Source organism: Botryllus schlosseri, chromosome 15, assembly GCF_051294905.1.
Source record: "Botryllus schlosseri isolate E-star chromosome 15, Bs_hap1, whole genome shotgun sequence".
NCBI lineage: Eukaryota > Metazoa > Chordata > Ascidiacea > Stolidobranchia > Styelidae > Botryllus > Botryllus schlosseri.
In genome coordinates this window covers 10553624-10811913 of record NC_137250.1, presented here as the reverse complement: position 1 = coordinate 10811913, position 258290 = coordinate 10553624, and the positions used below count along the sequence as shown (strand labels likewise).

The window sequence follows — 258290 nt, the reverse complement described above, 5'->3', positions numbered from 1 at the left end:
TATCGATTTTATATTTTGGCCTTACCACGTTTCATCACGACTTCACTACAGTGTTATAATGCAAAATTACATTTCAAAATCGTATCACCACCACTCAATGCATGTAGCTGTCATTTTGTATTGTCGCTAATCACGTCTCTTTGAAGGGGGTAATGTGGACGCTCTGGCTCCCTCTCTCTCCTATCTTTTATGGTATAATGCTATATCACGTGACTTATCGCTGGCATATCACATAGTTGACTCAGATTGAAGAGACTCATGTACGCTGTACTTACTGCTTAGTGCTTACACTATCCGAATTACTATCCATCGTACAATACATCTGGAAAAGGCAATTGTTGTTGTCTATTGAACTGCCAGTCAAGAACTACACAGGACGTTCGTGTCAGCTACTGCCAAGTGTCAGTTAAGTATATACTGTAAGCTGCTATCCGTAGACCATGGACTTGCCGTGTACTATCGCAGACTAACGGACTGCCTCACCTGTCGCCCCCTGAAACTAGCTCAGCGAATACCAGACACCGGACCGGACACCAAACCCCGATACCGGACACCGAGCACCGGAGCACCGGTTAAGAACCACTGATCTACATGTATGATTTGTCATATAAATATGAGTACTTGAACCGGTTCTCTTCAATTGTTATGTCAATGGCATATTCGAATTCTGCTCATTGAATGCCACACTGTTGTAAATCTTACTTTGTCACTCAGGCAGCAGCACATCACTTTTCCAGCACTCGAAATTGTGGTCTTGGGTCTCCCACGGAATGATTACTGTAACGTTTTCGTCGTATTAAATATATACCATGATGATACCGATTGCAAAGAGGATGGTAAATATAGGCCCGCGTACACCAAATAAGAAACACAGAAAGATGGCATGAAAATATAGAATTATCGAACGAAATGGCATATTTTGGTATTCTCTGAGTGAAAACATCGCAAACAATTGTTGCTCCGTGCGCAATTTCACGGTTAGCAATGACTGCTCTGGACTTCTTAACGGTCGCAACACTTGAATATTGTTCTGACACTTATCATTGCATGTTGACGGCGAGCCTTACCACAGAACAATGAGTACCCTCTGCCGCCAATAGTGGTAATAATCCTCGCCACTCTCAATGCAATCATGATCTCTCCGCCTCGTTCGAGTCGTTGCTTACCGCTAGGGCAGGGCGCGAGGGCTAAGTCGCATTGTAATCAGGCTTTTACAGACTACCAATCTAGTCAGTTGACGGTCAACTAACTGCAGGTTTTTTTGAGTAGTTCTAGTTTTGGTTAGGATTTCGAAGAGTGAGTATAGTTCTAGTTCTAGGTGCATGGTTGCCATACCGTCCTTATTTTAAAGATTTGTTCTTATTTTGAAAGACCGGGTCTTAGAAAACTCACCTGTCCTTATTTTTAAGAAATGTCCTTATTTTCGACTCGCGTCCTTATTTTTTCCTATTTTGAACAACTACAGAACTTCGATCGTTTTGGCCTGGTATCCATGTTGCAAAATATTCTAAAATTATGCTTTTGCATCGTGATTTTATGACACCATGTATGAAAGGAACTCCCGTGGTGTATATACCACGGGATTTAAGTTCTAAGTGGCGAGATAGCTAGGGCGGCATTGAGTGGTAGGGCCTATAGCAGTTTCGGCTGTACCAAGCTATCGCAGCGGACGTCATTTTAGCAGTAAACAGCAGTTCCAAGTTTCTGCTTTCAAGTCTACAGCAGAATAAGCTGTGGCGAAGGCAGAATTTATTGTGTAGGGAAAAAGAGAGCAGTGCAGTCGACACTTGGGTTAAAAAGTAGTAAAGCTATAAATCATTGATAAAAATTTACCTAAATTATACCGCACATATACTTTTAGCTACTAATAAGGCTAAATATGATTTATTAAAATGAGCAAGTGTAAAAACGTTACTCGTGACGATTATGAGAGAGAATTCGAAGGTATCAAAGAAGCTTGAAGGGCGACTGTTTCGCACATTGCAATATCTGCAATTGTGACTTTAACCTGGAAGCCATAGGAAATACCGCTATTTCAACTAACACAGAGCATGTATAAAAACGCTTTTATAAGGCTAATCTAATAATTCGACTGTCCTTATTTTTGGGTCCTTGTCGATGGCAACCCTGAGGTGACATATTAGTTGTAGAACAACAACAACAACTGGAAACGCGTGTCGCAGTTAAACGTGAATCATGATACCGCACTGGTATTCGGCTGCATTAGGTTCTTGCAGCCATTGTTAGCTCAGAGTCATCACTACTAAGAGTGACGTAGTCATGGGTGGGTTTTGGTGGTCGAAATCACGCCCACTTCAAACTCGAAACCAGTGCTTTTGAGATACCGATTCCATCTCCAATATCTCACAGCTCATTTGCAATTGATTAATTCCTATTATCAGTTGTTATTGGTCAATTAAGTTTTAGTTAGTTTGTTGCGGACTGTCGTTAGTTAAAGTTGCACATTTTGATAATCTTGTATTTTGTAGAAGTCTGACTGTAGGATATTTAGACATTCGTAATGCCTCATTAGGGACAGGGACTGATATAGTGTTGAAACTGTTTTGGACGAACTGTATTATAAAGTTTAATAATAATTTCATCACTACAATGACATACAGGAAGGAGTCTAAGAGACTTGGAATACTTTTTCAATCGAACACCCACTTTGAGTTACCCTTCTCGCAATGAAAAAAAATCCAGTTATTCTAATTTGAAAGGACGCGAATCATGGCCATAATTTTTCAGTTGATTTCACTTACTGGTGAGTTGCCGTGGGGGATTTTATGAAATTGAGGAGATGACATACAGTGTGACATAGGCCTACCACAAAGCAAAATGTAACTTGTGTCAAGCCGTTTTGAAAACTTGCCGGTCCAGTACAAAATGGGATAACAACTCATTTAAGTTCTGTACAGAAGATCACAGGTGAGTGATGAAAGATTGAAACTTAGGCTGCAAAGAAAGGTCAGCCAACAACGAAGGCGAGATAGATGCTTTCCCTATTCGAATCACAAAAGCCAAGCTTCGATGAACTTCTTAGCTAGCTTACAGATGTAATCAGTGAATTCATCGAGACTCGATGGCTGACAGTTATTGGTAGTAGCCATGTAAGTGAAATCAATTTTGCTCAAGAGTTACATACCACGATCAGAAGATGAATACAAGACCGAAGACCATATTCTTCTATATGAATCAAAGAAAAATAGACCAGAACACGAGAACAATTTATATGCAGCATTGAAAATTATCAAGTCAACATCTGTTGAGGCTGAACAGTGAACAATTGCACATGCATTTTTAGGACTTGAATCAGAAACTGTCTTAAAGAGGATATTCTTGATACTCTCGTGTGTTTTGCTCCAGTAATACAATCAATAAATATGGTTTGTGTTGCTTGCACCTATATTTTCGTACTTTGCTGATCCTGAAAAATACTGGCATTGAAAGTAAAAAAAACAACTGAAAAATCTCGATCGCTGGATGCTTTCAAATTCGATCTCCAAATATCAACCATTGAAGCCTCTTGACCTGTTCAAGGTTTTTTTTAAAACATAAAAACCGTAGTTTAGCATTAGGATCCAGAGTATTCATGTGTCAAATTTGAAAAGGAAATTGTTGACTGGTGGATCTGGATGATCCAGAAAATAATGTTGCATGAATAAAATGTTTAGTTGTGTTCTCGGGAATAGGGCTGGGCAAAATCGAGTACCTGAGTGAATCGATTCTGAATCACGCATTATGCTTCGAGTCGAGTACCACTCATTATGACGTCATAACAGAATGTAATATGTTAAAGTTCAAATATGTACCTTTGATGCCGCCACAAAGAATACAATACCTGCTATCCATCACATTAAAGATACTTTGGTATATTTTTCGACCATACAGATCTCATTGCACTTTGTGACAATGTTGTGGGATGATCATAACTTCGTAAATGTGCTATTTTTAGTAACGTTTTTAGCTTTGTACTATGTTTTGTATGCTACGATACGGACAATCAATATTTCAAGGTTACCACAGTGGGAAATAGTATCGTAAATTCAATTCTCGTTGATACATTTATTATCAGTGGCGAAGAGCGAATAATTTCAGCACTCGAAAAACTCGTCTTTTACTACTCGACTCGAATCATTAAAATTAATACTCGATTCAGATTCGAGTACTCGAATCATTGTGCCCAGCCCTACTCGGGAAGACTATAAAGGTATTCATGTTATAATATGGTTATTGTATGCAGTGGTCGGATTCAGTCGGCTTTATAGAACCACCTCACAAAAAATTTGAATCCAACAACTGATTATATGCCCTTTATTTCATTTGTTATTGAGAATCTTATAATTGGATATGGTGTAATTCTACCAGGTTGATAGAATTATTCCCAGCCATTATTGCTTGATGAGAATGAGATCTACTGGATCCTGCAAAAGGCAGCCGCTGCCCGCTTGTCATTGCTCGGTTACAATGGGAAGACCTATCCACTGCAGGAATCTCGTAAATAATGATGGAGAGTGTCATCACCACCACTCACTCAGTTGATGGTTATGCTGTGGGATATCCAGAAAACATTTTACCACGACTCTTTTTATATTGAAACTATGTAGTAGGCTAAGCCTGAAGTACTCTGACTGATTGTATTATGTAGCCTACATACCACTGCTTTTAACAGATTATTATTAACTAGCGGTGTCACATTTAAAGAGACAATGTAATTTCTGATGAATGTGGAATGATTTCTGGAAATTCAGATTTGTAATAATTTGAGATAGAAAATAAGACTATGCACTGCTGTTGTCCTACCGCATTCGAATGGTATGAATATGGTCAAATTTCATGTCCAACAATCCAAACTCCATTAGCTTCATCTCTGCACATAATCTGTCAGATATATGCGGATACTGGCAATCATGATAAATTTTATGTATAATTTTAATCTTACACGCAATAGGTGTGTTAGGCGTTAAAGCGGTTATATCTTAGTTAATAAAACAAGCACCATTTTACATATTATAAGCAATAAATGTAATGAAAGCTAGCATTAATCAACTATCTTGCTGCACATAAAAAACATGTTACAACGAAATGTCTACGACTCGATGTCAGTGATTACATCAACGCTTGATCGTGATATCCTTTCGATTGTACCATTCGCTATAGCTGGAGATGGCGACAATGGCGATGATGCTGTTGTGTAACTGCGACGTTCTTGCAATTCCTGTGGAATTTAAGACATCTCAAAACTTATAAAATACTTATAAAATATTGTAGATATGACTGTTAATGCAAATATATTTTGGTTGACAAGAGTCCCTGCAGAAGCAAAAATTCTGGAGGTATGTAACGATTTACTTAATTCATGGATTCTATTATAGTCGACTAAACCTTCGCGTATTATATAGAGCGCCTCCAAGTTGTCAGTTACGAAGTAGTATATTATTGCGAAGCACAAAACAAGATTGTTTAGTATATCTCATCTAGATCACTCCCGGCACTTTTTCAATAAAATAGGATTGAAGGTTCAAACACTGTTTGTTATGAGTCCACTGTATTTATAACTTGATTTCTCACATCGGCATCTTCACACTTGACTCCACAATTTTCTTGATCGTGCACGCCTTGTCTTTTCAAGCACACTCGGGTGGTGCAGTGTAGGGAAAGCTGTTTATGAAAAAATATTAGCTCAGGTATAAGCCGCAGAGAGGTTGAAGTCATTTATACAAAACACATTAGACAAGCACAACCTGAACCCTATTTATTATAGATGAATACAGCATAGTTAGCGCGTCGATCTGCGTGTCATGGCTGCGTTACCTTATTAATTTGGTAAACAAAAATTTTATACTGTTATAGTGTTATTTCAATTTCAACATGTAGTCCTACTTTTAGCAACGAGATTGCCTGTGAAGACTTCATTGCTACAGTTCAAATGCACGATTTAGTTACTGGTGTTAGCGGCGTGCGATAACCAGCATTGAATACAGCGGTGGTTCCCAACCTGTTGACCTCGCGGACCGGTAAAATTTCGAAACAAATGTTGTTGACCGGTACACCTTCAAAATCGGAATTAACCAAAAATTTCATGACGACAAATGCATGCAACTCGAACTCGAATGCAATATTCGAAACTTCATTTAATGTTGCCTAATAGATATGTATATGTGGTTCTATTGAAGTTTCTGCATGTGAAACTCGCGAAGTAGGCCTACTGATAAAGACCGCCAACTTGATTGTGGTTGTTCGGTATCGTTTGACAGACAAGCGACTGTGCTGTTTGCTGATAGCCTCTGTTATACTGTCAAGTATCGCTCAATTGCACTGGCGGAAATTAACGCTGTTCGTTTCACATATAACTTTCCCGAATCGAGATGTAGGCTCTTTAAAACCATTTCGCACAGCATGAAGACATGAAGACAAATTCAGCACCAAATGAGCATGTACCGTGCCCATTTCAAAATTTTTTAGTTGCTTTGTTAGAAAACTTTGCTCGAAATATTTAGCTTCCTCTTTGCGAGTATTTAGTGACTCTCTGCAGTGAGGTTGGTTCGCAATCACACAACATCAAGAACGAAATTCACTACATGTGGCGACAGAGCGTAGTGGTATGAACCACAGCAGCTGCACCACCAATAGGTTTCGTGTCCGACCGAGATCGACTATAGATTCCCATCTCAAGTGTTGGCGGAATATATATGCTCCTAGATTCGCCATCTGGGTCGCGTAAGCGGTGGCATAAAAAGCCTTGAAATGGGATGTGCTGCAAGTCGGCATCATAATAATTAATATCAACCAGGATAAATGACCATTGTAGTCGAAAAAACACCACGGACATTACACTACAAACAACAACAACAACAACAACAATACACACTACATGTTGTTAGTTAACGTATTGCGCTTATTCAACTAATCGATTATATTAACGAAATTGATATCAAGAATGCATCGTTGTCGCATGTAAAATATCTAGCAGGCGTAGGGATCTATCATGATTCGATATGTTAATTGTAAGATGAAAACGAAGTCCGTACGATAGGGTCTTGGCTACTGTGCATAACTTGTTATTGAGGTAATTCGTCGAAATTGTTGGCAAAGCGACAGCATTATATCATTATAGGTTCGTGTTCGCCTTCACATAGAACCTTCCAAAAAGGTTCCCGCTCACACGAACCATAACCTTTCAGGGGTTGGCACCATCCCGACTCCGGTACTTGTATAGCCTAGGACAGGGGCGGGAAACATACGGCGCGCGACCGGATTTTGTCCGGCCCGTGGACAGCTTCCCGTCTTACATGATAATGTGGCAATAGTGGCCCCAATCTGCCGAGATCCCCACTACTTGCTAACTATACGTCAAATTTCAGTGACTGTAAGTTATTATACACGTGTGTGCGCAGCGTACGAAAGTGGAGACTACGCGTAAGCTCGTCGAAATGAGAAGACTTGCATTATAGGCATTTACGATGTAGGCTACTCAACTCTAATGTTGTTTGTGGTAATCATGGTGTTTGACGACTACAATGGTCATTTACACCAGGTCGATATTTTTTAATTTTTTATTCCGTAACCGCCGACTTGTAACACGGCACACTTCTAGGCCTTTGTAAGACACCGGTTATGCGAATAAGATGGCGAGGAGGAGCCTAGATAAACCTCCAACTCTTAGGTAGGAATTCTGGATTCGACCTCGGTCAGACTCGAACCCATAACCCATTGGTGTTGTTGCTGTGGAACCCTAATGAATAGATAGCTTGGTAAATTTGGGGTATCGAACGCCTCGAGATCTTAATTAAGGTTGCACCATAGTGTCCCATATGGTGTGGACACAATGAAATCTAGCGGCTTAGTGTAATTGGTCTACGTCACACTTTTCATTTGGTCAAAGGCAATTTGACGGTAATTTTTGACCGGCTTGCCGAGCATTAAATTTGATAAAATGAGTATCAATCGAAAGCTACCGTGGTGCTGATTTCGAAAATATAAATGTTATTCTGCTCGCGGTCCAGGACCCCTCATAATCAGCCTCGAATGTGGCATTGTAACGGAGTTTTGTTTTGTGATGCAGCCATATGCCGTCTGAGCAGCTCAGGATCAATTTTCGCAATCAGTACCACGATATAGCTTTCGATTGATACCAATTTTATCAAATTTAATGCTCGACAAGCCGATCAAAAATTACCGTCAAATTGCCTTTGATCAAATGGCAAGTGCGACGTAGACCAATTTCTCAGAGCCGTGAGATTTGCTCGTGTCCATACCATATAGGACACTATGATTGCACCATGTGTCGATTGATCAGAGAGAAGCAGACATGGCGGCGCCTGTACGCCAATGCTGTTCTCAAATCCACATTGGCGAGAAATGAATTTGAAGTGACATTGGTGTCGTAGAAATACATTCATTAAATTCGATCTATTCATTGTACCTGTGGATAAATGGGCGAATAATGTATCGATTCGGCAATCTGGCCCGCCAAGTACCTAATTTTCCAATATCCGCCCCGCCGATTGGAGAAGCTGCCCGCCCCTGGCCTAGGAGAATACTGCACCTTGGCGATAGCTTATTCCCAAATACCGCTCAATAATATTTCTGGTCTAATCAATATGCTGCACACTGAGTAATGCACACTGGAAATCGGCTATATATCGGATGATTCAGACTACCCTAAACACAGGATGCAATGCATCGCAAAATCACACAACGCAACTAAACAATCGGAGATAGGAATAGAAACTATATAGGTCTATTATAGATATTTTTTACCTCTCCTGGTTTGGATTTGAACGTAAATGAGTCGAGACTGAAATATACTATTCGTTTGTCGTGACTTATGTTATGCAAAAGCTGCAAAGTGTCGTCCAATACGCATCTGTAGGAATAAACAGTTAATTACTTATTTTGTATTATTGGCACTATTAAAATGCATACCCGTCTTTAATCAGGTAATACCTCATTTCTTCATCTAGGTCAGTTCTGCCTGGGGTGGCATAGCATGTGACCACATACAATTCAAAACCTTGTCTCAATTCAAGATCCTGGTTTCCAGACAGAAAAACCTGCAGTAATTAATTCAATTACAATAATCTTTAACCACATGTTGCACAAAGTATTTCTATAATACAGAACTGCACATGTCTTCATATACCACGACGTCAGGAAACGTGTAAATTGCAGAGGTAGTCAGTAACGAAGTACTTCTACTTTTTCGAAGTACTCGAGTAGTTTTTCTCCACTTCTGGTACTTACTCAAGTATATAGAATCTTCGCTACTTCTACTTGTACTTCGTAATATTTAGTGATCTACTTCTTACTTTTCGCTATTTTCAGTTTGTCAACTAGAAGTAGTGTAACCCTCCAATTAGAAAAAGAGGCTGGGGGATTCTCGGGCTGTTTTCATGAAGTTCTAACATTTAATTTTCATAAAAGTCATGTATTACTCAGAATTTTCGTTGCGCTTCGCGCACAGTAGATACGGAGTGACAAATGTGATTTCACGAAAGTGAATATTATTTAGGTTGCAGCATGGCCTGGCCATGGTTGCAGGTTGCATTGCATCCCGTTGTCGCCCATATGAAATATTTCATCACAGTAAATATGGCCCATCATAACGTTTGAAACTACCGTTTCGCAATCCAGCATATACCCATCATATCGTAATCTAGCAGCGCATGGCGTGTCCTAATCTGGAAAAGTGGGCTCTGACATTTTGAGCGTTAGATCTGTTTTAGCAGACCACCGTTGAAACTGTTTAGCCAAAAGACATAAAATACATTTTCCGCTTTTCTGATGTAGTATTGGTACTTCTCGTTCAATTCGCAGTATCATTACTTATAATTCTAATTAGTTTCAGCTCTTTTGTCTGGAGAACATGCATGTTAAGTTTAAAAGCAAGTGTAGCATCGCTGTCTATTTTCCTACAATACAATTACATATATGGCATTTTTCGTTACGCCATATTTTTTTATCATCGTATGCGAGTCGCGCGAAGTGTTAACATCGTTTCCATACAACTTCTCCGTATTGCTCTTCGACTAATCTAAAGGCCGTAATATGCGTGAGGGAACATGCCATGACATTTTCTAAAACGGAATATTCGACTAAACAAAAGATTAGTATCCCATTTCCACAGCAAAACTATCATTTGCATCTCATGAAGCGGTCAAATGCTGAGGCTTTCGGAAATATATACCTTCTGGGATGCATTAATATGCATTGTACATGAAGCTCTCTGCACGTTCCGCATAGCTCAATTTGCAGCTGCTGAAAGTCTATGAGAACAAAGTCAGGAAATTCTACTACTACTACAGTTTTAGGTAGCTTATAGAAGAAGTACTTATACTCGTACTTGAGTAGATTTTTGCGTCGCTACTTCTACTTGAGTAGCTTTCTTGACTACTTTGACCACCTGTGGTAAATTGTTACATTGGTGCCCAGATGAATAAACGAAGGTCCGGCACAAAGTTTTCATATGTCGAGCATATCATTACACGAGTGTACTGGACTACATAAAGCAGTGGTTCTGAATTTTTTTTAGACACGCTCCTCTTTTTAATAGTGAAAAATTTCGCCATCCTTTTATCGTGATATCGCAAAATATTGAAGAGAGAAATCAGAATGCTAGCAATGCAATCCCAATGGATAGTCTGATGGCATTGAAGGTTATAGCTACCGGCATTGATGAGAGAATTCTCGAATATGAAATTCGGACAATAGACAGAGTAAAAACCATGAACTGGAGGTAAACACGCATGGCGCGAAAATATTTTCAGGTAACTGCGGCCTCGCGCCGCCCTTCAATTGCTTTCACGCCCCCCAGTTTGAGAACCACTGATATAGAGCATAGAGTCGGATGTCGACTGAATTGATAACCTAGATGGAAGTATGCCTGGGATCAGTGGAGTATTCAGGAAAGCGAAAGGATCCAAGATTTCCATGCTTTTCGTAAATTAGGGTTAGCGCCAAATTTTAATCCGCTCCACGCGATTTATTGTCACTAGATTTCTTGATTTTAATGCGGGTACCTAGGTACCTTATTCCTGGAAAATGAAATAGAAAAATGAAAGAGAAAAATAGAAAATCGAGAAATGAGCATTCCCGGTATCGCATGGGGCCGTTGGATGATTTAGTCTAGAGGTGTGCAGTAGGGCTGTTCAAAAATAACCTTTTTTCCTGAATCTTGAGGGTTACTTGATTAAATCGTTAGGTTGCCTTAAAAAACGACGCACACCAAATTTGAATTCATTCCAACCAATATTCGCGGATTTCGTAGAGTTTGAAAATTTTGAATTTGCCTAAAAATGCAAAAAAAAAATTTTTTTCAAATTTTTCTGCCAACCCCATGAAATTGTTGCGCTGTCTTCGAAAACGATGCCAAACAAATTTGACTCAATTCGAAGCCGTAGAAGTGGAGTTATTTCAGTTTTTCTTTGATAATTCTGGGATTATCCTTGATTGGTGGATCATCCCAGAATTATCATCAAAAAACTTGAATAACTCGGCTTCTGCAGCTTGGAATTGAGTCAAATTTGTTTTGCATCGTTTTTGAAGACAGTGCAACAATTTCATAAGGTTGGAAGGAAAATTGGAAAAAAATTTTTTTTTGCATTTTTAGGCAAATTTAAAATTTTCAAACTCTACGAAATCCGCGAATATTGGTTGGAATGAATTCAAATTTGGTGTGCGTCATTTTTTAAGGCAACCTAACGATTTAATCAAGTAACCCGCAAGATTAAGGAAAAAAGGTTATTTTTGAACAGCCCTAGTGTGCAGCCCAGGACCACAGCAAGTGCCGCATCCACCCCCATCGGGGAGAAGGCAAGCTTGAAGGAGACCCAAAAATATTCAGTAAATAGACATAAAGGCGAAAGAATTTGTGGCACCCACCTTCACATACAAGCGATCTCCAACAGTGTAGCGGGAAATGTGGTTCTGGTACTCCACTTCCCTAAAATAATGAAATCATGGACTTGTGAAGAGGCAACTTGGGCAGCGGTTTCCGACTGTTTGCTTGTTTGAGGTATTCATGGTGTTTGTCGACTTCTATGGTCATTTACACCAGGCCAATTTCTTCATTTTTATTCCATAACTGCAGACTTGTAGCTCGGTCCACTTCTAGGCTTTTATAAAACACCGCTTACACGGATGATATGGCGAGGAGTAGGAGGAAGTAGGCCGTGCTACAAGTCGGCCAGTTATTTTACCCTGTCATATAAAAAAAGACCAGACAGATGCGAGAGACCTATTACACTTCGGCATAAATACGCTCACTCTTGCGCATTACGCAGCGTCCACGCTTACAAGAGGCGAGGGAGAACGTCGACAAATGAATTACCTCACATTGGCACATGTCATCGCGGTGCGCAGTTTGGAATCCACAGAGCTAGGGTCAATAATTGTTGCAAAAAGGCTATACGGTTCTCTGTATAGGTACGCTAATTGGAACCTTTCAATTGAATGCGTTTTGTTGAAAGGAATACTATAAAAGTTCAAGATATTATATAGTAGCTATCTATACCGAGATGGAGATTTTAGATATCATTTAAATCCCATTGATTAATGCATCCAATCGCTATAGACACCATCCACCTCCACCGTTCATGCATCGACGAGAATGAAGACGTCATATTTTTCTATTATCAATTGTATAGGCAACTTACTTATACAAGTACACGTAGGTTGTTCCCGATACTGAAATACTCTTCTGGTCTTGGAGATCCATTGTTTCATTTAAAGACAAGGTGTGGTGCAGCATTCTTCCAGAAACATTCCGCAATAATGGAAGCCTACACTCCATTTTGAACTGCAATTCAAACCATCGTCGACTGTATCGCGAAGATGGTGAAATAACCGCGCAATAAATATGGTCGAGCTCACCTCGAAATGACCGGCTACTCGTGTGATGACGGAGTTGGAATCACTGCGCGTTTTATTAAAATCCCCAGCCCGTAAATAATTTCGATAAGTTACGTAGTTCTCACCATACTGTAAAAATTATATAAACAAGGCTAATACGATAGATCAGTGCTTTTTAACCTTTTTGAGCACTATCCGCACTTTTTTTAGCAAAAATATTTCATCCGCACAAACCAACCGAAAAGTGTGATGCAGAAAGAAAATGAAGATATTTAACATTATTTCGTTCCGATATGTGCAACAAGTAGGCTACTGGTTCAGGCCATCATGTGCCAAATTGTTGGTTTTCGAATCACCGTCTGCGCCGGTTCTGTTATTCATTACTTATTATACTTGATAGTAAAAACCATCGACATATTACACTGTAGCGATTGGGATGTATGTAATGGCAAGTCGCGAGAGATGGCTATGTCGTGAGCGATCGCGGGTTTTGTAATATATTTCACGCCTATTTGAAGTGTTAGTTTGTGAGCGTGGTTATTGTTGATATTCGAATAGCCGTCTACGCCGGCTCTGTGGCAAACTAATTACCAAAACATTGCCATGCGACTGATTGCTAGATTTAGCAATCTATTTCACACCTCTTTTGCTGAAAGTACGACATGCCGACGCAGCCTATACCCGAAAGTACGAATCACCAAAAGGGTCACCGGTTCAACACGAGTTTCGCGGCACCGGTCGAGCGGGCCCATAAGGGCCCCTGCCACACCACGACCGTTCCTGAACTTTTTAGACCGCGACAAAAATCTGAGATTAGTCGCATCACGCGACTCAAGCTTCACACATCAAAAAGAATGCGTTTGTAATATTAGCGATTTTACGGGCATGAATGACATAGAGAATGTGCAGTGCAGACAGTAATTGCACGCAACCCAACTCATAGCTGAGGTACGCGATTTCAAATTTGGGTGAATTATATCCCTCTGCGCGTCGCATTTGTGCTACTATCCACTGGGATTGCAACGGCGGGACTATTCGACGGAGCATATCAATATCGAAAGTTTTGGCCAACCAGTGACGGTCACTTATGTCCAAGGCCGATATTTTTGACACCGGACTTTACCAGCGGTATGCTGCCCAAAACGTAACGTCTTCATTAGGGTTGCATTTAAAACAAACGGTGTTTTAAAACACTTTGTTTAAAACATGTTTTAATTTTCTCATTCGGTTCAAGTTAATATAATGAATTCTCTGCGCAAGTTGGCCTACAGGACTTGGGATAGCCTACAGATAGGTCTTGGAATAGCCTACAGATAGGCCAACAGTTGCATTCTGATCCCGAAAAAGGTTATTACTTTCGTGTGGTATCATGATGCCTGATTGAGCCCGACGATGGGTTCCTGTTATTTTTGGATAGCAGCAGACATGCATATGGGCTGCCGAGGGAATACACTTCGAGTTAAAATACGCAATTCCTCGTCGGTTTGTTGAAGTAGATCACGTTCTTCTCAGTTATTTTCGTTATAGGTGGTTTGCATATAACTTTCCCGGGAATATAGACTGGAAACTTACTTGCTTTCCGGTAGTTTACCACAACAAACATACGTACCGTGAACAGAATGCTTCATAGAAAATCACAATAACCAGTTGGATTCACCACAATAAATATGAACGACTCTTATGTCTGTCTGATAGGAATGAGTTGCGTACAGCCTAATATTTAAGCGGACCGTGACGTAAATACACGTTAGGAATCGTTTATGGAATACCGAAACAGCATGTTAAAAATCACTGATCCACAGAAACTGCGCCGCAAATTTACCTCGGTCTCTGTGCCACAATAGGTATAATGGAAATTCCGTCTCCAAGTCAACGAACGATATCCATCATATTGAAGTTGGCACGAAGATGTCCTGGAGTTTAAGTAAATAGGAATGTTCCTCATTTTCACGCTCAGAAATCGCATATCACATTCAGCTGTCATCGTGGTTGGCTGACAAGTAACTTTGCAGGGATCTGATTGAATAAACAAATGCTATTTCAGTCAACAGTGTTCAGAGATAGGCCTATTTATGCAACGCAGTGGTTCTTAAACTTTTATCCGCGCAGGGCCCTCTTTTGAAAATTGCCTGGGTCCGGCGCCCCCATATTTAAGGACGGTAGTAAAAACAAAGGTAAGAGTTCGAAGTCTGGTTGGTCTTTTCGGGTGGGGCTTGGGACTTCACTATTGGGAATAGCTTGAATCTCGCCCGAAGATCATAATTAACCCTATGATAATGGTATATATTCGGGATCAAATCAGGGGTGTAATAACAACCATCGGGCACGGGCTCAATACCATATGATCGATTGACTTTAACATGAATGAATTTCAAACAAATAAGCAACCCATATATTACATAACGTTCATGTAAGGTTGCGGGTCACAACACTAAGCAGTATCATCCTTTATGATACGATGAAGAAATAATCTGAAGATTTAATTTTCTTAGCTCTCAAATACTAATATATTTAGTTAATCATTTTGACCTAAAAGCTTCAAATCATCTTTATTGTACAAAGGGCTCTCACTCTCACTATTAAAAGTGGTACAGTGGCTCGTTCTTCGATTTCGACACGCTGTTCGCTGCGGGATAAAATACCTGGTTCGAAAATTTTGTGGAGAATAACTCAAGGTAGAGTAATGGTAGTATTTTAACGGGGAATTGGTGATCTAAAAGTACGCGCAATTCATTTGACATGATAAACCACTGCATACATGGAAACATGTTGCAAACATGGCCGCATATATTTGTGCAATGTTAATTTGCAATGAGAACTCAGGGATATATAGAACTGTTCTACTATGTCCCTATACTGCACCCTCTACTGCGACAGCATTATTCTTCAGCGGCCCTCATACCAAATGAGCCCAACGCCCCCCTATCACCCCCTGAGCGTTCCCGCCCCTTTCAAATCCAAATCCAAGGTTAAGAAAAACTGATCAAACGCGTATATTACAGTGGCGTCTCCGCTGGATATCCCTCATATATTATATCTTGTGCACACAGAGCTATGGATACAAGCACATCTATTCGTCTCGCTGTTTTCTACACTTGGTATCTACAAATCCGGGTAAACTTGCATGAAAATACATATGCTTAGGCTACACACCCTAAGTGACTATGTTCGATTGCTTCATTGCCTATTGAAGTTAATGCTTTATTCGCAGACATGTCAGAATAAACACAGTGCTCCTAGGTTCATCATTTCGAGGATTATATAGGTCATAGCCACAACTCGAACATGTAAACCGCGCCACAGCGCCATATCATTTTTCGTTTCAGTCAAACTTGCTACTCCGCGCAATGAGGCAAAATCTGCTTTCAAAACCTCCAGACATTACCTTCCTTGTACTGACACTTGTCTCCGTGTTGACCGGGTGGACAATTCGTGCATTTATATCCATTTACTAAATCCACACAGGTAGCGCCATTGGTAGAACATATCTGAAAGGAGAACAAACTATTATCGACGTACGGAATACCATATGTGAAGAGAAACACAACTTACATGTCTACCGGCGTTGCATTCATTGTACAGCTCGCAGTTTTTCCCCGACGCGTAGCTGTGGCATTGACAACGGTACCCATATTTTTGATCGTAACAGTTTCCATGTCCGTTACAAATATTCGGATTTTCACATTCGTTCAGTAGATCTGGTTCATAATCAATGAATGGAAGCTTACTATAAAGCGTACTCCAATCATTTCCCCCATACACTCGGTATAAAGCAGGGGTTCTCATCTCAGCCCTTTCTTGGCCGTGGCCCATTTTCCGGTTTGAAAATGTGCTGTGGCCCACCTCTTATCTAGAGTCATAATCCTGTTCAATGCGTGTTAATCGACGGTGCTGATATGCCTATTTCTCTAAAACATGCACATTTTACTCTTAATTTACTGATGATATTTAAATGTAGACCTCTTGGGACATTAAATCGCGCAAAGCGCGACGAAGATTTTCAGGTTGAATATCCTCCAACAAACGACCAACGAAATAATCTCGGGCCCCTTCGAGCTCCCCCAATTTGGGATTTGGGATTTGGGTGCGGCAGTGACGGCCCTGGTAAGCTATATCTCCTATGTATATTATGATCGCCCGTTGCTCCATTCGCGTCGCCAAACACAATGATCAAATCCCCGCATCCACTGTGTGATTGGGGTTTTAGTTCCACTATTGTGGGGAAAATATAATCATTCTGTACCAGTTTCAAACAATTCATTAATGAATGGGGTACTACAGAGAAGTGGAGAAAGAGTTTTTTTTAATATGCATGCTGTACAATGTACATTGTATGCCTTGTACCAAACCAACTGAAGTTGCAATGTCAGAATATTCAATCCAATGATACAATCAATTCGTGTGCCTCTTAAATGATGTGTAATGATGTCCAGGCCGGACATCTTAAACCGACTCCTAAGATTATTGCGCTCCCCTATAAATACTCAATCCATTACCATTCGTTGCGGTGGTGCAGTATACGTTCACCAGAAGTTGCTAGTAATTTGCGATTATGGCTATTTTTATCTTACAATCAGACGACCTGTCGAGGTATTTGTAGCGTTTAACATAACGATTATAACTAAACTTACACTAATTCTAAAATTTTCTAAATAGCTTTGTGGCCCACCTCAAATGCTCCTATGGCCCACCGCCACCATGGCCCACCCTTTGAGAACCCCTGGTATACAGGCATGGTCAGATCATATTTTAAAGAATTTATATCGTTGTATTCATAACAATAATTGACGTAAATATAAACATTACCTTATCGCTCCTTCACCGCAGAGAGAGAGAGTGAGAGAGAGAGAGAGAGAGAGAGAGGAGAGAGAGGAGAGAGAGGAGAGAGAGGAGAGAGAAAGGAGAGAAAGGAGAGTGGAGAAAGAGAATAGAGCGAGAGAGAGAGAGTGGAGAGAGAAAGGAGAGAGGAGAGAGAGAGAGAGAATCCTAAACAAAAATATAGGCAATACGCTTGATGTACTGAATTGAATCTAACTATATATTCGCGTTTGTTGCCTGTGCTTGCGGGACTATAGGCACCAGATTTTGGGCGCCAAAAAGACACACCAAGGCAGATAAAGTTTTAGCCAACACGAAGTGCGATCCCAGAAAGATCGCCGGCGATAGAACCTTTGGCCGAAGACCACGCCGGATGAACATGTCCTTGCAATCTGAGTCCCGCGGTACAAATGTGACCAGTAGAGGGAAATATTGCGCCCCGTGAATATATGCAAATTGGGAATCGTGCGCGTCTCACAAAAGAAGTTTTTTTTTTAAAATTTGCTATGCTACATGTGAGTGATCCTTTGAGTGGCGACAACTGTCTCCATATTAGAGGGTCAGGAAATAACAACATGCTTCAACTTAGTATTAAATTACAGTTGACCCGCCGAAGGGGGCCCAAAATTATTTTGTACTATTTTTCGGTAGAATCACTGAGCGTGAAAATTTTCTTCGCGCCTCGCGCGTTTTATTTTCGCGCTACATGTATTGATTTTAATATGAGTGCCATATCCCCCCGGGAAGAGTGAAATTAGTTTAATTTATAGTAATGGGCATTTCGACGCCAAAAAAGGCATATTGGCCGAGACTTTTGATAATATATGTCCAATTGTTCATATACGCGCCTAAATGGTCGGCAATCTCAGAAAACGACGCACCCCCCAATGAATGTCAACTTGGAATCGTGTGCACGAAAGAGGTTGTTATTCTTTTAGTTTAGTCTGGTGCAGTGCTTTTCAACCTTTTTGAGCTTCATTCGCAATTTTTTTGTAAAATAAATTTCATTCGCACAAACTAACCGAAAATTGTCATACTAAAAGAAGATGAAAATACAACATTTATTTGTTCAGATTTGCAACAAATTGGCTACTATGTATCTTAAGCTATCAAGTGTTTCATTAAAAAGGCTACTATTTTCGCTCTTTTTGATTTCAGCAATTTCACTCAAACCCTTCTCGGCCAAACAAGAACGTCTATTAGTGCTTGGATGGCCAGGTCTTGAAATCTGTTCTGCACTCCTATCCAAAAAACGTTTTTTTTTCACGAGCGAAAAATGCTTGCTATAAGAAATCGATTTTGAGAGCTGTCAATCAGGTCTAGGAGGCTTCATGTCGAAAGGGTGAAAAACCCACTTGTTTGTGTTGAGGCTTTTGCCTTATGTCTTGGAAAATAAGGTCCAAACGATGAAGGAGAGTAGGCACATTAGAGCTCGCTATCTTATGATAAGTTGCTACAACTTTTTTTTCGATTTCTTATTTTCTGTCTTGCGAGTATGTGGGAAGAGCAAATAAACTCGCGGTACTGTATGTTCTTTTCTTTAGCTCAATCTAACTTGAGAATTCATAACAGTTTAATAACGTCAAAGCAGCTTTTTAGACTACCACTAAAATCTTGAGTTTTTTGGCATCTCGCGACCCGAGCCTCACCCATGAAAAGGAATTAATTTTGAATATTACAGTAGTATATAGTACGATTTTACGGGCATGTATGACATACAGAACGCACACACCACAATTCTATCCACCACAGATCAACAAAATATGTCTGACGCAAGCGATCTCAAATTATGGTGAGTTAAATTCCTCTGCGTGTTGCAGTTGTACTACTGCATTCTACTCGGATTGCAAAACGGGACTATTCCGTGCCCACAACGGAGCACATATCCATATCGAATGGTTTGGCCATCCAGCATCGGTCGTTTTTTGGCCAAGGTCTTTTTGTGTTCCTCTTAAACTATTTCTTGATCATATACCGAAGAAGGCTAAACCGATGCAGCACAAGTACAACCACGTTGATTCAAGACCAAACCTTAACAGAACGACACGACACATGCATTACTAACGAAGGTAGGAACATAGGAAAACAATCAACGAGCACGAGTAATCATTGGCAAACGCAAAGTAATTCCACAACACCTCCCTTCTAACTTGAGAGTTATTACAAATCAAGAATAACTCTCGGTTTACGAGTTCGTTTGGAGCGTCTCGGGTTATGAGGTCCATTTTCCGGTAATTCATGGACTTCCGGTGAGGCATGACGCATCGTAACGATATTGTCTCTCGGAGGGCTTACTACCCTTGGATAATTAAAAGAAGGTACATCAGCTGTGATGCCAGGCTCGCTGTCTTCTTCAATTCCATACCTTGGTCGAAGTTGATCAATGTGTCTTCTCCACGTAGGACCACGCGGATGAGCCATAACGTTGACGCTGCGAGAACCAAATACCCGGTAACTGTCGCAGGTACCCATTTGGGCTTTTTATTCTTCTTCGGCCCATAATACAGAGCATAACAAGGTGAGCCAACCGTGAATCGATTGACTGAAGCCTTTACTTGCTTCTCAACTTCTCTGACTTGCTTGCCTTGAGCTGCATGAGCTGGAGATGGCAGTAGCGTATCAATCATAGTTCGAATTTGTCTGCCATTGAGAAGCTGACTCGGAGATAATCCACTTGCAAGCGGCGTTCTCCTGTACAACATGAGGAATTCCTGTAATGCGGCCTTAGCCGGCAAATTTGATTTGCGTAGTGCGCGTTTGAATGAGTCGACCAGCTTTTCTGCGGCGCCATTCGTAGATGGGTGATACGGTGCACCCCAAAGGTGGATAATTCCTCTTTCTTTACTCCATTTCTGAAACTCTTCAGACTTGAACGTACTTGCATTATCAGACACAATGGTAAAAGGATATCCGAAGCGTGCAAAATCCTGTTCAAGTAATCCGATCGTTTCTTTGCTTGAAACGGAATTGGTCGGGTGGACGCAAGGATATTTGGAATACAAATCCGTTACAAACCAATTGGTCCCCATGAATTCGATTGCATGGTCGACATGAACTCTCATCCACGGCTTCTCAGGTAGCATCCAAGGATGGATACTCGCCTTCGTAGGAGCGTTCTGATTTTCACAGCATGAAACACATCTGTGACACGTGTCCACAATATCATTGTTCATTTGCTGCCAATACGCAGCACTACGAGCAAGTTGCTTCATACGTTGCATTCCAAAATGTCCCAAATGAAGAATATCCAACACCTTTCTTTGCAAACTCGACGGAATTACGATTCTCGCCCCAGAAAACAAACATCCATTTTCAACAGATAAACATGTGGATATCTTAGGAAGAACTTCAACCGGATATCCTTGATCTTTGGTGCTGGCAACGTTTTCTCGCCAGCCCACTCTGGTGTATCTCATTACAGCAGAAATCACAGGATCTTTGCCGGATTCTTTCGCCAATATACCAGGATCAGAAGGATTATTCTGTTAGCTCACTGTACGTACTGTGCTAACAATATTCATATTTTCCTCTTCCTCCCCTTTATCAAATACGAAGTCATGACTGAATGGAAATCGGCTCAATGCATCAGCATTACCGTGCTGCTTTGTGTTACGATATTCCATATCATAATCGTAGTGATTCAAAGTCAGTGCCCATCTTGCCAGACGATTTGCTGCGAGGGCCGGTATAGCTTTGCTTGGTCCGAACAATGCCAGTAGAGGTTCATGGTCAGTAACCAATATAAACTTTCTTCCATACAAGTATTGATGATACTTCTGGAGAGCAAAAATGACAGCCAAAGCTTCTTTGTGAATCTGGCTATACTTTCGTTGAGTTTCCGTCAACGTTTTGGACATGTATGAAATTGGCTTCTCAGAACCATCATCAAAACGGTGAAAAAGTAAACAACTAATTCCTACTTCCGAAGCGTCACATGATATTCCTAACTTCTTGTTGGATCAAAGTGAACCAGGAGCAAATCTGCACATAGCATTTTCTTTAATTCTTCAAATGAATCTTGCTCATCTTTACCCCAAAACCACGGGATTCCCTTTCTTGTAAGGCGGTGTAACGGTTCCGTCACCGCTGACAGATTGGGTGAAAATTTACTGTAGAATTGCACTTGGCCCAGAAATGATTTGAGACCAGAGACATTAGATGGAGCAGGCATTTTCAACACTGCCTCCACTTTCGAACCTTTGGAAATACCGTCACTGGACAATTTGTGACCTAGGTATTCGACTGACGGTTATGCGAATATAGCCTACACTTTTCTTTTCGGCATCGGAGACCTTTCTCTTGAAGTCTCCTCAACAACGCACGGAGATTATTCATGTGATCCGCCACGTCGACGCCGCTGACCAAAATGTCATCCAGTTAAACAGCCACACCTTTCAAGTCGGCAGTCAGCTGATTCATGATTTCAGTGAAATAACCCGGTGCTGAAGAGATTCCAAACGGTAACCGCATTTGCAGCAACACACCACGATGCGTGCTGAGAGCAAGTCTCTTTTGACTCTCTGCACTCAGTTGAACTTGGTTATAGGCATCAGCCAAGTCAATCTTCGTAAAACCATATCCACCACCCAATTTCTGCATGAGCTCTTCCGCGAGTGGAATAGGTTGTCTATGCGTTTCAAGTTTCAATTAACTGTAACAGAATAATCGCCGCACACACGAATCTTTCCCGATTTACTACCAGGAAGCGATCGTTTACGAATCGGAACAACAGGCGTACCATAATCATTAAAATCGACAGGTTGCCACACACCTTTGTCTATTCCTACATCATACGCTTGGGATAACTCATCGCGGATAGCAAATGGTACTGCGGGCGATATTTGCCGAAAATTGGTTTCGCATCATTTTCAAATCGAATGTCTAGCTTAATATCCTTTAAACAACCCAATTCAGATTTGAAAAGTTCTGGTAATTCGTTACTGAAATCCTCACAGCGTTTGGTCAATTCGGAAAAATCAACATTGGAAAGTGATTTTACAACACTGTTACCGTATAGCAGAGCATCGATTGAAATTCCCAACTTCAATATTCCACTACGGCCTATCAAGTTCAAATTCGGTATATCGGTAACTATAAATGAGAAATCGGATATTTCTGACCGATTGTTCACATCTGCCAGTGAAACATTCTTAGGTGTGAATGTACCTAGAGTGTTCAGTTTATGCAAGGATGCAGATTCTAACTCCGCATTCACCTTTTGCATAGCAGGTCTTCCCAGAGCGATCCATCTGTCTGTGGACATGAAATTTTCTCTCGCGCCAGTATCCAACTCAAATGACTATAGATGTCTTCATTGATTTGCACGTCGATTTCGATTTCTGGATACGATCGCGTACGTTTAACACTTCTAACGCGACGGTTCTTTCGAACACCTTTCTCCGTCAACCTATCATTCTTTTTGATACGACATGCTGGTTGAATGTGACCTCTTTTGTCGCAGTAATGACAGACAGCATCTACATATTTGCATTCATCAGGAGGGGGTCCGCACTTGTCACATCGAAAACACGCCTTTTCAGAGAGGTTTCTTCCTTCCCCTTCATATCCAGCAACTAGACTCTTGGAATTCTGGACAGCTTCCTTACTTTTCTTTGTATAAGAAGACTTTACCACGTTAGTTTGAAACGGGTTTTCTGATTTTGCACCATAAACGGTTTCTTTTGCTACTTTGGCGGCATCTTCCGTATCAGTTGCTGTTTTGACAACAGTCTCGAAGTTTAAAGTATCGCTTTTCAGTTTAAATACTGCCTTTAGAACAGCTTCATTTCCAACAGAACACATAAATCGCGTAGACATAGCTTCGTCCAACGGATTTTTAATTGAAGAAAAGTCACATGTGATCGCGTCTCGCCTGATACGAGCAGCTAATTCTGGTATGGTCTCACCAGGTTTACGCTTCATATCGCTCCAAAATTTGTAACGTTCTCTAATCACAAATTGCTTTGGATCATAGTGCTCTTTCATAAAAGCGTTGATTTCCTCCATTGAAAGATCATTAATCTTCTTAGGATTGGCCTGCTGCGCAGCTATGTGTTCTGCAACATCTTGTAGACCACTGGGCTTTGATTCGTAAGGAATACATGGGCCACTTTATCATTCGGCACAGAGTGTGCGCTCACGAATGTACTGGAGCGTTCCCAATAATCGGTCCAGAGTTCTATTGTTGAGTCAAATGGAGCAAATGGTTGAACTGACACATTGCTAACCGGCGCAGTGGAGACCGCCTGAGAAGATATTTGACGCATTGTCTCCATCCATGCTTTGATTTGATGTTCGTTATGTGCCTTCTGTTCGTCCAGCTCTTTACGCTGCTGTTCTAATTGTTCCCCAAGAACGTTAACGAGTTCTTCAGACATGTTGGGTGTAGTAGTCAAGCACTTGAAGATATGTACGTCTCACAAATAAAACTTTGTCGCACTTCAACCTCTTCTCGGAGATGTTGAAATAGCTCAGATCCTATATATCTCACAGGATCCCATCCTCGTCGCCAGAAACGTTCTGTTGTGTTCCTCTGAAACTATTTCTTGATCATATACCGAAAAAGACTAAACCGATACAGCACCAAGTACAACCGCGTTTATTCAAGACCAAACCTTAACAGAACGACACGACACATGCATTACTGACGAAGGTAGGAACATAGGGAAACAATCAACGAGCACAAGTAATCATTGGCAAACGCAAAGTAATTCTTCAACAGTTTTGTCGACGCTAATGTTTTGGTACCGCATTAATATCGGCGGTTTTTTGGCCAGAACTTTACGTCGTCATTTGCCCCGACGCAGAAAGGGTTTGCCTCGAAATTAAAGAGTCTCATAGACCTGAACTCGCTCGTTGCACATCCCTAGTCCCTACACTAGTTCATCCCAACGGTCTTCGACCATGTTTGCCAGTCGGACAAATCTTATCATGATAAAGCCATATTTTCTGCGTGTCTCGCTTATTGGCTACAGTACCCAACACCGTGACCTTGGATTTGTAAAAACTATCGCAGGTTTTTTTGCAATGACTATTACATACATATTAACAGATAGCTCTGGCACCGTGTCGACCCAAAATTATACCCTTTGCGGTCCATACTTTAATAACCCTTGAAGGGGTAAAAATTTGCGTTACAATAACTTGCAAATGCGAGTCTGTAACGACGATATTTAGTATGCTGCTATCCTCGTGCCTCGCACTAATCGAACAGTTATTACGAAAGATTGTTTAGCGAAAGAAAGCAGGAAGTCAATTCGACGTCATTTTTCCAGCCTGTCGCAGGCTCGGACGGGCTGATATACTGTATGTCTGTAATTACAGAAAGCTTCCAAACCAGGCTTTTGGTTACATAATAATTATATTGCGAAAATATTAATTCACTACGGCTTGTGAGAGCTGCGATTAGTGGTGGGTCGTAAGTTAAACAAGTTTTTACAATTGCGTCGCAACAACAAAATTTACACTGCCCTTGAATTTTCTATAAGGTTTATTTTAATTATTCCAGGTCAGAAAAATTAACAATTTATTGTTCGAGATTTTCATTAGCACTCATCCGGGATTTTCATTCGCACCATTCGCACCACCTTCGTCATTCGCACTGCAATTTTTTTCATTCGCACAAGTGCGAACCGTCACACAGGTTGAAAAGCACTGGTCTGGTACATTTGTGCAATTCAAATATTTGTTAACCATATAGAAGCCAGGCGAGGTCACGATTAATTAGAAACAGAGTTCCCCCCGTAGTTGAATAAATAATTAATTATATGTATATCCTTAACGTGTCCAAGACCACCGACAGAAAAAATAGGGGGAGAAAAAATTTGAGAGGTAAAATACCCCCCCCCCCAATTTGTTTTCCTGTCTGCGCAGGGGGAAAGATGGACAGTGTAGTCACGTGCTTAGTACTGTGGTTCCTCAGCACCATACTCATTTCAATTTCTGGTACGGGAAGGAACGAACTGTCGGATTTTGAGCGCGGAAAATAGATATTCGCCATGCGGCCGACGCGGGTCTTCCTAAGCTTTTTATTGCTTGAAGTGTTTTGATGAATTATCCATTCTCATTATCACATGACCACGCGCACACATAGTCAAGTGTGATCCGAAATAATAGTGGTTCTCAACCTTTTTGTCTTCGTAGACTCCATTTTTTCGCTTCAAGTGTTTCGAGCACCCTCTTAAGCTTTAGTTCTAATTTGGCTGAATTATACCACAACCCTTGTCTGTCTTGGGCTAATACGACTTGTGTAAACTATCAAAGTTGCGCATTTTAAGGGACATGATACTATGCGAAATCTGTGACGAGTTTTATTGTTGAAAAACGAAATCACTTGATGGCATTTTGCAGTTGCATGCCAAAAGATTTCGATTTTATGTGACCGAGAGCCGAAAATCCACTGTCACGTAGGTGGTGGCGAATGGAATAAAAACGCTTAACGCTACCGACAACGCCTTTGGGTATGGCTGCAACATGAGACAATGCGACATGCACGAAAATTGGGAAACAGATTTTTCAATGAGCATATCACGTCCTGCATACTTATTTCTATCCCATAGCTCATTTCGAAAGATTTGTGGAATATAGTGGTTACTGTCTGTGCACAGCACTATGATGACAATATGTTCACTGTCATTGCGCGCGGTAGGTCTGTGTTTCATTTAAAAGTGTTGGAGTCTAGTATTATTCAGTTGAGCAAACCTATTTTATGCAGACAGAAAGATTTCCTCTATAACCTACAAATTTCTCATTAGTGCGTGTTGTTCCGTGCGTGTAATTGTTTATTTATAAATTGTGCTGCTACTAGTACCGTATGTCCGTATACTTCGTAGTTTGTTATTGTTGCCATTGATACAATGCGAATTTCATGGTCTGTGATTTTCATTGTTGCGTCATACTCTACCTTTTTGGTTTTGCTTTTAAATCTGTTTAAATCCCTTCAGTGTGCCGATAACTCTTGAAAAGAGGCACCCGAAAAGTCTTCGAGTTTAATAAATATACTGCTACAATGGATGTTGTATTGAAAGCTATATTCAAGTTCTGTACCACGAACCAGCTATTTCAATCAATAACTGGAGTAAATGGATTACGTAGAGAGGTTTCAAACCCTGTTTTGGGACATGTTCGGAAAATACTTCAGGAATTCTTTGTGAATGTACACAAATTTGATGAGATTGACTGTTTAAAATCCATAAAGCTTTGCAAACATTGCGAAGTTACCTTGATTGATCATTGTGAAATAAAAAGTACTTTAAGGATATGTTTTCGCTGCTTTCACTGTATGTTTCACAGGTTAAACGTTAAATGGTCATAACAACTGATGGACGAAATAGCTTTTGTACTGTTAGCGAAAAGAGTGTGTATTTCCACCCGTGTACCACCCTTCATATACGGGTGTGAATATGCATACACCCATGGCACACGAAACCTGAACCTATACCTCAGACTTATTCCGTGGTATAAATCGATTACAACATTTTAATCCTAATTGTGCAAATGTGCATGCAAATAGGAACGTAGGAAGGTATGCACGTAGGCACAGGATTTATGACCGCGATATAATTCTGAGTTAGGATCTGTTTTCGCGCACCACCCTTTTCGGCCCTTTTGCTATGAATACAGTCTCGAGAGTACTTTTCAGACCTTCGTTTTCTTCTTCCACTTGAAGTAACGTTGACAAGCTTTGGAAATCCCTATACTCCTTGTATACCGTAACCGGAACATAGCAAAATATGCAGGGTTTTAGAAGCTTTACGATCAACTTCTGAACTGCATCATCGATCTTTTCGCATTGTGTTCATTATGTGGAGAGAGTGATTTTAGGGATGGTGTGAACGCGAGGTTCACGTTCGCGTTCTGTGTGTGAACCTCGGAAATTTAGAGGTTCACGTTCACCAGAACCTTGGTAGGTTCTGCACTGTGAACCTTTCGCGTATATTACAATTTTCACTTCATTATGACATTTTTCGTTCAAATTTATTGCGTTTCAACTGCGGGCCACTCAATGCATGGCGCTGGCAGTATAAAAATCAACAGTAAACGACCAAACGACCATGCACCTTGACAATCTCAAAAGTTTTACTTGCTTTGTTACAAATGTTTGCTCGAAATATCCAGCTTTATTACCCTTTGTGAACATTTAGTGACTCTCTGCTGTGAGCTTGACCCGCAATCACACAACATCACGAGCGAAATGCGTAGTCAGCAATGATGCTTACTCCCCCAATCAATGAGATTAATATCGTTTTCTGATGTAAAAAATCTAGCAGGAGTTCAGGGTCAATCTTGACTGCATAGGTTCACTGTATCATTAAATCCAAATCCGTACGGTGGAGGTGTTGGCAACTGCTGTATAACTTGTTAATGGAGTAAAATCGGTAGCAAGTATAGAAACCTGTTTTACACTCTGCTCGATATCAATGTAGCAATACTCAGACGCCGAATACATTGTCCGGTCTGGGCTAGACCGTTAAGGCGTAAGCTTTTATTCCCTGGTGAGTCGTCGTCGAAATTGTTGGCTAGACGACGGAAAATATTGATTTTATGGGATTATTATATCACTTGATTGCCTCAGTAGATACATTTGGCGACGTTTAAAACGCCAATATGTACCTCAGCATTGTGGCATTATGTGGCCCGAGTCGTCGCTAGGTATTGTGTACAGCTGTACACTGTACGATATAGGCTATCACTTCACTGAAAGATAGGATTGGAATTAGCAATATGACGTCACGTGACGTCATGAGGTTCACGTTCGTGTTTTGTTCACACAGAACCTTTCAAAAAGGTTCGCGTTCACACGAACCTGAACCTTTCAGAGGTTCGCACCATCCCTACACTGATTATGAGCTTCTTGATTTCGATAAGTTCTCTGTTGAAATAAATTGAATGTATCTTTACCTGATTTCATCATGCACTTGAAATCGCCTGATTGTCGGTTATCATCGCACGAGCAATCTTCAATCGTCGTATTGTCTCTGAAGCTGATTAGACAAGTTCTTCGCGAATATCTGCAATAACCCTGAAAGAGAGTGTGGCATAACGAAAAATCAGTACATAGAGCTCCTGAAGTTTAAGTAATGCGAGAAAACTCAATTCGATGATTATGTCTTCCATTGATGATATATGTCTCCGGGTATATCTCTGCTTGTGTTGGTCGAACATCAACTACCCACTAAGTAGGGAGATGCCAAGTATGACACATTCTATTATTCGTCTTGTAATGTGAACATAGTCTATTATCATGCCATCTCATTATGAAATATATCTGTTTCGACGCGACACTCCGTTGTTAATGAGTGCCGATTTAGCAGGCGTCGAATCCTGTCTGCTGCACTAAAATCTGCTACCGTGGACTAGGCAAACCATTGCGTATCAGTCTTGTATTTAATCTACCACAACCATGAGCTCCATACTGATTGAGGCATAATGTGAAACACAAAGATGCGTAAGCAAGATTCACAATAGTGCTTGCTCGTCCGTTGCTCGATGTAAAGGAGCGGCGAGCCAACGGTAACGAGGGCTACTTATACACTTGGGAAAAGATAATTAAAGAGTAATCAAACAATCAAAATCACTAAAAGCGTACAAATCAATTAGTAGAAACACGAAATACAAATAAGGACAGTTGAAGGACGAACTGATTCCTCTTAAAAACGTTATCAAATAAAGGATGGAAAAAAAAGATGCGCAATCGCAAACACTCCCCCATTTGACTGAACCCAGTCAACAGAATTGCATCAATTAGTAAAACGATCGGAGGAGTCAGTACTCAGAAGCGTACACAAATCTGTGACCGCATAGGTCCGACGACTGTACAATACAGATATTAATTCGAAATGGCACGTTCCCACGTGGTCACGTAACAACTTCTGAGAACCAAGGGTTTCGAGGGCGCAAATCAAAGAAGTGTAAGTAATAATTATATCACGTCCAGTCAACGTCGGCACCGAATAGTTCGAATGGATCAGCCGATTAAAGCCATATCAGGCTAAGCGACTCGGTCCGAGATCAACTAAATTTGGTCTGAAGGGGCGAACTGATGATTCCATTCCCGACTAATGTTACAGTTACATTTCAATACACTGAGGTTGAATGTCAAACGTCCATCGCATTAGAAGCTATACAGCCTTCGATCCCATCGACGTTCAATAAATCACTTCTGAATGGTAGACATGCGTTCAGCAACTCTACTAGTGATGACAACCAATCACTTTAAAATTGTAGAGAGGCGTTCAGCAAACTCTATACTAGTGATACTAATAAATCACCTGCAATCGTACGGAGGCGTCCAGCAACTCTACAAGTGACGAGAATATACCACCTTAAAATGGTAGAGAGGCGTCCAGCAGATCTGAAAGTGCTGAGAACGTTGGAAGACGGAGAATAGGTACGCGGCTCCAAGGCGAACGCTTGACCAAAATGCTTGATGACGGTAATCAATGTCAGAAGAATCCTGTCACTGTCACTAAAACTTCGTTATCATATGGGAAGGTAAATCCATCGTCGCAATCGTGGAGGCGGCGTTGACAGCATTCAACTTTGTAACGATCTTGAATATGTCAATCAATCGAAACGACTGTTCACCAAACGTTGGAAGACGAAAACGGATGAATCTTGACCCTCGCAACGGCAAACGTAGATTGGGGAATTGGTCACAATCGTCCGTTCCGTTCATATAGAAAACGACATCATTCAACCAAATGTAACAAAAGATATAGCAGATTCGGTGCAAGCAGAGTCGACCAATCCTCGATGAGTAGCAGAGTCCTGAATACAGACTAAATGCCTGCGCCCGATTCGAGGAGAGTCTTGAAGAAATTGGCTTGAATGAGCTTTAAGGCGAATTGCTTCCAGACTCACTATGGCGAATTGATTCCAGACCAGCATTATTGTGAATTGTTTCGACGCGACACTCCGTTGTTAATGAGTGCCGATTTAGCAGGCGTCGAATCCTGTCTGCTGCACTAAAATCTGCTACCGTGGACTAGGCAAACCATTGCGTATCAGTCTTGTATTTAATCTACCACAACCATGAGCTCCATACTGATTGAGGCATAATGTGAAACACAAAGATGCGTAAGCAAGATTCACAATAGTGCTTGCTCGTCCGTTGCTCGATGTAAAGGAGCGGCGAGCCAACGGTAACGAGGGCTACTTATACACTTGGGAAAAGATAATTAAAGAGTAATCAAACAATCAAAATCACTAAAAGCGTACAAATCAATTAGTAGAAACACGAAATACAAATAAGGACAGTTGAAGGACGAACTGATTCCTCTTAAAAACGTTATCAAATAAAGGATGGAAAAAAAAGATGCGCAATCGCAAACAATATCTTCCTTTTGGTGCTTCCAACTTGAAGTTATCAACTCGAGCGTGAACCATTCTTATTCTGTACTTGTTGGATACCATACTTCGCATTGCCTCAATCCCGCACAGCCTTCACCGTTATCCAAGATGAATTACGCATCTGATACACGAGAATGTTTCATTCAGAATTTGAACGATTAGAAAAGGTGCAAAAGCACCGTCGAAACGAGTGCGCGTGCTTATTTTCTATTGCGACTGAGCCCGCAACTCGCCGACGCTGTGTTGCGAAGTCTGACAACGCCGTGTGCAATGTGCATCGTTTTGTCGTAGACAGGCACGATTCTCTCGTTTTGTCGTGTCGCGTGAGCCAGTGTGCAGCCGACTTTAGACATATCGGTTTTCCATTTATCTTTGCGAAAGCTAATTTATTGTTCAACGCTGAGTTGAAATGGCAGTTTTCGCGGTTTAATTTCCCTTTCCCAGTCATCAACAAATAAAAAAGAGACGGTGCGATGAAAGAGCTAACTACCGATATTAATATGTAACAATACCATATTAGTAGTAATTGCTTTCATAATCGACGATGTTGCTGGTAGCAAAATAAACGTCTGATGCGGACCGCGTGTTGAGAACCCCTGCCATACAGAAAAAGAATGTGTATTTCCACCCGTGTACCACTCCTGATATACGCCTGTGAATATACACCCTTGGCACACCAAACCAGAACCAACCTCAGACTTGCACCGCGATATAAATCGTGTACAACATTTTTATCAAAATTATGCTTAATATAACTCATCTTCAGAATGTTCGTCGAGCTTTGCGCAAAATATATATGGATATGGTCTCCGCGAAAGTAGCGATGTATGTAATTTCATACCTCATAACAGCTTCATCACACTAAATAGGGATTTCTCAGAAAATCGTTAAAATCTCTGACGAGATAGCGTGATGGTAGAACAGAGCGTCCGACTCCTTGGTCGGTAGGTCATCTCATGGTCAATCCCACACCGGTTCAGACGCAAGACATAGGATTTCGCGCAAGATATTCAAAACCCCGGGATAGCTTGAAGAGGTAGCATATGCGCTGAACTCGATAATCCATAAAACGGTTCCTTCGCATCTCCATCGTTAACGCAGGTCGATATGGTAGACCAGGGGTTCTTAAATTGGGGTCCATGGACCCATTAGGGGTTCGCGGAATAGTTTTAGGGGGTTTGTGAAAGGAAATGTTGAAACTAAAACTATCGTCGGCATTAGTGCGACAAATAAATGCATTCAATCATCCAGATGTTTTCAATTACTTTATAGTGAAGACCTGAACAGTTCAGCAGTAGAGCGTGTAGGGCTACATAGCCAGCAGCCATATATAGGTATGATAATGATACTCACGCCAGAGCCGCTGCTGCATCGGTATTGACACCGACTTCCTGCCAGACGGCTTGGGCATATGCATTTTATTTTTCCGTTTTCTAATTGGCATATCCCTCCAACGCCGCATATATTCGGCGAGCAAACTTCTTTTTCGCACATAGTGCCACCATATCCTTGTAAATAAGGACTGAGATTAGGATTATCACGTCGTGCCTGGCTAATGACTATTAAGCCTACAAATGAGGTTATCTGAGCTTGGTTTGCAATACAATTGCAGGACAATCCGAAAATTCAGACCAAGGTCATTAGAGGATGTCACGGATACCCTTCGTTGTCCCGTCATTTTATCTGGTGTAGACGCGAAACGTCTGTAAAAACGTATGATCTCTAGCTCTACTATTGGCATGTTCATTGTTCAGCCACCAACAGGAACAACAAACATAAGTAAACCCTATATAAATTTTGGTCGTCGATATCACTGAAGCGTAACAAGGTACCCGAAAATTTCAGATTACTTTGGAAATTGTGCCGGGAAGGTGAAGAGAAGAAGCAGGCTATTTAACTAATCATCCCAGATCAGTTGTCTGCGCGAGTTATAACATGTTTACATGCCGAGTCATGCTACGGGGAAAATCATATTAGAACCACTAATAAGATCTTCGCGAATATTTTGTATCTCAACCACAAATTATATAAGGTTGGTAGCAGTTACTGCTAGGACCACTGGCTGTCTGATTAAACCAAAGTCACACGTCCATGGCATCTACATGATGGATAAAATCGCCTTCGCAATCTGTATCATTACTGATAGTGGTACGTTCCACATCAGCCAACCGAGGTCGAGTCCACAATTTTACCGAAGTGTTGGAGGTAGTCTATATCTAGGCATGCCTGGGACACTATATGTTTGGTTATGGTGAAGTGACGGAATTTTACATAGTGAGTACCATATTCTCTCGAAATATAGTCAACTTTTCATATTGCGTTATTTCAATTTCTAGCCGAATTTGGTCTCATGCATTTTGGCAACCCAAAAATTTGGTCTTTAGGTAGGCTTACCATATTTCGGAAATGAAAAAAGAGGACACTTTTTCAGAAATTTCAGACATGCACAACTGGAGAAGAATTCTCAAAAACCGGTCAATTTCACCCGCTTCATGATCAGTTGACTAAAAAAAAAAAAAAGAAAAAGGTCATCACTTCCGCTCAGAGCTCAAAAACACGTTTTTCACTCCACATTGCTAGGTGGATGACTAAAAAAAAAAGGTCTTCATTTTGCTCAGACCTGAAATCACCGCTTTTCCCTCCGAAATACCCGCCGGAGCTTCACTTCTGCGCTAATTTGCGGCATATCACTCGTAATTTCCTCTATATCTGACCTAAATTTTCAAAAAAGAGGACAAAATCTCAAAAAAGAGGACAAAAGGGCGTCCTCCGAGGACACTTTCAAAAAAGTCAAAAAAGAGGACAAATCCTCTTAAAAGAGGACGTATGGTAAGCCTACTTTAGGCCAATGGCATTTAGTGAAAAAAAAGTAAGTGTGAACTTCCGTAGTGACCGAATTACGATCATGATCATTGATGAACTTAAACGACCGGTGACGCATTGTTATACTATAAGCCAGGGGTGGGCAAACTACGGCCCGTGGGCCGCATGCGGCCCGCAACACCGTTCTGTGTGACCCACGAGAGTCTAAAGAGACTTATTAAAAAATATTGATAAAATGCGTACTAAAAATCGAATTAATGTAGGGACTTGATTAAACTTTTTCTTAGTATTTTCCACCATGATGCGGTTCTCAAACTGGGGGACCTGCCCCCTTGAGGGCATGAAACCATCTGAAGAGGGGCGCGAAGCTGAGATCAACTGAAAAAAATTTTCGCGCTCGGCGCGATTAACATCCGATTCATATTAATTGCTCTGTATTTAGTCTGAATTTCCTATTTAAAAATCTCTCATCCACAGTCGTAACCTTCCATGCAATCAAACTACCCGTTAGGTTTACTAGCATCCTGGTGGCGTTTTGTGATATGACGATAAGGGGGACGCGAAATCTTTCACCGTCATAAGGGGGCGTGTCTTGCAAAGTTTGTGAACCACTGTTCTAAGGTAAATACTTCCTATATTATTTGTTACGTTTAATGTCTGGGGCGACAGCCCGATATCAAAGCGCACGCAGTTTGAAAGGTTTCAACTGCTAAAAATCACAGAATTCCTAAACGAGATTGACATAATTCGGATCACGAGTGTGATTTCAGATTGACCACTTTAGTTTTAATTATTTTAGTGATGTGCTTATAAAAAACGATTCGCGCGTGTCTTAGGTAGATTCGTTCTCTGTATGCGTAGAATTAGGGTATTTGTATTTTATCTACACACAGTAGAAGCGTGTTTGAAGCTAACATGATTATGATGCTGTCAGCATTGTGTGTCCTGGAACTGAACCAACAGTGGAATTAGCAAATCTATTAACAGATCGCTGCTCACACATTTAACTTTCAATCCTTTTCTAAGAATCGGGACCACCGACTTTCATCTCTATAGTTTTGACAAATTGGTCATTGAAGTCGACCAGCCTATGAAATCTCGCATGTACGATATCATCAAAGCAAATGCTTAGTTTGTTTTGGATAAGCATCTCCATGTCCTCACTATATAATCAAATACCAATATTGCGTTTTGGTATATAATCATAATTTTATATAGTGCGGCCCGCGAATGGATTCAGATGTTGAATGCGGCCCGCGAGCTCAAAAGTTTGACCACCCCTGCTATGAGCATTGATAACAGTGTGTTACCTATTCGGCAGCTGCAATTGAACCCGTCGTCTTCGGAAATGCAGGTTGCGTTGTTGAGGCAGGGTAAGCTCAGACATGGATCTTCATGTTCACAATGTCTTCCAATAAATCCAGAGTTGCACGAGCAATTATACCTTAACGGTTGAATAGGCGTTGCAAAGTATCCTACCAATATTCCGCAATAGTAAATAATATACTAACCCGTCAATAGATTCGACACAACGCCCATTGTAGAAGCAACTACTATTTTTACAAGAAGGTTCTTCTGTTAAAAAGAAACAACGCTTTGATATACCCTTGGTAGTATAGCACCGCGTATGGCTGACGGACAGGTGTTCACTGTTCATCATCATCACTGGTCAAATGTGAGCCCGCCAAGAGTCGCGTTATCATTGAAACTTACTCTTGACTACTAATTGAAAACTGTAAGATTCCGGACCGCTCGTGAATGTTGTCAACATGCAGGTATAATTCGCCTCGTTCCTCTTCTTCGCGTTCGCAATGGTAGCATTTGAAGAATTGTTGGATGTATTAACGAGCTTTGGTTTTATCTGCACAGGTATGTTTTCATCGCCATGTTTGAACTTCACCCTTTAGTAAGAATGGTTGCAGCTGAATGATGTGTTTTGAAGGACATATAATAATATTCATTCAAATCCTTACCATTGAATATTCGACCATCTCTCTTCAGCGCGGAATTGACATTGTAAAATAATAGTATCACCTTTTATCGCAATGACAAGTTTGTGGTTTTCCGACATATCATTGCTGGAAATGAAGCGATGTATATACGTCTTTACACTTTGCATTGTTTCATTTATTCACTGCCACGTTGACTGGCTTAGGCCTACCACTCCAGACAATCTGTCCTGGGCAGAGCTGGGCAATAGTAAGTAGATGAGTGATTCGATTTGTGATCGAATATTCGTATATTATACCTCCTTATGACGCCACAGCATTATGAATGACGTGGGAAGTTCAAATATGTTGCTTTCATGCGACCGCAAAGAATATAGTGTCAGTTCTACATCACACTCAAGCCAGGGGTCTCAAACTCAAATGTGCTCGCGGGCCAATCACCTGGTTTTTGATGACGCCGCGGGTCGCAGCACCCATAATAGGGGCGTTTGATGTATTTCCAAGCAGGCCTTATGTGACGGGACCTCGCAGACTGGCATTCCACAGTGTGGAATCCACACACATTGTGAAAATGTGATTTACTATTGTGAATTCACGCCTGACACGAAAAAAATCGCATTTATAAATATTTGAATAAAATTTGTGTTGTGCTTGGCAGTATGTCAAAATAATTAGGTATAGACATCATATGCGAAAGTGAACACTGCACAGTGCACAGTGCACAACTGCACATGCATCATGAAATCGTGAAAGATGTCACGTATATAATTTTGCAGCTAGATGCCATTTGACGTGCCACAATTATAGGTAGAATATTTTATAACGAAGATTGATCTGATATCAGAGCATCGGAGCAGTACAGCCTAATTCGGGTTTCGGGCATTACTGCTGATAACTAGGCTCTTGATCATGTCATTACCAAAGTCAAATTAAATCAGCGTTAAATTTACGTTCGATTATTGGAACAGATCAATAACAACTTGAATATAATGATTAATGTGCTATAGTAATAGAAATGTCTAAGCGCCGAAGAATCCATTGGTGTTACCCGCCACCTTTAATTGGACATACACACAGATTAAGAGACCCAAGATGACGCAGGATGTAACTAACCATACATGACCAACCTGCTTAGATGGATAGATACGCAACACAAGCTACGACGTTTTGGTATATTAATATTCTCCATAATAGTTTGATGGTTTGTTGCGTCCGTGATTGTACCAAGTCACGGCGTTCCGAGGCGCAAGTCCTTCTCTGAGTGTAACGTTGGACCCGACTCAACTCGAGTCATGTTATTTTTTCACCCATCCAATCCTAGTTCGAGTAATTCTATAATAGGTCCCGCCCAACTCCAAATCACAATTTTTAGTCACGAATCATTAACGGGTCAGATTTTACCATCATAAACAGGTAATGTGACGTAATAGCTAAGTTTCCACCGTATGCTTACTTTTGAAAGTGATGTGATAGTAAAGTTTGATGAGTAGTTTCGTGTTTTGGATTAGTTTTAGAGCGAATTTTAAGTTCCCAAATCTAAAAAAAGCTATGAGGCAGTTAAATATTATCGAATACTTGAAAATGTAAAATGCCGACGCGGGCCGCACAAAATGAGTTCTAAACCAGTGGTTCTCAACCGCCGGTCCGCGGACCGGTGCCGGTCCACGACGACATTCCTGCCGGTCCGCCAGGTATATTACAATTTTATACCCTAATTTCAAGATGCAATGTTGAAGGCGACAAGTACAGAATAGATACGAGCTGACTCATCGCAAAACAGTTCAGTTCGCGCGATCATTCGTTTTCGATTCATTCATTTTGTGCAGGACCGTAACTGGCGCACCCCAAACCGCCCAATTGGAGATGGGGTCGAGCCTTAAAAGGGTCAAAGATTATTTGTCAATTTCGTTTTGCGCTTTGCGCGATTTGGTGTCAATAAATGCCTTGCTTATAGGTGCCTTTTCCCGAGAAATACACATGATTTATAGAAATAGGCATTTTAGCGTCAGCCATTAGTCCATTACCGATTCAGTCATGAATGATCGAAAATTTTCGCTATTGGCGCGATTAAGCTACATAAACTCTCTGCTTACACAGGGTAGAATGAATGTGCTCACAAGTACAGGTGAAAACATCCACCCAACTGTAGGATCTGGGGGGCGAAGCCCATGGAAGTTTGGCTTATCGCCCTGTTGGGGCTCAAAATCAACGTTTTTTTTGGGTGGGCTAACGAAGTAATTTTTCGGTCCGGATTTGCGCATGGCCGGTATAGCTGCTGTAAGGTGTTTTTTTGCGGCACGCATTGTATTCGTAGTTGCCAGATTAGCTAGCGTCTGGTGGCAGTGGGCAATGAGTAAATTATCACGACAAGGTGCTGGGTTTTACTCAGAAACGCTTCTTCTCTCGATATTGTCAAAGACAAGAATATAGTCGTGTTGGCGTGATCGGTTAAACCCACGGCGCGAAAGATTGTTAATGACTTTCGACTGTAGCACGTTTATCTGGACAAGGCAATTTTACCTCGACTCGGCAGACTCACTACCATAAAATCACATTGATGCCATCATGAAGATACTTAATTACGATCAAAACCCTCTAAATGTCACTCTAGCATCATAAAGTTGCAAAAACGGTTGCATATACTTTACATTTTGGCTTCATTTCAATTTTTGAAAGTTCACCGGTCTGCCAGACATTTTTTGAAATTTCACCGGTCCGCGAGGTGAAAAAGCTTCAGAACCACTGTTCTAAACGATATTTGGTATTTTTCATCCTTATCCATCACGACTTTGTACTACATGTTTCGTACGATGTGATGCGACTGATCGAAGTTAACAGCCTTTAACGGTGGAATAGTATCGAAACTATAATTCCCGTCGATAAAAAGTGGTAAGGAACGTATAATTTCAGTACTTGAAATAATCATATCTCACTATACTCGACTAGAATTATTAGGATTCAGATTCAGATTCAAATACCCAGATCATTATGCACAGCCCTAAACCTGGGTCGCGCTTTCAATGAGCGAAGTCAAATCATGCCGATGTCATCATGTCAAATCATGTCAAATGCGCCGACATTGAGCGTTCACTCATGCGCAGTAATTCCAATATGTGTTTGTTGGCTATTGGCACGGGATGCATTCTTCGTCCACCTTTGGTACCCTTGGTATAGGAAAGTTTAAAAGAATCACGTGTGTCGCTTGAATGATAAGCGACCCATTAATTCCGTTAAATCCTGTCTCCAGATCGAAACTACGCTGTGTTTGCAGTACTGCAATAGACTGTTACAACTATATTATGAGAGTACCATGTAGGCCTATAACACTGGTTAACTGAGAACATAGTCTTACCTTGGGAGAGTTATGATGTGTTTTCCTCTCGGCACTGAAATGTTATTGATTATAATATTAGCGATGTTATCTTCGGAATCTATCGTTATTCAGTCGATGCATGGTCAAAATAGAATATTGCGCGTCTCTAACCTGTATTTCGTGTTCTCGCTGCAATCAAGCTCACACGAAGTGCAGATATCAGAAAAACTGAAAGAATAGAAGTGGAGACACCAAATGTCATAGTGCAGCGTCTTGCTTTTTCTTCGCGTATACTAGCAGCGTCTACGGGTACCGGTATATATCGAGTGTGTAGCTAAGGAAACCACACTTGAAATACGCGCGTCTGTCTTTTTCTACTAATATATATGTAAATAAGCTTAATGCGATCACCCAGACTTGATAACTTGTTCGTGAACTAGATACGCTCCTAAACTCGAAAAGTTAGGTATTACCAAAACCATTGTTGATATTGTTGTAGCTTTGATGTGCCCGACTAAGGCTAATATGGATGGGTGTGTTAAGAAGTCCGTGTAGCATGGATGTGGAAGTCAATAATGTTCAGTTCAGTTCAGTTCAGTTTATTACACTACGTAAGATCATTTTTGTTTAACCCGTTTTTATGCCACTTTATGTTTTATGGGGTGATATGTTCGAAAATCTAGACATTTTCTCGCATCATCGATCCATTTCAATTTACCTCTCTCATTGTTTTCTCTCACTTGTAATAGAAAAATACCTAATTTCATAAGTATTTGTGTAGAGTAGACCAACTATATCAATGACTAAAATATGTCAGGTAAGTCCTGCTCGCAGCTTACTTTCTTGTGATATGTTAAATTCGAATTTTCGTGCAGATAAAATTACGTTAAAAATAGTCGAAATTAATGTTACGCATGACTGATTTTTAAAACTATTGGGCGCGAAACCCGGTTTTGACTCCTGCCCTATTTGGCGCGGGAAAAGATTTTCAATTCAGCAGCAGTATCTTCTTCTATACTATAAATCGATCTTAACAAAATAACTTTACACACTTTTATGGCCGTTACTGTCTAATGCAATATCAAAGTAATTGAACTTCATGATTGGGTGAGCACAAAAGAGCCACTTTTAAAAAATGCGATCACTTTGCTATCGGGTTTCAATCTTGACGAAATTAGATTTGCTGCACTCAGCGCTTGATAACAGACTTACTCCTAAAATAACATGTAAACCGTAGACCCAGTGGGTGACCATATAGTTGATTTGACTAGGGATTACTCGTAAACAAACCATCACACATCTGCAATAAGGAAGGTCCTCAACTAATTAGAATAAGGAGATAAATCGGAGAGCCTCTTCCTGTATGCGGTTATGTATCACCAACCAACCAATTCCAGTGCCTTAAGTTTGATGTTGAAGATTTATCGTGTGTAATTCACGCATTAAAGCATTCAAATCCCATTAAGATGGAAATGGGATTCCAAATTTCGTACTTATGTGCATGTGCATCCCATTTCAATCTGTGAATTAGTTAACGATGTGGGGTTTTTACACCTAGCATCAAATTACAACGGCGATTGCAGGCAAAAAAATAAGATGTAGGATTTATATCAAAATGTCCAAGCAGTGTTAGCTACCATAATTGTAACCCAGGTTAAGAACCCCTGTGTTAAGGTATTGTGCGCCAAGGACTACAAGGCAATCAAATTCCTAAAAATAGCATTCAAATGTACCTACTACTACCAGGAATAGCATATTCATCTACAGCGAACGATAGGGCAGAATTAGACAGCACATTAAGTTGAGTCTCCTATAGTACACTCGTCAAGCAGAAATCCACGAAGGAATTGGTATTCCGGACAGAGAGTCTCGGCTTCATATCATAACGGCAACAGTTCACGTAGGCGTGAAAACGTTGCACTAGGGTACCCTGTTTCATTTGCTAAACCGATGTTTGTGGCAAATGCAAACAGAATATTGTCTATATATGACGTATATTAAGACGGGAAATATCGGCTAAGAGTGAGGTACCACTAGACTTTCCGCTGTTGCTACGCGCCTGAATATATCACTACTATTTATGTTATGAATGCCTATCCAGTATCCATCCATGCGATGTGGCAGCTTTCGCGTATGCGTGGTGGAAACACAAGTTTAATCAGCCATAGATTCGATTTCCATGCGGAGATTATATATTGTACGCACATTGTACAGAGAAACCGTGACTTTCCTCTCCCTAAACTTTTCAAGCTCACGATAGAATTAAGACTGTATCTAAACTGCAACAGAATTACGCGATCAGTTTATTCTATGCGGAAAATGTTTGTTAAGGTGAAATTATGGCATTAATTACACAGAAATCCATCATGTTAGAGGTTGTACAGTACACGGTGTTTAAAGACCAGTATTTTCAAATCAGCATCGATCAGGTGACTCAAGCGAACGCCATTTCGTATGCGAATTGCGAATATAGCGATATGAAGGAGTTGGCCGGCGAAGGGTCCGTTTACTTTGTGCATGTCGACTAAGTTTGCATTGTAGGCTATGTGCCAGCTATGCGATGTTACAATGAAAGACACGCAAACAAATAAAGTATTTTTACTGACATACAGGAGCATTACACTATAGATAACTAACCTACGTAGGTTAGTTATCTATAATAATTACACGATGCACATTGGTATGACCCAGAGGTGATTTCATACCGACATAGCCGATATAGTCGACATGCACAAAGTAGACGGACCAGCCAGCGAAAGCAGTTGACGAGATGAAATTTTCAAAGGCTGTCGCCATCAGGTTAAACCTCGCTTGATGGTGATGTTATGTCGGCTGTTCCATTAACGATTGGTATCGATAAAAGCGATGGGGCGGTTGTATGACTGCTACCATCTTGCAATGCCTGAAAATACAAAAGGTCAGCAGCTCAGCACATAACTTGTACAGACCAATGCAAACTCACTTTGACTTGGGAGATACCAATAGAAAATAGTAACTAAGAGCAGTGTGGAATGCTATACCGCATCTGTACCCATAATCCTATGTATGACAGGTGTACTTCCAGACATACGTTGTAGCATCCGGGACGTAAACTTAGCAGTTTTGATTCAATTCAAGGTATTGAAAGTCAGGTCCACGTGATTTGAAATGCACAAACGACCAGTGCTGACCAGGCGCTCACTGCACATCATATTTATGCGGACACTGCGAGTGCGACTCGCAACCGACTCGTTCATTACACAGAAGCGGTCAATAACTGCTACTTTTTGTTTGCAAGCAATGCACATTTCTGTATTTTTACAATTGATTAAATGGTAGAGATTTTAGCCATAGTTCCATAATCTCGTTAATGTCGAAATCATGGCCATTTGTTGCGCCAATAGTCCATTCTGCAACAGTTTCGGAAATGCAACATACAATCCCAAAAGTCGTCACGGGTTATTGATAAGTGAAAGTCAGAAGATTCCTCGTTTAGTTCTGTGTTGAACTCCCTGTTGTCATCGTGAGACAGTTGAAATCAAAAGGAATTTTCATGACTGATGTTAAGATTACTGGAAAGTACTGTTATTTCACAAAAAAATGTTCACAGAGTCTGTCAAAAAAAAAATCGAATATCCGAACTATCAAAGCGCACTGAACAGCAAACGTGAACCGACCATTGAAATCATCTCTATATTATATGATTAGCGGAAGCGCTTGATTTAAAACTCTTGCTTAAAACTTAAGTTTTCAAATGCGATTGAGGTCATGTAGCGTAACCTACACACTAGAACAGTACTACAACCCTACTACACGTTGAACTAGCTTCTTACGTCCGGTTTTTCGCACTCGACTTCACACTCTTGCTGCTCCTGTTGGGTGAGTCCGTTCAAGCACAACCGGCTATTGCAATTCAGGAAGAGCTGTTTATAGAAAATATTCACTCACACATCAAGAAGATAAAAGCCATCGAATTAAATTGAATCGAATTAAAGCCATTGAATTAAAGTCATTAGATTGACACTATAAACTATCTGAATCCTTAAGCTTCGTTGTCAGGTCTCAGCTAGGGCTGGGAAAAGCAGAGTATCTAGCTGATTCTACTATGAATCGAGTGTTAAGCTTTACTTTGGGCCGAGTCAAGTATTCGAGAACTATGACTAGGACATCACCATTCACCGCAGTACGAATGTCTGCGAATGTTTAATTAAGTACCTGAACCTATTTGCCGCCACAAGGAAAACAATGCCAGTTACAACAGCTGCAGGCTGACCAGAAGATTGTCGTTTCCGTGAACAATCGAACATTCATTGTTAACGCTAAATATGTTGGATGCTATGATGCGATCAATCTAGATTTCAAAGCACCAATCATGGCGGGAAGAAAGTATCGGAACTATTTTGGTCGCTGATTGACAACTCTCTAGTGCAGTGGTTCTCTAACTTTTTTTGACACTCTCCCCTTGGTGAGTGTGAAAAATGTTGCGTCCCCTTTATCGTCATATCAAAAATTATTAAAAAGAGAATGTTTGCAATACCAACTCATTGTTAAGTGGCATGGAAGGTGATATGGCTGTTGAGACACGTTTCAAATATGGAATCCGGACTATAGATACAGAGCAATAATTATATTAATTAGAGGTAAATCGCGTAGAGAGCGAAACAAATTACTATTGAATTTAACGTTAAACATAATCATGTACAATGGTAGCACCTTGCACATATATCTTAGCAATTTTGGTGCCCAATCCCTTCTATTACCCAACTTGAGCTTAGCTCAAACGTACCTGACCATGATCTAAATCAAAAACCAATGGCACAGCTAAACGCATTCACCAATTACACTTCATTCAGAGATATCTTCTGAGTAGTGCAAGGTTCGGTATTAGTCAAGATCAAATATCAGTGTGTGGATGGCACGACGCAATTTTGACATTTAATATCGAAATATAATGATTGCCATTGTTGAAATTGGGAAGTTTCAGCACAAATTATACTCATTCCGAGTTCAAGAAACATTATGTCTCTCAGGCGGTTTGGTGCCTCCCCTCAGATGCTTCACGCCCCCAGTTTGAGAACCACTGCTCTAGTGCAAAGAGGGTATACAAAATGACTCTTATTACTACTCCTTGACTGGAATCATTACAAATAATCGACTCGTACTCGGGTACTGGAATCGTTGTGTCCAGCCCTCATAGTACGACGTACATGTGAATGAACACAATGGGGTGTGTAACGTATATCAGTTGATGTGAAGTTTTACCGTGACACAGCACTTTGGGATAGAGTGAAAGAGTAATGGACAGGAGTTAACTTCGGATATCCACGAAATCGGTGTTAGTCGCGTGCTATTCAATTGTTCATAGCTTGGCTCATTGTTCGTGTTACACGCAGTACCATGAGATCATATTCCTGAATACCGATCAGATGCTTTGTGAGAATCTTGGATCATAACCCTCTCCGAGGGATTCAAACCTCCTCGATGTTGCATGACAATATTATTTAGTCATGTATCAGATCGATTCCCAGACTCTCCAGTCAGTACACGTAATAAACCTTCGAAGTTTGCTCAACTGAATTTTAAAAATCAATAAAGACAACCTTTCCAGGTTTGGATTTGAAAGCAAACGAATCGAAAGCAAAGTATACGATACGTTTGTCATCCGCAGTGGTGTTTAGAAACTCCAGCGTCTCATCCGATATACATCTGCAAGGAGAAAAATAGGCAGTGCCGTATACCGTAATTTCGGCAGCATTGCGCGTACATACCCGTTCTTGATCAAATAATGTCGCGGCGCTTTGGATAGGCTAGTTCCGTTACTAGTTTCGTTTGTAGTAGATGCGTAACAGTTTATCACGTGCAATACGTAACCTTGCGAAAAGACAGGACCCCCGTTTTCGTCGATGAAAACCTATTTTGAATAATAGTATAGTGAAAAACATATGGGTATTGTACAGTGTACAGTAGGGTTGTTCAAAAATAACTTTTTTTCCAACTTTCACTCGCGTAGTGATAAAATAGTCACGTTGCTTAAAAAAACGCTACACATCAAATTTGGGTCAATTCCGGCCAGTAAAGGCTGTGCAATCTTAAATTGACATTTCGACCATTTTTAAATTTATAGTATTTACGGTGGCTAATTTCGACACTTCGATATGACGAAATATCGTGTTCCAGGCATGCCTGAAGGGAAAGGGAAGCTTTTTTCACGCGTTTACATCTTGATAAAGGCCTGTGATCGAGATTGGATGACGAAATTGCTAATATATGAAAAATGAATATGACACTGATAGGCTGGAACCACATTGAAAGGGCCCCGTGAAAACGATAGTGATATACATCGTATATGAATACTTTAAGCACTGAAATCCGGGACCATAAAGAGTAAATAAATTGTCCAGCAGGTAAAATACAGTAAAATATATTTCCCAGACTTTAGGCGATTTCTTTTGTCGCCCCAGTGTGAATTTCACGTAATCAGAGCAAATGAGCTTGTGGATGTTGTTTTCACAACGCATTACGACATTCGTTTTTTCCGATATCCTGCGGTAGAATGTCTATATTCCTCTGGCAAGGGAACTACTACTACTAGGGTGATATCATGTCGACTTTCAGAGATCCCACATCATTCTCCAGGCATTTATATTAGGGGAACTCGAGTATATCGCGATTCGGTGTTCAAGGAATCTCAGGTCATAATTAGATTGATAGCGATGCTGGTTACGTGTTCGGTATTTGAGACAACGACGCCGTCGATACGCCATGTTGAACTCACTGTGAAATGTTTGCGTATGCCTTATCTTTTCATTAGATCACAATCTTGTCGTTTATTGAGCTGTCTATCGACCCCGCAAACTCTCTGACTGCAGAAGAAAAGGCTCGGAACCATTCCTCCTTACTGCACTACCAACTGGTAACATGACATACCTCAAACATCCCATTGTTGGTTGGCGCGAGTTCACTACGGTACATATTAATGGCCTGGGATGATGCGGATCCACTAAAATTCGAAAATAATGCCTCAGCATTTGTAATTCGCCTTGTAGAGGTATATAGGAGTCGTGAAAAGCAAATATCATAACGCATTGCGAAGAAAATAGCGACACTGTTTCAATTTCGTTCACTCATTTCCAGCAAATCAGTGTCAAATTATTTTTTCATTAATTAGCAATTTCATTATCTCAACTCTATCACAGCCCAGTATCAAGATGTAAACCCGTGAAAAAAGATTCACTTTCCCTTCAGGCATGCCTGGAACACGATATTCCGTCTTATCGAAGTGTCGAAATTAGCCACCGTATACTATAAATTCAAAAATGGTCGAAATTTCAATTCAAGATTGCACGGCCTTTACTGGCCGGAATGGACCCAAATTTAGTGTGCAGTGTTTTTTAGGCAACCTGACGTTTTTATCATCAAGCCAGTGAAATTTGGAAAAAAAGTTATTTTTGAACAACCCTAGTGTACAGGTCTCCTGAATGAGATGATTGGTAAAGTCTGACAATTAAGAATAGCAGGAACCTAGTATCCATCGTAGTTTTCGAAAATAGATAAGCTGCACTCTATGACATGCGGGAGTGTGATCTGATTACAACCGATGCCAGATTTGGAAAATTATACCACCTGCCTTTTTAACCGGAGTGAGATTGGGGTCCCGAACTTACTACTCCACTAAAATACATTCTCGTGATTACAGCCGTGAGCATATTGAACTTGTGACAATTTAACTCATGATAGTGGTGCGATATCATCCCTGAGCCACTTTCTACTTTACAAAAACCAAATTGCAAACGCAATCAGTTCAACCAGAGTACTATTCAGGTAGATGTTGAAGTAGTTGTAAAACATTACCGCTTCAGTAAGTACTGCAAGTAGCCAAAATCTACTTGAGTACCTCGAAAAAGTAGAAATATTCAACATATATTATATCTCAAAGACGTGACGTGATAGAGCAAAAATAACGTCAGATTCGCATTCAGCGCCCGCAAATTAGGTATAATTGACCCAAAGAAGTCCTGGGGCAAAAATCGTGTATACCAGTGTTTTCTATTTTATATGTACGTGCTATAACTGTTGAACCGATGACGATTTCGAGGGTTACAACCATTCCATGTCGTATATGCCGACTCTATGTCGACTCGGGTGCAAATCGTCCGTATGCTCATACTACATGTTTTTCGGAAGTTTTACACAATTATGGCGCAATTATACAATGTTTGAAAAAAATATATACTTTTTTAAATGCATTTCTTAAAACACTGTTTAAAACATTATTTGTTTTACATGCAACGTGCAACCCTAGTTATAGGCTATGTATCTTTATACGTCGGAATAAATCGCCTCGAGGATTCACTGTTATCTACATATGATAGGCACTATTGCAGTCTGAGCAAGGTGCATAACATAGATTTCGAGAATCAGTTCACAAACCTTTACATGCAATCGATCTCCTACAGTGTACTGCGTAATGTCGTTGCGATAGTTCGAGTCTCTGCAAAGGTAGGAAAATAATATTATGGTGGTGTAGCTATACCTTCCCGCGTCGTCTGAAGTCATTTTTTCAGATTTATCCATGTTCAACCGTACCTATCGCCACTATATAGCTACATGAGCTCACAAACAGTGCCGTCGGAGCAGTGGCGTAGCAGGCACTTGGCGGTTCTGGCTCTGCGCCAGGGGCGGCAGGCTCCAAGGGGGCGTTAAAATGAGGCTGCACACAGTGCACAGTGTACACAGCCGGCTAAAAGCAGCGTAATTGGAAGTCCTATAGCTGGCATCCAGTGAGCTAAAATTTAATCAAACTGGTCTCAATCAAATGCTAGTGTCGCGCTGATTCCGAAAACACGAATTAATATGTTAACATGGCAATGGAACCACTCCAAAATAGCCGTCAAGTCCGATTGTTCCTAACAATCGGAGCGCCGCAACACACTGACCAATTGACCATGAAAATGGAAATTATATCGAGCGATTATTCGGAACAATGCCGATTTCCAGACCATTATTTAAATTGTATTTCCGGAATCAGGTCAACAATAGCTTTCGATTAAGATCAGTATTGTTAAATTTGAGCGCTCGGAGGGCCTGGCCAACTATAGGATGACCATGACCAATTATGCTGCTTTTAGCTGGCTCAGCAGTAGGCCTGTCTGGGTATTCAAGTGTGACAACTAAACTTGAATCTCAAACTAGGTCTACCGGCATAGCCTACACCACTTAATGATATGATTGGATTTTTTAATCCCCACGCGCTGCTGCAAAGCGAAAGTCACAATTTATTCACCAGCGCTTTTAAAAGCACCTATGACGACGAGGTGGACTTTTTGGAGTTAGCTGCGGAAATTGACAGATTTAAGAGGCTGGTATGAGCTGGTATGAGCAATGGTCAGTTAATGCAAAGCTACTTGACACCATATTTATACTCGCGTCTGAAACTTTATCTGACCATTGCTGTTTCAATTGCAAGCTGTGAGAGGAGCTTCTCAAAGCTCGAACTGATTAAGTCTCATTTACGTTCTACCATAAATGATAATCGGCTATCAGCTCTATCCCTTCTGTCTATAGAAAGAGACTATACGTTCAAAAACTTGAATTTGAGGTTACTATCGCTGATTTTGTTTCAGTGAAAGCCCGAAAAGTTTTAAGGCGGCTATTGATTTCTATTTGCACAATACCTTCATTCGCTTTTTCTTGTCTGTATTATTTTTGGCCTTATTAACGTTGAGACGGTGAGGCTGAGATGCGGCATATTATTTGCAATTATTTGTATTGACAAGATTGCTTGAAAATCAATATATGTCGAAATTTCCTGCTGTCTACTTAGAGGTGGGGGCGGCATTTTAAGCGAGAGCCAGGGGCGGCAGCACATGCTGCTACGCCAGTGCCTCGGAGTCGAGTCGAAGTCGTGCAGTCAGAGTCGGAGCTCGGCTAATTTTTCCGTTAATGCAGTCGGAGTCGTAGTCTCGAAATTCTTTTACCACGCCTTAGGGTGAAGTCGGGGTCGGAGTCGTGAAAACTATACTGGCTGGAGTCGGGGTCGTGGAAAAATACTGTCTTGAGTCGCGGTAAGAGTTGGTGAAAATGCACCTGACTCCGACTCCAACTTCGTTAACATGAAAACACGTGCTTTCAAAGATACCTTTAAATTACTGATAATAACTAAAGTAAGATTTTTATGTGCCATCAATCACAGTTATTAGTAACGATATTGATAAAATTGGACATTATTTGCAAATTGCAATACAGTTGCATAGAGGAAGAAAATCGCAATACGCGTCTTCGCGACGCTGTCACAAATTGGTGCAATTTTTGGAATTATACCATGATACTGTGACAGAGTAAATACATCACCTGGTTTTGTAAAATTGTGATTTTGATGCAAATACAACCATCGCTGCTTCCGACTTGACAAAATAAAAAATATTGTAGTGTAGCTCTCACGGCTTTACAACAAAGTAACGTAATTTATGAATTCAAGTGCCACTGCGATTGTCGGTACGTAGGGAGAACTTCCAAACGGTTGCAGGACCGTATCGAAGAACACATCCCGCAGTCTGTCAAATCTTATATCTCGAAATCGCAGCAAAACAATCCGCTTGTTTTCGAACATAACCCGGCCATGCGTGGGTCCAAAGTCTTCTATCGGCAAACATTTACTGGAAAATCATACATGTGCTGCTAATTTAGGGTTGCCATACGTCCGGATTTTCCAGAGAGGATCAAAATTTTATAGTGATACATGGACGAACGAATATTAGAGAGATTTCAGTCACAAAATTTAATGACCAGAAACTTATTGAAACCAGATGAATATAATAAGCCCCCAGAAGTTGCATCGATTACCTTATGGTGGGCTCAAGATCAGTGTTTATTTAGTCGGGAGGAGCTAAAAATGTTGTATCGATCCTGATTACAACACACAACCACATAAATTCACCGGCCTAACATTATAGCGGCTCCTGATCAGCTCTTGTCGATAGGCAAAGCTTTGATAGTGTGACGTCATATTGACATTCTATGTGTTACATGTCATTTTAAAATCCGCTAGTGGGCGCTAAAGAGTATTCGGAATTTGCTCCATAAAAATATGGTAACCCTACTAATTACCATGAGGACATGTACTCTATATTGGCAAAGAGTCGGAATTTATTTCATTTTTCTGTTTTTGTGTCCACCATAATCACTATGAGTAAACCTAGTCTATGCCAACAGAAAGAATTTGTGTATCGTTTGAAAATCGCGCATTAACTTGTTTTGCTTCGCTATCTCCGTACCTGTGCTACAGTTCTCTCGTTTTTCGAACTTTGTTAATACTCTGTGTGACGTCATAATTAGCGATACATATTGTTGTTAAACATAGTTATTTGAATGCTCGCAATATTGCTGACGGTATCCTCTGATGAATGTCAGCTGAAAAGCCTCTGAAATAAATATGAATATATATTTCAAATGTGTTACGAAGTTCTGTACTCCAAAGCGTCTCTCAGTTGCCTGGGTCGAACAAATGATTAAGAAAGACTGCAAGTCCTAGTCCTTGAATACTTGACTAAGTGCATGTAGACAAGACATATGCTTTTTGACTACTTCCTTGATGTCGGACCAATGTTTATTAGTAGTGAGAGTGTGTGACTGTGTGTGCTTGTAATCATGTTGCGCACTGTTGTCCGAGGAACCGCGCAGTGAGTTCGTGAGTGCGCGCGGACTCGTGAAAAATTAGGGGGAACATTGCACAAGAGCTACACTTCGATTGATTTATCTACACTTTAATTATACAGTATGGGATATATGTCACGTTTGAATGATTCATACGTATTAGGTATTGTAGGGTCTATGTTATAAAAACTTATAACATATGAAAAAGGAAGAATATTTTACCTATGCTCCTCCTCGCCACCTCATCCGCGTAAGCAGTGTCTTACAAAAAGCCTAGAAGTGAGCCGTGCTATAAGTCGGCAATTACGGAGTAAAAATTACGAATATCGGCGTGGTGTAAAAGACCACAGTAGTCGACAGACACCATGAATACCACAAAAACCAAAACAAAAAAAAAGAGAATCATGGTTTCGATGCTTGCGAACGTGGAAGCTTTGTGGCCTCAATTAGTTGTTTCACAGGATCACAGTGTCCAAAACCTGTAGCAGGTACTAGGTAGGCTGTACGAAGTTAATGCCCACTCTGCTAGCAATTTGATGCGAATTACGTAATTTGATTTGATTTGTCATGAAAGTGAAGGTGGATAATAACTTTGCTACATCTGTCTATCGAAAGGCTACATTCAGCTGCCAACAACTTTCCTGGGATTCATTTTGACCCGTGAATGAATTTGATAAGAACACTCAAACACGGGGCCGTTATAGTTTTCACTGATGATAAATTGGATTTTACACTAAATGCTATAACAAATTTATGTTTCCTGTCAATCGTTATCCAGAGCACATTGTCAGAGTGACTTGAACATTATCTTCGAGCTTTCCACAAAGAAAAGCCCGTTGTACCGAAAGATTACCAAGTTTATTAGCATCTTCCGGTGAATTATTATAGTTCCGCAACCTCGTGTTGTATTTACCATGAGATCCTAGCTACCTGTAACGCGGAAGGATGTGCTACTTGCGATTTGTTAGTGTGACATATAACTTACAAGGCAGTCGGTATGTGGGTCGCGCATCTCGGCGTTTGCAAAAAAAAAAAATTGTCAACATGTTCCAAGTCAAATTATAGAGTTCAGTCTTCAGTATTAATTCAAGTATTCTGGTGTATTATTTTTTTTATATGTATTCTTTCATCTTGATGTTATTCCTTTCACAAATTCCCATATATTGATTTGTAGCATGCAGTTCTGTTATTAAAATTTCGTTTGGAAGTTTATGCCACCGGGCAGTCATATTGGCGTGCCTAACGAATAGCGTTAATTTCAATTTACTTTCCAGACAAATGGCGCTGATTGTATACCGGCAAGTGCTACGTTGCATATTTCTGTCTCCTGTCGCCTATAATACCGACGTACTCATAAATTTTAGCATGTGTTGCTCCTGTTATGGAAATACTTTTCTTATCCTGGAGGTCCAATGTTTCATTCAATGACAAGGCATGGTGTGTCATCTCCTTAGAGACGTTCCTCCGTAATGCGAGAGTACATTCCATTTTGAACTGAAATTTATACCAATGTCGTACTGTCGTAGCTGGAAAGTGGAAGCACGCCGCAAATGTAGCAGTTCTTACCTCGAAATGGCCGGCTGTTCGTATGAGGATGGAGTTGAAATCAGTAGTCGTGTTTTTAAAATAGCCAGCGCGCAAATAGTTTCGGTAAGTGACGTAGTCTGCGCCGAACTGCGGAAAAGCGGAAAACAGCTCGGGTCAGCACAACGCCGGGATAAGGGTTGTATTTACAACAAAAATCAATTTAAAACAAACATGTTGAAATCAAGGCCCTTGTTTAAAACATGTTTTTATATTTTTTTGAAGCCATGACGTCACGAATATTCAATTGTGACGTCATAATGGATCGACAATGACAATTGAAAATATAGGGTAAGTATAGCTCCTTCGACGAACTATCTGTACTAGTGCTGTTGAACCGACTATTTTGAGGGTTCCAACCATCCCATATCGACATATGCCGGATTGTCGGCTATATCGGGTGGTAATTTTCCGTAGGCTCATACAACATGTTTTTGGGAAAATATTTACACAATTATGTTATAATTTTACTATTTTAATAACACAATTTTCTTTTAAAGGCCTTTGTTTAAAACACTGTTTGAAACATGTTTTAAACCAAGTGTTTTAATACATCGTTTGTTTGAAATGCAACCCTAGCCGGGCTTAGACTTTCCATACATTTATATACTGGGAATAGGGCAACTCGTTGAGCAGTAGACTTTCACAAATGTATGATTTATGACGGATGGAACTCATGTTACTGACTTCACCACATAATTCTGGGATATCTGTGATTTTTCTGACACTCGCTATTTTGAGCACGAGCCAGTCGCAATATGCTACTTTACAAACGGATATCCGGTGTATTTGGGAAGTTGTAAGATTGTGTCATTTTTTCCAAACTCATTTCACAAACTTGGTATTGGTATCAAGTAAGATAAGAGATTATGAGGTAATTGGAATTCTACATTATGCCTAATGAGATCCACATTTACCGGTCGCTAGGAAAATATCATATTATTTTGTTGTATCAGGTACAGTATGCGCATGGAATCTGAAATATGCCATATGTGATCATTAGTGAATTACTCTATATTTTATTGCAATCACCTAAGTATTGCTGACAAATATTACCTTCATAAAAGATCTGACAAAGCTCATATGTCACCTCCGTAAAGGTCTTCTGGTAATTGTGTACAGGTATGGTCAAAGTAGCCTTTGTTGGTATTCAACGACGAGTATAGAAGTAAGAACTGCGACGAAATGTACCTCAGTCTGCGTCCCACAAGAGTTGTAAAGGAAACTCTTTTCCCAAGTCAAGCGATTAGACGTCGCTTGTAGACGGCAGTTTCCTGTCTTCGAGTTCAGGTACATGGGGATTAATCGCAATTTCTTGTTCAAAAATTGCATACCACATTGAACAGTCATCCTAGTTTGTCCGCAGGTGACTTTGCAAGGATCTAATGAATAGATATATCGACTTCATCAGTTGAATAAATGGGGTGGTGAGAAACACTGAACGTTTTCAGTTAGTGTGAACATATAAACCAATGTACAAAGCTCGTTGTAAAAACGAACACATGAGGTTGCGTGACGTTACATTGTTAATTCCAAACACATATGTATAGAAATAGAATACTCGGGAGACAAATCAGTACGACCGTGGTTCCCAACATTTTTCGTCTTGCGAATCTCTTCGACCGATATTTCAGTTTTGTTCGTTTCATTCAGACTAGCATTTGCTGTGGCCTAGTCATAGCCAGCAGTGAATAGACACGTGGCGGGCTTACAAATTTGGTTATAAAATACGAAACAACAGTCACATAACGATGATATTGTGGCATACGTCGTCCAAAACACTGGCTGGATGAGATTATTATGCGAAAAATACAGTTTTTTCCATATTTCGAGAATAATTTTCAGAAGTGGGCCACGAAGTAATTTCAAACCGGACGTCGCCATGACGATCAAATCACTAAAATTCGATTTCATTTGAAAATCTGGATGTATTCGCGGTTTTATTGCATAAGTCAAATCACGAGTAGGCGTATAGGTTATTATAATGAAGTGTACACTGTACAGGCGATAACTCAAGTTTCAATAAAATACTCCATCAATTAACATCAACCCTCCGACATTACCTTCCTTGTACTGACATTTGTCTCCGTGCTGATCTGGTGGACAATTTATGCACTTGTATCCGTCAGCTAAATCCACACAGGTGCCGCCATTAATTGAACATAGCTGAAAGGAAATTTCTTTATATAGGCGTAAGCGACGCCTCGTATGAAACCAAACGTACGTGGTAATCGCTGCGGCATTCATCGACCCGCTCACAGTTCTTCCCAGTTCTATAGCTAAAACAATCACAGTGGTACCCGCCGTACATCTGATCAGAACAGATCCCATTTCCGTTGCAAATGTCACCATCTTCACATTCGTTGCGATCATCTTGTCCATGAATAACAGATTTAAATTTTACATTTTCCGATTTTAAAAGGCCTGCTGCAGGCTCTATTTGCAGTTTTGTTAGTCGTTATGTGTGCTTCGCGACGATTCTTTTTTATCATTTGGAAAGTATCCATGCGCAGCCCCCATTTACCACCCAAAGTATCGGACACCTCCACTAAATTTACTTTTTAAAACCACTTACTCGAGTACCTTTCAGGCCTTTCATTTTCTACTTATGCTAATACTGTTGGCATATATTGTATATCGCTACTGCTACTTGGGTCGCAATGCAGACTATACTTTGACCACTTCTGATATCCACAGGGGTAGACCTATACACTGTAAATTGATAAGTGTATTCAACATATTTTCACCACGGTGTGGGGTTGGTAAAATGAGTCAAACACCCATTCGTCTGAGGAGATATCCCAGTCATGTACTGGATTGTGTATAGGCTAGGTCAGGGGTTCTCAAAGGGTGGGCTACAGAGCATTTGGAGGTGGGCCTCAGAGCTATTTAGAAAATTTTAGAATTAATGTCAGTTCAGTTATATTTCTCATGTTATTCGCTAAAAATATATTCGTATTATCTAATTATACGTAGGCTACATAAAGCTTTTCATCCGACTCTGATTAGACGTAGTGGCACGTATGAAGTCAACATGTTCAAATCGAAAACGTTAGGGAGAAACGGTGGCTTTTTCTACTGGCTATGACAACCTACGGCTAACAGCAACTAAAATAATTTCAAGCGTATAATAACTAGAAGATAAGGCTGAAGTAACCAAGTATTCCGGTAGTGTCATATACCGTATGCCGCTGAAAGATGTATGCAATGAACTCGCAATGAAGTGCAATTGATGTACAGATTTACTGTACTTCGGCAGGCCGCATTATTGCAAGCTAAAAATAGCCATAATTGCAAATTATTAGCAACTTCTGGCAGAGGTATACTGCACTACCGCAACGAGCCTTAATGGATTGAGGATTTATCGGAGCGCATTAATCTTTGAAGTCGTTTTAAAATGTCCGGCCCGGAAATCATTGTACATATGAACGAGTCACAGGAATTGATTGTATCATTGGCTTGAATATTCTGACATCGCAACTTCAGTTGTTTTGGTACGAGACATACAAAGTAGCCTACGAAAATAATCTACTTAGGAGTTTTAGCTTATGATCTAGCAGGGCCGTAACTGTCGCACCCACACCCCCAATTGGGGGAGCTCGAAGGGCCCAAGATTATTTCGTTGGTCGTTTGTTGGATGATATTTATTCAACTTGAAATTTTTTTAGCGATTCGCGCGATTTCATATCCCGGAAGATCGACATTTAAATATAATCAGTTAGAGAAAAATGCGCATATTTTTGAGAAATAGGCATATCGGCGCTGTCCATGACCACGCATTAAACAAGATTATGACTCCAAGATATCAGGTGGGTCACAGCATATTTTTAAACGGGAAAATGGGCCACGGCCAAGAAAGGGCTGAGAACCCCTGGGCTAGGTGTACCCCCTTGTTGGGCCTTTTCGGGGTGGTACACTTGAACATAACGTATGAAGTAAAACAAAAGCAGTTCTCAACTGGGGCCCCGTGAGACCTTCAAATTTGCAAATTGGCTGATAAGATAATTGGTATTCTTTTTAATTAGAAAAATCACTAGACAGTTTCGGTTCATGACTGCTAAAATCACATAACTCACATAAACGGAATGACTGTCTGAAATGAAAGATTCTACGGTGCAAACTCATTTTAATTTTCAAATTGCCAATAGCCTGCTAATACGAACATATTGCTGTTTAGATATGTTTTGTCGGAGTTTTGGATAAAATTTGTTTGCAAAAATCCATTTTCGCATGTTATATGCATAACCGCTATTCCAGAATAAGATTGAGACGAGCTGCAAGATAGAAATGACTATGGTGGACGTTATATGTTCACTAAATATCTGTTTCTCAATTATATGTTAGTTCCCGGACCATGTGCAGAATAAAATTTAAATTTTAATAATCAGTACAGCAGCTGCTCTCCATTAGTACACGTTTTATCGAGTTTAACGCTCGGCAAACCGGTGAAAATTGGCCGCAAAGTTGTCTCTGGACAAATGAAAAGTATGACGTAACCCGAATGCAGTTAGCCGTTCAATATTGCTATGTCCACACCAGGGCTATGGAGTCGGAGTCCGAGTCGGTGGAGTCGAATAAGGCAAATTTTCGCATGATGGAGTCGGAGTCGGAGTCGTGAAAACTATAGTGGCTGCAGTCGGAGTCGGAGTCGTGGGAAAAATACTGACTGGAGTCGGAGTAGGACTTTGTAAAAATGACCCTGACTTCGACTCCGACTCCAAATTCTTTATCATGAAAACATTTGCTTTCAAAAGTATCTTTAAATTACTAATAATAACTAAAATAGCATTTTAATGTACCGTTAATCACTGGTATTAGTAACGATACAGATCAGGGGCGGCTAACTCGTGGCCCGCGAGAAGGTTTTGTGTGGCCTTCGAGGAAGTTTTCGAAAGTACTTATAACATCAGGTGAAATTGCTAGGCCAACCAAAATCTGATTATAGTCTGACCGCGAAATTTGATGTTTACTAAAACATCAATTCAGACGCATTTGCGTAAGCTGGGGCTAGCCGGATTTATCGCAGATCTTCGTATATGACTATAAAGCAGAATATTTTGTAGCAGATTTATTTGACTTGAAATTTTGCTTAGCACTTCCATGATTTATTGTCTCTCGATTTCTCGCATTTAGCATTGGAGCCCCATCCTGAAAATTATGCTCGTAATTTACAGAATTGAATCTAACTATACTCGCAAGTAGAAGATAACGTGTCGTTCAACATGCGACTTCGCTTGTGCGCTCGCAGCGAAATCATCGGCAATGAAACATTTGCGCAAAACGATAGAGGCATGTTCACCGAAACCGTCAATATTGCTATGTGTAAACGCCGAATAATCCTGTCCTTGCCAAATTAGCCAAGTGCTATACAGAGGCGACCCCTAATATATGCAAGTAACATATTTATTGATCGAATTCATTCATCACCTTTAAAAAAATTTCGCTCTTAGCGCGACCAGGGAATAACTGAACGCTGCACAATTGCTCACGGAGTTTTCATGACATGATTGTTATCAATTTTGAAGCGTAGTAATATAAGTATTATTTTCGATGTTACCTAATCAATAGTACCATTTATAGTCATTAAAGAGTCATATTTTTTCTATGTATCAGTAATTTCTGAAATCAATTTTAACGCAAAAACCGCACCCCTATGAGGTATATTAGGAAAGTTATAAAGTCATATTTTCCTGGTTAGGTCATAAATCAGCCTTTTAAGTTATATAGTCATATTTTTTAGTTATAAAGTCATATCTTTGTATACTTTTAATAAAAAATACCAATTTAAGTGGTGAAGCAATTAAGTCCTAAGAAAGTAGGTCAGTTACTCGTTGGGGTAGCTGGATGAATGCTGCTAAATATGACGCCGAGAGACCTTCACAGGTTAAAGAAATACTCTCAATACACAGGAAGGTGAAGTAGTTATTGTAAAGAGCGTCAACGATTCAGTCAACGATCCAAAGTTGACTAGTCAGTTAATAGAAATATGCCTCCACTATAACTTAATACTCAAAATGGAAAGTTGTACGTACACCATCAAAGAGGCCCATGCTGATCTAAATGCCATTGATTTCGGAAAAGATCCGATTGATGCCAGAAATTAAATTAAGAAGCGATTGAAAAAAAACTATGCGAAACAAATTTTGGAGCTAGAAAGAAAAGACATTTCATCAGCGCTTTATGCAAAACTGTAGGAGTGTCAACCCATACCAGCGTCTGTGGAGCGCTCATTTTCCTTACGTCCATTTTACGTCCAAATCGTAACTTCTAAGACTCTAACATTCCACACTACATGAAACTGTATTACAACAGTGGTTTAAAATTAAAAAAATATGTGTATTAGTGTTATGTTGCGTATGTTTTATTCTTTAATTCCGTGAGTGACGTTGTTCACATGTAAAAATACACGATTTTCACATAAAGTCATATTATTCATTTTAAGGTCATATAAAAATGGCCGTACTAATCAGGTTCGACGACTAAAGAAAAAGATTATCAACATTCAAGTGGCCGGCGCAATGGTTCATAAATCTCATGTCGCCCTATGGCCGAAAAGGTTGGCCACCTCATATATAGATAAAATTGGATATTATTTGCAAATTATAATTCAGTTGCATCGAGAAAAAAATCGCAATATGAATCTTCGCAATGCAGTCACAAATTGATGCAATTTGACAGAGTGGATACATCGTCTGTTTTGTAAAATTGCGAAATTGATATAAATATAACCAATCGCTGCTTCCCACTTGACAAAATTGAAAATATTTGTAGTGTAGCCTAGCTGGTTGGGTCGAGCAAATGATTAAGAAAGACTGCAAGTCCTAGTCCTTGAATACTTGACTATAAGTGCATGTAGACTAGACATATGCTATTTGACTATTTCCTAAATTTCGTTTATGACCAATGGCTATTAGTAGTGAGAGAGTGTGTGCTTGTAATCAGTATAGTGCGTAATGAGAAAATTAGTAAGTTACATCTCTAAATTATAGTTGTTGTCTCGTACATAAGAGCTGCACCTCGATTGTTTTATCTACATTTTAATTATACAGGATTGGATATGTCATGTTTGATTGATTCATACATATTAGGATATCAGAGAGTTCATGTTATAAAAACATAAAATATGAAAAAAAGAAGGATACTTGGAATGTTAATCTTTCATGTTAATTGCATAGTGAATAATTCGAGCTGTGCCACAATGAAACAATTTTGCATGCCGTCGTAAATCATATGTTTAATGGTTATATGATAGTAATTTTGCCGTCACTGTGGCATATCATTTTCGAAGTAAATTGGTATTAGGCTACTGTTGGAGTCGGAGCTCTCTTAAGAAAATAGTCAGAGTCGGAGGTGGAGTCGGATTCGGTACGTTTAAAGACTCAGGAGCCGGAGTCAGAGTTCGAGTCGGTGGTAAAATTTACATTCAAATTCACATTTTAAGTGAAAATGTAAGCATAATGTAATAATTCCTAAACCGTGCTACATCGATTACAATATTCGCGAGAAATTTCAATGATAATTCTGTGCAGACGGAGTAATCGCTTCTTAGTCATTAGAAATGTCCCAGTACCTGATTTCATCATACATTTGGAGTCATAAGAATTGCGGTTATAATCACAGTCGCAATCCTCATGCGTCTCATTATCCCTGGTGCTGATTTGACAGGTTATTGGCGAGCGGTAGCAGAAAACCGGGCGGTAGCGTGGCTGTAATGGATGAATGTGACTGAATAGCCTGAGTAATTTCTCAAATTTGAATGTTTGTGATTATATAGCCTACTATAAAAAAAGTGATACGTACGTTAGAGAGTCTTCGGCATTCGTGTTGGCACCGATCCCCGGCAGTGGTGTCGGAACATATACACTTTATTTTTTCGTTTTCAATTCGACATTCCCCGCCAATCCCGCAAATATTTGGTGCGCAAACATCTTTTTCGCATACCGCCCCACCATATCCTTGGTGATAAAAAAAATAAGTATGTTGTTTCAAAGTTTGGAAGAATTACTTTTTGATAAATTAAAAGTCCAGATATAAGTTTATCAACAATTTAATCAATTGATAGTATCACAAGACTGCGATACAGCATAAAGCCGGGAGCGAGACGAAGTGTTCATTCATCACTGAAGCGTATAGCTAGGGTTGCATTTATACAAATGGTGTTTTAAAACACTTTGTTTAAATCACGTTTCAAACAATGTGTTTTAAAACAATAACTTTTTTTTTCAAACGTTATCGAGCTATCATTGGTACTGTATGGATGTTCTGATGATGATGACCACCGACCGTCAAAATGCAGCATGACGATGTAATATTTCCAGTCCGTTTATGACAGGGGTCGGAAGCCTGATTCGTCAAAGGAACCATACTTACCCTACTTCTTCGATTGTCAATATAGACTGTGACGTCACATGTAAATATTCTTGACAAGAAAATAAAGAAACATATTTTAAACAAGGGCCGTTTTTGTTTTTTGAATTCATTTTTGTTTTATATGCAACCCTAAGCATGGTGTAGGGCAGGGGTGGGAAAACATTTGAGCTCGCGGGCCGCATTCAACATATGAATCCATTCGCGGGCCGCACTATATAAAACAGGGATTTTAAACAAAAACGCAATATTGGTATTTGATTATATAGTGAGGACATGCAGATAATATGCATGCTCATTTAAAACAAACCAAACATTAGTAGTATATACGATCGCTCGCGAACTAACGTTTTTTTTGCGTGGGGTAGTATAGGCGGGGTGGTGACGCGCCTGAAAACCGGGGGTGGTGATGCGCCTTTTTAGACCCTCCTCTCGGCGGTGATGCGCCATGTGTTCTTATGGATGCGGTCGTGAATCGTACTTTCGGGTATAGGCTGCGGTGGTGATTCGCCGTGAAAACTCGTGGTCGTGACTCGCCTTTTTTGCTATGGGCTGCGGCGGTGATGCGCCATGTATTCTTACGCGATCTCTGGTGATTCGCCATGTGTTCTTATGGGTGCGGTCGTGATTCGTACTTTCAGGCATCTCTCGCGCGGTGTTGAATATGTATCAAGTAAAGAGTCACGAGTATCGCTAAACAGGAAATTCACTAAACCGCAGTGCAATGCGCGATTTTGAAAAGGATTATCGCGACCGCGTTTTGATATGTGTGACCCATTAAATACATCCGTTTTGGAAACGCGACCTGATGTGAGGATTTCGAGCGCGCATTATCGTATCGATTATTACACTAATCCAGTCAGTACTATCACATTCAGGAGTATTCAGTATTCAGCAGTGACACAAAAAGCAACCAACAAATAACCAACGCTCGTAAATTAACACTTCAAAAAGTGTAAAATAGATTGCAAATCCCGCGATCGCTAACAAGATAATGTCTCGGGCATAACCATTTTAGTGACTTGGTGTTAAAGACATACCGATCGCTCACAAGGTAATATTTCGGTACTTAGTTTGTCACAGAGCCGTCGCAGACGGTGATTCGAAAACCAACAATTTGACACTTTCTGGTGGTCGCTATATGTTTTGACACTTCGAACAGTGGGTGACTTTAGTTGCGCGATAAGAATTATGAGAATATTCAACCAATGTATCAATTTGCCAACTCGAAATGAAACTTACTACACAAACCAAGTTGATTCGTATCTGAATGTGTTAATTCGGTACAATTCTAATTATTTTGAGAAATCTTTTCGTGATCTTTTGATTCGACCATAACCCGAATATTACTGACGCCGACTATCAGCCACATTGAATTATTCGCACATTCCACGCCGCTGTTTTCACACTTATAGAATCAATACCAACTATAATTCTACAAGAATCAAGAATCACAAGTATGTGCATTATACAGTTATTGTCTTTATCAACACGAAATCAAACTCTTAACAAAAACACGCATCTTATCACTCGTCAACTCTATCATGAAAATCCTCGAGTCCTTATCATCAAAAATGTTATAGCGCGGCGTCGGAATCCATTCGTGAGATGTACTAAAGGTAAATCCAGATAATCCAAAATGAAATATTTGGACTTTGACATAGTCTGAATCGAAATATATTGACAAACATGACTACCAACTTTGATCCAGTCACATTTCAAGATCATACTTTGAAACAATCCTTGAAACTTACAGCTCTATTCACGACTGAGTTTTCCGTTTATCAGTTTCAGTAAATACTATCGCGATATTTTAATGTGTTACTACACACAATAGAATCAATCAATGAAATAACACCTGTTGTAAATATTTCTAACTTGACAACCACTTGTGCATACCACGATCGACTTGTGACGCGATGAGTTAAATCGGAATATTTCAATATATTTGTCGAAATCTTGAACAAACTATCAGGTTATTTTTTGTTGCAATCGAGTGGACGGAAATAGTATTACATCTTCCCATACACAAAAGAGTAAAATACAAAAAACCTTGTCAAGCCAACCCGTTTGTAACTTACCCAACCAAAACAAAAAGTATCCTTATGAAAAGTAGACAAGACTACGCAAGTAATCACTACAACCAACAAACATATCAAGTTCGGTTTTATGCATATACCACCAACTCGTCTTATTGGAATGTCAGCAACTCTTTACGGTCATAGTTACAACCACATTATCTAATTTACCCGACCAACTCGTCATGATCATTCCTGAAATCAACACAAACATGACCACTGACTTGAGTTAACCACAAAACAGCATCAAGTTTTAAATCCGCTTGCAGCTGACGGATTATTCGAATGCTGCATCGATGGAGAATATTATTGAACTCGTCGGTATTGTTACTTCAACAAATTACACCGACTGCGAAAGTTAATATCGAATGGTAAGACTTGATCACATATTTATTGATCACAGACATGACAACATTACCGAGATTTTATAAACTAGTCATATTACTCTACACATCTACCAATATCAAAATGCGAGTCATCCAATTTTTCTACTAAAGTAACATTTCACTTTCGGATTCGGATTCGGTATAGTCATACAAATTGTATTAAATCCAACATCAAAACAAAAGGACTTTTTTAGTTCATTGAAATCAAATCATTCGTCTTCGACTTGTGCTTTTTTAGATTACCCGCGGCAATTCGTTTCGAGTGAGTTGTAACCGAAGTCAAGATATCTTTGTGTCCACAGATATGGAAGATGAATATAGCTAACACAATCACGAATCGACGTTTCAGAGTATTTCACGGATGTAATAAACTTGTTAGTGTCGCCCATCTAAAAGTACGCACGCGTTCGATTTCCATACCGACTGTTGCGATGTTTAGGATTCACTTACAATAACCACGGGTGAGGATTTAACATCAATGTCGTTACTATCGGAATTTGCGACAGAGAATTGAAACATTACACAGGGCGAAAATATCTCTTTGATATCAAAGCACTACACCAAGTACACGATTAATACTCAACTCCGCTCACACTTTTCTATAATACGTGCTAAATGTAAAATATCACGAGGTCGCACTCTAAGACTTTGATCATTACAAAAGTAAATTGGAATATGTTTGCTAGATGCATTCAAATCAGTTAGAAATGTCTGGTGCACAACAATCGTAATATCAAGGAAGTACTTGCTGCACTATAATTCACTAAACGTGTTTTGTATTGTTGTTCATTTGTAGTATTGATTGTTTTTGAACCCTCAAATAATAATTCCCGACATGAAACTAAGCCGCCGAAAGTCGTTACCATCACAAAGAAACAATTTACACGATGTTTGCCAAATTTTGCACTTTGTGTTCGTCAGTAGTATCCATTTGAATTTTTCCATTTCCTCTCGTCAAAGTAGATGTAATCATAGTCGCTAAAGAACTTACTTGGATGTGTTTGAATTCTAGACATAGTTCTAATTTACTCGACGCAAGACCCAAGAACAACCGTAGTTTACAACCGTGCACACATATCCAAAATATCGCACACTCCGCTATTCCTAAAGTACAAACACCCGATACAAAATATTAGCCTACTTGTTGTGTTGTTGCGGCATCATCTTCACAATATCACCCTCAATACAAATGATGTTTATGTGTAACATGCTATTGATTTGAATCACACCCACCTGACGGAGGAGGATTTACTCAATCTTCACAAAATGGATATTGACCAACATCACATCATCGGATTGTATCTGTTTTGCTGGATATGAGTTATGTTAGTTTAACAGTAAACAAATTTCACCCTCTTGGATTATGGACTCAATGCGTTTGCAGTCATTCAATATTTTGTTTGTGTCAACTAGTTACTTTGTATGTTACTCCACAACTCTTACAAAAGTACGAAGGATATTAACATCACACTAAGTAATTAACTTTACTCGATATTCTCGCATTACGAAACTAAAGAATGGTTGGTTAGACTCTACAAACTGTTTCGATATCACAAGACCTTTATTGTCGGAATGGGTGTTCACGTATCTTAATAATCAAATAGTTCAACACAGAACTAGTACTAACAGAAACATCAGAGAGTTGTTTACACAAAAGTTTGTATGTGTACACTGTACAGTATGCGAATACCGTGTGTAAGTCCAGCACAAATGCGGTATCCATCCTAGTTTAGTTAACACAAATTTATTACAACGGGGGCACGTAAACTTTCGTGAAAGAAAAGCATACTCACTCCCAGAGGGTTATGTCAATGCCATAGCAGTACCCCAACAACAAAGTACATATGTTTTCTAGTCACGTTCCTTACATCTTTCACATAGATCAATCTACTTTGCTAACGAAAAGTGCTGAGTCATCACATGATCACCCTCAAACAAAACAGCTAGTAGATATTATCATTCAAAAAATTTCTAACCCTTTACACACCAGTGACAAATCATACAACGAATATGTTTTGTGGGTCGAATTGTTGTTCAGTGTCAAGTTTACCTGTTGAAACTTACATTAAAACAACACAGTCACAATTCAATTAAAACCACGAATCTATTTTCATTTCGTCACATACAGAAAAATAAATTTTCTTTCCCCAACACATACTTGTAACCAATCGCTTTCATTAAACACACAACTTCATAAAAGTATTTACTTTCTACAACATAGACACTCCGATGTAGTCAAGAAATATTTTTATTAATCAAAATCATCGACTTCTGTTTACGGTGTTAGTGTGTGCATGTCATACACGTGGGGCCCGTATTAAAATGGACACGACACAACTGAATGTAAGGAGATAGAAGTCTATCGCATAGATTTACATGTGGTCTTCGCTACGGTTTCAAAAAAAAAAACGAATCATCTCTTTTGCATTGATCTAGACCGAGCAAGTTAGTCAATGACCATGATTGTGTTTGTCATATGCGAATGATAGGGTTACTGTCAAATCTACATACAACAACCTTCTGGCACTCATAATAGCAATTTCATTCTCTCCCTTCGCAGTCATATACCCCCCCCCCCAACTCGGCTTTTTTGTTCATCGACAGCTTCGTTTAACAAGACCAACGACACTGAACCCACGACGTTTACCTATGTAAAATTACCACTTTCACTTGGCATTCCGTCGTTTACCTGGCTAAACATATCATTTTCACTTGGAAATCTATTTTTTCCCAGAGTAAGAAACCTTTTTCACTTGGAAATCTATTTTTTCCCTGGGTAACAAACCTTTTTCACTTGGAAATATATTTTTTCCCCGGGTAACAAACCTTTTTCGCTTGGTGATCCGTCGTTTACCTGAGTAAAAATATCATTTTCCTTTGGGGATCTGGCGTTTACCCAGTGTAACAATACATTTTCTCTTGGTCATCTAGCTTTTCCTAGAGTAACAAAACCATTTTCATTTTGAAATCTGACAAACACACCTGACAATTTGATATTTTTGTATATTGTTACAACGGATAGCGACAAAATATACACCAACAACAACTCCAATACATTTGTGTAATCGTCGAGATTTCCCCCGCGTGTTTACTATATTGTGTCTTTATTGGTCATGTATGTCTCGACATTCAGTTTGAAATCGGAAACCCTGATAAAGTATGTAACCGGATCCGGATATCAACTCTGAATTGATAAACCAATGAACAATATTCAAAGTAAACATGTTACACCCTGTGTTTCCACGAAAAAATACCATCCAGATATACGTCGCGCTTGTTTGCCCACATCAGTATACGCGTAAATGGAGGTGTGTGACATTGCATGCAAAGTGTTGGTATACAAACATCGATCCACAGACATTATCATAGCCGGTAGTTTTGATGTAGATCGAATGTCATCACACCCGATAACAATGTCATACCAAAATGATATGTTTAGCCAGGTAAACGACGGACTGCCAAGTGAAAGTGGTAATTTTACATAGGTAAACGTCGTGGGTTCAGTGTCGTTGGTCTTGTTAAACGCAGCTGTCGATGAACAAAAAAGCCGAGTTGGGGGGGTATATGACTGCGAAGGGAGAGAATGAAATTGCTATTATGAGTGCCAGAAGGTTGTTGTATGTAGATTTGACAGTAACCCTATCATTCGCATATGACAAACACAATCATGGTCATTGACTAACTTGCTCGGTCTAGATCAATGCAAAAGAGATGATTCGTTTTTTTTTGAAACCGTAGCGAAGACCACATGTAAATCTATGCGATAGACTTCTATCTCCTTACATTCAGTTGTGTCGTGTCCATGTTAATACGGGCCCCACGTGTATGACATGCACACACTAACACCGTAAACAGAAGTCGATGATTTTGATTAATAAAAATATTTCTTGACTACATCGGAGTGTCTATGTTGTAGAAAGTAAATACTTTTATGAAGTTGTGTGTTTAATGAAAGCGATTGGTTACAAGTATGTGTTGGGGAAAGAAAATTTATTTTTCTGTATGTGACGAAATGAAAATAGATTCGTGGTTTTAATTGAATTGTGACTGTGTTGTTTTAATGTAAGTTTCAACAGGTAAACTTGACACTGAACAACAATTCGACCCACAAAACATATTCGTTGTATGATTTGTCACTGGTGTGTAAAGGGTTAGAAATTTTTTGAATGATAATATCTACTAGCTGTTTTGTTTGAGGGTGATCATGTGATGACTCAGCACTTTTCGTTAGCAAAGTAGATTGATCTATGTGAAAGATGTAAGGAACGTGACTAGAAAACATATGTACTTTGTTGTTGGGGTACTGCTATGGCATTGACATAACCCTCTGGGAGTGAGTATGCTTTTCTTTCACGAAAGTTTACGTGCCCCCGTTGTAATAAATTTGTGTTAACTAAACTAGGATGGATACCGCAATTGTGCTGGACTTACACACGGTATTCGCATACTGTACAGTGTACACATACAAACTTTTGTGTAAACAACTCTCTGATGTTTCTGTTAGTACTAGTTCTGTGTTGAACTATTTGATTATTAAGATACGTGAACACCCATTCCGACAATAAAGGTCTTGTGATATCGAAACAGTTTGTAGAGTCTAACCAACCATTCTTTAGTTTCGTAATGCGAGAATATCGAGTAAAGTTAATTACTTAGTGTGATGTTAATATCCTTCGTACTTTTGTAAGAGTTGTGGAGTAACATACAAAGTAACTAGTTGACACAAACAAAATATTGAATGACTGCAAACGCATTGAGTTCATAATCCAAGAGGGTGAAATTTGTTTACTGTTAAACTAACATAACTCATATCCAGCAAAACAGATACAATCCGATGATGTGATGTTGGTCAATATCCATTTTGTGAAGATTGAGTAAATCCTCCTCCGTCAGGTGGGTGTGATTCAAATCAATAGCATGTTACACATAAACATCATTTGTATTGAGGGTGATATTGTGAAGATGATGCCGCAACAACACAACAAGTAGGCTAATATTTTGTATCGGGTGTTTGTACTTTAGGAATAGCGGAGTGTGCGATATTTTGGATATGTGTGCACGGTTGTAAACTACGGTTGTTCTTGGGTCTTGCGTCGAGTAAATTAGAACTATGTCTAGAATTCAAACACATCCAAGTAAGTTCTTTAGCGACTATGATTACATCTACTTTGACGAGAGGAAATGGAAAAATTCAAATGGATACTACTGACGAACACAAAGTGCAAAATTTGGCAAACATCGTGTAAATTGTTTCTTTGTGATGGTAACGACTTTCGGCGGCTTAGTTTCATGTCGGGAATTATTATTTGAGGGTTCAAAAACAATCAATACTACAAATGAACAACAATACAAAACACGTTTAGTGAATTATAGTGCAGCAAGTACTTCCTTGATATTACGATTGTTGTGCACCAGACATTTCTAACTGATTTGAATGCATCTAGCAAACATATTCCAATTTACTTTTGTAATGATCAAAGTCTTAGAGTGCGACCTCGTGATATTTTACATTTAGCACGTATTATAGAAAAGTGTGAGCGGAGTTGAGTATTAATCGTGTACTTGGTGTAGTGCTTTGATATCAAAGAGATATTTTCGCCCTGTGTAATGTTTCAATTCTCTGTCGCAAATTCCGATAGTAACGACATTGATGTTAAATCCTCACCCGTGGTTATTGTAAGTGAATCCTAAACATCGCAACAGTCGGTATGGAAATCGAACGCGTGCGTACTTTTAGATGGGCGACACTAACAAGTTTATTACATCCGTGAAATACTCTGAAACGTCGATTCGTGATTGTGTTAGCTATATTCATCTTCCATATCTGTGGACACAAAGATATCTTGACTTCGGTTACAACTCACTCGAAACGAATTGCCGCGGGTAATCTAAAAAAGCACAAGTCGAAGACGAATGATTTGATTTCAATGAACTAAAAAAGTCCTTTTGTTTTGATGTTGGATTTAATACAATTTGTATGACTATACCGAATCCGAATCCGAAAGTGAAATGTTACTTTAGTAGAAAAATTGGATGACTCGCATTTTGATATTGGTAGATGTGTAGAGTAATATGACTAGTTTATAAAATCTCGGTAATGTTGTCATGTCTGTGATCAATAAATATGTGATCAAGTCTTACCATTCGATATTAACTTTCGCAGTCGGTGTAATTTGTTGAAGTAACAATACCGACGAGTTCAATAATATTCTCCATCGATGCAGCATTCGAATAATCCGTCAGCTGCAAGCGGATTTAAAACTTGATGCTGTTTTGTGGTTAACTCAAGTCAGTGGTCATGTTTGTGTTGATTTCAGGAATGATCATGACGAGTTGGTCGGGTAAATTAGATAATGTGGTTGTAACTATGACCGTAAAGAGTTGCTGACATTCCAATAAGACGAGTTGGTGGTATATGCATAAAACCGAACTTGATATGTTTGTTGGTTGTAGTGATTACTTGCGTAGTCTTGTCTACTTTTCATAAGGATACTTTTTGTTTTGGTTGGGTAAGTTACAAACGGGTTGGCTTGACAAGGTTTTTTGTATTTTACTCTTTTGTGTATGGGAAGATGTAATACTATTTCCGTCCACTCGATTGCAACAAAAAATAACCTGATAGTTTGTTCAAGATTTCGACAAATATATTGAAATATTCCGATTTAACTCATCGCGTCACAAGTCGATCGTGGTATGCACAAGTGGTTGTCAAGTTAGAAATATTTACAACAGGTGTTATTTCATTGATTGATTCTATTGTGTGTAGTAACACATTAAAATATCGCGATAGTATTTACTGAAACTGATAAACGGAAAACTCAGTCGTGAATAGAGCTGTAAGTTTCAAGGATTGTTTCAAAGTATGATCTTGAAATGTGACTGGATCAAAGTTGGTAGTCATGTTTGTCAATATATTTCGATTCAGACTATGTCAAAGTCCAAATATTTCATTTTGGATTATCTGGATTTACCTTTAGTACATCTCACGAATGGATTCCGACGCCGCGCTATAACATTTTTGATGATAAGGACTCGAGGATTTTCATGATAGAGTTGACGAGTGATAAGATGCGTGTTTTTGTTAAGAGTTTGATTTCGTGTTGATAAAGACAATAACTGTATAATGCACATACTTGTGATTCTTGATTCTTGTAGAATTATAGTTGGTATTGATTCTATAAGTGTGAAAACAGCGGCGTGGAATGTGCGAATAATTCAATGTGGCTGATAGTCGGCGTCAGTAATATTCGGGTTATGGTCGAATCAAAAGATCACGAAAAGATTTCTCAAAATAATTAGAATTGTACCGAATTAACACATTCAGATACGAATCAACTTGGTTTGTGTAGTAAGTTTCATTTCGAGTTGGCAAATTGATACATTGGTTGAATATTCTCATAATTCTTATCGCGCAACTAAAGTCACCCACTGTTCGAAGTGTCAAAACATATAGCGACCACCAGAAAGTGTCAAATTGTTGGTTTTCGAATCACCGTCTGCGACGGCTCTGTGACAAACTAAGTACCGAAATATTACCTTGTGAGCGATCGGTATGTCTTTAACACCAAGTCACTAAAATGGTTATGCCCGAGACATTATCTTGTTAGCGATCGCGGGATTTGCAATCTATTTTACACTTTTTGAAGTGTTAATTTACGAGCGTGGTTATTTGTTGGTTGCTTTTTGTGTCACTGCTGAATACTGAATACTCCTGAATGTGATAGTACTGACTGGATTAGTGTAATAATCGATACGATAATGCGCGCTCGAAATCCTCACATCAGGTCGCGTTTCCAAAACGGATGTATTTAATGGGTCACACATATCAAAACGCGGTCGCGATAATCCTTTTCAAAATCGCGCATTGCACTGCGGTTTAGTGAATTTCCTGTTTAGCGATACTCGTGACTCTTTACTTGATACATATTCAACACCGCGCGAGAGATGCCTGAAAGTACGAATCACGACCGCACCCATAAGAACACATGGCGAATCACCAGAGATCGCGTAAGAATACATGGCGCATCACCGCCGCAGCCCATAGCAAAAAAGGCGAGTCACGACCACGAGTTTTCACGGCGAATCACCACCGCAGCCTATACCCGAAAGTACGAATCACGACCGCATCCATAAGAACACATGGCGCATCACCGCCGAGAGGGGGGTCTAAAAAGGCGCATCACCACCCCCGGTTTTCAGGCGCGTCACCACCCCGCCTATACTACCCCATGCAAAAAACGTTAGTTCGCGACCGATCGTATATACTACTAACATTGCTTGGATGATATCGTATACACGCGCCAGAAACAGTGGCGAGATTTCATAAGCTGGTCGACCTGAATAACCAATTTGACAAAACGACAGAGTTGAAAATCGGCTGTCCCGATTCTTAGGATAGGATTGAAATTTAAATCGCTGAGCAGCGATCTGTTCACAGATTTACTAAATCCACTTTGGGTTCAGTTCCAGGACACACAATGCTGACAGCATCATAACCACGTTGGCTTCAAACACGCTTCTACTATGTGTGTAGGCTATATAAAATATAAATACCCTAATTCTACGTTTTTTATAAGCATATCACTGAAATAATTAAAACTGGAGTGGCCACTTTGAAACCTTTCAAACTGCGTGAGCCTTAGGATCGAGCTGTCGCGCCAGAAATTGAACATAAAAATTAATATAGGAAGTATTTACCTTAAAACAGTGGCTCTCAAACTTTTCAAGACACGCCCCCCTTATGAAGGTGAAAGATTTCGCGCCCCCCTTAGCGTCATATCACAAAACGAAACCAGGATGCTAGCAAACCTAACGAATAGTTTGATGGCATGGAAGGTTACGACTGTGGATGATAGATTTTTAAATATGAAATTTATACTAAATACAGAGCAATCATTATGAATTGGATGTAAATCGCGCCGAGCTCGAGAAAAATTTTCTGTTTGACTCAGATTCGCGCTCCCTTTCAGATGCTTTCACGCCCCCAGTTTGAGAACCACTGCCTTATAATCATCATTTTAATCAAGTCCCTTCATTAATTCGATTTTAGTACGCATTTTATCAATATTTTTAATAAGTTTCATTAGACTTTCGCGGGCCGCGGGCCGTAGTTTGCCCACCTCTAGTGTAGGGTATTCAAGAATTAATAACATTGATATATTTTGGTTAAACCATGCTTCATATAAATAGGCTGTGTTGCTATTAAACATCTGTTTCTCTTAACCTTCCTGACATCTGCAACTGTACCCTTCACCACCAGGAATGCAAGTGCCATTGTTCCTGCAAGGCGAGCTCAAGCACGGATCCGCACGTGTGCAATGCATTCCAATAAATCCAGAGTTGCAGGAGCACTTGTACCTAAACGTGTCGCTTGGATATTGCAAGGGATTGTTTTAGAAAAATACACCATTGTACACTAACCCGTCAAGAGATTCGGAGCAACGTCCATTAATTGAGCAAGTACTGATTCCACAGGAAGGGTTTTCTGTAAAAAAAAGATATGATATATCTGATTTAATTTGAAATTGCGGATCACTGGAGATCACGAAATCGTTGAAGATAACGATGCCGCCTTAGCTAGTTCATAGCCTTGGGTATTTCCTGGGATCCCACTGTGTAGGGGGATCCAAGCCAGAGTGACATGGAGACGCTGACTGGTGACTTGAAGTAAGGTGTCGAAAATATTTAGTAAAATAGCGTTAGTATACTGCACGGTAGCTGTGTTCGCGATGCATTTGAAATAGATTTGAGAGCACAGAGACAATATGACAGAAAGATATGCCGGGAGTACGATGAGCCATGTTCTGTAATCCACTTCAAGGCATGAAGAAATGGCGCTCAATTCGGCAAAAAAAATGGAATATGTATTCGGTAACGCGCTGGATAATTGAACGGAGTGGGCGGGAATAAACCGCCTCTCAGTCTTGGACCCGTCAGTGTATACGGTCAGGAAATCTGCGTATATTTCAAAATTGAAATCTAGGCTATTAGATAAGATAACTGAGGGTACTGAGCACTTTGATATAGTTTCGCAAAAGTTCGAGATCGACGTTTGGATACGGCGTGGTCCACGGGGCGAGAAAAGAGGCTGGCTTGGTCTGCAGTTTCAATTCTGGCAGTTAAGGTATCTGCGTGATTATATTAAATGTTCGGAAGTTGGGGTTTGCTAGATGATATATGATACCGCGACAGTTCCATTGCATCAGGTTCAGCGATTGGGTCAAGCTGAAAGCTGTTCTGTTGCAGAGGGAAGAGAGGACTGACAACGGTTGTTGCAAGTGTCAGAGACTGATTTGAGGGTTGCACTCTCAACCGTGCAAGTGCACCGGGCACCCCTGGTATTTGCTGGAAACTTCCGCGACTGGGCTAGTTACATCGCTATCCCCCTCTTTGTATGCTGTAACACTAAGTTGTACAAATTTCAAGCAAGCAATTTCAAGCAAGCATTACAAGCGCAAGTATATAGGCGGATTGGATCGATTTGTGCTATTGATGCAGCTATGTTGGAGGGGCTGTCACGGTCTCTGACTGAGGTTTCTCGGGATATCGGCTCATTTTCGAAACGTTGGTTATTGCGAGGTCAGCGTAGGTCAGCGTCGTTTGGGAATGATGCCGTAATGCGCGATGCATTCCTTTTACCATGTTTAAGCACTCGTGAGTACGCGAGGTCTCGGCTTGAAACGTTTACTCTACTCGCGAGCTCTACATCTGGCCAGGATTATCGCGTCGCATGGTTTCTTTCGCTTTGGAATAGGACACCTGATTGCGTTCTTTGATTATTTGTATGCGCGCTTCTTACTTGTACTTAGGGCAGCCTGCATAAGATGCACTATGAGGTTTGTTGCAATTAAGACATTGTACTAAGTTTTTACAGTCGCTGGACTTATGATCTGATCCCCCACATTTGGTACAACAATGTTTCCCACGGCATTTTGTCGCTGTATGGCTAAAACGGTTGCAGTTTTATACCATCTGGTAGGTGGTGGTTTATACGGTCGGGTTTGGAATCGGAGATGGGTGAATGTCAGAAGCCGGGGAGCTGAAATTCAAAAGAACTTCTTGCCAGTGTTCGAAGCCTTCGTCATTCTTCCTACGAAATCGTTTGACATACGAAACCTTGTACGTTCTGAACTCATCCAGCAACTCATCATCTGATATGTCTATGGGCACGCCCCAGATCACAGGGTAGCCTAAGGGAAAGAGGGTTAGGGTTAGGGTAAGGGTTAGGGTAAGAAAACGGATGCCTTAATCGTGATGTTATAGTCTTTGCGTGGGTAAGCGTAACGCATTCCTGGAGTTTCTATACTTGCTTAGCGTTAACGCAAGATATAAGCAAGTGGTCGCCAGAGTTACGCATGCGAATGCCTTCCTATAACTACCAACAAGGTGAAATATTGCTTCGGTGGGGTGGTTCCGGTTCATTTGCTGCCATCATTCCAGAGTTTGGCTTTCTCTTCGTTTGAGCTTTTCAATGCGCTGTAGTTACAGCGCGATCGGCGATGAGGAGCCCAGATAAACCTCCGACACATAGAAACGTAGCAGAGCCGGGACTAGAACCAGCAACCATTGGTGTCGTGACTGTAGTGTTAAACCAACTGCACCACTCGCTTCCCCAAATGTTAACGTAATGAACACATAACTAGATGAACTAACGCTAGCCGAGTCTCTTTACTGAGGAATGAGAAAAAGGCAAGTCCAGGTTTGTAACCATTAACCAAATCCCGAGGGAGTCACAATGTGCATGTAAATATTTCTTGAATACAAATATAGTATAACTTTGAGACAGTCTATATTGAACCAAATATTGTAATTGTAGATGCTTTTCTCATATGAGGGTGGTCATGGCTAAAACAGCAACAATGAGACACATGTTTCAAACAAGGGCCCTATTTAAACATGCGTCCTTTAAAGACATTTTAATTTTAAACACATCCCTACATATAGCACGAAATATTCGGCAAAAGAAAATGAAAATTGTAGATTATTTTCCAGATATTCCATAACATTATATGCAGAACTTCACTATACAAGGGAATAGTATATTACTATTGTAATGAATCCGAATATTTACATGAGAATTACATGCTCATGAACTTGCTTGAGTCGATCAAGAATATGAGGTTACCTTTAACCGTGAGTTCAAAGCTGTACGAAACCGAAGCACTTCTAAGTGTTGTTAGGATGCAGCTATAATTCCCTTCCTCTGATTCCGTGATGTTCTGTAGAGTGGCAATTGAAACGCTCCCACCAGTAGAATTAACCAGACTATCTGGCAGTACGGTTTCTGATATGTCTTCACGTGTCAACTTTACCCTGTTGGTGAAATGGAATATCAACTACACGTCAGTCCTAATTTGGACCGTATGACCGTAGCTTACCATTGGACTGTCGACCATCCTTTAACTTCGAACACGCATTGCAGGACCACAGTATCGCCTTTTATTGCTAAAGCAGTTTTTTTCTCGTTCAATGTACTATTACTGTAAAAAGAACGAATTCAAACCGCGCGTGGGGGTAAGTGGCGGCAAAATAATGTTGTGATGGTGAAGTAATAGACCCGATACATTATTTCGTCGCGATACGTCTTTTTGTCGCTGAATAAATACATGCGTGGGCTCACTCAAGCTTAGTTATTCGACCTTGTCAAGTTTGGTCTGATACTTAGGTGGTCATTTCTTCAATTCGCTTATTATGTTGAAATCCCAGCAGCTTAACAATGTGTGGAGTATAGCGCCAATCTGCGAGACTGGAGCTGTTTTGTGGCAGTGCACCAGCAATCCGTCACATATAGGCTACTAACATGTACTTTGGTTTACACAACTTTTTCACTACTTTCAGTACGCACATATACATCTTATTTGTCACCGAAACGTCGTCGCCTCTACGCGCCTTGAACGTAGGTATAGTGTTCCGTTCGATAGGTCATCGGCAGATGTACGCTTTTGCATCCCTCAGCAGTAAACGTGAGGCTCACGTTCGCGTTCTGTGTGTGAACCTCTGATAGCATAGTGTCCTATATGGTGTCGACACAGACAAATCTCACGTCTCAGTGAAATTGTATCACGTCACAATTTCCATTTGGCTACAGGCAATTTGACGGACATTTTTGACCGGCTTGACGAGCATTAAATTTGGTAAAACGGGTATCAATCGAAAGCTGACTCTGCACTGATTACGAAAATATAAATTTTATTCCGCTCGTGTCTCTGGAACTCCCACAACCAGCTTCGAATTTTTCATCGTTATGGAGATTGGCATTGGGACGCAACAATGCTGTCTGGCTCTTTTTCTCTTGAGCTACTCTCTCGTTTCGCCAGACAGCATTGTTACGTCCTGAGCTACTCTCTCGTTTCGCCAGACATTCGATAATACAGTCGAGTGTAACGACCGCTGATATACCGATGGCTACAGTTAGCTACAGTGCGATCCTTTGTACTAGCTACATAGTGCTTTGTTGAAACACACCTTGGCGTTGTCCAACAACTAGAACAGAATGTATAGTGGTTGAATTGGTAGGTAGTCATACCTGCAATATGAAATACAGTGTTTCACTGATATTTTACTGGGCATTTGAAATCAGATCATGTCATATTATGCAAGACTTTCATCGACAATGGTGATGTAGACTAATGATTTGGGACAAGGGCTATCTATTGAACCAATAGGCAGCCAGATAACCAGGCTATCACCGAAGATATAGTGGATTTTGTACTACATGCGCATCGCAGCAATCTGTTTCTGAGTGCGCAACTAGTGCGCAACTCTGTTAGGCTTTCGCGTCCCCCGAATCTACACTGCATACATAAATTCGCTAATTTGACAATCGACATTCAACCATATTTAGGTTTTGTTCTCTAGCATGGGTTAGATTTAAACATTTTCACCAGAAGTGCAGCCATTTACGGACATACATTTGCTGTCATATCAATTGCGCGTTGGAGATCTTGTAGCTCGCTGAGCACCATCATGCTTTTTTTTCAGCAATCGATATGCGTAAACTGCAACAGCAGATATGCGCTATTCACAACATAAAATATATTGCCGCGTCTTATTGTTTTGGTAATAACATATTATCTCCGACGTTCAAATGATTCATTTCACAACGCCCGTCTAAGTAGTCGCTTATCCATCCTTCGTACGAGATAGTGCTATGTGTTGAAACGAACCTTGCTGTTGTACAACAACTAGAACTGAATATATAGTGTTTGAAACGACAGATAACAACAAATAATAACAAACCACATCTAACAGAAACAAGCAGAAAACATATCACGGGTACAATGATGGCCTCGTATGAAACCATGTATATCATTGTCGACTGAAGTTGTTGCAAATATATTACTTATTGCCTTTCTTGCCTCTCTCATGAATCATGAACGAATAAAATACTTTGAATCAAAAAAGTGCATTGAATAGATGGATCGGGAATTTGATGCCATTGGATTTGCTGGTCGTCAAATTTTTAAAATGACCCAAGCGTTGTTGCGATTGGGGTGTTGGCTACTGCTGCATAACTTTTTAATGGGGTAATATCGGCAGAAAATATAGACACCCCTCTTACACTCTGCTCAATAACAACGTAGCAATACTGAGACACCGAATACATTATCCGGTATGGCCTAGCGCCCTAGACCGTTACGGTCTATAATCCCTTGGAAGTACTCGTCGAAATTGTTGGCAAAGCGACGGAAGGTCGTGATTCTATGGGATTAATATATCATTTGATTGCCCCAGTTGATACATTTGGCGACGTTCAAAACGTCAATATGTACTTCATCATTGTGGCATTATGTTTGCCCGAGTCTTCGCTAGGTATCATGTATAGGCTATCACTTCACTGAAATGTCGGGTGGGAATTAGCTAAACGAAGTCACGTGTCGCCATGAGGTTCAAATTAGTGTTCACACAGAACCTTTCAAAAAGGTTCGCGTTCACACGAACCTGAACCTTTGAGTGGTTCACACCATCCCTAATATGTACCTGTAGTGTATACTTACCTTTTCAAAACGACTTCTTGTCTCCCGCCTGAAATTGTTCATAAATTGTTAGTAATGAACCACCGGCTAAACATTGGAGTGAATTAAAACGCATTCGGTGGACAATCGCAGAGGATCTGATCGGAAATGGTCAGTATGTAGTTGCTATTGAGTTAGACAAAGCATTAGCTCATTTTCCCCCAGCGAATCGACTCGCATTCTACAAGCTCTTAATAGGTGAATTCCTATTTTATGGGATAACTAACGTGGAGCCAACTGGTCCCCACCTAGGGGAGAATTGGGCAACACGAAGTCACGCTTCGCGTAACCTATCCTATATCTTTGAAGTTGCTCGCGAGCGGTAAAGGTGACCTTATTGTTAGTCATCGGGCCGAAGGAGTCTACCTAAACAGAATGGCCGAGAAGAAATGTCCAATGAGATTTACTCTTGCAAGAGCGCACATGAAAACTGAGTTTGTAAATATATCTATATTCTGACAATACAAATATGATAAGAACGATTGATGTTGACAAACCTTTTAGTCCATAAGACACTGCCGAAATGTCGGAGACAAGGAACGTCAACGTAGCAAGAAGTATGCCAATCGATGCCATAAGTGCCATAATGTCCAGAACAAATCCTGAAACAAAAGATGAGCTTTGACGCGCAATTATAAGTATTAGGCTTAAATAGAGGATGTTTGAAACTTTTTCCCTGGAAATCGCAAGAAAAAAGAAGGTAGACAATTCATCGGGAGAGTTATTATTATGCAAAGACTACTCCAAATCGTTTCGACGCCTTCCTGTCTTTCATTATGTCGCAATCTTGTATTGTATTGATCCGGCAAAATTAATAATAAATTGAACTGAACTGATGTGCATTGTGCATACACTATATGTAGCCAAGGCTGCTATGGCATTTTCCGTCTCCAACATCATTCTGCCTTTCAAGTGTTGTAGTCATTTCCAGTTCCCTTGTTTCAAGGAAATTAATCATAAAGCGTTTGGCTAAAGCTCAATTTTGGCATCACGACGAAACAGGGTCGTGAGTGACGTTCGTTAGACAAATATTGATTTTCTAAGACAGACCTAAACGTCCTAACGTAGGAGTAATAAACGGTATGCTGAGAAAGTATTCCCTCGAAGTAAGCAGACTATAGTATAGCTATACTAAGCTGTCCACGACAGTGGTTGCTAGAATTTCAATTGTCTGTAACACCAGCCAACATTCAAAGTTGTACTGACAATGGTCACTGATGGCTATGATGGTCCCACAGGTGCTATTTGGAAACCGCAATCCTAGATTGTCAGGCGGCAGCCATGTTGCCGAGCGAGTATTCCACTCTTGAAATGACTCAAATCTATCCGACTAGGAACTTCACAAAACTCTCAAATCGGTCGTTGCTTGGACTCAAGCAACACTTAATTCAACTCAAACAAGTATTTAAATTGATGAAGATTCAACTTCCAAAACGATACTTGACTCTTGGAAGACGTTTTTCGAAATGTAAATTTTAGCTAATTTGGTTGCCGAAATACGAAGCATATGCAATATTAGAACAAAATGACTTGGCGAATCGCACTCTGAAAAGCGAAACCTATATACTTGATTACCATGAAAACGTTTGGAAGACAGAAGTATGACGATATACTGGCCCCCGCTGACCCTCTCTCCGTTCAGGTCTGGATGTGCATGTGTGAAGAATTGATACGAATGTAATAAAAAATCAATAGGATATAACTGTGGGAGGTCAAAACTGAAATTTATCGGCCGCGATAGCTCATATTTCAATATGTGTCTACAGCTAGCTATACAGTATAAAGGTGATTGGGTAAACACTAGGGTTGGTGTGAACGTGAGGTTCGCGTTCGCGTTCTGTGTGTGAACCTCAGAAATTTAAAGGTTCAGGTTCACAAACGAACCTTGGTAGGTTCTGCACTGTGAACCTTTTTCATATATTCCCATTTTCACTTTATTATAACATCATTGGTTGAAATTTATTGCATTTCAACTGCGGGCTACTCTATCAATGGCGCTGGCAGCATAAGAAATTACCACTAAACGAGCATGCACTTTGACAATTTCAAAAATTTTACTAGGTTTGTTACAAAAGTACGCACGAAATATCCAGTTTTCCGTTTGTGAATATTTAGTGAGTCTCTGCCTTGAGTTTGACCCGGAATCACACAACATCAAGAGTGATATACACTACATATAGGTAGTCAGCGAATGCAGATGCTTATTCAACCAATCAATGAAATTGATATAGTTGTCTGATGTAACAAGATGTAGCAGGCGTGCGGAGTCAATCCTAATTTCGTATTTTTATTGTATCATGAAAACCGAATCCATGCGATTGGGGTGTTAAGGGGGTAGTATCGGTAGCAAGTATAGAAACCCGTTTTACACTTTGCTCAATATCAACGTAGCACAGACGCCAAATACATGGTCCGTCTGGCCTGGACCGCTAAGGCGTAAGCTTATATTCCCTTGAAAGCGACGGAAGATATTAGTTTTGTGAGACCATCATATCATTTGATTTTCCGACCTAGATGATACATTTGGCGACGTTTAAATCGTCGATAGGCTGAATACTCCAGCATTGTGGCATTATGTATAGCAGGAGTCGTCACTAGGTATCGTGTACAGTACATTAATATAGACTAGGGTTGCCATACGTCCGGAATTTCCCGGACATGTCCGGAATTTCACTGAAAAATCGGCGTCCGGGAGGAATTTCTAAAATATGCCTTAATGTCCGGAATTTTGAAGGCTGGAAGTAGTTTAAATTTTTTTCGTAAATCAGCATGAACAATATTATTTATGCTATTCAAAATTCTTTCTTCGTGTCGCGCGGGAGTTAATACAACGTATATTGATATCAGTATGGAAACCAGACACCACCCTCGCCAAATTAGCAATGAAAATATATATAAATAACCATCATATACTAAAATAAGTCTGATTGTAATCGCAATTATAAGCTAACGGTATATTACTAGAGTCGGTCAAGGCCGATTCGATATTTCAGTCACAGACAGTGGTTCTGAATCTTGAGGTCGTTTTCCTTTATCTGGGTATCGCGATGATGTTGGACGTATAATCAGCTTCCTATGCCGTGAGTTTGGGCAAGCAGATTTTTTTTTAGTACTCAGCTTATTAAGTTTGGAGCTGGGCCACGGAACATTTTGAAGTTGGAAATGAGGTCGCGACCATAAGAAGTTGGAAATCACCGGATGTGCTACCTGCTGGTGCCTTTTATAGTAGCCTAATATATGGAAGAATCAATAATATTGACATAAGTCATTCAAAAAATTTAACAGCCATATGCATATTGTAAGTGCCCAAGAAGTTACATCGACTACCCTATGGTGGGCCCAAGATCAGTGTTTTTTTCCGCGGAAGGGGGCAGAAGAAATGCTGTTTCGGACCTGATTAAAACACATAGCCAGACAGCCGCACCGACCTAACAGTATAGCAGAGCTGTCAAACACAACCCCGACAGGCCAGACACGGCCCGTCAGACGATTTCATCCGGAGCGTGGAGAAATATATTGCAGACCCTAGCAAGTAGCAATCACCAGAGCTCACATTACAGATGGCCCAATTCATGACCTATGTTCCACTCCATTTCTGTATACCAGTGGTTCGTGGTTCCCAACCTTTTTTCACCCAAGTATCATTTCGAGGTTTTATGCAGTGCTCGCGTACCACCTACATAAGATAAGCGCGCCGAAGGCGGTCAAAATGTTTCCACCGTGTTGAGGTGCATTTTAAGGCGCAGTATATGATTTCTGTAGTGGATCCATTTGAAATTCTTGTGGTCAAATATATTAAAACGGAATTTGGTAAGGTAAGAATCCCAATGCTTTACGACTAGATCTCTTCCCCGTTGGCCGTCACTGGTGGGATAGTCCCTCCCAACGACGACGACCTTACCACCACGACGACGACGGCTTCAAAAACTCAAAATCAACCCCACCTGAACTAATAACTCCCTTCGGTCGAACAAACAGTATCTACTCGCGTACCACCTGGAAGACCTTCGCGTACCATTACCATTGCTGATACAGTCGATGGGCAATGCTTTGCTAGTGTGACGTCGTATTGACAGACCATGTATCACCTCATTTTTATATCCGCTAGTGGGCGCTAAAGAGTGTCCGGAATTTGCTTCGCTAAAATATGGTAACCCTAATATAGACTATCACTTCACTGAAATGTAGGGTTGGAATTAGCAATATGACGTCACGTGACGTCACGAGGTTCACGTTCGTGTTCACACAGAACCTTTCATAAAGGTTCGCGTTCACACGAACCTGAACCTTTCAGAGGTTCACACCATCCCTAGTAAACACTTTAACGGTTGATCCATCTTTTTTCGACCGATCCATCCAAAAGCGCCGCTACAGTACTAGATACCGTTTCTTCGATAGGCAGAATTGTGACTTCTTCCCGTAAATATAATAAATTATGCCTTGTATCATATATCAATCAAATAAACCGATACGGATTATAGTAGAAACATCCCCCCCGAGTATGATAGGTTGCGCTGTCAGAGCTAGTGTAGTCTATATCAGCGGTTCTCAACCGGGGGTCCGCGACGATTAAAAATATTTGATAACCTAATTTGTATTTTTATTATAAATTTTGAAAATCACGAGGTAGTTGCGCGTCATTACTAGTAAAACTCCTGAGCTCACATCAACAGAATGACCGTCTGAGATGGAACATCCTACTGTGCAGACTCATTTTAATTGGTAAATTGCCAATAGCCTACTAATACAAACATTTTTCTGTTTAGAGATATTTTGTTGGGGATTGCGAGAAAGATTGCGGTGACTTCGAAATGTTTACAAAAATCCATTTTCTCCTGTGATACATAACCATTTCCCCATGATAACTTCAAGATAAGCTGCTACATAAAAATGCCCAGACTTACGTTATATCATGCTCATTAAAAATTTGTTTGACAATTTCTCGTCAAAAGCGTTTCGCGTTATCATTACATTCGCCATGGTACCATATGTATTTGTGGAAATGGATTTTCGGCACTCGTTCATGTCAAATCTAAGGCGCGTATTTTCAAGACACGACTACATATTTCAAGAAATGCAGTTGCAGAATTCGCTTTGAATAATAGAAAGTCAACCCAATTTCTACAGGAATAGGATATGATCTTATTTTCAAGAAAAGTCATTTTGTTGATGTTTATCACAAGGCTACAGTTATCATTTTGCACAAGGCAGATGACGATTGCACGATAATTGAGCTGAATTTGAACTAAAACTTCGTGGGGGTCTGCGGCGGTCCGTGACGGTCCGAAAGGGGTCCGCGAAGACAAAAAGGTTGAGAACCACTGGTCTATATCCACTACGTCAAACGATGTACGTTTTGCATATAGTTTAGTCCTATAACGAATCATACGAAGTTTTTGAAATAGAAGTTTGCAGTAGTCTCCCGCTAAGAATGCAGGGGTTTCTGACAAGTGATTGTGCAATCATGGCTCTTGGTTAAACGTACGCGTCTTGTGCGGTACAGATGCATCTGCAATAAGTGTGAAACTGTTAACAAAGCAAATTTACAACACCGTGTAGACCGAAGACTCGTTTATAGCAGTGGTGAGCAAACATTTTCGCTCGACATCCGCATTCAAAATTATGGGATAGGCAATCTATCGCGATTACGGGTCCATACATAAAGGCATGGCCCTTTTACTGCCAACCCCGCTGTAGTCATAGCATAGGGTTACACAGGGCCGTAACAGCAGTTCGTCAGGCCTCCCCAAAACGTTCGCCTCGGGCCCTCCATAACCGAACTTCGGACCCCCCTTTAGCCTGCACGCTTTTTGCCGCTACTTATTGTTTACATTGGGTGTACGTTTAGTGAGTAGACTTGTATCGCCTAAACGCACTCAGCGCGAAACATTTCTATAATCAATAATTGACACGGTCCATTTGATAGGGAATTGCATTTATATTGCAATCAATTTTTATCCTCTCTCTGCTCACGTAATCAGATTTACCGGTAGAAATGAGTGAGGTGTGTTGGAAAAGGTGTATGACTCCGAAATAATAATTAAACATCTTAGGGCGGACCTGTTGGTATAATGACTTCGTGACCTCCTATCTGCTAGGTCAAAAGATATTGAAATCGCCCAAACGTATTAAACTAAAAGACGTACACAATTTATTTACTGGCAAATAATGTTCCCTACGGATGGTATTTTTCTTGTGGGGTTCAGATCGCCAGCCCAGGAACATTCAGCGCCAGCCATTTAGGTGCCTATGATGGACGATTAAACATATGTATATGTATATAGAGGGTTGTAACCAAGTCACAAATTAAGCTCCAAGTCACAAGTCAATGTCACTTTTATAGTTTTGACTCAGGTCAAGTCGAGTCATTTTCAATTCGACACCGAGTCAAGTCCTAGTCCAAGTCATCGAGCAGAGGTTCGAGTTCCAGTCATAGTATTATGACTCGAGTCCGAGTCCAAGTCAATGTACTGACAGCTCAATTTCTAGTTGAAGTCTTGTTAAACCCACTTTTATAACTATGTTTGACGATATCGAATATTTCGCATTTATAATATACTAATGTTCCTCACTTTTAACAGTTTCTGGTCGCATTTTCAAGTACCAGTACCAATAGACGAAATCCGAATAAGGCGGTTACTTTACTGTTCTTCAAAATTACAATGAAATGTCGGTCTTGGCCGTATGAGTCTCGAGTCATATCACTTGGTTCGAGTCATGCGCAATGACTCGAGTCCAAGTCGAGTCCATGCACAGACTGACTCGAGTCGAGTCGAGTCGAGTCGAGTCATTTCCGTATTTTGAGAAAATGACTCGAGTCAAGTCGAGTCATCAGAAAATCGTGACTCGAGTCTGACTCGAGTCGAGTCATGACTCGAGTCATTACAACCCTGTGTATATATATCGAAGTTTTCGGTCAGCACAAGGACAGTCCTTTTCGGCCAAGGTCTTCTCGCTGCTGATCGTTCTCGAAATCGCATGTTAAATGGCCAATAACTTTATGTGTCTTGGCGCGTCGTGGCGCGGTAATGGCCGATGCCGAACTGCCCATTTCTATAAATCATGCGTATTTTTTGTTGGGGGAATATTTAAGATATTTTTCATTAAATTGCGCACGGCGCGAAAATATTTTTGAAAATGTTGCATAAATTTCCAAAAACATACTCCATGATATATGTTTATTTATTAAATATTTTTGGGCTCCCTTCGAGCTCGGTCCCTCCAATTGGGGGGGTTTCGAGTGCGGCAGTTACGGTCCTGGGGTTACCATATTTTGGGAATTTGAAAAGAGGACACTTTTTAAAAAATTTCCAGACATACAATACCGGAGTAAAATTAGGACAAATTGGTAAATATATTGCGAGTTTGTAGTTGGTTGACTAAAAAAGGGTCAACTTTCTGGCTCAACTACCAAAAGACCCATCGGACCGTTACTTGAGTACTGATTTCCTATATCGCAGTCGAATTTTATTTTTGCTTCGAAGGTTTTTATTCAGATCTCATACAAAGGAAAATCTTTTTTTTTTCATCTTGGTGACCTTGGTCACCCATATATTCTTTTCTTAAATCTAGCTTTCAGTTCGATAAAGTCGAGTAGAATTTGCATAAACACAGAAAGGGAATAAATTCAATTTCTTTCCTTTGATTCCTTCGTCGTCATCATCCATCATCGTCGTCATCCGTTCTCGTCTTCGTCATTCCTCCGTCGTCCAGTTGCTCCATCTTGGTTCGGGTGTAAATATTTCAATTCTTTTTTTGTTTTACTTAATAGTTTCAACGCTATCGCTCTTCTCCAATTTCGTTAGTTTTCGATGTAATCGTTCTTCATGTCTTGGTATTGTTTCCATTTCAATATCGGGGAATTGAAGATTGATATCATCAGTATGTACTTCTAACTTCTTCTTATTTTGGTGTAGCCTATGTAATTTCTTCCTTCCCTGGAGTCCATTTCAATCTTTCTTTAATATCATTGAAGACCTGTAGCGTAATTTCGCAAGTGGTGAACACATGCGTGATTGTGGTCAGCTTCACGATTTTGCGTGTCATCTTTGCGCCGGGGCCATGCTAATCTTCTCTGTATCGCTCCACTTTTAGTATGTGTACCGCCGAAGCGAATACATGCGTGATAACATTTTTGTTTATTACGGTCTTATGGTATGTTAAATTCCACAATCGAAAGCACACAGCGGTAAGAAGGCGCAACACTCAAATTTCATAAACTCAATAATTTCGAATTTCAATTTCGCTTCATCGGAAGGTGCACCCCATTATGTTGTTCTTTACGTTCGAGATGGTGCTTTCTAGCTGCGGGTCTTGCGGGATCGGTTTCCTCATCGCTATTCTCCGCTTGAAGGAATTCAGCAGCCACTGGCGATCTATTTTGCGCATCTCGTGTAGCTTCTTGTTTCTTCCAGTCCATATCGCCTGTTTGAACATAGAGATTAGGATCATTAGAGTTCGCTCATGGCCTTCCCTGATTGGTCGTCTGGGTGCCATATGAAGTATGGTCTGCATGTTCGCTCTTTGTTCGGTATTTTCCGTGACTTGTTCCCACGCTCCTAAAATGAGGTTTAGAACTGGTGTAATTGTATCACACTGGGTAAAAATATGCACATGAGATTCAGTTCGGATTTCGCAGAGCACACATTTATCAGTTGGTTCGACCAGGCGTGCGTTCAACTTTTCCATGGTTGGAAGTATTTGTTGCGCCGCATCCCAGTTGAGGCCCCTTTGTTTTCGCGTGAGGTATTTGGCCCGTACGTTCTTCCAGCTCGGGCCTTGCATGTCCATGATTTCCCTTTTGTGTTGCCTTACGATTGTCGCCCGGTATATGTCCTTCGACATTCCTTTTCCGTAGTCTGCGTCCAGGATTCCCAGTTCCCTCATTGTTTCGTTCACTTCCACCCAGTGTGGTTGCGGCTGAAATGCATGAGGTCGGTGGTTAGATAGTTTGTTCTTTCTGTACCTGTTGAGGATGATTGCCAGCTGGTGCTCCATTCGTCTTTCCCATTCTGTCTCCGTGTTTTTGCCCGAGTTTTTTAAAAACTGGATTGCAGGCTTGATGAAGATGAGATCCGTAATTCTTGGTATATCGGTCAAGCCAAGTCCTCCGATTTCCTCCTTTTGAATTATTTTGTTGTAATCCGCTCTCTTCTCCATGCCGAACAGGAATGACATAATGAGTCCTCTTAGTTTGGCCTTCAGATTCTTTGGCATTCTCGAGGTGGTGGCGTGATATGCGAACAAAGGAAGAATATTGGTCCTTTTTAGTTCTATTTTTTCATACCTTTGAAATTTCATCTTTTTCAGTTCTTGGATGCGTCGATCTGTTTTGCCAATTGCCGCTTCCCATTGCTGTTCTGTTACTTTCAAATCGTGGCCTATTGTTTTTCCTAATATGCTAACCTCATCGGCCCATTGGAACGCCGTTGCTGTATTGTACTGGCCTTCTGCTCCAAATTTTATTCCTTTTGTTTTTTCCCAATTAATTTGTAGTCCGCTTGCTTTCCCGAATTGGGTGACGATGCGCACGGCCCTTTCGCAATCCTGTACTCTCGCCAGCGTTATTGTCACATCATCGGCGTACGCCGGGGTGGTGATTCTGTTCTCAACTCCGGTCAGTCAGCGAATACATGCGTGATTGTGGTCAGCGAATAACACACAGGTCGCGACATAGGTCGGTTCAATTATACTCAGACAATATAACTGGAACAATAGCCATTTCCGGTGGCGGGGACAAGATTGAATCATAAATATAAATAAATGGGCGAGATCATATACATGAAATGCGATATTATTTTAAGGAGAAAGGACAGGGGAGGACGGGGCCAGTTCGCCGGAAGAGCATGAAACATAGAAAACAGACACCCACCAAAAACAACACGATACAGGGTGTGGGGGATAGACAAACAACAAAAATAAAGGGGCGAACTGGTAAGGTTGGACTACAGGCATTAAAAAATAACTATTGTGGGGAAATAGGGATCGATTATTACACGACAAGTGGGGAACTCCTCCCCTAGCAATTGGGTACCACACTTATGAGTAAATATTATTCATCAAAAATCCACACTAAAAAACCCTACTTGTTAATATGGGGAGGAGCCCGTGACAAAACCGATGCCCGAACTACGTGATGGCTAGCGGTAATTCCTGGTTAAAATACATAGGCACTCAGAGTGAGTGATAAGAAGGAGAGAGAAAAGCCCATGTGCGCGCATAGCGCGGCGCGAAAAAAAACACAAAATGACGGAGAGGGAAGACAGGAAATTGAGCTTCAGGTGAAAAAGAAGGGGTTCAAGTGCTCTTGTTGTCATGGAAACTACACCATTTGATCAAAATTCCAAGAAAGAGGACATTCGGGAGTCCTCCAAGGACACTTTTAAAAATGTGAAAAAAGAGAAGTAATTCTCTCAAAAGAGGACGTATGGTAATTGGAGACCCTATGATATCATGGCGATCAGAACATGGAAACGCGCGTGCAAGAGGGTGAAACACGGTTAGAGTGTGACTTGGGAGAATGCAATGGTGATACTGAGAAGTCGTCCACGAACCTAACGAAAACTACTTGAATACTACAAAATGTATTGTCTTGATGGGCGTAGAGACGAGTCGATTATTCGAGTATCTCTCGTTATGACTTCATCAATAATATAGGGATATTTCCATGTATAATATCCAGGTAGGCGTTATTTGTCAATACCTTGCAGACATGAATTCCACAAACATCGTGGAAATGTAATTTACTATTGTACTATTCACGCTTGACACGAAAAAAATCACATTTTCAAATATTTCAATAAAATTGTTTTGTGCCGGGCATATTTCTTTTAATTAATGAGGTATAGACATCATGTGAGAGGGTGTATCATGACATCGTAAAACTGTCGGGTTATAATATTGCAGCAAGTGGACCTTTGGCATGCCACAATTTTATGCAGAATATTTTAAAATCAACTGAAGATTGATCTGATATCAGAGCATTTGATCGGTGTAGCCTAATCCGGGTTTTGATATAGTCTTGATAAGTATAGGCTATTGTTACTGTCATTGCCAAAGTCAAATTAAATCAGCGTTAGATTTCGCATTTGATTACTATTTGAACATATAAATAAGAACTTAAATATAATCATTATTGAGCAATAGTAATAGCATTGGTTCTAAACCTTTTTAGCGATCGTACCCCTTGTGCTTCCAATAAGATTTCTCGTAGCCCCTGTCCATTTTCAACACAATCTCAGATGGTAGCTATATTAAACTCGAAAAGCCCAGTCACATAAAATCGCGCGTAGTGCGACTATATTCAAGTTGAATAAATTGGCCAAGAAAATATTCCACAGCATATAGGCCTAATTCCACAATGCATATCGTACACCCTGATGCGGTGTTTCGTACCCTGATGGGGTCTACGGACCCTGGTTGAGAACCTCTGGAATAGAAATATCCAACCGGCGAAGAATTCATTGGTGTTACAGCTATAGCTATATATAGAACTCGCCACTGATAATAGCATGGATAAAGAGAAAAAACAGCACGTAACCAACTATACGTCACAGGGGTCACTGAATTCCAATAATCGCCATACTCACCTGATTAGATAGCTATATACCCTACGCAACGCAAGCTACGACCTGTTGATATATTACTATTCTCCATGACAGTTTCATAGATTGTTGCGTCCGTAGGATTACTTATAAGCCATCGTTCCGATTTGCAGGTCCTTCTCTGATTTTAACGTTTGACCCGACTCAACTCGAGTCATATTTATTTTATCACCTATATAGTCAGGCCGTGTTATTTTTGGCATTTCAGGAGCCAGATGCCAAAACTGCCAAAAATAAAAATTTGAAAATGCCAAAAATAAGCAATTTTTGGCATATGCCAAAAATAACACGGCCTGTCAAATAGTGTATTTCGTCCATGGTGTTGTGTTAACAGGACCACGTTACAAGCGAGAAGAGCGTTTGTGAAAGGCAGGTTTCTTAATCTGGGTTCAGCCCACCAATTAGGGGCGAAAGCATGGTGTCCTAAATGGTGTGGGCACAGCGTGATTGAACGGCTGACTGCATTTGGTTTGCGTCATACTTTCCATTTGTCCAAAGGCAATATTACGACCATTTTTGACCAGCTTGTTGAGCACTAAATTTGATAAAACGGGTATCAATGAGAAGCTGCCGCAGTACTGATTATTAAAATATAAATTATATTCTGCTCATGGAGATGAAACCCCCAAAATTAACCACGATTTTTGCATTGTGATAGAGTTGAACATTGTGAAGCAACAAACTATCCGGCTATTTCTGAGCTGAATATTTTCGTTTTGCCAGACAGTCTTGTTGCGTCAATGTTCTTAAGCTAACCTTCCCAGGACACTTCCATGCGAGTTGGTAATATTAAAGCCACCTGAAGTGACAAAAGTCCCCCGAAAATATACCGGTAGACTGAAGGAGAAATGATAGTCGGGCTACTAAATAGAATGTGTTGAGAGACAACCCAGGAAACTCCTGGAAAAGGATTTCGGAAAAAAATTCTTTCCGCTATGAGATCGATGGTACTGGCGAAGTGATCTCTTTTCATGATGCATGGAAGCCGGTTCGGCCCTCTAAAGTTTTTAAGCTCTGAGAACCTTTTGTGGATTACTGGCAACCTTCTTTCCCTCAACGACTGCTGTTGAATGCCGATATTTCCCAGATTCGCTGGGCGAGAAATGAATTTAGGAGAAATTTAGCTGACCTGAGTTTGGAAGCACTGTTACAGTGCAAACGATTTAAGTCTATTCAAGAGCTGTAACAATCAGCTGTTGAGCGTGTTTGTTAGGCTTTTCTTTTTTTTTGCTTATTGGCACCGAGTCCGATGGACACTGAACATTTTGTGGTTTCGTTTGATATTATTAACCTATGAAATCGCTAGGTTTATTTTCTTATTGCCTGTTGGCACTGATTATACGTGGATACTGCACATTTCGTGGTGTCTTTTGACAAACTAGCCCAAATAAAGCGTTTTTGTGACTAATTCGAGGCTGAAACTATCTATTTAGAGGACGATGCCAAAACTGCCAAAAATAAAAATAAAAAAATGCCCAAAATAAGTTATTTGTGGCAGTTTTGGCATATGCCAAAAATAACACGGTCTGCCTATAGTCAATCCCAAATCGAGTAATCTTACGTGAAGGTCACACCAAACCAAATCACCATTTACAGTCACCAATCATCAACGGGTCATGTTTTATCATCATGAACTAGAAATGTAACGTAATAGCTGATCTTCTACCGCATGGTAGTGATGTAATAGTGAAGTTTGTTGACATTCTAGTGATTTTTATAGTACTTTTAGCGTGAAATTTAAGTTAGTATATCTAAAAAAGATACATTGAACTGGAATATATTGTTGAATACTTGAAATTCCCAAATGCCGTCGCGGGCCGCGTGTTTGAGAACTCTGCTTCGGAACATGTCGGGCGGGTGTGCAATATCATACAATGTTGATAACTGCTGTACGTAGGTTGTAAGCAACATTCTTTTTGTGATGCCTTAAGCAAATGCTTATCTTTATCTTTTAAACGTTAGTAATGGACTTAATGGACTTTATTGGTTCCTTTCGGTTCTGGTCCTTGCTCCGATACACTCCCGGAATTTCTAGAGATTTAATTAATCTTGAAATTTTCAATGCGACTTCATTTTCGATTTTAATACAGCAGCGCCCTTAGAAATCCGAACTTCACAGTACAGATGAGAACAGCAGAGGAAAATGATGAGCCCCATATAGAAATACCGACTAGGAATCGTGTGCTCCTCACAAGAGAAATTTTTTTTGTGGTAGGCTACGTTTGGCCGATTCCAACATCTTTCAAGAAATAACAGCAACAAATTCAATAATACCGATTGGCCCACCCGAAGATGCATCATCATTTATAAATTTGACCTAAATTTTCGAAAACACTTCTTCCGTCAACTCTAGCTGTGAATCTGATCTGAGAAAGGATTAATATTTCATAGTAGGCTAATATGTGCGAATACTAAGTTTAATGACGAAATTCATTCGTGAGTCTGAAATTTTTTAGGGCGACCATAACGAATTCCCAGCATCGAGGAAATTTAGGCGTCCTTGGAGGACATTTTTGAATTCCCGAAAAAGGAGGACACATGGTAATTTGGTAACCCTATGCTATATTTGGGTAGGCCTACAGGCTCATACCATCTGGCTGGAACCCGATGTGCACGTCCTAAATTAACATCTGCGAATGAGAATATGGGGAAGTTAGCATTGAGTTTCGTTTTATTGCTTTGTGTGACTTGAATAAATTGAGTATGTGGTAGATATCCTTTTGCTCACATTGAATTGTGTACTGCACCCAGTTATTAACTTCAATAAAATCAACAATTTCAAAACTCGAGCAACCGATTCTTTGTCGACAAAAAGACCGGCTCCATTCTCCCCTTATATTTCATTAGTGTAGTGTCTCTGGCTGTTATATATATATATATATATATATATATACTATATATAGTCAATTTGTATTGCGCTTGTGGTTAACGCTAACATTTTGTGAATTCTCTCGTTGCTGTTTTATACCATTCTTACGTCACACTATCTGTTCATCTTTAAATTTCGAATGCTCCCGCTCCCGATGAGTGTCAGTTGAAAACCTTGGAGTGAATAAATTGCGAATATGAATGTGTTGTTCGTTGCAATATTCAAATTCTGTACCACGAAGAAGTTATTTAACATAGTTCTATTCCAAACAAAGCAACCTATATTACTTAACGTTCACGTGAAGTACCATGCGGAGAGTGGTCCGAAGTTTAAATGGTAATATTTTCAGCCGAAGATGCTGTAATTTCGTGAAAAATGTAATAGTGTAGAACCTATATCAAGGTTCGTTTGCGAATTCAATTTTCTGAGAATAACACACCGAACGCAAACTTCACTTTCACATCATCCATATTTCGCATGCTACGGTACAACCAATTGACTTTTCAATGCTTCCACAGAGGAAAATAGTCTGGAAATTATAGTTTTCGTTGATAAATTATCCCTTTTAGTTGCAAGAAGCTTATAACTTCAGTATTCAATAAGCGTATAGTTTCTGTAGTCGTAAAAATCATCAAAATTCTCGAATGATTGAGGTCGACTTCTAGGCGGATATTATATAATGTATATACAGAGAAGCCACGACTTTCCTCTTCACTCACTTTTCAAGCTCACGATAGAATCTAGTACAGTGGATCTCAACCGGGGGTCCGTGAAGCATTTTCAGGGGGTACGCGAAGCCTCTAAATTTGTAAAATGATTGACGACCTATTTTTATTTATTTTTCAATTAGGAGAAGCATGAGCCATTTCGCTTCGCAATTGATAAAACTTTAGAACTCAAATCATTCAAATGGTCACCTGAAATGAAATATCCGACTGTGCAAACTCATTTTAATTGTCTCAATTGCCGGCTGGTTCAAACATATTGCTGATTAGAGATGTTTTGTTGGCGTTTGCGGAGAAATGACATGTTGGAGATAGCAAAATCGAACATGGTGACTTGTAAATGCTTGCAAAACATTTTGGTGATCTCAGTGTCAGCAAATTAGTAAACAGTCGTTTGAAACAGAAATTCCGTAATTGAAACTCTCCACGAAATCCATTTTCTCTGTGATATGATCAACCAATAAAAAACTGCAATATGAGATGCTAGATAGAAATGACTAGGATGGACGTCATATGTTCATTAAAGACCCGCACCAGAATCTGTCATCGGAAGCGTTACGCCTTAATATTACATTCGCCACGTTATATCTTAGTGGAAATGGATTTTCGGCACTCGTTCATATCAAATCGAAGACGCGGATTTTCAAGACAATAAATATAGCTAGAAAAATACCTTCAAAATTATAAAAGTCTGCCCAATTTCTACGTATAGTGTGCTTTAATTATCAAGAAACGACATTTTGTGGCTGTTTATCAATTGCCTACAATTAATATTTGCACGATACTAGTCACGGTTGAACGATAATCGAGCTAATTTTGAACGAAAACTTGCGGGAGTCCGCGGGGTCGGTGACGGTCGAAAAGGGGTCCACGAAGACAAAAAGGTTGAGAACCACTGATCTAGTACATATCTAAACTGCAACATAATTACGCGATCATTTCATTCTATGCGGAAGCATTTTGTTAAGCTGAAAGTATGACAGCAATTACACCGAAATGCATTATGTTAGAGGTTTTAAAGTACGTGGTATTTAAAAACCAGTATTTTCAAATCAGCATCGATCAGGTGACTCAAGCGAGCGCCATTTCGTATGTAAATATAGCGATATAAAAGATTTGACCGGTGACAGTGATTGACGAGATGACAACTTTAAATCCCGCCGCGATCAGGGTAAATCTCGCTTGATGGTGACGTTCCGACGGCTGTTTCATTAACGATCGGTGTCGATAACAATATTGGGGCGGTTGTATGACTGCTACCATCTTGCGATACCTGAAAATATGAAGGTCAGCACATAACTCGTAGACAGCCAATGCAAAGTCAACTTGACTTGGGAGATACCTATAGAAAATAGCAACCCAGAGAAGTGTGGGATGCTATTCCGAATCTGTACCCATAATACTGTGTATGACAGGTGTACTCTCAGACATCTGTTCTAGCAGCGGGGCGTGAAATTAGCAGCTTTGATTCGATTCAAGGTATCGAAAGTCAGGTAAACGTGATTTGAAATGCACAACCGTCCAGTGCAGACTCGTTCATTACACAGAAGTGATCAATAACTGCTACTTTTTGTTTGAAATCAATGCATCTTTCTTTATTTTTAGAATTTATTCAATGGCATTCATTTTAGACTATACTGTCACTTCTATTCTTCTACTATGCCATTTATGAGTAGAATCGCAGTTGGTATAAGGGACAATGTAGCCAGAGCTCCATAATCTCGTTAATTTCAAAATAATGGCCATTTGTTGCTCCAATAGTCCATTTTGCAACAGTTTCGGAAATGTAACTTACAATACTAAAAGTCGTCACGGGTTGTTGATAAGTAATAGTCAGAAAATTTCTCGTTTAGTTCTATATTGAACTTCCTGTGAGACAATTGAAATCCGAAGGAATTTTCATGATTGATGTTAAGATTACTGGGAAGTACCGGTAAAAAAATGTTCACAGCCCGCACTCTTAACCATCAAGGCGCACTGAACAGCAAACGTGAACCGAACATTCAAACCATCCCTATACTATATAATTAGCGGAAGTGCTTGATTTAAAAGTATTGCTTAAACGCTCTTTAATGGCAGTTTTCAAATACGATAGAGGTTATGTAGCGTAGCCTATATACCAACTACTACAGGACTGCAACCCTACTACACGGGTAACCAGCTTCTTACGTCAGGTTTTTCGCACTTGACTTCACACTTTTGCTGCTCCTGTTCGGCGAGTCCGTTCAAACACAACCGGCTATTGCAATTCAGGACGAGCTGTTTAAGGAAAATGTTCACTCACACATTAAAAAGGTAAAAGCCACAACATAATTGACATGATAAACTTATACCCAAATCCGCAGGCTTTGTTGTTCACCACAATACGAATGCCTTCGAATGTTTAATAGGCCTTTTGCAGGACTTCGATCACGTGACTAGATACGCATAGCAACAACAAATTGGTTAGCAAGCTACTTTCTCGCGCACCTGCTTCAGTGCTAAATATCGCATAGTGTACTGTTGATTTCTGGTTGTAAACGTTTCGGAAATTTGTTGTAGAAGTCGTCAGAGATTTACGTATGGTAGATGTCAATCCTGTACAAAGCACATAGAATGATATCGTCAGAATTACGCAGAAATCCGTCGTTAACGTAGCCGTATTTCGGATATAGTATATTATCGTTTTCGGGCTGTAAACGGTTTATATAAAACGCAAGTGTCATGGAAATGCGCAAGGATTCAAATATGTTGGATGTCTTTGATTCATGAACTATGTAAACTCCTTGCGTCAAAATGATCGACATTGTAGCCGTTATTTGGTAGTCAACTATGATTTTATGACACAAAATTCGACATTGCAGGACATTGACTGCGTGATATTTATTGCAGCATTAAGTTAGGTGTGGATAGTATACTATACTATAGTTGTATTGTAGTGGTAGTTGTAATCATTGGAGCATTTTGATGATTGATATCGATTGCAATATATATAGGATACTGCTATTTTAAGCCTAGAGACAATGACTGCCAGTGCCAATACGTTGATGTGTTATGAATTCATGCAATGTGCTACATACCATATATATATTAAACATCCTATGCTATTGTATGGCTTCTCAGTTAAACAATTCAAAATATTTAGACCTCTACACCTATATTACAAGTTATTGATCATTCTGTCATGCTGCCAAGTGCCACTACCCGAAGAAAAATGATCATCAGCTCTAATTGAGGGTGCAACAAACTGTCCAGAGGCCTGGATTACTTGATTGATTGCCTCGATTGGATTACTTCACTCTATGGCACAGTGCAAATATCTTGAGTTTCAAGACATGGCTATACCACATGTATACGCATTAATGATCTGATGGATTATCCCAAGAGAGCCGAACATAGGCAACTAAGAAATTGATGATGCCCTCGTCAAGAATTCAGCCTGGAGCCGATTATTATCACCACATAAAATTCGGTCATGCGGCAGAAGGCAGCGTGGTTTCATGCCAACAGAAAATGTCAGCAGATGATCTGACCACTGATTAGCTGTCCTGAACTTCTTTCCCGATGTTGATGTCTGCTTTGAAAATTATATTTCATTTGTGTACAGCAAGACAAGCGCTCTTCCGTGGATGCTATATGTCTAGACAAGTGGCTATGGAGGTAGAGGAAAATGCATAGGCATAAGAGTCTCGGCAGTTATTGAACTTGATAAGGTTAACATGCATTTTTCTTCGACTATTTCTTACGCTCTGGGTATCGAACGCACAAAAATTAATAAATTGCACTTCTTTGCAAGTTTATTTGTAAATTCAATGAATCAAAGAATATCATAAGTTCAGAATATTACGGAGTCAATGCAAAATAAACAATGTTAGTCGTCTTTAGAGGATGTTTCTGAGTTGGTTGAACCAATACACAGAGGGGGTCAGCAACGAAATACTATTTTACCTGAGTACTATAGCGTCATTATGAGTTTAGGCTACTTCCACTTCTACTTGACACTTTTAGGTAGTACTTTTTCGTCAGGTTTGGGATTTTGTCAACTAGAAAGCAGCTTTGGCACATGATTGCATCCCCTTCAAGCGTGAGGTTGAACTGGGCAAAATAGCCCCAGTACCACAGTAACTAAATTAATTTTTGAAAATTGCACCTATTTGTGGTGTCATCACCCTTTTGCGTTGATCAAGAAGATGCAACATGCAATGTTTACAGTTGTCACATGGCATCAATTTCTAAAACTAATTGACCCTCAATCAAATCTACTTCATGTAACGAATTTCCTGACTACTTTTCAGAAATTCATTTAAACTTCCACTTGAAGTACTTTGGACATGTCCTGGAAGTAGTTAGCGCTACTTGTTCTGGAGTATAACTTGAGGCATTACTTCTACTCGGTTCCCAACAATGACCACGTTGACCACCTCTGGGTATAGGATGGCCGATTTTGTCACTGCGTTTGAGCTGCTGTAAGAGTTATTTGATAGTTTCTTCCCTTAGTTCTCTAAATAGCACACATATATGTGACATCAACTATTTATCAAAATCGCGTGTGATTTGCCAAATCCACTTCAATCGCAGTTGCGAAGTAGTGCTAATAAAATCGGCATTGTATAAGGCAACAATAAAGTGCACTGCTTTGCTTAATCTTGGTGGCAGGTTCTCCCAGAAGATACTTCCGGTGTGTTCAGCGACATTTGTTTTATAGCAGCATGCCAGCACCCAAACCAGCAGAGTGAGCAGACAGTATATCCTGATCCTTGCGGGTCCCGGCTGCTTCAGTCATATCTTCCATCCAAAATCAGGCTCCACAACAGACAAATAGTACTGCTTGAACTAACAAATACTCTTACCAGAATATAGACCAATCTCTTTACTTCAAATGCATAAATTTAAGTACGTTTGATCAGAGTTGAGTACCGTGATACGACTACGTTACCGATGGATTTCTGCATAATTCTGACGATATCATTCTAAATGCTTTGTACAGGATTGACATCTAGCATAGGTGAATCTCTGATGACTTCTACAACAAATTTCCAAAACATTTATAACCAGAAATCAACAGTACACTATGCGATATTTAGCACTGAAGCAGGTGCGCGAGAAAGTAGCTTGCTAACCAATTTGTGGTTGCTATGCGTATCTAGTCACGTGATCGAAGTCCTGCAAAAGGCCTATTGTGTATCCTACTTGAACCTATATTTGCCACCACAGGGACAACAATACCAATCACAGCAGCTGCAGGCTGACAAGAAAATTATCGTTTTCATGAACAATCAAATATTCAGAGGGCAAAGATAATAAAGTTAGCTGATCCCATAGAATGCTAATCGTGTGATTATGAAACCGCTAATTGGGACCCATTTTAGGTGAAGATAATAAAGTAAGCTGATCCGGAAGAATGTTAATCGTGTGATTAAAAACTGGTAATCCGTACGCAGAAAGTTACGCGCGATGATAAGCCCGAGGTTGTAATCAAGTGGTACATGCGAGCTGAACGGATTTTTCACGTCTACCAATCTTTTCTTACTAATGTGAGCTGGCAGCGGTTCGTGCTCTGCTCAAGATTTTCCAACAGTTCAACAAGGTCCACAACTTCCATTGCGTCTGGCTATCTGTGATTATCGTGACGCTAAATAAAGTCGTGTGCAATCAGCGACGAAATGGATTATAGAAGATAGATACACCGATCTACAATTATGCGTACATAATCGGTTGATTGTTGAGTGACGCCATATTACCTAGGAGACAATCGTCACGGTCATTATGGGAAATATTTGCCAGTACGAATGCCACGCAGTGTACGTACGCTGAGCAGTTTGCTTATAATGAACTAGTTATCTCTACTCTGTTCCGGTTTGCTAAATCATGAGATTAACGACAAAGTTAATGTGCTACGATCAACCGGTGTTCTTAATCCTGGGTTGCTAAATCCTGAGGAACGCGCTAATCGACTTAGTCGCTCATCGAACTTTATTATCTCCGCCCTTTGTCTTAACGCCAAATATGTTGGCTGTTATGATGCGATCAAACTGGATTTCAAAGCACCTATGGCGGTAAGAAAGTATCGGAACAATTTTGATCGCTAATTAACAAGTCTCTAATGCAGTGGTTCTCAAACTTTTTTCGACATGCCCCCCTTGATGAGGGGGAAAATGTCGCGCACCACCTAGTCGCCATATCCTTAAAAAATCAAAAAGAGATATCAGAATGCTCGCAATCCCAGCTTGTTTAGTGGCATGGAAGGTTTTATTGGTGTTGAGACACTTCTCAAATATGGAATACATGCAGAGCAATAATTATATTAATTGGAGGGAAGTCGCGCAGAGCGCGAAAAATATTCAATTGAATTTGTCGTTGAACATAATCATGTACAATGGTAGCACGTTGCACATAGATATCTTAGCGAGTTTGGTGAATAATCCCTTCTATTACCCCACTTTAGCTTAGATCAAAGGTAGCTTAACATAAGCTAAATCAAAAACCAATGGTACAGCTATACGCATTCACCAATTACACTTCATTCGGGGACATCTTCTGATTAGTGAAAGGTTCGGTATCAGTCAAGATCTAGCATGAGTGTGTGGATCGTAATTATGCCATTTAAAATCGAAATATAATCAGGATTAGTGCCATTGTTGAAACGTGGAAGTTTCAGCACAAATTATACTCATTCCGAGTTCAAGAAACACTATGTCTCTCAGGCGGCTTCGCGCCTCCCATCAGATGCTTTCACGCCCCCAATTTGAGAACCACTGCTCTAGTGCAGAGATGGTATACAAAACGAATCTTATTACTACTACTTCACAGGAATCATTACAAATAATCGGCTCGTACTCGAGTACTGGAATCGTTGTGTCCAGCCCTCATGTAGGCTCATGTGAATGAACAGTTGAACACAATGGGGTGTGTAACGTATATCAGTTGAAGTGACGTTTTATGGTGACACAGCACTTTGGGACACAGCACTTTGGATGTTCACGAAATCTGTGTTATTAGCTTGCTATTCAGTTGTTCATAGCTTGACAATATCATTGAGTCATGTATCATATCGATTCGCTGTATGCATTTAAAACAAACGGTGTTATAAAACACTTTTTGTTTTAAACAGTGTTTTAAACAAAGACCTTTGAAAAAACATTTTTTAAAGTTGTAAAATCACGCCATAATTGTGTAAATACCTTCCAAAAACATGTTGTATGAGCCTACGGACAATTATCACCCGATATAGCCGACGTATATCGATATGGGATGGCTGGAACCCTCTAAAACTAAATACTCGATTGAACAGTAGCAGTATCGATATTTCGTCAAATGAGCTATATTTACCCTCTATTTTCAATTGTCAATGTCAATCGACTATGATGTCACAATTGAATATTCGCGACGTCATGGCCTAAAAGATGTTTTAAACCAAGGCCCTGTTTTAAACATGTTTGTTTTAAATTAATTTTTGTTTTAAATGCAATCCTAATTCCCTGACTCTCTAGTCCAGTGGTTCCCAACCTGTGGTACGCGTACCACTAGTGGTACGCGAAAGTCTTCCAGGTGGTACGCGAGTAGATTCTGTTTATTTTTTTCGACCGAAGGCAGTTATTAGTTCAGGTGGGGTTGATTTTGAGTTTTTTAAGCCGTCGTCGTCGTGGGATGGGCAATCGCACCGATGATGGCCTACGGGGAAGAGATCGAGTCGTAAAGCATTGGGATTGTTATCTAACCAAATTCTGTTTAAAAAATATTAGACGGAAAGAATTCCAAATGGATCCACTACAGCAGGGGTGGCCAACCTGCGTCCGATATGAAAATTGAATTTACGAATTTACTCCCAAATTTTTTGGAGATTTTGATTAACCTTGAAATTTTCTTCGCGCTGTGCGCGATTCAACACGACTTCATGTTTCGATTTTAGTTTAGTAGCTTCCTTTCCAACCTGACTACCACAGTACAGATGTGAACAGCAACGAAAAATGATGAGCCCCATGTATAAATAACAATTTGGAATCGTGTCTTCCTCACGAAAGAAATTTGCTTCTATGGTGCGTTTGGGTGATTTCGATATCTTTCCAATATACCGCAAATCCTTATGGGAGGTCAAGAAATAGCAGCATGCAACAAAGTGACTTATTACAATTGGTCCACCCGAAGATACATCATCATCATTCATTACTTGCCCTAAATTTTCGACCTCCATCAACTTTGCCTGGCAATCTGATCACATTGGCCGAGAAAGGATAAATATTTGATAGTAATATGTGAAACTACAAATATTAATGACAAAGTTAATTCGTGAATCTGAAAAACTTTCGCGCATTGCGCGACCATGACGTAATCTAGAGTCTAATCATCACCTGAGCAGTGAGCACTCGCGATTTCGGTGCGTTTCGTAAGCCGATATGAATAAATGCGTTAGTCTGGAGCTCACTGAAAATGAACGTGTACAGTTTAAAATGGTTATTTGGCGTCCAGTTTGTTCATTACGAACTATGTTCTAGAATGCGACCGCAGGCTTACATGACTACTGTGCCACTCCTGCACTGCCGAATTCATATAATGTGCCTTATTTTTGCAACATTTTTGTCCGCCTTCGGCTCGCGTAACTTATGTAGGTGGTACGCGAGCACTGCATAAAACCTCAAAATGGTTCGCGGGTGAAAAAAGGTTGGGAACCACTGCTCTAGTCAGTACACGTAATAAACCTTCGAAGTCTACTTAACTGAATTTTAAAAAGACAATAAAGACAACCTTTCCGGGTTTGGATTTGAAAGAAAACGAATCGAAACCAAAGTACACGACACGTTTGTCATCAGTAGTGGTGTTTAGAAACTCCAATGTCTCATCCGATACACATCTGCAAGAAGAAAAATAGGCAGTGTCGTCCGTAGTTTCAACAGCATTGCGCGTACATACCCGTTCTTGATCAAATAATGTCGCGGTGCTTTGGATGGGTTAGCTGCGTAACTAGTTTCGTTCGTAGGAGTTGCATAGCAGTTTATCACGTGCAATACGTAACCTTGCGAAAACACAGGACTCCCGTTTTCGTCGATGAAAACCTATATTGAATAATATAGCCTGTATTGAATAATATAAGGATAATAAAACATATATGCATTGTGCAGGTGTCCTGAATGGGAGGATTCGTGAAGTCTGACAATTACCATGTGCCATTTGAACCGAAGTGTGATTGAGGTCCTGAACTTACTACACGCCACTAAAATACACTTGTTATCATACAGCCGTATGTATATTGAAGTAGCCATACTCTAATTTCGAAACTTCATCGCTTCCATTTTAACAGGTCAAGGCACTGGCTTACACTATAAGTCAGGTCATGCCATTAATAACTGTACATCGGCAAGTGGCATTAAACCACGCGCAAGTAGGCTATGCATAACACACAGCTTTCAAACATTCAGCAACAATAAATTCCAGTTAGCAGTAATATAGGTCAAAAAAGTGCTATATATAGCGTTGCATATAAAACAAAAATCAACTTAAAACAAACATGTAAAAAATATGCCTCTTATATAAACACGCTTTTTATTGTTTTTTTAAACCACGACGTCACGAATTTTCAAATGTGACATCACAGTGGATTGACATTGACAATTGAAAATATAGGGTGAATATGGCTGTTTGACGAACAAGGCTTCCGAACCCTGTCACAGACGGATCACAAATATATATAACCAGAACTACATCGTTATGCAGCATTTTAACTGTCAGTCCTCTTCAACCTTTTTCGTTAAGGTACACCCTGTTAACATTTACTAAAAACTTGGACACCCTTGAAACATATTCCGTAAAAATCGAATTCAGGGGCGTTGAACCATTCTTTGCAATTCTCGGTCATATTTTTGATTGCATATATGCCATAGGGCTGAATCTCAGCGTAGAGTCGTCATAACCATCTGGGCGACAAATACGCCAACTCATGTTAAATTGGCCACCGGGAGCAGCAGAGAGCCGTTCTGGTGTTCTATGCCATCACTGATGTCTTGAGATATACCTTACGTCTAAAAGTTTCTAATTTGTAGAAACAGAACACCCCCGCAGTACCAAAATCGCGAGTATAAATGTTAGGAAAAGTAATTGGGACTCGTAACATTAGCGGGGATCGCGAAAAAATTTTCTACCTCGTGAGTGAATTTCGTCGATAACATTAATAGTTTCACACAATATTGTAAAGTATTTACCCATTCTCAGCCCACGTGATCATATTAACCGGCCGGGCTGATGGAGGGGATTAGTGACTGATGATGCTCTTCCTGTTTGTATAAACAATTTTGTTGCATGATGTAATTTCTTGAGCTCCTATCAGGATTGTCGGTATAGTCAAAATTTATTGGAATCACCCAAGCGTATACCAGAAAACCTTCATTCGTGAGACGCAAACGAGTCAAACTTGGTATTTCTTTATGATGCGCATTATTTTCCTCTGTGGTTCGTATCTGTACGATGGGTTCAGATTGCAAGGACACTATTATATTAAAAAACGAAAAATAAGCCCAGTATGATGGTGAGCCGCGCCAGTAGGAAGTCGGCAGTAAAGAACAAGTCCGGATGCATGAAAGATAGAGACTGAAGCTGGGAGCGCGAGAGTGTGGAAGTATACGAAAGAATACGAAAGCAATGATCATTATACATAGCGATCTGAGCAATGAACATACAAAGATATCGAAAAAACTTGCAAAAATAGTGCACAAACCTTTACGTACAATCGATCTCCTATAGTGTACTGGTTAATGGAGTTGCGATAGCTCGAATCTCTGCAAAGGTAGGAAAATAGTAGCACGGTGGCGTAGATATACTTTCTGACGTCATCCGAAGTCATTTATCGAGATCTATCCATATTCCACAGGATACTTACTGTCACCCTAGCTATATGAGAATGAGCAATGTATGGTGTATCACAAATCATGAGTGTAATGAGCAGGACCGTAACAGCACTTCGTCATCCTCCCAAAAAACGTTGGTCTTGGCCCCCCATAGAGTGATAAACCAAACTTCTGGGGGGATTCGTCCCCCAGACCCCCGTCTCCCGCTACCTTTTTCCTGCTACTGCTCAGCGAAGTTTGTTGTACTGTTTAGTTTGTCGGCTCTATTCGCATAAACCGCGAAAAATTTCGATAATTACCAATTGAATCCGTCAATATGATCGGGGATTGCCGGTAGAGCTGAGTGAGGCGTCTTAGGAAATGTTGGGCCCGTAAATAATAATTAAACATATTCGGGCGGACCCGTTGGCATAATGACTTCGTTACGTGATGGTATTTCGTGGCCTGTCTGCTTTGTCAAAATATATTGAAATCGCCCAAACGTACTAAACTAAAAGACGCACGCACACGATTTCAAATTGGTATTTCTGCGCTGGCAAATAATTACACTCTGCGGGATGGCATTTGCCTTGTGGGGTTCAGATTTCCAGGACAGGAATATTTGGCGCCAGCCATTTAGGCGCCTATGGACAATTAAACATATATGTATATATATCGAAGTTTTCGGTCAGCACAAGGGCAGTCCTTTTCCGCCAAGGTTTTCTCGTTCTGGCACACTTCTCGGAGTCGCATGTTACACGGCCTCTAAAACATCATATGTGTTGCTGCGTCATGGCGTGGTAATGGCCGACGCCGAAATGCCCATTTCTATTACTCATGCGTCTTTTTTCTTGGGAGAAGGGTACCCGATCATGAAATCTGACACCATTAACCGAATGGCATCGGCTGCAATTTTCGAAAAATTTTACTTCAATTTTCAAAATCGAAAAACTGTGCCTTAATGGGATTGGAGCACGGTAAACAAGGTAGCGTTCGATTCAGAATTTCAACGCGGATCCCATTGCGCCACTCAAATCATTTCGAGCTCTGTGTCTGGCCACTTATATCGAGAGCAAGCCGAGAAAACGTTGGTTGGAAACAGAAATGCTAAATTGCGGACCTTATGAACCTTAGTATAGGTATTCGACGACGATACAGTCTGGTGTGTTGTATAGGCTCGGAATTCATCGTTCTAGAGAGCCCTGAGTCGACGGTCTACGTCTAGCAGGCGCTAATTTCTAATCAAAACAATACCGACCGTTTTAGTCAGCTCGCGGCAGGCCGCCGAGAGAATGAGTCATGCCGAGTGATCAGCGCGCGTATGGTAACTTCTAAGGCTTATAACTCAAACTGTTGTGACCCTATATTAGTCATTTTAGTATTCGTAGACGGATATTTACAGTCCTTACCATAATGATTTACTGCAAATGCTTATCATTACTACAACCTAAGATATATATCGATGTACGACAGCTCTTTGCATACCCAGACGCACGCTCTTGCGAAGGTATAATCGCTCAGTATTATTGTATGTATTCCGAATTATACTTTACCATTAGCCGTTATTTAGAATCATATAGGCAACAACAATTCACAGACACAATCTATGAAGGTTTATGGTTATTAGAACACGAGATGTTTCACTTTATGTGACGGGTATTCAGCCATGTGCTTGAAGCTGGTACGGTAGTCTGACGGAACTCGCTTCCCGGTTTTCAAATATAACCTTGAGCGGTATAGAACTAACTAGTATAGTTGCTTTAGCAAAATACAAACAGAAACTGACAATCGCTATTCATAGCAACAAACTACAGCTGGTTATGACGAATAAAACCAACTGAACGACAGTGTATATGGCGGGTATGAGGAACGCGCGTGTCTGTGAAATGATGCTTCGGCGGATATTTTTGTCACGCGGCCTATCACATAGCTTTTGATCAGCTTAGATGTAACTAATATCAGATATGAAGATACATGTGGACTTGTATGGACACTAGCTATTCACATAATGAAACAACTATGCCCGAAGACGGCTAGAACGAAACATACAGAACGTTATCTGAGAGTGGTCAATGACGCGCGAATTGCCGACACAGTGTATTTTGCAACATATTTATCTACGGTGTTTGATACACGATTTTGACGTCTTCGATATAATAAATATCAAATAACAAGGTATCAATGAACTAGTACGAACAATATCTATTTACAGAAATGAACAGCAACGACCTAGCACGATTAATATGTAATATATCGTGGTTTCAATTACGGTACTCTTCTCTCGTACCGGCATGTCGAAAAATAGACACGCCGGTGCGAAACGGATCGCGCCCAGCGCGAAAATTTTTTGAAAGAGTTGCATAAATTTTCAAAACAATACTCTATAATTTATGTTCATTCACCATATAATTTTGGGCCCCCTTCGAGCTCGCCCCCCCCAATTGGGGGGTTTGGGGTGTGGCAGTTACGGTCCTGGTTATGAGTGTAAACAAGGCCTTTAATTAGGGTTACCATAAGTCCTCTTTCAAGAAGATTAGTCCTCTTTTTTTACTCTTTTGAAAGTGTCCTCGGAGGACGCCCAATTGTACTCTTTTTTGAGATTTTGTCCTCTTTTTTGAGAATTTCGGTTAAATATATGGCAAATTCGACTTAGATACAGTAAATCAGCACTGAAATAACGCTCCGGCGGGTATTTCGGGAGCTGGGCCGGAGAGTTGACCTTTTTTGTTGTTAGTAAACCAATGGACGGAGTGAGAGAAAAAAAACTTGTATTTTTGGAGATGAGCCGGTAAGTTAACCTTTTAGTCAACCGACGACGAAGTGGGAAAACTTAACCGTTTTTTCCTGATTTTCCTTCGGTTTTGCAACTTTGAAAATTTTGAAAAATTGTCCTCCTTTCCCGATTCCAAAATATGGTAACCCATGCTTAAATGCAGCAATCGAATTCCGCAAATGCGTGAGTGTAGGGCGGCAATACAGTGTGTAGCGAGAAGGCACAATGATTCGAGTCGAATAGTGACTATAGTGCGAGGCGATGTTTTCGAGCAGGCCTACTGAAAATATTTGTCCGTTTCTACTATGTGAATCATGGTTTCGATCCTTGTAGTAGGCATAGGCTATACGAAAAGTTACTCTAGTTCGCAGAAGTGACATTGCTGTGAGGCCGTGATCAACCCACGGCGTTGTCACGGAAATACCAGATTATCTCTATATGACGTGTAACTGGCGTACTTTGTGGTCGCATAAAAAGTAGATATTTCATCGACTCGGTGACTAACACTCTATTCGAAGTCGAATCACTCAAGTGGTTGATTTTGTAGGCCTACAGCCACACTCATAAAACAACCCCAGTGTGTTGATGTGCATGGTTCACTGTGCAGAGTGTGCACTTGTGCATTGTAACCCCTTGCATTCGCGCTCGCCATTGAAACAGCTGTACTGCCTGCTAGCAATTCGATGTGAATTATGCAATTTGATTTGATATGTCATGTTCTAGGCTCAATGTCATTCGTTTCCGAACAAATTGAATCACCATCACCCTTCTTTTATAGTGAAGGTGGATAACAACTTTGCCACATCTGTCGATCGAAAGGCTGCATTCAGCACCCTTTCCTGGGATTCATTTTGGTCCGTGAATGTATTTGATAAGAACCCTCAAACACGGGGCTCTTATGGTTTTCATTGTTGATGAATTAGATTTTGAAATAAATGCTATATCAAATTAATGTTTCCTTTCAATCGTTATCCATAACACATTGTCAGAGTGACTTGAACATTAATTTTGAGCTTTCCACAAAGAAAAGCTTTTTGTACCGACAGAGTACCCATTTTATTAGAATTTCCCCTTGGATTATTATAGATCGTAACAGGTTCGAAGACCAAATTAAACAATTCCAAGTCATTGTTTTCCACGAGTGGAACGTCGACGTCGTGTTGTATTCACCACGTAGCTACATGGAACGCGGAAGGATGTGCTACCTGCGAATAATTAGTGTGACATGATTTACAAGGCAGTTGTTAATCGGTGTGTGGGTCGTGCATCTCAGCGTTTGCAACAAAGTATTCGTCAATCCGTTCCAAGTCAAATTATAAGGTTCAGTATTAATTTTGAATGTGCTGGTGTATTATTTTTTAATATATTCTTTCATTTTGATGTTACCCCTTCCACAAATTCCCATATATTGTTTCGTAGCATGTGGTTCTGTTATTAATATTCTGTTTTGAAGTGTATGCCACCGGTGCTAGTGATATTGTCGTGACTAAGGAATAATTTCAATTTACTTTCCATACAAAGGGCGTCTGATGATAACTCAGTAACATCAATTGCAGTAACCAATGTAATCGCATACCGGCAAGTGATACGTTGCATATTTCTGTCACCTAATACATATAATAACAACGTACTCGTAAATTTTAGCATGTGTTGCTCCTGTTATGGAAATACTTTTCTTATCCTGGAGAGCCAATGTTTCATTGAATGACAAGGCATGGTGTGTCATCTCCTCAGAGGCGTTACGCAAACTCCGTATTGCAAGAGTACACTCCATTTTGAACTGCAATTTTATGTCAATGTTGTACTGTCGAATCAGGGAAGTGAAAATCAACATGCTGCGAATGTGATCGTTCTTACCTCGAAATGACCGGCTGTTCGTGTGATGATGGAGTTGGAATCAGTGGTAGTATTTTTAAAATCGCCAGCGCGCAGATAGTTTCGGTACGTGACGTAGTCTGCGCCGAACTGCGAGAAAGCGTAAAAACAGTTCGGGACAGCACAACGTCGAAATTAGTCTTTGTATGCATTTATATACTGGTACTAGTGTAACGCGTTGAGCCATAGATTTTCATAAATGTATATTATATGGTGGATGGAACTGATGCTATTGATTTGACCACATAATTCTGGTAGATCTGTGATTTTTCTGACACCCGCTATTTTGAGCACGAGGCAGTCGAAATATGCTACTTTACAAACGGATATCGCGAAGTAGGCTTCTTCATCATCAGTCATTTTATCGATTCCACTTTATTTGGAAAGTTAGGATTATGTCATTTTTTCCAAACTCATTTCACAAAACTTGACTTATGATTTAATTGGAATTCTTCATTATGGCTAATAAGATCCACATATACAAGGCGCTAGGAAAATATTATTATTTTTTGTTGTATCTGGTACAGTGTGTGCGCAATGATCATTGAGCTTCAAACACGCTATATGTGATATGTTAACCCTTAGTGAATTATCGACAAATATTAGCTTCATAAAAGATGTAACGAAGCTCATATGCTCAATGCTCATATGTCACTTTCGTATAAATGTCTTCTGGTAACTATGACCATGTATGGTCAAAGTAGTCGTTGTTGGTATTCAACGACGAGTATAGAAGTAAGATCTGCGACAAAAATGTACCTCAGCCTGCGTCCCACAAGAGGTATAACGGAAATACTTTTTCCAAGTCATTTGATCACGGTAGTAGCGATTATACGTCCCTTGTAGACGGCAGTACCGTGACTTCGTGTTCAAGTACATGGGTATTATTCGCAATTTCTCGTTCAAAAATCTCATATCACATTGAACAGTCATCGCAGTTTGTCCGCAGGTAACTTTGCAGGGATCTAATGGTTAGATATTGACTTCATCAGTTGAATAAATTGGGGTGGTGCGAAACACTGAACATTTTCGGTTCGTGTGAATGCAAACCAATGTACAAAGTTCGTTGTAAAAACGTATAACGAAACAATAGTTACATAAGGAATGGGACATGCCCAGAGTCATAATATTTTACCATACGTCGTCCAAAATACTGTTTGCATGAGATTATTACGCCACAAATATAGATTTTCCATATTTCGAGAATAATTTTCAGAAGTGGGCCACGAAGTATTTTCAAACCGAAAGTGGCCATGACGATCAAATCATCAAAATTCAATTTCCTCTGAAAATCGTGATGTATTCGCGGTTTAGTTGCGTAAGTCGAACCACGAGTAGGCGTATAGGTAGTAGTATAGTAGATCGCTCGTGATTTGCCTGGGGTTCTTATGGGCGGGGTGGCATGGTGCCGAGAAAACCGGGGGTGGCATGGTGACCCTTATGTCTTATGGCGGGGGTGGCATGGTGCCATTGTGTCTTATGGCGGGGGTGGCATGGTTACCTTTTCGGGTATAGGCTGCGGTCGCATGGTGCCACTGTGTCTTATGGGTGCGGCGACATGGTTGCCTTTTCGGGTATAGACGGCGGCGACATGCTAACGACGATAAATGTGTCTGTCATGTATTCTTACGGGATCTGTGGTGACTCGCCATGTGTTCTTATGGGTGCGGTCGTGATTCGCACTTTCAACCATCTCTCGCGTGGTGTTGAATAGTCACCAACAATAACCGCACAAACGGAAACGTGGCTTGTTGTGAGGATTAAGCAGTGCGACCTATATTTCGAATGACCTGTGTGTGGAATTGTTTCACGGCCAGCCGCGTGCTACTATCGATTATTACACTAATCCAGTCAGCACTATTACATTCAGGAGTATTCAGTATTCAGCAGCGACACGAAAAGCGATCAACAAATAACCGCGTTCACAAACTAACACTTCAAAAATGTGTGAAATAGTTTGCAAAACCCCGCGATCGCTGACAAGATAATGTCTCGGGCATAACCATTTTAGTGACTTGGTGTTAAAGACATACCGATCGCTCACAAGGTAATATTTCGGTAATTAGTTTGTCACAGAGCCGTCGCAGACGGTGATTCGAAAACCAACAATTTGACACTTTCTGGTGCTTGCTATATGTTTTGACACTTCGGAACGTGGTTGACTTTAGTTGTATAATAAGAATCATGTGAATATACAAGTAATGTGTCAATTTGTCAACTTGAAATGAAACTTACTGCACAAACCAAGTTGATTCGTATCTGAATGTGTTAATTCGGTACAATTCTAATTATTTTGAGAAATCTTTTGATTCGACCGTAACCGAATATTACTGACGCCGACTTTCAGCCGCATCGAATTATTCGCACATTCCGCGCCACTGTTTTCGCACTTATAGAATCAATACAACTATAACTCTACAAGAATCAAGAATCACAAGTATGTGTATTATACAGTTATTGTCTTTATCAACACGAAATCAAACTCTTAACAAAATCACGCAACTAATCATTTGCCAGCTCTAACATTATCAAAAAATTCCAGTATTGTTGATTGAAAATCCTCGAGTCCTTATCATCAAAAACGTTATAGTACGGTGTCGGAATCCATTCGCGGAGTGTACTAAAGCTAAATCCAGATAATCCAAAATGAAATATTTGGACTTTGACATAGTGTGAATTGAAATAGGATTGACAAACATGACTACCAACTTCCCCACAGTCCCGTTTCGATATTATACACACATTGATTTGAAACAAGTAATGAAACATCACAACTCTATTCACGGTCTGGCTTTCCGTTTGTCAAAGAGATATTTTTACATCTTACCATACTCAAAAGAATTATTCACAACATTACCAATTGTTAAAAATCTAGTTTTCAATTACTTGATTATATCACTGCAACTCATGAATTTGAATTAATTCATCCTGGTTGTATTCGTATGCTCGGTCTTTTTTTATTCGATTGTAAAGGTTGTTACTATTCTAAAGACAAAGTATTTACTAATCGGTGCATATACGTTTTGACTTGGACATATTATATTTTGAGTATACGAGATTTGAATGTCTGAACAATAACTGAGAAATAATTTATCACAATTAAATCCGTATATTACAGCGTAATAGATATTTGAATGTCAGCAACTCGGTAAGATCATAGTTACTACCACATTACCTAATTTATCCGACCAACTCGTCATGAGCATTCCCGAAATCAACACAAACATGACTACTGACTTGAGTTAACCACAAAACAGCATCGAGTTTTAAATCCACTTGTAGCTTACGGCTTATTTGAATGCGGGTTATGTTTTGTTGTAATTGAGTGTACGGAAATAGTATTACATCTCGACATCTTACCATCTTACCATATTCAAAGAGTCAACCACGAAAACATTGTCAAGTCAATCCGTTTGTAACTTACCCAACCAACTCAAACAGTATCAGTATGAAAACAACCAAGCATACACGAGTCCATACAATCGCTACAATCTAAAATCCATAGCAAGTTCGGTTTCAGGCATATACCACCAACTCGTCTTTTTTGTTCAACTGTAAAAGTCGTTACTATACCACAAGACAAAGAGATTACTATGCGATATATTTTGTAAGACAAAAGTAATTACCACTCGGTGCAGGTGATTTGAGATTAACATAATATGTTTGAGTATACGAGATTTGAAAGTCTGATCAACGTATAGTTGCGACTTCATTTCTTACAATCGAACGCTGGTGTTATATCGAAAGTTACCATTCTGTAAACATAAGGATTGATACATTGATGTGCCATATGCAATAGTTGATCATGGCTTGATTATTACATTATTTGCGTTAATTAGACCCGGCGTTGTGGTAAAGGTTATTATGACAGCAACAAACTTTTCAGTACCGTTGTTATTAACATATTGAGTTGTAAAACTATGCGTGTCTGAAATGTTCTTGAATGGAAAATTATTCCACCTTGGTACATATCACCCTGCGTATCGCAGATATCAGAAAATATTTTACAAATGTAATTGTCTCCACTAACCAAGACTAAAGATGAAACAACAATTTCCTTTGTTAAACAATAACCGGTACAATACTTTATCATCGTAATCAGCAGTGAGAATTGAAACACTTTCGCACATTACCCGATGTCAAGATATCACACTAGGTGAATTGACATACCGCCGCTTGATTAATACCTAATCCATTCGCACCATTTCACATACTTTGATCATTACAAAAGTAAATTGGAATATGTTTGCTAGATGCATTCAATTCAGTTAGAAATGTCTGGTACACAACAATCGTATTATCAAGGAAGTACTTGCTACGCTGTAATCCACTTAACGTGTTTTGTATTGTTGTTCATTTGTAGTATTGATTGTTTTCGAACCCCCAAATAATAATTCCCGACATGAAACCAAACCGCTGAAAGTCGTTACCATCACAACGAAACAATTTGTACGATGTTTGTCAAATGCATCCTATAGTTAGGTGTACTAGAATTATTTGTGTAACACATACGCCGACAATGCAATCGAAAATTTTTCCGTTGTCATTCGCTAAAATAAATGTCATCACAATACTCATCAAGCTGTCATCTGTAAATCAAGATTACATCCAACTTTTAACGGTATCGTTTAACTACCGGGTTGCATCAGTTTGCTATTTTTGTCATTTAGTGACTGCTGAACATACCAAACGATACACATTCACTTACGAAATACTGTGTTGGTCGTAATTTCCATCACCGTGATAATCGAAGTACATTTGTTTCGAGTTCATAACAACCGACTACTTTTCTATGACCCGATATATTTTTGACAAGTTATGCTTAGAAGATTGGTGCATCTCGCGAAAAATAATATACCACTCATATTGATACTGCTACTCCATCGACCGGTATTTTCAAACGAGTCGATTTTCAACCGAGCAAAATTTATTACTCGAGTTGTCCTGCTTACTATATTTAAATGTAAACTCACCCGTCTTTCAACAACAAACAATGATAAAAAGTACACAAGCAAACACAACAAGTTTTACTTTTGTAGGACACTAATTATTATTCCACGCATCTCATTTCATACTAAGTGTATATGAAAGATGTTCATGGTACACGAATATATTCGCTCATGCTACGAACATACGCAATGATTGGTGACGCTTTCACACTATTTCGATTTAGTGTAACAAAAACAACAACAACAATTTTCACTCTCTTGACTTATGAAAAACAACAGACGAACCTTCATTCAATATTTTGTTTTTTTGTCAACTAGTTACTTTTTCATGAGACCCCCACTACTCTTACAAAAGTACGAAAGATATTTACATCACACAAAGTAATCAACTTTACTCGATATTCCCATGCTACGAACCTGTACAATGATTGGTGACGCTTTCAAACTGTTTCGTTACCTCAAGACCTTTATTGTCTGAATGGTTGTTCATGTATCTTATTAATCAAATAGTTCAACACACAACAATAGTACGAACAGAAACATCAGAGTTGTTTACACAAAAGTTTGTATGCGTACAGTATGCGAATACCATGTGTAAGTCGAGCGCAATTGTGGTATCCATCCAAGTTTAGTTAACACAAATTCATTACAACGGAGCCGCGTAAACTTTCGTGAAAGAAAAGCATACCCACTTCCCGAGGGTTCTGTCAATGTCATAACAATAAACCAGATACTCCAACAACAGAGTACATATGTTTTCTAGTCACGATCCTTACATCTTTCACATAGATCAATCTACTTTGCTACCGAAAAGTGCTGAGTCATCATATGGTTGTCCTCACAACTAACACATACTATCATACAAAATGGTCGTTATAGTTTGCACACCAACGGTACATCGTACAAGTAACAAGTCTCGAGAATCCAGTTATTCAAAAAAAACGTGAAAGTATTTCTACACCAAGTCGTTATGTTGACGAAAGCGTATATTGTAATATCATGATCGATTTGCATTCGTTGGCCACAAACTGTCACTACTCTAACTAATTCTTTTTCACTCAAACACAAACGCATACTTGTCACCATTCGTTTTCATAAAGCACGAGTTCAAGAAACTTACTTACTACGACATGAATTTTTATTTTTATGTTGTGTAAATAGGTAATAATTAATTCAAGTAACACTATATCAACATCATCGACTTGTGCTAATAGATTTACATGCGGTCTTGTGGTTTTCGTCGGGACATACAGCACGAACTAACTGTAGACTCCTCTCTGTTGTACAACTACTCGGTAATCGAAATGCATTAACATGTAAACAACGATCTTGTTTCGTCACACCAAAAATATGTTCACTGTCGCGATACTCCGCACAAGACGTGCATAGCCTTTTCACACTCGTAATAGTATACCAACGTCAAGCGATAACGTTTAACAAGACCAACGACACTGAACCCACGACGTTTACCTATGTAAAATTACCACTTTCACTTGCCAGTCCATCGTTTACCTGACTAAACATATTATTTTCCTTTGGAGATCTGACGTTTACCCAGAGTAAGAAACCATTTTCACTTGTAAATATATTTTTTCCTTGGCTAACAAACCTTTTTTCACTTGGAAATATATTTTTTCTCTGGTTAACAAACCTTTTTCACTTGGAAATATATTTTTTCTCTGGTTAACAAACCTTTTTCACTTGGAAATATATTTTTTCTCTGGTTAACAAACCTTTTTCACTTGGAAATATATTTTTCCCTGGGTAACAAACCTTTTTTCCCTGAGCAACAAACCATTCTCACTTGGTGGTCTGTCGTTTAGCCGAGTAAAAATATCATTTTCCTTTGGAGATCCGGCGTTTACCCAGTGTAACAATACATTTTCACCTGGAAAAATACTTTTACCTAGAGTAACTAATCATTTTCTCCTGGGTAACAATCCCTTTTCGTCTGGAAACTATCATTTAACTGAGTACCAATACCGTTTTCACTTGGAAATACATTTTTTCCCTGGGTAACAATACCATTTTCGTTTTGAAAACTGACAACCACACCGGTCAATTTGATATTTTTGTATATTGTTACAACAAACAGTGACGGAAATATACACAGACAACCAGTTTCAGAGTATACCCCATCGGTCGTATCACATCAATATCATCGGTTAACCACATACAATATGCTCTTGTACACCGAAACGCATGTTTTGGAAACTTGGACAATAGACCTCGATAGTTCTGTGATGTCCGGGTTCGTGCTTTGGATTTTCCAGAGTCAAAATGTCTGAATAAAACACCTCCTCGATGACGGTTGGTATGTGGATAACGATGTTCGGAAAACGGTTGGATTTATGTCACCCATCGCGATAACAATTCCTGGTCGAGTTTTCCTCCGGCATGTTTGCTATATTGTGTCTTTATTGGTCAATGTATGTCTCGACATTCAGTTTGAAATCGGAAATGATAAAGTATGTAACCGGATCCGGATATCAACTCTGAATCGATAAACCAATGAACAATATTCAAAGTAAACATGTCACACCCTGTGTTTCCACGAAAAAATACCATCCAGACATACGTCGCGCTTGTTTGCCCACACCAGTATACGCGCAAATGGAGGTGTGTGACATTGCATGCAATGCGTTGGTATACAAACATCGATCCACAGACATTATCATAGTCGATAGTTTTGATGTAGATCGAATGTCACCCGATAACAATACCAATAAGCCACATTGCAATGACTCTGAGTCTGCGCTATTACATCGATATTTCGACACCGTTCACTGGTTTAGTCGATGGTTTTATCGCGTTGTAACATTACAAGATAGTCATGACCCTATCTCCAGACAGACCACCCAGATCAATTGGATACATCGGTCAATATCCAGCGTGTTGTCGAGACCGAAGTTTTCCGCTGAGGCTACAGCGTTTGACCAATGTGAACTATCGAAGTACGGTGCTCGAAATGATTGCGATCAGTCTTTCAGTCACGATGCATGGATGTCGCTACTCCCACATAACGACTCCAGATAAATATCGCGAACAGTGATTCTGAAAATCTCGGACTGATACTGTGATCCAATAAGGTATGTTTCTGTGAAGACTGCAATCGTACACCACAATAGAACACTACCTCGCGATTTCACACACAATCATAAAACACATCATCGTAAGGGTCTAATTCGTCCGGCGACATTTCGAAACGGTCATCGCTACAAGAGATCGGGTTGGTCTCGTCATATCGGTAGCATTTTGACACTGTCATCACCACAAGGCTATTGACGTCGTTTCGGTTGGTCATGTCAATCCGTTTCACAATCCATCGTTTTTCAACTCCCCGCACCACAGTGTTACGACACAGACAAGAAGCGTCGGTGGAAATAATAAAACACGGAAGGCACACTTTGGTGTTATTTGATATGGATTTTACACCGGACGAACCTCAAATTCGAGTGATGCATTTGAATGGCGATTGTATTATTGATGTCCAGGGAAAAGAAATGTATCGATTTATCGGAATTGTACATATCCAGCAAAAACCTGGGTATATGATTGTACACGGTTCGCACATTTGACTGTGATCACAATATTGGTATGTACTGTACAGTTCACTTTCTCCGCCGTGCGAATAACCCATGTTACGGTTCCGTGTTTGTGTGTCTGTATGTCATGCTTCAGATTGACTCAGAGTCATTGCAATGTGGCTTATTGGTATTGTTATCTGGTGACATTCGATCTACATCAAAACTATCGACTATGATAATGTCTGTGGATCGATGTTTGTATACCAACGCATTGCATGCAATGTCACACACCTCCATTTGCGCGTATACTGGTGTGGGCAAACAAGCGCGACGTATGTCTGGATGGTATTTTTTCGTGGAAACACAGGGTGTGACATGTTTACTTTGAATATTGTTCATTGGTTTATCGATTCAGAGTTGATATCCGGATCCGGTTACATACTTTATCATTTCCGATTTCAAACTGAATGTCGAGACATACATTGACCAATAAAGACACAATATAGCAAACATGCCGGAGGAAAACTCGACCAGGAATTGTTATCGCGATGGGTGACATAAATCCAACCGTTTTCCGAACATCGTTATCCACATACCAACCGTCATCGAGGAGGTGTTTTATTCAGACATTTTGACTCTGGAAAATCCAAAGCACGAACCCGGACATCACAGAACTATCGAGGTCTATTGTCCAAGTTTCCAAAACATGCGTTTCGGTGTACAAGAGCATATTGTATGTGGTTAACCGATGATATTGATGTGATACGACCGATGGGGTATACTCTGAAACTGGTTGTCTGTGTATATTTCCGTCACTGTTTGTTGTAACAATATACAAAAATATCAAATTGACCGGTGTGGTTGTCAGTTTTCAAAACGAAAATGGTATTGTTACCCAGGGAAAAAATGTATTTCCAAGTGAAAACGGTATTGGTACTCAGTTAAATGATAGTTTCCAGACGAAAAGGGATTGTTACCCAGGAGAAAATGATTAGTTACTCTAGGTAAAAGTATTTTTCCAGGTGAAAATGTATTGTTACACTGGGTAAACGCCGGATCTCCAAAGGAAAATGATATTTTTACTCGGCTAAACGACAGACCACCAAGTGAGAATGGTTTGTTGCTCAGGGAAAAAAGGTTTGTTACCCAGGGAAAAATATATTTCCAAGTGAAAAAGGTTTGTTAACCAGAGAAAAAATATATTTCCAAGTGAAAAAGGTTTGTTAACCAGAGAAAAAATATATTTCCAAGTGAAAAAGGTTTGTTAACCAGAGAAAAAATATATTTCCAAGTGAAAAAAGGTTTGTTAGCCAAGGAAAAAATATATTTACAAGTGAAAATGGTTTCTTACTCTGGGTAAACGTCAGATCTCCAAAGGAAAATAATATGTTTAGTCAGGTAAACGATGGACTGGCAAGTGAAAGTGGTAATTTTACATAGGTAAACGTCGTGGGTTCAGTGTCGTTGGTCTTGTTAAACGTTATCGCTTGACGTTGGTATACTATTACGAGTGTGAAAAGGCTATGCACGTCTTGTGCGGAGTATCGCGACAGTGAACATATTTTTGGTGTGACGAAACAAGATCGTTGTTTACATGTTAATGCATTTCGATTACCGAGTAGTTGTACAACAGAGAGGAGTCTACAGTTAGTTCGTGCTGTATGTCCCGACGAAAACCACAAGACCGCATGTAAATCTATTAGCACAAGTCGATGATGTTGATATAGTGTTACTTGAATTAATTATTACCTATTTACACAACATAAAAATAAAAATTCATGTCGTAGTAAGTAAGTTTCTTGAACTCGTGCTTTATGAAAACGAATGGTGACAAGTATGCGTTTGTGTTTGAGTGAAAAAGAATTAGTTAGAGTAGTGACAGTTTGTGGCCAACGAATGCAAATCGATCATGATATTACAATATACGCTTTCGTCAACATAACGACTTGGTGTAGAAATACTTTCACGTTTTTTTTTGAATAACTGGATTCTCGAGACTTGTTACTTGTACGATGTACCGTTGGTGTGCAAACTATAACGACCATTTTGTATGATAGTATGTGTTAGTTGTGAGGACAACCATATGATGACTCAGCACTTTTCGGTAGCAAAGTAGATTGATCTATGTGAAAGATGTAAGGATCGTGACTAGAAAACATATGTACTCTGTTGTTGGAGTATCTGGTTTATTGTTATGACATTGACAGAACCCTCGGGAAGTGGGTATGCTTTTCTTTCACGAAAGTTTACGCGGCTCCGTTGTAATGAATTTGTGTTAACTAAACTTGGATGGATACCACAATTGCGCTCGACTTACACATGGTATTCGCATACTGTACGCATACAAACTTTTGTGTAAACAACTCTGATGTTTCTGTTCGTACTATTGTTGTGTGTTGAACTATTTGATTAATAAGATACATGAACAACCATTCAGACAATAAAGGTCTTGAGGTAACGAAACAGTTTGAAAGCGTCACCAATCATTGTACAGGTTCGTAGCATGGGAATATCGAGTAAAGTTGATTACTTTGTGTGATGTAAATATCTTTCGTACTTTTGTAAGAGTAGTGGGGGTCTCATGAAAAAGTAACTAGTTGACAAAAAAACAAAATATTGAATGAAGGTTCGTCTGTTGTTTTTCATAAGTCAAGAGAGTGAAAATTGTTGTTGTTGTTTTTGTTACACTAAATCGAAATAGTGTGAAAGCGTCACCAATCATTGCGTATGTTCGTAGCATGAGCGAATATATTCGTGTACCATGAACATCTTTCATATACACTTAGTATGAAATGAGATGCGTGGAATAATAATTAGTGTCCTACAAAAGTAAAACTTGTTGTGTTTGCTTGTGTACTTTTTATCATTGTTTGTTGTTGAAAGACGGGTGAGTTTACATTTAAATATAGTAAGCAGGACAACTCGAGTAATAAATTTTGCTCGGTTGAAAATCGACTCGTTTGAAAATACCGGTCGATGGAGTAGCAGTATCAATATGAGTGGTATATTATTTTTCGCGAGATGCACCAATCTTCTAAGCATAACTTGTCAAAAATATATCGGGTCATAGAAAAGTAGTCGGTTGTTATGAACTCGAAACAAATGTACTTCGATTATCACGGTGATGGAAATTACGACCAACACAGTATTTCGTAAGTGAATGTGTATCGTTTGGTATGTTCAGCAGTCACTAAATGACAAAAATAGCAAACTGATGCAACCCGGTAGTTAAACGATACCGTTAAAAGTTGGATGTAATCTTGATTTACAGATGACAGCTTGATGAGTATTGTGATGACATTTATTTTAGCGAATGACAACGGAAAAATTTTCGATTGCATTGTCGGCGTATGTGTTACACAAATAATTCTAGTACACCTAACTATAGGATGCATTTGACAAACATCGTACAAATTGTTTCGTTGTGATGGTAACGACTTTCAGCGGTTTGGTTTCATGTCGGGAATTATTATTTGGGGGTTCGAAAACAATCAATACTACAAATGAACAACAATACAAAACACGTTAAGTGGATTACAGCGTAGCAAGTACTTCCTTGATAATACGATTGTTGTGTACCAGACATTTCTAACTGAATTGAATGCATCTAGCAAACATATTCCAATTTACTTTTGTAATGATCAAAGTATGTGAAATGGTGCGAATGGATTAGGTATTAATCAAGCGGCGGTATGTCAATTCACCTAGTGTGATATCTTGACATCGGGTAATGTGCGAAAGTGTTTCAATTCTCACTGCTGATTACGATGATAAAGTATTGTACCGGTTATTGTTTAACAAAGGAAATTGTTGTTTCATCTTTAGTCTTGGTTAGTGGAGACAATTACATTTGTAAAATATTTTCTGATATCTGCGATACGCAGGGTGATATGTACCAAGGTGGAATAATTTTCCATTCAAGAACATTTCAGACACGCATAGTTTTACAACTCAATATGTTAATAACAACGGTACTGAAAAGTTTGTTGCTGTCATAATAACCTTTACCACAACGCCGGGTCTAATTAACGCAAATAATGTAATAATCAAGCCATGATCAACTATTGCATATGGCACATCAATGTATCAATCCTTATGTTTACAGAATGGTAACTTTCGATATAACACCAGCGTTCGATTGTAAGAAATGAAGTCGCAACTATACGTTGATCAGACTTTCAAATCTCGTATACTCAAACATATTATGTTAATCTCAAATCACCTGCACCGAGTGGTAATTACTTTTGTCTTACAAAATATATCGCATAGTAATCTCTTTGTCTTGTGGTATAGTAACGACTTTTACAGTTGAACAAAAAAGACGAGTTGGTGGTATATGCCTGAAACCGAACTTGCTATGGATTTTAGATTGTAGCGATTGTATGGACTCGTGTATGCTTGGTTGTTTTCATACTGATACTGTTTGAGTTGGTTGGGTAAGTTACAAACGGATTGACTTGACAATGTTTTCGTGGTTGACTCTTTGAATATGGTAAGATGGTAAGATGTCGAGATGTAATACTATTTCCGTACACTCAATTACAACAAAACATAACCCGCATTCAAATAAGCCGTAAGCTACAAGTGGATTTAAAACTCGATGCTGTTTTGTGGTTAACTCAAGTCAGTAGTCATGTTTGTGTTGATTTCGGGAATGCTCATGACGAGTTGGTCGGATAAATTAGGTAATGTGGTAGTAACTATGATCTTACCGAGTTGCTGACATTCAAATATCTATTACGCTGTAATATACGGATTTAATTGTGATAAATTATTTCTCAGTTATTGTTCAGACATTCAAATCTCGTATACTCAAAATATAATATGTCCAAGTCAAAACGTATATGCACCGATTAGTAAATACTTTGTCTTTAGAATAGTAACAACCTTTACAATCGAATAAAAAAAGACCGAGCATACGAATACAACCAGGATGAATTAATTCAAATTCATGAGTTGCAGTGATATAATCAAGTAATTGAAAACTAGATTTTTAACAATTGGTAATGTTGTGAATAATTCTTTTGAGTATGGTAAGATGTAAAAATATCTCTTTGACAAACGGAAAGCCAGACCGTGAATAGAGTTGTGATGTTTCATTACTTGTTTCAAATCAATGTGTGTATAATATCGAAACGGGACTGTGGGGAAGTTGGTAGTCATGTTTGTCAATCCTATTTCAATTCACACTATGTCAAAGTCCAAATATTTCATTTTGGATTATCTGGATTTAGCTTTAGTACACTCCGCGAATGGATTCCGACACCGTACTATAACGTTTTTGATGATAAGGACTCGAGGATTTTCAATCAACAATACTGGAATTTTTTGATAATGTTAGAGCTGGCAAATGATTAGTTGCGTGATTTTGTTAAGAGTTTGATTTCGTGTTGATAAAGACAATAACTGTATAATACACATACTTGTGATTCTTGATTCTTGTAGAGTTATAGTTGTATTGATTCTATAAGTGCGAAAACAGTGGCGCGGAATGTGCGAATAATTCGATGCGGCTGAAAGTCGGCGTCAGTAATATTCGGTTACGGTCGAATCAAAAGATTTCTCAAAATAATTAGAATTGTACCGAATTAACACATTCAGATACGAATCAACTTGGTTTGTGCAGTAAGTTTCATTTCAAGTTGACAAATTGACACATTACTTGTATATTCACATGATTCTTATTATACAACTAAAGTCAACCACGTTCCGAAGTGTCAAAACATATAGCAAGCACCAGAAAGTGTCAAATTGTTGGTTTTCGAATCACCGTCTGCGACGGCTCTGTGACAAACTAATTACCGAAATATTACCTTGTGAGCGATCGGTATGTCTTTAACACCAAGTCACTAAAATGGTTATGCCCGAGACATTATCTTGTCAGCGATCGCGGGGTTTTGCAAACTATTTCACACATTTTTGAAGTGTTAGTTTGTGAACGCGGTTATTTGTTGATCGCTTTTCGTGTCGCTGCTGAATACTGAATACTCCTGAATGTAATAGTGCTGACTGGATTAGTGTAATAATCGATAGTAGCACGCGGCTGGCCGTGAAACAATTCCACACACAGGTCATTCGAAATATAGGTCGCACTGCTTAATCCTCACAACAAGCCACGTTTCCGTTTGTGCGGTTATTGTTGGTGACTATTCAACACCACGCGAGAGATGGTTGAAAGTGCGAATCACGACCGCACCCATAAGAACACATGGCGAGTCACCACAGATCCCGTAAGAATACATGACAGACACATTTATCGTCGTTAGCATGTCGCCGCCGTCTATACCCGAAAAGGCAACCATGTCGCCGCACCCATAAGACACAGTGGCACCATGCGACCGCAGCCTATACCCGAAAAGGTAACCATGCCACCCCCGCCATAAGACACAATGGCACCATGCCACCCCCGCCATAAGACATAAGGGTCACCATGCCACCCCCGGTTTTCTCGGCACCATGCCACCCCGCCCATAAGAACCCCAGGCAAATCACGAGCGATCTACTATACTACTATAGGTTACTATGTTGAGGTGTGCAGGCTATAACTCAAGTTTCAATAGGCCTATAACACTCCATCAATTAACATCGAACTTTCGACATTACCTTCCTTGTACTGACATTTGTCTCCGTGTTGATCTGGTGGACAATTCGCGCACTTGTATCCATCAGCTAATTCCACACACGTGCCACCGTTAATTGAACATATCTGAAAGGAAAACTCATTATATGGACGTACGCGATACCTCATATGAAACAAAACTGACGTGGTGACCGCTGCGGCACTCGTCGTACAGCTCACAGTTCTTCCCGGATGTATAGCTATGACATTCACAGCGGTACCCGTATATCTGATCATAACAGTACCCATGTTTGTTGCAAATGTCAGCATCTTCACATTCGTTGCGACGATCTTGTTCATGAAAAACAAACTGAAATTTTAAATTTTCCGATTTTAAAAGGCCTGCTGCAGTTTTGCTCAGACACACACACCTGCCGGCACACAACAAAATATAGACGTTTTGGCTTCGATAGAAGCTTTAAGGAATGTCACACATCTCGGACATTTGCCTTTTCGTACATACACCTTATAACATGGTTGCCGGAGGTATAGTTAGGATAGCGGCGTTTTTCTACGTGTGGGGAGTAGTCAAGGAATTTTGTCCACCTTCACTACTTAAGCGGTTGTATTTTCAGACTAGGCTACTTCCACTTTAGGTTGGTTTGCATCACCTTCGTGAATGAAAGTCTGATAGCAACCGACAAATAGACCATGCACCAGAGGGCTTTTCGAAATGTGCTCTATTTGTAGTTTCGTTAGTCGTTATGTGTGTTTCGCGACGATTCTTCTTGTCATTTCGAAAATAGCACGCCCCAATTTACCACCCAAAGTATGGGACACCTCCACTAAATCTACTTTTTAAAACCACTTACTTGAGTACCTTTCAGGCCTTTCATTTTCTACCCATGCTAATACTGTTGGCATATATTGTATATCGCTACTGCTACTTGGGTCACAATGCAGACTATACTTTGACCACTTATGATGACTACAGGGTTAGACCTATAGTGTAAATTGATAAGCGTATTCAACATATTTTCACCACGGTGTGGGGTTGGTAAAATGAGTCAAATGCACACATTTTTATTAGGAGATATCAGAGGGATGTGGGGGATTCAGTCTAGGTGTACCACCTTTTTGGACCTTTTCGGGGTGGTACACTTGGACATAACCTATCACATATCACAGGAGCGGTTCTCAATTTGCAAAATAGTTGATAACCTAATTTGTATTTTTTTTAATCAGAGAAATCACGAGACAGTCTCGGTTCGTAACTGCTAAAATCTCATGTTTCACATAAATATAGAATGGCCGTATGAGATGAAACATCTACTGTTCAAGCTCATTTTAATTTTCAAATTGCCAACAGTCTTCTAATACAAACATATTGCTTTTTAGAGATGTTTTCTCGGGGTTTTGGATAAAAAATTGTTTGTAACTCTATAGTTCTAAAAAAACTAAAAATCCATCTTCGCCTGCAATATGCATAACCGCTATTCCGGAATAACAATAAGACGAGCTGCTAGGTAGAAATGACTACGGTGGACGTTATATGTTCACTAAAAATCTGTTTCCCAATTTTGATGTCTTATATGTTGCGATCATACCCAAAGATGTCGTCGGAAGCGTTGCGCGTTATTATTACATCCGCCACCCTGCATATCTTTGTGGAAATGGCTACCTGAGTCAACCCAGAACTCAAACCCCCACCTACACCTCGTTGATTATAAGCTCGTCCTTAACCAACCATCCATCATAACCCTGAACCAATCCCTGACTATGGGCAGATGAACTGTGGGTCATTGAACAGGCGTCACGCTCGCCATGTCGGGCTAGCGATCTCGGTTGGAGCTTCAGGAACGTTTGGATTTCGTCAGCCGGGCGGTTCACTTGACTGTTAGGAAACTTACACTTCAGCGCATTCAGACCTAGCGTATAGTGGGCCGTAACGGCGATCGCATTATTAAAGTAACTGTTTGTTTGTTTGCAATGACTTGTCCAAATTCGCAATTGCGATATCCAAAATCTTAGAAGCAGACAGGGCAGGACAGGACTTGGCCGATGGAAAAGGATCGAGTCGCCCGGTTACCACGAATTCGTGGACGTTCTGGCAGATGAGCTTACTTATCCTACTAGTCTCGGTATGCCTTCATATCAACTCCTCCATGCCAACCAAACTGCAGATAAAACATTTTTTCGAGTGATCCGATCCACTCGGCTTATTTCTGTGGTATTGAGGTCATCCATCATCACTTTTTAACCCTTTGCGGGCACACATTACTTTATTGTTGCACTATAGAGATTGTACAATCTACAATCTCCATAGTTGCACCATAGTGTCCTTGGAGTGGACACAGCGAGATTGAACGGCTCACTGCATTTGGATTACGTCATACTTTCGATTTGAACTAAGGCAACTTTAAGGCCATTTTTGACCGGCTTGCCGATCGCTAAAGTTGATAAAACGGATATCAATGGGAAGCTGCTGCTGTACTGATTATGAAAATATATATTATATTCCACACATGGTCCTGGACCCCTCCCAAACCAGCTTCGAACTTTGCATTGTGACCGAATTTGGCCTTGTGACGCAGCAATTCTGCCTGACGAAACGAGAGTGAAGACGAAACAGTCAGACAGCATCGTTGCATCACAATGCCAAACTCGATGACAATTTAATGAGGTAGATTTAGGGAGATTCCAGGACCATGTGCAGAATAAAATTTACATTTTCCTAATCAGTACAACAGCAGCTTTCCATTGATACCCATTTTATCGAATTTATGGCTCGGCAAGCCGGTCAAAAATGGCCGTAAAGTTGCCTCTGGTCAAGTAGAAAGTATGACGAAACCCAAATGCAGTCAGCCGTTCAGTCTTGCTGTGTCCACACCATTTAGGACACTATGGTTGTATATACGTGATCGATACGCGACGAGGCAGGGTAATTACATAGCTATGACAGAGTTTTGTCTTACGAGCCACAGTGGTTGAGAACCACTGCGTTAGCCAACCTCAATTCTGTCTCCCCAAACACGTGAAGTCAAATTAAAGAACACGTTTCCAAATCTCAAATAAGAATGTAGGCATACTGTAAGAAATCCTCAACTGCGATCAAATAACGCTGTCATGGCTACATCGATTACAATATTCGCGAGAAATTTCAGTGATAATTATGTGCAGACGGAGCATACTATCGCCGTAGTTCGATGAGCCTTCTTAGTCAATAGAAAAGTCCCAGTACCTGATTTCATCATACATTTGAAGCCACCGTATTGGCGATTATTATCACAATAGCAATCCTCAATCGTCTTATTATCCCTGGTGCTGATTTGACAGGTTGTTCGCGAGTATCTGCAGTGACTCTGGAAATAGTGTGACTGTAGTGAGTGAATGTGACTGAATAGGCTGAGTAAAAGTATAGAATTTCTCAAATTTGAATTTTTGCGATTATATAGCCTACTATTAAAATAGTGATACGTACGGTAGAGCGGGTGCGGCATTCGTGTTGACACCGATCCCCGGCCGTGGTGTCGGAACATATACACTTTATTTTTTCGTTTTCAATTCGACAGGCCCCTTCAATCCCGCAAATATTTGGTGCGCAGACTTCTTTTTCGCATACCGCCCCACCATATCCTTGACGATAAAATATAAGTATGATGTTCCAAAGTTTGGAAGAATTACTTTTTGATAGATTATAAGACCAGATCAGTTTATCAACACTTCAATCGATTAAAAATATCACAAGACTTCGATGCAACATAAAGCCAGGAACAAGTCGAAACGAGCGAGTAGCTCAAGAGAAAAAGAGCAAGACAGCATTGTTGCTTCCCAATGCCAATCTCCATAACAATGAAAAATTCGAGGCTGATTGTGGGAGTTCCAGGGCCACGAGCGGAATAAAATTTATATTTTCGTAATCAGTGCAGATTCAGCTTTCGATTGATACCCGTTTTACCAAATTTAATGCTCGGCAAGCCGGTCAAAAATGACCGTCAAATTGCCTGTAGCCAAATGGAAATTGTGACGTGATACAATTTCACTGAGGCGTGAGATTTGCCTGTGACGACACCATATAGGACACTATGGTTCAACAGTAATAGCATGTAGAATTGTAGATAGATCGTTGGTCAGGAAAGGATGTTCTGAAGATGATGACTGCTGACCGCAAAAATCCTGCATGACGATTTAATCCAGGTTAAAGATAGTTTTAGTCCGTTTATGACAGGGGTCGGAAGCCTGATCCGTCAAAGTAACCATATTTACCCTACTTCTTCCATTGTCGATCCACTGTGACGTCAAAATTGAATATTTGTGTCTAAACTCAAACAAAAAAACAATAAAAACATGTTTTAAACAAGGACCATGTTTTGAACATGTTTGTTTTAAATTCATTTTTGCCTTATATGCAACGCTAAGCGGAAGTGTAGGGTATTCAAGAAGTAATACATCAATCTATTCTGGTTAACCTATCCATCATGTCAATAAGCTGTGATGCTAATAAGCAGAGGTAGTCAGTAACGAAGTACTTCTACTTTTTCGAAGTACTCAAGTAGTATCCCTCTACTTCTGGTACTTACTCAAGTGGATCTAATTTTCGCTACTTCTACTTCTACTTCGTACTATTTTGTGATCTACTTACTTACTTCTCGCTATTTTCATTTTGTCAAGTAGAAGTAGTTTAATCCTCCAATCAGGAAGATGGCCTGAGGAATTTCGGGTCTGTTTTCACGGAGTATCAACATTTAATTTTCAAAAAGTTGAGTAAAGCCCAGAATTTTGGTAGCGCTTCGTGCTCAGTGGAGAGTAGCTAGTATGATTTCACGAAAGTATCGGTGAAAATAATTTAGGTAGCGGGTTATTATTATCATTATTATTATTATTACACAGGTATTAACAGTGACGCTTATCGCCGTTTAGGCCTTGTGCGTCACGACACATAAACTTGTACAGAACAGGTTCATTGACTGGCGGTTCAGTATCTTCAGGTTCATGCATCGGTGAATGTAATTTAGGTAGCGGGTTGGCGTGGTTCCGATCACACCGCATTGTCGCCATTCGCCGATCTGAAATATTTCCTAACAGTATATTTATGGCTCATCATAACGTTTGAAACTGATGTTTCGCAATCTAGCATTTCCTTATCATATCGTAATCTAGCAGTGCACGGCGTGTCTTAATTTGGAAAGTGGACTCTGACTTTATTAGTTTTAGAGCTGTTTTAGCATACCACCTTTGAAACATTCTGGACTAAAGACATGATATACATTTTCCGCTTTTAGAAGTAGTATTTATAATTGACTTTCAATTCCCAGTATCATATACGTTGAGTTCTAATTCATATCAGTTCTTTCGTCTGGATAACATGCATATTGAATTATAAAAGCAAGTGTAGTAATGCCTTTAATTTCCGGACATAAAACTACACAATATGGCATTTTTACGATCCACCATATTTTTCATTACCGTTACAACTTCTCCGTATTGCTCGTCGACTAAACTACGGACCTTATAACATGTGGGAGTGCGTCATACCATGATATCTTCCGGAACGTGCTATTCGAGCGAACAGAGGACTAGTATCGCGTTTCCATATCAATACTATCATTTTCATCCCATGATGCGGACGAATGCTTATGCTGTCGACAATTGGATATATCCTGGTATGCACCAATATTAATCAAGCTCGGTACCTTTCGCATAGCTCAATTTGCACCTTTTGACAATCCATATGAACGAATTATGATCGTTTTCACAACTACTTACTTACTTGAGTAGATTTGAAGTCAGTCAATTCTACTTATACTTCAATAGTTTTAGGTTGCTTGTTGAAGAAGTAATTCTACTCGTACTTGAGTAGATTATTTCGTCGCCACATCTACTTCTACTTGAGTAGCTTTCTTGACTACTTTGACCACCTCTGCATTAAGCATCTGTTTTTTCTAACCTGCTTGACAGCTGCAACTATACCCTTCACCATCAGGAATGCAAGTGCCATTGTTCCAGCAAGGCGAGCTCAGGCAAGGATCCGCACGTGCGCAATGTATTCCAACAAATCCAGAGTTGCATGAACACTTGTACCTAAAAGAGTCGCTTGGATATTGCAGGGAATTTTACATTGTTTTAAAAAAATACACAATTGTAAACAAACCCGTCAACAGATTCGGAGCAACGTCCATTAATTGAGCAAGTACTGATTCCACAGGAAGGTTTCTCTGTAAAAAATATCTGACATACCAGATTTATTTTTAACCTGCGGGTCACTGGAGAGCATTTTGAGGTGGGCCACAGAACTATGTGCAAGATCAAGAAATCGTTGAAGATTTAGCTTTAGCTCTTTTCGTCTTTAATTCCAGCAATTACGTATGCATATTCTCAAATGTGTGCGGTATTTATTTCAATCCAGGGTTCTAACCTAGTCACAAGGTTCCGAGTCACAAGTCAATCTCCCTTTTATAGTTTTGACTCGAGTCAAGCCGAGTTATTTTCAATTCACCACCGAGTCAAGTCCGAGTCCAAGTCACTGAGTAGAGGGTTGAGTCTTAGTCATAGTTTTGTGACTCGAGTTCGAGTCCAAGTCATTGTTTTCACTGTTCAGTTTTGAGTTCAATCCGGTTCAACCCACTTTTTTCAACTCTGCTAGAGTGATGTAGAATGGATCACTTTCATAACATCGTAATTTCCCTCTGCCCTAGCAGTTCTGGCCCTATTTTCAAAGTATCAGGGCTGATAGACGAAATACCAATGATGTGGTGACTTCACTATTCTTCGAAGTTATAATCAAATGTCTGTTTTGGCCGTCCTAGACTTGGATCGAGTCATGCACAATGAATCGAGTACAAGTCGAGTCAATACACTAATTGAATCGAGTCGAGTCGAGTCAAGTCATTTTACGCATTTGAAAAATGACTGGGGTCAAATCGGATCTCCAACAATCGTGATTCGAGTCCGACTCCAGTCGAGTGATGGATCAACTCATTACAACCCTGTTACAACCTCAAATGCCAAGTAGCATCGGAATACAACTCCCATGCCAGTTTACTGGCAGTTTTCATAGTGTGCTTACTGCCAATATGACGTAACTTATACAATAATCCTGCTACGTGTTTCCAGCCGCCACGGAATATTTTCAAAACGGAAACAGGGCCACGATCATAAAAAGGTTGAGAGCTAATTGCTATCGACTGCCGTACTTAGAGTATATGGACCGGTGTCCGTTGCTGGTACTGTTTTTATTACTAGCCTATAAAAGTCTCTGTGCAAAGTAAAAGAGACTTACTCTTGACTATCACTTGGAAATTATAGGATTCCGGATCACTCGAAAGAGTTGTTAAAATGCAGGTGTAGTTTCCCTCATCCCTTTTCTTTACTTTGGCAATCGTAGCATTTGATGCTTTGGTGGACGAACTAACGTGCTTCCGTTTTAGCGCAACAGGTAGCTTCGCACCACCGGGTTTGAACTTTAACCTAGAAGTAAGATTGTTTACTAACAAAATTGTCAGTAATGATATTATGTCATTTTTGGTATACCATTGAACACTTGACCATCTTTCATCAGTGCGGAATTCACATTGCAGAATAACGGAATCTCCTTTTACCGCTATAACAACTTTGTTTAGTTCCGACGTGTCATTGCTGAAAACAGATGCGGTACATTGTTAAATGACATTCGTTCACCTCAAAATAGCTTTCAGCGATTGGCGATTTGACAATATATCCAGAGGTGGTCAGTAACGGGGTACTTCTACTTTTTGGAAGTAGTCAAGTAGTTTTCCTTTACTTCCGGTACTTACTCAAGTGGATCTGATTTCCTCTATTTCTACTTCTACTTCGTAATATTTTGTGATCTACTTACTTACTTTTCGCTATTTTCAGTTTGTCAAGTAGTAGCAGTTCAATCCCCAATACGAAAAATAACCTGGGGAATTTCGGGGCTATTTTCACGGAGTACCAACATCTAATATGCATGAAAGTCAAGCAAAGCCCTGAGATTTTGTTGCGCTTCGTGCACGGCAGTTATCTAGTGACAAATATGTTTTCACGGAAGTATCAGCGAATATTATTCAAGTACCGGATTGCTTCGTTCCGCTCACACCGCATTGTCGCCCATATCAAATATTTCATCACAGTGAATATGGCCCACCATAACATTTGAAACTACCGTTTCGCAATCTAGCAATTACCTATCATATTGTAATCTAGCAGCCCGTGACGTGTCCTGCTAATCTGAAAAATCCAGCTTTTTTTAACGTTACACCTGTTTTAGCATATCAACTTTGAAGCTTTATGGACAGAATACATGAAATATATTTTACGCTTTTTAGAAGTGGTATTTATATTTCACTTTCAATTCCGAGTATCATACTTTGAGTTCAAATTACTTTCAGTTCTTTTGTCTGCAGAACATACATGTTGAATGTTGAAGCATAAACGCAAATGTAGTAATGCCTCTATTTTCCGAAAATAGCAACACTAAATATAAATTTTACGATCCACAATATTTGTTATTAACGTATACTAATCGCGCAAAGTGTTGAAACGGTATCGGATACTATACTTCTTCGTATTGCTCTTCGCCTAAATTTGGTGCCTTATAATATGGGGTAAGGCGCCATGCCATGATATTCTCTAAAACGGTGTCTTCTAGTAAACAACGGGTTAGTATGGCATTTTGATATCAATACTATAATTTGCATCCCATGATGCGAAATAATGCTTCTTCTGTGGAAAATTGATACCTCCTTGGATGCAATAATACGAATCAAGCTCTCTGCACTTTCCGCATAGCTCAATTTGCAGCTTTTGACAGTACATGCGAATGGATTAAGACTGTTTTCAAAACTACTTACTTACTTGAGTAGATTTAAAGTCAGTCAATTCTACTTCTACTTCAAGTAGTTTTAGGTGGCTTTTGACAACTTTTGACAATAGTGTCAACTGGGACTTCGTTTGCCTCTCTAAGCGTATACAGATACAGCCACATTCACGTAACATTGTTTCAAGATGGATTACATCAGACTCTTCACATTACTATGCTTGGCAAATGTCTAGATTATAGAAGAGTTGTCCTGTCCTATCCTTGCCTAAATATGAGACGCCCTTATACAAATACTTGGTAGCAGCAGCGTCCACCATCTGACATTGTACCTCAATTATTTGCTGGCATTGCGACCATGTAATAAACGAAAACAATATTATCTTTATCGAGTCTACACCTTTTTTACTCCTTATCTCAATAGAAAGCTCATGACTTCCATAAACTTGTTCCTCGAGAGGGTCTGAGGGAAGAGGGAAGCGAGTGGCGTAGATGGTTAAACACTGTAGTCACGACATCTATGGTTGATGGTTCGAGTCTCGGCTCTGCCATGTGTCTATGTGTCGGAGGTTTATCTGGGCTCCTCATCGCCGATCTCGCTGTAATACAGCGCATTGAAAAGCCCAGACGAAGAGAGAGCCGAACTCGTGAAAGGAGGCAGCAAATGAGCCGAAAAAAGACTGAAGTTCATGAAGACATGCCATTATGCGATTATGAAATTTACTGTGTGGGCGCAAATAACCACGAGTTGCAAGCGCCAATTATATGCGTTAATAAAAACAACAACAACAACAAGGGATGTTGTTGCTAACACAGATAGACCAAGTCAATATTAACAAAGTTCTGTTGGTATAAACGACTTTTCTGCGTTTAGCAGATACATAACCACTTTCAATAATATGAAACTGCGATGCATTAAGGTAGAAAAACCGTGATACGCCAAAAAGGCCACTCGGTAGTTCTAGGTAGTTCTGTGTATAACTTTTTTATTTGTACTAGATGAGTGATGAAAATCATAGCTTAGGTGGCCTACATAAAATAAATAAAAGTCAAAAAGTTTCAGTCGAACAGCGTAAGATATGACTAAATGCCAGCTCTTCAAAAATGAAAATGCGTCAAAAAAGCCACTTGATCGTTCTAGTGTTAAAACAAGAGGCGTTTTAAAACACTCTGTATATACCAGTGGTTCTTTGAGGGATAGTGTGAACCTCCGAAAGTTTTTTTTTTAAAGGTTCTGTGTGAACGCGAACGTGATCCTCATGACGTCACGTGACGTCATATTGCTAATTCCAACCCTCACATACACGATACCTAGCGACGACTCGGGCCACATAATGCCACAATGCTGAAGTACATATTGACGTTTTGAACTGGGGCAATCATATGATGTGATAATCCCATAAAATCAGTATCTTCCGTCGCTTTGCCAACCATTTCGACGAGGACTATAAGGGAATATAAGCTGATGCCTTAGCGGCCTATAGGCCAGACCGGACAATGTATTCGGCGTCTGAGTAATGCTACGTTGATATTGAGCAGAGTGTGAAACGGGTTTTCATGTTTAGTAACCGATATTAACCAATTAACAAGTTACACAGCAGTAGCCAACACTCCAATCGCGCGGATTTGGTTTTTATGATACAGTAAAAACATGAAGTCAAGATTGACCCCGTACACTTGCTACATTTTTTGCATCAGACAACGACATCAATCTCATTGATTGGTTGAATCATCATTCGCTGACTGCATGTAGTGTATTTCGCTCTTGATGTTGTGTATTTGCGGGTCAAGCTCACGGCGGAAAGTCACTAAATATGCACAAAAGGAAAGCGGGGTATTTCGAGCAAACTTTTGTAACAAAGCAAGTAAAATTTTTGCGATTGTCAAGGTGCATTCTCGTTTGGTATTAATTCTTTTATGCTGCCAGCGCCATGCATAGAGTTGTCCGCAGTTGAAATGCAATAAATTTCAGCCAAACATGTGAAAATTGTAATTTCTGAAAAAGGTTCACAGTGCGGAACCTACCAAGGTTTGTTTGTGAACGTGAACCTCTAAATTTCAGAGGTTCACACACAGAACGCGGACGTGAACCTCACGTTCACGTTCCCACCATGCCTAGTTTTTACACCTTGTCTCCGACGCTTCTCAGTGGCGACTTGGATTTCAACGGAGAGGAAACGTGATATAGGGTGCGATGAAGAAAATGCGGTCGCAGTAGATATTGTAGTCGGGACATATGATTCACTAGTTACATATATATCCCGTGTTCTCATTACCAAATAACATTCATCAGAATCTGTCAAATCTCAAAATATTTTGATGAGCATCTCGCGCAAGATATACCGGGATGTTTGCAACATGTTTCCATGAATGAGGAGTTTAATACAATTCATGTAAAATGAATATAGCGCATACTTTTAGATATCAAATTCTCCGCTGAAATACTCCCCTCATGCTATCTCTGGTTATTTTCCACTAAATGTTTCGAACTAGGCAGTGTATCCTGCAGCGCACAGTATATCGAAATTGAAGAGGCACTGTACCAATTTTGAGAGTGAGAGCCGTTTGTACATTAAAGATCATTTGAAACTTTTTGGCCAAAATGATAATTAAATATACTTGTATTTGACAGCTACAAAATTAAATCGTCAGAATATTTTTGCATATTTTGGGCGGATATATTTTACTAGAATAATTTCTTCGCGACTTCGTTTCTGTTGGATTTGTTGCTTTCAATTTGGGTACCATCCTCTCAGACAATTAGTAGTCCTGCGGTACAAATGCGAAGGTCTGATTAAAAGAATCCGCATACTGTGGAGAAATACGAATTTGGAATAGCGTGCGTCTCAGAATAGGGGTTCTTGGTTCTGTTTGGTCAGGTGTGAGCGTTACCAATATCATTTATGTAGCGATATTCTTTACTAGACGTCAAGAAATAACAACAAGCTTCAATAAAGTAATTAATAACAATGGATCCGCCCGCAGGTAATCCACGAAAACCTCGTGGATGAACACGGACACGGCTTTCACTGAAATTTCGAAGTCACCACAACCAGCAGCGCTACCGGTAAAATCTAATCACGTGGGGTGACAGAGGATAAAAATGAATATTCATTTATGCAAGTACCATTATTATAGACAAAATATTCAAAAAATTCACGATTCGTGCGGTCAAGACAACAAAGGTGTGGTAGGCCGATAGAAATAATAGATAAGTCGGATAAGAAAGGATGTGTCTATTTGTGAACCTTGTGTGTAATGCGGGTCTGGGGGCTTAGCTCCCTGAAAGTCGTGTAGAAAACCGCACGGGGCCAGGTCCAGCGTTTGGGGGCGGACTCGCAAACTGCTGTTCGTATACTGGAGGGGTTACGATAATCTTTAATGAAAGCTCAAAGGGTACAAGGGATTAAAAAGTTAAGAAACACTGTATTACACGAAGCACACGCGCGAACCTCTAATTCTGTTGGTAGTGAGTGTTGCATGTCCCACTAGAGAAGGATATTGTAGAATCCAATTTCATATAGTGCAATCTAGTCGAGCCTATTCTTTTTCATCAGAATCATGGCGAGAAATCCTAGCGTTGAAATTCAAGCCTTACCTTGGTAAAGTTGCGACGTGTCCTCTGCTCGGAACTGAAAATTTTAGCGGTATTGTATCAATAAGAATGACCGCATCTTGTAGCTTACTGCATGCGTATTATGAATCAATAATAATTACCTAGCTTGATTATTTCAAAGGATACATTTCAATTAATAATCTGTACATATACATAATTCATACCTGTCATTCGTCTATTTGATTCTAAGCTCTTGTGTGGTACAAATATCAGCAGAACTGAAACGATATAGGTTCCCGACGTCATGACGCAGAGCTTCGGGTATGGCTGTTTCAGCGAATATATTTGCGAGTGTATTAAGATACTGGAATGGGTTCAACGACGTAAAACTCACAGAAAACCGACGGTGGCTCCTGCTAATTTGCATAAAAACCTTCAGGATTAATAAATCAAACTCGAAATATTTAGAGTTAAGCTTCCAAACCTGAAAGTTGATATATACGAATGATTTTATGGTTACTGTTAAAATTCAAAATATTCCTGAACAACTCGATTCTGTATCAGGTACCGGGTGAGCATCTTGCAGAGTTATAAATCCGTGCAGCGGGACGATGGCCATCGAGAGTTTACGAATTGCGTTCACTTTTATATATCTTGCAATTGGGTTGATTTCGTGGCCAATATTATTTTCTAAATTCATGACAACGCTAGTGGACCACAGTTACAACTTTAGGAAATACGGACCCTGGTTTTTTTTCTCATTTGCCTATCTGCTTTTCTCGTTTTCGTACTCTCACTCTAAGATCCAAAGGTGGTCAGTAACGAAGTATTTCTGCTTTTTTGAAGTACTCAAGTAGTTTCCGTTACTTGGGTACTTAATCAAGTAAAACAAATCTCCCGTTACTTCTACTTCTACTTCGTAATATTTTGTGATCTACTTCCTTACTTTTATATATTTTCAGTTTGTCAGGCAGAAGTAGTTTAATCCTCCAATCAGGAAGATAGCCTGAGGAATTTCGAGGCTGTTTTCACGGAGTATTAACATTTAATTTTCATAAAAGATGAGTAAAGCCCAGGATTTTCGTCGCGCTTCGCGCACAGTGGTTATGATTTCACGAAAGTATCGGTCAATATAATTTAGGTAGCGGGTTGCGTGTTTCCGTTCACACCGATATGAAATATTTCTTCACAGTTTATATGGCCCATCATAATGTTTGAAACTATCGTTCCGCAATCTAGCATTTACTTATATCGTAATCTAGCAGTCCATGGCGTGTCTTAATCTGAAAAAGTGGACTCTGACTTTTTTTTAGCTTTAGACCTGTCTTAGCATACCACCTTTGAAACTTTTCAGAACTAAAGACATGAAATGGATTTTCCGCTTTTAGAAGTAGTATTTATATTTCTCTGTCAATATATTACTTTGAGTTCTAATTAGTTTCACTTCTTTTGTCTGGGGAACATTCATGTTGAAGTATAGAAGAAAGTGTAGTAATGCCTTTGATTTCCGGAAATAAAACTACACAATATGACATTTTTACGATCCACCATATTTTTTATTACCGTTACAACTTCTCCGTATTGCTCGTCGACTAAACTACGGGCCTTATGACATGGAGGAGTGAAGTTTGATAAGTAGTTTCCGATTTTTTGGTGTAGTTCTAGAGCGAATTTTTGTTCCTACCCCTAAGTGTTGGCGGTTTATCTAGGCTCCTCCTCGCCACTTCATCGCGTAAGCGGTGTCTTACAAAAAGCCTACGAGTGGGCCGTGCTATAAGTCGGCAGTTACGGAATAAAAATGAAGAATATCGGCACGGTGTAAATGACCATAGTAGTCGACAAACACAATGAATACCAAAAAAAGAACACTTGGGACACTCGAGGTAATCATCGCGCGTACCTTTATGCGTCCCGATTAACAGTTTCTAAGTTGGTTCCCAACCTTCCTTTTCACCTTCCCCATGCTGGAATGAGTCAAGCATTCGGTCGCTTTTCTATCAATAAAATGGACTGAACGTTCTAACATTTTCTCCCCACAATCGACTCATTCGTTATTTTTGCCACATTCTTTCTCAGAATTGTCACCTTTTGGAACCACTGAACTAAATGATTACCACTGTCCCGGATCAGCTAACTTTATGATCTCCGCACTCAAGTGCTGCCCAACCTTTTCCAGTTCGCGACCCACTTTCCATCCAGGTTTCATTGTTCGACCCATAATAAGTAATCACCAAACCAATGAAAACGCCACTCAACGCACCATGCATTGTGTGAGTAATGAGTGAAAGCAGATGCCGAAAAGTGACTTTCAAGCGATTGATTCGGGAATACGGGTGTGTCAACTTGGCAAGGATTACTACACGTAACAGACCTATACAAACAAGAAAGCGCGTGTGCGTCTTTTACTCTATAACTAACCTGCAGTTTCCTATTCCACTTGACAAACATGCCAGAATTTTATCTTCTCGTGATTAGACTAGCAAATATACTCTCTCTCGTCCTCTTATTTAAATTGTTTGCGCCCGTAATCGCAACAAGCCACGTTCCCGCGCTTACAATCATTCGTGAGCCAGATTTTCGTGACAGTCATTTTGATTTCACCGCTACATTTGGTAGTGTGTTATTGTGTATGCCTGAGAATCGGAATAATTTCTGGCCTCCAAAGGCTTTGCGAACGCTGAACGGGACATTCAGCAATCCCGTCCGATTCATCGTTAATCAACCAACAATTGGCGCAACAAAACTATACTCAGAAGTCAGAACCCCTTTGTGTTCGACGTGAAAGTATAGATAACTAACGTAGGGATAGATCCGCAACACGTGACTCATGGTTGAGTACCCATAGATGCAGCTAGCCGTTGCTGATCGCTTCGTAAACAGATATTGTATGTATTCGGCCGGACAGCATTATGTCTGATGTTGATTCGGGCTGTATTGCCACTAGGTCACCACGTTTCGGGCATGATCAGACTTTGTTGCTACTCAGAAATCAAATCTACGGTATGTTCGTAGTGTGTTCGGCCACTTGGACATCATGTAAGCGGCAGTGTTGGGGTGACTCGAGTCATGACTTGACTCGAGTCGGACTCGTGTCACCTTTTTCGTATGACTTGGCTTGACTCGAGTCATAGTAATATATGAAACTACTAATATTAATGACGAAATTCATATCGACTCCCAGGTGCTATTCACAACATGACCAGTGACCACTCGCGATTTCGGTGCGTATAGTAAGCCGATATCAATAAATAGATTAATCCGTGGTTCACCGGAAATCGACATGGGTTTTGGGTATCCAGTTAGTTCATTACAACTATCCCCTGGAATGCGGCCTTAGGCTATGAGTAATCGAAACGCGGATGTATTATACTGTGAATGGAGAGAGAAATACAAATACTACTTCCAAAATTCGGAAAATATACTTCATGTCTTTTGTCCAGAAAGTTTCAACGGTGATCTGCTAAAACATGTCTAACGCTAAAAATGTCAGAGTCCACTTTTCCAGATTAGGAAACGCCATGGGCTGCTAGATTACGATATGATAGGTAATTGCGATTGCGAAACGATAGTTTCAAACTTTATGATGGGTCATATTTACTGTGATGAAATATTTCATATGGGCGACAATGCAGTGTGAACGGAAGCACACAACCTGCTACCTAGATTATATTCACCGATACTTACCGATACCGAGCAATACCTGCTTTTGCGTAAAATCTGGTTCGCATATAGGCTGTCATATCAACGCACACCTATGCATATTCGATTACTTCGAGAACGACATTACTACCCTATCATAAAGTGTCGACGTTGAGACTTCGCACAGTTAGATCACATATAATGCAAATATGCCATACGTAATTTGGACATCTATATCGGTAAGGAACACCGCCAAACTCTGGACAGGACAATACCGGCATTTGCGGAAAATCTATTATGCGATAGCGCACTTTGCGCAGACCTAGGCCTAAGTATACTATAGCAGCGTCTATACGGCAGAGGTCTCAAACTCAAATGTGGTCGCGGGCCAATGTCCTACTTTATGATGGCGCCGCGGGCCGCAGCACCAATTATAGGGGAATTCAATGTATTTCCGAGTAGGCCTTATTTGATGGGACCATAGAGACTGACATTCCGCGCGCATCTTGAAAATGTCATTTACTATTGTGAATTCACGCCTAGCACGAAATAAAATCACGTTTTAAAGTCTTTGAATAAAATTGTTGCTGTACTTGGCATAGTTGCTGTATATTTAGTTGTAGACACCATGCTAGTATAGAATGTAAACATTTTATAATGCGAGAGTACAAATGCATCAAGACATCGTCAAAGCTGTGGCGTCATAATTTTGCCCCTAGCGGACATTTGACGTGTCACAATTATAGGTAGAATATTCTAGAATTTTACGAAGATTGATCTGATATCAGAGCATTGGAATAGTACAGCCGAATCCGGGTTTCGGGCATACTCTTGATAACAAGACCGTTGATCATGTCATTACCTAATTGACAATAAATCAGCGTTAGATTTACCTTCGAATATTGGAACAGATCTATAGCAACTTGAATATAATGATTACTGTGCCATAGCAATAGAAATGTCCAATCACCGAAGTATTCATTGTTCTTCCACTGCGAGGTAACTTTTGAAAGTGATGTAATAGTGAAGTTTGATGAGTAGTTTCAGCTTCTGGAGTAGTTTTGGGGCGAATTTCCAGAAAAGATATTTGGCAGTTAAATATTGTCGAATACATCAAAATCCGAAATACTGTCGCGGGCCGAACAAAATGGTCTCGAGGGCCGCGTGTTTGAGACCTCTGGTCTACGGGTACCGGCATATATCGAGTCTGCCGCCAAGGAAACCACCCCCTTTGGTATTTTCGCCCCCTTGTTTCTTGAAATCGCCCCCTATCGCTCACTTTGGGAACCACTGGTGTAGCATGTGGAGGTCAATCATGTTCTGCTCAGTTCAGTTTATTACACTACGTAACAGCTGTTTTGTTTAGCCCATTTTTCATGCCACTCTATGTTTTATGAGGTGCTATGTTCGTAGAGTAGGCCTAGAAGTCCAACTAGCAGCCTGGTTAATTTCCAATTTGGGGCGGACAAAATTACGCTAGAAATATTTGAAATTAATATTACGCATGACTGATTTTGAAAACTAGGGGGTGTTAAACCTGGTTTTGACCCCCGCCCCATTTGGCGTGGAAAATATTTTCAATTAATCAACAGCAGGATATCCTTCTCGTGGGTGAGCAGACCTTCTTAAAAAATCGGAGGTTTAGAAGATGCACAACACAAAAATTCAAAAATACGAATTTATGACCTCACAATGAAATGCAGTCTATCGAATGAAGTTCATTTGTATGTGGTGTGGTATGTATGGTATGTGGTGCGTCTCCACTTGGGCTGCTTCGAGTGCTGATGAGAATTCAAGGAAGATTTCAACTCGTTTTGTCGATGACATTTTCTTGACCGAACTATGCAGTTATTGCTAGCCTTTACAATGCAGCATTGTTAATAATTGTGACCTGCGCCTGCGCAATTAATTATGCAGTTCATTGTTGAACTCATTGATTTATTATTGATTGATGACCCGCAGGCATCTATTGTTGCGCATGAAACGTTTATGTGGACTCGATTCGAGAGTTCAATTGCAAATTTTTAACCCTGTAGTGCCGCCCGCTCCTAAATTTTACAAGTCTTGCGAAAACCATAAGGAAAGAAACAACACGAAAACAATACCTATATTGTTAGTACACAATAAAATGCATCGATTTATAATCAGGTTAAACCTCTCGCAAAATGGTGAAACGCCACTGGATTGTGCAATCATTACAGAGCCGCAATCGAAGGCTGGGAGAGACGCAGTTTGCCCACACCTGTTCTATACTATAAACCGCACTTAACAACATAGCTACACCTTTTATGGCCGTTACTGTTGCATGCAATATCAAAGTAGTTAAACTTCATGGTTATGTGAGCACAAAATAGCCAATTTTATAAATGCGAGAACTTTGCTATCGGAGTTTCAATTTTGAAGACATTATGCTGCACTCAGACTCAGCGCTTGATAGCAGACTTACTCCCAAAATTACATGTAAACCGTAGACCCAGTGGATGACCATATAGTTGATTTGACTTGGGATTACCCGTAAACAAACCATCACATCTTTGCAATAAGGAAGGTCATCAACCAATTACAATAAGGAGATAAATCCTAGAGCCTCTTTCTTGTATGCTGTTATTTCTCAATCACCAACCAACCAACCAATTCCAGTGCTTTAGTTGTGGTGTTGAAGATTTGTCTTGTGTAAGTCACGCATTAAATCATTCAAATCCCATTACGAAGGAAATGTGATTCCAAATTTCGTACTTATGTACACCCCATGTCAATCTGTGAAGTAGTTAACGATGTGGAGTTTTTACATCTAGCATCAAGTTACAACTGCAATAGCAGGCAAAAAATAAGATGTGGGATTTAGATCAAAATGTCCAAGCAGTCTTAGCTACCATAATTGTAACCATGGACCACAGGTTAAGAACCCCTGTACTAAGGTCTTGCGCGTCAAGGACAACAAGGCAATCAAATTCCTAAAAATAGCATTCAAATAAGAGCCCTATCGTTCGCTGTAGATATAAATAGCATATTCAGCTACAGTGAACGATAGGCCAGAATTAGATAACACATTAAGCAAGCTAAAAACAAAGTTGAGCCTCCTGGTACTTAGTAGTACACTCGTCAAGCAGAAATCCGCGAAGGAATTGGTATTCCGGACGAAGAGTCTCGGCTTCATATCGTAACGGCAACAGTACACGTAGGTTGGCGTGAAAACGTTCCACGAGGGTATCTTGTTTCATTTGCTAAACCGATGTTTGTGGCAAATGCGAACAGAATATTGTCGATATATGACATATATTTAGCCGAGAAATATAGGTTAAGAATGAGCTACCACTAGACTTTCCGCTTTTGCTACGAGTCTGAATACATCACTAATATTTATGTTATGAGTGCCTGCCTATCCACCCATGCGATGCGACAGCTTTCTCGTATGCGTGGTAGTAAGTAATACTACAAGTATAATCAGCCAGATCCGATTTCCAGGCGGATATTATATATTGTCTGTACAGAGAAACCGCGACGTTCCTCTCCCCAAACTTTTCAAGCTCACGATAGAATTAAGCCTATATCTAAACTGCAACACAATTACGCGATCAGTTTATTCAATGCGGCAGATTTGGTGAAATTATGTTAGTCATTACACAGAAATGCATCATGTTAGAGGTTGTTCAGTACACGGTATTCAAAAATCAGTATTTTCAAATCAGCATCGATCAGGTGACTCAAGCGAACGCTATTTGGTATACGAATATAGCGATATGCCGGAATTGGCCGGCGAAGGGTTCGTCTACTTTGTGCACGTCGACCAAGTCTGCAATGTCGGCTATGCCACGATTATGCGGTATTACAATGAAAGACCCGCAAACTTTGCATGGATTTTCCGATCGAGTTTGATCGTATATTTGATTTGGCGGATTTGATGGAAGTTTCGTCCTGCCCGTGTTCTCGGTTTACAAATTACCGTAAAGTCTTTTTGCTGACATACAGGAGCATAAAATGTAGATAACTAGCCTACGTAGGTTAGTTATGTATAATTACTAGGGCCATTTTTATAAGACCTTAAAAATCAATTATATGACTTTATTTTTGGGAAAATATGACTTTATATGACTTAATGCGAAAATCGTGTATTTTTACATGCAACCAACGTCACTCATGGAACTGACGAGTAAAACATGAACAACATAACAGTAATACACACCCATTTTTATTTTAAACCACTTCTGTAGTACACTTTCATGTAGTGTGGAATGTTGGAGTCTTTAAAGTTACCATTTGGACGTAAAAATGACTTTAGTAAGGAAAATGAGCGGTCCGCAGACGCTGATATTTGTTGACACTTCTGCAGTTTTGCATACAGCGCTGGTGAAATGTCTTGTCTTTGTAGCTCCATAATTTGTTTCACATCGTTTTTGTCTAATCGCTTCTTAATGTAATTTTTGAGCTCAAGCGGATCTTTTCCGGAATCGAGGGCATTTAGATCAGCATGAGCCTCTTTGATAGTGTACGTACAGTCGTACAACTTACCATTTTCAGTATCAAGTTTGAAATATTGTTGTAGTGGAGGCATATTTCTGTTAACTGACTCGTCAACTTTGGATCGTTCACTGAATCGCTGACGCTCTTTACAATAACTCCTTCAGCTTCCCAAGCGTTGACTATTTCTTTCACTTGTGTAAGTCTCTGAACTTCAAATTACGCCCCACTTGTACCACAGAAGTAAGACAGATTGTGTAGCAACACAATGCAATGTATGACCTCATAGGTCTGCGACTGTAATGTTGTGTAGGCTAATCTTACAGTTTGCCTTCGTTCAATCAGAAATTGCCTTACTTTCTTAGTGCGTAATTGCTTCAATTGGCACTTTTTAATTAAAGTATACAACAATATGACTTTATAACTAAAATATGACCTAACCAGGAAAATATGACTTTATATGACTTTATAACTTTCTTAATATACCCCATATGGATGCGATTTTTGCGTTAAAATTGATTTCACGACTTACTGATGCGTAGAAAAAAATATGACTTTAATGACTTTAAATGGCCCTAATAATTACACGCTGGACATTGGTATGACCCAGAGGTGATTTCCTATCGACATAACCGATATAGTCGATATACACAAAGCAGACGGACCCGCCAGAGAAAGCAAGTGACGAGATGAAATTTTCAAAGCCTGTCGCCATCAAGTTAAACGTCGCTTGATGGTGATGTTATGTCGTATGCTCCATTAACGATTGGTGTAGATAAAAGCGTCGGGGTGGTTGTATACCTGCTACCATCTTGCAATACCTGAAAATACAAAGGTCAGCACATATCTAGTAGACAGCCAATGCAAGCTCACTTTGACTTGGGAGATACCTATAGAAAATAGTAACCCAGAACAGTGTAGAATGCTATACAGAATCTGTACCCTGAATCCTAAGTATCATAGGTGTACTTCCAGATACAGCATCCGGGACGTGAACCTAGCAGTTTTGATTCGATTCAAGGTAGCGAATGTCAGGTCGACGTGATTTGAAACGCACAAACGTCCGGTGGTGACCACTGACCAGGCGCCCACCGCACGTAATATTTACGGGGGTACTGCGACACGCTACGGATTCGTTCATTACACAGAAATGGTCAAAACTGATACTCTTGGTTTGAAAGCAATGCATCTTTCTATATTTTTTAGAATTGATTCAATCGCATTGATTTTAGACTATGCTCTCACTTCAATTCTTCCACAATGCCATTTGAAGAGTGGAATCGCAGTACCTATACCAGACAATGTGACCATAGCTTCATAATCTCGTTAATGTCGAAATCATGGCCATTTGTTGCGCCAATAGTCCATTCTGCAACAGTTTCGGAAATGTAACTTACAATCGCAAAAGTGGTCAAGGGTTACTGATAAGTGAAAGCCAGAAGCTTTCTCGCTTAGTCCAGTGTTGAACTCCCTGTGGTCATCGTGAGACAGTTAAAATCCCAAGTAATTTTCATGATTGCTACCAAGATTAGTAGCAATATACCTACCAACTAAAACGGGATTACAACCCTATACTACACGTTAAACCAGATTCTTACGTCGGGGTTTTCGCACTTGACTTCACACTTTTGCTGCTCCTGTTGGGCGAGTCCGTTCAAGCACAACCGGCTATTGCAATTCAGGAAGAGCTGTTTATGGAAAATGTTCACTCATACATCAAGAAGATAAAAGTTACAACCACATAATTGACATTATAAACTAGCCGAATCCGTAGGCTTTGATGAACAGGTCATGGCTAGCTAGGGCTGGGAAAATCCAAGTATCTAGCTCAGTGGTTCTTAACCTTTTTAACTTCGTGGCACCCTTTGAATATTAAAAGTAGTTCGCGGCACACTAGCACAATCGTTGTAAACATTTTTAAGTTACCACACCTGTAAGCTACCTGAATAATTAGCAGCACCCACAGTCCCACAGTCGTAAATAGGGGGTCCCTGACCAAATACTTGTACGTTTTCGTACCACTCAAGTAGGCTTTGCTCTGCTTCAAAGAATAAATTATGGACATGTCACAAATACATCTAATAATGGTAATATTTGACATAGGAATTGTTTTCATTTCTTCCGCAGCTTTGGTACCGAACAGTTGTTTTGTACAATTCTGGTGCAAGTCGAAAGCATAACTTTCTCCGCTTCCGTTTGAGGTTTTGAATTTTCAACTGTCACATCTGCTACCACATAACACGGCCGGTGCGATCTCGTTGAAACTTTGGGCTGCGCTTAGATACTATTTCATAAGATTTGTTTGACAATAATCACTGCCCACTACCGCATTGTCGATGTAATTTACCATCGTGTTGAAGAGACACGAACGCATGATCGCCACAAACGAATACAGAGGCGTAGAGGCGTATACAAATTACTGCGGAGTATTGATCGGAGCCAGATTGGATATTCGGCCGAACTTTTTCATTTTTGGCCGATTCCTGGTCGGATCCTGACCCGCACTTTTTTGATGCGGCCGTAGCTGGATCGGAGCCGGATCATTACTTTTTTGATACGGCCAGAATCTTTATTGATAAGCATAACTTTTGTAACTAAATAGCTACCAACCACACGCAAGTAACCGCCAAGCCAGTGCGAAAATAAACGAGCCATGTTTACAAATTCACGGAACCACCGTACCGTCACGTAGGCGGAGCATGGACCGGAGCCGGATCGGATATCCGACCGGACTTGTGAACAATGTGGATGGCTATGTTTGTAATTCGAATTTGAGAACGTGAACTTCACTTCCAAAGCAGTTCATTTCTCGCTAGTGATTAGGAAGACTGTGAGAAATTGAAAAGTGCATTGTCACAAAGGCGTCGCCGTGTCTGCTTTTCTCTTCGTTCGATCAACGTATTGTGAAAACTGAATTCAGCCTTCAAGGAACGCGATATGTAGGGTGAAGCGAATTCGGTTGCTTGCAGGCATATGACAGCAATTTTGATTTGTCAAATGTACAAAATTCACATCGAGCACGAATTAGATTATATTTATCGTTTGCTACAGACTAGAATTATGTTGCGCATAATTTTGAAATTTCAGCGAAATCTCTCGCGGAACCCCTGCGAGACGTAAACGGCACACTAGTGAGCCGCGGCACACCGGTTGGGAACCTCTCTGATCTCTAGCTGATTCAACTCTGAATCGAGTATTAAGCTTTGCTTTGGTCCGAGTCTAATATCCGGGAACTAAACTATGACATCACCCTTCACCACAGTACGAATGTCTTCGAATGTTTAACTATGTAGCCTACTTGAACTAGCCAGTTACAGCGGCTGCAGACTGACTAGAATATTGTTATTTCCCTTAAACAATGGAACATTCATTGCCTTAACGCTAAGTATGTTGGATGCTATGAAGCGATCAATCTAGATTTCAAAGAATACATGGCGGGAAGAAAGTATTGGAACTATTTTGGTCGCTGATTAACTACTCTCGACACGCCCTCCTTGATGAGTGGGGAAAATTTCGCGCCCCCATCATCGTAACATCAAATAATATAAAAAGAGAAATCAGAATGTTTGCAATACCAACTCATTGTTTAGTGGCATGAAAGGTGTTATGGGAACATGGAATTCGAACAATAGGTCGACCGATTATCGACCTAGCCGGTTAGCGAAGCCGATATTTGGAACTTTCCCTATTATCGATGTTTTATACACACAAAAATAAATCAAAAATATTGGAAATTCAGTGCTCCGTGTTCTCAATCTCAAGAAATCGACAACGCAAAGGACGATACGTGACAGATTCACCCTTGCAAGACGAGTTTAACTGGCTGAGCAGAGCATGCATAGAAGCTATATGCTTCCTGCATTACAACTTACCTCTAATGGGCTGATCTGCAATACTGTATCACGTTTTGCTTTTTGGGTTATCCCAAATTTCAATGAAAATGCACAATGAAGCAATAATTCTTTTAAATTTCAGTTTTCTCGTTTGTTGATCAGCTTTCTGTGGCATGTACGTACAAGTGTCATCTTGCCTAATATAAAATATTTTTGGCGAAATGGTTCTCTGCTCCTTCCATAATAATATCAGCCTATGCTATCGGTTATCGGCCTTGTGAGTGTGTCGTGAATCGGTATCGGTATCGGCCTGCAAAAATCAATATCGGTCGACCTCTTATTCTGCTACATACAGAGCAATAATTATAATGATTCGAGGTAAATCCAGCGGAGTGCGAAAAAATTTCCTGTTGAATTTTTCGTTAAACATAATCAAATCATATACAATCGTAGCACGTAGCGCATAGATATCTTAGCGATTTTAGTGCCTAAGCCCTCCCATTACCTCACTTGAGCTTAGCTCAAACGTAACTGACCATAAGCTAAATCAAAAACCAATGACACAGCTACACGCATTCACCAATTACACTTCATTCGGGGGCATTTTCTGATCAGTGCAAGGTTCGGTATCAGACAAAATCTCGCATCATTGTGTGAATTGTACGACGCAATTATGGCATTTTTAATCGAAATATTATTAGGATTATTGCCATTGCTGAAACTCGGAAGTTTCAGCACAAAATAAGTTTATTCCGAGTTCAAGTAACACTATTTCTCTCAGGCGGCTTCGCGCCTTCCCTCAATGTTTTCACTTCCCCCAGTTTGAGAACCACTGCTCTAGTGCAAAGAGGGTATACAAAGCGACTCTTGTTACTACTCGACTGGAACCATTACAATTGATCCTCTACTCGTACTCAAGTACTACAGTCGTTGTGTTCACCCCTCACAGTACGATGTACATGTGAATGAACACAATGGGGTGTGTAACATGCATCAGTTGATGTTACGTTCTACGGATGGAGTCGGGAACTTTTTTCGACAAAAGAGCTATATTTACCCCAAATTTCCAATTATAATTCCGAAAGATCCATACATCGATGTCAGCTATCACGTGACAATCGAAGATCCGTGACGTCACTGAGGCACGACATCAAACTTATGTACGTAAATCAGGGGCGAGCAACATACGGCCCGCGGGCCGGATCCGGCCCGCGAAGGGCTTTCAAGCGGCCCGCCGAGAGTTTGCGATCTTACATGATAATGTGGCCCGCGGCCGGAGAAAGGTGGCCTTGAAACTACTTTGTTCAGTTCATACATACATACATTGTCGACCATGAAAATGAACCGACAAAGCAGCGTTCCAATCTATAAGTGATGCCCACGTGCAGTCTTTACCATGGGTTTCTATGTCCAACATGCAACCAGAGTTTAAAGAACTTGTCGACATTTTTAATCGACCACAGATATCATTGACTTCAACAGCTACTGAAGTAAGGGAGATGTGGTACCGATGGATCAAAAATTGCAAAATGATCTCTGGCCCTCAAATCTTCAGCCAAGAATAGCAGATCTTTTGGTGGCTCAACACTTTGATCCAAGCTCTACCTATCGCGGACATTTACATGAGTATCTGCCTTTTCAAAAAATATTTATGAACGTTTAAAATATGTTGCTCGAACGTATCATCGGTCCCCACCCCGTGGGTCCAAAGGCAAACGACCATGGGACCTATGAATCATACGCTCAAAACTCAAATTTTTCATCTTGTTTTGTTGTGTACTATAATCTAAGCTACAGCAAGCCAATAAAGAATGTTTCGTCGCCACCTTCAAGAATAAAATAGATTATGTCAACTAAAACGTTGGCGTAAAATCACGTTTCGATTTACGCCCAAACTTACAAAATAAATGGCACGTACATATTACGCGTAAATCGACATTTTGACTTTCAAATACCTCGTTATAGCGATAAAACACCACAGGTAACTATAATTTTCAGCCTCTATATATGTAGGCGTATTTCTGTTGTTAAGGGATTAGTTGGACTAACTATTTGCTTGATTTGGCTATGGTACCATAGGCCCCCACCCTATATATATTGCAATTGAATTGAAAATAGCACAGCCGAGGATGGTATTGAATTAAAAAAATATGTGGTATTATATACCCTGATACAAGCCCTACACTTCACATTAAAATTATGGCTGGTGATATAGAAAAATGTATACGTCGATCCAAATTTATTTTACACCCCCTGAACATAAATCATTTGTCACAGACCCAATAACTCACGCAGCGCAGGTCGAAGTTTTTATTTGCATGCGAGGAAAGATTCTGCTAGCATGCAATTGTAGACAAATTCGCGTACTGTAATCATGGGATTACCACATATAATTTTTCAAGTATTTTCGGTCCCACTGTCTCATCGGTACCACATCCCCCCTATATTACGTTATTAAATTCATTAAATACTGTTTTTGGCCTTTCTGTTTTCAACTTAAAATTCCCGGTGTATACGATTTATTCTTTTTATAGGTGGATGAATACATGATTACTGTACCGATTTAGGAATCCGGCCCGCCAAGTAGGTACTTCATTTTCATATATCCGGCCTGCTGACTGGAGAAGTTGCCCGCCCCTGTCGTAAATACTTAAGATATGTTACAACGCCCACTAATCAAGCGGGTTGCGTAACATTCCGGGTTGCATTTACTGCAAACGGTGTTTTAAAACACTTTGTTTAAAACATTTTTTTTTAAGATGTAAAATTATGCCATAATTGTGTAAAATTTTTTTGAAAAACATGCCTACGGACAATTACCACACGATATGGCCGACGTATATCGATATGGGATGGTTTAAACTCTCTAAAAAAAGTCGGTTCAACAGCAATAGAACTGATATTTCGTAAAAGGAGCTATATTTACCCTATATTTTCAATTGTCAATGACAATCCACTATGAAGTCACAGTTGTATATTCCTGACGTCATGGCTTTAAAATAAAACCTATTTTAACCAAGGGCCTTGTTTTAAACATGTTTGTTTTAAATGCAACCCTAGTAACATCTGAGCATACGACGCTGTGAAAAATGACAGTTGAGCATGTGACACCATAGCGTTAACTACACGGTTCGGGACGTTTTGGGGAGCTACATAGTTCTTTCCGTTAAAGCCATTATTATTATGCTTTTTAAACTTAAGGAAATTAAGATGTGCATTGTGCATGTGCAGTGCATGCATCCCCAGCAAAACCAACAATCGCAGACAACAGTAAACGTGCGAATGAACGTCATATTCTTCAGTAACACGGCAGCAGGCGCGAGGGTAGTCAAAGTCATACCTCAATGGCTCTACTGCTAGTGACGCACTGTTCATCAGTTGCTCCAAGCCACGAAATAACTTCAGCGGCGAGGCCATAGTAAACCGATATCATTTGGTTCACTAATTCTTCCGCGATAACATAACGTTGAGCTACTAGCCTGCATTTTAACGGTGATGCCAGCAAGCTACCGAACAATCTAGATTTTAGATGACTATATTTGTAAGTTGAACTTGTAATTAGGAATGTCACTCCCACGCAAGGCCAGCAAGGGATATCATTTCACGCCAATGAGCAGGAAAAGAATGAGGGTTTGAAAACTGCGTTGTCATAAAGGCGCCGTCAAATTCTATTTTCTCTCCGTTCAATCAACGCATCCTGAAATCCAAGATTTCAAGCCATGCGATGTTGCGTGCAGCGATGCATACCCCGAAAAACGTGGAGGTGCTTACATCATTATTGAAAAAATATATTAAATTGAAATGGTAAATGAGTGATTAACAGCCTGTCGTCATGAAAATTTACAAAGAAATTCAGCAATATTGATGAATAAGATGGGAATTAAATGGAAAATTAGATATTTATCATAGAGCCATACTATATCGTCAAAAGAGCCATATGTGGCTCGCGAGTCATAGGTTTCCGGCCCCTGTTTTACGATGACACAGAACTTTGGGATAGAGTGAAAGAGTACTGGATTGGAGTTAACTTCAGATATTCCTGAATATTGATCTGATGCTGTCGGAATATTTTGGACTATGACCCTCTCCGAGGTATTCAAACCTCATCGATGTTGAATGGCAATATTTTTATATCACGTATCAGATCAATTCATGGACTCTCCAGTCGGTACACGTAATAAGCCTTCAAAGTTTGCTTAACTTAATTTTAAAAATCAATGAATACAACCTTTCCGGGATTGGATTTGAAAGCGAACGAATCGAAACCAAAGTATACGATACGTTTGTCCTCCGTAGTGGTGTTTAGTTACTCCAACGTCTCATCCAAAATACATCTGCAAGAAGAAAAATAAGCAGTGCCGTACCGTAATTTCGACAGCATTGTGCGTTCATACCCGTTCTTAATCAAATAATGCCGCGGTGCTTTGGATAGGCTAGTTCCCCTACTAGTTTCGTTAATGGGGGTTGCATAGCAGTTTATCACGTGCAATACGTAACCTTGCGAAAACACAGGACTCCCGTTTTCGTCGATGAAAACCTATATTGAATAATATAACCTGTATTGAATAATATAAGTATGATAAAACATATGGACATTGTACACATGTAGGCCTACACTGTACAGGTGTCCTGAATGGGAGGATTCGTAAAGTCTGACAATTAGGAATAGCGGCAACCTAGCATCCATCGTAGTTTTCGAAAACAAATTAGCTGCACTTTTTGATTTGCGGGAGTGTGATCTGATTAAAACCAAGACCTGATTTGGCAAATTATACCACCTGTCTTTTCAACCGGAGTGAGATTGGGGTCCGGAACTTACTACTCCACTAAAATTCACTCTTGTGATTACAGCCGTGTGTATATTGAACTAGCCATGCTCTAATTTAGAAACTTTATCGCTTCCGTTTCAACAGGTCAAGGCACCAGCTTACAATGACCCATGTCATTGCATTCTTAACTTTATATCGACCAGTGGCATTGAACCACGCGCCACTTGCAGGGCTTTGATGGAACGAAAGTATGCAAGTATGCAATAATACCCAGCTTACAAGCTTTCAGCAGCAATGGATTCCAGTTGGCACTTGGCAGTAACATAGGTCAAATGGATATATGTAGGGTTGCATGTAAAACAAAAGTCAATCTAAAACAAATAACATGTTTAAAATATACCTTTGCATAAAACATGTTTTTATTGCTTTTTCAAATCACGAAATCACGAATTTTCAAGTGTGACGTCACAATGGACTGGCATTGACAATTGAAAACATAGGGTAAATATGGCTCCTTTGACGACCTGACGAACAAGGCTTCCTAACCCTGTCATAAACGGATCACAAATATCTCTAACCAGGACTACATCGTTTTACAGTGTTTTTACTGTCGACATTCATCCTCATCAGAATACCCATTCCTTACCAATTATTTATATCTCTACGTGTTCCTACAACTGTTGAACCGACGACGATTTCGAGGGTTCCAACCATTCCATATCGCTTATGTCGATATCGGGTGCAAATCCTCCGTAGGCTCATACTACATGCTTTTCGAAAGTTTTGCACAATTGAGGCATAATTATACAACATTTGAAAAAAACACGATTTAAAAAAAGGTACTTTTTAAAACACTGTTCGAACATTATTTGTTTTACATGCAACCTTAGATGGATATATCTTCACATGTCTGAATGAATTGCCGCGAAGATTCACTGTTATCTATATATGGTAGGCACTATTGCAGTCTGAGCAATGAACATACATGGGTTTCGAGAAAACTTGAAAAATCACTGCACAAACCTTTACATACAATCGATCTCCTATAGTGTACTGGGTAATGTAGTTGCGATAGCTCGAGTCTCTGCAAAGGTAGGAAAATAGTAGTATGGTGGTGTAGCTATACTTTCTGACGTCATCCGACGTCATTTATTTAGAACTATTCATATTCTATGGTATTTATTGTGACCCTAGCTACATGAGCAATGTCTCACAAAGCGCGAATGTAATAATTTAGCATGTAATAATTTAGAATGTAATAATTTAGCATACGATGCGATATCATTCATAAGTAGGGCGAAGGCAGATTGATGGGAGTGCTCGAATCCGCGTCGAGTACTGATGTAATGATTCTAGTCGAGTAGTGAGAAGCGACTTTTTAAAGTACTGAAACTATTCGTCCCTTTCCACTAAGAGAATCATGTTTTCGATGCTTTTTTCCCAACGCGGAAGCTTTGTAATCTCAATTGGTCGTTTTCGTTTCACAGCATCCAAAACATGTAGTAGGCAGGCTATAAGAAGTTACTGACGTTCACGCAAGTGACATTTCAGTGAAGCCGTGATCAACCCATAGCATTGTCACAGAAATACCAGATGATCTTTATGTAACAAGCGTTTTTTTTAATTTGTGGTCACACAAAAGGTAGATATTCCAACTTTCCTTATCAATTATTATCATAGTCGACTCAACGACTATAACACTCGATTTGGAATCGAATCATTCAGGTAGAGTCTACATGACTTTTCCCTGGTCTGGTCATAAGATAACGCCAGTGTGTTGATATGCATTGTACACTGTACAGTGTACGGGTACACTGATACTTCCATTCGTGTTCGCTATTGCTTAAACTGTACTGCATGATACCCGCTTTGCTATAGCAATTCGATGCCAATAACTCAATTTGATTTGTTCGATAATGACTAATAGTGAGACTTAATGTGATTCCTGACTGAACAAATCACTATTCTTGGAAAGTGAAAATGGATAACAACTTTGCTACATCTGTCTGTCGAAACGCTACATTCGGCAGGCAACACATTTCTTGGGATTCATTTTAATTCGTGAATGAATTTGACAAGAACCCTCAAACACGGGGCTCTTATGGTTTTCACTGATGATAGGTTGAATTTGAAATAATTATTGTTTCCTGCCAATGTTTATCCAGGGTACATTGTCAGAGTAACTTGAACATTAAGTTCGAGCTTTCCACAAAGAAAAGCCCTTTGTACCGAAGAGTACCCAGTTTGTTAGCATCTTCCCTTAGATTAGATCGTGACAGGTTCGAAGAGCAAATTAAATCCTTCCAGGTCATTGTTCTCCACGAGTTGAACCTCGTGTTGTATTTACTACAAAATCGGCGTTACCTATAATACGGAAGCATGTGCCACCTGCGAATAATTGGTGTGACATATGATTTGCGCCCAGCACGCAGGCGAACCGCATTCGATTCTCGTCGGAGGTTTATCTGGGCTCCTCTTCCCCTGCCGTTGCCGTTCTTACGGCGACAAAAAAGGCCCAGAAAAAGACCCGACGAAAGAAAGCACTCACAAAGAATGGAAAAGAACTAGTAGAAAGGGCCGCGGCTTCAAAGAGATCAACATCGAAAAAGAACTGTGACATCGGGCACTCTAGGCCGAGGTGGATGTTAGAGTAAAGGATCGCTACTGATGCGTGTCGTTCTACATCCTCCTATCTGTTCATGACATCGCATTGTGTCTTATCGCTTTGTCCATTGTGTGTGACTTGTTCAGATAAAGATATAACCCAACCATGTTATGTTATGTTATGTTACAAAACATTCGGTATGTGGGTCGCTTATCTCAGCGTTTGCAACAAAAAATTCGTCAAGTAAAATTATAGAGTTCAGTCTTTAGTATTAATTCAAGTAGTCTCCTGTATTATTTTTTGATATATTCTTTTATTTTGATGTTATCCCTTTCACAAATTCCCATATATTTATTCATAGCATGCAGTCCTTTTGGTAACATGCCGTTTGGAAGTTTATGCCACCGAGGCGGTCATATTGCCGTGTCAAACGAACAACGTTGATTTCAATTTACCTTCTAAACAAAGGGCGCCTGAGGTCACATCAGTTGCAATTATAGATAGGTTTGCATTTAAAACAAATATCAATTTAAAACCAAGATATTAATACAAGACCCTTGTTTAAAACATGTTTTTTAAAGTCAAGTCAGGAATATTCAATTGTGATGCCATAATGGATTGACATTGACAATTGAAAATATAGGGTAAAAATTGCTCCTTAGATGAAATATCTACGTATATTATAGCTGTTGAACCGACAATTTTGAAGTTTCCAACCATCCCACATCGTATACGTCAGCTATATCCGGTAGTTATCATCCCTAGGCTCATACAACATATTTTTTGGAAAGTATTTACACAATTATGGCATAATTATACAACTAAAAAAAACACATTTTTTTTTGAAAAGGCCTGTATTTAAAACACTCTTTAAAACATGTTTCAAACAACCATTTGTTTTATATGTAATCGCATACCAGCAAGTGCTACGTTGCATATTCCTATCTCCTGTCACATATATTAAGGACGTAGCCTACTTGTAAATTTTAGCATGTGTTGCTCCTGTTATGGAAATGCTTTTCTTATCCTGGATATCCAATGTTTCATTCCATGACAAGGCATGGTGTGTGATCTCCTCAGAGGCGTTCCTCCGAAATGCGAGAGTGCACTCCATTTTGAACTGCAATTTATACCAATGTCGTACTGTCAAATCTGGGAAGTGAAATTAAACACGCCGCGAATGTGGCCGTTCTTACCTCGAAATGACCAGCTGTACGTGTGATGATGGAGTTGGAATCAGTAGTCGTATTTTTAAAATCGCCAGCGCGCAAATAGTTTCGGTAAGTGACGTAGTCTGTGCCGAACTGCGGAAAAGTGTAAAATCAGCTTGGGCCAACACGATGCCGATATTAGACTTTCTATGCATTTATATACCGGTATTATAGGGCAATGCGTAGAGCAGTAGACTTTCATAAATGTATGATTTATGGTGGATGGAACTCATGCACAGGTGGTCAGTAACGAAGTACTTCTACGTTTAAGAAGTACTCAAGTAGTTTTCCTCTACTTCTGGTATTTCTTCAAGTAGATCTGATTTTCTCTACTTCTACTTCTACTACGAAATATTTTGTGATCTACTTACTTACTTTCCGCTATTTTCAGTTTGTCAAGTAGAAGTAGTTTAATCCCCCAATTCGAACGATAACCTGAGGAATTTCGGGGATGTTTTCCCGGAGTACCAACATTTGATATTCATTTGCGCACAGCAGTTTTGGACTTTGACCCTCCATATATGGAGTGATAGATATGTTTTCACGAAAGTATCAGTGAATATAATTCAGGTACCGGATTGCTTGGTTCCGCCCACACCGCATTGTCACCCATATCAAATATTTCATCACAGTAAATATGGCCCACCATAACGTTTGAAACTACCGTTTCGCAATCTAGCAATTACCCACCATCTCGTAATCTAGTAGCCCATGATGTGTCATGCTAATCTGGAAAATCCGGCTTTTTTAAACGTTACACCTGTTTTAGCAGATCACTTTTGAAGCTTTATGGACAAAAGACATGAAATATATTTTCCGCTTTTTAGAAGTGGTATTTGTTTTTCACTTTCAATTCCGAGTATCATGCTTTGAGTTATAATTACTTTCACTTTCAGTCCTAATGTCTGCAGAATATACATGTTGAAGCATAAAAGCAAGTGTAGTGATGCCTCTATTTTCCGAAAGTAAAGCTACAATAAACATAAATTTTACGATCCACAATATTTGTTATTATAACGTATACTAATCGCGCAAAGTGTTGAAACCGTATCCGATACAACTTCTCCGTAGTGCTCTTCGCCTAAACTTGGGGCCTTATAATATGGAGTAGGGCGCGATGCCATGATATTCTCTAAAACGAGGTCTTCTAGTAAACGAAGGATTAGTGTCTCATTTTTATATCAATACTATAATTTGCATCCCTATTCTGTCGAAAATTGATATCTCTTCGGATGCATCAATACGAAGCAAGCTCTCTGCACCTTCCACATAGCTCAATTTGCAGCTTTTGACAGTCCATGCGAACGAAGTAAGACTGTTTTCAAAACTACTTACATACATGAGTAGATTTAAAGTCAGTCAATTCTACTTCTACTTCAAGTAGTGTTAGGTTGCTTATGGAAGAAGTACTTCTACTACTCGTACTTGAGTAGATTGTTTCGTCGCCACTTATAATTCTACTTTTGTAGCTTTCTTGACTACTTTGACCACCTCTGAACTCATGTTACTGATTTGGCCACATAATTCTTAGATATCTGTGATTTTTTTACGCTCGCTATTTTGAGCACGAGCCAGTTGCAATATGCTACTTTACAAACGGATATTGGACTAATAGTGGGCTTTTTCATCCATTTGTCATTTTATCGATTCCGCTGTATTTAGGAAATTATAGGATTGTGTCATTTATTCCAAACTCATTTCATAAACTTATTGGTATCAAGTAAGATAAAAAATTATGAGGTAATTCGAGTTATGCCCAATAAGATCCACATATTCAGGGCGCTAGGAATATCATTCTTTTTGTTGTATCTGGTAGCCTACAGTGTGCTCATTGAACCTGGAATATGTGATATGCTAATCATTAGTGAATTACTCTATATATGTTATAGCAATCACTCTACGACCTAATGTATCGCTGACAAATAAAAGCTATGATGAAGCTCATGTGCTACCTTCGTAAAGGTCTTCTGGTAATTATGACCAGGTATGGTCAAAGTAGTCTTTATTGGTATTCAACGACGAGTATATATAAATGAGAACTGCGAAAAAATGTACCTCAGTCTGCGTCCCACAAGAGGTGTAATGGAAATTCTTTTTCCAAGTCATTTGATGACGATTATAACCGTAGTAGCGATCTGTTCCTTGTAGACGGCAGAACCCTGACTTCGAGTTCAAGTATATGGGGATTATTCGCAATTTCTCGTTCAAAAATCTCATATCACATTGAACAGTCATCGTAGTTTGTCCGCAGGTGACTTTGCAAGGATCTAACGAATAGATATTGACTTCATCAGTTAAATAAATGGGGCGGTGCGAAACCCTGAACGGTTTCGGTTCGTGTGAACACAAACCAATGTAAAAAGTTTGTTGTAAAATCGATCATATGAGGCTGCGTGACGCTTCGCTTCATTGCTAAATCCACACACAAAACTTGCTTAAGTCATGAATGTAGAATACCCAGGAGACAGAGTGGTTCTTTGAAACTCAATATTATCAATTTGAATGTGATGTTCGAAAATATGACGACCCCAAAATGATTCAGTACGACAATGGTTCCCAACACTGTAAAAAGTAAACCTGGTTTTAATCATGGTCCCAAACACTGACCATGTCCACGCCAACTTGTTGACACCCACTTTCTGCCTAGCATGATATATGCATCAATCCTTGTCTTAATAATGATTCGAATTGACCTTTCACCTCAATCAATGTACACATAATCTGCTTTACATACGGTTTCAATATAACGATTCAGAATCAGGTTGTGACCGTTATGAAGTCCATCACGACTGACGTCGTGCCGCTTATCGGAAGCTCTATAAATATAGATATCTGCTACATATATATAGAGGTGTATGATTCAAGAATACTAATATTTAGGTTGTCTGTCAGATTCCCATAAACATGTGAAGGCCTTGTCCTGTCTGAACATGAGTTTTAAAAACCATGTCCGCGATTACATGGAATTAACATGAGATGGAGCGACTCATGTCATTTCCATGTTAGAATCCATGATTTTTTTACACTGAACCTTTTTCGTCTCGCGAACCACTTGGGCCGGTATTTTAGTTTCCTTCGTTTCATTCAGCCCAGCATTTCGTTTGCTGTAACCTAATCATGACCAGCAGTGAATAGACATGTGACGGGGATAAAAATTTGGTTATAGAACGAAATAACAGGTACATAATGAATTAAACATACCCAGAGTCATAATATTATGCCACTTGTCATCCCAAACTCTGGTTGCATGAAGTTATTACGTCAAAAATACAGATGTTTCCCATATTTCGAGAATAATTTTTAGAAGTGGGCCACAAAGTATTTCAATTCATCGAGATTCAATTTCATTTAAAAGTCGTAATGTATTCGAATCACGATAAGTCGTATAAAGAATACTATATCTAGGTGTGCACTGTGCACAGTGTGCAGGCTATAACTCAAGTTTCAATATAATATTTATCAATTAACGTCGGTCTGAGACATTACCTTCCTTGTACTGACATTTGTCTCCGTGCTGATCTGGTGGACAATTTATGCACTTGTAACCGTCAGCTAAGTCCACACAGGTGCCGCCGTTAATTGAACATATCTGAAAGGAAAACACATTATATAGACGTACACGATACCTCATATGAAACCAAACTGACGTGGTCACCGCTGCGGCATTCATCATACAGCTCACAATTCTTCCCCGATGCATAGCTTTGACAATCACAGCGGTACCCGTATATCTGATCATAACAGCCCCCATGTCCGTTGCAAATATGAGCATCTTCACATTCGTTGAGAAGATCTTGTTCATGAAAAACAAATTTAAATTTTAAATTTCAAGGCCTGCTTTATAGGCTGGCTTGCGTGTCTTGCCTTTTCGGACACCCACCGGATATTGTCAGTAACTGAGTATTCCTATGTGTCGGAAGTAGTCAAGGAGTTTTTTCTATCGTCACTACTTACTCACACTACTTCCACTTTAGATTGGTTTGCATCACTTTCGTGAATGAAAGTATGGTGGCAACTGACAAATGGCCCATACTACATAGGTTTTTCGAAACTTTATCTATTTGTAGTAAGGCTAGTTTTTGTTGCACTATAATCGTGAGAAAGTTGCACTTGATTTTAACAAAAGTAGCGGTATAAGTTTTTTAGAATTATAAGGGTGTCGTTGTATAACCCAACAGTTTAAGATTAGCAGGGAGCCTGTTTGTTCCGTTTTTTCTTCGCTATTCAATCGATCGCGCATACATTTTCATATTTTTCAGGTTTGAAACATACATAACAGCACTTAGCTGTCAGTTCCTGCAGAGCTGCCAAATTTGGTACTTTTCCTTTTCACAAATAACCTGGCGAGACAGCCAAAATTGGATATTTTGCCGGTACCCAGCAAGAAAATAACAACAACGCGGCAATAACTTTCCGCAAAAAGTCAAACAGCAAAGCGATAATCCAATAATCAAGTCAAATAACACACTCAAACCCCCTAGGTCTGAAGACTTGACCCAAGACATTGCAGCAAAACTCAATGTTGGCGGCTTTAACAAAATCAATAGCCTATGAAAAAGTGACACAGTTATAATGTAATTTTTAGAGGTCTCGCTTGGGCGTCCGTCAAAGGGGGAACGACCTAAAATTTAAACCACAATGAATCAATCAAGCGATCTATTTACAGATCGTCCATGCACGCACTGTCATGCTTAGCTGGGGTTTTTGAGCTTCTAACTTGCACGCCATTGCATCATGGACACAATCGGGTTGCAGCTAATCAAACACACACCTCTTTGTTGAGCAAATCAAAAAGAGGAACACATAAAATAGTGTTACAGCATTTATTAAATCACTCGTTCACATTTTGCGCAATACTTGATAAAATTGCAGCACCAAGTAACATGGAAAAATAGAAAAAATTTCAATATAAGATTCCTTTAAACAGCTGCTTAAAACATCATACTAGATAAATTCTGAGTATTTAGGAAGTTCCCGGAAGCTGTAAAAAGTTGCAAAAGTTACAAAAACTTACCCTTGTCATTAGTTATGTGTTTCGCGATGATTCTTCTCGCAATTTCGGAAGTAGGCTACTACACCCCCATTTACCACCTAAGGTATGGGACACTTCCACCAAATCGACATTTTGAAACTAGTTACTAGAGTACCTTCCAGACCTTTCATTTTCTACTCATACTTTGGCATATATTGGGAATCGCCACTGCTACTTAAGTAACAATGCAGACTACTTTGGCCACCACTGATGGCTGCATGGTAGGGTTGTAAAAAAACAACAACTTTTTTCCAGATTACGGCGATCCACTGATTGAATTGCTAGGTTGCCTAAAAACGCTGAACACCAAATTTGGCTTAATTCCAACCAGTACAAGCCGACGCGGAGCCAATTGAAATTTTTGACTTGATTTAGAATTTTTTTTCAAATTTTACTGTTAACCCCATGGAGTTGTTTAGTTGCCGAAAAGAACGATGCATAACATTTTTTGCTTACTTCCGAATGGTAAAAGCGACATTATTGCTTTTGAAAGTTTAGGATTTAAAATTTAGAATTGACGGTGGGTAATCCCAGAATTATTAATATAGTTTCTTGGAGGTACAGAACTTCAGTATACAATTGTATAGTATATTCATATTGAAATGAAACCCGAATATTTTCGGCTGACACTCGTCAGGAGTAATCGTCAGCAACTAGTAGAGAATAAGAAAGAACATTGTATATATATATATATACCGAGCGAGATAGTGTAATGGTTATGCGTCCGGCTTCTCGAGCGGTAGGTCGTGATGGGTTCGATCCCCGGCCGGGTCATACCAAAGACTCGAAAATTGGTATCCGCAGCTATCCTGCTAGGCGCTCAGCAATCACGGATAGCATGGAGGAGAAAAAAAACCGGGGGCGCAGACTAGATGACCTCATGGGGCCGTATCGCAACTCCGTCGTCAAAGCATCTCGATGGTGCAGGCGAAAAAGAATATCATATCTCTCTCTCTCTATATATATATATATCAACAATCGTACCACAAAATATGACGTCACCAGCGTGAAACTTCGAATGAGAGAGCGTTCAGTGCACTATTATAAATGAAAAACTTAAATAACTTCGCTTTTACTGCTTGGATTTGCATCGATAACTCAACAAGTTCATGGGGTTGACGTAAAATTTGAAATAAATTATTTTTGTAATAAATTCAACAATTTCAATTGGCTCTGCGTCGGCCTCTAGTGGTTGGAATTGAGCCAAATTTGGTTTCCAGCGTTTTAGGCAACCTAACAATTCAATTAGTGAATCCCCAAAATCCCGAAAAAAAAATTTGAACAACTCTAGTTATGGGGCACTCTGTGAGTGTACACTGTACAAACAGTCATCCGTGAGAAATAAGTGTATTCAACATATTTTCATAATGGGCATGAGGTGAAAATCATTCCGGTGGAACTTTATGGTACTTAATTGACCCTGTATAGTGTATATACATATCGGTTTGTTCGTTTTGAGGTATTCATGGTGTCTGTCGACTACTATAGTCCTTTACCCCATGCCAATTTTCTTCATTTTTATTCCGTAACTGCCCACATGTAGCACGGCCAACTTCTACGCTTATAAGACACCGCTTACATGGTTTGTAAAAAATTCCACCAAAAATTCGTAGATGTTCTGGTCGATGAGCTTACATTTTCGATATTTCACAATCACTAGTCATTGTATAGCTTCATATCGATTCCTCTATGCTACTTCTAGTCTAATGAACTTGAAGGGGAACTGCGCTCTGAATATGACGCAGTATCAAATTGAAGTGTGAAAACAATTTTTGCAGCAGACGCCAGCGAAAAGATTTTATCGAGTGATTTCCACTCAGCTTATTTCTGAGGTATCGAGGTCACTCGTCATCGCTTATTAACCCTCTGCAGGCACACATTATTTAACTATTGTCCGTTATCCACGCGATCAGGCAGGGAATTCAGATAGCAATGACTGAGCTGTGTCTTACAAGCCACATTGGTTAGGAACCACACTCTTAGAAATATTCGTAGATTTACCCAAATTATACCGGTAAATTTGTCCCGTCAGTTATATTAACGGTAAATGCCCGTTAAATTAATATACGGGCACGTCAAAAGTAAATTTACTTGTTTTTAGAGGGTAAAAAAATTACAGATTGAATTCGTAGAAGCAATTTACGGGATAACCAGTATTTCAGATTTACTTTTGGATTTGTAAAAGCAATTTACTGGAAAATAAGTATTCCGGATTTACTTTTGCATTCGTAAAAGCGATTTACTGGATAATCATTATTTGCAACATTGCTATTGAACTCACAATTCGATCATTTTACACGCTTACGGTCTTATGGACATATATAATATATATATATGATTTTCGTAATTACATCATGTTTCAATCATCAACCAAATTACGACATCGATGGCCGTGCTGATTGCTAATCGGTGAATGGTATCCGAACATTTGGGCTAGGGTTAGTTCGGATATCAATAATTTTCACTATCCGGATAACGGATATATCCGGATATTTTGGAATTTATCTATCCGGTTAACCGGATAATAACTGCTAAGTGAGACAATCGATTTCATTAGGTCTGCATGTAAAACGGATCGCAAAATCATTACACAGTGTTATTGTAGAGTACCTACCTACGAGCGCAGTATGAGCGAATACGAGAAAAACCACGCAAATTTAATGTTCACTGCTTCTGCAATGCCCTCTTTATAAAGCACAGATGCATCAATTGTGGGATCCTATAGCCGGGACCGGAATTTTGTAACAAAGAGTCCACGTTCATTGAATGCTTTTTCAGCTTCCACAGAAGTGGGCTGAATAGAAAGCAGCGCTTCGTAGAGAGTCAAAAGGTTGGCAGGTCGTACGCCGGAAACTTCAACGGCTTTACATCCTTTTGACCATCCTTATGTTTAGGTTTGGAGTACTAGAAGGACGACTAGCTGATACTGGAATTGATGCCGACATGATACCTCGCTCTAATTCACGTGATCAGGCACGCAGCCAGTCGAAAATATAGGGGGATTGAAATAAAATCAGGGGGTTTCGATCTTTTTTTTCGAATTAATCATCAGCGGAAATCAATTACGCTTGCACGCACGCACATTTTTGCGAACATTCGATGTCATTCAGTATCGCGGTGTCACTCTCAGAATCTCTAATTAGAATACACTTAACGGCATATCGTCAACAAGCCATCGAGAGATAGGAGCCAATGCATGCTGGGTCCGAGATAGTTAGGCCAGCGATTATATCGTTCGTAGGCCTATTGCAGATGCGATTGTGTAGGTCAACCATAATATTGTGAGCACCAAGCCAATGAAGATGCGATTGTGCAGGCCAGCGATGGAATAGTGTGTACACTGCACATGGCCTATTGCAGATGCTATTCTTCAATCCAGTGGAACTATCGGCTTGTTGAAGACGCGATAAATCAGGCCAGAGACGATAGCCGAGCGCGCGGCAATCAATGACCTAATTTAACGATCTTCTCAGCAGCAGATCGCGTCACATAACATTGTGCAATGTGTACAGACGCGTCTCGCTAATTGGCAACACGCTTCTCGTTAATCGGCCGCGCCAACACTGAATACGACTTATTGAAGCTTACTAAAACGTGTAAAATGCATCAGCAACGATTCTTTTTTATCCGGTTAACCGGCAGAAAAATATCCGGATATCAGATAGTGAAAATAACTGCGGTTAATCGGTTAACCGGTTAACCGTTATCCGGATAATCCAACCCTAATTTGGGCATTGCAGATACCATCGTTTATATCGCTTTATAAATAGTATCCTTTGAGACATCAAGGTCTAGCAATAGTAGCATGGCAAGCGAATTTGGTATGTTATGTAGTTTTACTGCAGGTATGATATTTTGTGTAATTATCTGTTGGACCAGTTCTGCCACCATTGTAGACTCCTTAACGCATGTATGATGCAAACTCTATATCGAAACACTGGAGCTGGTGTTTAGCCGCCATGCTCCTTTGCCATTGAGACGAGAGTAGTAGAGGTCCTTTACCTTTTTCCTGCGAATGGCCTTGTGAATTGTTTGATCATGAATTCGTAGCTGCTCGAGCGAACAGTACATTGTGACGCCATACATATTCCAGACATAGTGGCGTCAGACGTCAGACATATCTGAGCCTGAGCACGTGCGGCTGAATGTTCCGAGACAGATATTATATCGACTAGGGCTGGGCAAAATCGAGTACCTGGGTGATTCGATTCTGAATCACGTAATATGCTTCGAGTCGAGTCGAGTAATCGAGTATCACTCATTATGACGTCACAACAGGATGTACTATGTCGAAGTCCGAATATGAACCTTTTATGCCACCACAAAGAACGTAATGCCTGTTATCCATCACATTAAAGATACTTTGGTATTTTTTCGACCATACCGATTTCATTGCACTTCTTAACAATTTTGTTGGATGATAATGACTTCGGAAATGTGTTATTTCCAGTAACGTTCGTAGCTTTAAACTGTGCCTGGTATGCTCAAACACGGCCAATCAAGGTTTCACGGCTTCCTCAGTGGAAAATAGTATCAAAACTATAATTCTCGTCAGTAAATTAACTTTCAGTTGGGAGGACCGTATAATTTCAGTACTCGAAAAAATCGTATTTTACTACTCGACTCGAATCATTAAAATTACTACTCGATTCAGATTCGAGTACTCGAATCATTTTGCCCAGCCCTAATATCGACGCGATGATTTCGTATTGGATAATAACAAGATGCGTTGCTGTAAGATATTGAGGGTTTCGAAGCCACAGCTTAACTCTAGCTTTAGAATATTGCAGGTGTTGATAGCAGATATTGTATAGGTATTGCAGTATCCGAGCTCAAATCTGGCAAGTTATTCTCAGTCCTGTTTCTGAAGACGTATGTATTTTCGTTACAGTTTAATGGTGAACAGAAGCTATGGCTTATAAGAATGTATTACATTTTCTGACATTGAACTACACGAAAATGGAAGCGTTATGGCATTATGAATCATGACGTCGAATGCTTATGTGATAGAAAGGCATCATTTCGCCTCTCGCTTCTAGCACGATGCCGTGCGAAATACATTGGACGTGCGATGCAAAGGAGTATTGCCAGAAAAGTTTGCAATCACGCTGGAAAAGATGATTCAGGTACGAAGTCCTAGGCCAAACTCAACTTGCGTCGCTGGCCAGATTCAAACTTTCAAACCGCTCGCGGGCCGGATCAGTCAAACCATTCCAAAATGTTACGGTGCATCAAAACGCCCGACCTTACTTTTCGCTTGAATAGTTTATTATCAATCCTGTATACATTTTGGTATATTACATAACATTCACGATCATATCATATGGATATATTCTAGCAGCACCTTTACTCGCAAACAACGGAAGTTTGGCAAAAATTCAAAGATTGATCGTTTGAATTCAACCGCTTAAACACTGACTCTAACCACGGAATAAGCTGACATATTTGTATGCTCCCTTTGTTTTAATCGTAAACTGCCGTTAACTCATCGTATGCGCTTTGAGGAACACAAGTGATTTAATTGTAAACCAGACGTTAGAATTTGGCTCATTATTAATCGTCATTCGGGTTTCTCTGTCTGTCTGGGGCCTTTGAGTAGAAGTGATACAGCAGTGCGACCTGCATATAACAGGTTTTTTTTCACTTCACGAATAACTACTTTTTGGCTCATTTCTTCATAAAAATATGAACTCAGTGTGCACTTTTTGTAGTTTTTGGAATTGGATGTCAGTATCACCAACTTGTTCCTGATGACGACTAGAGTAAAACCATAACACCACTGTCGGATAATTATATTACGGTCTATGATCTTGACATTTGTGGCCTTGCGGGAAGCATTTCTTACAATAATATCTAAACATTTGTTAGAAAATGTGCTGGGTAATACAGGGGTTTTTCAAACTACTCAGAATTGCTTCGCAGGCCGCATGCGGCCTGCTGGCCTTATGTTCGACATCGCTATCCTAGGCCATCATTATTCGAGAAATTGACCAGAATATGAAAAGTCGCAGTATGTCATACTATAGCGTCTCAAAGTTTCCAAATTGTAACGGTGTTGATGACAGCATAATCTTTGTTCAGATTATAGAAGAACCTACAAAAGAGCATGGCCCAAAGTACAGTCCTTCAACTGCTGCTGAAGTTTTGATGAAGCGCTCTTCATTCAGGCAGTTGCTGACCGATGATCTCCACAAGAAAGACTGGATTTCCGTCATTATCCACACCTACTTTTTTTTACGTGTTCCCGCACCAAATAAACCTGATTCAAATTTACTGGTCTCAGGAACGTAAAACTGCTGCAAGGGACCAGACGAGTATATTGATATTACAGCAGATTTCTGTTACCTTAGGTTACGGAAATGTTCCGTAAAATTTCCTACGGTCAGCATATGTAAAATCATATTACGGGGAGAGTTATTTCGAATTTACTGGTCTCATCAGCGTAAAACTGCTGCACTGGACTAGACCAGTAACTTGGTATTACAGCCGTTTTCCGTTACATCAAGTAACGGGAGTATTCCGTAAAAATTTTAACAGTCAGTATTTGTAAAAATAAATTACGGTCAATAATATTTACGGGAAAATATTTTTCAAATTTACTGGTCTCAGAGTCGTAAAACTGCTGCCAGGACCAGACCAGTAATTTGGCATAGAATATTTTTAACAGTGCACAGCTTGAAGGACTTAACTAGTAAATAGTCTGGTGGCAACAATTCTGTCTTTCGAATCACATGAAATCAAATTAAAGAACACGTTTCCAAATCTACTGTAAAAAATACTGGCCTACTGTAAATCCTAAACTGTGATCGAATAACGCCGTCAATGCTACATCGATTAAAATATTCGCGAGAAATTTCTGTGATAATTCTGTGCAGACTATACTATCGCCGTTCTTCGATGAACCAATCAATAGAAATGATCCATTACCTGATTTCATCATACATTTGAAGCCACCGTACTGGCGATTATTATCACAGGAGCAATCCTCAACCGTCTTATTATTCCTGGTGCTGATTTGACAGGTTGTGCGCCCGTAACTGCAGTAACTCTGGAAATCGTGTGGAAGTAGTGGGTGACTGCGACTGAATAGGCTGAGTAAAGGTATAGAATTTCTCAAATTTTAATAGCATCATCGAATTTCGTCTGCAGTGTGGTAAAATTATATGCAAAAATCAATGATACCCAGCATGCTCGCGATATGACAAAGACTGCGAATCGCTCCTGATGCGTTCGACGTACGACTACACGACCATGGGCCTATATATGAATTCTGTTGTTGGACTCATGGACTGGCAGATTGCTACAACTAATGCTGTGATAAGAGGTGCATTCGACGCCACGTAACGGAATTGTCGCATCATATGGAACTACACAGGGGTGTTGTGTTGTGATGGAATTTTATCGGCCTCTGCAAGCACTAGTTGGTTTTGAATGTTATGAAACCCACCAGAAAATGTATGAGAATTTTCTATGACAATTGACCATTCGATAAATCTTTGTGACACTCGAGAGTTTGTGACTTCTGTCCGCATCATAAAACACTTCTGACCAGTATGAATTTTTGAAGACAAGGTTTAAGTCTCGGACCAAAAAGATCAAATTGTATTTACAATAACAAGAATAACTTATCACACAGCAACAACCTGAAACTCTTGGTCGGACTAAGAGCGATTAGAGTAAATTTGTACAGTGCAGTGTATGTACGAAACGGAGTTTTGATAATAATATTTTATTTATCTTAACTTATGAAAATATATATATAAAAGTACTCTCTCATTATGGGACAGTCTAGTTCGGTGGTTCTTAACCTTGTCTCCAGCGCCCCCAAGGGGCGATTTGGATTTTGAAGGGGCGGAAACGCTCAGGGGGCGATATGGGGGGCGCTGAAGAAAAATTACCTCGCAGTAGATGCTTTAGTAAGAACATATGATTACACAGTAGGACAATAGTTCTATATATTCCTGAGCTGTCATTGCAAACTAACATTCGACTAAATCTGCCAAATCACGACGTATTTCGTCGCGCGCCGGGCTCAATATACACCGAGGAAGTTTCCACGAATGCAGTGGTTTATTTAAATTCATGTAAAATGAATTGCTGCGTACTTTTGGATAGCCAATTCCCCGTTATATCACTCGCGTGAAACTAGCTTGGGTTATTTTCGACAAAATATTTCGAATTAGGTACCGTATTGTATCCTGCAGCGCACAGAGTGTCGAAATCGTAAAGGCACTGGGCCACTTTTGAGAGTGATGCCATTTGTACATTAGGGTTGTTCAAATATAGCTTTTTTCCGGATTCCGGAGATTCACTGATTAAATAGTTAGGATGCCTAAAAACGCTGCACAAGAAATTTGGCTCAATTCCATCCAGCAGAAGTGGCCGCATTTCCAATTGAAATTCTTGAAAAATTTTTTTCCAAATTTTACGCTCACCCCTATGAAATTGCTGAATTAGCGACAAAAACGATACAAAACACATTTGACGCAATTACAACCGGTACATGCGAGGTTATTTAAGTTTTTCATCAATAATTCTGGTATTACCCACGGTCCAGGCTATTTTTGCATATACACAAGTTTCAACTGCAATAACTTCGCTTCTACTGGTTGAAAGCTAACAAAAATTGTTTTGCGTTGTTCTTTTAGGCAACTTTAGACAACTGGGGTTGACAATTAAATCTGAAATTTATTTTTTAATTTTTATAATAACTTCATAAATTTAAATTAGCTCTGCGACCGCTTCTACTTGTTGGAATTGAGACAAATTTGTTGTGCAGCGTTTTCTTAGGCAACGTAACTATTTAATCAGTAAATCCCTGGAATCCGGAATAAAAGTTAGTTTTGAACAGCCCTATTGTAAACTAAAGATGCTTTGAAGCTAATTGACCAAAATGATTAATTAAATATAGGCTACTTGGGAGCTACAATATTTGAGAGCTACAAATTTAATCGTCAGAATATTTCTCCATCATATCATAAAGGATGACACTGCTTAGTGTCGCGACCCACATTCAGGTTCAAGTTAAGAGCTTGGTTCAGTGCTAAATTTAATGTGGGCAAAGATCTCTACCGCATTCTCAGTTGATTTAGTAGTCACACAAAGCAATAAAATAAAACCCAATATAATTACCTTCACCGTATTTCCAATCGCAGAGGTGACTTCGGGATGTGTACATCGAGCTCGAACCAAATGGTGTGATCCCGTAGGGCTTACCCGATGGTTATTACAACAAACTTGATTCGATCCCCAATATACCTCATATAATTATTTTATCGTTAATTAGTCGAGTGATTCTCGGGCGGAACTCAAGCGAGAAATATTTCTAATATTGAAGTCCCAATCCTAAACCGGACTTCAACCACTGACTCATTGTTTTTTTACTACAGTTATTAAAATAGGGGGCGCCAGACCCAGGCAATTTTTAAAAGGGGGCGCTGGAGGAAAAAGGGTTAAGAACCACTGGTCTAGTTGAAGAGATTAGGAGATATGTATTTTGCAGTTATATAGTGTAACAATAGTGATACGTACGGTAGAGCGGGTGCGGCATGCGTGTTGGCATCGATCCCCAGCAGTAGTGCTGGAACATATGCATTTTATTTTTTCATTTTCAATTCGACAGGTCCCTCCGATCCCGCAAATATTTGGTGCGCAGACTTCTTTTTCGCATACCGCCCCACCATATCCTTCGCAATAAAAATTCAAAATGTTGTTCCAGCGTTTGGAATAATTAGTTTTCGATAAATTATAAGTCCAGATCAGTTTAACAGCACTTCTATCAAAACATCAGAAGACTGCGATACAACGAAACGCCAGGAATGAGTTGAACTGAATATCCATCACTGCAGCGTATGTAGGGCATTCTAGACGTGATAATGACTATGCGTCACACAAATAGGGTGCGATCCCATTAAGCATGTATTCTGCTTTACCTGCTTGACAGCTGCAATTATACCCTTCGCCATCAGGAATGCAAGTGCCATTGTTCCAGCAAGGCGAGCTCAAACACGGATCCGCACGTGTGCAATGTAAGCCAATAAATCCAGAGTTGCATGAACACTTGTACCTAAAAGGATCGTATGGATATTGCATGGACTCTTTAATTGTTTTACTAAAATGTACAATTGTACACTAACCCGTCAAGAGATTCGGAGCAACGTCCATTAATTGAGCAAGTACCGACTCCACAGGAAGGCTTTTCTGTAAGAATTACCGAACATATGAGATTTATTTTTAACCTGCGGGTCACTGGAGAGCATTTTGCAAAAATCACGAAATCATTGAAGATTTTTCGTATTTTAATTTCCGCAATTATGTAGGCATATTCTCAAATTTTAGAGTTATTTATTACAACCTCAAATGACTGTAGCATCGGATTGAAACTCCCATGCCAATTAACTGGCAGTTTTCAAAGTGTGCCTACTCCCATTATGACGTAATATGTACAAAAATCCTGCTACACAGACTTGTACAAACTAAACATTTAGTTAGTTGATGGTGAACAAACTAACGCTTTTTTGCGTAGTTCTAGTTCTAGTTGCGGATTTTGAAAATGCAGTAGTTCTAGTTCTAGTTCTAGTTGTACATTTGGAAAAATATTAGTTGCTAAACAATTAGAAAACACGTTCCGAGGTTTTGTGCGAATTGAGCTGAGATGCCGGTGTTCTGTTGAATGATGTTTGTTTATGTGCACTGTGCAGCCATTGCTAGCTCAGAGACATCTCTGCTAACAGTGACGTAACCAGCGGGTGGCTTTTTAGGGTCGGAATCTCCCCCATTTCAAACTCGAAATCTCGTTCTTTTGAAATGTCGTCTCAATGTCTGATATTTCCGATAAAATGAAAATTGAAGTGTTGACTATAGGAGAATGAAATCCAGTTCTGTACATGAAGTAGGGTCTTTTGGAACAGATTTTGTTTTTCTTCAAAATTTTCAACGCGGGCCATAAAATGCCCAGCTCTGCCCTACGCTAATCTACAAGCCTTCGGGAAACGCCTAATTTTCAGTGAGGCACAAAACAAAAGTCTACCACATGTGTGCATGCCATATGTGTTGTAATCTGTAGGACTACCAGTAAAGCTCAGTCAGACTTGAACAAACTACCTATTTAGTTAGTTGATGGTCAAATAACTAACGGTTTTGGAGTAGTTCAGTTGTAGTTCTAGTTGCGCTTTTTGAAAATCCAGTAGTTTGTACAAGTTTGCTTCTGTAAATTGACCATAGAATTATAATTATAGTTCTAGTTCTAGTTGCGAGTTTTAAAAGTTGAGTAGTTCTAGTTCTTGTTCTAGTTGCGCTTTTTGGAAATCCAGTAGTTTGTACATGTTTGCTTCTACGTGTTTCCAGCCGTTTGGCCACGGAATATTTTCAGAACGTAAACTGGATCACGGTCATAAAAAAGGTTGAGAGCCAATCACTATCGACAGCCCTACTCAGAATATACAGGCCGTTGTCCGTTGCTGGTACCGTTTTTATTACTAGCCCATAAAACGCTGTCTGCAAAGTAAAAGAGACTTACTCTTGACTATTACTTGAAAATTATAGGATTCCGGGTCACTCGAAAGAGTTGTTAAAATGCACGTGTAGTTTCCCTCATCCCTTTTCCTTACTTTGGCAATCGTAGCATTTGATGCTTTGCTTGACGAACTAATGTGCTTCTGCTTTAGCGCAACAGGTAGCTTCGTATCACCGGGTTTGAACTTCAACCTATAGAAGTAAGAATGTTTACAAAATAAAGTGTCAGTAATGATATTGTTTCGTATTTTAGTATACCATTGAACACTTGACCATCTTTCATCAGAGCGGAATTCACATTGCAGAATAACGGAATCTCCTTTTACCGCTATAACAACTTTGTTTAGTTCCGACATGTCATTGCTGAAAACAGATGCGGCGCATTGTTAAATGACATTCGTTCACCTCAAAATAGCTTTCAGCGATAGGCGATTTGACACTATATACCTTTTTTCCTGCCACGCCTGTATACAGAGGTGGTCAGTAACGAAGTACTTCTACTTTTTTGAAGTACTCAAGTAGTTTTCCTCTACTTCTGGTACTTACTCAAGTAGATCTGATTTTCTCTACTTCTACTTCGTAATATTTTGTGATCTACTTACTTACTTTTCGCTATTTTCAGTTTGTCAAGTAGAAGTAGTTTAATCCCCCAATACGAAAGATAGCCTGAGGAATTTTGTGGCTGTTTTCATGGAGTACCAACATTTAATATTCATAAAAGTCAAGTGAAGCCCAAAAATTTTGTTGCGCTCCGCGCACAGTAGTTATAGAGTGACAAATATGTTTTCACAAAAGTATAAGTGAATATAATAGAGGTATCGGATTGCTCGGTTCCGCTCACACCGCATTGTCGCCCATATCAGATATTTAATCACAGTAAATATGGCCCATCATAACGTTTGAAACTACAGTTTCGCAATCTAGCAATTACCTATCATATCGTAATCTAGCAGCCCAATACGTGTCTTGCTAATATGGAAATCCAGTGTTTTTAAACGTTATACCTGTTTTAGCAGATCACTTTTAAAGCTTTATGGACAAAAGACATAAAATATCTATTTCCGCTTTTTAGAACTGGTATATGTATTTCACTTTCAATTGCGAGTATCATACTTTGAGTTCTAATTACTTTCAGTTCTTTTGTCTGCAGAACATACATTTTGAAGAATGAACGCAAGTGTAGTAATGCCTCTACTTTCCGAAAATAAAGCTATACTAAATATAACTTTTACGATCCACAATATTTGTTATTAACGTATACTAATCGCGCAAAGTGATGAAACCCTATCCTATACAACTTCTACGTATTGCTCTTCACCTAAACATGGGGCCGTATAATATGGGGTAGGGCACTATGCCATGATATTCTATAAAACGGGGTCTTCTAGTCAATAAAGGGTTAGTATCGCATTTTCATGTTAATACTATAATTCCATGATGCGAAAGAATGCTTATTCTGTCGAAAATTCATACCTCCTGGGATTCATCAATACGAATCAAGCTCTATGCACCTTTCGCTTCCGCATAGCTCAATTCGCAGCTTTTGACAGTCCATGCGAACGAATTAAGACTGTTTTCAAAACTACTTACTTACTTGAGTAGATTTGAAGTCAGTCAATTCTACTTCTACTTCAAGTAGTTTTAGGTGGCTTATTGAAAAAGTACTTCTACTCGTACTTGAGTAGATTTTTTTTGTCGCTACTTCTACTTCTACTTGAGTAGCTTTCTTGACTACTTTGACCACCTCTGCTGTATATAGACCTATCAACTAGGGTTGCATATTAAACGAGGTATTTTAAAACACTTTGTATCAACCAGTGGTTCTTAGACCTTGTCTCCAGCGCCCCCCACGGGGCCATTTGGATTTTGACGGGAAGGAATCGCTTAGGGGCGATATGGGGTGCGCGGTCGGTATAAGGCGCTATGAAGAAAAATGCCGTCGCAGCGGATGATATAGTAGGGAGATATGATTCACTAGTTATATATACTCCGAGTTCTCATTACCAAATAACATTCACAAGAATCTGTCAATCTCAAATACTTTGTTGCGCTTTGCGCGCAATATATACCGGCGATGTTTGGAACATGTTTCCATCAATGAGGTGGTTTATCATAGTTCATATAAAAGGAAGTGCGCGTACTTTTAGATCGAAAATTCTCCACTGAAACACTCCCCTCAAGCTATCTCTGGTTATTTTCCACAAAATGTTTCGAACTAGGCATTGTGTCCTGCCGCTCACAGCATATCGAAATCGAAGAGGCACTGTACCAATTTTGATATTGAGAGCATTTTGTACATTAAATATGATTTGAAACTTTTTGGCTAAAATGAATAACTAAAAATACTTGTATTTGAGAGCTACAAAATTAAATCGTCAGAATATTGCGTCATCGTATGATAAAGGATGATACTGTTTAGTGTTGTGACCGACAACCTCACGTGAGCATTATATGCGTGGATTGCTCTGTTTAGAATACATTCATGTTAAAGTTGATAACTATGGGTGCAGTACTAAAGTCAATATAAGTAAAGATCTCTACCACATTCTCAGTTAATTTACTAGTCACACAAAAAAAAACACAATTAACTTCCCCGATTGCCAATCGCAGAGGTTAATTCAGGATTGGTACATTGAGCTCGAGCCTGATAGTGTGAGTACGTACCCGATGGTTGTCATAACAACCTTGATTTGATCCCGAATATAGCACGTACAATTATTATATCTTTAATTAGTCGAGAGGTCATCAGGCGCGATTTAAGCGCGAAATATTTCCAATGGTAAAGTCTCAACTAGAAAAAAACATCTGGACTTCGACCTCTTTCTCATTGTTTCTAACTACAGTCTCTAAAATAGGGGGGGCGCCAGACCTAGGCAGTTTTTGAAAAGGGTTGCTGGAGGATAAAGTTTAAGAATCACTGGTTTAAAACATGTGTTAAAAAGAAATCCCATTTCCATAAAAAAATATTTTGCCGGAAATATTCAGTTGTTTTGAAATATAAATAGTTTCGCTAACTGTATTTGCATCCACTTTTTATTTGTGGGAACAAATATTTTTGCACCGTAATATAATTATCAGTCCACACCACAGTCGACGAACTGAATAACATTCTAAATATGAGTTTACGATGAAGGCTCCAATTATAGTTACAGGGGCAACTCTGAATCGTCAAAAATGTTTGGCACGCGAGGTATTAGTATTTTGATACTTGGCACGCTGCATACAAAACGTTGCCGACGCTTGCACGATAATGTGCACCAGGTGTGTGCAACCTGCGGGCCGCAAAGTGGGTTGCTAATTTATCTCAGTCTTTTGCGATTGAACTTAGCCCAAGGGCGTTAAGAGAAGGGTCAAGAAAATACTAAAAGATGCATACGCTGAATTTAAACGAAAATTATAAATTAATATTGCGCTTCGCGAGATTTACCTTCAGCTAGTAACGATTTTTCTGAATAGTGCGATGGTGAATTTGATTGATTTATCTCGCCATCATCGTTACTAAGTCAAATGAGATGACGGGCTTGCAATTAAAAGACTATTGTGCTACTCGCTTGTCAACGAGGTTCCACAGTCCTACTACTCTCCAAATCTGTTCGATTGCGTAAATGTCCATTACCCAAGTTGTTCGCTATCGACGTTTTCTCAAGCCAGTTACTGCAAATATAATAATTTTTTATCTTCCGTTGCCTTGCCAACAATTTCGACGAGGACTTGCAAGGGAATATAAGCTTACGCCTTAACGGTCTAGGCCAGACCTGACAATGTATTCGGCGCCTGAGTGTTGCTACGTTGATATTGAACAGAGTGTGCTATACGTTTTACCCCATTAGCAAGTTATACAGCACCAGCCAACACCCTAATCGCACGGATTTAGTTTTTATGATACGATAAACATATGAAGTCAAGATTGACCCCGTACGCCTGCTAGATTTTTTACATCAGACAACGGCATAAATTTCATTGATTGGTTGAATAAGCACCATTCGCTGACTATCTACATATAGCGTATTTCGCTCTTGATGCTATGTGATTGCGGGGTTCATACACAGAACTCTATAGCTCTATAATTATTCATCCGTGAACCGTAACTGAATGGTAGATTGCTACTGTAACACTGTGTGTACAAAGCGGGTCTATGGGCTTCGCTCCCAGAAAGTTGTGTTGAACACCACACGAGGGCCCATGTGGGTAGCGTTTGGGGGGCGGCCTCGCAAAACGCTGTTTGTATCCTGGAGGGGGTATGAAAAAATTTAAGAAACCTCAAGGGTTATGAGCGATTAAAAGGTTAAGAAACACTGCATTACACGAAGCACACGCTCGAGCCTTGAAATATGCTGCTAGTGAAGGATATTGTAGAATACAATTTCATAGTGCAATTGAGTCGAGCCTATTCTTTTTCATCAGAATCATAGCGAGAAAATGCTAGAATTGAAATTCAAGTCTTACCTTGGTAAAGTTGCGACGTGTCCTCTGCTCGGAACTGAAATTTTTAGCGTTATCGTATCGATCAGATTGACCTATCTTGTCGCTTATTGCGTATTATGAATCAATAATTACCTGGCTTATTTGAAAGCATACAATTCACATAACAATGAAGACAAATACAATCGTCATACCTGTCATTCGTATAGTTGATTCGAAGCTCTCATGCGGTACAAACATCAGCATAACTGAAACGATGTAGGTTCCTGACGTCATAACGAACAGCTTCAGGTATGGCGAACTCAACGAATATATTTACGAGTGTATGAAGGAAGATACTGATATGGGTTCAGCGACGTAAACCGCACAGAAAATCGACCGTGACTCCTGCCAATTCGTATACAAATTTCTAGGATTGATGAAGCAAGCTCGGAATATCTGTAGTTATGCAGCCAAACCCGAAAGTTGATATAGATGAATGATTTTGTGGTTACTCTTAAAATTCAAAATATTCCTGAACAATTCGAATCTTTATCAGGTATCGGGTGAGTATCTTGAAGCGATGTAAATCCGCGCAACGTGACGATGGCGATCATAAGTTAGCAAATGTCTTTCACTTTTAAATTTTGCAGGTTGTTTGATCTAATTTCGTAGCAAATAATTTTTTCTGAGGTCATGACAACTATAATGAAACATAGTTACAATTTTTGGAGACACGGCGCTGCGTTTGCTTTGTTTCTCATTACAAAGGCGATTTTTTTAGATGGAAAACGGAAGAGTTTGACCTAAACAATCAAAATTTTGACATTTTTTGTCTTAATAAATCTTAATTTTGACCCAATTTGACTTGAACTATGCAAATTAGGTGTTTTCCCCCACAATGTCAGAATTATACTACTTATTTTAATTTCTGGTTGAAACTGTCTGTTCCTACGAAGTATTTTGGCCTGAAAAAAACTTGTTTGCCTCAAAAACTGACAAATTTTTACATGAAAAAAAATATTTTTCAACTAAATCTTGCCCTATGAAGAATTCCAGTAGTAACACTACGCATTATCGTAGGAATAATTAAAATTTTCTGTAGTACAGCGAAAGATACTTTCCTACATTCTCGAATGGAAAGTGTCTGTCCATACTAAGTTGCTTGGCAAAATGGAGAAAAAACGTTCAACAGCAGCAGTTGTTTGCTGACAACACTGAAGTTGTGCGTACTCTGCTGGTGACAATCCGTGTTGCTTCATTCAGGCAATGGTGTCTACATCACAATTTCTCATCATGCGCTTCTTGATATAAGAACCATGCAATGCATACGCAGTCTTGCTTCAATTGGGATATTGCGGTACGTTGAGCATAACACCATGTCAACCTATTTGTTTCATTTGAATGTTTTTGATTCACAATGAGCAGACAATGGACCGTCTACAACGGTAGGCCGTTGAAGTAGGCTACAAACTGAAAAATGTCAAATAATAAGTTCACTCACAGCGCAAAATCTACGATACAAACGAAATGCACGTTGCAAAAAAGTTTTAACTTTGTAAACAATTGTGACATTTTTTGACCTAACGCTACAATTCTGACTTCATTTTCACTTTTTTTTTGATATGTAAAAAAAAATCGCCCTACTCATTAACTTATCAGCTCTTCTCGTTTTCGTCTTATATCTCTCCTTTTTGTCGCTTGGAGTATGCCGATAATGGTCAGCCCACGTTTCAATGTATATTTCTGCTTATTGTAGAAAGTGAGGCGGAGGAATTGCTATATCTATTTCTCAAGCTTGAAACCGCAAACCCGTACCAATCGTTTGACCCAAGAGGCACGAGTACAAATTATATCCGCCTCAATCCTAGAATGGAACAAGCGTTTTTATATGACGAGATTGGGAAGAATGAGAGGTTGGTTACTACTCTCCGCCGTGTTTGTCGATCGCTGCAGAAGGAAGTACGTTCAATCCTGTCGTTTTTCGACTTATTTCGCTTCTGCCGTTATTTGGCATCGATTGATACTATCAAAGAAAAGCAGAATTCAACAAGGAACGAACGTGGCATTAACCGCTTAGTTAGCCAGCGATTCGGTGGTAATGCAAGTCCAAGCAAGAAGAATATACTCAACTTATCAGATCATAAGCTAAGCTCGACTGAAGAATTTGTTTTATCCCATGGGCTCAATTTTTGCCTGCCGCCTACCACTGTCAAGAATGAGGAGGTATTTGCAGAATTTGAAGTTCTCCTCGGCCAATTAAAACACCACGAACCTAAATCAGACGAGGGTATACCTGCTCTCAAAGCTCGGTTATCAGATTTGGCGCATTCGTATTGTGGATGCCCGGTCGACAAGGCGGACTTCCTGATGAACAAAGAGTGTTTCCTAGCCATCAAAGCATTGCGATCCAACCCTGAAATTCACATCACCAAACCAGACAAAGGATCCGGTGTTGTCATTCTGAACAAAGCTGACTACATTTCGAAAATGGAATCAATATTGCATGACAAAACCAAATTTATCTCGCTTGGTTCAGTTTCGGAATTTGATAATACACCTAAAATTGAAAGACGACTGACCAACCGTTTGCTGACATTGAAGAAAAACGGTGTCCTAACGGCAGAAACATACAGCGCCATCAGACCGACGGGATCGCAAAGACCACGCATGTTCGGACTGCCAAAAACTCACAAAGACAATGTCCCAGTGAGACCTATACTTTCCATGATCGGGTCTGCTCACCATCAGCTGGCAAAATGGCTTATTGACATTTTGGAACCGGTTCGGGAATTGTACGGCACGGAATGTGTTCGCGATTCGTTCACGTTCGCTGGTGAAATACGAAACCTGGATTTGCCGAATCCAGACGTGTTTCTGAGCTCATTTGATATCTCTAGTCTTTTTACGAACGTTCCGCTGCATGAGACTATTGATATTTGTGCCAACGCGCTGTACGGTGGTAAGTTACCGCCACCATCAATCCCGCATAACGTCTTTGTTGAACTTTTACAAGCGGCAACCTGCTCGGTGGAATTTAGCTTTAACGAGGTCATGTTTCGCCAAATAGACGGCTTAGCCATGGGTAGTCCCCTGGGACCTATTTTGGCCAACATTTTCGTAGGGTATTACGAGGGCGAGCTTCTGTCCCAGCGTGAGTCCGCCAAACCACTATTGTACCGCCGATACGTAGATGATACATTTGTCATTTTCAGGAATGAATCGGAGTGTGACCAATTTCTCATTCGCTTAAACTCGCTTCACCCGGCCTTGCAATTCACAATAGAAAAAGAACGCAATAACTCATTATCATTTCTGGACGTATTAGTTGAAAAGCGCAATACCAACAAATTTGAAACGTCTGTTTTCAGGAAACCGACATTCACAGGCCAATACCTTCGCTGGAATTCATTTAGTCCTCGGCGCAGAAAAATTAACCTCATAGGCACACTCGTGCGTAGAGCGTTGATGATATGATCGGGTAACAAACTGAGTTTAGAACTTGACTACATCCGAAAAATCTTACTTGATAACGGTTACCCTGAACACGTCATCAGCCGCGGCATGGAGAGGAAATTAACGCAATTCAACGCAGAAAAACGAACAGAGCCCACCGCACGAACAATAAAAGATGTTTACATCCATCTACCTTGGATTGGCCCCATTTCCACCCGCTTTGAAAAACAATTGATTTCTGCTGTCGGTAAATGTTACGACACAGTCAAAACCAATGTGATTTTTACAACAACACAACTGCTCCCTTCAACACGCAAAGACGTGCTTCCTGCACTTCAACAAAGTAATGTAGTGTACGAATATAGGTGCCACTGTGATTGTGGCTACGTGGGAAGAACGTCAAGACGTCTGCAGGACCGCATAAACCAACATGTCCCCAGATTTATCAGAACACGTGCGTCACGCGATGTGAAAAGCTCACCCTTAACTCATCCACTTAAGATTGATGCTGATCGATCAAAGGCCATTAATTCTGCCATCGGCAAACATCTGTTGGATAATCCGATTTGTGCGAATAATTATCGAGACGACCGATTTCGAATCGTAGGTCGAGGCCGTTCACAATTCCATTTGTGTGCCTTGGAATCAACTTTTATCAAAATACACCAACCAAAACTCTGTCAACAAAAGGAGTTCGTGTATCACCTAAAAATAGTACATTGAACGCTCTCTCATTCGAAATTTCATGCTGGTGACGTCATATTTTGTGATACGATTGTTGATATACAATGTTCTTTCCAATTCTCTACTAGTTGCTGACGATTACCCGTGACGAGTGTCAGCCGAAAATATTCGGGTTCATTTCAATATGAATATACTATTTAATTGTATATTGAAGTTCTGTACCTCCAAGAAGCTCTTCAAATTATATCAGGTATTCTTGCCCTATACTCCCCGGGGAAAAAGGTTGAATAGTATATTGATATTGTAATGAACCCGAATATTTTCGGCTGACACTCGTCAGGGGTAGTCTTCAGCAACTAGTGGAGAATTGGAAAGATTGTATATCAACAATCATATCACAAAATATGACGTCACTGGCATGAAAGTTCGAATAATCGGGGCAAAGAGAGCTCAATGTACTATTTTTAGATGGGAAAATATACGAGATAACGTATATACTAGTACGGAACACAGTAGGGTTGTTCAAAAATAACTTTTTTCTTTCCGAATTTCACTCGCTTGATGATAAAATTGTCAGGTTGCCTAAAAAACGCTACACACCAAATTTGGGTCAATTCCGTTCAGTAAAGGCCGTGCAATCTTAAATTAAAATTTCGATCATTTTTGAATTTATAGTATTTACGGTGAAAAATTTCGACACTTCGATATGACCAAATATCGTGTTCCAGGCATGCCTGAAGGGAAAGTGATGCTTTTTACACGCGTTTGCATCTTTATAAAGGCCTGTGATCGAGTTTGGATGATGAAATTGCTAATATATGAAAAATGAATAAAAAAAAATTCAAAATTTTCTGTACACCCCATGAAATTGTTAGGTTGTCTATAGAAACGATGCTCACCAAATTTGGCTCAATTCAAACCAGCGGAAGCGGAGTTACTGATGTCGAAAAATTTGGATTTGAATAAAATAGTATTTACGGTGGGCAGAACTATAATAAATAATTAAGGAATTGGTCACCGTAGTAAATACTATTTCATTCAAGTCCAAAATTTTTCGACGGCAATAACTCCGCTTCCAGTAGTTGAAATGGAGCCAAATTTGGTGAGAATCGTTTCTATAGACAACCTAACAATTTCATGGGGTGAACAGAAAATTTTGAAATTTTTTTTATTCATTTTTATATAATGAATAAAAAACTTTGTTCCCCTGTAGCAATGCGGCTACTGGTTGGAATTGAACCAAAATTGGTATGCAGGCTTCAATTAGGTAACCTAACAATTTTATCAAGTAGCCAGTAGAGTTTGAGAAAAAAGTCATTTTTGAACACCCCTAACGCTCATGCGCTTCGATAGAACAATACAATGTTACTTTTTAAGGCGAAGTCTCGCATTTCCAAACTGGCCTCTAAATTGAAATAGCAAAAGTCACACTGTTTTGCAATTCATTACGTTTTCCTTTTGTTATTAATATTGTACACATTATTGGTTTTCTTCTTTTTGGATAAGACCTGCGTCTGTAGTTGATCACTCACTGCGAGTGAAGCAATAACCCGTCAAGTCTTCAAACTGCTTCTTAAATCGTTTCAGATAGCCAATGCCGTAATCGAATTCCAATCCATTTTTCTACGAAGGCCTACCGGTACAGTCATGAATCTTCCGAATTCAGCAAAATTAATGAAGTAAGGTTTTTAACGTACTCGCCATTGTAAGAGACCTCCGTCTGTAGTTGACCACTCTCGATACAACTATTCAGAGATTTTATTATGCGTACGACCGCTGAAGCGGCCAGATACAACACGAGACATCACTACTATCCCTACCACAGGGAGCAGTATAGAGCACGGCTGTCACATTCAGACACACCGACCCATTTCTATCTGCACTCCGAATAACTAATCGCAACGTGCTCTCGTGTGAATGAATATGTTGTAGAACAGGGGCCTCAAACTCAAATCTGCTCGCGAGCCAATTTCCTTGATGTTGATGACGCCGCGGACCGCAGCATCAATAGTCGTATTCAATGTCTTTCCAAGGTTTAAGCCTTATTTGAAGCGATGAAATTGTCAGATTGAAAGTGGGCCGACCTTGCAAATTGACATTACACTTAAATCGCAAAAATGGGATTTACTATTGTACCAATTGTGGCACGCCTGACACGAAAAAAAATCACATTTATAAATATTTGAATAACATTGTTGTTGTACTTGGTGAGAAGAGAGGAAACATATTACATATCTGTCAAAATTATGAGATATAGACACCACGCGGGAGAACAAATGCATCATGTTATCATAAAAGCTGCAGCGTTATACTTTTCCACTAGTAAACATAGTTTGATGAGTATAGACTTATTGTCAAATCTGAAAAAAGTTATGTGTCACCTACTGTTATATTGTCAAATACTAAAAATGTAAAATTTCGACTTGGGCCGCACAAAATGTTCTCCCGGGCCCCGTATTTGAGACCCTGTTGTAAAAGAATAAATACATTGGATAAGTATTGGATGTTTGCCTCATGGGTTTGCTGATTTTCAAAGGCATACAGCGTAACAGTTTAACTAATATCATAATGAAATATCAGGTGACTGACTATTCACTTATATCACGTAAACGAGGACGAAATGTCTTCGCTACTAAATAAACGTTACGAGCGGATTGTATCATTAATATATATACACCGAATGTTCGATCCCGAACATCATTTTGTCTTACTCGCAAAGCAGTGTATTATGACAGAACGGTTATGGAAAAATTTGCAATTTTACCAAATCCGGCAATTCTGCGACACAACATAACAGATCACAAATTTTTATTGTAATTTGTAAACATAGCGTTACTATTAATGTTCAGGATCGAACTATGCAGTTTATCTCATGGATTCGGTTTCCCGGGTATAACTTCAATTTCCGTTCGCGACGTTCTGTCAATTGTTGCTTTGATATTCGGTGATTCAGTTGTGCTTACCTCCGCCCCAACCTTCGAAATAGAGAAGAATGATTATGAATGGGATGCCATGCAGTATAACGAAGAAATTCCATTTTAGTGGTCTCGTGCGATACCACTGAGCTATACATTGACTGTCGAAAATAGCCTATTCAGAATATTACCATCTTCAACATTAAGTCCGTGTACTTGTCGTGTTACATAGCATCAACTAAGAAGGCATAAGATGTGAGTTCCTGTACGAAACGGACAGCATCCGCAGCCATGACTATAGATTAATGACAAGGTATATGAAACCAAGAAATATCATTATTTGATTTGATGCAATGCAGTTTATGTCAATATTTCCGTGTTGATTTGCCCTTAAAACGAATCTTTGCATGGTTCTGTCATTTATTCGCTCCTTACCCTCCTCCGTTCACTCGCTAACAAACAGTGGCGGACGGCGAGGTTCGTTGGTGAGGCACTGACCTCTATAGAGTCCAATTTACAAATTTACAAACCCAAAATGGAGCCTGATTCAGTTGAGGACTTATTGTTTTTAATCACATATTATTCTTAACATGCAGGCTAGATGAAAATCAACTAGGCTACATATTCACAATTGAAGGTATAAGTGTGGATAGAAAATACATGTAACAGCTATCAGTAAGACAATGTATTTTCCCTGCACTACATGTTGGCCGTCCCAACTACACGATTCATACTATTCCGTCGGTTTGCGGAATTGATAGTGCATCGTGTCACTGCGCTGCGATTGTCGGATTGGTATCCAATAATGAGCGAGGCAAATCCGTCTGTGCCTCACCTGGTTGTTATGTCTCTGCGCCGTCGCTATACATAACAAAGCTTTCGCATTGCTTGGTAATTTTGTGGGATTTCTGGTGCTTTGACAAATTAATATTTAGATTTTCGGAATCAGTGCGACAATAGCATTCGAATAATACGAGTTATTATAAATCCCAGGCTGTTTAATATAAATTGCGCAATTACAGGCGAGGCTTGACTCGATGTGCCTCACCTCTCCTTTCGCGGTATATTCTGGAACAGTAAAAATGCTAGTTCCGTGATTTTGGGTGTAAAAATGTTTGAAACGTATCGTCATTCATGAACATCGATAGAAAATACCCATAGTTATTGGTGTTATATTCATTGAATTTTTAGGTAAAGAATAAAGTGAAGGATTAAGCTTGTACAATGTACAATGTACATACGCATCGTGCATATAATATATACCTTGTCAGTATCCTTGCACTTTATGTCGCAGGCTTCTTCTACATGATCTTCTAGGCAGACTTTACTTGCACAGTGTAGGTAAAGCTTTCGATAAAATTGTCGTATGTTATAGTACGGCATATCATATGATAGGCGGAATATTGTAGGAGGTGAATAATAAGGAAGAGATAATATTGACAGTCCAACGACAACCAAACCGGTCATAATTTAAATAACTGTAATTGAAGTAGACTTAATGTTAGATCACCTTTCCTGGGTTGACTTTGAAGGAAAACGACTCGAAACTAAAATACGCGGCGAGCTTATTCCCATCTGGCGCAGATTCGAAGCGGAAAGTTTCATCCAGTACGCAACTGTATAAAACAGCAGAAGGTACGCACAATCAAGCCATCAGTCTGTCATTGAATTCAAATCTCTACGTCGTTCTTGAAACGAGCCTCACGGTCCATTAGTGACCCACGATGCCATACTCGGTACTGCGAAAGCGGCATTGCTTGGAAATACACTATATGGATATTCTGAAACGATACTTTTTAGTAGGGATGGTGTGAACGTGAGGTTCACATTCGCGTTAAGTGTGTGAACCTCAGAAATTTGGAGGTTCGCGTTCGCAAACGAACCTTGGTAGGTACTGCACTGTGAGCCTTTTACATCTATTACAATGTGAAATTTCGACGTGGGCCGCACAAAATGTTCTCGCGGGCCGCGTATTTGAGACCCCTGTTGTAGAAGATTAAATTTTGCATTGTAACGGAGTTTGGTATTGTGGCGCAACAATGCCGTCAGGAATAAGCAGTCGCAGCTCGGAGCAAGTGCGCAGAGAGAGTGAGAGTGTGAATGCTCATTGCTCAGCCACTTGTGCAACAATGGCCAATAGGCTTGTGGTTTGCACTGCTCCTCACTTGCTTTCATAGATGGAATTGTTGCGTCACAATACCAAACTCCATTACAATCAAAATTTGAGGCTGATTTTTAGGGGTTCCAGGGCCACGAGCACAATAAAATATATATTAAATAGCTGGTTCGTGGTACAGAACTTGAATGTAGCTTTCAATACAATATCCATCGTAAAATAATATTTATTCAACTCGAATACTTTTCGGGTGCCTCTTTTCAAGAGTTAACGGCACACTAAAGGGATTTAAACAGATTTAAAAGCAAAACCAAAAAGGCAAAGTATGACGTAACAATCAAAATCACAGACCATGAAATTCGCATCGTAACATTGTAACAATGGCAACAATAGTTTCATAGTTTGTTATTGTTGCCATTGTTACGATGCGAATTTCATGGTCTGTGATTTTGATTGTTACGTCATACTTTGCCTTTTTGGTTTTGCTTTTAAATCTGTTTAAATCCCTTTAGTGTGCCGTTAACTCTTGAAAAGAGGCACCCGAAAAGTCTTCAAGTTCAATAAATATTATTTTACAATGGATATTGTATTGAAAAAAAATTATATATTATCGTAATCAGTACCCCGGTAGCTTTCGATTCATACCAATGTTTTCAAATTTTGCGCTCGGTAAACCGGTCAAAAATTACAGTCAAATTGCCTTCAGCCAAATTGAAAGTGTGACGTATGGCCGTAAAGTTGCCTTTGACCAGATGGAAAGTGTGTCGTGGACCAATTTCACTGAGCCGTGAGATTTGCTTGTGTCCACACCATAATAGGACACTATGATATAGGCTACTTTACGGAAATGTAGTGTAGTGTAATATGACGTCCGAAGTCCCGTTCGTGTTCACATAGAACATTTTAAAAAGGACCACGTTCACACGAGAACCAGAACCTTTCCAGGGGTTCGCACCGTCCCTATACGTTTTAGGTGATTGAAATACCGACGCAGTCATACCATTTTTAAATCGTGTGCCTTAGCTTTGCTACGGATGGGTGACCGATAGATTCATGGCACAGCATTTTTGAGACATTTTCTAGAAACACTGCTCTATACCCATCTTCAAGTATCATGTATCGCCGACTTTTGTCGATGTCTGTACTGTCGGATGTTGCGTAGCAAGCGGCGGGCTGGAGTTCGTAGCCGCGAGACAAGGTCGGATCCCGGTTCACGTTAATCGAAATCTTGATATAATAGGATTGATATTAAAGTTATTACAAGTTATCAGGATCCATTCAATCATAACTGATTTGTCATCCACTCGTGACAAGGGATGGGCGGGTACCGGAGTAATTCAATTATACTGATAGAGGATAGCCGTCAAGCTGTATTCAAGTATCACTCATTATGATATCATGGTAGTCTAGGGTTACCACATTTTCGCGGTCTAAAATCAAGACACTGTTTAGTACCTACTATGACGTCACAATGTAGAATTCTGGGCTGATTTTGAGGTGTCCCAGCACCTTGAACATAATAAAATATATATTTTCGTATTCAACTCAGTACCCCAGTGGCTTTCGATTCATAGTCGTTTCATCAAGTTTTTCGCGCTGGGCATGCTAGTCGAAATATTGCCGTAAATTACCTTTGGTCAAATGAATACAGTGACGTGACCTAAGCACAGTGTGGCGAGCGATTTGGCTGTGTCCACATCACTGTCGTTTATGATGAAATTGTTATCCGTAACGCTACAGACATTTGCTTTAAATACAGTTTTGGCGTTTTGTGTTTGTGTGTTGTAACGCCTTTTCTGCAAACAGTTTCCGCCCCACAGTTTAAGAACCCCTGAAATGGAATAAACCAAATCTTATTGCTTTTCATCTTGAAAGATAGTATACAATTTTTGACGCATCATAAACGGGTTGTATACAGGTTCAAAGCACATAGATTTGCCGAGCTGAGAAAGCTGAGAATGTTAGCTGAAAAAATGACTGCTGGAAAAAATTCCGGACATTGCATATTTTAGCATTTCCCCCGGACGCTGTTTAAACACTGAAATTCCGGACATGACCGGGCAACCATATGTTAGTCTGCATGGATGACACGTAAAGATCAAGTACAGTATCAGTATCAGTTTATTAATATAATTTATCATTTCAAAACAATACAAGACTGCGATACAATGCCAAGATAGGAAGGTGTGGAGACGACTTGGAGTACAGTTGAAATCAGACCGCAGAGAAAATCATGTCAGTTATACATGGAGACGTTACATTTATGATAATTTTGCACTTCTACAGTATCTATTTCATTGCACTTAGCGACAATGCTGCGGATTGATCACGAGTTCACGGCAACGTCGTCTCCACTAAGTGCGTGGCTTTGTGTTATGTTTTAGATGTTGTTGTACAAAGAATATAGATTTCGAACCTTCTGCGACATGCAGAAAGTATCAAAACTGTAATTCCCGATGGTGATATAACTCTTCGTCTCTCACCACTCGGCTCGAATCATTGCTATTAGTATTCGAATCGGATTCGAGTAGGCTACTCAAAGCATGGTGCCTTCACTCATGATGATCCATTTTCATGTCATTTTAGTCACATGCGTACCGATACATGGTCGTCGGTTAAATCTGCGGAATTAATTCTAGATGGGATTTTATCATCTTTAGTTCGGTGGAGAGGTTCCATGCGGTACAAGGCATATGCAAATTGATATCCACGCCGAGGTCCAACTTGCTATCTGGCTGATTTTGGGCCAACAATTGAAACATCCCGACCGAAGCATCCGCGTTTCTTTTATCATAGATTGCATATAGGGCGTTTACGTATCACTATGGTAAAAGTAGAATATAGAAATACGAAAGCACCTAACATATTGGTGTGTTTGACTCCACCAAATGAAACCATAAAGCAAAGTCGAAATCATAACTCAGTTGTTCAGGAATGTTTCTTTCTAAAGACTTCTTAGAAGTAATGGCATGATCCCTTTATGATGAGACATTTCAATGAATTCGGATTACTGACCTTCACGTAAAGCCGATCCCCTATCATATAACTCGATGTTTGGTTGTAGAAATCGCTTTCGCTGAAATACAAGGACGATAAAATATTATTCGAGCATTTGACTAGATTAGGTATACAGCAGCGTATTTAGACCTACGAGGTATCCAGTCCAATCAAGATCACTCCTACTTGTAAATTGTGATATCATTTGATGTTATTATTTCAATACGCTCCGTATCATGAAGATCCAATGTTTCATTGAGCAGTAGTGAATAGTCATTCATTTCCTCTGTAACATTTCGCCATAGCGCCAGAGTACATTTGAGCTCGAACTGTATGTAGAATTGAAAAGGTACGTTACCATTACATAAAGAATGTCGCCAAAGTATCTACTAACCGAGAAATGACCGGCTTTGCGCGTCATAACTGAGTTGAATTTTTCATGCTTTACTTTCGAGCCACCGGCAACCAAACGATTTTTGTACGTCACATTGTCCTCACCATACTGTACGAAAATGCATTTTATACGGTAGCACACGTAAAGAATATTCACAACCAATGTTCCCTCTAAGCTGTGCACGTGCGCAAATGCGCAGTGCTGAACCAGTCTCTGCGCACAGAAAATGTTAGCTGCGCACAAAAAGCCAAAGAGATGATTTTTTTTCTTTTTTTAATTGTTGTTCTCCAAGGGACCGCGCAAGCGCGCAGACTCGTGAAAAATTAGAGGGAACATTGTCAGGGGCAAATAGTGTTATCGGTGAAGTCTGAAACCGAGGTACAAGTGCGGCCAGTAAAGGTAAATATTGCGCTCTGTGAAGGAATGATAATTTGAAATGACGTGCGCCTCACGAAAGAGATTTTTCTTTTAGTATGGTCTTGTACGCGTCAGCGATACTGATATCATTTCAGTAGCACAATCTTTTCTGGGAATGGCGAAATAACATGGTTTAGCTAAATAACAATGGGCTAGCGCGAAGTTAATCTGCGAGAAACCAACGAATAGTCTTCTCCGTGTGGCATGAACATTGCGTAAGATTTACTGTACAATTACATGTCGTGAATGTTCGAAGTCATCACTTTCATCAGGCAAATCTGATCACGTATGGTGAGATAGGATAATATGCAGAATATGCAAGTACAAGCACCAACATTGTTAAAAAATCCATCCCCTTGCAAACGTTGATCGGGAAACGCTGCAACTGTGCTCTGTAGGGCGTTGAATTACATCAGCTTCTCAGCAGCAAAAAATTTGATATTATTCAATTCGTTTGAACGGGAATCCTCTGTCGATAAGGTATATAATACCTAGGATTACCATATTTTGGAAATCTGAAAAGAGGACACTTTTGCAATACCGGACGAAAATACTGAAAATGGTGATTAGTTCCCACTTTGTAGTCGCAGGGCCGCAACTGCCGCACCCCAAACCCCCCAATTGCGGGGCCCGAGCTCGAAGGGGGCCCAAAATTATTTCGTGAATTAGCATAAATTATAGTGTATGTTTCAAAAATTCATGCAACTTTTTCAAAAATTTTTCTCGCTGCGCGCGATTTCAAGTCGCCAAATATCTTGATTATTGGGTACTCTTCCCCCAAGATTTATAGAAATGGGCATATCGGCGTTGGCCATTACCGCGCCACGACGCACCAAGACGTATACAGTTTTAGGCCATGTAACATGCGACTCCAAGAAGTGTGCCAGAACGATCGGCAGCGAGAAAACCTTGGCCGTAAAGGACTGCCCTATGCTGACCGAAAACTTCGTTATATATACAAAATACATATAGGTTTAATCGTCCATATAGGCGCCTAAATGACTGGCGCCGAATGTTCCTGTCTTGCCAATCTGAACCTCACAAGACAAATACCATCCCGCAGGAAAAAATTATATGCCAGTAAAGAAATACCAATCCGAAATCGTGTGATTTTTCAGTTCAGTCCGTTTGGGCGATTCTATATTTTTTGATATAGCAGACAGGAGGTCACGAAATAACATCATGTAACGAAGTCATACCAACGGGTCCACCCGCCCGAAGATGTTCAATTATTATTTACGGCTCTGCAGTTTCAAAGACACCTCACTCAGCTCTACCGGTATATCTGATTATACGTGAGCAGAGAGGACAAGAAATTGATAGCAAAAAGTATGCATTTCCCGATCTTATTGACCGATTTTATCATGAATTATCGAAAATTTTCGCGCTTCGCGCTGGCTCACTACACAGTACGACTATAATTTCGTTGCAAAAGCGAACAATGTAATGGGGGGGGGGCAGTTTATCACCCTATGTGAGCCCAAGACTCAAGTTTTTTTGGGGAGGGGGGCTAACGAAGTGCTGTTTCGTTCCTGTCAACGGTATATATACCAGGAGATGTTAAATTATTATTATTGAGGGGTCCTACCTTTTCAAACACACCTCCCTCAGCTCTGCCGGTAAATCAGATTACGTGAGCAGAGAGAGGATAAAAATTGATAGCATTATATACGCAATTCCCGATCATATTGACCGCTTCAGTCATGAATTATAAAATTTTCTCGCCCTTCGCGCGGTTAGGCGAGAAAAGGTGACTCACTAAACGCAGCCCCCATGAAGCAGGTAAGTAGCTTTAAACAGCGTATAGCCTGAGGGGGGTCTGGGGGCGAAGCCCCCCAGAAGTTCGGCTTATCACCATATGGGGGGCCTGGTTGCGCACTGTTGTCCAAGGGCCTGCGCAGTGAGTTGGCATGTTTGCGCAGACTCGAGAAAAATTAGAGGGAACATTGTTCACAACGCTTTTTTATAATTAGCCCGAATCAGACATAACTTAACTACGGAATATACTTGTACCACGACTTGAAAATGCTTAGTAGCACAGTCATGTAAAAAAGAAGAACGTGCATCCTTTACTGTCGCATTATCATGGCTATAGCGTCACAATGACACCATACAATGCCATTCTTATTGCTGCATATCGTGCTTCTGATGTCAGACGTCCATGGCTATAAAGGGAACTCAAAATTATAGAATATTTTCAAAGTTTCAACGGTTCGCATCGTGTCCGGTATGTTGTGGCTTAGACCAAGGACTTGCAAATCTCAAACAGCTTTTGATGCAATCCCTTCTCCCCGAAATTATGTCAACTAAGCAATTTATGAAGCTTATTACTCCGTGGAAAATACTGCGCAATCAACTGTCAAATGTAAGACTATACCTGTAACAGTTGCTAATTTATCCCACGAAACAGTGTAAAACCAAGCGCATAAAAGAGGAGGCGAGTGAATGTGTATACCGATAAGCACCTCCGGAAGCGCTTATTCCTCAGGTACGAGGACAGAGACTTCCCGGGGGCTAAATATATTTTTATATTTTCAGAATCAATACATATGGTTACCATGGACCAGCGCAATGGAACTTGAACGGGACTGGAATTTCGCGCCACACAACCTTGGTCCGCTTCGCCATTTGAAGACCCCTGGTCCAGACTATGCAAATGATGTCAGGATACAAAAATCCACTTACAAATGTGTTTTTGACCGAGGTCGACTCCAGAACTCCTACCGGAGTGTTCGAGGTTTATCTAAGCTCCTCCTCGCCATCTCATTCGTGTAAGTGGTGTCTCATATAAAAGCCTACAGAAGTGGGCGGTACTCGGTAGCCACGGAATAAAAATAAAGAAATTGGCCTAGTGTAAATTACCATAGTAGTTGACAACCACCATGAATACGAAAAACAACAACAAGAACAACAACAAATGTGTTTTTCGGATCCATTGTCAGCACGGCGAAATGGTACCTCAATCTCGGTTCCACAGTCGGAGTATGATATCGACATTTTCCACTTCAGTTGATTCCGTCTTCGTTGATAGTTACCGTAAGACGAGTAACTACTTGGTTGCTTCAGACGACACGACAATGCTCTTGAATTCGAGTAGATGGGAATTCTTCTCAGATTTCTGCTCATGAACAACATATCGCATTCGGCTGTCATCGATGTCGGGAAGCAAGTGACTTTACAAGGCTCTGTAAATAGAGTTCTGGTAAAAATCATCTTGCCTCCGATTCGAATCGCTTTCGAATCAATAATTCAAACCACGATTCTTTTGGTTTTTTAAGGTTTTTACTAATAATAACAGCAACAGCAAAAGAAAATGGGCTCGGGATCACCATACCAATAGTTGAAAATATCCAACCTCTGTATTGGGTCGCCGGATTCGCCATTAATCCTAGTAGGGAAGAGCATGGACCGGAGCCGGATTGATATCCGGCCGGATTTTCTCATTTTTGGCCGGAGCCAATTCGGAGCCGGCTCAGAACTTCTTCTGATACGGCCGGAGTCGCATCGGAGCTGGATCAGTACTTTTTACCACAATATGACAGCCTTACCCTCGAATCAATAGTTAAAGTGAAACGTTCATGTAAATAACCCACATGCCAAGTCCAAGTTGGCATAATTACTTCAGATAAGGGCTGGGTTTGATCTTAGACTTGGTAATTTCATGTTTGCATTGTTTCAATCAATATTCGATACCATCCTGCACATGTGAGTAGATAATCATTATCGGAGTTTTTCGGACCGGATCAGGGTCATTTCTAGAATCCGGGCGAGCAGTCGTACCGGAGTCGGACCAGAGCTTTAAAAAACAGGTAGGACCAGAGTAGGACCAGAGAATTTGTCGATCCGCTCCGCCCCAAATTCTAGAGACTGTTGGACTAAATTGGCCGTATCGAATAGTGCATGCAGTACAAAGCTACACACGTCAGCGGAAATTGCATTTCAGTGAAATCGTAACCAACCCACAGCACTGTCACAAAATGCGATAGTGAAATAGGTGCGGTCGAAAAAATACCAAGTTATCTACTTTATGTAGTGTAGAACTGGCATCATATTTTTGTGGTGGTATAAAGTGTACATATTTGAACTTTCTACGTCATTTATACTGTTGTGATATCATAATGTGTGATACTCAGAGTCAGATACTCGATTCAGAATCGAATGACTCAGGCACCTAATTTTTCTCAACCCGAGTTATAATGAGCACTATGAGTAGTACTCCACTCCACTCAAAGCTGAATACTCGACGAAATTTTTAATTAGAACGAACATTTAACATGTGTGAGCAGCAAATGCACGTATCGAATGTATCGATGATATATAACGGATTCACAGCCCTATGCAAGTATCATGATCATGAACACAGTATACCTTTCTGGAACTGGCATTTATCACCGCTCTGTCCTGCCGGACAATTTCTGCACTCGTAACCGACCGTTAAATCCACACAAGTTCCTCCATATTTTGAATCGCACAGCTGTGTAACACAAACACGAGATCGGTATTTTGAAACTGAACTTGCGAACAGGCTACATTTGTGCTTTCTCCACACTCGTTGTATAGTTCGCAGTTTGTTCCTGAAGCGCGTCCGCTGCATTCACATCGATACCCGTATATTTGGTCGTAACATAATCCACGACTATTGCAGATATCATGATCTGAACACTCATTCCGGACATCTTCAAAATAGAGACATAGAGCGTATCAGTGTTGCCACTCGAGGTTCGTGAAAAAAAAAACAGATTTGCTAACTAAAACACTAGAGGGTGGAGGCCAAAAATCTGAGTAATAAAATCCTGGATTTTCGCTTGATCTGCGAGTTCTGACGGTTTTTGCTTAGACACTTGCAGACCCGAGAATAGATCAGTCGAGAACGTTACTCACCTGAATTCATCATGCATTTCCTACCGCTGTATTCATTTCGTCCGTAGTCACACGAACAATGTTCTTGTTGATAACCATTTCGAAAATTGAGTTTGCAAGTTACACCTGCTCCGCAGTACCGCAAATTCTGGAAATGGGGCCGATTTTTACACATGCCGGGAAGGTATGTATCTATCTAGGGTTGCATTTAAAACAAATAGTGTTTTATAACACTGTGTTTAAAATCTGTTTTAAACAGCGCTTTAAAAAATGCCTTTAAAAAACATTTTTGTTCAAACGCAGCAGCCATAATTGTGTAAATACTTTCGTTAAAACAACATGTAGTATGAGCCTATACCGACGATTCGCACCCAATCAAGTCGACGTATTAAAATATAACCTGCCGTGTATTGCGTATACCATTCCACATAGCAGGGTTTTTTAAAGTATGGGACGGGACCCGAACATGGGTCGCGTAGGGTATAAATTTGGCTGTACCTGAGTCATCTTTTAATATATATGAATTCGTTGACTTTTTTGAAACAGAAAATTTTCTTTGCACTTCGCGCGATCTCCTGTGGTAATTTGTACGTATTCGGGGTCACTGTGTTGGGTACGATAAACAATAAGCGAGACACACAGAAAAGTGATTACGACAATACTATACTTGATCACGAAAATGTGCCGACCATTGAATTACACGCATAATTTACAGAAATGAATCTTACTGTATTTGCAATTCTTAAAGAACACCTCGTATCCCATAACGCTGTCGAAAACAGTTGGGGGAATTGAGTCTAGGGGTGTGCAACGCGCGGAGGGGGGCTATTAGACACATATATCTCGGGTCGATCCATTCCGCGCTAGAACACATGAAGACATAAAGTATTTGCCTTCACGCGGCCTGGCAAAGTGCGGTGTCAAAATGATCGATAGCGATAAAACGTCGGCCCAAATGATCTTCGCTGATTGGCTGAAACTTGCGCTATTGATATGTCCGAAATCGTCGGCATCGAATAGACCCGTCCTTGCAATCAGACATCCGCATTTCAAATGCGACCCGAAGAGGAAAACAATACACATAATTTGGAATCGCGTGCGTCACACATGTTTTATAGAACTGAGTTGCGTACAACCGATTGTATGCACCTTCACTATCGTGTACATGTCCGTAAAAACGTGGCATCATAGTCATAAAATGCATGCATTTCGATGTGCCAGGCTGGGGTCGCGAGATGCCAATAACACTAACAAAGTTTGAGAAACACTGACATATAGGGTCTATTCACCCCTCTGTGATCTATAGATATCCAAATAGCATCAAAGCACCCCGATTTTTTCATGTTATTCAACCTATTATCCGCTATCTATTCAAACTCACGTTGTTGAAGGTACAGCGATATTGGCATCGATTTCCAGCGTATCTCGTGTAGCAATGGCACTTTATTTTACCAGCTATGACGCCGCATGAGCCCCTGCCACTGCCACAAATACCGGGCGTGCACACTTCGTTTTCGCACTTGCTGCCACCATATCCTGAAAAGGTAAATGCGTTCATTCGTAGCCTACAGTATTTATTCGTTCGCTTAAGTCACGAACGATGGGCATCCTTTTTGCTATCCACGGCCACATTTCGATTACTTAGCCTACGGCCGCATTACAGGGCAGAATCGTAATGAACTAACTGGACGCCAAATACCCACGGTAAACTGTACAGTGTACATGTCCATTTCCGGTGAACTCTGGACTAATCTTCTTTTGGTACTAGTGAAATAAGTACCCGGAGGTTAAGGCGGCTATAGTTGTTGCATCATAAAGTGGGTGTGTGGTAGGATTGTAAGTGTTGTCCATGTACATTGAAATAAGGGTGGAAAAATCACTAGATCTAGTATGGAACAGGTGAAAAAAACCACCCTGCCATATAAATAGCACGGGATCAAATAGGAGAGAATCGTCTAGTTATGAGTTGTCGAGAAAAACGACGTGAGTCCCGCACATGGCGGTAGGGATCTGATAGTCCACACATGTTGTGCTGTTTTCCTACGCAGATCTACGCAGGCCGTCATAGAAGGACATACAATGTACTGCGCTTGGTCCCGTCAAGGGCAGTACACAAATGTTACACGAATAAACACCACAAGCATTTCCGTTGAGACACCTGAACAAAATTGACCAAACGTCGATATTCGAGTGACAAGCGGTGCTATTGTAGCAATCATGGTTCCGGCCGCGGTTTCATCATCTGGACCGCTCAGTTCTGGTAGAATGAAATCGTCCCATATTAATACCCCGGTTCTGACCGAGCTACGTAGAATGTCAAGTCCAGTATTAAAAGCGCGGGTGCACAATACGTTCGAAACTGAGCCCTATACGCAACCAATCCGTGTAATCAATCGTCTCGTAACAACAACTCAACACCATGACGAAGTGCCTGACACAATACAAGTGGCCAGAAAAGTCGAAACGAACAACTACGTCACAAGCAAGAAACACTTCAGCACCAGGGCGGACTATCATACCCGAGATCAAGGTCGGAAGGTAAGTACCAAATTAACCAGATTCATTTCGTCAGGGGATGGCCAGAATGTTCCAACAACATTGGGCCGAAACGACGTGACGGAGAGCTGGACGCCAACTGCGAACATAATATTTACGACGATTAGACCAGGGACCAAATAATAATAATAATACTATTCGCAACGACCACAGCACATAACATAGTGCTGAGAATATCGAGTTGGTCCAAGTACTGCAAAAACAGTACTAGAAAATATATTAGGGGTGTTACTCGTCGTAATAACCAGTAAACGTAAATAACAGCTATTGCTTTGCAGGACAAATTAAAATCGTCAATAATAAAGACGAAATAATTGAACTAATGAATTAATAATTGTATTTCTTGAAGGTGGGGGAGATTGTTGGTGTTAATTTTATGTCTGTCTACCGTCTGAGCGATATTATTTTCAACTATGGAAGCTTTGAAACCTCCATTTGCCACATCGCAACATATTAAGCATTCAGTACAAAGCTACGCAATATGCACGTTATTGGAATGGCATATCTATGAAGACGTGTGTGTTCACACCACAGTCTGACGATCACTTTTGGTCAAAGGTGAACGCACACAGTGGGAATGTGCACTTTTGAATCCAAATTGAAATTAGCTGACATTATAATGTAGAATTGCGTGATCTAACAAACCGCAAAGTTACGGAAAACACTAGCTTTGAATGCTCACGGAAAATATATCTGTTGCAGCGGACTTTGCTTGACGAATATGCTAATAAATAGAAAAATCTTGAAAGGCCCGCTGAACTAATAGTCGTTAATTTAATTGCCCAAGTGACTAAGAAGTAACCCCACCAATGTCTACCATACTGGTCCCCCAAACATTCGGTAACTTACTGCTTTATCAGTAACTCGTGAATTCTAACTATTGGCTAGCGAGTGAATAGTTGTGGCCAAAAAGTATTAACAGCAATTCTAAATTGTTATCATGGTCGGTGTTGTAAGCTGCATGAATGCAGGTGGTTATGCGTGCATACCGCATCACCATTTGCATTAGATATTTCAGAACCAGTGGGTAGGTTTTTGTGTCGGGTGAGTTGATTTTCCAACACTTCTGTCAATTCGGTTTTTACAACTACTGCTGTCTAACGACACGAAGTGAATACCGCTTGTTTCGCGGCTTTGGTTTAGTATAAGTAAATTGCATTACACAATGCGCTACATCGTGCATTCGAGTACACAAATAAGAGTGGTAATTCTGACATATGTCAGTAACAAAACAGTATGTACATAGCACCAGTCACGACTGCGCGTAAGATCAATAATTGAATTAAAGTACCGATTTCCACAAAAATTATCGGAAATCTCTTGTGCGGTGCAGGCAGTTATGAATAGGTATTCTGTTGAAAGGCCATAAAGTAGTATAGCTCAAAATGGTAGAATGCGAACTATCAACAACTTACCCTTTGCAGTTTAGGCAAAAAAGTACATGGTTTTACAATAACAATAACTAGAATTAATATGCGTGGTGTCGACCATATTTTGAATTTGAACTGTGCAGATTCCACACACATTGTAAATGTATTATGTACTATAGCAACATTTGCGCCTGTCACCAGAAAAAGGTACATTTTGGAATAGCTGAATAGAGGGGTAGTTGCGCTTGGCATGGATTGTCGGGGTTGTGTGACGGCGGATTAGTGCGGGCGTGCGGTTGCGTCGCGCATAGTGGGTTCCGTCGCGTTGAAGTTTTGCGGCCGTGGAAAGATTTAATGTTCACCAAAATCTATTGAAGTCTAAATATAGATTTATCTTCGAATATTGGAACGGATAAATAACAACACCATTAGCCTACTGAATTAATCTACCTTGGTAATTGATGTTGTATTATGGTGCTCGACAGAAGGGGCTTTGTACCTAAATGTTACGTGGCAAGGAAGGGTTCAGTCGCCTAGCATTCCGTGGGTGATTACCGCTGTCGAGCCCACCGGTTTGTTGCTCGCTGTCTTTCGATTGGCGATGGTGGCGTGGATAGAGATACCCAAGTCCTAACCTCGTTACGACCCTTTGAGAAGTTACTGAACCTCGTGACAGATCCTGCGGACAACTTGCCCCAAACAGGAGTGTTTTCCGCTAAATTGTAGAACTTGGATTGACTAATAATGTGTGAAAGGACGATATTGTGAGTCAAAATCATACACATATGATGATAACTACACTATATACACGAAAAACCACGTTTTGAACGAAGTAGGTTTTAGTAGTTTCGGGCGCTAGGGAGTTAACAGTGACTGTTACAAGTATAACATCGGGTTTTTAAAAATGGAGATGTATGTATTTATGTTATGCGAAATGCAGGAGAGTCGCAGCTAAAACTTATCTTAGAGAGGTTATTCGGCGGAATAACCAAAAGACGTATATTACAGCAGTAACATTGCATGAAAAACTGAGATAGATATTGTGAAATAATTACTGAATTATTGTAAAGGTAGAAGTGAGGGTTGTTATGTGTTGTGTTGTGTTCGGTCCGTTTTCACGGTTTAGAGTCCATGTGAAATTAACCATTAACCTAAATTTAATTCCGTTGAAATAACATAGTTTAAAAATCATGCTGTATTTGCCTATGGAAGCCTAAAAGTGTGCGGGATTTAAGAATGTACGAGGCAAATTCGCGGTATTAACGATGCTTATGCAACGAATATCATTGCGAAACACATAATTGCGAAATTTTCGGATGGTATTGCTAAGCCAAATCAGGATTGAGTAATACATTACTTTGTAAAATATGGGAGCATATGGCGTGATCTTCGTAAGATGCAACCATAAATTACTGTGGGAATGTATATTGCAATGGCATATTGACGCACAGGAAAATATAAAATTTAGCAGAAACGGCAAAATACGACCCCAATTGATGGGTTGATCACGCCATTGCAAAACTCTTGCACAATAAGGCCACAAATGATGGTGGGAAAGGAAGCGCTACATTGGAAAATTGACGAACAGGAAATTTTTAACTGCAGCAAAATGGTGAAATTTGACTGTAATGGGGGGCTTAATCATGCCGGGGTACGAAGGATAGCGACAAAAATTTGCTTGATGAATGTTCGGATGTACGTCAGCCCCTAATTTACGAAAATAGCAAATTGCTCGTGGTGATGGGGGGTGGATGCATGCACGTTAACGACTTTCCGCTCAAAACTGAATATAACTCGAAGGATGAGGCCAGAAAATTCAGTTGACTCTACACCAAACAGTAAGGTGTTAAGGAAGTTGATTGCTGGGAACAGTTGAAAAGAAAAGTTACTGAAAGGAATGACGAATTTAAAAAAAAAAATATTTTGAATAATAGCCATAAGACATTCCATATTGATTGCAAGATCAGCAAATATGGAACGGAGTCTTAGACTGCCCAGTTATAACTAATCTCCGAGGGATAGTTAGTTTATCTATATATAGGTTGACACTCCACAAGTTATGGTGTGTCAAGATAACAGACCTGAATAGTACTTGGGTCATCGTGGTACAGACTGCCAATCTAATATTGTCGCGTGGAAACTGAATCAGTTATACCAAATGTTACTAAAAGTAGATAGCTATTATTATAATGTGTAGACTAATACTTGTCATGGCATCTAAGAAAATTTCGATAATATAAAATGAAACTAAGGCTCACCTTTCTATAAAGGGGAGAGAGAAAATCAACGTGGTACTTATAGCTATGATATGAGACTTATATTATAATCACTCGCTTCACTGACATCCTTACTATACAAAATAAATTCTAAACACTCGGTACTAATTCAATATGAACGCTAATAACTAGTCCGTAAAATTAAAATGAGCCTTTGAAAGGGCTATGCCGCAGTGTTGGGATGACTCGTGATTCGGAGGGAGTAACTAGATCCCAACGCTGCTATACAGTAGAATTTAATGAAGTTTAAGCTTACAGCCAACGCTATCGTAAATCATAGTGTTTTATTCAATCCTCTATTTCGACTTGGGAAAATAAACTAAGGTGAGTGTGTATACTTAAATGGATTATTAATTTATTTAAATCTAAACAATACAGCGCATTATTGGTGTATCTAGTTAACTCCAGGTAGTTTCATCGGTTAACCATTATGACCACTCGGTCTGAATATATATGATATGGAAGGTGTTTTGAACCTGAATGGCTACGTCACTTCAATTGCTACATTCACTACAATATGGCATTTATTTACGTAGGCAGGTAATACCACTTCAGGTAAATCTGATCTATCGCATAAAATGACTAGCTTAAAACATGTCTTGAAACAGTATGGACTTTATAACATCTAACTAGACCATTGGGCTAGGCTGACGACTAGAATTACTTGTGACATCGCAACCAAGTGGAATACAGTATTACATTGGAGACAATATTGTATATATACCTACCTTATCAATAGTTGGACGTCGATTCAGGGTAATCCAGGTCTGGTACAGCTCTATATATCCCATTGGAAAGACATATCCCTTGCAAATTCTGGTATCTCCCAAAAATTACGTTTATCTCGGTTGAGAAACACTAACTTCTAAGTGCCAGAAATTAACTGTATTTGTAACTACAACTCGCCGCGACGACTTAAAATTTAAACATTGAGGAAAAATAATTCAATAACAAGCGTTTGCCATAACAAGGACGAGTAGCATAGATAGCTTCCTGTACTGTCAAATTCATATTAAGCTACGAGCCGGATAATACTGAATAATAACAATTCTGCTCAAGACGCAAAGTGATTGATCCCCTTCAAAGCTTTTAAGCTACTAGGACTATAATATTGGAACCGTTCTCGAAGCTTTCTTAAGTAAAGCATTGCTAATATGGACATGGTATCTAAATTTGTGTGACAAGAGCCACCCCAATTAAGGGGTCCTTCTAGAATGCCTGACAGGATGGAACGCTATTTGGGGTGATTCTAGTCATGCGCATTCGTATATATGAATAATAAGGGAATATAATAAAATCAAGGGTAGTTCAAGTCATGGTACATTCTAATTGACACAATAATGACCTGTATACTGAACATTATCTTGTGTTTTTTTTGTAACTAGGGCTAGCTCAAACGCTGATTATAAGAGCTCGGCGACTTTATATAGGAATTTAAAAGACCGCGACGAAAATGATGAGATTGAAGTTGGTATTAATATTATTGTTTCTATTTTCAAAATAACCCATCCGCACATTCTCGACAATACTATTCAGTACTTGACAATTAGGACATCAGATTTACTTTGCAAAGCGCGCAAGTTCATCTTGGTATATAAGCTTTAATAAGTATCGTAGGCCGCTGTGCACATTCTATTGTCGTCTCAAATGCATAGGTGAGACTGGATTAAAAAATAGATAGTCTGAACAAAACCGATCAATTTCGATATGAAAGCTAGTTTAATCCTGGCTGACTGCGGTTCTTTATTTACTATGACTGATACATTGCGTATTACTAATGTAGGGTAAGAAACAGTGTTGGGATGACTCGAGTCGATTGGGAAATATGTATTGACTCGTGTCTCGAAGCAGAATTTAGAAGTCAATATCAAGTCACAAAATAAACGGTGTCGAATAAATCACTGTAGCTTGCGTATACTCGAATTGTTGTGTCAGGTCATAAATAAATTAACCGCAAATGAAACGATCATGGCTGACGCTGCCGTGGTAATTATAGAGGACTATTGTAAATAACAACATCTTTCTGTCTCATTAGACGGCTCAATACTTACGTTGTGCAGTGCGTATCTTTCTATATTTTGGTCGATAATGCCTGACTGTAGTATTTAGCTTTACAATTGCTCACGTATTTTACTTGCGCGTGACTGATACAGCATCTTGGTGCATGTATAGTTATCTGCATATTTGTCAGCTAATTCAATATAGATGCTGAAATCCGGTTTGACTCAAAATTATGATTTGACTCGTAACTTGACTTGACTTGACTCGATTAAAGGTCTGCCATGACTCGGAATGACTCGTGACTCGAAGGGAATTGAACCCAACACTGGTGCAAATTATTGTCTCAAAAGGCCTGTGCTGAAGCGGTATGCCCCTCAAAAATTAATTATATTTTTGAAAACCAAACAAAACCGTTGGTTTATCGCCGACGAGTAAATATAAGCAGGTGAAATATCTCTCTCAATCAAAGGGTATACAGTATCACACTAAAATAACATAATACCATGTTGCTCGCTCGCCTATGTTCTAGCTTATACTGAACCATAAACCTACATTTGTGAAAGCTGGTCTTCAGCTCATTGTAGTACGGATTTGGTACATCCCTGTAAATACCGTTCGAAGGTTACACTATGTTGCAAGTTTTGATACATCTCATATTGCGCAGTAACCCTGTTTGAAGAACTCTGGTCTATAATTCTAAAACTAAATTGTGCTTTTGCGGACAACTCAGGTTGTCTTAGCTAAAACCTGATGCAATAATACGACGCCAAGCATGCAGTGAAGCAATGCCTAGTCGCATAGAATGACTTCCTGAAATGGACTAACTCGCATTGCAGTGCGAGGCGAATATTATTGATTACTGACAATTGTGTACGTTATAACACATAAGGGCTATGAAATTGTAAATCTACTGTAAGCCATGACAAACCTCGGCTTTGATAGATCGTACTGTTTTCAAACCTTTCCTGCGTACTGGATTACTAAACAGAAAAAAAAAATGTGCTTGCTCGTGCCCTATTGGGGACGTCCATTTCAAAACTAGTGCGTTGGAGACCTCTACAATATCAACTCAAGTGTGTTCTAATTGTCAGGACATGATTAAAATCCACCAGAAATTGTTGTACGGGTATGGTAATTTGTGTAATGATAGCTGCCCCCGTCAGCTGGTCTCTCCAAAATATTTGAAATGATGGAACAATGGCTTGGGGCAGTTATAGGACTTTTTGCGCTAGTCACCTTGTGATTAAATTAATCTAGGAGCACTAAGCTGAAATAAATGAGAATGTTATTTTCCCATATCACGCCTCAAATGTCATGAAGTTACAAGTAAGTGAAATTAAGAGCAAGGTATCGGGTTTGTGCCAGTAATAGTGGTGGTCAAACTAGTTAGGTAGTCTTAAAAATAAAAGTAAATTTGGCCAGATTTAAAAATACTCAAGTGAGTAGGCAGATTACAAAACATTACTAAGTGAAACTTGGGTAGTGATAGATGTTTGTTTTCGATAATAGCCATTGGCATGTATGTAGCACAGGTATTTTATTCAAAAGTAACTATTGTTGCGTGTCTGCATCTACAAAAGTAAGTGTTGCGTATTATTGGAGACGGCGCATGAGTCATAGATAATTCGGCAGCCTAAACGCTGGTTCACTAGTATTGGACAATTGTGCGAAATTTTTTATTATAAAAAAAAAAACGAAGGATATGATACTGCTAGAATGGTTCGTTGACTTCTGAGGGTAATAAAATCTACATTTTTGAGTTGTATTTTGCAGAGGTAGTTACTCAAAACAGATTGGTTGCGTGAAAAATTTTAATAGTTCATTAACAGTGTATCAACATTGGTGACATAGACTATCGTGAAAAGCCTAAAAACGTGTACCGTTCTATAGCAACACACAATAGTGTAATATGTAGCAGCGCACGTTGGTTGTTGTGTCTTCTGGAAAGGTCCGTGTGAATAGGCCAAGAATGGCCGGCCGTTGTCAAAGATCAAATATGACCGCAAGGCGATTTGAGTGGCTGCAGGATGCATCGAAATTTGACCCTAAATTTTCTGGCCAAAAGCAGTCGGGAAGTGGCAATTGAAGTATCGGTCGCATCATATTGTGATTAGAAAAATAAAATGAGTTGTCGCATTTGGTGACAAAGCTATGCGAATTGGAGCATAATTTTGCGATTCAAAATACTTGAAAGAGCGAGATTTGATTCGTGGGTTATCGGCGCCACTACGCGGCTGGTTTAAGCCAAGCAAAAATGTATGTAATCAAAATGGCGCAAAATCGCGCTTGTAAAATGGCGCATGTAGTTTTTTTAACTACATGCCAGGTGACCACTTGATTTATGTCGCTTTTAACTTTGATATCAAGTTTTGAAAATGAATGAACGCCTAATGTAATGTCCGAGTTAGATTGAATCAGTAAAAATAAGAGAGATTGTTGTACAGCCCGCAGCCTTTTGTGTAGTGCTCGTAGAGGGACCGTTGACGATGGACCGCTGTCGTAGCTTATTAATTAAAATATTCAGACAGCCGAATATCTAGAAATATACAGTAACTAATTTGCTAGGTAGTAAGCGCGCATCTAATCAGTACTTCCTCAATTTGCGTGCCGCACAGAAGGTCACGAGCCCGAAAATTTGACCTGATCTTTGGGATTTTCGCGTAAACACTGATCAAATACGCCCACCCGAGGCTAGTTACTATTTAGTGTGCAGATTCAGAGTTATCGAATTTTCCATTGTCAACCCTAGAAAAGGGCGTCGCGCGCATTGCGTTGAGGCTCTATCTCGTATGCTGACAGTTCACGATTATTTGATGGTGAGCCGTGTCTGCAATGGAAGTTGGTGATTTGGTGTTTTGAGGAGACAGGAGGAATAGGGTTCAATGAAAAGTTCTTTACTATATACACAAGATTGAAAACAAACCACGCAATAGTTAAATGTCAGGCCTATGCTCCACGTAAGTCCTGGTCAGTCAGTCGGATTTTGTAGTGAGCTATTACAACCTTAATGGTACATTGTTTATTATAACTTTAATGGTACTAAGTGCGTGCTACAACCTGATCAATAGAAATACCAATCTCTATGGGTTAATATTCGATCCGCAATGTAGTTGAGTTCAATAGTAGATGTATAGACACAAAGTAGATTGTAGCATAGTAAATCCTCGCTCAAATCGAGGTACGAATGTTTGACAATGGAATTTGACAACTTGTACTGCACGGTGCAGCGTATAAGCAACGACTCCTGCGCTAAAAGGTGAAATTGTGGTAAATCGGATATATAAACTATACGAGAGTGGTCAGATTGTAATTGCTACGAACAGGACTGTAATTATGGCACCCCATAACCACCCTATCATAAATCATCTCGTGTTTATATTTAAATGTTGTGCTAATAGTATTATACTTTCTAAAAGGCTGACGTAAGCGTAATAATTTCCGTTTCACCCACAATTTGCGCTCTGCCAAGATCAAGTTGTATGATCCTTACGCCAATTTTCTATTATTTTGTTTTCTTGCTACTATTACAATTGAGTATCAAGTTACCGAAAAGTCAGTACTGCTAATATAAAGACCTTAGGAAAGTAACCCAAGGATGAACTTGTCCACACATTCGTTTTTCGAAACTGATGTGTCGATGATATAGTGTGGCATTAGAATAAGACCCGCCTGATTTGCACATTGGTTTCACGAAATGGATGTGTCTCATAAGTGCACTTATCGCACCGTGATCAGTACACGCATGCAGATTGCAGATGATTGTATTATAAAGTCGTTATGATAACAAATGACGTCATGGTCTGATATGTGTCTATTTGAATGTCCTCTCGGTGAGCATCGAGTGTACCCAAAACTTGTATGACAAGACCAAGACAGAACGTATGGAAACATACCAAGAAGTAAATGCCATGCTCGTACCAGGGCCCTATTACGACACCCTGTTGGCCTCCTTTAAATGACTTGGGAGTACAAAATCCAAAAGTGCAAAGTGACATCCCGAAAACATTGCTCCTCTCAAGGGCTTGATAAAGTGAAATAGAGAAAATAAAAGGAAATCCGGCACAATCATCAATCACTGCTAAGCAAGCAACGTTAAACCCAAGAATGGGACGTGCCAGACCAAGCCCACAAGAAATCACGTTAAAGGTAACGGAGAAAGAGACGATCATGACTGCTGTGGAATCAAGAAGAGATGCGCAGAAGAATTGTTTCATGATCAAGGGAGTCAAAGAAATCGGGTCCGAAAAATAGATGCACAAGACTAAGTACTCGAACGTACAATTGCGAAACGTGTTCTGAACATATGGTGGTGGAGATCGGAAAGGATGCGTTGGACGGTCGATGGCATAAATCAATCTGCTGCATGACGACGGAACACGATAGTCATTACATAAGCGATGGGTATTCCCCAGTTACGTTATTGCATAGTGACGCCAACGTTCCTTATTGTGATGAAGCATTGTATTGCTGTATCTTTGATTATTACCATCCGGTTGCCTTAAAATGGCGCTAACATTTTGTGTCTTAGATATGTGCATGAGTTAATGATAATTAATATGTGAATAATTGGTAGTTATTGTAGTAATTTATTAGCAAGTACTACGCCTGCAGGCATTTATTAGCCCTTGAAAGCGTTATAACTGACCTACGCTATGTATTAACGGTCAGGACCCATTGTGTTGTACACTGTGCACAAGGTATATAATCTAATGGTTCACGATTCACGGTTTATTTGATGTTTATTTCGTCGCAACTGCTGCTTTGTGATATTGTGATATAATTAGCCAGGCGTTATACACTGCTACGCCCTTACCTTTAAGCAGGACCCTAGGGACATTATCACCCCCTAGTTTAACGGAAACAAAATCCTAGATTTTCGGGTGCGAACCGTTATTGATAAAAATAATGATAAACATTATAAAATATAAAACCCCGATACAACCTTTGACTAGGATATGATTTTGGAAGTAAAACAAGAAAAGATTGCTAATATTTTAAGACCTCAATGGAACAAATCATAGGAATATTGACAGTTAGGGATAGTATCACACGGGCCGATTAGTAGGCTTATAGTAATGATAATTGTACTGAAGATGTGACGTCCTTAATGTCAATTGCCTTGTGTATTGTTATGAGAAATATTGTGAATGAATTTAGATATTGCAATGCATGTATTTGAACATACGATTGAACGTAATGTATTGTGATGATGATTGTATTGATTGGAGCTGCTTTTCGGCAGGAAAGGCCGTCGCATCAATTATATGCGTAAACAAACCTTGGAGTATTGAAAATGTTTGTTAATTGTGTATGATGACGTATAGGTTAAACCATGCCTTGTGTTATAATTGATGGATGATGTGTATGCCAATTTTAACCAAGCTTTGCATAGAGTTACCACATTTCCGTCTGCGCAATTAACTAATTGGAGTATTTGGTTGTATTAAGCTTCTAGATTATCAGTAGATAAAGGTAGATTAAAATTCTGGACCCCAGGGTCATTGTCAACTTGAGAAGAAACAATCCTACAACTGTTGTTGCTCCAATCACCATTTACAGACGTCGTCAGGATACTAAAGCAAACGAAAGGCAACGCTTTACTAGGAAGTAACCCGAACAAGTGTGGACTACTCGCATAACAATCGTTGTGGAGCTGCACTATAAAAACTAAATTGGTGGCCAGTACGGGGAACTTCCGGTGCTCAGACGTTGACCAATCGATGCTTTCTAAGACGACCATCGTAAAACTTGTACTTGTCGTATCCTTGCTTTCATCGTCTGTATCCCTCCTGATCATATTGGCAGCAATTTATCTGCACGTATCGCCTGGAGCGTTTTCTAATCTGTTGAACGTATTTTTGGGATCTAACAGCAACGAATCCACTGCTTACGTCCAACCCACGAATACGCCACATGGACCTACAGTCTTTTTCAACGCATCCTCACCTGATCTAATATTTGTCAACAGTACTTCCTCCAGTCAATAGGAAGTGCAATGCGAAGAATATTGAAAGCATTTAAAAGGAAAAAGTCGCCAGAAGCGACAAATGAACTTAAACAGGGCATTACCCTGCTTAGAGCAACACAAAAACGCCATGAAGACGTTCGGAGACAAGAAAGACAACTTGCTAAAGATGTGGCTGAACAAACGGAACTATTAAAAGAGGTGAAGACAGCTTTACCAGAAACTATGAAGGGTCTGGAGAAGGCAAAGAAAGAGGTTCGAAAAGCTCAAGCAGACCTCAAAGCTGTTTGTGATGCCACAACAAAAGTTAGCGGGAAGGTATCCACCGACGTGCTGAATGACATTCTTACGTCAGAGTTTGAGCTCGGAAAGTCGCATGCACAGGCTACGCGAGATAGAATCCAACCTCCCGTTTTGACAGTATCGCCAGATGCACCAGAATATGATCCTCCGGCTTACGCTCCTCTCGCTGAACTGCCGTCTGGGGACGTAAAACAAGGACCCACAATGACGGTTCGCAAGGGTCTGGATTGTCATACTGTAACGGCCGTCTATCCTAAGCTACCACTCGACTGCGTTGTCAGATTCTGGCAGGGGAACAACACCATGTTTCCATGTGGAAAGTGGAGCACGCACCAAACAGAAAAAGCAAAACCCCGCGGAAATGCCAAGCCTCATCAGACTTGGGGGGAGCGAGCCCCCCGTTGCGTCGAAACCAAAAAAGAGTCCCTTAGATAAGTATATGGGGTATCGAGGATGGCAGGAACGTCGTAACGAGGAGAAGGATTCTCGAAGACGAGCGAGAAGTGCGGATGGCGAATCCCGACGGGTGACCTACCGAGAACAGGGTGATACTAGAGAAGATGCGGACGACGCTGAGGAGGACTATTACGATACTATGATGCGAAAATTGGCTCAAGAAATAAAAAGGACTGGACAGTCTCTTCGAAATTCCAAAGATACCTCGGAAGAAAGTTCGGACGAGGACCGGCTGGACATACCGGACTATCCAAATATGCCTCGTTTTACATCTACGCCGAAGGAGTATGGGGTAAGACCAGGGCGACAAAAGCTACACCAATATCCTGGAGTTACGGTTCCAATGATTAATGTACCCATTAAAATCCAATCAGAAAAAGAAATGCTTCAGCTAATGATGGATCCTGGAGACATGCCACTATTAAAGTGGATGGAAAATTCGATGCGACGAATACGTCACGGTCCCGGGAATACAGATGCTGATGTTATTTTGGCTAATGCGATGCAGAAGAAATTGCGGGCGGCTGGCAGACACAAGCAGGCTATCCAACTGGGAAATTTTTTTAATACCAATTCGGGGGAAGCAGAATGGGAATCGGTGATGCGATCCCTTTCCTTATCCAACCCCCAGGGTTTGGTAAATGATGAAAAGATCATTGGGGATTTCCGCAGAAATTATCGCTGGGCGGATGAGCCGCTACCTCTGCTGAATAGCGCTTTGAAACAACTAGAAATAGACATGGATAGTCTTATTGAGGATAATCCGGATGGATTGCGTCTTTTCCGAAATTTACGACAACGACTTCCAGAAGCGCTCAGACTGATGTTACGAGGCTGGGAAGAAGAGAAAACCTGGCGGGACGTTGCGGAGGAGCTACAATTTGTTTGGAACTCCGAGTTTCTGGATGAACAAGAGACGTGCCCTAGGAACCAGGAAACAAAGGAAGTGCGTGACACAAAGTCATCTTTACCGCCTGCACACTCGTCCCGAGGTAATAGCCAAGTGGCTTGGGCGGAACCTCAATACCCTGATCATCCACGTCGATATGATGCTTCAGATTGGACGGATGATGAACTGAATCAAGGTATTCGACTCTCGATCGCTTGCGGGAGCTGATTGATCCGGTAAATCAGCTCCCAGATAATTTATTACCGCAACACACAAAAACTGTACATAACTCTTCTTTACCCTTATTTACATTTCTTGATACGCCGGATGACCCATTACAGCCCGATTTACGGAATTGTTCGGAGGCCAATTGTTGTATTTGATTGATACAATAACGGGTTCGAAATTCCTAGCTGACACGGGAAGCATCCTCAATTTGATAATGAAAAAAAGGTCGTTATTACTAAATACCCACAAAGCTGGGAAGAACGTCAACCAATAGACATGGAATTGACTGGAATAGGTGGCTCGTCCCAAGTGGACTCCTTCGTAGAGATTAATTTTGATGGTCTGTCCGTTCCATTTGTGACCGGATTAGGAGCTCCACTTAATATCATAGGGTTGAAATGGATTGAACAAGTACAGCTATTACCAAGAATAGTAATTGGGTTGAAAACACCGTCTAATGCGATTGAAGAGTTGTCTTTAGTAACTCTACGTGATGGGATCTCATGAGATAAACGGGACGGAACCAAAGTCGGAAGCAGTCCTCGCGACACTGTAACCGATGATGGGGTTGATGGAAGCTGCAAATCAAATAAGCGTCGAGCCGGCACGCTGGCCGTCGCCGCTGGACGTTGCCGCTGGCGCAAGTACCGAGATGGTAATCACCACTGGTGCGAACGACGAGTTGAAAATAGCAACTAACGTCACACAGAACCCATGGGAAACTATTGGTGTTGAGACAGGAATGCCTGCTAACACCGTTAATGAAGACGTCGAGCGTTGAATCCCCGCTGGCGTAAATAAGGACCTGCACGAGAAAACTGGTCCCGAAGGCTTTTGCGGATGCACTTGTCCGGATAACTGTAAAAAATCCGGCCCATAGATGCATGGCGACTGCCACAGCTGACATCGAACGAAGAATGTCCGCTGGCGAAAATAAAGACCTGCATGAGAAAACTGGTCCTAAATGCTTTCGTGGATGCACTTGTCCGAATAACCTTAATGAATCGGCCCATAGATGCATGACGACAGCCACAGTAATGAGTACTTTCCCAAAAGGTTCAAACGAAGCAGCGATTGCCGGTCAACCGGATACACACCTGGTCATGTCCGACAAGGAGTCTGGGGATTTTAGGATGCACGTCTCCCCAGAAAAAGGGTCCCCGGCGGAAAAGGAGTTCGTCGGCGTGACGGTAGGTGCGGGCACGCACCGAGATCAGAGGCCTACATCGAAGGACCTCGCCCTCTCTCCACCAACAACAAAACCCCGTTCATCACGAGATTCACATTGGCCAATGGCTGGCCAAGTTACCACAACAAGGGACCAGTCCTAGCGTTGAGACGGAACTCAAGAGTCTCATTGTCGCCATGATCTTTGTAATGACTCAGTGGATGGATATCATCCCTGGGAAGGAATTTACGGCGTCATAAAAAAATGGGGTTGCAAATGAGAATTGAAGAAATCAAGAACGTCATGAAAAGGTGCGATAGAGTAATAGTCTCAAACTATGGTTTGGCGGCTGCACATGGACATACAAAAGGGTTGCCCCCTCCGCACTGTAAATATAAAGGCAACGAGATATTGTACCACATGACGACTGAAAACAATGCAAGACAGATAATGTTCGCAAGCAATAAACGAATGAACAGGAGATTCATTCATTTGAGCAAAACGATAACGAAGAAAAGCAAAAAGCGGAATGTGGTAATTTGCATGAAGGCAGCAGATCTAAGGAATGAGGGACTCGTACTGCTGCAATCAAACGTACAAGAGAAGTGGTGTTGTGCGAAGGCCCTATACCACCCACAGTTATACAAAAGATGTAAAGCTGTTTTTAGCAGAGTGTAAATATGTGATATAATGAGGGAAAACGGACAAAACTGAAACCTCGTAACTAGAAAAAATGCTGAGTCAGCATTTTTTGACTCGTTCGAGAAAAACGAGAGAACGAGAAGAAAAAAGAGATTAAAAGGATAGAATAAGGAAATTGAATTAAATGATCATGGGGAATCATGTTAGATGACGTCAAACATACACACGAGTAAAGCGGGCATATACTTCACTAGTTCCCTTCTTTTCATGTTGGCTTACTATACGCACCGAAATCGCGAGTGGTCGTGTAATGGGATCCGTGACGGTCGCGTAAAGCGCGAAAATTTTTTCAGATTCACAAATCAATTTCGTCATTAATATAAGTATAGTTTATTCACATATTACTATCAAATATTTATCCTTTCTCAACCCATGTGATCAGATTCACCGGTAGAGTTGATGGAGGGAGTGTTTTCGAAAATTTAGGGGAAAGTTATAAATGATATGATGCATCTTCGGGTGAGCCAATTGTTGTTAGTCACTTTGTTGCATGCTCATATTTCTTCACCTCCCATCAGGATTGGCAGTATAGTGGAAAAATATTGGAATCACCCAAACGCACCAGAAATAAATTTATTTCGTGAGGACCACACGATTCCAAGTTAGTATTTCTTTTTGGGGCGCATAATATTCTCAGCTGTTCGCATCTGTACTGTGGGATCATATCGCAAAGGGCGCTACTATATTAAAATCACTCCAAAATTCCGGAGTCAATTCGTAAATTCAATTTGCATGTCGACGGTTGTCAACACATACTAATTGAATTACGTATCGACGGCCGCACAAATTTTCTGCTATACGATCGCAGGTTGGCCACCCCTGCGCTATATAGGGATGATGAAAGCACATAAATTATAAAATAATGAAACTTGTGCGCAGTCGAACCTTTCGTCGTTAACACAGCAAGCATGACATATTAACGATGCATACATTGTTCCGTGTAAATATCAAGTTAACCTCCGATCGACTATGGTAAAAGCAAACGGAGCCTCGACTTAATCCACCTTTTGAAATTACTCGAGAGTACTTTTCATAACTTTCGCTTTCTATAATTCTACTTGAGGTATTTTTCATTGGAAATTACTACTTCTATACTTGTAGTTGAGTATAAATTTTTGGAAATACTTCTAATGTTACCCGAGTAACAATGCTGGATACTTTGTCCACATCTAAAGCCTATTTTACCCGGTTGTTTCGACAACTTCACTAGTAGAAGTGATGCAAACCTATCCAAAATATATTTAAAGTAATGGTGGTGCGTCCGGATTTTTCATCGGTAGGTCATGATATCCAATATCCATGTCTTCTCCGCTTGGCGCTTAGCCTTACAGCAGTGGTTCCCAACCTTTTTCCATCCACGTACCATTTTGAGGTTTTATGCAGTGCTCGCGTACCACCTATATACGTTACGTGCGTTTCCACTATTTATGACGTCATACTCACGTATTTGACCTATGCGAGGTGTATTAACAAATTCTATTAAACTAGGCCAGGGATGTCAAACATACGGCCCGCCGGACGATTTTATCCGGCCCGCATAGCAATTCTGAGTACATTGAAATAAGATTATATTATCCATCACATCCACAGTAATAAACCAAATTACAACGTCCGCGTTGATAGTTGAATATCTTGTATTCATAACAACGCATACGCAGGGCCTAACACCAGATTATGACTAACGCAGGGGTGGCCAACCGTTTTGCCATTTACGGCCGCATTTCGACTACTCTGCCGCATTGTAGGGCATAGTCGTAATGAACGAGCTGGACGCCAAATACCCAGGAAGTGTCTATGTCCATTTCTGGTGAACTCCGGACTAATCTATTTAATGATAGGCTTACTATGCGCACCAAAATCGCGAGTGGTCACTGGTAATGTGAAGGAAGGAAGTGCTCATAGTCGCGCGAAGCGCGAAAAAACTTCAGATTCACCGATGAATTTCGTCATTGATATTGGTAGTCTTACATAATACCATAAAACATCCTGTCTCATCCCGTGTGATCAGATAAACTGGTGAGAGTTGTTGTAGGGATGTTTTCAAAAATCTAAAGCAAGTTACAAATTATGATGCATCTTCGGGTGGGCCAATTGGTATTAGTCACTTTGTAGCATGCTGTGATTTCTTGACCTCCGATCAGGATTGTTGGTATAGTGAGGAGAAAACGATTCCGATCTGATATTTCCATGTGAGGCGCATCATTTGCACTGATGTTCGCATCTGTATTGTGGGGCTGTGATTGCAAAGGGTGTTACTATATTAAAGTCGAAAATGTGGTTGCATTGAATCGCGCGCAGCGCGAAGAAAATTTCAAGATTAATTAAAATCTTTCAAGAAATAGGAAGTCAATTCGTAAATTCGACTTGCATGTCGACGGCCGCCAACACATACTAATTGAATTGCGTGTCTACGGCCGCACAAATTCCCTCTTACGGTCGCAGGTTGGCCACCCCTGGAATAAAGCAAAGGGAACACTGAAATATGTCTACTTGTATCGCTGGTAATGCCATTGTTTTAGTGGTTCTTAACTGTATTCAACCGGACAAACATCGTATTTTCGCCAATTTCATTGCTCGCAAATATTGGTGTTGCGACTCGCTAGAATAAAACCCCTACGATCCGTATGCTTGATAATAAAGTATTCCAGCGAGAAGAAATGGCACGAGCAACATTTTGGATTCCGTTGACTGGTCCTGCCCACGAGAGATTTCATGACTTCGATCCGGCCCGTGATGCAATTTGAGTTTGACACCCCTGAACTAGGCATTATATCAGCCGGGTTGATGGGATGTATGGAATTGTTTTTTTCACCACCAGTCACAAGAAGAACAACATAATGAAATAAAAACACACAACAAAAGTCAATTTATTTAATGCGATGGCTGCATTTGTTTATTTTCCACTAGCTTGTCGATGCGTGGCATACGTTTGCTTACAGCGCATCGAAAGTCATGTATGGGCGCAACAAGTCGGTTCCGTTTCTTCGACTTGATAGTCATCAGGGATGAAAATCCTTGCTCGCATTCCCACGTATAACGGAAAATTAGCAGCTGGGAAATAGCGTGAGACGACGGCTTCAAAAAACTCAAAAATCAACGTCACCTGAACTAGTAAGTCCCTTCGGTCGAAAAAAACAGAATCTACTCGCGTACCACCTGGAAGACCTACGCGTACCACAGGTTGGGAACCACTGCCTTACAGGGATAGCATGGCGGAGTGGTGCAAGACCGTACCAGGCTATTTCTGCATCTTCCTTGTGCAGCGGTATATGCACATCATGCACTCATGGTATGCATTTCTACATATCGTATATGCCGCAAAAACACCAAGGGCAGAGATAAACAGCGTTCTATTTCTATTCCTATGGTCCTATTACATACTGCCGTTGAATTAAGTGGATGAAGTCTGAAAGCATATTTACGTGAGTGCTAGAGGTCAAAATCCTACGTGAGTAGAAGCATTCGTTAGTGACCATCTCCGGAAAGCCAGGCAAACAGCGCGCTTCTGAATACGAGCCACATCATCATCTCTGATGTGTATCCTACCTGTGATGCAGGTGCAGTTGAAGTCACCTCCATCTACGCTACAGGTTCCACGGTTCAGACAGGGTGAATTTAAGCATGGATCTACGTGTTCGCAATGAGTACCAACGAATCCAGGATCACAGACACAATTATATCTGAACAAGTCTCGTGGGAAATGATATGAAATGCAATCAATGGAAGGATGATAACTTACCCGTCGATTGCTTCCACGCAGGTTCCGTTGCCTGAGCAGGTAGATTCATCACACCATGACTTTCCTGCAAGTATCACATGTTGAATATGGAATAAATACGATGGCGTTTCGTCAGCCCATGACCTCATGTATTATAATAATCTCGCTTCGCACCAGACCAAACGGGTGGCGCATATTTTTAATCTGTCGGAAAGTTAATCGTGACTTGATATAAACAATAATCAACTTCAGTTCACAATTTTAGAGACTGCTTCATAGTTAACAAATCTATAACCCCAGCGCCGTCGGTTTGACAGCAATTCCATCACTCACGTTCTATCAGGAAACCGAGAATTATGCTTGATGAAATTTATGTCAGTGTAATAGACACATATATGAACTAACGCTAGCCGAGTCTCTTTGCTGAGGGATGGGGAGAAGGCAGGTCAAGGTTTGTAACCATTAACCAAGTCCTGAGTTGGTCACAATGAACAAGTAAATATTTCTTGAATACCCCACAACTTTGGAACATTCTATTTGGTGTACCGTACTGTACATGCATTCAAATGAGCCAAATATTGTAATTTTAGATGTTTCAGCTTCAATGTTTCAAACAAGTGCCCTATTTAAACATCTTTCTTTTAAATGCATTTTAGTTGTAAGCACAACCCTGCATTTACCACGGACCATCACATGGAAGAAAATGAAATAAGCTACCATATTTTCCACAAAATTACATGCACAAGAATATGAGGTTACCTTTAACCGCGAGTTCAAAGCTGTATGAAAGCGAACCACTTCTAAGAGTTGTTAGTATGCAGCTATAATTCCCTTCGTCTGATTCCGTGATGTTCTGTAGAGTGGCTATTGAAACGCTCCCACCAGTAGAATTAACCATACGATCTGGAAGTACGGTTTCTGATACGTCTTCACGTGTGAACTTTACCCTGTATAGGTGAAATGGACCACAATTATACGACAGTAATTTTGACCGTATGTCGTAGCTTACCATTGGATTGTCGACCATCCATAAACTTCAAATACGCATTTCAGGACCACAGCATCACCTTTTATTGCTAAAGCAGTCTTTTTCTCGTTCGATGTACTATTACTGCAAAGCAAAAGATCAATCAATTTAAAATGTCTATTTTTTTCAGCTCCAAACTATAGATTTACATCCCGCAGAAAGAACGAATTCTAACCGGGCGCGTGGATAAGTGGCGCCAAAATGATGTTGTGATCGTGAAGCAGTCGACCCGATATCTTTCATAGCAATATACTTCTTCATTTGTCACTGGATAAATACTAGGAATGGTGTGAACCTCCGAAAGGTTCAGGTTCGTGTGAACGCGAAACTTTTTGAAAGGTTCTGTGTGAACGCGAACGTGAACCTCATGACATCACGTGACGTCAAAATGCTAATTCCAACCCTACATTTCAGTGAAGTGGAGCCCATGTTAATTTACACGATAGGCTACCTAGCGATGACTCGGGCCTCATAATGCTACAATGCTGAAGTACATATTGGCGTTTTAAACGTCAACAAATGCATCAACTAGGGCAATCAAATGATATATAATAATCCCATAAAACCAATAACCTCCGTCGCGTTGCCAACAATATCGACGAGGACTAGCAAGGGAATATAAGCTTACGCCCTAACGGTCTAGGCCAGACCGGAGAATGTATTAGGTGTCTGACTAATGAGTATTGCTACGTTGATATTGAGCAGAGTGCAAAACGGGTTTCTATACTTGGTACCGATATTATACCCCATTGACAAGCTATACAGCTGTAGCACCCTAATCGCACGGATTTTGTTTTTATGATACAATAAACATATGAAATCACGATTGACCCTGTACGCCTGAGACAGTTTTTACATCAGACAACGATATCGATTTCATTGATTGGTTGAATAAGCATCATTCGCTGACTACATACATGCAGTGTATTTCGCTTTTGATGTTGTGTGTTTGCGGGTCAAGGTCACAGCAGAGAGTCACTAAATATGCGAGCAAACTTTTACAAAAAAGCAAGTAAAAGTTTTGACATTGTCAAGATGTATGCTCGTTTAGTGTTGATTTGTTTATGCTTCCATCGCCATTCATATAATGGCCCGCAGCTGCCAGTGCAATAAACTTCAACCAAATATGTTACAATGAAGTGAAAATTGTAATATATGATAAGGTTCATAGTGCAGAACCTACCAAGGTTCGTTTGTAAACGTGAACCTATAAGCTTCTGAGGTTCACACACAGAACGCGAACGTGAACCTCACGTTCACAACATCCCTAATAAATACATAAGTGGGCTCACTCATGCTTATGGTCTGATACATAGGCGGTCATTTCTCGCGCCAATCTACGTGACTGGAACTGTTTTGTGCCAGTACACCAGCAATCCGTCCCAGATACTGACATCTACTTTGGTTTTCACTACTTTTGTCCGTGAATTAGTTATACATCTCTTGGTCGCCACAATTTCGTTACCTCTACGCGCCTTCAACATATAGATAATTAATTCTCCGTTTGATAGGTCATCATCGGCAGATCTATATACGCTATCCCTATCGCATACCTCAACAAGTTCTTATTCTCCGTTAGCAATTCTCCAGATATAGTTATGAGGTCTGACGTGGCCATGCTTATTCGAATTGGTGATCTTGACACCATCTATAGTTAAGCATGGCGGAATGGTGTGAAAGCATGAAACATTCATCTTTATCCAACAAGTTCATAACCGACGGGTGCGTTGCGTAAGTCAACGAGCGTTCGCTGTTAGCGTTAGGTATGTCGAATAGGAACGTCAATTTCAGGTACCGCTACGTTTAAAAGTATGTACTGTATACTTACCTTTTCAAAACGACTTCTTGTCTACCGCCTGGAATTGGTAACAAATGTTAGTTATGAACCCTCAGATAAATATTGGAATGAATGAAATTGCATTGGGATGAACAATGGTCACAGAGGGGCCGATAGCAAATGGTCATTATGTAGTTACAATTTAGTTAGACAAAGCATCAGCTCATTTGCACCCAATTATCGTCATCGACTATCATTATATAAGTTCTTAGTAGGTGGATGCCTATTTTAGGGGAACTTTAACGTGGAACCAACGGCTTCGGACCTAGGGGAGAATTGGGCAACACAGAGTCACACGCGTAGCCTATCCTAGACCTTTGAAGCAGACGCGCGCAAACGGGAAATGTGATCTTATTGTTAGTCATCGGGTAGCTCTTTCCTAGGAGGAATTTCGGTCTGAATATAGGCCTAAGGAGTCCACCTAACCAAACAGGTCGATAATCAATGTCCAATGAAGTTTACTCTTGCGAGAGCGAACAGGCAACCTGAGGTTGTACATTGTACAATGTATATAGGCCAGGGACATCTAAAACAAGTCCTTCTAGATATCCCTGATATGGCCTACATTTCGACGAGACAAATACGATAAGAACGATTGAGGTTGACAAACCTTTTAGGCTATAAGACACTGCCGAAATGTCGGAGACAAGGAACATCAACGTAGCAAGAAGTATGCCAATCGATGCCATAATGTCCAGAACAAATCCTGAAACAAAAGCTGAGCTTTGACGCGCAATGGCAAAGTATTAGGCCTAAATAGAGGATATTTGAAACTTTTTTTCTGGAAATCGCAAGAAAAAAGACGGTAGACCTATACTCCTATAGTGACTACGCACTACGCAGCCTTCGTATTCGTACATGCCGACTGCCGTTCAACACAAATGGTCATTGCGCATGAGATTTCCCCGAGTTTTTGTGGAAATGGTCGGATCGGGGCATACAATACAAGTATCAAATGCCCCGGCTTTCTATTATCTCGCAAGCAATGATTCGAATTCTCGAAATTATATATTTATATAATATATATATTTAATGTTTCATCCATGCCAAATAGAAAATAACTTAAATGAAAATAACGATAGAAAGGACTCAACGTGTAGGACGGGGTATTATCAAGTGGCGGCTCGGCACACGATAGGGTACTGGGACAAGAGTATAAAACAGCGAAGTTTGTTTGTTGACATCGGCTCATCCTGAAATGAAAATGTGTGACCCCTGGAGCAGTGCAACATGTGTATTGTGCATAATGGTAATCTGTACCTCACCGCACGCACAGTACAGTGATGACAAGGCCGTTTAATGTTTCACATGAGAGCAAAATGACTGCGGACGTAATGCGTGTGTGATTACCGATTTCTAAATTTCACCTTTGCTGAAATTTATGCGATCATAGTGCAATATGAAGTTTCCACCGTTTTCGATACTTGATTCTCAGGAAACCAGGAAAACGCCGTGGTAGGTATGCTCCACTGCAATCGACAGATGTAAATTTGCGATAGGTCATTCAGAAGCGACCAATCTATGACTAATTGCAGTATACCGGTGTTCTATAGATGCGTCATGGAAGAATTGGCAGACATTCGTTGCCAAGATGGAGAAGTGCACGGTTTATACGATCACCGAATATACCACGTTACTTGCGACTTATACATAACTTTGCTATAGATAGAGAATTCGATTGAATTAGACTAGTCGACCGTTGGTGGCCGTCGGTCGATTAGATGTTAATGTTCATGTTCAACTAAACCAGGCTCCTGACCAATGTTCAGGGTTCACTCTAAGCTGCGCGCGTGACACAGTCTGCGCGCACATAAAATCTGTGTCGCACACATAAAACCAATTCCATTCTGTGGTTCGAAAAAAAAAATTATCACTATGTCTTTCGCAGAAGGCACTGATGCTCATCTGACAAAACTGCCGACCATTTTAGATGTACTAATGTACATCACTAATTTGTAATCAGTAATTCGTAATCAGGCAAGCGATGTCATCTCGATAGAAACGTCGATTTCAACCCGAGTGCTCTGGGAAACACCATCTCATCTCTCCATCGGACGAGCAAGTTCACATTCCTCTTCGCTAAATTATATTCGTGAATGATTTTCGTGTTAGTCTTTGTCGTCTCCAAGTAGAGACATATGAAGGAAGTGATTGCAGTATAGGCTGACTCTGGCTTTCCCTTCCCAACAGGTACGAAACAATACGACCAAGTGGACGAATATCTTATTAAAATACCGTTGAAAAATTGCTGGAAATATCCAGATAGTACAAATACTTCAGTATATAAACAATAAATGAACTGCCCGACAAAAACAAAAAATAAGCTGGCTACTATCACCGCTTCGCTCAAGAAAATGACTCCTAAAGCAGTCCAAGTGGCGAGTGAGCCATAAAGAAAATAATATTACCCGTGCCAGCCTTTTTAATTGGAGTTCGAAATTGGACAGTGTGTTATTGCGAATTGCAATTCATTGATGCGGATAATAGTTATACAACAGGGCTTTGCAAACGTTGATCGGGAAATGCTACAACTGTGCAGTGTAAGGCGTTGAATTGCATTAGCTTCTCGGCAGCAAAATTCTGATTTTAATCGATTCGTTTGAATGGAAATCTTCTATATTCTACTTAACTTCATCGCCGCTGGACATACTGGTAACATATGCATAAACATCAAATTCCAGCTAATTGCGCATTTGACAGAAATCGGATTTCAATTGATAAGGATATACCCTCATATATTTCTTGTTTCAGTCACACTTGAATAATCGCATTTTAAATCTGACTGTATGTCTTGGTAGTAATGGGTGAATTGCATGTATTAGAACGTCACATCAGTGTTTTAACGCAGTATGCCTACACAGGGGTGGCCACCATGCGGCCGTATAGCAGGAAATTTGTGCGGCCGTCGCGTTATTCAACAAGTATGTGCTGGCGGCCGTCGACGAACAAATTGAATTTACGAATTGACTCCCGATTTCAATTATTCTTGAAATTTTCTTCGCGATTTTCGCGATTTAACGTGATATATTTTAATGTAGTGCCCTTAGCAATCTGAGCCCCACAGTACATATGCGAACGGTGGCGAGATAGCGTAGTGGTACGTTCCACAGCTGCAACAGGAATGGATTGCGGGTTCGAGTACGACCGAGGTCGACTTCAGAATTCCTACCCAAGTGTTGGAGGTCTATCTAGGCTCCTCGTCGCCATCTGACACACGTAACCAGTGTCTTAAGCCTAGAAGTGGACCGTGCTACGGAATGATAATGAAGAATGTCGGCCTGGTGTAAAATGACCAATGTAGTCGAAACACCATGAATATGAAACACAACAATAACAAAAACAACAACAACGTCAGATGAAACAAAAGAAGAAAATGATGTGCCCTATATAATAAATACCAACATGTAATCGTGCGCTCCTCACGAAAGAAATTTGTTTCTGGTACGTTTGCAGCATGCCACAAAGTGACACATTTTGGCAGAAGTCATTTACTTCAGAATGCCACCGTATTCGAACTGCACCTAAAAGGACTTTCAAAATATGCACCACATAGCACACGTGCAATATACGTGATATCGAGGTTTAACGTCATCGCGTGTCATTGCTTCTTAACCCATTGCAACACCACAGAGTCGCACGTGTGTTATGGTGCATATTTTGAAAATCTTTCAGATGCACTTCGAATACGGTGGCGTTTTGATAAAAATGGTTTCAATGACTTTACTTCAAGTTGGGACCACATCATGTTTCTAGCGCAGTTCCCCCTCTTCTCTCATAATGTGATTAGCTGGTGTCATGTAATGAAACGAAAGGTAAATGCTGTAATTTGATTCTATCATTAAATCATGGAACTTGAATGGATACACGCATGTCTGGTGTCACGCACTGTTGCCCAAGGGGCCGCGCAGTGAGTTGGAGTGCTTGCGCAGACTCGTGAAAAATTAGAGGGAACATTGGTCCTGATTCCACCACCAAAATGTTTAGAACTTGCTGAAAACAAATATCATACAGCTTCTAAACACTACAGATTGTGAGATATCTGTAGTAGGCCTATTACAAGAGAATCTTACTCAGGCATGAAGTAATGTAGCTTACGCTACTTCTGCAAATATTCTACAACCTGGAACTACAAGGAATATTTAATATCTATTTAATAACTGGAACCATTGACTTGAATCTGCGGTATATGGATTTGGGACTTGTTCGTGAGCGGATTATTCGCACACTTTCATCATTTGACAATTCATCGGCAGAGTTATTAATATATGCAAAGACTCTCCAAATCGTTTCGACGCCTTCCTGTCTTTCATTATGTCGCAATCTTGTTATGTATTGATCCGGTAAAATTGTTAATAGATTGAATTGAACTGAACTGCATACTCTATATGTAGCCGAGGTTATTATGCCATTTTCCGTCTGCAACATCATTCTGCCTTTCAAGTGTTGTTCTCAATTAGAGCTCCCTGTTTCAGGGAAACTAATCATAAAGCATTTGGTTTTGATGCAATCGTGCATCTTCTAATAAAGCTCAATTTTGATATCATGACGTGATTCACGTGAACAGAATCGTAACTGAGGTAAGTCCGACAAATATTGATTTTCTAAGACAGAACAAAACGTCTTAAAATAGGAGTAATATACGGTATATTGTGAAAGTATATACTCGAAGTAAGCAGACAATAATATAGCTTTGCTAAGCTTTTCGCGGCAGTGATTGGTGGAATTTCAATTTTCAGTAACACTAGCCAACATTCAAAATTGTGCTGGCAATCGTCACTGATCGCTATGTTGATACCAAATGTACTGTTTGGAAACCGCAATCCGAGATTGTCGGCCATCGGGCGGCAGCCATGTTGTCGAGCGCTTATGAGTATTCAACGGTTGACATGACACAAATCGATCCATAATATCCATCTGATACTTCATAAAACTCTCAAATCGGTCGTTACTTGGGCTCAAGCAACACTCAATTCAACTCAAACAAACTCAAACAAATAATTACATTGATGAAGATTCAACTTCCAAAACGATACTTCACTCTCGGAATACGTACTATGAAATGCAAATTTTAGCTAATTTGGCTGTCAAAATACGAAGCAGATGTAATATTAGGACAAAATGACTTGGCAACTAGCGTCTAGAGCAGGGGCGGGCAACATACGACCCGCGACGGGATTTTGAGCGGCCCGCAGACGCTTTCCGGTCTTACTTGATGATGTGGCCCGCGGGTCTACATACATTTGCGAGCAAACATTTTCGAACATGAACATTAACAATAAAGGCTGCGTTACAATCTGATTGATGTTTACGTGTAGTATTTAATACGTCCGACAGAAACAGGCAGAGTTCAGAGAACACGTTGAAAACTTTGATCGACCGCAGATGTCTCATTGACTTCAGCAGCTATCGAAGTACATTACATAAAATTCATTGAACACTGTTTTTGGTGTCTATGTTTTAAAATTAACTTAAGGTTTACATTAAATATGATTTATTCTATGTATAGGCGGATATATCCGTGATTAATGTATGGATCCATGAATCTAGCCCGTCAACTACTTCATTTTCCCATATCCGGCCCGCCGACTGGAGAAGTTGCCCGCCCCTGGTCTAGAGCAATGAAAAACGTTTAGAAGACAGAAGTAAGACGATATACTAGCCCCGCTGACCCTCTCCCCGTTCAAGTCTGGATATGCATTTGTGTTGAATTGATACCTATCTAACAAAAAGGTATAGGACATAACTGTGGAATATAAAAATCGAAATTTATTGGACGCGATAGCGCATATTTCGATACGTGTGCATACTATATAGCCACGTACACATTATAGGGGCGATGGGGTAAACACTTTAACGCTTGGTCCATCTTTTCTTTCGATCAAGTCATCCAAATACGCCGCAACAGTACTAGGTACCGTTTGTTCGATAGGCCCAATTGTGACGTCTTTCTGTGAATATATTAATTGCCTTGTGTAATATATCAATATAATAAGCCGATGCGAATTATAGTAGAAACGTCCCTCATATAGGATGATTAGTTCCGCTGCCATTAAGCGCGTAGTGTAGTCTATATGCATTACTATATCCAATCAGAAGAATTCTTTCATATAGCAGTTTGCAGTATAGACTCTCGCGAAGAATATAGGTATACTCACACCAGCCTTCTGACAAGTGATTGCGCAATCATCGGGGTTTTCCGACTTTATGCTCTTGGTTAAACAGACGCGACTTGTGCAGTACAGATGCATCTTGAATGTAATAAGTGTGAAACCGTTGAAAAAACAAATTTTGAACACTGTTTAGAATAAGGTTACCATATTTTGAGATCCGAAAGAGAAGGCACTTTTTAAAGACTCTGACAGCTGTAATACCGGAAAGGAAAATGGTTAATTTTAAAAGTTTTCGACCAATAGTACCTGTGTTGACTAAAAAAAGGTCATCACTTCGACTCGACCTCCGTTTGCCCCATATTTTTACGAAACTCTGACGTTCGCTGCGTGGATGTCGAGTTTTTAATGGCATTTTAATACTTTGATCAGAAAAAGAGGACAAATTCTTAAAAAGAGGGCATTTCGGCGTCCTCCGAGGACACTTTTAATTTATTGAAAGAATAGGACAAATCCTCTTAATAGAGGACATATGGTAAGTGGTAATCCTAGTTTAGAACCAGGGATATCTAGTTCTAGATATCCCTGTTTAGAACTAAGATTCCTGTATACCAGTGGCGAGCAAACATTTTCGCTCGACATCCTTTTTCAGAATTATGGAATAGGCAAGGTATCACGATTATAAAACCAAACATAAAGGCGTGGCCCAATTATTGCCAACCCCGCGGTAGTCACAGCAGTCACGATCCGACCATCGACAAGAGCGCGCGAGAGAGAGAGTGAATTAAGAGTGGGACTACGGAGTACGCAAGGGTGATAACTGAAGTCGTCCACGAACCTTGCGAAAACAAAGGACTTGCATATCGCAAAATTTATTGTGGTGATAGACTTCCAGTCGAGCCGATTATTCGAGTATCACTCGTTGTGACGTCATAACAGTATGAAAGGTGTAGAACAGTGGTTCCCAAACTTTTTCGGCTTGTGGCACACTAGAAAACTTATAAAAAACTCGCGGCACACTTACCAAATGTTGCTTCGAAAAATATTTTGACGTGTTTATGATACGCTGCTTTATACGAACGTATATACGACTAAAACAGCGTTGCATTGACGACAAATATATACCCACACGCCCCGTCGTCAATACCTATAGTATACCTTTCGCTTACAGCTTTTAATTTCAGTCAAAGCAGAAATAGCCACGAAGGTGCAAATAAAAATAAAATTTCAATTGCTTTTGCACCTATCATGAAATAGGATTTGGAAGGATACAGTCAGAATTCCTCTTTTGTGGAAACAACGTAAAAATTTGGCATTTCGCAAATAAATGAGTCGTTCATCTTCTGCAAAAGATTGCTTAATACATTGCTTCCATCTTAAGTTCTCAAGAACTAATTCTGGGAAGTCCAGGCAAGTGAGAATCGAATCAAAGACTTTATTCGAGACATAGCAGCCCAACTATAACTTGTCAATTAGCCTACCCATATCGGCAAGGTCATGATTGGTTTCATGGTCATGGTCACATGTAGACATTTACAGCTATTAAGCAGTTGGGGCACTTTCAAGCAACGTGTGATGGTGAGTGGCGAGACAGCGTTATGGTATAATCCACAGCTTCAACGCCAATGGGTTGCGGGTGAGTCCGGCCGAGGTCATAAAGTGTTGGAGGATTATCTAGGCTGCTCCTTGCCATCTCATCCGTGTAAGCGGTGTCTTACAAAAAGCCTAGAAGTAGGTCGTGCTACAATCGCAGCCACGGAATAAATATTAACTATAGTGGCCCGGTCTAAATGACCATATTAGTCGACAAACACCACGAGTAGCTCAAACAACAACAATTTTAAATATTAATACAGTTCTCCAAAATTCCAAAAGGTTCGCGGCACAACTGACGATCTCATTACTGTGCGTGGGAATCACAGGTGCAGAAAGTTCAAATGTACCACAGTTTTACATCACATTAAAGATAATTTGAGATTTATAATGGAGTTCGGGTTACCATACGTCCTCCTTTTTGAAAATGTCCTCCGAGGACGCCTAAATGTCCTCCCTTTTGGCAATTCGTCCTCCTTTACAGATTTTAGAGCTAAGATAGTGGATAGAATCGAGTGAAAATGGGCATAAATTACGCTAAATAGGAAATTCGTGGTTCGAACGAAAGTGACGACTTTTTTTTAAAGTCAAACAACGTAAATTGTGAAAGAAAAACTGTATTTCTGGAGTGGAGCCAGAAAGTTGACCTTTATTTAGTCGACCAACCACCATGTCGTGTAAAATTTACCCTTTTTTCCTGAATTTACTCGAGTATTACAAGTTTGATAATTTGGAAAAAGTGTCCTCCTTTCCCGCTTCCAAAATATGGCAACCCTAATGAGTGATGTATTCATATTGAAATAAACCCGAGTGTTTTTGGCTGACACTCGTCAGTAATTATAGTTAAGAATTGGAGAGGACATTGAAAATCACAAAGCAATCGTATCACCAAATACGACGTCACCGTCATTAAATTTCTAATATAATCGAGGCAATGAGATCGCTCAAACGCAATGTACTATGTTTAGATGGAACACGAGCTCTTTCTGTTGGCACAAACTAGGTTGAAGTTTATTTTGATAAAAGTCTACTCCTATATAGGCGCACAAATGAAAGGGTGAACGGCCTGTGCCGCCGACGCGAAACCTGTCGTCTCGATCGCACGAACACATTTCCAATCGTGCCCATTTCATTGCGTCTTGTGGCGATGATGAAAGTGTACTGATCACGACTTTACAGAAATGTTCTTGCCACTATCGTCCGTAGCTTTCCGAGTTTCGCATGCAGCGATACGAGAGCAATAGAGGCTTGCAAGTAGGGTTGCATTTAAAACAAACGGTGATTTAAAACACTTTGTTTAAAACAGTGTTTGAAACCAGAGCCTTTCAAAAAATTCCATAATTGTGTAAATATTTTCCAAAAAACATGCAGTATGAGCCTACAGACAATTACAAACCGATTTAGCCGACGTATATGGATATGGGATGGTTGGAACCCTCAACAGTTATAGTACAGATATTTCGTTAAGGAGCTATATTTCATTTGTATTTCAATTGTCTATGTAAATCCATTATGACGTCACAATTGAATATTCGTGACTTCGTGGCTTTAAAAAACATTTAAAAAACATGTTTTAAATTAGGGCCTTTTTTTAAACATGTTTGTTTTTAATTGATTCTTGTTTTAAATGCAATTCCACTTGCAAGCTTCCATAGTGGAAAATATCATCGATACTACAATTTTCGTTTATAAATTAATTATCAGTGGCAAGAAACGTATGGTTTCAGTACTCGAAAATATCATCTCCCACTGCACGACTTGAATCATTAGAATTAATACTTGATTCATGTTCGAGTATACTTGAAACATTGTGCCCAGCCCTACTGGTTATTGGAGTGATGACACAATATCGCGGTCGGGTAGGCCCTAATAATGTCACACATGCTCGACATGTGATGTCTGGTGACAGCTTCAAGGAACATATAATAATAATAAAATCCCAAGTTTAGCGGAGATGTGCTTCATGTCAGCATTTTTTCATTTGATCAACAAAGTATTGCGGTCGTCTATGTTTAGCATACCGTGCATATTTAATTCAACCTATCGTAACACGATGGTAGATATGATACGGGATTACCATTGCAAACTGGAAATATAGGATTTATATTTCTCTATAGAAAAATAATATCGTTCTCGTCGGCTCGTGACTCGAGGTCAAGCAAGAAGACGTCGCTGGTATATGCTACTACTGTCAGTTATAATCACGTGGAAATAATTCAGATTGAATAAATGTACAACCTGTCCAGGATACGACTTGAATGTAAATGATTCAAAACTGAAGTAGGCCGCGTGCGGATCACTGCGATAGCCGGTGAAATTCTCGATTCGGAAAGTTTCATCCAAGATGCATCTATAATTGAGCGTAAAATATTTTGAATCACCCCATTGCCCCCACCAATGCCGTATCCAGCTTTCTGGATTGCGCTAACTCACCAAATCGAAATGATTTAATATTACGGACCGTATACGCCGCAGCTCACACCATATTGACCCGAGCCCTCAAAACATTTTTAAAACAATGAAATATAAGACAATTCTTAATTTACGATATGAATTTATTACACTGGTCACCAAAAAACAAATTCGAGTGCCAGCGATATTTTAATGGTTTTAGGATATTTTGGGGCTGCTGATTCCGAAAATGACATTCGTTTCATTGAATTAGCTCTATTTTTTGAGATATTGATGTTTTTTATTTAAAAAAAACACGAAAAAACGTTTATTTTAGTAACTGCCAAATGCGAACAGAAGTATCAGTAACATGCATATTGGAAATGTCTCTTATTAAGCCAATGCAATACTTATTCTGGAGCAGATATTCAACTTTGTCTATTTGCTATTCTAGCATCACATGACATCGGAAACAAGACATTGAAAACACTCCATTTTGGACAGCCCAAGTTATTTAGCTGCAGGGCTGCAGCCCGTGACAGTATGTTGCTGTACTGTATACCTCTACCGTTATGAGTGATTTCCTCAGCTTTATGCAAACTGTACATGTACATTGTACAGCATGACACAGTAAGCCAGGCGATAGGAGGGTAACAGTAGAAGCATCATTCCGATAATCTGCAGTCTCATTGTATTGTTAACCACATGTAAAGTGTCGAGCACTCCCTTCAGTTATCACATGACATCAATATCTCATTTTATAGCTATGTAGCTAATGCGTGTTTCTATAGTTGTATAAGGTGCTTTGACACCCTACTAAATGTACTTTGAGCGTTACTAAAAGCAGTGCTTGTGCTTGACGTCAGCTGCTTTTGTTTACTGCTGTCGCCTAATTTTGGCTTGATCTTCACATGAAACATGATTCCCGTTTAGAAGGCTCTCCGTGTTAACGATTGCGTGTTTAGCGATATCGCTTCAGAACTAATAGCATGCGGTATGTATATGCTTGAAGACATATGTAGACTCATCAAAGTTGTAGAAAAAGTGAATAATTTTACCTACGTCAAAATTGGATATTTTTAGCATTTTTTAAAACTAAAATATAGAATATCTCGAAAAATAGAGCCATTTCGAAAAAAAACTAATGTCATTTTTGGATTCAGCGACACGCAATTACCCTTAAACCGTTGAAACTTTCTTGGCACTAAAATGTGTGTTGACCAGTGTTATTTTGTGCGCAGCTATTCATGTAACCAGTTGGCTTGCTTGGATGATTTCTATTGTTTTCTATAACAAACGCGTATTACCCAAGTCGTTGTTTTGTGATATTCATGTTGTTTCTCGGCTACAATGGTCATTTACAACAAGCCGATATTCTTTATTAGGATTTCGTATCTGCCGACACGGCCCACTTTTAGGCTTTTGTAAGACACCGTTTACGCGGATGAATGACGAGTCAAGTCAAAATTGGTCATAAGTATAGGGCAATTTTATATGACATTGCAAAAATGTCAAAATTCTGTCAAAAGTGTAGCGCTAGGTCAAAAATTTGTCAAAATTGTTTACGAAGTCAAAATTTTTTTGCAACCCACATTTCGTTTGTGTCATAGATGTTCGCACTGTCGGTGAACATTTAACATTTTACAGCTTGTAGCCTACTTTATAGGTTAACCGTCATAGACGGCCCATTGTCTGTTCATTGTGAATCACAAACGGTCAAATGAAACAATTATTGCCTGGCTTATGGGCATGCGACACAATGGAAAACAGTAAATCAGTTTTGCGACACTTTAGCATGAGTCACTTTGGCATGTGTTTTCACAACCCCAAAACTTACCCTAACCCCAAAATCAACCGCTATATACATCCTAACCCTAACCCAACCCTCAATCCCAACCAGTGGTCTCAAACACGCAGCCCGCGAGACCATTTTGTGAGGCCCGCGTCGGCTTTTTGGATTTTAAAATATTCGACTATATTTAAATGCCACATGTCTTGTTTCTGATTTGAGAACTTGAAATTCACTCAAAAACTACTCCAAAAACTTGAAGCTACTCATCAAACTTCGCTATCTCATCACTTTCAAAAGCTACCATGCGGTGGAAGATCAGCTATTATGTCACATTACGTGATCATGGTGATAAAACGTGACCCGTTGATGATTCGTGACTGAAAATTGTGATTTGGAATTCGGCGCGACCTTTCGTATAATTAGTCAAACTTGGACCGACTGGTTGATAAAATAAAAATGAGTCGAGCCGAGTCGGGTCAAACAGAGGACTTGTGACTCGGAACGCCGTGACTTAACCACGGTCGCAACATACTATCAAAATGTCATGGAGAATGGCAATTTATCAAAATGTCGTAGCTTGTATTGCGTCTTGCGTTATAGCGTTTAGCTATGTAACCAGGTCGGTGTGGCAACCGTTGGCATATTGTTACCCACTTGATGTATAGTTAGTTACATCACGGGTCATCTTGGGTCTCTTTATCCATGATAGTATCGCCAATTAAAGAGTAGGGGTACGCTCAACAGCTGTAACAGCGATGGACTCTTCGGTGATTGGACATTTATATTACAATGGCAAAATTATTTCATTTACGTTGTTATTGTTCTGTTTCAATATTCGAACGCTGATTTAATTTGACTTTGGTAATGGCATGATCAATAGTCTACTCACAAGAAGTATGCTCGAAGCCATAATCAGGCTGCATTACTCAAATGCTCTGATATCAAATCAATCTTTGTTACATTCTAAAATATTCTACCTGTGGCACTTCAAATGTCCGCCCGCTGCATAATTATAACACGACAGTTTTTGCGATGTCATGAATGATGCATTTGTCTTCTCGCCCGGTTTCTTCAGTATTTCGACAAATTACACCAAGTACAACAACAATGTTATTCAAATGTTTAAAGATAAGACTTTTTCGTGGCAAGAGTAAATATCACAATAGTAAATCACATTTTCACGATGTGTATGGAATGCCAGTCTGCAAGGTCCGTCAAATATGGTCTACTTAGAAATACACATAATACCTCTATTTTCTGCTGCGGCCCGCTGCGTCAAATAAAACTTGGAAATTGGTCCGCGAGCCCATTTGAGTTTGAGACCCCTGATCTAAACCATACCAAGCCCTAACCCCACATTTACCCACATACTCAAATTTCGCACGCCCAATTGTCGCATGCTGAGGTGTTGCATGCTATTATGTCGCATGCTCATATGTCCAGTTGTCCACGGACCGAAACAACTAGGTTGGCAATTGACACGGTGTTATGCTCAACCAACCGTGATATCCCGATTTTGCGGCAACTGATGTAGGTGCAGCTCTTGCTTCGGTTTTGCTTTTCGAAATGCCGAAATTGACAAATACACACCAGAACAAAGTTTGCATTTATATGCGAGAGTTTCCACTACCGTTTCGCAGGCACCCAAATGGCAAACTGCTTCGTGCCTTGTGCAGTCAATTCGTGAACTGTGACATGCGTTTTAGAGTAGAAAGCCCCCGGTCGTCAGCAAAGTATAACGTCTGCTTACAGTAGCGGATATTACCGACGCAAAGACACCGATACAGCCTTCCATTGCAAGTTCAAAGACTGACTTCAAGAGCAAGTTGGTTGAGGCCTTCCTAGCGGCAGATATCCCTTTGCAGACATGTTAAGAGTTGCCATTATTTTAAAGTCAAAAAGTTATTTCGGGTCAAGCTACTTCGTAAGGACAGACAGCTCCCACTAGAAATGAAGAAAAATAAAATTATTCCAACATTATCTGCGAAAACGCCTTATTTACATACACGATGGCGAAATTTTGTCCAAATTAGGTTTTTAGGCGGACAAAGTAATAGTGGTTTTGGGGTTCTGAAAGGCACTGATTCCAGATATAACCGTAGTTTTTTCCAATTGGCTTTTGTTTTGAAGATAACCCATTGGGTTATTTTAAATAAAATCCTATATTTTCGTTGTATGGGCTGAATAGAAAAATCGGCTCAGTCGTACTATAAATTTCAGTAATTCAAGCTACTTGTTATTTTAAAACTCTTTGAGACCCGACCCACTCATATGAGTGGGTGATTGTCTTCCAGAAATACCCGCACCCACTCATATGATTGGGCGACGACCACATCACGATTTTGATTGCACACCGAATTTGATTGCATCAAAAATAACGGGGAAGTCCACTAATGCAATATTCCAAACTTTATTCTTCATGGTAGAAGCGATGCGAGGCACAATTGATATTATATACTATATATATATAATGTATAGCACGATAGTAGGCATAGCCGTTTAGATCAATCCGAAAAGTATGTTTCAATTGTGAGCTCAAACACAGATATAAAATGTGATTGATGAATAAACAATGGTAGCCTAACAATGCTAACCTTCTCAACTACGCGATTTGATCGGCAAGGATACCGGTACGGTACGAGTACGACATACACTCGTACAGCAGTGAATGCGATCTTATCTGATACTCCGAGCTAGCACCAACATATCAAGAACGTATTGACAGGAGGCTTTCGCACATTGCCGTAAGGCAAGGAAGCAATCAAACCCTTCACTGGTGTGCCAGGCGTTTGCTTAGACAATTTATATATGTCTCCACAAGGCGTGTTTCACGAAATCTTTATTGAATATTTTTTAAATAACATCAGAACACTATAAAAACATCATACATAGCACAGTAATTTCAAAATTGCCCTTGTTGATCTTGTGCTAGACCAGTGGTTCCCAACGTGGGCGATATCGCCCCCCAGGGGGCGATTTGGCGATCTAGGGGGCAAAAATGACGAAGGGGCGACAGGGGGGCGAAAATGGACAAAGGGGGCGACGGGGGGCGAAAATAGCGAAGGGGCGATAGGGGGGCGATGACGCGTCAAAACGGCTGACTTTTTTTTTTTGTAGTCAACCCACAGGAATTTAGTTACAGAAGTGTGTTAAATTGGATGTCGAGCTGAAAATTTGACCATTTTTTTTAGTCAACCCGCCGGTGATTACAGTTTGTATGCCCAATTTTCGGTACACAAAATTTGGGGGGCGATGATCGGTGTTGACCTTGAAAAGGGGGCGATGGGTCGAAAAAGGTTGGGAACCACTCTGTGCTAGACCCATAAAAAGAGCCAAATCATCAATTTCCCGAACGTTGAAACGCAAGTCAAATCTTTCACACCGTTGCAAAAAAAGCGCACTTCTTCATTTACCGGTACATCATTTGGTTTCACCCAGTAAATTGGTAGAACCTGTTAATAAAATCAAGACAATATGCACATATAAATTATGAATTTGAAAGGTGAAATGAAAGAAATGGCAAATATGCAATTCAGCAAACAAAATAGCATAATAACTACGGTATATTATACAGTATATATGGTAGTTGCTGAAGAATAGCATCTCTATGAGCATGATCTTTGCTTGAGTAGACATCTAATCAGAAATAGCTGAACACTGGATGGATGAAATGAAAATAAAGTGCAAACAGTACAGAATATAATGATGGTAAAATCTTCCTTTCCTGCCCGATCAAATCTCTAAGCCCGCCTTACTTGTAAACCAACTCACAACTACAATGAAGATACACGTTTTCAGAGGCACTCCAACGCGTTACCTGCACCAATATTACTTTTGAGTTACAAAACAAATAGGACTTGATTGACACTACCCGTTATTTTTTCTATAACATTTACATGATTACCAGCAATATCTTACCCTTCATATTCAATTTATAACCATATAAATAAATTAGCCAAAAGTACGTACTTACCGCAACTTCTCCAGCGAATATTTACTCACCGCAAATCCACCTACACAAGATCTCTCCACACGGCTGCACCTAGTTTTCCAAATGATTTCTAAATCTGTAGAATGTAAACGTTTACATTCTATACCAAATCATACAGCGAATAGCGTCTTGATGCGCTCTAAATAGTGATGGGTCACACGCGTCGAATGATCGAAAATTAGCGAGTCTATGAATCCTAGAAAATTCCCAATTAAATGCAATTTTCCGGGAATTCGAGGTGTTCAGAGACAATGGTCTGGGATTGAAAGAGTTACACGTTGAAGACTGTTTTAAATCAAAATACACCAACAGAATTATATTTCGGGGTATTAGATTTATCATAGTTGGAGACTTTCACGGATATCTTGTACATAAATAAACTCCAATCATGTATAAAAGTATTTTCCTAGATACTCAAATAACGTTGCATTAATTGAATCAGTATTATGCCAAACACCTATTTTAAATTCAAAATAATCAGTTGGAATATAATATTAACAACTTATATTAAAGCAAAATTGTTTGTTGCAGGCTACTATTTTCGCATGCAAGCAATTTAGTACAGTTTCTGGAAAGGTTCCAGCAATAGTCTGCCATAATATGTTCGTCGCATCTGCATTGATATCTTTCTTTGTTGTTTTGATGTATTGATGAAACCTTTCCCCTTTCTATTCCCTCTAATCAACAATATTATCAGGTAATATATCAAGGTGACTGATCAGGAACTGAGATTTAATGCTCATGTTTGCTCCAAGGTTTCCATATGCAGATACCAATTTTTGGACCAGCTGTTTGTGGCTGGGTGCTTTGTGATCTTCCAAAAAGTTTTTATTTACTATTATCCTAAATGGGATTCCATTCAGTGAGCACCTTTCTTAATATGAAATTGGAATCCTTCATCCGTATTCGAATCTGATGTCCATCAAAGATACCAGATTTAAGCTACTCGTTTGATATAGAGACTAGGTACACTCACTTTGTTGGCTCAGCGAAAAATTATCCATTTACAAGTCATAATAGATGAGACTCATATAAGTACTTTAGTTAGATTTCCCAGGGACAAATGTGATAGCATTACACTCCACTTTCATCTTGGTAGAATGACCAATTGGCACTAGAGAAAACATATTTCCGCTGTGCAAAAGTACAATTTCTAGGCTTGATAAACTGCTTTTTCTACAAGCAAAGTTCTCGTTAATGTTAATATTGATGGAATAACTGAGAACGACATGCGGGTTCCTAGTCAATTATGTATTTATGCGCAGTATGAAAGTAGAAAAATCTAAGATTTACCTCCTACCAACTGAAATTTTCAAGGGATTTTGGGCTTTTTTATGGGTATAAGTGTCTTCTTTTCTAGAGCCAATCTACGGCTGGATATTCGTAATCAGCAACCTTGAAAACCCCAGAAACGACTCCTAGATGGTTTTTTTCATTCTGTTGACCAGGGTAAATAACTGGCGCTTGGACATATCAATATTATCAATATTATCAATATTATCAATATTATCAATATCAAGATTTCAGTGAATATGCGTCTATCATTTTGTGCAACGGTGTCATCGCCGAAGATCATTCTGCGAGTGCAGACGCGAAGTTGCGTGTTAGACGACACGTTCTCTCACGATTGCGAATATAGTTAGAGTCAATTCCGTAAATTGGGCGTATTTCTAGTTTTAAAATATCAGGAGGGGGCCCCAATGCTAAAATCAAGAAATCGAGTGACAATAAATCGCTCGAAATGCTAAGAAAAATATCAAGTCAAATAAATCGGCCGCGAAATATTCTGCTTTGTGGTCGTATCTGTCATATACGAAGATCCCCGAAAAATGTGGATGGCCACTGGCTACACCAATGCGTCGGAACTGATATTTTAGTCATCAGCATTCCAGAGTTCGCTAATGACATTTTTAGTTGATCTTGCAAGTTCAATAAATTAATTGCCTGAGTAATTTTTTATTATTATTATAACTAATTTCGAGAATTACATCGCGGGCCACTCAAAACCTTCTCGTAGGTCGCGGGTTGGCCGCCCCTGTTATAGAAACTAATAAAGCTTTTATTGCAACTTACCCGTTTTCTATGAGTGTGTATTGCTGTAGACTATTTTTGCTTCCATCGGGCGCTGCGTAGCAGCTAACTGGGTGCAATTTGTAACCGCGAGACAGGGTTGGGTTACTGTTAGTATCGATCGTCATCTGAAATCAGTCTGCTGTTTTACAATGCATATCAAGAAGTTCATTTATCAGATTTGCGCTATAACATCATAATTAGTAATGACAGAGCTGATCATGCGACAGTTCTCAGTGAAATGTAATAGCTCACTTCCGGTTATTTACTAAAACATGGATCCTGGCCGCAGAATTCCTCATCTCTAATACGACCAGAGTATACGCGAGGCATCGGGAGGTTTTACTTCAGGTCAAAGATAAAAATTACCTATAAATGGAAACATCTAGTGTGGTGACCTTTCGAGGAAAGCGTAGGTAGACGAAGACGAAACTGCTTGACAGCTTTCTAGGTTTTTATGAACTGAAATTCAGCTACAATCAACTTCACGGAACTAGGACATGCACTCGACAACACAGATATAAGCAACTGAGGTACGAAAGGAATGAACAGAGCAAAGTAAACTAATTACAGTAATCAGCACTTATAAAATCACAACAATCACCACATTCACCCCCACCAAGAAAAATAGGGACAGGCTTTTACGAGGTCCCTTGCCCGTAACGTTCGGGAGCGCGCCTTATGCGCGTGGATCGACGCAGTGGAGGTTCCTCGACATCTGCGCTGCTACTGGGCTCCACTACTTCGTCGCGACGCGGAGAACATGTTTTACAAGCAACGCCATCTTTTTCGCTGCTGGACGAGGTGGTAAGTTCATCGGAAGACGGCTCCGTTGTATCGCAGACAGAGGAAAACTCTTTTTCCTTTCTTTCAAGCGCCTCAGAAGACTTTGTAGAAACAGGGTAGGGTGCGAGATCTTTAACGGAAACCGTTGATTCTACGCCGTTTCTGTAACGTATTAAGGCGTATTTAGGGTTGGCATCCAATAGTTCTACCTCATTAACGAGGGGGTCGCCTTTGTTCCGCACAAAATTTCGTAGAAGTACAGTGCCGCCATGAAGAAGCCAGTCGGGGATGGAGTCGCCCAACATGGATCTCCTTTCAAACTTGAAGAACCTGTCATGAGGAGAACAATTAGATGCCGTGCATAAGAGCGACCGGATGGAATGAAGAGCATCCGGCAAAACCGATTCCCAATGTATCTCCGGCAATCTCTGACTTTCCAAAAGCAACTTGACGGATTTCCACAAAGTCTGATTAAGCCTCTCGCATTGCGAATTGCCTGTGGGGTGATAAGGAGTCGACTTGCTGGTGGCAATACGCTTGCGTGTCAAGAAATCGGTGATTTCCTTAGATAGAAATGAGGCACCCCTGTCACTGTGTACATATTCCGGTACACCGACAAGCGAAAACAAGGATGAGAGACAATTGACGACCGTTGACGACGTCATGTCGCGACAAGGATAAGCAAATGGGAAGCGACTGTACTCGTCAATAATAACAAGTACAAACTTTCTGGGTCCATCAACGGGACCTTTGAAATCGATGCTAATACGTTCTCATGGTCGAGTAGCTTTTATCAACTTGTTCGTTTCATTAGACATGAAAAACCGAGGTTTCAATTTAGCACATAATTGACAATTAGCGCAAGTTCTTTTAACGTCCTCCATAGAAAAAGGTAGATTCTTGGATCGGACAAAGTGATCAAGTCGTCGAATCCCAGGGTGACTCAGCGCTTCATGGATCTCTTGAAGGCTCATGTGTGGCTGGCCTGGGGACGAACAACAAACCCGAGACAGAGTATTAGGTCCGATATTCTCGGATCCAGGGCGGTGAATTATTTGATACTTTAGCGGACTTAACTCGAGTTTCCACAGAGTGAGCTTTGCATTTTTAATCTTACTTGGATGGTCTTTTCTAAATATGAAAGATAATGCCTTTTGGTCCGTTATCAATTTAAATTCATTTCGAAGAGACTCGACAATGGCCAAAGCTTCCTTTTCTACAGCGGGGTATTTCATTTCGCATTTTGATAGCGTTCGAGACATGAACGCAACAGGCCTGCCCTTTTGGCTTAAAATAGAGGCGATCGCAACTTCGGAAGCATCGCATTCAACTTGAAACGGTTCGTCATCATAGATGCAGCTCAAAAAGGCGCGAAGTAGATTCTGTTTTACCGTTTCAAACGCGTTTCTCTGTTTTTCAAGCAAGGGGAACACGACATTTTCACATAGGGGCTTCACTTTATCGGAAAAAGACGGAATCCATTTTGAATAGTACGAAAACATGCCCAAACAGCGCTTCAGACTACGAGTATCGCTTGGAGCCGGCATTTGCGTTAAGGGTCGCAAATGATCCGGATCGGGTCGAATATCATTGTGGGAGATCAGATGGCCGAGCAGTGAGAGCTTCGAAACCCCAAACGCACATTTATTTTTATTTAGAGTCAGACCTGTTGAATCAGCGGCGGACATGAACGAAGAGAGCCTCTCATTGTGCTCCTTCTGATTCCTTCCGTATATAGTTACATTATCCAAGTAAGCGATTGTGCCTTTCAAGTGGTTGTCCGCTATAAATTTATCAATGAACCGCTGAAATGCAGCGACCCCATTGGTGATGCCGAAGGGTAGGCGACGAAATTGATACAGACAACCATCAGCTTCAAAAGCTGTGAAGGGTCGGTCGGCCGCAGAGAGAGACACCTGGTGATAGGCAGACTTGAGATCGATCGTGCTATAAACAACACCTTTTGCAACTTCATTGACAATGTCATCAATTTTTGGTAGCGGACAAGCATCCAAAGGGGTGTATCGATTTATCGTCCGCGAGTAATCAATCACTAACCTTTTCTTATGTCGAGGGTCCTTGGTTACCAAAACTTGAGCTCGCCAGGGAGATACCGACTTCTCTATAACGCCTTCATCCAGGAGCTTTGACACCTCGCTCCGTACAAAAGATCGATCCTCCGAGCTGTACTTTCTCGACTTCACAGCTACAAGCTTTACAGCTGGGTCGACAAACTTGAATATTTCAGGCGGATCACTCACTTTAGCGGCAGCTACGACACAATGCTTGCGTCCTAATACGAGATCTCCCTTAGGCCCACCAAATTCAAATATAACTCGCTTATGCTGTTGGAGGAATTCCAAACCGATGATTACGTCGGCGCACAGTTCATCAACGACGCAAAATTGAGTTGCGCCGTAATCTTTATCTTCAATGCGAAGTGTCGCGTATGTATGACCAATAACTCGAGCAGAAGATGACTTTGATGCAAGGGTAATAGTGTAATCCCGAGGAGTAAGAGCGAGATTGAGAATTTTGGCGAATGATGATCTAATGTAGCATTCGTACGCCCCCGAATCTACAAGTACTTTGACCAATCTCTCAGCAACAAAAACTTCCAACGTCGAACGAACGCCTCAAAGAACCGGGTACACCGGCTAGCGAAGCCAAATTGAATTTGCAGACTTTGGCAAAGTGACCCCGTCGGCCACATCTCGAGCATTCGCTGTTTCGGGCTGGACAAAACTTGCGAAGCATCGTATGGAAACCGCCGCAAAATAAGCACTTCTTTTTTTCAGGAGACTTCTGTAATGCAGCCAATTCAGAGCTGCAGGACAACACAGGCGATTGGTCAGGCGTATGTGAAGTCTTCTGCATTTCCTGATTTCCCGGAACCATGTTAGCGGTAGGAGGCGATATTTCATAGGACGAGGAAAACGCTTGCGCCCGTTCAAGAGAGTCTGCTATCTGCATGGCTTTTTCGAGTGTCAACTCATCATGTTCGAGAAGACGCAATCTAATGCCAGAGGACCGCAAGCCAGTAATTAGGGCATCTCGCACGGCCTCCATTTTATGCACTTCTGCATTAACAGCTTCAAAATCGCAATCACGAGACAGAGCCATCAACTTTTGTGAGAAATCAGCGACGGTCTCACCAGAGTCTTGCTTAGCAGTTGCGAGTAAATGTCGAGCATATGTGATGTTCTTTTTCTTCCGATATAACTTGGTTAGGTGTGCCATGGCAGATTCGAACGTGCCATGATCTTCGATCAAAGCGTACACGCTTGGCGATACATAACCAATCAAAATAGCCAACTTATCGAGAACTGCCCCGGGACGGCCACTGCTAGATTCTTGTCCAGTGTCCGTGCTGCTGGTCGATGGCAAAGAAGACTCTGCAGCCGATATGAAGCTCGACAACATTTTGTCCCAGTGGTTGAATACTTTCGAAGAGTCTTGAGAGCTCGGTAATAAATCTAGAACCGGCACGCGGATATACTTCTCTTGAGAGAAAGTCATTCCAGAGTCGATTGTGTCAATAGCAGTTAATAAAATTGTGGTGACCTTTCGAGGAAAGCGTAGGTAGACGAAGACGAAACTGCTTGACAGCTTTCTAGGTTTTTATTAACTGAAATTCAGCTACAATCAACTTCACGGAACTAGGACATGCACTCGACAACACAGATATAAGCAACTGAGGTACGAAAGGAATGAACAGAGCAAAGTAAACTAATTACAGTAATCAGCACTTATACAATCACAACAATCACCACATCTAGTTTTGATTCGTTTGATAGTTTCATATCAACCAGAACAAATTGATCATTAAAAGTACGTAATATCAGAGAGTTAGTGATTTCTACTGAGAATGGGCGAGATTTCACAATTTTGTTTTTTCAACATTTGGGGCGTGATTGCACTCTTTGCAACCCACTGCTATCTACTTATATATATCAAAAGGCTGTTGCTGTATTTATTTATTGAAATATGATGTACTGTTATCATGATAACCCGCATTTAATAGTCAGTGCACTGTTTTCATAATCATAATTGTATGCGTATTATATATTGTGGGATCACATTTGGCAAATAAAATCGTTATGCCGTAGGCATCAAACCACAAAAGATTGTCTTAAAGCGATCGCCGAGAATCTGAGAATTGAAATGGTACACCGCAAAGTCACCAATGCACAAATATGAATTCCACAAAACTAGTCTCTAGGCAAGTACCGGTAGTGCCGCAGCCTGCTGTAGGAAGGCTCGGAATTACGGAGCCATAGAAAGATGAACATCGGAATCGCTCTATATCTGAGGTCGGCAACCCCCAGCACAGGTGCCATTTGCGGTCCGCTCCAATACTATATATATATATAACTATACTTGCATAACTGTTGAACCGACGACGATTTCGAAGGTCTACCCATTCCATATCGTATACGCCAACTATATCTAGTGCAAGTCGCCCGAAGGCTCATACATGTCTTTCGAATGTCGTTACACAGTGATGACATTATTATGCATATACAACTTTTGAAATAAAAATGCATTTGTTCAAAACATCGTTTTGGAACATGTTTTAAAACATCTCTTGTTTTGAATGTAACCCTGGAGCATATAGGAGTTCTATGTATCCCTGATGAAACCCTACCTATACCCTTGTTTCAGTCGGCTACTAACCTTAACATATAGCCGATCTCCGACCTGGAAATTGCTTATTCGACTTGCGTAAGAAGAACTGAAAATAAAATATAATATTTTGTAATACGTTGTTCAAAGCTCGAAGGCAGAGTCTCTTCCATTAAACCGGCGTATGCCTATGTAACGATAGCCTACACCAGCGACGGGGCAACATACGGCCCGCAACATGATTTTGTCCGGCCCGCAGACATTTTCCGATCATACATGATAATATTTCCCGCGCCACAGTCAGCCGCAATCCCCGATTGCTACGTTAAATTTTGGTAACTGTAGGGTATTCTTTAACGTGCATGTGCGTATAGCGTGCGAGAGTGCATGGATCTTACATGTAAGTTCGTCAACATGAAAATGCGGGCATTACCGGCATTTATGCGTGGACTCTGTCCTAATGAATCTATATATTGGTAAATTTGAAAAAAATTCGACCCCTCGTAGGCATACAATACATTTTATCGGCGAGCAACATACGTCCGCGAAGGGATTTTGAGCGGCCGAACCAGTTTTTGGTCTTACATCATATTATGGCCCGCGGTCACAGTCTGCCGGAATTCTCCACATTACTTGCTTACTACGTCAAATTATAGGGAGTAAGTTATTCTTTCTTTTTTTTCGGACAAAAATAATAATGATTGTTAATTATTCTTTAGTGATTTGTTTTCTTTGTGTCCTACATGCAGCCAGAGATCAAAGGACCCGTTAACAACTTTGATCTACGACAGAAGTCTACTCCACTTCAACAGCTATTGAAGTAAATTACGTTACTATATTTATTGAATACTCTGTTTTGGTCTTCAAACTTAAAGTTTACATTAAATACGATTAATCCAAGAGGTAGATGAATACGCTTTAAATGTATCGATTTAAGAATCCGGCCTGCCAAGTACGTCATTTTCTCATATCCGGCCCGCCGACTGCAGAAGTTGGCCGCATCTGGCCTATACCATCGTTATTTCGAAGTTGTGAAGTCATGTGTGCATAACTGTATATGCATTCACTAAGTGAATACGCTCTTGGTATATTTTCCGAGTTTCTGATTCGTATTTGTGTAACATTCAGTTTGCCGCTTCACTTCTGTATAGTCGTATACCAGTGATGTGGTTGTAGTACGCTTCGGGAGGAACCAATCGGGGAATTATACATAGCCTCGCCTATATTTAAACATTAGGCGATCGGAATCGCATCATTTATGCTGCTCTTATGAATATCAAAAAGGAGATAAAAATATCCAAAAACAATGTAGAAGGTGAATTAATGTGAAGTGAAGTAGGGATTGTCTGTAAGGAAATGGTAGGCTACTCTCACATTCGTCGCATCCTGCAGGCCTACGCCCAGGAACGAAATAGCACTTCGTCAGTCCCCAAAACGTTGATCTTGGGCCTCTCATAGGGTGATAAACCAAACTTGTGAGGGGCTTGGCTCCCAGACCCCCCATCAGACTATACGTTTTGCCCTCTACTTATCAGCGAGATTTGTTGTAGGCCTACTGTTTAGTCAGCTTTTGCCGCCTAAACGCGCGGAGCACGGTAATTGTCTTTAATTCATGGTTGAATCGGCCAACATGATCAGGAATTGCATATATATTGCTATCAATCTTTTATCCTCTCAGCTCACGTAATCAGATTTACCGGTGGAGCTGAGTCAGGTGTGTTGGAAAATGTAGGGCCCGTAAATACTAATTTGACATCTTCGGGCGAACCCGTTCGTATAATGACTCCGTTGCCTGATGTTATTTCGTGACCTTTTGCTATTTCAAAATATATTGAAATCTCCTATAAGCGTACTAAACTAAAAGATGCATACGATTTCAAATGGGTATTTTTTCACTGGCAAATAATTTTCCTCTGCGGGATGGCAATGTCTTGTGGGGTTCAGATTGACCGGACAGGAACATTCGGAACACTCTATAATTTAAGATAATTCACGAAATAATTTTGATATCCCTTCGAGATCGCCCCCACCTAATTTTTTGGTTTGGGGTGCGGCAGTTACGGTCCTGCCTACGCCCTATACCCACGCAATAGATGTCGCTACGCGCGTTTATAAGCTAGAGCTCACTCGCTAAATGGCCCCCAAGTGTAGATGATGAGTAACGGCAAACAGCGTATCGCCTGTGGGACGAAGCCTCCCACAAGTTCGGTTTATCACCCTATGGGGGGCCCAAGATCAACGTTTTATGGGGGCTGACGAAGTGCTGTTACGGTCCTGGATGCAACGACTGTTAACTGTGGCCTATCGAGGGGATCCCTGTGAAATTACATCAATTCTTTCAGCCACGCAGTGATAGAGACTTGTACGCGGCAAAGAGAACGTATGAAACGTTACTTGAACCGTCGTCATTTTCGTATGCTACTGTACAAACTCTATCTACTGGTTTAACAATCGTACTCATATATTTCCACGTTTGTCCTTCGCGGATCGATATCCTTGCTGTCGTTGAAATCTTTCGTTTCATTCACCAACAATGTGTAATCAGACAATTGCGCTGAAGCGTTCCTCAGTAAGGGCAATCTGCATTCCATGTCGAACTAAAATAAAGCAATGAAGTGGTGGATGAAAGAATATTTCTCATTGTTTCGTTACCTGGAAATGTCCAACGGCTCGTGTGATGATCAGCTTCGAATCTTCGTGGAACCTTTTGTAATTTCCGGTACGTAAACGATTTCGATAAATAACATAATCGTCGCCATACTAAATGATAAAAGCTTCGATGAAAATAACAGTACACCAAGATATGATAAGCTACCAATCTTTCAGTATACTCTGGCATAAACCAGATGTGTTTGAAAAAGCCATAAGTGTGGGTTATTCATTCATGGTGTTTCATGGCACGAACACGATTTCAAATTCGCATTTGGACACGTTGCTCAACATTTTCCTCTGCGGGTCTTATTTGATACACGCGCTGCTCTAGCTACGCCGCTGGACTATTCGGCACCGGTCATTTCGGCGCCTGGACAGTGGAGATATCAATCGCCATACTAAATGATAAAAGCTTCGATGAAAAAAGCAGTACACCGCGATGTGATAAGCTACAAATATTGCAGTATCCTCTTGCATAAACCGGGTATGTTTGAAAAAGCAATAAGCATAGGCTACAGGCTGCAGGCCTTGTATCTACTTCAGGGGTCGGCAACCTTTCGAATGCAGCGTGCTAAGTTATCAAAAAATGTCCAAATATTACCAACTGGCGTGCCAAACATTTTTAATTTTGTCATATTTAGCGTTTCAAACAAGGAATCCCAGCAACCGGTTATCAGCAGCTAGCAACGGCATCGGTTACGCCAGTGATTCTTAAACTATTGGTCGCACCACACTGGATCCACCGCTTAATGTACGTAGTGTTTGGATCGCAGTGATTGATCTTCTGAGGTTGCTCTGTTCATTTCCAAGGTTAATGTGTTCGATGGGTACCATTAGCCATAAGTGGCGATACCGACGATAACACGTACCATAGATGAAACTAAAAAAAATCTTCTTTCATGGGACGAACACGATTCCAAATTCGCATTTCGACACCGAGCTAAATATCAACCTCTGCGGGTCTTATTTGATATACGTGCTGCGCAAGCTGCGGGCGCAAAACTATTCGACGCCGGCCATTACGGCGCCTGGACAGTGGACATATTAGTGTCGAACGTTTTGGTCAACATGAGACGTTATTTTATTTCAAGGTTTTATCGCCGCCAATAATTTTGTCGGCGCACGCAGCGCACGGGGTCGCGTGGTCGCATGTTGCCCGGAACGTTATGTCTAGGTCCTATGTCAGCGTGAAAATGCCCAGTTCCGAAATATGAGTTCGTATAAGAGTCTCTATCCCACAGGCTGCACAGTGCAAAATCGTGAACTAAAGAACCCAAACGGTTTTATAGTATATATCAGGTTACCGTTCTTTCATAATTGCAAATACAGTTTGACTCATTTCTGTTCATTATGTATATTTTATATGCATATATATATGTATTTGGGGGCACCTACACTTATCATAAAGAAATTAAGTCCCAGTAAATCGCGCAAAGCAAGATAATAAAATCTGTCCTAAAAGACTATATTTAATGTTGATTTACGGAATTATTGTATGTCGTCTACGAGCTTTTTCCATTTTGAAAACCTATCTTTCACTTTCTGCAACATACATGTAGTGTGCATCAATTCATCTGCCGTGCCATGAAAAATAATCTCGCGTGCTATAAGTGGCGGACGTAATTCAACATTAGCTACATCTTGAACAATGTCAATGAATAATTCGTTTCAATGAAATATCTGTTTAATGATTATGTTTATCTGCTCACTGACAATGATGGTTATATTGTGGAGCGTTGAGTCATATGACTCACGAATGATGTTCATGCAGAACTTAGTAACCGCAGCTCCTACCAGTATCATTAATCATGTTGCATGCACCAATCGTGGCGCTGAATTTCCCAATCATGTGTGAATTCGGAATTGTGAGAATTCGGAACGCTTCCGCTTTCAATTCGTATTATGAAAATAGAATCAGGTAAAAGCATGAAATTATTAGGATTGTTGTTGAGAATGTGGCTTGACCAATTTTCACTTCTCACTTTCCGTGGTACGGGGCGCCAAACAAGTAGACTGTTGTATTTGTCTGTTCGAAAGGGAATTGAATAAATGATTTGAATTGCTTTGGGATTTCCTAGACCCTCTTGGTATTCCATTATTCAAGAAACAAACCCCAACTTGCTTATTCAAAGTACGTTTTCGTGAGAATAAATATTTAAAATGCGTTTGGTATGTAACTAATGTGAAAACTTACTTCAGCCACCGTCCCGCAGTCATCGTAAAAAACGGTTATGCTCCTTTGGTTTCCGCTTTTCCCAGATAATTTGCACGAGCCCGTCTTCTGATTCAGAAATACCGCGATCACAATTATTTTAGGACTTAGAAATTTTGTGTCGCAAGTCGCTGTCATTGATCGCCCTCCACATGTCACCTTACATGGATCTGTAGGGTATGAGACTATGTAACAATAGCAGAAGATCAAAGTTGTCGTTGGTATATCACTTACGTAGAAATGAAATCAGTTTTACGAAATGCCGATTTACCAGATGATTGAAAAGTCCGTCAATTGGTGAACTATGCGAAACGATATTCGATATATCAATTTGCTTTCAAAAGTATATGAATATCTCATAATAATTCCTTCGAAACACAGAGTGGTGTCCAAAATAAAAATGAATTTGTAACATATTTTTAAAGACGGCCTTTGTTTATTTTGATCATAGTTTTGGAGGTATTCATCCTATAACGTTTTTGTAACATACTTATCAGTCACGTATATACTCACTATCTTGGTACTGGCATTTGTCTCCGTACTGTCCATTAGGACAGTCTGTGCACTTGTAGCCATCGACTAAATCAACACACCGTCCTCCAAAGTGTCTACATTTCTGAAAATATGTCAAAATATGCGATTCATAACATTGAAGGCAGACGATTTCCTTCTTTCACCCATACATTGTTCGATAACGAGCATTCGTTGTAGAATTCGCAATTAGTTCCATGATAGTAACTGTGGCAATTACATCGAAATCCAAATACTTGGTCTACACAGCTTCCGTGTCCCTTGCATGTATTGGAGTTTGCGCACTCGTTGGCCACATCTAAGGCATAAAGAATATTTAGACATTAGGGTACAGTACAGGGTAATCAGTAATTTCGGACAAATGTAAATTCGTATACGGAGTTGAAAAATTATCACGTATGGTATGGGTAAGCATCCATTTGCACGCACGTATTTCTGCCATACGTAATATTGTTCATCTCGGTCTCATCGCGTATGTCATTCTTTAGGCAGCTCTTCCTTGCTCATTTTTCGTTCGATTCATTGTTTACGTCCTTGGTCGAGTCTCTCACTGTGCTTTTTGGCGGCGTAGGAACAAGCGACACAAGGAAAGAGGCGAGCTCAGATAAACCCCTGACGTTTCGGCTACCGACAAGAATTTAAACCTATCCGCCTATGCGTAGTCGGCGGTCGATGTCACCACTACGCAAAATTCCCCTGTGTGGTTTGGGATCCGTTCAGTTTATATTGAGTTAGGGTTACATGGGTCAGGTTACCTGGTAATTCGTATTAATATATGGTTCGGGTTAGGTTTGCAGGTGTTTTGGTTAGAGTTATGCGCTCGCAGTCATGCTTCCCAGCAACACACGTACGTGCGCATGCGCACGCAATGGCAGAGAGCGATAAGTCTTTGCGACTTTCTTGCGACAGCTCAGGGCCCAATTCTAGCTAAGTATAATTGGTGATTGAGTAGCCGTGTGCGATGCGTGTGCGTGCGCTGTAATTTTACCAGTGCGACATAATAATTCATCTCCGCTACAAGTTAATACTGAGTTGCCGCTCGAACTTGACTGTCCAAATTCACCTCGATTCCATACGGCAACCAGTTACTGCACTGTATGTCACAGACGCTAACAATGAATTTTTTCGAATGAATGAGTAATCTTATCAAACCTGTAAAATTGACTAATAACAATTTATCCTCATTTTGTGGTCTTATTTTGTATTCTCTCTGGCATAAATGAAAGGTTATTTCGATATTAATCTATCAAATAATTGTATCATTTGTCGCCTGGTTAAAGTGGAATCGTATTACAGGATTATCAATTATATCGCATGTGTCATTTGTAATCGCGGGCAGGTCGGTATGGTTCCAAAGGCATGCATCCATAAGGGATGTCAATGTCATTATGATGATATGCCTAGAAAGTCAATGCTACAGCCATACTGCAATGAAAAAAAGCACTGAATCATAGCGTCTAGTGCTCTTCAACCTTTTTCGACGTGGTACACCCTTTTAACGTTTGCTCAAAACTCGTACACCCCTGTTTATCAGGGGTCTTCAAAATTACTTTTTTCTCAAATCGTACTGGCTACTTGATAAAATTGTTAGGTTACCTAACTTAAGCCTACACACAAAATTTGGTTCAATTCCAACCAGTAGCCGCATAGCTACGGGAGAAGAAAGTTTCTATTTAATAAATAAAAATAAATCACGAAAAATTTGAAATTTTTCTGTTCACCCCATGAAAGTATTATGTTGTCTATAAAAACGATGATCTTCAAATTTGGTTCAATTCCAACCAGTAGAAGCGGAGTTATTGCCGTCAAAAAAATTGGATTTGAATAAAATCGTATTCGGTCACAGAGTCTATTCGCAGCCATTTAGGCCGCCCGCCACGCAAATTGGAATTTATTTCTTGTCAGCCCAAAAACAGCATGACAGTACGAACGATAATCAACCTAAATGTAACAGTATTGGGGAGAGAGGTAGGTAAAGCTACTGCTGCTGAAGCGGTAATTCAGATCAGCGATGATAGCAGGCGCACCAGCCTACTGCGTTTCAGGCCTGGCCCACACCACACACAGTCGATAGTAGCACATGTTCTGCAAGAGATGTCAGTAACCTCAGATCGTATGCCGCTATACACAGTCTATTGTCGCTAATTTGCATCACTAATAACAAAATACTAAATTGCAAATGTATGGCGAAATATTACACATAAAACCGGCATTTTAAAACAAAAGGGTTTCGATTTCAACATGGAAGCTGTTTCGACCCTGGCTGGCTACGTCACTTCATTTATGTGCATTGCAGTTTATTAACGTCGGGTAGGAAGTACCGATTCAAGAAGTCTGAGCTATCGCGGCGGTTTCCTCAAAATTCACTAAAAGACAAATGACTATAGCTGAACACATGTTTGTTAACTGCATACTTTCCAACACCAAACGGAACCATTAGTCTATTGCCGACGGCTAAATAAATATGAGAAATATTTGCTTATGACATCACAATCAAGCGGTGTACAGTATTACACTTGAGATAACTAGGGCTGGGCAAAATGATCCGAGTACTCGAATCTGAATCGAGTAGTAATTTTAATGATTCCAGTCGAGTAGTAAAATACGATTTTTTCAAGTACTGAAATTATACGGTCCTCGCAACTGAAAGTTAATTTACTGACGAGAATTATAGTTTTGATACTATTTTCCACGGAGGAAGCCGTGAAACCTTGATTGGCCGTGTTTCAGCATACCAGGTACAGTTTAAAGCTACGAACGTTACTGGAAATAACACATTTCCGAAGTCACTATCATCCAACAAAATTGTCAAGAAGTGCAATGAAATCGGTATGGTCGAAAAAATACCAAAGTATCTTTAATGTGATGGATAACAGGCATTACGTTCTTTGTGGTGGCATAAAAGGTTCATATTTGGACTTCGACATAGTACATCCTGTTGTGACGTCATAATGAGTGATAGTCGATTACTCGACTCGACTCGAAGCATATTACGTGATTCAGAATCGAATCACTCAGGTACTCGATTTTGCCCAGCCCTAGAGATAACATCGTACCATATTGCTCATTAACCTGTGCGTCAACCTGTACTGACCCATAAACCTGCCTTTGTAATAGCTAGCCATCGGCTCATTGTAATTCGGATCTGGTACACCCCTATACACCCCAACCGAGTGGTACACCCTTTGCAAATTCTGGTACACCCTAGGGTGTACGAAAACCCCGGTTGAAGAGCACTGGCTATATAACACTTGGTCGGTAGGCTACGGTACGGTACAATTGATGCCTTTGCCCGTTACAATGGAGATGAGCATAGATTTCGGTTTCGATTTGAAACAAAATACAGGATTTAACTAATATTACTAGGGCGGTTTTTTTTTCTAAAAAAAAAGAAAATTTTGACCTAAAAAATTAAAATACTGACTTTTTTTGACCTAAAAAAATGAATTTTGACCAAATTTTGACCTAACGTATGCAAATTAGGTGTTTTCCCAAAAAATGTCAAAATTGTACCAGTTATCTACATTTCCGGTTGTAACTGGCTGTCCCAACAAAGTAGTTTGGCCTGAAAAAACGTTTTTGGCATAGAAACAGGCAACTTTGTACATATAAAAAACAATATTTTAATATTAACAATATTGGCCCTATGAAGAATTCCAATGGTTGCAATACGTATTATGGTGGAAATAATTTTAAAAAAATTGTAGTACAACGAGAGATACTTTCCTATATTCTTGGGTAAAAAGTGCATCAAGGCCGTTCAACAGCAGCAGTTGTTGGCTGACAATACTCAGGTTGTGCATACACTACTGGTGACACACCATGTTGCTTCATTCTGACAATGTTGTTTATTGCAATTTTTCATCATGCGCTTCTCAATATAAGAATGATGCCCCAGTTAGGATATTGCGGTACGTTGACCATGATACCATGTCCACCTATTTGTTTAATTTGACCATTGATGATTCAGTATGAGCAGACAATTGGCCGTTTACAACAGTAGGCCTATAAAGTAGGCTACAAGCTGTAAAATATCAAATGATACGTTCACCGACAGTGCAAAATCTACGATACAAACGAAATAAAGACGTCAAAAAAAATTTGACTTTATGAACAATTTTGACAAATTTTGACCTAACGCTACAATTTTGACAAAATTTTGACAAATTTTGACATGTCAAAAAAAACCCTTATTATTACAGATTTTCATTTACGCTTTTTCTAACCTGGATTTCAACACTGACTTTCCGAGCATTTTCAATGTTAATGTGACTACTCGCATGGATTTGAGACGTTATCGGATTTAGACGTAATACGAAAATATCCTGATAATTCGAAAGCACCAAATCCGCTCGTTTCTGCTTCACACTCACGGTTCGGAATGTTCGCCCAATTAGCCTGTACCTCACACGAATATTGACACCACCACACTGTAAATTTGGTCGAGATCCACTTGAACGACGCCAAAACACGATGACATTGAAATACCATAACATTCAGAGGAGACCTTATGAGGTCAGGTACCTGATTCCATCATGCAGCGATGTGCCGAGGAACGTCTGTTATTATCACAAACACAGGTCTCACGCAGGCCATTTGATGATAGCTTGCAAGTTTTTCCATGGCGGCAATATCGTGCGCGATGATTATAGCGGTAATTGTAATCGTTTGAGTCGTAACTCTGGAATAAGTAAGAGCATAGATCAGCGGCGGGCAACATCTTCAGCAGTTGGCAGAGGCCTGATATGGGAAAATGAAGTTTGGCGGGCCGGATTCCGATAGATTGATTGCGTATTTATCCGCCTATACCAGGAAGAAATTGTATTTAGTGTTAACTTAAATTTTAAAGCATAGGGATCAAAAACAGTATTTATCGAATATATTAACGTAATGTAGGCTATACTTCAATAGCTGTTAGTTTTAGTGGGACCTTTGTGGGACTCGCGGGTCGCGAGCCATGTTTCCAACGGTCACCTCTGGTTTAAATTAACACGCTGAAAATCATAGTATAACCTACATACAGGTTTTCATTAAGACAGTAGTTGAAGTTTCAAAAACATACTATAGTCGTGGTTTTGCGGGTAGGCTAAGTGCCTATAAAAGTTTAGGTTGCAGTAACAGCAACAAGTCCTGCACACGTGTACACTGCGTGCACAGCACAGTGCACATCAGGAAACTGAACGCGCTTAGCGGTTTTGATTGACGATATGAATACAGTTATTAATGAGTCGAAGACTTACTTATAGTCAATAAGCGCCAATGTTGTGTAAGCGTGAAATATAAACAAACATATCTATACATCTGTATATTGTAATTTCAAATTATAGAATGCACTATTATTTCAAACATGTAAACAGGACCGTAACTGGCGCATCCCCCTCCTCAACTACGGCGGGGGGCCAAAATTATTTCGTGAATTAGCGTAAATTATGAAGCATTTCTTTGGACATTTATGCGCGCACGATTTATTGTTGCCAAATATTTGGATTATTGGGTACCCTTTCCCAAACAAAAAATACGCATTACTGCGCCACGACGCACCAAGACATATGAAGGTATAGGCCATGTAACATGCGACTCCAAGAAGTGTGCCAGACCGATCAGCGGCCGGAAGACTTTGGCTGAAAAGAACTGCCCTTGTGCTGACCGAAAACTTCGATATAAATACAATGTTTCATTGTCCATTAGCGTCTAAATGGCTGGCGCCGAAAGTTCCAGTCATGGCGATCTGAACCCCACAAGACAAATGCCATCCCACAGAGAAAATTATTAGCCAGTAATGAAATACCAATTTCAAATCGTGTGCGTCTTTTAGTTTAGTAAGTTTGGGCGATTTCAATGTCTTTTGACATTGCAAATAGGAGATCACGAAATAGCATCATGTAACGAAGTCATTATACCATCGAGTCCGTCCGAAGATGTTTAATTATTATTTTAGGGGTCCTACCTTTTCCAACACACCTCACTCAGCTCTACTAACGGTAAATTTGATTACGTGAGCAGAGAGAGGATAAAATATCGATAGCAATATACATGCAATTCCAAATCATATTGACTGATTCAATCGTGAATTATGGATATTTTTTGCGCTTCGCGCATTTAGGAGATATCAGCTAACTTATCAAACAGCATAGTGCACACGTAACGTAGCTGATACGTAGCGGCAAAGAGCTATAGCCTGAGGGGCGTCTGGGGGGCCTCACCCCCCCCCCCCCAGAAATTCGGTTTTATCATCCTATGGGGTCCCAAGACCCACATTTTGAGGGGACTGACGAAGAGCTGTTACGGTTGTAATAAGAAATTGTTATCGCCGCTATACCGGGTAACGGCATTTATTACATAAAAAGTATGGCGAGAAGAAAAGAGATAAAGTTTGTATAGTTCGATTACAAGAAAAACATTGACATGCATAAAACTACCTACAGAACCGGCAAGTTGGAGAGGTGGTAGTGTTCAAAAACATCGATAGGTACAAAGGATGGTAATAGTCAGTCGGATGAATGTATCAGAAAAGCTAATCCATGGTCCGGTTCTTACTTCAAATCTACAAGTAAATTGACATCGGTTTCCAGCTTGATTGTGGTGACAGTCGCATGTTCTTCGACCATCTTTTACACGACAGGTACCACCCGAGGTACACGTAGATGGCATACACGCTTCACTTTCGCATAGGGTTCCGTTGAATCCTATTGAACGACACCGGGGATATTGGCTGTTAGTGGTATTATTCGAACGCTACTTTATTTCATACAGAAGTGTTAACATCTGCTTGGACGGAGACACGGATTTTTCCGAATTTTTATATTGTCGTGTCGTATTGACGGAAACAATTCTCGCCTCGTGTTTGAGGTTGCGTCGATATTTTAGGAACGTACGGCGTTTTTGTACGCTTATGTAGGCCTACAGCGTAAAATCATACAACACTATTTCAACTTGAATAAGATCGGTTGCTATATGCCTCAACCATTTATGGCCATACCTGTTGCGCATTTGCAAATGAATCCACCTGTACTATTCGCAGAACAATGACCACCGTTAAGGCACGGCGAGCGCAAGCATGGATCAGCCAATTCGCAGATTTTCCCTATAAATCCCCTTTGACATACGCAGGTAAATCTGTAACATATACTTCGTGTGAACGTGCGTCAATGTGCGATTCAAATGCTCCAACACTTGCCCATTAGCAGTTTCTGTACATCGACCGTTCTGTGAGCATGTATTTTCTTCACAAGACAGCTTTTCTGTAATCAAAATCGCAACAGATTAATGCAAAGGGTGGTATATGGTTACGTCATTACCCGTAACTATAGGGACACAGCGAGCAACAAGCATTAGTTCAGTAGGAAAATATATTTGAGGTAAAAAGTGGGATATTTCGAAACGTGCCGTACCCAATTTGGTGACGAGGGGAGCCAACGGCGCCTTTCGGCCGCGTTTCGGCTCGTATATAGTGACGTGATATCTCCAAGCTAGTTCAGTATGAATTCCATGACGTCACGCCCTTGCAAACAAGAATCGCTCAACAACTGTCAACGTGGTTAAAAGTGGAACCCTATTCTGTAATGTTTTTAATATTATAGTATCGATCATCGAAAAATTTCGGTTAGGCTAGCTAATAGGTCATCGATTTTGATGTTACTTTCAACCAGAGCTGAGTAATAGTTGTAAAGAAAGCTACTCAAGTAGATGCAGAAGTGTTGCTTCAGCCTATGAGATATATATTTTCAACATCATAAGGATTCGACCGCAATATCTGACGCAAATGATAGATTTGCAATATTTTGGACAGTGGCAACTGAAAATATGGTAGATCGTAAAATTCCGTTTACATTTAATTTTACTATCGGATATAAAAGAAAATAAAAAAGAACTCAAATTGATAAATATAATTATACAATAAACATATACAAATAGAACATCGAAAACGCGGCTTCATCCCCACCGCTCTCTTGGAAGAACAAAATACTTCTACTTGACAAACTGTATAGAATGGAAAATAAGTAAATCACAAAATATAACGATGAGAAGTAGGAGTAGCGAAAATTAGATTTACTTCAGTCAGTACTGCAAGTAGAGGTATACTTCAATGCTGACCACCTCTGGCATCAACACACCTTTAACAACAACTTGAAAGGTGTAGGTTGTGGAATCGCCTAAAGACGATAAAACGCAAGTATAATTGGCACGGTCGTGTTCTTCAACACTTTCGAGAGTTGCGATGGAGACGCTGTTGTTCGTAGATGTAATATCAGTTGGCAACTCGTTTGGAACATACGTATCTTCCCTTAATCTCACCCTGGAATCAGGAGCCTGGTATTGATTAAGTCGGCAACGGACATTTATACTATCACTCCGAATAAAACTCACCATCGGACGGTATACCACCCAGAAACACGAAATTCACACCGCAAAATGACGGTGTCACCTTTTGATGCAAACACGTATTTCATTCCTCTAGAAGCCGCGTTACTGTAATCATAATTGCTTATCGGCAAGCTGTAATTTTACAAGCTAATTGTCATTAACCCAATACCTTATTACGCTAATCCTCCTTGCTGCTACGGAAGCGGTAGAAGATGGAGAGTATGAGTTATCGCCAGAAGTGTCTTGATTTAGTAACCCACCATCGCTGAATAATGGCATCACCGATGTCACCAATAATAAAATGCTAACTGGAGTTCTCAGCAGCATATCCATCGCAACCCGTAGCGCTGATCACTGTGATCAGTCTTAGGCATATGTGAAGCCAGCCGATAGACTTCGTAGGAATTTATACCTAGCGCAGTCCACGAAGTCGAAATTCGAAAAAAAGGATGTATTGCATAAAGGGCATCCGTCATATTGTACCATGACACCGACTTGCTGGGAATAGCAGCTCGACTAATACCAATTTTGGAATAGCAAGCAGAAATATCCGCATGTGTATAAATAATATATATAATAACACGATCTTGTATTATTAGTATCTCTCTTCGTAATAGCCTATCGCCCTATCCCATTCTATAATGGCAGTGTCAATTCTCCAAAATTTATGTGTAATTGTGTATTGCCCATGGTGCAAGACAATCATCGTTGGTCACTCAAGTCCGATCTTGGCTTTACACCGGTCCGACACCTTAAATATTGATTCCAGGTAATAAATCGACCATTATCTGAATTTGAATATAGTATTGCGCGCAGTCATAATTTGGATTTTAGCATTCATAGCGATGGGTAAATGTATTTTCCTACAGAAAGTTCTAACTGGTGTGTCAAGCGATTTCATTTCGATGTATGATCAACAGTGCTCAATGAGATCTTCATGAAAAATATGTAATTTGCATATTCCAAAAATACTTAAATTTTGTCCATGGGAGATTGTAAATTTTATCCATGATTTAGAAAATAATAATCACATCCATTGAGTCATCTCACGCCACGGAACAAAAATCTTAGGAATGGATGCGTTCTTCTACATCAGGGGTCCACAAACAGGGGTATGCAAAAGGATTTTGGGGGTAGCCGAGCCATTTCATTTTAGCGGATTGTGACAA

General features: G+C 40.1%; 6 protein-coding genes, 1 long non-coding RNA gene and 1 other non-coding gene across 16 annotated transcripts; all 8 read right to left on the bottom strand.

Annotated features, from left to right (window-relative positions):
* Positions 1-4914: 4914 nt before the first annotated feature.
* LOC145457688 (uncharacterized) lies at positions 4915-39469 on the bottom strand. Its single transcript, XM_080335956.1, has 18 exons — positions 39277-39469; positions 39145-39178; positions 35817-35921; positions 35557-35744; positions 35355-35418; positions 35154-35287; positions 32374-32528; positions 28570-28690; positions 16405-16550; positions 16238-16340; positions 14675-14868; positions 12874-12981; positions 12657-12799; positions 11884-11944; positions 8929-9056; positions 8764-8869; positions 5572-5661; positions 4915-5218 (listed from the first exon to the last, which is right to left on the bottom strand). Exons 1-18 carry the CDS (start codon positions 39365-39367, stop codon positions 5090-5092), a joined length of 2100 nt encoding a protein of 699 aa, XP_080192082.1. The 5' UTR covers positions 39368-39469; the 3' UTR covers positions 4915-5089.
* A 1926-nt stretch (positions 39470-41395) lies between these two features.
* Positions 41396-78822, bottom strand: LOC145457690 (uncharacterized). The gene is made up of 18 exons (XM_080335959.1): positions 78663-78822; positions 78148-78175; positions 75529-75630; positions 75276-75463; positions 72572-72635; positions 72375-72508; positions 60121-60275; positions 59891-60026; positions 54545-54693; positions 54384-54486; positions 53512-53702; positions 52303-52410; positions 52088-52230; positions 47515-47575; positions 44853-44995; positions 44685-44790; positions 42918-43007; positions 41396-42007 (listed from the first exon to the last, which is right to left on the bottom strand). The coding sequence occupies exons 1-18, from the start codon at positions 78748-78750 to the stop codon at positions 41906-41908; spliced, it is 2091 nt and encodes a 696-aa protein (XP_080192085.1). The 5' UTR covers positions 78751-78822; the 3' UTR covers positions 41396-41905.
* Positions 78823-86176: 7354 nt separating this feature from the next.
* On the bottom strand, positions 86177-86283 carry LOC145458163 (U6 spliceosomal RNA). The gene has a single exon (XR_013921084.1). It is a non-coding gene; the product is annotated as a U6 spliceosomal RNA (small nuclear RNA).
* Positions 86284-94300: 8017 nt separating this feature from the next.
* Positions 94301-220772, bottom strand: LOC145457684 (uncharacterized). Of its 6 annotated transcripts, none has more exons than XM_080335944.1 (19): positions 136604-139147; positions 136434-136536; positions 136252-136285; positions 131369-131473; positions 131118-131305; positions 129990-130053; positions 129786-129919; positions 127320-127474; positions 127080-127215; positions 124044-124189; positions 123883-123985; positions 109563-109768; positions 108786-108893; positions 108560-108708; positions 104047-104107; positions 102249-102391; positions 102084-102189; positions 95532-95621; positions 94301-94635 (listed from the first exon to the last, which is right to left on the bottom strand). In XM_080335944.1, the coding sequence occupies exons 1-19, from the start codon at positions 136634-136636 to the stop codon at positions 94513-94515; spliced, it is 2187 nt and encodes a 728-aa protein (XP_080192070.1). In that variant the 5' UTR covers positions 136637-139147; the 3' UTR covers positions 94301-94512. The 6 variants fall into 6 exon arrangements, with proteins under 6 accessions (XP_080192070.1, XP_080192072.1, XP_080192073.1 ...); XM_080335946.1 differs by having other exon boundaries at positions 127080-127200; XM_080335947.1 differs by having other exon boundaries at positions 136434-136573; positions 138110-139147.
* On the bottom strand, positions 144885-178124 carry LOC145457695 (uncharacterized). Of its 3 annotated transcripts, none has more exons than XM_080335964.1 (18): positions 177887-178124; positions 177717-177750; positions 173529-173633; positions 173275-173462; positions 171893-171956; positions 171689-171822; positions 171288-171442; positions 168684-168804; positions 160372-160517; positions 160211-160313; positions 158780-158991; positions 156710-156817; positions 156491-156633; positions 153932-153992; positions 152534-152676; positions 152368-152473; positions 145854-145994; positions 144885-145127 (listed from the first exon to the last, which is right to left on the bottom strand). In XM_080335964.1, exons 1-16 carry the CDS (start codon positions 177966-177968, stop codon positions 152446-152448), a joined length of 1827 nt encoding a protein of 608 aa, XP_080192090.1. In that variant the 5' UTR covers positions 177969-178124; the 3' UTR covers positions 144885-145127; positions 145854-145994; positions 152368-152445. The 3 variants fall into 3 exon arrangements, with proteins under 3 accessions (XP_080192090.1, XP_080192089.1, XP_080192091.1); XM_080335963.1 differs by having other exon boundaries at positions 145905-145994; XM_080335965.1 differs by lacking the exon at positions 145854-145994.
* On the bottom strand, positions 184605-195640 carry LOC145457709 (uncharacterized). The gene is made up of 11 exons (XM_080335983.1): positions 195532-195640; positions 195181-195326; positions 195019-195124; positions 193609-193835; positions 190234-190341; positions 190026-190168; positions 189858-189918; positions 187942-188069; positions 186237-186342; positions 185990-186073; positions 184605-184786 (listed from the first exon to the last, which is right to left on the bottom strand). The coding sequence occupies exons 1-11, from the start codon at positions 195542-195544 to the stop codon at positions 184682-184684; spliced, it is 1227 nt and encodes a 408-aa protein (XP_080192109.1). The 5' UTR covers positions 195545-195640; the 3' UTR covers positions 184605-184681.
* A 3855-nt stretch (positions 220773-224627) lies between the features above and the next one.
* Positions 224628-257494, bottom strand: LOC145457070 (uncharacterized). Of its 2 annotated transcripts, XM_080335231.1 has the most exons (18): positions 257291-257494; positions 257125-257226; positions 256872-257053; positions 255935-255998; positions 255737-255873; positions 255295-255443; positions 253282-253438; positions 248910-249055; positions 248740-248842; positions 248209-248396; positions 246015-246122; positions 245820-245959; positions 243414-243471; positions 237954-238078; positions 229945-230056; positions 226321-226368; positions 226162-226254; positions 224628-225954 (listed from the first exon to the last, which is right to left on the bottom strand). In XM_080335231.1, the coding sequence occupies exons 1-18, from the start codon at positions 257452-257454 to the stop codon at positions 225832-225834; spliced, it is 2199 nt and encodes a 732-aa protein (XP_080191357.1). In that variant the 5' UTR covers positions 257455-257494; the 3' UTR covers positions 224628-225831. The 2 variants fall into 2 exon arrangements, with proteins under 2 accessions (XP_080191357.1, XP_080191358.1); XM_080335232.1 differs by lacking the exon at positions 226321-226368.
* Positions 234711-235959, bottom strand: LOC145457071 (uncharacterized). Its single transcript, XR_013920773.1, has 3 exons — positions 235863-235959; positions 235198-235341; positions 234711-234811 (listed from the first exon to the last, which is right to left on the bottom strand). It is a non-coding gene; the product is annotated as an uncharacterized LOC145457071 (long non-coding RNA).
* Positions 257495-258290: the final 796 nt, after the last annotated feature.

Bases quoted from the DNA above. Each gene is read 5' to 3' on its own strand.
- LOC145457688 (XM_080335956.1), bottom strand. From the start codon at position 39,367: ATGACATTTGGTGTCTCCACTTCTATTCTTTCAGTTTTTCTGATATCT. The intron at 32,529-35,153 runs GTAACACACTGT...CTTATTTACAAG, and splicing joins CAATTGCAGCTGCCGAATAG to GATATGGTGGCACTATGTGC. The intron at 12,982-14,674 runs GTAAATTTGCGG...TAATTTTTACAG, and splicing joins ATTGTGGCACAGAGACCGAG to TATGGTGAGAACTACGTAAC.
- LOC145457690 (XM_080335959.1), bottom strand. From the start codon at position 78,750: ATGGCACTTATGGCATCGATTGGCATACTTCTTGCTACGTTGACGTTC. The intron at 54,487-54,544 runs GTACGTTTGGTT...ATTTCCTTTCAG, and splicing joins AATGCCGCAGCGATTACCAC to CTATGTTCAATTAATGGCGG. The intron at 52,231-52,302 runs GTAAGAACTGCT...TATAAATTTCAG, and splicing joins GAACAGCCGGCCATTTCGAG to TTCAAAATGGAATGTACTCT.
- LOC145457684 (XM_080335944.1), bottom strand. From the start codon at position 136,636: ATGCAAATTAGCAGGAGCCACCGTCGGTTTTCT. The intron at 127,475-129,785 runs GTTAGAAAAAAC...TTTATCGTCAAG, and splicing joins TAGTTGCAGCTGTCAAGCAG to GATATGGTGGGGCGGTATGC. The intron at 123,986-124,043 runs GTCAGTTTTGTT...TTTTCCTTTCAG, and splicing joins AGTGCCGCAGCGGTCACCAC to ATATGTTCAATTAACGGTGG.
- LOC145457695 (XM_080335964.1), bottom strand. From the start codon at position 177,968: ATGACGTCAGGAACCTACATCGTTTCAGTTATGCTGATGTTTGTACCG. The intron at 173,634-177,716 runs GTAAGACTTGAA...ATCTGTTTTCAG, and splicing joins CACGTCGCAACTTTACCAAG to CAATGACATGTCGGAACTAA. The intron at 156,634-156,709 runs GTAAGAACGGCC...TATAAATTGCAG, and splicing joins GTACAGCTGGTCATTTCGAG to TTCAAAATGGAGTGCACTCT.
- LOC145457709 (XM_080335983.1), bottom strand. The intron at 195,125-195,180 runs GTAGCCTGTTCG...TGTGTTACACAG, and splicing joins AGTGTGGAGAAAGCACAAAT to CTGTGCGATTCAAAATATGG. The intron at 188,070-189,857 runs GTCAGTAATCCG...TATTATATCAAG, and splicing joins GGGATCGGCTTTACGTGAAG to ATTTCGATTAACGTGAACCG.
- LOC145457070 (XM_080335231.1), bottom strand. From the start codon at position 257,454: ATGGATATGCTGCTGAGAACTCCAGTTAGCATTTTATTATTGGTGACA. The intron at 249,056-253,281 runs GTACCTGACCTC...TTTATGCCTTAG, and splicing joins TCGCTGCATGATGGAATCAG to ATGTGGCCAACGAGTGCGCA. The intron at 226,255-226,320 runs GTAACCTTATTC...ATTACATTCAAG, and splicing joins CTTTCGGATCTCAAAATATG to ATGCATCTGTACTGCACAAG.